Here is a 258,918-nt window from a genome sequence, read left to right as displayed (position 1 = left end):
GAGACAACAGATGCTGGAGAGGATGTGGAGAAATAGGAACACTTTTACACTGTTGGTGGGAGTGTAAATTAGTTCAACCATTGTGGACGACAGTGTGGCGATTTCTCAAGACCTAGAAATAGAAATTCCATCTGACCCAGGAATCCCATTACTGGGTATATATCCAAGGGATTATAAATCATTCTATTATAAAGACACATCCACATATATGTTCATTGCAGCACTGTTTACAATAGCAAAGACCTGGAACCAACCCAAATGCCCATCAATGATGGACTGGACAAGGAAAATGTGGCACATATACACCATAAAATATTATGCAGCCATAATAAATGATGAGTTTGTGTCCTTTGTAGGGACATGGATGAATCTGGAAACCATCATTCTCAGCAAACTGACACAAGAACAGAAAATCAAACACCACATATTCTCACTCATAGGTGGGTGTTGAACAATGAGAACACATGGACACAGGGAGGGGAGCATAACAAACTGGGGTCTGTTGCAGGGTAATATGGGAGGGACAGCCGGGGATTTGGAGGTTGGGGAAGGATAACATGGGGAGAAATGCCAGATATAGGTGACAGGGGGATAGAGGCAGCAAACCACCTTGCCATGTATGTACCTATGGAACAATCCTGCATGTTCCCCAGAACCTGAAGTTCAATAAAATATATATATATATATATATATATATATATATATATATATACACATATATATATATATACACACACACATATATTTTAAAGTAGATATATATATATACTTTACATATATATGTATAGTTTATACACATATTTTAAAGTAGATATATATCTAAAGTAGGTATTTATCTAAAGTAGATATATATCTACTTTAAAATATATGTTTTAAAACATATTTTATGGCTATATTAGGTAGTCAATAAAAGTGCAATAAAAATATATATATACACATATATTTTAAAGTATATATCTACTTTAGATAAATATATATATTATATATATATTTTTTATTGCACTTTTATTGACTACCTAATATATGCCAGGCACTAAAGTAGATTTTATAAATCTATAACCCTACTTTAGTGCCTGGTATATAGTAGGTAGACAATATATATTCGTTTAATTAATAAAAAGTAGAAGGACAATTTTGGCTAGCATATGGGCTCTAGGAATCTGAACAATTTTAATTTAAAAATCCCAAATCTTGGCCAGGTGTAGTGGCTCACGCCTGTAATCCCAGCACTTTGGGTGGCCAAGGCAGGTGGATCGTGAGGTCGGGAGTTCAAACCAGCCAGGCCAATATGATGAAACCCATCTCTGCTAAAAGTACAAATATTAGCTGGGTGTGGTGGCATGTGCCTGTAGTCCCAGCTACTTGGGAGGCTTAGGCAGGAGAACTGCTTGAACCTGGGAGGTGGAGGTTGTAGTCAGCAGAGACCACACCACTGTACTCCAGCCTGGGTGACAGTGAGACTCTGTCTCAAAATAAATAAATAAATAAATAAATAAATCCCAAATCTCTTAGCAACTATTTTAAGCAACTCTGTCTTCACATTATTTGTTTTACTGTTTCATGTAAAATTTCTGGTAATATTAACAAACATAGTACTCCTGTTTCCTGGTATAGACATACTATGGTTTCATAAAGTATACAATGTTATTTTCTCCTCTGTTTTCTCTACCTACAGCCATGAGCTTGATGCTGTTTGTCTTATTGGCTGTCAGTGGAACCTTCGGCCTAACAGAAAGAATGAATTCTCCAAGAAGCAATAGGATTAATCACATAAGAAAAGCAGTGGTCAATAAACTGGTATAATACACTCCGTAGCCCAGTGATGGTACTACTGGTACTATTAAGCTATTAAGGTACTATTTTTTCTCTTTCTTTCTTTCTTTCTTTCTTTCTTTCTTTCTTTCTTTCTTTCTCTCTCTCTCTCTCTCTCTCTTTCTTTCTTTCTTTCTTTCTTTCTTTCTTTCTTTCTTTCTTTCCTTCCTTCCTTCCTTCTCTTTATTTCTTTCTCTCTCTCTTTCTTTCTTTCATCTTTCTTTCTTTTCTTTTCTTTTCTTTTTTTTTTGACAGAGTCTCACTCTGTTGCCCAGGTTGGAGTACAGGAGTGCAGTGGCATCATCCTGGCTCACTGCAACCTGCATCTCCTGGGTTCAGGTGATCCTTCCACCTTAGCCTCCCAAGTAGCTGATATTACAGGATGTGTGCCACCACACCCAGCTAATTTTTGTTAGAGATTTTTAGTAGAGATGGGGTTTACAGTTTAAACAAAGTGTATTTCTTTTCCTGAGTTTCCAAACTTTCTTAGGCCAACCAAAGAAAATAGAATCTCAAGGTGTGGGTGACTTATTCACCATCTCTTAATTATAAAAAAGCTTATTATGTGTCAGCTTATAATGAGCAGGAAAGAGGGAAGAGGAATTCATGAAACTAGCAATCCCCCAACTTTTTTGGCACCAGGGACCAGTTTTGTGGAAGACAATTTTTCCACAGACTTAGGGGAAGGGGGCCAGTGGGGGAGGTTTTCGGGATGATTGAAGTGCATTACATTTACTGTATACTTCATGTCTATTATCATTACATTGTAATATATAATGAAATAAGTATACAACTCACCATAATGTAGAATCAGTCAGAGCCCTGAGTTTGTTTTCTTGCAACTAGATGGTCCCATCTGGGGGTGATGGGAGACAGTGACAGATCATCAGGCATTAGATTCTCATAAGGAGTGTGCAGCCTAGATCCCTCACATGTGCAGTTCACATAGGGTTCATGCTTTTATGAGAATCCAATGCCACCACTGATCTGACAGGAGGTGGAACTCAGGCAGTCACATGAACGATGGCGGTGGCTGTAAATACAGATGAAACTTCTGCTGGCTCACCCTCCCACTGCTGATCACCTCCTGCTGTGCGGCCCCAGTTCCTAACAGGATACAGACTGGGGTTGGGAACCTCCACACTAAAAAACAGAGCATCAGGAATCCTCTTCTATGTTCCCTGCCAAAACCTCACTTTTCTGTAAAGCAAATTCCTATTCACTTCCTTTGAGAAGATTGTCTGCACCCTTTCATTTTAGTAAGAATATCCTTTGCTCTTTTCCCATATATGATCCTCCCTTTGTGATTGATCTTGTGTCTTCCAGAAAATGCACTTTTTAAGGGTCAACCTTGGGTTTTCTCATGCCATCCAGGAGGGCTTCAAACCTCAGCGGAGACCTGGCTGACACCTAGATTGCAACTTTGTGAGCCTCTAAGCGGAGGGTCCAGTTTATCTATGCTCAGAGCCCAGACCTGTAGAAGCTGTGAGATCATAAACGTGCGTTAAGTAGCTACCTTTGTGGTAGTGTGTCGCATAGTGATAGAAAACAATATGCTTCCTTATTGGGGAGATGTATAGTTTGTAAGAAACTGATTCTAGCTAATGTTAGATAGGGAAAAAAGGGCAGAATTTGTTGGAACAAAAGTTGATATGTCACAGAATTGAAGGAAAAGCTAAACCATCAGGACTTAGGGATAATAGGCACAGGGTGACTTTAAGGGTATCACTCAGTGAAGAATGTGCTCTGAAATCATCTGCCTACATCCACCCTTGTTACTTGTCCCATGAATCAGATTTTTCCTGACAAGAGTCTAACTGGCCTCCTTCCCATCACCTGCCCATTCCTTGATGTCAGGAAGCTTGAGAATGGACAGATCCCAAGACCATGTGGAAGGAGGAAGGAAGCCCCCTAAAGGGAATGTGTGATACTCTTAAGGAAAACAAAGGAGAGGGACTTGAGACAGGCACACACGAAAGAAAGCCACTTTGCTACCACATAGAGTTGTCAAGAAAAAACATAAGATAATGCATGTAAAATGCTTAGCATGGCTCTTGGCACACAGTAGTCACTTAATACACTTTGACTATAATTATTAAGCATCAGGGGCCCATGCATTGTCTAGAAAGCAAAAACAAAGAACTCTGTTCTTGGAGATGAAAAGAAAAATCCCAATTTGATGAGGGGGGAAAATCCCCAACAACAGGCTTAAATGCCTGTTGTTACCTAGATGATTTATAATCAAAGGGTTATCAGAGGTTAGGAAGGTATAGATTCCAAAATGCTACTTGTGCTGATTATTGCTAAGTACTCAAAACAAAACCAGCTATGAGATACATTCCTCCAAATTCCAGTGGGCCACAGACAGAAGCCAACTACTGGTGGCTATGTCTCTTCACACAAAACTCTTAATGGTTGGCTCACAGCTCTGATTTTAAGTGGGCCGGATGGTACCTAAGCCCATCCATCCATGCTTAAAACATGGCTTTAGATTTGAAATTTTGGAAAATTAATTCAGATATGAGATGATAGTCATGCTTACTGAGGATCATGAACAGAATCCATCATATCTGTGTGTACTTGGTATTGAGTGATGTGGTTGTGTTGTTGAAGAGAGGCTTTCCTTTGATCTTTTTGTTGACGAAAGCCATTCCCTGGTCAGCACAACCATTCTGAGGAAGAACTATCTATCATTTTGGTGTCGTTTTGGGCCCAGAACATCACTGATGGCTGGAGTTCACTTTCATTCCACTCTGTTCTACTCCACAAGTATTTATTGAGCTCCCATTATGTGCAATGAACTGTATTAAGTGCTTTGATAGATTAAAAAATGAATAGATAAGACAGAGCTCCTGACCTTAGGGTATTTTATTATCTCAAAAGAGAGACAAACGTTTACAAGGACCAGACACAATGCAGAGCAGGATGTGACAAGTGCTAAAATAGATACAGAGACAGAGAAAGCTTTAAATTTCAAGTGTGCTTACCTGAAGTTTTCATATAGAGGTTGAATTTGAGCCCTTTTTAATCATATGCCCAATAGAACAGGGAGCATTTTATCTCTTTTTTGTATTCCTAATTCCTAGAACAGTTCCTGGTACTTAATAGATGCCACTAAGATGAATTTTTAAATTGCTTGAGGTATGGAAAAATAGACATGAAATTTGCCGTTGTAACCATTTTTAAGTGAACAGTTTAGTGGCAGTAAGTACATTCACATTGCTATGCAAACATCGTCACCATCCATCTACAGAAGTTTCTACATCTTTCAAAACTGAAAGTCCATACCTATTAAACAATAACTCTTCATTCCTCCCTACTTCTAGCCCCTGGCAAACACCATAGTACTTTCTGTCTTTATGAATTTGACTACTCTTGGTATCTCATATAAGTGGAATCATACAGTATTTGTCCTTTTCTGATCAGCTCATTTTACTGAAATGTTGCCAAGGTTTATCCACCTTATAGCATGTGTCGGAATTTCCTTTCTTTTTAAGGATGAATAATAAATTTTTTGCTGGATATATAACTGCATTTTGTTTATCCATTCATCCATCAATGAACATCTGGATTGTTCCCATTTTTTGGCTATTGTGACTAATGCTGCTGTGAACATGAATGCACAGATATCCTTTCAAATGAGTTAGAAATTGGGATAGATCAAGAGTGCTCAGAAAGGGGACATTTCAAGTTTAGGAAATAACATGAACAAAAGGCAAGAAGAATGACAATGAGCTGGGCTTGCCTGGTGCAGCTTACTCATGGGTTTGGGGCTGCAGATGGAAAGGTTGATCTGTTCCAGAAGTTGTAGGGCACGAAGTACCATACCAAAGAGATAAACGTTTTTCTGAAGTTATTAGGAACCATTTAAAAGGGGTTCAGGCAGGTAAGCAACATTACCAACACTATACTTGAAGAGAATAATTGCCGTGGCAAAGATGTAGTTAGAAATACAGGGTAATAATCTTGGCAGGAGACAAAGTAGGGCAGTGGCAGAGGAAATACGACTAGGAGGGAGTAGAGAATTTTTCTGGTTTTCTTTTGTTTGTTTGTTTGAGAGAGGGTCTGGCTCTGTCACCAGGTTGGAATGCAATGGCATGATCTCAGCTGGTTGCAACCTATGCCTCTCAAGCCATCCTCCCACCTCAACCTCATGAGCAGCTGGGACCACAGGCATGCACCACCATGCCCAGCTAATTTTTTTTTTTTTTTTTGTAGAAATTGGGTTTCACTGTGTTGCCCAGGTTGGTCTTGAACTCCTGAGCTCAAGCGATCCACCTACCACAGCCTCCCAAAGTGCTGGGATTACAGGCCTGAGTCGTTGGGCCTGGCTGACAGTAGGTATATTATAGTGGAACTGTTGATAGGATCTGTTGACCAACTGGATGAGGGTGGCAGGAAGAGGAAGTTGTTGTTAAATCAGTGCCTGAGAGCACGGTGACATTATAAACTGAGATGAAGAATGCAGAGGAAGAAGAAGCAGTCAAAAATAATAGCTAGCGTTTATTGAGCCCTCATGTGTTAGGTATACCTCACATGCATTATCTCACTTAATCATGATAACGACCTCATAAAGTACAGATTATTGTACATGGGAGGACACTCGGTTTATGTAGAATGAGTTACTGTCTAATATATAGTAAAAGGGTGGAACTGGAATTCCAACCCAGAGCTGATGGCAAAGTTCAAATTAAAAAACAACAACAACAGCAGCAACAACAACAACAAAAAAAACACCATACCATTCCATTGTCTTCAAACACAAGGAATATCCATGTGGACTTATCTCTCAAAAATTTGGCAATGCAAATTTTAGTTGAATGCTCATGAATAAAAACATAGTCCAGGAGTGCTCTAAACAAAGATGACTTCAAGTGATGCTGAAGAAGAACATTAATAAGCTCGCTCAGGAGAGACTGTGATGACAGAAGACAAGACTGGAACTTAATTCCCGGAAGGACATGTATCTACAGTGTAAGAAGAGAAAGTGGGACTGGGTTTGAAGAATAAGATAACAGCCAGAACAGAGAATTGACAAAGACACTGCATGAGAAGACCATTTTAAAGAAGGAATTAGTCGACACTGTCAAGTGCTGCCAACATCTTAAATTGAAAATGACTGTGGCCACTAGATTTGACACTTAGGAAGTCACTGGACACTTTACAAGAGAAGAAAGTACATATAGCAGTGTCTGTGGATTGAAGAATCCATAAGAAGTGAGGAAATTAATAAAGTGAGCATAAACGTCTTGTTTATGAAGTTTGGCAGCAAAGGAAAGGTGAAATTATGGTACAGTATTTGAAGCGATGTAGATTTGAGGAAAGGCTTTATTTTTGAGGACATAAAAGATGGGAGCATAATTTTTTGGCTGAGAGGAAGAAGCTAGTGGAGAAGAGTAAACTGAAAATTTGGGGAGAATAATGGAAATTCATGGAGAACCAGAGAGAGGCTGTTTTCAGCACATTTCCAGGGATGGTGAGGGGCGGGGAGAAAAAGGGATATTCTTTCCCCAGAAATAGGACAGAAAGAGAGTTTGCAAGTTGAAAGGAAGAGGTGACAGAGTTTTGGGTGTTTTGGTTTTTGTTTTATAGATAGGGTCTCACTCTGTCACCCAGGCTGGAGAGCAGTGGTAAGATTATAGTTCACTGTAACTACTGTCTCCTGGGCTCAAGTGATCCTCCCGCCTCAGCCTCCTGAGTAGCTAGGATTGCAGATGTGTACCACCATGCCTGGCTAATTTTATTTTATTTTATTTTTAAGATGGAGGTCTCACTATGTTGCCCAGACTGGTCTTGAACTCATGGCATCAAGCCACCACACCTGGCCTGAAGTCGTTTACATTGGAATTGAGAGGCACCACTGTGAGGCTGTGGAAAGCTCTGATGTCAAGATTGGTAAACAACTGGTTGTGCTAAGGAAGAGGGAGTCGAATAGGGTCAGATGAGTAGATTGTCTTGCTTCACTGAGGGCTTCTCTGAGTTAGGATGGTTTTACTCTGCCATGAAGGCAATCCATTGAAAGAGTGGCTGAAACTCAGTATCTTTTCCTGAAACTCCGGAAAGATGCCTGGTTGGGTTTGGGTATCTCACAAATCTCCTTAACATTATTTATAGGCCATTAAGGTAGATAACTGTTGGCTGATTTTATTGATGGTATGCTGATTTTTACCAGTTTTATTTTTCTCTGTCAACAAATTCTAAGAGCATATATGCAGAAACCCCCAACACACTGACACTAGGAGAGAATCACTTTCTTGAAGAGATTGTCATGGAAAAGTATGGGGAAATTACAGAGAAAGGGTGAAATGTTTCAATACGGAATTTCAAAATTTCATTTGCTAAAGACTTCAAACCCATTGAGAAACCTCTGTTTAAAAACCTTTCTATTGATTCTAGTTTCTGAAATAGAATCAAGTGCAAGGCATAGCTAGTATAATTTAAAGTAACAGATTGTCTTCTTCTCTTACATTGACATTCCATTCGGCATTCTATGTGAACAAAGTAATATTCCAGATTTTTTTAAATATATAGTTACATTTACTGGGTATATACGACAAATTCAATTCTAGATATACGTATTAGCAATTGGAACCATGCCTCAGTTACCTCCCTTATGAAAGATAACACAGGAATGTTATAACAAATATTTAGTTAAAAAACTGAAAAGGGCTTTGAAAATGTAAAAGGGTAATATAAATGCTAAATAAAGATAATATATTCTGAACAGCAGGCTCCTTTGAAATAGGGCCTATGAATTCCATTAACACTCTCTGTTTACATGCTTTTAGGGACTTTTAGGAGAATGTTGCCCATGAACATAACTCGGATACAATACCTATGGTCTAGGAACCAGCCAGGAAGGACAAGTCAAAGAGCAGTGTGATAATTCACATGAGAATACTTCTATAAGTCATTTATTGATTGTTTTTTTTTGCATGCCTTCTATGTGCAGGTACAGTTCTGGGTGCTAGGAGTACCACAGGGAACAAAACAGAAAAAAGCTTGGCCAGGGACTCGAATAGACTTTCTCAAAGGAAGATATGCAAATGATCAACAGAGAAGTGAAAAAAATACTCAACATCACTAATCATTAGAGAAACACAAATGGAAGCCACAGTGAGATGTCACTTAACAGCTGTCAGAATGGCTATTTTTTTTTTTTTAAATAAAGGTACCAAGTGTTGGCGGTGATGTCGAGGAAAGAGGTCCCTTGTACACTGTGAGTGGGAAATAATAGGGAGGTTTCTAAAATAACTAAAAATAGAAATACCATACAAACCAGCAATGCTACTTCTGAGTATAATCCAAAGGATTTGAAATTAGTCTGTCGAAGAGATATCTGCATTCCCATGTTTATTGGAGCATGATTCACAATAGGCAAGATAGGGAAATGATCTAAGTGTCTATCAGCCAATGAATACATAAAGAAAATGTGGCTTATATGCATGATGGAAAACTATTCAGCCTTTAAAAAGAGGGAAATAAGGCCATTTGTGACAACACAGGTGAACCCAGAGAACATTATGCTGAGTGAAATGAGCTAGACATAGGAAGAGAAACACCAAATATTCTTACTTATGTCTGAAAGCTGCAAAAAACTGAACTCCTAAAAGCAGAGTAGAATGGCGGTTACCGGAGGCTAGGGAGCATCAGGGAATCTGGTAAAGGGGTAAAATGTTTCCGTGATAATTATTTGAGATGATGGATATGCTAATTAGCTTGAATCAATCATTTTACATTGCATACATATAGCATCACTTTATATCCCATAAATATATACAATTATAATTTGTCAATACTCAATAAAAATAAAACGGGCAAAAGATCCTTCTAAGAGTGGCAGAAATTAAGATGTATTGCTTGCTAACCAAGTGCCAAGGATTTTTCTTGGATTCCTCCATCAAATCCTCAGAACAACCCCATGATCTAGGTAGTGTCAGTATCCCCATTTTACATACACAGAAACTGAGGCTAGAGAGGTTCAATAACTTGTCCAAGATTGCACATTATCAAGTAGTGGAGTTGGGATTCTAACCTTGAAATCCGGCCTCAATGTTGCACTAATGAGAAAAAAATGACTGGGTACTGGATCAACTACGTTGACTCTCTAACTTGGTCCTCTTTAATTTTGGAAGGCCGAAGAGGAAAAGTTATACACATTGCTTGGGGTCTATGATTTTGCTATTCTATTCAAAAAATGCCTCAATTTTCCCTAAGTGATGAGGAGTTATTGTGCGGACACCAGTGAAGATAGGAATCCTGCTCTACAAGTAGCCCTTCTGGTAGCCACCCAGCAACCAGGCCTCACAAAGCCAGAAGGACATTCAGGAAGAAGAGGGCATGCAGAGTCCACTGCAGTTCTGGCCCTTTCTCTTTTGGGCCTCCTGCCAGCTATCTCTGTTTTTCTCTGTTTCTATGTATACATAGGTGTCTAATATCTAATAGAACTGTGCTTTTTCTCTCTGGGTTGTTTATTAATCGTTTTTGTAATATCTATCAACTTTTACCCCCATTGTCCCCAGTGTCTTCAATTAATGTGGCCAAGCGTGAGAATGTGCTTGGCCATTTACATGGGGAAGCACTCTCCCTACTGACTCATAGGCCATCCCTGCTACTCTACTCAGTCCTTAGACTAAATGCCCAATCCTGGACCAATCAGCTGTGGCCAGGAGACCAGGTCAAATGGAAAGAACATTCTAGAACCAGGCTCTAAGTATATTGGGAGCTATTGTCACAGACATGTTCTGAAGTCTGGCTTGTTCCCTCCAATATTGTTTGTGATATGGCTTCTGAATTTAGGTTTTCAATGAGTGTGTCATAAAGAATTACAAACTTTCTTTTTCTTTTTAATTTAGAAGTCAGTTGATAATCCCATATTATTCTATTCTTTTGAATATGTCTGCAATATTTCTATCTTACCTTCTTCATATCTAAATGAAATGATTATATATTCACATCACATGTGTATATATTTAATTTCCTTATGATGTTTAGAATGTGATACATATTATAATCCTTTCCTCACCTGATGAGTACTATGCCCCATTTTTCCCCTCAGCATTTCAGTTACATTTCACTATTACAAGCTCTGTGCTGAGTGTTGGATACAGATGTATCACAAGCAAGAGATTGCTATTCAAATGGAAAGACCTATATGAACATTTCAGTGTTTTCAAGAACATTAACAGGAAGACCAGACTCAGCTCTTACAAATATCAATGATAAGAATTTTGGCCAAATCAATGTTAACATCGTTTTTATAGTTGGAAAAACACAGAGCACACAATTACATAGGCTACAAAGTGTCAATAACTTGACTCATACTTAACAGTAAGATCATACATTTAAAGGATGATTTCAAGAAATGTTCTTTCAGAAAATTTCTATAGAAAGATTCAATTTTACCTTAAGACTTGTGACCAATAGCACACATTGCAACATGGGGGACCGGGGTTAGGAAAGCAGTCTGTGACTATGAAACAGATAAAAACTAACTAGCCATTAGGGAATGAAACCCATGACCTTCATCTCATTAGTACCAGGCTTAAGTCAAGCTGAATGAGCTATTCATTGATAACATTATAATACCTAACAGATGGATGAGCCTTTACTCTTTACTTAAAAATCCCTTTCTCAGTTCCATATTATTTGTGCTGAAGTGTGATGATATGCTGTTATGTGAGAAGGAGTGGGGAGATACATGGCTTTCAAAGAGACTTCAGAAATCAGACAGAGCGCAGTGGCTCATTCCTGTAATTCCAGCACTCTGGGAGGCTGAGGCAGGAAGAACACTTCAGCCCAGGAGTTTGGGACCACCTGGGCAACAGAATGAGATCTCCATCTCTATAAAAAACAAAAAACATCAGGCAGGCGTGGTGACACACACATGTAGTCGTAGCTACTTGGGAGGCTGAGGTGGGAGAAGCATTTGAGCTTAGAAGGTCGAGGCTGCAGTAAGCTGTGATTGATTTCGCCTCTGCACTCCAACCCAGGTGACAAAGCCAGCCCCTGTCTGCAAAACAAAACAAAAATAAAAACTCTAGGAAGCAGGGTCAACTAAAAAGAGAAAAAAAAGGGTGGGGGGAGAAAAATCAATTACTCTTTACTTTATCTAAGTAGTGAGAGAACTGAAGCCCCTAAAACTTGAAGTGACATGCCTAATGGTTCCCAGTGGTGGTGGCAGAACTGGATTACGACACCAGTCTCTTGGAAAATGTAATCCTTGAATTTTTCCAGGACATGAGGGGCCTGTCAATGCAGGACAAGTTTAGTGTTAAGTAAAAGGAGCTAAGGTTTGGTTTTTTGGGTTTTTTTTTTTTTTTTTGAGACAGAATCTCTCTTGTTGCCAAGGCTAGAGTGCAATGGGGCCATTTCAGCTTAATGCAACCTCTGCCTCCTGGATTCAAGCAATTCTCCTGCCTTAGCCTCCCAAGTGGCTGGGATTACAGGCATGCACCACCACGCCTGGATAATTTTGTATTTTTAGTAGAGACAGGGTTTCAACATATTAGCTGGGCTGGTATAACTCCTGACCTCAGGTGATCCACTTACCTAGGACTCCCGAAGTGCTGAGATTACAGGCATGAACCACCATGCCCAGCGGGAGCTAAGGTTTCTAAATGGAAGTTCATGCAGCATGGATGTTCCAGGATGAAGTACAGTGAGAAGTTTTGAATGACATCCATGGGGGTGGGGGATGGGGTGATGAGACGCTTCAAAAACTCTCTGGAGAGTGAGTACAGTAATTTGCTTAAAATATTTTCTATGTAAAATGACTTCAGCTTCAGAATATTTGGGAAAGTAATAACCTGGAATCATTTTGTGGGGGACAAGTATGGGTATCAACAAATAAATACAAAGAAAAATCAAGAGTGAGCTCATAGCTGAGTGTGGGATGTCAGGGAAGTTATAGACCTGAACCTGAAGCATGGATTTGGTATTTACATGTGGCAGGGTGGAGGAGGGTGGGATGAGAAGGTGGGGGAGTGGTAGAGGATGATGAGATTAAGTGATGCCAGAAAGAAGGCATTCATCATGAATCATTAACCAGTGCGTGAATGGTGGAAGGTGGAAAGAATGGCAAAGAAGCCTCTGCTAGCATAGTCAGTGAACAGATGGAGAAAGTTTCTGTAAATAGTACACATTTATGTGAAGAATAAAATCATGTTATCTAGATTCTAATAATGTATTTTGCCTCTGTTTCGGATAGTGGCTCCAAAGGGTTCTTTGTAGAAAACTTTGGCAGCAGCCTTTAAAGTCATTATTTTTACAAGTGAGTATTTTCAAAATCTTTACTATCCCAAACCACATCTTGAGAAAAATTGAGACGAGGTTTTAATAATGATCTCCAGGGGAGAAAGACAGTGTATTGCAGAGAGCCGCGAGTCATCCTCATTTCTCTTAGTGAAGCTCTGTCGGGACACTTCCTAGGCCGGCCTTGCTCTGGAAATACTTGGACCTTTACTCAGGACTTCTCTGATTGGTTCATGTTCCAAGACACCTTCTCGGAAGATGGCATCATGTACCCTGGATGTTTGTCCTTAAGAATCAGCTTAGCCATCACTTCTGCTGGAAAGCCTTTCCTTATGGCCGCTGGTGCCCAAGGGCGTTTGCTTTATATACCTCTGCTATAACATTTTCCGTATAATACAATTGTAATATCATGCCCCTGAATTCCTTGTAGCCGGGGCCTAGTTTTGGTCACCAGTTTATCCCCAGCACCTTGCAGAGCACTTAGCACAGGTAGGCCATTAATACACATTTGAAGACTGTTGAGCCAGTATCTCTGAAAACATATGTACAACAGAAATATCATCTAGAAATTACCTTGAGAGAGGGAATCTAAAATGGATTTTTCAGAAAGAGGAATCTAAAATTAATTTCTTTGGGGGCAAAGTCTTAGTTTTGCACATAGCTCACGGCCTTTCTTTCCTTCTCTTCCTGTAGTTTGCCTTTGGCCATTTCACTGCTTATTATTCAAGGGCTAGAGAGAAAAGGAGAGAGGCTGAAATTCAGACCAGTTAATTAAGCTGTTTGGGAGCAGCTCTAAAAAGGGTTGAATGTGGTGGGCGAAATCAATAGTGAACTGGTGGTTTGAGATCATCTATAGCTCTCACTAACCCAGCCTTCTCTCTACTTCACACCCCTCAACCAATAGCTGTTCAACATATGAAGCATTTTTTTTTCTCACGCGTGTAAACACAAAAGATGTAGTACATACAGTCAGTATATGAAGCATTTTATAAGTTCATTTCGGCTTCACAGGGTTTGTGCCTTTGTTCTGGAATATATATTAAGGCATATGTCCTGATTTTTGGTTTGGAGAATTTGGCCACTACACCAACGTTCGATATATCGGGTGGTCTGCTTCTCTAGGGTAATTTCATGGTTCTAAGGAAAGAATTTAAGAGTTTATTTTCTGAAACTGGTTCAAGAAACATTCCTTAAGTGAAAAAATTCAATCAAGAATAATATTCCCTACATTTCAGAAAAGGATTTTTAATATAGAACTTCCATCTGTGATATATTTAAATTCTAGGCCTCAGGCAGCAGTTTCAGAAAAGGGCCTCCTTTACCCTTTATTAGATGCAAAATAAATAGTCTACTCTGGGGTTGAAAAGTTCCCTTTACCTCCCAACCCCGCAAAATCTAAGACATGCTTCCCCCATTCCTGAAATCACACATGCTACTTTTTTTTTTCTCACACAGCAAACTCTGCTATTGGCATCAAAATGTTTATCACAACTTTAATTACTGGAATTATTTTTTAAGTACTCCTATTCAGTAGAAAATAAGACCCTGAAGCTGTCCAAAAGGCGGCCTGCAGTAAATGAGTGGAAAGCTGTCAATACTGAAATAGATTCCTCTCTTGAACTAGTTTTGACGCTTTAACAAAGACAGGTTTTGCCATTTAGGACGGCTCAGCCATCTTGAGTGAATACGTTAAGAGGGTAGTCCTGGACCTGCTTATTGCCAAGGGACTTTCACAGTGATTTCTAAGTTTCTGTAGGAATCTCGGCCTATCACTCAACCGAGAAGAGGCCTAACATGTTTGAGCTGTCAATAAAGACCCGCACTTAGGAAGCCGAAGGAAGGCGCAAGTTTTATTTGCCCACCTTCTTTATTACGCATTCTTACAGCCATCAAAGAGGGGAAGATGGTACTCTCCCAAAGCTTACAACTTTGTTACTTTTCATGACCTGTAGCGTGTATTTTGCCTTTTGGGTAGTGTTTGTGCAAGACCAAGGCCCACTCCTTAATGGCTGAATGCATACATTTCACAGCACATGGTGGATTCGCTGCTCGGAGAATTGCCTTTAAAAAAAAGTAAAGTGAAAAATAGACAAAGAAATCTGGAACCTTAGCAGTGTTTTCTATTTGTTTGGACTGTTCTTGAACCAGCTCAGAGGCGGCGACGGGGCTGTTGAAAAGATGCACCTGAAACAGGATCTGCGGGCAGCTGCATTTGCCACCCGGCTTTATTGCGGCTTTCCAGCGGCGAAGGCGCAGCAGCAGTAACAGGGAAGCCAGAGCGAGCCTCCCCGGCAGCGGCGGCGGCGGCGGCGGCGGCGGCGGCACCGGCACCAGCGCAGTTTCCCCTCTCCCCAGCCCTGACTCTACGCGCACATGCGCATTGCGCCCGCAGCCCTGGACCATTTGTCAGGACTACTCGTGAGACGGAGAAAAAAAAAAGAGAAAATTTGGGGGTAAGAAGCGTTTGATCGGATCTAATCTCTAATTAATCTGAAGATTTGTCCGTGCAAAAGCCATTCATTTATTTTTCTGGGTGAGGATGAAAGTTAAGAGCCCTATAGAGGGAAGGAAGCGCACCCTCGTCTTGTGAAACAGATCAGGGGAGGGGAGGGACAGAAGGGGTTTCTCCCCCACTTCTCTGCGCCTCTGGGAAACAGGAGAAAACTTAATCCCGGGGAAAAAAGTGGGCAAGTGACTCGGAAACGGCTGGAGGGGGAGTCTCTGGGCATCTCACTCTGAAGTAGTGAGTGCGAGTGTGAAAGAGGAACAAAAGAGAGAGAAAAGAGAAAGGAAAAAATGGGGGGAGGAGAGACTTGTATTTTTTTTCTTTGCGCGCACACAGGGAAGGGTGTGGGGGGCCGTGCGGAAGGGAGCCGGGGCGAGGCGGCCGCGTCGGGCTCAGGCTGGCGCGCAGGCGGCGGGATGCGTGTGGCCCCCTCCCCCGCGCCCCCCGAGCTTGTCACTTTGGTCGCTTTCGTGACACCGGGCGCGGGGTGGGGGAGCGCGGCGGCGGCGCCGGGCTCCGCCGGGGTGCGTGTCCGGGTGGGCGCCGCGGAGCCGCAGCCCGGGCGGCGAGCGCGGCCGCCGAGGCGGGGGGCGCCGGCGGGGGGCGCGGGGGCGGCCGGGGCCGCGGATCGGTGCGGCGGGAGGCGCGAGCCCCGCGCGCCGCCCCTGCGGCCCCCTCCGCCCGTGTGGCCTTTGTGCCGGGCGCGCACCGGAGAGCGAGCGAGCGGGCGGGCGAGCGCGAGAAGTACAAGTACGGGAGACCGAGGCAGTGGGAAAAGAGGCCGGGCCACTTTCTCCCCTCTCGGGCTGCGGAGAATGGACTGGTTGAATGTGCAGGCGCGTCTCCCCGGCGTGTGCTGTGTGTGCGCGGCGGAAAGGCCTGCCCGACTCCCACCGCGCACACGCACACTCACACGCACGCACACACACGGACCCGCGGCGGGGCTCGGCGGCCGAGAGTTTGCGTGGCTTCCTCGCCGCCTCCCCCTTCCCGACCGAGTGTGTGAGAATTTCATATAGATCAGCTCCAATTTCCGCCATTTTGGGAAAGTTGCACAAAAATAAACCCTCCGGTTTATTTCTGCCCGAGGCAGGAAAGTGCTTCGGGAGGCGAGGCGGCGCGGGCCCGCGGCGGCCGTCCGCGCGGGAGAGGGCGCGGGCCGCGGGCCGGGCCGGGAGCCCGCGCCGTCGCGGCGTTCGCCCCGCGCCGTGCCGCGCCGCGCCGGCCCGGGTGCGGGCGCGGGCGCGGGCGTGTGTGTCGGGAGGCGGCGGTCGCGGCGGCGGCGGCCGCGCCGGGGCGGCGGGCCGGGGTGGGGGGGGAGAATGGGGGCGGCGCGGGGCTGCTTTTCCTGCAACTTGTTTACGCCTGCCTTATCCTGGGGAGGAAAAGCGGGGTCGGGGCCGGGGCCGGGGCCGCCGCCCGCCTCGCGCCGCGTGCGTGTGCCGTTCCGGAATAATGGGCTTTGCACACTCGCGTCCTGGGCCCCGCGGGCCGTCCTCGCGCCGCGGCGGCGGGGCGGGGGGAAGTAGAGGCCGGCGGGGGTGGGGATCGGGAAGCGCCGGAGCCCAGGCATCCGCCGCGCGCCCCGCGAGCCGGTGGAGTGTGGGGGGCGGCGGGCGGGGAGGAAAACTTGAGAGCCCTGGCAGGGGAGGAGGGCACGGTGGCACGGGCGGGGGGAGGGCGCAACTTTTGGACTGGTGGTAAAACTTTAATTACCTTTCAAGTAAAAAAAGGCCCTGCGATTTTCCCCCCTCCCCCCCGTCCCGGTCAAAGCACGGCCCGCGGCGCGACCGTGAGAGAAAGTTTAACAGCGGACCGGTTCCTCCCGGGTCCCCGCGGAGGGCTGGGGGCGTCGGTCTGTCCGTCTGCGCCCGGAGGGAGGTGGGGGGTAACCAGGCGCTCTCCGGGGCGCGGAGACCGCGAATCTACCCCACCCTTTCACGGGGAGACGGAGGTAAACGTTGCTTCGGTTTCCCTTCTCAGTCCCCCGGCTGCCACCACCCCGCTTCCTTTTCCTCCCCCTCCCAGCCGATTTTTTTGAGGGGACCCGAAAAACGGAGTCCCTTTCCTTATGCAACTTCCTTGGGCTCTGTGAGCACGGCCCTCCCCCTCGCCACCCCCTTCTAACCCCTTCCCCGCATCCCTTGGCCCGATTCTTCTCCACCTCGGGGCCACCGCCAGAAAAATGCATTCGAGATCTTTCAGAGTGCGCAGAAACAAAAATAGATTTTTAATCGTTAGGTTAGGGGAAACTTAGATGAGAAATAAGAATTTGGGGTGGGGGGGCGCGGCCGGGGCGAGTGCGTCCAGTTCTCCTTTTGGTTTTCCTAGAGCGTTGTTTGTGATGTCTTTATTGGTTTGGAGAGTCCGAGAGTCTCTGTGCTGGCTATCTCGGTCGCGTGGATTTTTGCGCAAGTTTTTAGAAAAACACTGACTCGAGTAGAGAGCATTTCTCCGGAAAGTTTCAAGTGCAGCAAAATAGCGAACGTGCAAAACTGGCCAAGGGGAGACCTCTAGTGGTTAAACGCGTCTTTAAGTTCGTAAGGCCGAGAGCAAAGTTTGGCCTTTACTTGTAGCTACGTAGTCCGTTCAGACGTGGAAGTAATTAGAGGACCTGAGCGAGCAGCCAGATGTTGTGTGAAAGGATGCTGATCAGAAATTGAAAGTTTAGTAAATCGGAGCAATGAATTCTGAGGACTCAGACCCTGTAACTTCCATCCGACATGAGTTATATGGGAAAAACACTGCTTTTATTCTGGGATTTGAGATTGATCGCTCCCTGAATTGGAAACAATTGTTTGCTTTTGCATTTATCGGTGTCTGTACCTCTGATCATCTTTTAATTACAGGTCTCAGCTTATGACTTCATTTTGAATGTTAATAAAGCTGCAAAGTGTTTAAAACTTTGTAGAAATGGAAAAGACCTTTAGTTGAGATTTGCCTTTTATATAAGCTGTTCATTTTACTCTCTGATATATATAAATTAAGTCAATTTTATGTAGTCTCTTAGCTGTAGTGTTATGTATAGTCCGAATAAGTAGTCCCGTTTGTTTCTAAGATTGTAATTTTGTTTCACTGGGTACAAAATTATTTCTGAATGCTTTGTATAATTTGTGATTTAAAACCCTTAAATATATGGGCAGAAACTGTTTATATAATACCTATTCTTTTGCCAGTGTGTGTTCTGTAAAGTATGTTTAATTTTAAAGGTAAAAGCAGTGAGCGAAATTAAAGTTGACTCAAATGATCTTTGTGACTTTCACCTGCCTGTCATATGCAATAGGAATGACTTTATTGGGTGAATATAGGACATGGGAATGATACAAATGATTGAAATCCATTTCAATTCATGTAGAACCAGCTATTTTTTTTTTTAATGTATCGAGTGGCATGGTGTAAAATTATGCCTAAGTGATTCAGGATGTCAACTTCTTAATTAGGGGTTGTGGATTTGAAGGCTTTTTTTGATGACAGTGTTTTAATTTTACCTTCCCTCTCTTTAAATCAATGCTAGAACCCTTAAGAGAAATCTTGAGAGTGGACACCAATTGTAAAGACCGGCCAGATAGTTCTGTGTTTCATCACTGCTGAAAGGTAAGACCCACTTGTTAAAACAAATTGCTTGCCATACTTGCAAGTGTTAGAAGCTGCGTTTGGAGATGAGGAAGGAGAGTATGAGACTGGCTTGGCAGAAAAACATCATTTTTGTGGGGCTGCTTTGAATGCATGAGTGTATCGACACTAAGTGTGATTGTAGTTTGAATGAAACATTAGAAAGTTGTGAGATTGTCCTGGATAATCTTTGTATTGGCTTGCTTACTAGATTCTTAATTCGCATTTTAGCACCTGTTTTCTACTGAAAGTAAATTGTTTTATTTGGAGTTGAAAAAGTAGAAAAACTAGAACATGACGATTGTAAGTTAATATAAGTGTTACAGCGTTATACAGTAATATGGAAGATTCTGGAAGTCTAAATGTCTTGGGGGGGTTCAGTGGTAAAATTCTGTGGATGAAATGTCCATTGAGTGCTTTGGGGTATTTAAGTCACATACCTTCTATGGCTTAAATCCAAAATGGACTGACTTGTGCCATGTTGCAGGATTATTAGTGAGCTTCAGTGTGTTAGCTTAGGCTTGCCAACTTTTGAACATATGTCCACAAGGAGTACAGCTGTTGTCCACTAAGGTCTCTTTGGTAATTCTGGAGGGTGTTGGCTTCTCTCCAATACTCCAGACCTACTTTCAGGGCAGAGGTCATTCGCAGGTAGAGGGGGTGGGTAGCCGTCTCTGGGGTAGAACATTTTAGTACATTTATGCTACTCAAGTGCTTTTTACTATTTATGCCTTTTTTGTTGTTTTTTTTATTCTTCCTTTAATCTTCCTCTCTCCTTTTATGCCTGTTTTCCTGCCTTCTCTGTCTTGAGTAATAACGGGTTTGCTAATTATTGTTTGGCAAAAACAAAAGAAGACCAAAACTAGCCTACCTTTTTAGAACAGAACTAACAACCTTCATTGGGCCAGGTGTAATCTAGAAGTCAGAATGAGTATTAACACTGACATAAAAATGATTAACATGAGTTTATTGTCATTTGCTGCTTTTGAATCGTTTTGAATTGCATAATTAGCAAAATAAGAAGATGTGGTCCATGTACCTGATGCAGCAGAGACAATAGGGCAAGAACAACTGTAGGAAAGTCATGCAGACAGGTAGGGTTCAAGCAGAGTAAAATCTGTTTCCTAAGATGGTGAGTTTCATGCTTAAATGTGCTGAGTTGAAAACACTGCTTATTTTTCTTTGGGGAGTCACTGTGTCTGTGAATGCGAGAAAATAGGAATCAGAGGACTACATTTAATAACTGGATATGTCACCTTGTTTATGTCACTTTGCCTCCTTCAGCCACCATCTCCTCATCTGCAGAGTGAGAACAGCAGGACTTGCCTTGCATCCTTTGTTAAAATAATCAAATAAAATCAGATTTTTGAGAACCATCAAGTGTTATTCAGATGTAGAGTGGTTATATCTTGTTACCTTCGGCTTTGTGAAAGGCTGGGGCTAGATTGTCTAGGTCAGAATAGAGTGATTTAACTTTTGGCTAAAATTTTGAGATTGGTTCCTGGAGTGTGTGTTACATGGACTTCTTGGAATATTTCTACGAGTATATCTTGTCTTGAGAAAAAAGTAGTTTACCTTTTATACTGTTGGCTCTTTGAGGGAAGAGACTGTGCTCTAACATGGTGCTGAATACAAAGCCTGAAATTTATTTATCCCAAGCTAGTCATTTAATAAGTAGAAGGAGTAAATGAAAGAAAGACTTTACCGTGATGCCTAATTGTGAAAATGGTAGGGTGATGAAAGTAGAAGGGTTGGTGTGAGGGGAATTAATGTACTGTAATTAATATTTTAGTTGCATGAGTCTGCTGGGAGATGAGGATGAGAAAATAGGTAACTGGAGTAGTAATGATTTAAACTAACTATAGGGGCCAGAAAAAGGAATCCTCTGAATGACTGAATTGAGGAAAAGTCCATGTAGGGCTCTTCCTCCTTGTTTTCTCGACCTCTTTGTCTGTAATCTAATCATAGCCAACTATATAAAATCTAGATTAAAAAATTACAAGTACTATCTGTCATTATTTTTTATTTGCTGCTACTGAACCTGACAAAATAAACTCTGACCAAAGTGTTATTTTTATTTCATCTCTATGCTTTCGCAGATTATCCAACTAATGTTCTAAGAATCCAAAAACCCAATAGGGGAGGAAAAAAGAAATACATGTCCCCAAGGAATGGAGAGTCGATCCTTAAAGATTTTTGACTGGGTTGTTGGTTTATTTTTTATTTATTTATTTTTTTGAGATGGAGTCTCACTCTGTCGCCTAGGCTGGAGTATGGTGGCGCAATCTCCACTCACTGCAACCTCTGCCTCCTGTGTTCAAGCAATTCTCATGCTTCAGCCTCCCGAGTAGCTGGGATTACAGGCCACGCCGCCATGTGCTGCTAATTTTTGTCTTTTTTTTTTTTTTTTTTTTTAGTAGAGACGGCGGGGGGGTTTTACCATGTTTGTCAGGCTGGTCTCGAACTCCTGACTTTGTGATATGCCTGCCTCGGCCTCCCAAAGTGCTGGGATTACAGGCATGAGCCACTGCGCCTAGCCCTGGTAGTTTATTTTTAAGAATTCCATATTTCAACCCATGCTGTTTATAGTAGTACAGTTAGGATGGGGAATTTATGAGAGAACTTACTTTATGTGGTGTGTGGGATATACCTTTGGTGTCCCAAGGATAGATAACTTGAGTGATCCCTCAAGTTATCTAGTTAACTTGTTACTTAACTACTAGTTACTTAACCAGTTTCTACTAGTTACTTAACCAGTTTTTTCTACGCTCTTACAGTGTTGACCATTTAAAAGACTAGATTCTTGCCCTTGAGGGTTTCTAGAGATCCTTACCCTGTGAGTAGACGCAACTCTGAGCTATTCTAATAATACTATAACAATTGCACATGGTACCAGTTGAAAAGGATGAGGGCTCCAGGAGGCTTTGGAGCTGTTGAGCCAGGAAACATGGATTTCTGGGCTAACTGATGCAGGACCATGGCATATGGTCCAATACACATAGCACAGTGTAATACATTCCTTTTTTAATGCTTCACCTTCAGAAATGAGTAAGAAGCCCTTCACCCACTGTCAAGGAATGCCTGCGTTGTGTGTCTAGGAAGAGTCTAGCAAGATGGATTGAGGTGCTTCTCTCTGACTAGTGTGTTCACAATGTGACTTTCTGGTGAAGGTCTGCTCTATCTTCCACTCTTAACTGCTTGCCACTATTGAGGGATTTGTTCCTCACAAGGATATGGGAGGCATATAATGTAGGTAAAGATACTGTATATAGAGAGAACTATTCATATGTTCGTGTGTATGTACATTTATATGTGACATCTGAAGCTTCAGGAGATCCATGGGAGATATATTTTTGTAAAAGCCTTCATTATCTAATAGGAATATTTTCAGATTATCTCTTTACTATGTTAAATGATTTCATTGATGGTTGTGGATGTAAGTCAATAATGGGAAATTATGAATGGATTTGTATTGACTGTGGCAGCTACGCAGTGGGTAGATGAAAAGAAGGACCAGGAAAGGATATCCTTGATATGTACCTAAGCTTGATTTATGAAGTAAAATTGGGAAAGACCTTTAGAAAATTACCATTTGGGAGACAAGATAGTTTGGAGGAATGAACAAGGATCTTTGAGAGGAACTTGAGTAAAGTTAAGTTGGGCGATCTTGGATGAGGGAACTTTTCTCCTAAGTTGTAGTTTCTTTCTGAGTAGACTTGGAATTAATTAGTTGGATGGTAATGATAAGTATGACATGTATATTGTATGTAACAATAAAATGCCTTCTGTAGTAGTATTATTTCTCCCATATATAGTGTAAATCAGTGTTTTATATTCTGCTAATAGATATTTATTGAGCACCTATTTTGTGCAAATTACTGTTGTGAACTGTTTCATAAAAATCAAGTTACAACAGGGTTGGATGAATGTATGTGTTGGGGCAACAAAGACATTGAGCCTCAGTCCTTGGCCTCAGTATGTTCCTAATCTAGTTGGAGAGATAACCCATACCCATATGATGGCAATTAACAAAACAAAACCATGGTTAAGTGTGAGTGAATGGTAGATAATTGCTGCAGTTACTGTGATGGAGCCTCTGGATGTGGTATTAAATGTGTTCTTGTGATAGGACCTGGTAGATAGGGTGCATTTTGAAAAACACTCTGAAGGGTTGATACACCGTGTTAAGTGCAATTGTATATTGAGTGCCTTCTGAAGATCAAGCTAAGCTAGATGCTTTATATTTATTTATTCATCCAAAAAAATCTCTCTCATACTGTAACCTTGAGCACTGGGTATTATTTTTTGTCTTTTAGAGCCAAGTGGTGCTCAGAGTTACTTAGTAACTTGTTCATATCATACAGTTTGAAAGGGGTGGAATCAGGGAAAATGCTACTGGCATACGATTGATATATTTTTAGATTTTTGATTTTTGAAATAGTAACATGTAGAACATTTAAAAAACAACACATTTCCAGATTAATGTATGTGTTCTTTTACGTTGGTTTACTAAGATGAGCAGCAATGAACAGGTATAAGAAAAATAAATGGAAAGAAAAGCTAGCTTTACTTTCTTCTTTTTTTTTTTCTTTTTAAAACCAAGAATTGAGAAAAGACCAATTATTGAATTATTCTGAAAAGTACGCTTTGGTATCTAGCCCGTGGCCGTGAAATGATCGCAAACTGTTAGTAAAACATTACTCAATAAAGGTTTGGGAATCTCTGGGCTTATTTAGACATAGATTTCATTTGTTCTCTTTAGGAAGAGACCCAATAAGGTAGTAGGACTAGTTATGAAAAATGTATATATAAAACAATCAGCCAATGAAAGAATGGGATCTGAACTTACCAAGGCAGGCTCAGTAGGTTATGAAATTTACTCTGAAACCAGGATTGTAAAGGAAAGAGAAAATTAAAATAAGCGAGACAATGGTGGGGAAAAGATGGAGGGGTGGTGTGGTAGAAATGTGTCCTAGAATCAAAGCAAAAGATGCAAACAGGGAATATGACTAAGATCCTGAGCAAGAGTGCTATAATTGCTGGTGGTGTACACTGTAACCAAAAGAGTATGTCCCATGTTTGCAAAATGAGGTGAAGAGTCTATTTTGACTCATCGGGTGGTTTTGTATTGCAATGGGAATTATATCTCTCTGTTATGTGAGTTATGGTGCATCAAGCAGATCTTCAGTTTGACTTAGAAGGATGCCACTGTAGGCATTGATTACAAGGTTATGGACTGTAACCTTGTTTTGTTGAAGTTCTATTTAATACATTTTTTTGAGCATATACTATATAGAAGACCTTTTTAAGGTTTGACCATAGCTGTATATTATTTAAATTTTTATGGAATGAAGCTAGTTTATTACTAGAACATTTTGAGTCAGATTGCTCAGGCATCAAAATCAGTTGATTATTTTTCCCCATCCGTTACACTGTTGAACCCTGAATAGTGAATTGAAATTCCTGGGCGGTCAATCTGGTCTGGTTGTTAAATGATCTTATAATTCACTATATTGGTTTGTGGTCTAAGGTGGACTTGAGGGCTTAGCTGTTCAGTCTGTTGATAAGGAGGTTGGCTACAAATGGTTATCAAGATAAGCCAGTAGACTTGACTTCAGTGAAAGAAAAAAAAAATCAGGCCAAATCTAATTCATTACATGCAAAAGAGAAATCAAGTGTAAATCTTTTAATTTTAGCTTTATGTTCTATAAAAATATGAAGCAAAATAAGAAAAAAGAAGATACTACTTTTAGCATTAAAAATTATGAAGTAAAATAAAAAAGAAGAAGGAGAGTACTTTTAGTTTTTCTTTTTAAATTTCAGTTCATGCATATTTAGCATATGCATAGAAATATCTGTGTCAGGTTCTTGTTCTTTTTATGGCCCTTGAATCCTCTAATGGGTGTAAAATTTCTATTATTACCCTTCTAGTATAGTATGTTGATGATATGATGGCACTTTAAAAAATATTTCTGCCTCAAATTGAGGTATAGTCTACATTGAACATGAATTTCAAATAAAAGCATTTGATGAGAGACTATTAAATATGCCATAGGCCCGTTAATGTCAATTTGTGATTTCACTTTCTGTGTAACTTTTTTTTTTTTTTCTTGAAAGGCATTTTTCATTTTCTGTTTCTTCTTCAGAGGAAGTAAGTAGGTTAGGCCACAGAATCTCAAATAATTCATCCTTCTTACAGTAACACAGAAGGGCAGGAAGTTGAGAGTTTGTAAAGGTTGCCTTTGGTGACTACCCCTTTGCGTATGATCTCCACGGCAGACAAGGTAGCAAATCAGAGAGACCACTGCCACATTATAAATAGGATGGCTCACATTAAAGTATGGCCAGTAGATAAAGGGACAGTGTTTTTGAGAAAATCTCAATAAGATGGAGACGCTGTAATAACTGATTTCATGTTTAAAGGCAGCAAAGGCAGCATGGATTAGTTCACACTCAGGTATCTCCTCTGCAGGAATGGATGAGAACAGAAGACCCAGCTTCTCAAGGATTTGTTCTTGATGCTGCTGAGATTTCAGTTCTCACACTGAAATAATGATCTAGAGTTTTTTTCTGCCTAAAATCTATGAACTTAGGTCCTTAGGGCAGATTTCATGTCTCTCCACAACAGACCTTAATTCCAAAATGTGTGTGATTCAGAGTTCTTATCAAGCAGGGTGAGTAGAATATCAAAGCTGGTCTCTGTCATGCTTGATTTGAAAGGAATATTTTTCTTCATAGCAGTGTGTGTTTGTTGAGAGGTGCTTCAAGTGTGAGTTTAGATTTTACTCTTATCTTTATTGAATAAGCCTGTTAAAGAGGTTTGAATTTAACTTCTTTTGATGTGTTCTTCACTGACACTTATATAAGGAGAGTTTCTTGGAGTGGTGATGTATGCTTCTGCCAAAGAGGTAAATAAATACTTAGCAGCCCAGTTGTTAGAATTTTCACTGGAGAATATGAGATCGATGGACAGATGAAGATCGTTCTCTGATTTTTCCTCTCCTCAGGCCCCCTTCCATTCCCCTCCAGTAGTGTATTACATTTTCCTCTTCTCTTTTATTGATTCATTTAATAAGTTGTATTAATACCTACTAGGGATATTCACAAGGGGTAACAAAAGGGGTAAATCAAGGTCTCTCTGCTTCAAACCCTCGTGTAAGTAGATGATCATGATACAATGTCATAAGCATTATAATCAGTGTATAGATTCTGTCCTCCCAGGCCCATTTATGTCCTGGTATCTTACTTGCACATACATATTCTCGTGCTCCTATAGAGAAACACTCCCACTCTGGCCCCTTTAGGGGATGATGACCCAGAGCTTTCATCTCTTTTTCGTACTGGCCTCTTGCTTTAATCTCTCACAACACTTTCTGTTTGCCTCTGTACCAGCTCTCTTGAAAGCAGGTCCTGGAACCGCATCTGGTATGTGAGGACGTTTTTATGCCTCCTCAGCAAAAACGTCACAGTAAGGTTGCCAATGGCCTAGACTTGAGTAGTTTTTCAGAAATTATGTCCTTTTTATTTTGTTGGCAGTTAAATTTTTTTTTTTGTTTATAAGAACTGGGCAAAACGAACTGCTGTTGACCTTACATCCGTCTCCAAAATTCACTTTGAAATCTACTTGTCCGTGAAATCTGAGTCATATCATTGTTTTTGACCACCCCGCTGCCCACCTTCCCTATCCTCATCGCTGGACTCCTAAGAAATTAAAATAGGCCTTTTTGATGAAAGGTATTAGCCTTTGCACAGTTTTCATTCCTCTGCCCTGTGAGACTTCAGACATCTGATAAATGGTGCTTGGAGGGCGTGTGGACCCTGGAGAGCAGCTTTTCTTTTTTATGTTTTGCTTTTGTTTTTGGTGTATGTGTGTGTGTGTGTTTGTGTGTGTGTGGGTGTATATGTGTGTGTGTGTGTGTGTGTGTGTGTGTGTGAGAGAGAGAGAGAGAGAGAGAGAGAGAGAGTTTTGCTCTTTTTGCCCAGGCTGGAGTACATTGGTACAATCTTAGCCCACCCCAGCCTCCGCCTCAGCCTCCGCCTCCCAGGTTAAAGCGATTCTCCTGCCTTAGTCTCCTGAGTAGCTGGGATTACAGGCATGTACCACCACACCTACCTAATTTTTAGTAGAGACAGAGTTTCTCCATGTTGGTCAGGCTGGTCTAGAACTCCAAACCTCACGTAGTACACAAGCCTTGGCCTCCCAAAGTGCTGGAATTACAGGCATGAGCCACCATGACCAGCCTCTTTTCTTTTGTTTCTTTTTTGAGACAGAGTCTCACTCTGTCGCCCAGGCTGTAGTGCAGTGGTACGATCTTGGCTTACTGCAACCTCCACCTCCTGGGTTCAAGTGATTCTCATCTTCAGCCTCACAAGTAGCTGGGACTACAGGTGTGCACCACTACGCCCAGCTAATTTTTGTATTTTCAGTAGAGATAGGGTTTTACCATGTTGGCCAGGCTGGTCTTGAACTCCTGACCTCAAATGATCCACCTGCCGCGGCCTCCCAAGGTACTGGGATTATAGAAGTAAGCCCCTCTCCTGACCGCTTATCTTTTCTTTAGAATAACTGTAACTCTCATATAACAAGCATTCACTATCTGCAAAGCAGTCTAGTGTATATAATTTTAAAAAAAATGTTTTTACATCTCTGTGGAGTAGATATACCTAACCCATTTTATAGATGAAGGAGCTAAAGCTCAAGAAAGGATAGGTACCCTGGCTGATATTATACAGCTAGTAAATTGTGAAGCGGAGTTAAACCCAGGCACTGGGGCTCCAAAGCCTTTGCTTTCCACAATTACATTAAATTGTCTTCTACGTTGACTAAAATACAATGGGTTGGCAACTGTCTTAAAAGGTAAAAACTGTTTCTTAGCTGGGTGACCTCAATTTTCTCATCTGTGAAATGAGTATGATAATGCTTATCAGTCTTAAAAAAGTAGTTATGAGGGTCAGATAGGCTGGTATTGGCGATATCCTTTAAAATGACAATGCATTGAAGAAACTCTTGTGCTCTACCTCGTTTGTTTCTCTTAGGCGTTTGTTAGGCTTATGGGCTTTGGATGATTACCCCATCCATTAATGACTGTGTGCTTCGCTGGTGTCATGGAGGTAAAAGGAGGTCATTACAACTAAATCTGAGAACCATAGGGAGGTCTTAGGAGGCAGGGGCCATAGCTCTCTCAGAATCACTTTCTCAAGTCTGGACTTAAAGGACTTTAAGGTCCTGAGGACCTTCCCTGGTATTAGACACTACACCAACAAGCAGGTTCAGACTGGGAGCTGGATTAGAAGGTAGCATCCCTGTAGTTGAATCCAACTTGAAGATGAATTAAGTCTGTTCTCTAAAACACTACCTTGCTCTCATGTTGTTTCTTGGATTTATTTTCTATAGCTCTGTGCCTTCCAAATGAGGGATTCCATGGAACTTGATGTGATGTGATGATAGTCCCAACGCTAAGTGACTCTGGGAAACTTTGACTGGGACAGCACTCCACAGATGGTTGCACATCTGATATGGACTGTACTGTCTCCCAGAGACCCCAGAGTATTAGGCATTTTTTTTTTTTTAGCATAAACCCCTTTGTTAGGGTACATGAATAAATGGTCTCCTAAAAGTTGTGTTTTGGGGAGCAGACTTTGCAGAATGTTGCCCTAACCTTTGGTCTTGTTTGAATGCAGTCAGATCAGCGTGGTGACCTTTCATTAACCTCCTCCAAGGGCAGGTTATCCTCTGGAAAGAGAGCCTGAGTTTCAGGTCCAGTACCCTCCTCGTGTGGCTAAGCCTTCACCATTACTTCAGGGGAGTTGCTTTATAAGGAAATTGGCAGTCTTTTCTGGTACCATGTAAATATGAGGAATTATTACTATTAAAAAGAACATATCTACTTTTTTTTTTGAGACAGGGCTTCACTCTTTTGCCTAGGCTGGAGTACGTTGTTGTGATCATAGCTCCCTGAAGCCTGAAACTCCTGGGCTCAAGTGATACTACCTACTCTGCCTCCTCAGTAGCTGAGACCACAGGTGTGCACCACCATACCTGGCTAATTTTTGTACTTTTTTGTAGATACGGGATCTCACTATGTTGCCCAGGCTAATCTTGAACTCCTGGCCTCAGGTGATCTTCCTGTCTCAGCCTCCAAAAGTGCTGTAAGTACAGGTGCAAGCCACCACACCTGGTCAAATCTACTTTTTAGCTAGTGATCTTCACATCTTGTGACATAGGTTTGAACACAGGTGGCTTACTACCATAGATGTTATTCAAATAAAGTGAATTAAAAAAAAATCCTAGAGAAGGCAGAATGTGGTGGCTGACGCCTGAATCCTAGCTCTTTGGGAGGCCGAGGTGGGCAGATCACGAGGTCAAAAGATTGAGACCGTCCTGGCCAACATGGTGAAAACCAGTCTCTACTAAAAATGCAAAAATTAACTGGGTGTGGTGGCATACACCTGTAGTCCCAACTATTCAGAAGGCTGAGGCAGGAAAATCACTTGAACCTGGGAGGCAGAGGTTGCAGTGAGCTGAGATCACATCACTGCATTCCAGCCTGGTGACAGAATGAGACTCCGTCTCAAAAACAACAACAACAACAACAAAAACAACCTAGAGTAGCATATGGTGTTGTATGTCTGTAATCTCAGCTACTCAAGAGGCTGAGACAGGAGGATTGTTTGAGCCTGGAAGGTCGAGGTTGTAGTGAGCTATGTTTGTGCTATTCTACTCTAGCTGGAAAACAGTGTGATCCTGTTTCTATAAATAAATAAGCCACTGCCTAATTTTTTTTTTAAGGTAACTGAGTGGCTCTCATGAATTTGAATAATTGTTAAACTAGATAGTTATAACAAGAAGCTAACAGCTAACATTTTATTGACTGTTTACTGCCTGGTACATACAATGGTAAGGTATTACCTGGACTGTCTCATCTGTCTTCACCATTACTCAATGGATATTGAAAAAAGGTTATTTTATTCTTTCCTTTCAACACATGGGGAAATTGAGACTTTAAGATATCAGTCTAGGTGTGGTGGCTCACACCTGTAATCCTAGCACTTTTGTAGGCCAAGGTGGGAGATTCACTTGAGGCCTGCAGTTCAAGACCAGTCTGGGCAACATAGTGAGACCTCCATCTCTACAAAAATTTAAAACAGTTGGGTGTGGTGGTGTGTAGTGTTGGCTGTAGACCTCCATCTCTACAAAAATTTAAAACAGTTGGCTTCTTGGCAGGCTGAAGTGGTCCTACCAGGAGGTTGAGGCTGTAGTGATCCGTAATTGCACCACTGCACTCCAGCACGGGCAACAGAGCAAGACCCTGTCTCAAAAACATGCAAAAAAAGAGAGATTGATTTTTCAGAAGTCATGGAGTGGGTAATGGTCAAACTTTGGAAAGTGATAACGAAGAGGAGAAAAAGAAGGAAGTAGTTGAGGGAAGGGTAAGGAATGGCAAGAGGAACCGTAAGAGAATGGCAGTCTGTCATTGTTTATCATTGTTGAGGGTAATCAATGAAATATTTGGTTGTACCTGTGAAAAGGATGATGGGAGCTGGGTGAGTGGGGTGGGGAGGCTCAAAGCAGTTTTATATGCTACATTCATCAGGTGCTTAGCAGTGGGGAGACTCCTTTTAGAAGATGTTAGTGAAGAATGACCTTTAGGGATTTTAAGAATGTCATTATCACCGAGTTCAGCAGTTAGCAGTTAATGACAGATGATTTCTGTAAACATCTTCAGCTGATAGTGCTGCAGTAGGCATCATAGCAACAAGGCATTGGATTCTACAGTGGAGGCTGGTTTTCCTCATCGCTGTCTTAGTCTTCTACATAGTTGTCATTGTTGTTTAATTCATAATAATGATTTTAGGGTTAGTATTCCTGACACACTGTTTACAAAAGATACACTGCCCTTTTAATCAAAAACTGGCAAGTTTCGTTCCTTGACACCAGGCACTGATCTCAGGCCTGTTATATGAATGACAGAATTTGAATCTGATTCTCTGATGCTGTTTTCAAGGTAACAGCTACCCTCATTTTACAACCACTCTCAACTCATAACCATAGCGTTTCTATACCTTATTTTTGAAAAATGCATTCACTATGAAGCTATAAAATGCAGCTCTTAAAAAAACAGCAACTGTCAAATTATTAAAACTGTTTAACTTGTCTTGATGAATATTAACTAGCTATTCTTTTAAAAACAATATTTGGAGAACAATGGTTGACCGGGAATGGCCAGGCTACAGTCAGTACCTTTTCTCAGTAATCCTTATTTCTTCCCTTATCTGCACGTGCAGATTTTTGGGTTATAGACAGGGCCTGCTCTTTTACTTTGTGTTGTGTGCCTCCTAGGTTGGGCTGCTTATATCTCCAAGGACTGGTATCTTCCCTTCATTTCAGCCCCAGGCAGGCTCTTCATTTTGAATATGCTGTGGGAACCCAGCTTGTAGGAGTCCCTGCTCCTCACCCGGAGCCTCTGTTTCATCCACTCCTGGCAGATATGAGCAGAGAAGTTGTATGAAGGAGAGATTATGAAGGACACACAAGCTGTTTATCTCTAGTCAAAATGAGATAGAGTAGATTCCTGATATTTGTGAGGGCAGTGTCCGAAGTCAGTCACAGTTCTCAACTTGAAAAAAAAAATCATTTTAACACATAATTCCTTTCGTAAAATTGCTAAAGTAGAATTGAAAAATTTAAACTGTCTTTCTAGACCCCTAACTACTTATCTCACTTGATGAGTGATTTTTGTACTGTCTGGAGCACTTATTGAAACAAATTCACATACCTTTTCTACTTATTTTCTTTTGGAGCATTTGGTAGTTTTGTTCATACAATGTGTCTGAGTCATCATTGCATTTGACATTTCAGTCTTTCGTTTATTTGAAACTTCTATTTTGTGGCTAGCCTATCGCTTTCATAAACATCTCCATATTCCCTTCATCCTGTCATCAGCACTAGACTCAACTAGTGGTTAATTTTGTTTCATTTCTTAAAAAGAAACACTGTTTTATCACTTTATTTACAGTGTTCATAGCACTGAGACTAAGCACTGTGACTGAGAGCATGCCTGGGCCTTGGCCAGGCTGGACGACTTGCCGTTGCCCCAGCTTCATGGCGTGTGTGATTCAGAATCATGTGTCTGCAAAATGACAAATTATTAAATGTCACAGCAACTTCAGGTGTCACTCAGGAATGGTAGGAACCATAAATACGCCGTCTGCGAATGCATACCTGAGTTGTGGGGGAGTGAACCCTCCACTTCCTCCTCTCATCCATCTGTTGAGCTGATGAACGTGCATATATAGTTAACGAGTACTAGTTAAGTTACCAGAGAGCTTTGCCGAATTGGATTTTCCTTCGTGACTTCCCGGCTGTAGCTTCAGTTATTGGCCTTAGTAAGTATTTTCATGGAAGACATGCCTTTTATAATACAGACTTAAATAAACATGAAACCGGTTTTAAAAACTCACTTTTTATTCATTTAAAAAATTATTTAAACATTCAACAGATACAAAAAAGGTTTACAGAAAGAAGGCTCCTTCTCATAGCTATCTTTTAGTTAAACCAGGCGTCCCCAAACTATGGCCCGAGGGCCACATGAGGCCCCCTGAGGCCATTTATCCGGCCCCCCCCCCACCGCTCCCCAGCCCCTGCACTTCAGGAAGGGGCACCTCTTTCATTGGTGGCCAGTGAGAGGAGCACAGTATGTGGCGGCCCTCCAACAGTCTGAGGGACAGTGAACTGGCCCCCTGTGTAAAAAGTTTGGGGACGCCTGAGTTAAACCATTGCCCCTTCCTGGACACAACCAGTGGCACCTGACAAATCCTTCCAGAGACATCCTGTGCATATACAGGCAATACACACATTTATATATACTCTCTTTTGTTTTACACAAAGGGTAGCAGTAGCACACAGTTTTTGCACCTTGCATAAAGTTATTAATATTAATAGTATCTTGGAGCTCTTTCTATATCAAAAGGTAAAGCATTTCCTAATTGTTTTTTTACGATGGTATTGCATTCCATTGTATGGATATATAATTGTCCTCCATTGATGGACATTTGAGTTGTTACCAATTTTTTGATATTGTAAACAGAGTGAATAACCTTTTACATTTTTCCATGTATACATGTGTGTAAATATCTATAAAATAAATTTTTAAGAAGTAGAATTGCTGAGTTGGAGGATATGGTTTTGAATATGGATCTCCATAGTGGTTATTCTGACTTAAAATGCCAGCATCAATGTATGAGTGGTCTGCTTCCTCATAAGGGTTTTTGAATATAAAGTCTTAAAGGGATTTTTGAATGTAAGATATTACTAGTTTAATCACCACCTAACGTTAGTGGTACATGGTAGACTGGGGCCACCAGGGATTTATTTACATGACAGAGTGAGGCGGTTCATCCAGTAGATAGAATATCTCAAGGGAGAGTCAGGTTGCACAGCTTTGGTTTGGAGATGAGGAGTGGTGTAGGAGAGAGAGGAGGTAATTTTGAGGAAAGTGTCATATGTCATTTAGTCTGTTCTCCAGCCCTTTTGTTGGGGGCTGAGAGGAAGAACACTGTAATAAAAGCAAATTGTTTCACAAAGCAGGGACTTTCAGAGTGCAATACATTTGCACTCGTGCCAGCAGTAATGGTCATCAGCTCCTTGATGTGACATCCACAGTGGGCAGTGAGTGGTAGCAGCATGCTGGGCATCCGGGCCTTTGGTTGCAGCCATTGTCAACCATGACGTGCACGTATTAGTAGGAATCAGAAGCTGCTCTGATGTATTGGGTGGACATTTGAACCCCAGAATTACCTCTTCTGACATGAGAAGTGGCTGGAGACCAACAGAAGTTAGAGGAGATTAGGAGGAAAATGCTGGATCTTGTCTAGTAGCACAGAGAACCCATTAGGGTGTACTTATAAGACACTTCATTAGGAAGTCTCAGCACCATTTAACGACAACAAAAAAATTGTGATGGGGTTTTCTGCAGAAGTAGAAATACTATTTGTGACCTGTGTTGTGACTCTCTTACCTATCTGGTTTTTGTGTGTGTGTGTGTGGCCTGTGGAATATAGGTGGATTATGGAGTAGCACCAGGTGATACCTATAAGAACAAAACACAACAAGAGCATTTCTAAGTACTGAAACATTTTGCCCAGTCTTAGGAACATGAATTGTTGAAGAGACTTCGTATGTTTGTATGCAAGTGTACACATTTACAGAGGGGGGTGACACAAGGGAGGAAGACTTGGGTGACATAGAAGCAGCTTTTCTTAAAATAATACTGGTTGCCGGCTGTTCTACCTCATTAATAGATGGTGGAAAAACAGTCTGTTGTAGCCATTCCGTCTTCTGGTGATCATGAAAGCACCCACAAGCTTCAAAATTAGATGATGGGAAAGACAACATAGTAAATATTTTTTATGCTATAATATTTTATATACAATATCTACAAACCATAGCATGAAAATATGGATGAAAATGCAAACGTTAGATACGTGTTTTCAGGCAGAGTATGTTGTATAACATTACTACTGTTTCACACAGCAAAGGCATATTCTGAGTATTTCTTAAAGCATGTAGTGAACATTTACTGCAGGTTATGTGTGGTGCTGGCTTTTGGATATATGCTAATTTCTGTTGCTCCTGTCAGACTGGGTTTTGCTGCTGTGAATGCTATATATATATATGGGTTTTAGGTAGGAAAGGACTAAAAATCTATTTGTGGTGTCTGTGCATCTTACTGACATTTTGTTAGTAAGCATATACGTTGAAGGTATTTTATCAGATACATGTTGCACTGATGTAGACGTAATATTTATATTAAAAACTTTGGCCCTAATAAACTAGTTTTGTCATGTTCTGAGCTGTACCATATTCTGGTGAAAGTAGATTTTGCCAGATTTTCAGAGGGGACAAAGCTCTATAAAGATTAAACAATGATTGAGAAAGAACACTCACTGTTGGAATCAGACTGAGCTGGGTTCAGATGCTGGCCGTGCTACTGGCTGTGGTTTTGGTTGAGTTACCAAATCTTTCTGCATCTCAGTTTCTTCGGTGTATACTAGAGGGTTAATAAAATCCCTGTTTTTCTGAAAAAGAAATGTGACATAATATATGTAAATTGCTACTTTGAATCCTTTTCTGAAGGTAAGATTGAATCAATACTTTTAAAAGTATATGTATTGTGTCTGAAACTTAGTATCTGGTGAACAAATGCTATTATATTTATAGAGACTGTAATAAGCAGGATAATAGGCACAGCTGACAATTTTATACTATAAGATAATTTCACTAAATTCCTTAAAGTATATTTGCCAAAAAAAAAAAATAATGGAAATGTTTATCTAGAGATTTTATCAGAAAGAACAGTAAAACTTTTTTTGTTAAAGGATCACTTGGATATTACCAGGTTTATCCACCAGGGGGAAAATATTCTATCACTCTACTGTCTATATATAAAAAAAAAAAATTACCGCTCTTAAACGTCACTTTATAGGTATTTGATTTCATTGCTGGTTGTTACCTATTTAGTGAGAGAAGAGTCATACTAAGTTCTAATTCATTTCATATTTGTGTTATTGATTAGATTAATTCTTCTTCAGCCCCTCACATCTTAGATCCTGTTTTGAGGCTACAATCTTAATGGTAGTGAAATTTGATTTTTTAAAAATTATTATTGATTTATGCATAATAGTTGTACACATTTATGGTATACATGTGATATTTCGATACATGCATATAATGTGTGATGGTCCAATCAAGGTAATTAGGATATCCTTCACTTCAAATACTTATCATTTCATTGTTTTGAGAATATTCAAAATCCTCTCTTCTAACTCTTTGGAAATACTCAGTAATTTTTTATTTTTTATTTATTTATTTTTTTTAGACAAATTCTCACTCTCTGTTGCCCAAGCTGAAGTGCAGTGGCACAATCTCGGCTCACTGCAACCTCCATCTCCCAGGTTCAAGAGATTTCTCCTGTTTCGGTTTCCAGGGTAGCTGGGACTACAGGCACGTGCCACCATTCCCAGCTAATTTTTCTGTTTTTAGTAGAGACGGCGTTTCACCATGTTGGCCAGGCTGGTCTCAAACTCCTGACCTTGTGATCTGCTCACCTTGGCCTCCCAAAGTGCTGAGATTACAGACATGAGCCACCATGCCCGGCCCACAGTAAATTATTTTTAACTGTATCCACCCTACTGTGCTATAGAACACTAGAACATATTTCTCCTATTTAACTGTAGTTTTATACTAATTAATCAACCTCTCTCTATTCCCTCCCTCCTGTTACCCTTCCCAGCCTCTAGTAACCACTGTTCTATTTTCTGCTTCTATGAGACTTTTGTAGCCCTCATATATGAATGAGAACATGTGATATTTATCTTTCTGTGCCTACCTTTTACTTAACATAATGTCCTTCAGGCTCATCCATGCTGTCACAAATGACAGGATTTACTTCTTTTTATGGTTGAGTATTCCTTTGTGTGTGTAAACCACATTTTAAAATCCATTCGTCTGCTCATAGACACTTAGGCTGATTCTATATCTTGACTATCGAGAATAGTGCTGCAATAAACATGGGCCTACAGATACCTGATTTCCTTCCCTTTGGATATATGCTATCAGTAGTGGGACCATTGGATCATATAGTGTTTCTATTTTTTACTTTTTGAGGATCCTCCATGCTGTTTTCTATAGTGGCCATACTACTGTCTATTCCCACTAACAATATAGGAGTTCACCTTTCTCTGCATCCTCACCTACATTTTTAAAAATATTTTTGATAATTGCCATTTTAATTGGGGTGAGATGATATCTCCTTGTGGTTTTAATTTGTATTTATCTGATGGTTAGTGATTCTGAGCATTTTTTTTAATGTACCCTTTGGCCATTTATATGTCCTCTTTTGAGAAATATTTATGTAGATCATTTCCCATTTTCAAATCGGATTATTTGCTTTTTACTGCAATATTGTTTGAGCTTCTTATATAATCTGGTTATTAATCCCTTGTCAGATGGATAGTTTGCAAGTATCTTTTCCCACTTTACAGGGTTCCTCTTCACTATGTTGATTGTTTTCTTTGCTGTGTAGAATCTTTTTAGTTTCATACAATCCCAGTTATGTATTTTTGCTTTTGTTGCTTGTGCTTTTGAGGTCTGTAAAATCTGATTCTTCTTCAAATTTACATTATGTAAGTTTTGAGATGATCAGAAATAGACTTAATAATATATCGAATATTTGATATTTTCTCTATTTAAGGGGGAAAGCAGAAGAAAAAGTATTGAAGTATCCAGTAAATTCCAGCAGAAGTTAGCTGTAATTAAAAGAAGCAGAAGTTTTTTCCTATTGAGTATTTAAAAGTGAATGTACATTACATATGTAAGGAGATTGCATTTTAAAAAATCTTGAATTTTTGAACAAAATTTTCAAGCATATACAAAATTAGGATGTTGTGTAGAATAAACTCTCATGAACCCTTTACACATCTTGACAATTACCAACACATTGCCAATTTATTGCCGCTTCATCTCCTTGTTAATTTACAGCAAATTTCTCACATTACATCATTTCATCTATTTATTTCAGTTTGTGCCTCTAATATACAAGGAATAACTCCCCTTTTAAAAGTATATACTGTCATAATTTCCCTAAAAAAAAAAACAACAACAATATTTCCTTAATTTCGTAAAATACCCAGTTTGGCATTCATACTTTCCTTCCTGTCTAGTAATCTTTTGTTTGAATCAGGGTCCACAGAATATCTATGAATTGTAATATTGTGATTGGTTGCTATGTTTCTTAAATCCCTTTTCATCTAAATATCATACTTCCTTTCCCATCTTTTTTTGTAGTTTACAATATTGGCTTTCAGACTTTTTGCTCTCAGCTTTCCTTTTTACTTTAAAAAATGGTTGAAAGCTCAAAGAAGTATTTTTTTTTAGTTCATATATATGTATATATATTTACTGAATTAGAAATAGTTTAAACTATTTAAAAATAACATTAAACCCAGTATATGATAGTATACATAAACATAATTTTTATGAAACATAGTCATAGTTTCCAAAATAAAAGAAATAGAGAAATGGCATTTTTTAAACATTTTTGCAAATCTCTTTAATGTCTAGTTTAATAGAAGGTAGCTGGATGTCTGCTTCTGCATTCTTGTTGTGTTGGGTTGTTTTGTTTGAAGTATATGAAAAAAACCTGGTTTTATGCATATGTGAGGTTGGAAAAGGGAGGAATATTTTAATTAGCTTTTTCATTTAATAGTGGACATCTTTAGTTACCACACTACTTGACAGGTGGTAGTAGTTTCTTAAAGTTTAATTGCAATGTGCAATTTGAAACCTTATAAATGAACCTTATCAATTATGAACCATAATCTGTTAACATTAAAATCTATTGGTCCATATTGCACTTTGAATGGATCATTTACCCATGCATAATTTTGTACCGTCATGCATTGGTCATTTTGAAAATACTGCTTTACTGAGATATGCAGATCTTCCAAATGTTGACTTATTTCATTATGAAATATTTTAAAAATCACATCCATTGCTATCACCACCCATCCATTGCATTAGAAAAGTCTTTAGCCATCTGGAAGCTAGCAAGCTCATGGTGATGCATATGAGTTTTACAAAATCCTGATTTTTCTCTTGAAGTTTCAAATTTAATTGTTAGCTACAAATACTGTTAGTATTTTCTTTCATGTGAAAGGCCGACTTCATTAATTTTTGACAAAATATTTACCAGATAACCAAACCCAAATAAATATAGCTTGTTAAGTAAAAAAGGCATTTCATTAAAAACCAGGAGCTTGCATCCGTGGTACTTTAGCATGCCAAAGTACTTCCCATTCATCACACAGAATATTAAAAAGATGCATATTCAGATATCAGGACTTAATATCACTTATTATTTTGACTTCATCGAGAGTGGTCCTTAGTGAAACTGACATTTATTTACTGTGCATGCATGGTGGGGAACAATGCAATGATTGCTACTACAGTTATTGACACTGCACTGGCAATTTTATACCCGCTTGATTTTGCACCATCAATGCAAATGTCAACACAGTGAAGAAGGCAAAGAATGTGTCAGTATTTTTATGAAATAGTTGACTTCTGGGACCTTTTGAAAGGGTCTTAGAGACCCTTGAGGAATGCATGCTTTGAAAAATGCTGCTAAAGAGTTTCTGGTAATCTGGATTTTCTTCCTCATATCTTTGTGGTGTGATTTAACATGCTTGCTTTCTCTGATAGCTCCTATAAATAGACTTGATCAGATTAGGTTTGATTTTGTTTTTTCCTGGCAAGGCTACTTCATAGATGGTGTTGCGTTTGCATTCCTGGCAGCCATCAATGGTCGTTGCCTAGAACCATTAATTTATTAAAGGTTACAAATTATAATAGCCTATCATTCCTTCTTCATTTATTAGCTGCAATTCTTTCTAAGGGGAAACTTTTTCTGCCCAACGATTTGGTTACTCTAACATACAGTTCACATTGGAAAGGCAGGATAAATCTATGTTTCTTTTTCCAAATAGTTGATTTCCTTGAATCCTCAAAAGGTGATCAATGAGGTGTTCTTGCTTTATTTGTTTGATTTGAATGTCATTATGAACTTGTAGATTTAAATTTATTTGGTGTGTTTCAGTTCACTGTAGCTAGTAATTAGTAAGGATTCTACTTTGCCTTTCTTTGGCCAGAAGGAGCCTATTCAGGTTGGCTCTTGAGTTCTTTGGATATGGCTTCCGTTGTCTTTGATAGCTTCTTTGCTTTCTTGTTTGACAAAATGTTTCAGTTTCATCTTGGACATTTCCTGCTGTTGAGCAGAAATCAGCTCCTTCTATGGGGAGACTTGCGAGAAATGGTATTTAGACACCACAGTGTGAAGCTAGGCTGCTTATTACTGTTGATTGATTATTGTTTCTAGATTTTTTTAGTGGACAAAACTAGAAAATACTCATATTTCTAAAGATAAAATACATCATTAATTCATAGTGATACTTCCATTCAAATTTAGGACCCATCTTTAACCAGTTTTCTATGATACCAACATAATTACTTATTTGTTTTTCTCATGTTACACAGACAGCAGTCTTAGAACAACAATATCAATACTACAGCCAATGATATGATTATGGAAATTTGTTCTCCAGTTTTTCAAAAAAAAAGAAAATTAGAAATGTTATCACAGTTTAGGTAGCCAAATTGGTTATTTTAACAGAGACTTATTATGGGTGTTTGCTTTACATTTTGAGACATTTTTCCTATTTCCTAGAATAACAAATTGGCAGATTATTCAATGGATCTGAATAAACGAATTTACCAAAAGACTCAATCACATTATGTATTTGTTGTATTGATGGAACAGTACAACAAATAATTGATAAAGTTAGTGTAGATGACAATCAATAATTGAATTTTCCTTTTTTATTATCAAAATGGCTTCTTTTTAAAAATCAACATTTTATGTTAATTTTATCCTTTATCCATATCTATTCTTTTTAGTGTCTTAAAACAGAGGACAGACTACATACAGGCAAGGAATTCTATCCATACGGCATTATGACTTTTTTTTTAAGTGAATATGCATTGAATCAATGAATTTCTTTGGTTTATGAATAGAAAAAGTTTACCATAACACTTTTTAACTTAGACAGTTTTATTATTTTTTTTCTATATAATTTTCCAAGGATCATGCTAGGAAAAAAAGGTAGTATTTTTGGAAGTAGCTGTTCTTAGATCTAGGGATATGGGATATTATGATCAAGAAAATTATGTAATTAAAGGAAACTGAACTAATGAGTACTAAATTAAAAACAGATTTCCATGCAGAATATTTAGTGATATGCCTTCTTTTCTCTTTTCAGGTTAAAAAATAAATCATGACTGAATCTGCCTCTAGCACAGGTGGTCAAGAGTTTGATGTATTCAGTGTTATGGACTGGAAAGATGGAGTGGGCACATTACCAGGAAGTGACTTAAAGGTAAGCCCTCTTTATTACGTACAATTATGTGTGTGCGCATCTGTGTGTATGCTTACTTAAAATTGAATATATGTGGAATAAAAATTAAAAGCATTAATCATAGTAGTGTAGGTTTTAGATGATGCTTAGACCTCCAAAATAAATTTGCAAGACAGTTTGAAATGCTGATGGAATGGCAGAGCCTTTGTCACTTGGATCAGGGGCGTAAGGAGTATTTCTGCATGTGCTTATTTTGCAGAAATTGACTTATGGTTTCAAGAAGGTTCATCTCAGTTTTCACACTTCCATGACAGCCTGTAAATGCAAAAATGGCAGACTTAGAAGACTTACCTTTTTTGATTTTGTATAACGGGCTTTGTAACTTTGAGTGAATAGCCACAATATCTTAGATTGTCCTAGAGTTTTCATTTAAAAACTGGATAATGTTAAAGTACTGAATAAATAGGATTATTTACCTCTCTTAATTATAATGTAAGTATGGATTTTTATATAATAACTTGTTCAAAATCAGGTTCTTCCTGTAAATTGGTCTGCCTTAGTATAGAAGAGAACTCTGGAGAGCAATACTTCAGTCTGCTCCTTTTACGTATGCTTGCCCTGCCTCCATTTCCCAATAACCCTAAACCTATTCCAGGACCACTCCTGTTGTCCCATGAAACATGGTTGTGCAAGCACCCATCTGGGAAACCAACTACCCCCACCTCTAATTTCTAATTTACTTTTGCTCTGATCCTATCTCTGGAACCTTGAACTTGTCTGTGGCCCTTTAGACTTTGTGTTTGCACTTGCTCATTCAGGTATTTAAACTTCCCATCTCCCCAGCAGGCCATTGCTTGGCTTACCTCTCAAATGTTTGGTATTCTAGGCTGTCTTGAATAGACATTCCTGCCCCACTAATTTAGGACTTTTGGAATGTAATCCCTTTTAGTGGCTGTTTGACAAGTATCCTAAGCCAAGCCTGCCCTAGCTCATCTTCAGTGTTGAGATTTGGACAATCTGCCTGTCATTGGAAATACTTATGGGTTTGGTTTAATTAAATGCAATGTGCCAACATCTCCGAGTTTAGTGTAACAAAAATGTTGCACTGAGGTTTAGTAGAATCTGGAGAGGAGATTGGGTTTTCAATTTTAGCTGTGTATGACCTTGAAAAAGTCAGTTAATCTGTGGGTCAAGTTTCCTCTACAGTAAATTAGGAATTAAATGAATGTTAAGGATTTTACCTGCTCTAGCGTTCTCCAAATATTCATCTGGATAAGATATGACAGAGAAAGACTGATGAAAGTTTTGAGAAAGAAAAATTGTTTCTCAAATTGATCATGTCAACCACATAATAGCTACCCAATCTTTGTCAAATTATTTCAATTGCCTAAGTTTTGGAAATCTTATCTGTAAAATCTGGGATATTAGAATCTATGTGATAAGGTGGTTTTGAGGATTGAAAAAAATAGTAGATATGGAACTTAAACTTAACAATTGTATTTTTTCCGGCTTTGTGACTTATTATGGAAACTGCCATTTTTAATTGCTTTACTCCTTTATTTCCTTATTTCCCTTTTTCTAATCAATGGCTTTTTATATCTTTCTTCTCAATGGCTTTTTAAATAAAAGTCACGTGGTTGATGAAATTTGTGTTTTGTTCAGTTAGCTTTTTAACAGTAGAGTGAAGTTTCATCCCTAAGAAATCTGGATTGCTTTAAAGTTTTCTAAGCAATGAGTTTTAGAAATTAACCTATTACTTGTATTAAGATAATCAGGTAATTAAGCCGTTTAGTGGGAATTATCATCTGGGTTATTTGATAATGAGTTTCAGACTCATCTAATTATCTGGGTAATTGCCATGTATCCAATTCATGTACTGTAGACAGTTTGATACCTCACTTAAAAAAATGATTTAAATGTCATTTTCAACCTTATAACCATTTTTATCTGAGATTCAGAATGACCCAATTGATTATATTACTGAGGATTTCTAATTCACTTGCTTCCTATTTAAAATACAAGTTGCTTTAGAAATCTGATTAAGAAATTGATTTTTCACAAAATTAGGATATTAGAACTTTGAGTGAATCATGACATTTTCTCTCTCACATCATTCTTTGCCTATTTTATCCTACCCAGGCTTCTGTTTTTCAATGGGTAAAGGCCTCTAGATTTCCTAGGCTGAAGTTAGTTCAGTTAATATAGTCAGTAAATCTATAGAAGCCAATTTCTTGTCATGGGAACAGGTTTTTATATGCCCCAATTTTTGCTGTTTTGAAACAACTTTTCCTGTAAAAGCCCTATGATTGTTATCCAATCAAGTTATACCCTTCTCTTTAACATTTTTTAGTAGTTGCCCAAATCTTTTTGGTAAAGTTCAAGCCCCTTAAGTTTACCGCAAGAGTTTTTTGGTGGTCTGGCCTCTGCTTTCCTCTCTGGCCATGTCTAATTTCACTCCCAGTACCACTCTTGTTTTCTACCCAGCCCAAACCACTAGTTGAAGCCTTCACATACTGGGCCCTTTTTACTGTTCCCTGTTGCTGGAATCCCTTCTCCACACTGGGCTAACAAAAGCTTCTATAAACAGAGCACAGACATCTTCTCTGGGTGCAGTAGGGAAAGGAATAGAGGATGTACTCTTTGATGAACACTCTACCTGCATCTTTTTATTTCTTTTATTTTACCCTTCTTAAGGTAGTTTCTATCTCTCTTGTCAGTCTACAGATGGGGAAATGGAAGCCTGACTTGCTTAGGTCAGTTACTGGCAGGGATCTTAAAACCAGGCTTTTCTGATATTTAAAATGGGTTGTCTTACCATTGCTATACTGCTGTCTAAAGAGAGAAAACACTTTCATATCAAAAGACATGGAAGGAAAATGTTGCAGGAATTAGAGGAGGTAAACATTTATTTAAGCTGGAGGGATCCAGGAAGGGTTTGATAACCAGCTTCAGGTGCCTGGAAATACGTAGGAATCTCCATGAATACTTTAGGGAGGCAGGAACAGGAGAAGAGAAGAAGGGCTTCCAGAAGAGGGACTAGCTTAACAAGGTTCAGAGTGTCAAGGGAGAAAACAGCAAGGGTCCACTGACATTCTGGAAAATATTACAGTCATTAAGACATTTTTGCCTAAGCAAGCCTTGTAAACTTTACCAGTGCCTAACTTGTCTTTTTAAAACGCAAATTAGCATTTGTAGATGAATGTCTCAGGGCCAGCTGTAAGAACAGGGAGATGACTAAGTGACAGTGCAGAGGGACATGGTAGGGCTTCCCATACCTGAGCAGTTTCCCTACCTGAACTTCTAATGATGTCTGAAATTTATCCACAGAGAATTATTGCTCTGGGTCATAATGTCTTTCAGGGTCCCTCAGTAAAATGCAGATACACTTCTGAGAGGATGTCATATTGTGTAGTAAGAATAATTGCCACTTAGCCAAGAGCAAGACCCTGCCTGCAGCAGCAGGCAGAAACCCAGCAGTAAAATTCACCACACTCTTATGGTTTTGCCTTGCTCTGATTAATGTTCAAAACAATTTAGTTATCAAACATCTTTGCCCTTAAAACACACTGTTAAGTCGATTCAGATCTCAGCACTGAAGGTAATAACAATAACCTCAGCAGTGCCTTTTAATGATTTATTATTAAAACAGTCAAATACAGGCAAAAGATCCTTTGCCTCTACCAAAAATAAAAAAGAGAATTGAATCAGTTAAAGGCAGTTCAAGCCAAACAAACAAAACATGTGCAGTCCCTTATATATTTAGGCATAATTGTTTTCTGATCGACCTGGATGTATCCACATGCAGAAAAGGTTAGCAGATGTGTTTTGTTTGCTTAATATTAAATCCCTTTTGTAAAGTTTATAATTTTGACTTTCTTGGTTGTAGAGTGGAGCCACTTGGCAAGTTTTTATCATATTTTAGCTCTCTAAGTTAGAACTAATGATTTAAAAAATACATAAACAAAGGTGAAATTTTCATCATTCCAAAACCATTTGTAAAAGCGTCACCAATTTCAGAACCTGGGTGTTTTATTGGAAGACATAGTGTTAGGAAATGTATCAGTCTTTCTAGAATTCTGTCTGTAGGACTTCAGTAATGTTAGCAGGACCTGACAACCTTTGTGGTGTAATATTTTCTACCATAGCAATGTTGTGGAAGACGCAGTAAGTCCAAATTGAGAAGTCAGAGAAAAATTTGACCCTGTATGTTTTTGCATATTGAGATATTTAATTTTTGAGATAAGCAACTTTGGTAAAAGCAGATGTTCTTTATTTTTTCAGGCTTCTAGTATGCCTTGAAAATTCTGAATCTTATCCCCAGAAAACTGTCTGTGTGCACATATCATAATTTTGCATGTATTTTATGGGATTAATCAACCCTCAAAGTCTATCTGTGGATCTCTGGCTTAGAAGAGTGAACTGTGTCCCTAAGTGACATTGCATCTTTACTTTGTACTTAGACTGTAGGTCAGTTACTGGCAATAAATTTGAGGAGAAGGAAAAGCTGACTGGGATTGAATGTTGCATTGTGGGAATCTTTCCTTTTAACTTTGAAAGTATTTGAACCTGAAGCTTCTAGGTGTCATAGGTCTGAGTTCTCACTTGGAAATTCTACTCAGTGGTGTTTTCTTTCTCAGTGTTTGAAATGGAAGGTGGTTTCCTGTTTTACAGCAATTTGAAAACTTAAGCCATGGGAGAATTTCTGTTTAATGTAAATGTTTGATACTATTTCTTATGTTTTGTATTTGTCGAATAAGCATAAGTTAACATCAGTAACATATGATAAAAGTAAATTTACCTGAAGTGCTTTGTCAAGCTTGTGCCTATTTTTTAAATTTTAATTCAAATTGATTTTTTTCGTATTCTTTAATATCGTTAATTAATAATTATCATGATAGCTTGTTTTTTCTGCTCTTGCCCAGCAGATGGTACTGTCAGCCTTATTTTGAGATATTCTGTCTTCAGCGTGATCATTAAAAACATTTTTTTAAAGATTTCTTTTTCCAAAAGTAAAGTTATTTTTAGCTCTTTTCCTTCTAAATACATTTTTACCTCTTCCTATATAGACATTTTGGTATACACACTTGGTATAATACTCACCTGCCTGGGAAGTTGTATCTGGAATATGTAACAGGGAGAAAATATTCTCACGTTCCTTACCCGTTTCCGCACCTTTAGTCTAGAAATCATTTAATAATTGTGGACTATGCATAGAACAGTATTTAAGGTGCTATTTTCACCTGGCAGAAAGAAAACTATTGATACTTTTTGCCCAACAGTTTTCCAACTTGCAGTCAGAATGTAGTTCAGTAAAATAAATAATTCTATTGGCACGTTGACCAAATAGATTTTTTCGCATTGGTAAATGGAGGGGGTTGCTTAAATACTGCATACTTGCATGTTCATAATTTCTGTGAAAGATCTAAAACATCTTAGTATCCTTTTGAATTCTGAGCTTTCTAGTTCTTCATCACCTGTTAAAATTAGTGGGTCCCTAATGTTACTCTGTTTTATGGAAAAACAGAAGGAATACAGAAAACTGCTTGAAACTCATGAATGTGTGTTAGTGAATCTAGCTGTTTCAGAGAGAATAGGGCCTCCACACATAGTTAATGGCTAAGTCTTCCACACACACACACACACACACACACACACACACGTGCACACACACACACAGTACAACCAGGTTGTTTTAGAAACATACTTTGTTTGAAGCTTGCTGTCAGGTGAGAGGAAATTTTCAGTATTTGGAATGAGAATGCCCATGAAATCAAGATGCTCTTGCTTTTTAGTGATAAAATCGGCATGTGGCTAGTAGACTGCTTGTTCAGCTCTCAGAGAAATTTCCAGTTATTTTAGAGGATTGCAGGTGAAGATAATGCAGAATTCTAAAGAGCAGTGAAAGGAAAAGGAAGTGAGGCCCTGGGGTCACGTGGCTCATGCTTCAGCCTTCTGTGCTCATGTCTTGGAATATAAGGAGAAGGATGTCCAGGCCATTATTTCTGGGATAGGGATATTCCTTCTCTCTTAACTGGGTGAGCTTGGGCAAGACAAGTTGATTCCTGGGAAAAGAGTAATTCTCTTTTTACTAAATGTGATTATTAAATAAGAAACAATATGTAAGAAAAAATGTCTTAGTACACACACACACACACACACACACACACACACACAGCTCATCCAAGTAAACTGCCAGCTCTATGGGACAGGGCAGAGCAGGGTTGTTGATATCCTTCAGCAGACCTTGCTGCTTTGTTCTGTTCTCCTTCCTTGAATTACAAAATTAGTAAAATGCCAACGTCTTAGTATTGGTGGAAGGCTTATCAGGATATAATTGTCTACATTAACTTTTAACACATAATTAATTTGCTTGAAGACTATATGTGTCAGCCATTAAATCACTGATGACTGTCCTGAGCACTTTTGTAAATTTTGCCTCTTTCTGCATTGTCGCTAGTTTCGGGTCAATGAGTTTGGAGCCCTGGAAGTTATTACAGATGAGAATGAGATGGAAAATGTTAAAAAAGCAACCGCCACCACCACTTGGATGGTACCAACTGCTCAAGAAGGTAAGGGAGGGTCATCTGCATTTTATTTCTTGCTTTTGAAAGATTCAAAATACAAATGTCTAAAGTTTTAAATAGGCTGGAACGTTGAAGGCCCCGGGTAATATTTGTGCCTCACGTTGTTAGGTAAATTTCTATAATGAAACTGATAGGAGCCAGCTTTTATATTTTAAAGTAACTATAAACTGTCTTCTTTCCTCATGCCAGATCTGTAGTAGCACAAGGTTAGTTGGAAATTAAGTAAATCCATGTTGTAGCCTACACAGGTGATTTAGCCAAAAGCCTGCCACTTTTTTTCTCATCTACTCCGATGGTTGTAACTAACACCTATATGCTGATGACTCCTAAATCTACATCTCCAGCCCCGACCTCTCCCCCGAGCTCCAGGCCCGTATTTCCACCTGCCTACTGGACATCTCCACCTGGATGTCCCACAGGTACCTCAAACTCCACATGTCTGAAATGCAATTCATTTTCTATTTCTTTCTCCCCTCCCAACAAACCTGCTCTTTCTTCCCTAACCCATATTTCAGTTGACAATAGCACCATCCACCCAGTGGACGAGCAAGAAATACAGGAGTCATCCTGAATTTGTTCTTCCCATCCCCATATCTTGTTACTTAAACCTCTTGATTTTTATTTCCTAATATGTCTCAGATCTGGCCTTTTCTACCTGTCATCTTTGCCACGGCCTTAATGTAGGCTCTTATCAACTCTCATCTGAGCTATTGCAGATGTCACTCTGCTTCTAATTTTACACCCTTCTGATTTGTCCTGCCCCTTGAAGCCAGAGGAACTTATGTAGATTGCTTATCTGACACTTCACTGATTTCTCATTACCTTTTTAGCAGAACATACAAAGAGCTGAGTGACCTGCACCTACCTGCTCGTTTTGCCTCCTCAGTCTCTGTTTCCTTCTTTGTCTGTTGTGTTCTGGCAGTGCCAGCAGCACAGAATTAATGTGTAATTTTCCCAACACATCATCTGGTTTCATGCTTTCTTGCCTTTACTCGTACTGCTGTTTCTGGCTCAAATGCCATTTCTCTTTGTCCAGTTGGTAAATTCCTCTTTGGCCTTCAAAACCCTGTTGAGGCTTTCTATCAGAAAATCCTTCTCTGACCTTACCCCAGGCTGAATGAATCACTTCTTCTGTACTACTTCTGGACCTTGTTTATGCCTCTAGTATTGCATGTATCACGTTTTATTATAAAACTGGTTTTCTTGCCTCTCCTCTTCTTGACTGTGAGCTCTCTTGGGCAAGGTCTCTACTGTCATTATTAATGTCTAGAATAAATTGGTGCCTAATAACCGTTTGCTGAATGAATGATTAGCCTAACAATTCAGGCAAAAGGAAATGTGAGTTCCTACACAATTTGGATAGCTATGATTTAGGAAATGTGTTACATCAGAAGTGTAATAGATGAGATGTTGATGTAGCCATTTAAGTAAAACAAAATCATTCATCAAAAGATTATAAATGTGAAATAATGGATGACCCTTTGAAATTTCCAGAAAGATACAAATACAGAATAGGATTCTACAGATTAATATATATGTCTTCTGAATTTAGTAACGAATGAAATTTTCTTCATTTTACTTTGAACTCTGTAGAAAAAGCCTTGGTCAACTTTTGTTTATCCTTCGTGCAGAATATTTTTTCATTTTATTTGAATGACTTGAAATGATTTTCTACAGAGCCCATACACCCCCCGAGACACTATTTGGTCATTCATTCATTCAACAAACACTATTCTTTATTGTGTTGCTAACAAAATTATTAGAAGAAAAAGTTTAATTGTGTTTTGGAATGTCTTCTGTCATGGTGTTAATTTGTGTTTCTTCTTTTCATCTTCTAGTCTTTTCAGAGAAGACTGGGATGCCTTTCAGGTTGAAGGATCCAGTGAAAGTAGAAGGGCTTCAGTTCTGTGAGAACTGTTGTCAGTATGGCAACGTAGATGAGTGTCTTTCTGGAGGAAACTATTGCAGCCAGAATTGTGCTCGGCACATCAAAGATAAGTAGGTTTTGGCCCCATTCCATCTATAAAATGAGTTTTAGAGTCCAATATCATGGTGCCCGAGAATATAGAAGTTTCGTGCTCTCTGACATTCAGCACCTATTGATACCTTTTTTCCAGAGACTTTCCCTTTAGGGGCACATGGGCCCTAACCCCTATATAGGACCTGGTGATATCTATCATGCCTGGTCTGAGTTCTATGATGAATATTCTGTCATTCATTTCATTGTTCCTCAGCTAAAAGTGTTTCGGTTTTTTCTGGGCTACATACACATTTGGATGCCACTGACATTTATAGAAGCACAGTTTTGTTTATATTTTGGGAATTCTTAGGTAACTCAGCTAAAACTCTGCATATGGCATAAAGCTTCCACTGATTTATAATCAACTGAGTGAAAATGGCCATAGGGAAGAGTGTAGTGAGTTGTGTCACTGATGATCTCAAGTTGTGGGCTGAGGATTTTGAGACAGAGGCATCAGCTGTGACTGGCAGTGGTGTGTGACTCTCCCATTTGGGGACTGTCTGACAATGTTCAGCTTATTACCAAGAAGGTGCTGTTTTTTTCTTTCTTTTTGAGACCAAGTTTCATTCTTATTCCCTAGGCTAGAGTGCAATGGTGCAATTTCAGCTCACTTCAACTTTTGCCTCCTGGGTTCAAGCGATTCTCCTGCCTCAGCCTCCCGAGTAGCTGGGATTACAGGCATGTGCCACCATGCCCAGCTAATTTTGTAATTTTAGTAGAGACGGGGTTTCTCCATGTTGGTCAGGCTGGTCTTGAACTCCTGACCTCAGGTGATCCACCTACCTCAGCCTCCCAAAGTGCTGGGATTACAGGCATGAGCCACCACACCCAGCCAGAAGGTGTTTTTCTTGCATATCATTGCACACTGCAAAGAAATGACTGGACGTTTATATTTTAGTGGTCTTTCCCATGTATCTTAATCACCACAGGCTTAGGAACTGTCAGTTTTTCTTGGCTAACTGATGTTTCACAAAGTTACACTTAGCCTTTTTTTTCTGTTGGATTTGTCATTCTTAATAACTACTAGATCCTTGTTTGAATGGTGCTGAAAACAAGTATCTCTAAATAATTCCTTTATTGATAGATGTGACAGATAAAGAACTTGTTAGAACCTATTTCATACATATTGGTGGTCCCCTTTTGAAATGAATATATAAGGTAATTTTTATTTTCTGCCCTGACATGTGTCATATGTAATAGTGGTTTTCAGTGTTTCTGATGTATGATATTCTCATGCCTACAGATTTCTTCTGGTAGTTAAAAATTTTTCCTTTGGAGGGTGATTTTTTAAAAAATGATTGTTGCATTGATAATCAGCAAGTAGATGTTTGATGGGTATTGCTTCTGTCACTATATTGGGTTTATAACACAACAGAGATCAGAAGGAAGAAAGGGACATAGAAGAAGACAATGAGGAAGAAGATCCTAAGTGTAGTCGGAAGAAAAAACCAAAATTGTCTCTGAAAACTGATCCCAAGGAGGATGGAGAAGAGAGAGAGGATGAAATGGTGAGTGCCTCTGTCTGACACCAGGAGCACAGGGATGTGTCTTTAGTGGATAGCATCATAGTCACAAGCACTGCTTGGAGCCCACTGAGTTCAAATAAGGGTTCCAGGACTATCTGTGTTACTGTTAGCAAGCTACCCGGCCTCTCTGTGCCTTGCTGTCCTGATCTCAAAATGGGAATCATAAGTAATAGTATCCTTCTCTCAGGGTGAAAAAGTGGGATGTCCTGAAATTTAGTGCTAGGGTAAGAGGGAACCTTTCAAAACCTTTAATCTTGTAGATGAATCTGAAATTCCTCTTCACAACAAAATGCCAATCCCATTTCATTAAATTGCAGACGGATCTCATAAAACTATGTGAGTGGTTAGAAAACGGCACATAAATATCAGGTGTATTTGGAGAAAAGCCATTCAAAATGTGTGCATTAAGACATAACTATCCTATTCCTAAAGCGCCTATTAATGGTTCTATAGGAAAAGGGAACTTTGAGGCGTGGAAGTCTTTCCCTTAAGATCAGTATTACACAACTGTTACTTGTGAGTCACTCTTCTAGCAGCTGGGAATAGAGGAATGCATGAGACAGAGAGGACAGGTCTCTCCTGGCAGAGACACTGCGTTCTTGTTTAGAGGATATTTAACCCACAAACAAAATGACCAGGAGAAATGTTACCTAGTGATGAGTGCTATGTTGAGAATTAAAATAGGGTATTACGGTTGGCTGACTACTTCAGTCTGGGTTGTCAGGGAGCCCTCCCAAAGGTGACGGCATGAACAGTGTGCCCTGATTAATGAGGAGGAGCCAGCTATGTGAAGTGAAGCATGAGGTGCATTCTGGATAGTAGAACTTCTAGAGGAAAGTCCTTAAGGTCAGAACTTGTGCAGCATGTTCTGTTCGAGGAAATAAAAGAAAGTCTGGGCACTGTGGTTTAGGAGAGAGTGGAGTGAGATGAAGCTGAAGAGGTACGTGTGGTCCAGGGCCTGTAGGGTTTTATGGTAAACAAGAGTCTTGGGTGTTCATTGTATTCTGAGTGTCAGGGGAAGCTGCTGGAAGGTTGAAGGCAAGAGAACGCTTTGATATGATGTATGTTTTAAATGACCGCTGTGGCCCTGAGTGGAATCAGGGAAACCAGTTAGGAGTTTATGGTAGTAGACGTGTAAGAAGGCTAAAGAAGATGGAAGTCTGTGGATTTGGGCATCAATATTAGGAGGTGGGGTTGTCAGAGTGTGTGAGGGAAAGAAAAGAATCAGGGATAATGCTTAGAATTTTGGCTTTGACAATTAACTGGATAACCATGTCTCTTACTGAGAATGGGAAGACAAGGGTGGAGGGCAGAGGGCAGAACAGAGTCCTTCGCCATCGTGGGTTTGAGACGCTGATTACCCATCCAGGTGAAGATCCCAAGTAGGCATTTGGATACAGCCACATGGAATCAGGGAGAGGAAGCTGGGGATGTAGATTGGGAGTTTCTAGACTATAAGATGACCTTGAAAACCCAGGGAAAGGGACTCAGAATCTGAGTGAAGGGAACTGGCTTGGAGGAGACATCAGCAGAGGAGACAAAGAAAGAGGGGCCAGTGAGGCATGAGGAAAATCAGAGCAGGGCGTTCACAGAGTTGAGAGCGGAGTGTTTCAGGGAGTGGGGAGCAGTATCTGTGCCCTTCCAATGGGTAATAGGTGGATACAGTCTTATTTTGTAATAACCTCAGGCCAAAAGCAACACAGTTTCAAAAGAACTGTATTCTTACTTTCCTTAAAAGTTACAAAGTAAAATTGAAGAAAAGAACAACAGAAAAAGTGCTCTCCAACAGCTCTCTAACTATGCATTGGTGCACATTTCTTGAACTTTAAAGTCATAGTTTTCCTTTCTTTTTGTAGGAGAACAAACAGGACGTAAGAATCCTGAGGGGTTCGCAGAGAGCACGAAGGAAAAGAAGAGGGGATTCCGCTGTGTTAAAGCAGGGTGAGCTAATCAAAAGAAAGTCTTCGTGTAACTTTACGAATTGAAAATGTTTCACACAGATGGAAATTTTAATCCTAGCAGTTAAAGTATTACTTCAGGATTTTCTTTAATTCAGTTTTGTCAACAAAGATTGAGATTTTGAGGATAAGGAAAGAAACGAAAATTTTAACTTTCAAGTGGTTTCAGGGTAAGCCATGAGAACCATCCCTCCCTCCCTCCCTCCATTTCTTCCTTCCTTCCTTCCTTCCTTCCTTCCTCCTTCCCTCCTTCTCTCCCTTCCTTCTTCCCTCCCTCCCTCCCTTCCTTTCTTCCTTCCTTCATTTCTTCCTCCTTCCCTCCTTCCCTCCCTTCCTTCTTCCCTCCTTCCCTCCCTGCTCCTGTCCCCCTCATCAGGTAGGTGCTTCCAGCTTCTGCTTCTTTATTCACACGTCTGTTCTTGTTTATTTCCCACACTTTTAGGTTTTAAATGTTCCCTTTCAAAACACGAGCTCCTAGCATGGAAGCTTTTCTTTTCTTTTCTTTTCTTTTCTTTTCTTTTCTTTTCTTTTCTTTTCTTTTCTTTTCTTTTCTTTTCTTTTCTTTTCTTTTCCTTTCTTTGAGACTGAGTCCCACTCTGTCACCCAGGCTGGAGTGCAGTGGCACAATCTTGGCTCACAGCAGCCTCCACCTCCTAGGTTCAGGTGATTGTCTTGCCTCAACCTTCCAAGTAGCTGGGATTACAGGTGTGCACCACCATGCCCAGCTAATTTTTGTATTGTTAATAGAGAAAGGGTTTCATCATATTGGCCAGGCTGGTCTCAAACTCCTGACCTTAAGCGATCTGCCTGCCTCTGCCTCCCAAAGTGCTGGGATTACAGGCATGAGCCACGGTGCCTGGGCCTTTTTTTTTCTTTCATTGTTCCAGGCAGCATTTTACTCCCAGGAGGAAGCTGGCCCTGAAGCCCTTTCCTTTAGTATTTGTCTCAATGTACTTGTCTGCTTATTCTGTGTGGGCCTTGGGTCACTTCCATAGAGGCCCTGGTGTCCCCTACTAGGCTCTGTCCCCTTGCCTGCCTCAGCTCGCAGCCTACACTGTCACAGCGTCCCGACAAACCAGGGCCAAGAACCTGTGCTCCTCCTCGGTGCCGGGATGCATGCCAGCCTTGTTCTGTTAATTCCTCAAAAAGAACTGGAAAAGTCCCACCTGCCCCAGGCGCACAGCTTAATTTTTGTGTCTTTTCAGAGCGGACCTTCCATTTTATGTCACTGAGATGAAGGGTAGAAACCTCAGTTGCTCTTCACTCTGCCTGGAAATGTCTGTTTCTTTCACTGTTCTTTCCCTTGCCTTTCTTGTTTACCCTGGATAAACTTTCAGGCCCCTGGCTCTTCTGGTACCTTGTTCCTTCAGTCATGTTTTTTCCTTAAGTTTTCCAGTTTTTTTTTCTCTTGGTGTACTCTACCTTAGCCTGTTACAATCTCATCCCCAAAATACCTTTCTCTCAACTCTCCTACCCATCAGGCTATTATATTTCCCCTTCATTTCCAGTATTTGTCAAATTAATCCAAGATATGTAAAATTGATACTAACTGCCTCCATGATCACTTATATATTCTTTTGGCACCTAAAAATCTGCCTCTCACTGTATTGTTTTTTTGCTTTCCTTTTCAAGGTTAGCAGCTAGTCAATGCACTGGCCTTTCCACAGTCCTCAACTTCTTGATCTCTTAGGGAAAGTTGTTTGAGCCTCCTGCTTCTAGAAGCTCTCCCTTCCTGTAGCTTCCGTGGCAGTGTTCTGTCTTGACTTCCTGCTGTCTTCTGCCTTTACTCTAAGTTCTTCCAGTTCCATCTCCTACAATCCTCACTGTGGGTGCAAACCACAGTTCACTTTTTATCTTGGTTCTTGGGAAGAGGAGCCAGGAGGAGAGGCAGAGAGATACCAGCTGTGGAAGTCAGAGAAGAGCCAGGCAGAGTGTTAATCAGGGAAGCTGAGTTCACAGTGCATCACTGCTTGCTTAGATTTGGAAATTCTGTCATTTCAGTCTCGCTTACCTTTCAGGTTTGCCTCCTAAAGGGAAGAAATCATGGTGCTGGGCATCCTACCTGGAAGAGGAGAAAGCTGTGGCAGTGCCGGCGAAGCTGTTCAAGGAGGTATGGCCTTTATAGAGATATGATCTGTAAGGGCACGGGAGCTGAGATACCAGCCTGAATTAAGATTGTCGTTTCCACTGAAATTTGACTTGGGATCATTTTTTCAGCATACAGTTTTTCATGCGTGTGTTTATGTGGAAGGCAGTTAACATTGACGGGTGTGTGCCTGCCCCGTGCCACATGGGTGTGTGCACATTGACATGTGTGCTCTTTTCTCTCAGCATCAATGGGCTTGCAATCATGAATTTTAACAAGGATACTAATACTACCATGAAAAACTAGTAGATGAAGAAAAAAAAATGTTAGGAAATTTCATTTCAACATTTCACATCAAATTTCATGTTCGTTATGGCTTTGAGAGATTAAAAATGAGTTACTAAGATTTATATACTATCACAACAAAACATCTAAAAATGGGTCACTATATTATATTACAAACTAAACCAAAGATGGGGTCCTGGTGTGGTGACACATACCTGCAGTCTCATCACTTTGGGAAGTTGAGGCAGTAGGATCGCTTGAGGCCAGGAGTTTGAGACCAGTCTGAGCAACATAGTGAGACTCTGCCTCTAAAAAAAAAAAAAATTAAAAAATTAAAAATATAGCCAAGTGTGGAGTTCAGAGTTGGCGTGAGCTATGATCCTGCCAGGCCTCCAGCCTGGACAACAGAGCAAGACCCTGTCTCTTAAATACACACACACACACACACACACACACACACACACACACACAAACACACACACACAAGGGTTGGTAAACTTTTTGGTAAAGGGCCAAATAGTAAATATGTTAGGCATTTCAGAGCCTGTGGTCTCTGTTGCAAAATCTCAGGTCATTGTAGCACAAAAGCAGCCATAGAGAATACGTAGACAAGTGGGCACTGCTATGCTCCAGTAAGACTGTTTTCAGAAACTCATAGTGTGCTGGATTTGACCCACAGACTGTAGTTTGCTGACCCTTGGTTTAAATTATTTCGTTATATTTAATCATGGTATGTAGTTCATCTGCCATAGATGTATTTCTATGTAGGTATGAACATAACAAGCTTATAAAAAGTCATGAATAGTAAATGTTAGTAAATGTTAAGATGATTACATCTACATTAAGAATGTTTAATTTAAATATAATAATTACAGATAATTTTGTTTTCTGTAATTATTTTCTGTAAGCTTTGGTCCTTTAGAGAATAGACATTTTCACATTAAAAAAAAAAAGTTTAAATGTAGATAATTCCTTGAATCAGTAGTAAATGCACGTGATTCAAAATGTAAAAGTACTACAATAGTATAAAGAATGTCTCTCATAGCCCTGTCCCCCAGCCACCAGGTTTGCCTCTCCTGAAGTAACCAGTGTTACCAGTTCTTTATTCCCTTCCTGTAAAATTCTATGTTCATATTAGCAAAATATACATACATATATATATATCTGTGTGTGTGTGTATACACACACACACACACACACACACACACACACACAGATCCTTCCCTTTCTGTCTTAAACCAAATGGTAGCATATGTTGTATACTTTTTGGACTTTGCTTTATTTTTGTTTAACATGACAGTTTGAGGATGTTTATCTGAGTCATGAATCCCTTCACTATTCTTTTACACTAGTAATACTAGTACATAGTATTACATCTTAGGCCTGTTCTGTAATAATTTAGGTTGCTCCCTATTGATTTGCACATACATACATATATTCTTTCAAATCTTTTTGCTAATGGTTTAGTGAATAGTCTTGAACATCTGTCATTTTTCACATGTCTGAGTATCTCTTGGATAATTTCCTAGAATTAGAATTGTTGCCTTGAAAAGAATTTTTTGATTGATGTTATGAAATCTCTAGAAGTTGTACCAATTATCATTCTTCCTAGTGATGTATGCACGTATCTGTTTTCCTACAGCTTTACCAACACAGTGTTGTCCACCTTCTAGATCTTTATCAGCCTGATAGGTGAAACACATCTTAGTGTAATTTTACTTCGTATGTCTCTTCTGCATGAGGTCGAGCATCTTTACGAATACATCAGAGACAAAGGCTGTATGCCATTACATTTCCATTCCTGTGACCTATTTATAGCCTTAGTCCATTTTTTTTTTAAATTGCATTATTTATTGATTTTTTTCTTTGGGTTTTAGAAGTTATGTATTTGGTTAAATCATCTTTATTTTTAAAATGGTAACTAGATTTTTAACTAGGTCTTTGGAATAAGAGATTAAAGCTGCTGTCATTTTGCATTTCAGTATCAATCATTTCCATATAACAAAAATGGATTCAAAGTTGGCATGAAATTAGAAGGCGTGGACCCCGAGCATCAGTCTGTGTACTGTGTCCTCACTGTGGCGGAGGTAAGCTTTGCCTCATCTTTATCTTTAAGATAAAATGATGATTATGGGGATTTAAAATGAGGAAAAGCTGCCGTTGGTTGAGCGCTTACTTCATGCCAGGCGCAGTGCTTGCTGTTTTGTGTACCTTATTTCATTTAATCTTTATCAGAATCCTGTGCAGGTCATGGTTTTTCTCAAGCTCTGTTCTGTAGATTAGAGAACTGAGACTCAGAATGATGAAGTGACGGAAGACCACACAGCTTCAGAGTGGTAGAACCCAGATTTGAACCAGTGTCTGTCTGATGTCATAGCTTTTGCCATAAGGAATAGACCAACAGATATTTATTTATTTATTTATTTTTAGTACTTCAAGGTATCTCTGAGAAATTTTTTGGGAAAAAAATTTTAAAAAGACCAAACCAAATATATAAATACATATCTCAGTCTAATATGTTACTGAGAATGCTTTAGAAACTGTGACCACACAGCTTCAAAGTGGTAGAACCAGAATTTGAACCCATGTCTGTTTGATTCTGTAGCCCTTGCCCTACTGTGTTCCTTAACATAAGGAACAGATCAGTAGATACTTATTTTTTTGAGTATTTGGAAGTATCTCTCTGGAATTTTTCAGAAAAAAAATGACCAAGTCAGTTATACATATGTACATTACAGAGAGCACTTTAGAAAATGTGTTTCCTCCTATGCTAACCTCCTCCCTACTCCCTGCCTTGAGCCACAGGTGTATGTACTTGAAGAATTCCTCCCGAAAGAATAAAATAGTCTCGTGTGCTAGTTTTAGGTATCATACTGTTCTTTAATTACCTAGTGAACTTGTAAGAAGCTTGGCTTCTGCAGAACACAGTACCATATGATAGCTAGATAAGACAGTCTCAGTCAGTGATCACATACAGCTACATAGGACATACTGTGTGCCAGTAGCTAATTGAAGTACTTTTTATCTGTTAGCTCCTTTTTTATTTTTATTTTTTGAGACAGAGTCTCACTCTGTCACCTAGGCTGGAGTGCAGTGGTACGATCTTGGCTCACTGCAACCCTCCTCTCCCAGGTTCAAGTGATTCTCACATGTCAGCCTCCTGAGTATCTGGGACTACAGGTGTGTGCCACCATACCTGGCCAATTTTTGGATTTTTAGTAGAGATGGGGTTCCGCCATGTTCGCTAGGCTGGTCTCGATCTCCTGACCTTGGGTGATCCACCGGCCTCAGCCTCCCAAAGTGCTAGGATTACAGGCATGAGTAATCATGCCCAGCCCTCTGATTGCTCTTATTAGTTCTCAAAACAATCTTTTGAGATAAAACCCATTTCCTCCCATTTTTCAGATGAGAAATCTGAGGCATTGAGTGTTAAAGGAACTTGCAGCTGTAATAATGTAATACGTAGTGAAAGGAAGTAACTGGACTCTCTTACTCATATCAGAACTGTTGTGGAACATTTTTGTAGGTTTTATTTAAAGTGAGAATACTGTCACTCTTAATCTTGATCAGACATTGTGTGTTCTCTCCTTCCTGGACTTGGGTTTTTGTTAGACCCTTTGGATCTGGAAGGGGTGGGTCAGAGTTTTTGGTGTTTGTCCTCTGAAGTGGATGATACTGCCCAGAGAGAGGACAAGGTGTGACTTGCTAACCCTGAAGAATACCATCATGTAAGAGGTGGGTGCAGGAGAAAGCGTAGAGCAGGATCCTGAAAAGGAACCACGAGAGACAGAGAAAGGCACCAGAACTGGGGCCTGCGGCAGAAGCCAGGAGAGCGGGCAGTTGAAGCGGGGAGGAAGCAGTGTCAGATGCTGTGGTTGTTCTCAAGGGTATTGTGTCTGCGGCCAGGGCAGTTGGAGTGTTTGGGGACAGAAACACTCCAGGGCAATTGGAGTGTTTGGCGTTTTACAAAGTCATTGTGAGGAAGCGATAACTATAGACTGCTTTTGAGAAATTTAGCTGTAAAAGAGAAAGGGAATTTTTATGGTATGTGTCTGTGTTTTTCAGCTTTTGGTTTTTGCAGATTTATTTTACCTTCCCTAATTTTTTATTATAAAAGTAATGTTTGCTCATTATGAAAACATCAACTATTAATTGTGTAAGAGTGCTTATTAATAAAAAATAAAAGTCCTGTTTCCCATCACCCTTCCTTCCTTCCATATTCCATATCCCAGAAAGCATGACCCTTAATAGTTGACTTTGTGCCTTCCAGATGTTTTCTCTGTATAAAAAAATATGTATTGCTTTTTGTTTTTCACACACACACACACACACATGCACACACTTTTTCTTTTCTTTCTTTCTTTTTTTTTTTAAAGATGGGGTTTCACCATGTTGGTCAGGCTGATCTTGAACTCCTGACCTCAGGTGATCCGCCCGCCTTGGCCTCCAATTTTTTTTTTTTTTTTTTTTTTTGAGACATAGTCTCTTTCTCTCTAACTCAGGCTGGAGTGCAGTGACGTGGCCATGACCCACTGTATCCTCAACCTTCTGGGCACAAGTGATCCTCTCACCACAGCCTCCCATGTAGCTGGGACCACAGGCATGCACCACCTGATGCCCAGATAATTTTTTTATTTTTTAGAAATGGTGTTTTGCTATGTTGCCCAGGTTGATCTTGAAGTCCTGGGCTCAAACAATCCTCCCGTCTTGGCTTCCCAAAGTGCTTGGATAACAGGCCTGAGCCACCACGCCTGGCAAACATACTCTTTTTAACCATTGGGTAGTACTCCATTTTACGGAATTGACCTTAATTCACTGAACTGCTCTCATATTGAACAACTGAGTGATCCTCATTTTTTCATTATTAAAAAAAAAAAAAGGTTCAGTGAGCATCCTTTTGTATCTGTAAGTAGGTCTAGGATCTGTCTCTAGAATTGCCAGGTGAAAATTATGGACATTTAAACTACATTTAAATTTTTGATGCATATTACTACTTTTCATATTAATTTTCTCTTTTTATCTTCCTTCCTCCCTCCCTTCTTTCCTTCTTGGCTTGCTTCCCCCCACCCCACCCCCCCGCCCCTTTGCAATGGTAAGAGAACATAGTATTTGAACTCTGAAGAAGCCGCTAGGGAGTAGAGTATTAGAAGGTTCAGAGAAGAGGCCTGGGGGAAGATGGGACCCAGAGTATATGCAGAGATCCCAGTGTTAGGCAGGAGAAGGAGTCTCTTGCATTTTAACAGGAAGGAGGGGCAGAGCAGTAGGGCTCATGGATATACAGGGAGGCTTCTCGGTTTGGAGGCACACAGAAAGAGGGCAAATTTGTGTTAGAAGGCAAATTCCTAGCTGAGAATGAGGATGGAAAAAGTGGGATTAGAAGCTGACGGAGAAGGAGGAGGATTTGAAAAGGCTGCAGTGAAGGATGGGAGAGGGAGTTAAGCAGGACCATGGAGGAGAATTGCCATGCAGTGGCAGAGCCCAGCATTGAGGTGGAGTTGATTCTTGTTGCTCCATTCTCATTATTTGCAGTAGTTACGCTCCACAAATTAGCAAGTATGGAACCATCACTCTTTGGGGAAATAGCGGGTTAGCTTCCTGTGAGCCTCTGGTCATACTTTCGTCTACTGATCAGTATGTAACCTTGTTTTATGTGTGTTTCTGTTTAAAGACACATCATTTCATATATGTTATTGATTCATTAAAATGGAACTCGCAAGTAAGAGCACTGTCACTCCTGCCTGATGAAGCTTATCTAGCACAAGTACCTTCTCTGTAAGGCACATCACAACCTTTTGACACTTAGGGACACTAAATAACACTTCAGCACTATGTCAGGGGCCATTTTAAACAGCAGCTTCATCCAAAAAAAGCACAAAAATGTAGAACGTGCGGCACTAAATGGACCCCACAAAAGACACTTGTTCCCAGTATGAGGACTGAAACAAGACGGTAAAGCGCCTTCTTGATTGACTTCAGCTGGGAACATACATGTTGAGTGACTCAAAAGTGTTGTCAGTCTGTGCATGTCCACGAATACTGCAGGTATTATTTTGGGGTTACAAATAAATTGTTAGCAAGTAGATGAAGTCACAAATACGGAACACAACACGTGAGTAGTGAAGACTGGCGGGATGTCATTTTTTCCTTCCCAGCACCATTTACTAGACTCTGTTAGGTACAGACAAGATGGATACCTGAAATGGTGGAACGTCACCAGCAAATGTTTGCAAAGGATATCAGGGCAGAACTTTTTAAATGTTGGCAAGAAAATGTTTTTTAAGTGATTGCTAGGAAAGGACGGCTTGGGGTGAGGGGAGCTGCTAGGGAGGAAGTAGAGGGACCAATGTGAGATAGTCGAGTTTCTGTTGAGATGGAGGAAGAGGCATGCTGGCAGTAACCGAGTTTGCAAACTGGCGTAGGAGTATGTGTCCTAGGGTTGGATTTTTACATGAATATTAAGAAGCAGAGCAGTTCTTGTTGGGAACTAGATTCATGGGAGCGAGGGCTTGAAGCAGGGAGAAGGGAGCCACAACGCCAAGGTACTAGAAGAGTCATACATAGATATGATGAAAGTACTCAGATGGAGAGGAAGAGAATAAGCCAGGGTAAGTGTTCGGGAGGTTAGCATGGGGGAGGAAGAGCAGAAGAGTTGCTTCAGCCACGTGGCTCGAGCCTCAGAGAACTGGCCTAGGATCCGTGGTGTGGTGGGAAGCAGCAACTCCACCTATGTGTGCAGGTGGTGAGTGGGGAAGAGGAGCAGCCTTAGGGAAAGGCTCGAGAAAGATGAGCTAGGTACGACTGTGGGCAAGAAGGATGAGGATATGGGAGGTTGTTTCTCAAAGCATAGCTTTCCAGAGAGCCTGAGATAGAGACTGAGGGACAGCAGAGAGCTCAGCTCAGGGGAGCAGAAGCTCAGAACGGTGTGCCCACCAGAAAGTAGAGGCTGTAACTTACTAAAGGGGCTGAGCTTTTAGGATCGGCCAGAGACAGCTGACTGTGAGACAGAGGAGTGAAGCAGCCTTCTTTGCATGGGGTGGCTGCAGGGAGTGGGGGTAGCCCAGCCTTTCTTGAGAGATTATATTTCCCAGGGATTCCAATCTCAGCTCTATGGAAAGACTCTGTTCTCTGGGGGTAGTCAGCTTAGTTGTAAATTTTATGTATGTGGTATATCAATACATTCCAATTGAAAAAATACTGATACATAAGAGAAAATATTAAAAGTCCATCATTTCCTTTTTGCCCCTTCTTTTCTATCGCTTGTAGAAGAAATCATTAAAATTTTGGCAAATATTTGTCCAGACTTCTTTGTACCATGTGTTTACATATATATGAATAAGTTTATATAATTATGTATATAAATGCATATACTTATGTATATATACACACACATACATATATGTATACATAATTATATACACATAGATATACATGTGGACCCCCACGTGTCTAATTTTCTCATGAACTAACTCATTCTATGTTAGTTCCGCCATGTGAGTTTTAGCAGTATGTTTTAGACAACTTTCCATGACAGTAACTGTACAGCTACCTCACTTTGAGGATTGATTGCCCTGGCCCTGCACTCTGGTCTAAGTTCCTCTTTCAGGCTTCTGCAGGACAGGTGCTCCTGGAGGGGATAGTTGTCTGGTGTGGTATGTGTTTCTACTTGAGCACATCTGCTTGTGCTAGTGGGAAGAAGACTGAGGGGCTGAATCTACTCTCTGAGAGCCCAGGGAAGGGTCTGATCCAGCTCAGGTTGCTTAAGCCCACGTGACCTTCTAAATCAGAATGTTCCAAAGTGGAGCCCTGTAGGCATATGTACAGCATGTGTTATACAGCATGAGTTCTTACTAGCATTCTTAGGAGCCTGTCTCATCCAAGTAATAAACTAGGTGAGACACTTTTCTTTCTTTCTTCCAATCCAGCTTTGGTGGAGAAGAGACGCTTGATTTCTCTGCATTTGCTCTAGCCGAGGTCTGCAGCATTTAGTGCAGGGCAGAGCGTCCACTCTGGGGCCCTGCTGGAACTGAGTGTGCTGTGCTGGGGTGGCTACTTGCCTTCCAGCTCACCTTGGGGACACATCCTGGTACAGTATAGGGAGTGGAGAAAGGACCTACACTTGTGGGAAATCAGTCTTTGCCCCGTATCCATGTGCTCCTAATGTAACTAAGAATGTTGCCAGAATCCCCCAGCTCAGCTCTTCCCAATTTGATAGGCTTTGCCTTTAAATTCTGGATATCTGTATAGTTGTTTGCTGTTAATGTGGGTGGTTTGATTAACATTAAGGCTGTATCATGCCTGGTGTCCATGTTTATTTTTGTATATGTACATGAATATTCTGGGTTAAAGAAGTAATTCAGCCTGCTTTACCTGTTTCAGGTTTGTGGATACCGGATAAAACTTCACTTTGATGGGTATTCTGATTGCTATGACTTCTGGGTGAATGCAGACGCTCTGGATATCCACCCGGTTGGGTGGTGTGAGAAAACCGGCCACAAACTCCATCCTCCAAAAGGTTTTGTCAGTTTCTGTTTCATATTTTAAATTCAGTAAAAACTCATTTTCTTAACATGCGATGTTAGAATTTTTAAAAATTCAGGCTTGATGAAAATTCAGATAGGTGCAAATTTACCCTTATTGTTCATGATAAAAACACATTTATTAAAGTAAAAGAAATAAAATTACAGTACAACTTAAGAAAGTAAACTATGTTCGTGTACTTATTTTTATGTAACATAACATTTGCATGATACTCAACTTTGACTACAAATAATGTTTACCTGCAAATTTCTATCATTAAATATATACATCTTTGAAAATACCAATTTGAAAAATTAGTTTAAATTAGTTTACATAACTAAGTTTAGAGTAAAGTGTTTTAAGCTATTTTTTCAAATCAGTTTTTCAGTATATAGAAAATTCTGAGAAATTCTGCATGAACTTACAGATCTTAATATTTAGGAGACTGGCAAGAAGACTGTAACACTAATAATTGGCTTAAGTGGGGGGTTGAACTTGTAGCAATTACTTTTCTTATATTTGAGTTCTTTATATTATAGTTCACCAGTAAATATCATCTTTTCCACTCTCTCCCTAATGTGTTCTGTAATTTTTTTTTTTTTTTTTTTTTTTTTTTTTTTGACAGAGTCTTGCTCTGTTGCTCAGGTTGGAGTGCAGTGGTGCGATCTTCACTCACTGCAACCACTGCCCTCCAGGTTCAAGCGATTCTCCTGTCTCAGCCTCCTTGAGTAGCTGGGATTACAGGCGCCCACCACCATGCCTGCCTGATTTTTCTATTTTAAGTAGAGACAGAATTTCACCATGTTGGCCAGGCTGGTCTCGAACTTCTGGCCTCAAGTGATCTGCCCACCTCAGCCTCCCAAAGTGCTGGGATTGCAGGTGTGAGCCTCTGTGCCGGCCATGTTTAGTAACATCTTGTTCCCTTCTCTTTTAATCATTACATTTATTTTTGTTTACTTGATGTCAAAAATTCAGGTTACTAGTTTGATATTTGTGGCCTATTTCAGGGCTTTAATGCATTAGCCATTCCTTTGTTGTAAGTGAAAAAATAGTGGCAAAGTGGTATATAGCTGAAGGATTAAACAACATCGCATAGGAAAGATGAGGGTGAAAAAGAAAATCTGTAAGTCTTCCATGAATTGATCTCTTACATATGGTCAATTATTAGCTGTTCTTTTCACGGCGCCTTTTGGACTTTGATGAATGTAAAAGAGCGCACATCCGCAGAAAAAATACGATGCTGAATTTCCTTTTTTAAGAAAATGTTAAATTCAATGAAATTGTAAAAAATTAAAGGAAGGAAGGACATTTCCCTTATTGTAATTTGCCAGCATCCTTACTTCATAAACCTTCAATTGTCCTTCTTGAGGTGATAGGCCAAAAGGATTTTATCTGTTCCCTTTCTATTATTTCCAAATTCCCATTTGTTTCTGTAAGTTAGTCTTCCCAAAATAGACTAGGTGAGAGAAAAATAAAGAATTTTGACCACTCCAGTTCAATATCTGTATTGCTGAGGAATTCTACCTAAATACTGGTAGAAATACCCTGATAGTAAAAAGTGCCCTAGGTATAATAAGTATTTGCTTCCTTACTCCTTTTCTTTTTTTTTTTTTTTTTTTTTTTTTTGAGACGGAGTTTCGCTCTTGTTGTCCAGGCTGGAGTGCAATGGCGCGATCTCGGCTCACCGCAACCTCTGCCTCCTGGGTTCAGGCAATTCTCCTGCCTCAGCCTCCTGAGTAGCTGGGATTACAGGCACACGCCACCATGCCCAGCTAATTTTTAGTATTTTTAGTAGAGACGGGGTTTCACCATGTTGACCAGGATGGTCTCGATCTCTTGACCTCGTGATCCACCCGCCTCGGCCTCCCAAAGTGCTGGGATTACAGGCTTGAGCCACCGCGCCCGGCTCCTTTTCTTTATATCCATTACCATTCATTCAGAATTGGAAAGTAATAATACAGCTTATTGGAAATAAACGTATTCCAAATATCCATAGTTATGAATTATGGGTTAAAATTTTTTTATTGAAAAAGTCATTTGATTGATTTTGGCATGTTGGAGTTGGAGATAAAAGTAGGACTAGAAAACTAAGTGTAAAATATTTTGATATTTGAGTCAGTCTGTTCCTATGTGCTTTCTCCAGGTTATAAAGAAGAGGAATTTAACTGGCAGACCTATCTTAAGACATGTAAAGCTCAAGCTGCTCCTAAGTCATTATTTGAAAATCAGAATATAGTAAGTACATACAACACATGTTTCCTTTCAAAGGAAGAAGTTTTTTGAATATCTTATAGGATCAATTACAAGTGATAACAAAGAACTATAATAAATTTTATTGCCTTGGTAAATAGAGTACTCTTACCTTAATTAAAGTTTAAAATTAGCTTAAAATCTTTATGAATAAATATATTTCATAGCCATATTATGATCGTCTCTTTTATTGCACAGTAGAAGACAAGATAGTACAAGATTCAGTTGAGATTTACAATTAAGATGCATAAAAAATTAAATTGGCAGAGATATTTTATTGTTATTATCACTTATTTGGTAGTGCTGTTTAAATGGGATTCACATAGCCAGATGAAGGCAGCCCTGTTTCAGTTTATATGTAGGAGGTCACTGGAGACTGTGACTTGTCTTCACTCTAGCTTATAGCTTTGTTTACAGTAAACAGAAGCAAAGTCTCGATGTGTGTCTCTTTTCTACCTCTTGACCTGTATTCCCACCTTCCATAACATGTTCTTCTGTTGACAGACCTGATTCATGACATTTTTCTTGTCCCAAGTTCTGATCTATTTGGAAAGAATAAAGAGCAAGCCAGTGGAAAACCAAAATGCCATCTTTACAGATGGTCAGAGCTAAGTTGGAGAATGTGCATGGCCTTTATCTGCAGACAAATATGCTTGATTCTGAGCCCTAGAATTGAAGAGATTTAATTTTCCTTTTGGCCCCATCCCCCAAGTGCAGGGAACACTAGACCCTTGAGGAGCAGAGTAGAAACTGCGTACCCTGCAGCCCAGCTTTCTTTCTAGTATGATCAGTTCCTCCTTCCCGAAGTCACCAGGCAGGTAGCATTCAGTGAGACAGTGGGGAGAAGCACTAATGTTTCACTGACAGCGTTCCCTCCAAATGGAAATAAACAAACATCAAAAGCAGGGGAAAACCTCCTCATTCCAAAAACCCTTCATTTGAGAAACAGTATAAACCAGTTGGTTTGAGAGCATCAATTTAATGGCTGGAATGTTCTCTGATTTAATCGAACACAAACCAGGTTGAATTAGAGAACTGACAAATTGTGTTTGTGTGCATGTGTGTTTGTGTGTTTAGGTTACTAATAGTGTTAATGAGCCAGCTTATTATTTTAAAACGTCTTAATTGAGAGGATAGCGTAATTTCTGAAATGTTATAGTGTATTGTCAGTTGGTGTGTCAGAACTTATCCCAGGGAGGAAGGTCAGTTCGGTGGAAAACTCAGCAGCCTGCTGTCTCTGCTCCAACTTTCCTAATCCCTGTCTGGTTCTCTGATGATGACTTCTGTCAGGGATTTGATTAACTGCCTTGAACTGTCCTCCTAAATTCTATGCATTGCTAGCATACAACTTAATCTCGGGCTCTGTGTTTCGTATCTAAGAGACAATTAATTTTTTCCATTTCTAGATTCCTCTACCTCAGAATCCTCGAACATTTATGGTCAAAACTCTCAGTACTAAATTCATAGTAAAGATTTCTGTGTAGCATTAGTGCCTGTTTCATTCAGACATGACTTATTCTAACATTTTCAGATACACGGCTGTCTACATTTTTACAATGATAGTTGTATAATCATAGTAAAATGAGAGATAGTATCTATTTTGCTTAAACTAGTTAGAATAATTATAATGAGTCTGAACAGTGTCTTTTTTTAAAGGAAAGAAATGACTTACATTGTATTGTGATTGGCATAATTGGTATCTAGGTATACTAGTCTATAATGTATATATAGATAGATAAAGATACTTTTCCTCATAAAAGATTGTAAGAGGTGTTTATGCATTACTGTACCTCAAGCACTAACTCTTACAGATCTTTTATTGTCTTTGTTCCCTGATCCAAATGACTGATTATCTGTGGATTTCTTTAAGTTACCAACTATTTTGAATAGCTGTGTACGTCAACAGCCAGTTCTTTTGCTGCTGTTAGGAATAAGATGTATCTGAAGTGTTGAGTAAAAGTTGTAATAATTTGCAGCCTTTCATATATGAAGATGACCTACTTTCAGTAGAGTACTCTTTTGAGAGAGATTTGCAGAAGTGGGAGTGAATTTGTACTGACTCATGCACATTTTTAACTTGATTAAGTGCATATTTTGTATGAATAATTTTCATTGTTAAGTCTGTAATAAAGAAAAAAAGGACAAAATGTGAACTATATGGTGAATAAAACTTACAGTTTTCTAATTAAGGTATCAAAACGCATGTTAAAATTAATTATTTTTAACTCTGTGAGGTGATGGATTTTTCGTTTTGAGGCCCAGATAGCTAATTGGGTGTAGCAGTAGGGCATTTTTTTTTTTAATTGCTGCTTGTTGGAAAGCGACCCTGCTGTGAAACTGGCATATGATTTTGAAATTATGTGAATACAGCAGTGGATGCCAGGCCTTTGAGCAAGAAGTGCAGAGAGTGTGCAGGTCTTGTAGTTAAGTGTGTGCTTATCTCTAATTAAATCTGTGTGTTTCCATAGACAGTGATCCCATCGGGCTTTCGAGTTGGTATGAAGCTTGAGGCAGTAGACAAAAAGAATCCCACATTCATCTGTGTTGCTACGGTAACAGATATGGTGGACAATCGTTTCCTGGTACATTTTGACAACTGGGATGAAAGCTATGACTATTGGTGAGACATTTTCCATTGTTGTGTGCTTTTAAAAATTTAATGTTTATCCAAGTAAACCAAGTACATGGTTTAGAAACAGTAAGAACACAAAGCTTATAGCAACAAAAAAAAAACACAACATTCGCCCACTTTTTTCTATTACAGATTTTTAATTTTTTACCTGTTCCATATGGCATGTATTTTAAATAACATCCTTTAATTCTACTTTATGATTTGTATTTTATTGACTTCCTACTATGGAAGTGCAGTCCCTACACCCCACATTGCTAATGTATGTTCACACTTATTTTGATCTTCCCTTCTTATTTTCATGCCCACCAGCTAATTTGAGCATTCATAATAGCTGAATGCAAAATATGTTGAAGAATATTATTTTTAATTATTGCAGTTTTTAGATACACTGCACAGAGTAGTAAAAGCAACATATGTTAAAATTATGTAATTATAATACAATTATAATAAAGCCATTGTATTTTGATTCAACAGTTGCAATAAGGATTTTTCATACCCAATTCATGTTCATTGATTGCTATAATTCAGTTTCCTGGTAAAAGGCATTTCTAAAGTGTTTAGTTCCTTCTAGAGTACACTTGAATTGAGAACATTTTAGAGAAATAACAGCTATCTTTCTAAAATATGGCTTGTGTTACAGGGTAAGTGAATATTAACTTCTATAAATATTGCTAAATTTCAGGGAGGTTTGTTTTTTGACCTTACTTTTTAGTATCCACCTATTTAAACATTCTGTAGACCCATCGGTAATTTCCATTGCTTCTCAGATGGTATTCTTAGATACTTACCAGTTTTACTTGCATTGTCTAAAAAAGAAGAGATGTTGACATTCATTTGCTATTCGTATTTTTTAAATGCTTTCTATTATATGTTACCAAAAATGTAGACAATTAGTTCCATGATGAGATTACAGACCCAAGTACAATTAGGCCTTCTGTATCTGTGGGTTGCACATCCATGTATGCAACCAACTGCAGATAAAAAATATAAAAAATTGAAAAATAACAGAATAATAAAAATAATACAAATAAGAATATACAGTATAACAATTATTTATATAGCATTTATGTTGTATTAGGTATTCTAAGTAATGTAGAAATGATTTAAAGTCTATGGGAGATAAAGTCTACAGAAGGTTGTGTGAAGGTCATATGCAGTTATTAATGCCCTTTTATAAAAGTGACTTGGGCATCCTGAGATTTTGATGTCCGAGGGGGCTTCTGGAACCAGTCTCCTGCTAAAACCAAGACATGACTGCACTTTCAAATATATTGTGTTTTCCCCAGCTTTTTTCTGCAGAGCATAATTCTTCCTCATAGGACATTTTTACATTCAGTTTATAATTAAATTTTTTCATTGAAATACAGTCAATTTCTAACGTAACACAAAAATAGTATAATAGAGTAGCCCTACTGTAGTCTTTACTTAGCACCAACAATGATCACCTTATATCCAGTATGTTTCCTGTGTATTCCTACTTCTAAAATCCCAACTCTGGGATTGTTTTGAAATCAATTACAAATATCGGAGCATTTTACCTGTAAATATTTCAGTATGTATCTTCTAAAGAGAGGAATTGTTTTTATTTTCTTAAAAATAATAGTAACTATGATATTACTAACATACTTAAATATTTCTCCCAGTTATTTTAGTGGGTTTTTGTTTGTTTTTAGCTGATGGTTTTACATCCAATAAGGTGTACACTTTGTGATTGCTTTGCTTGACCTTGTTTAATTTACAGATACCTGTTCCTCTCCTTTCTTGCTCTTTGGTTGTAGCCCTTATTAAAGACACCAGGTTGTTTGTACTGTTGAGTCTCTCAGTTTGATTTGCTGATTGAGACCTTGTCTTATTGTTCACTGTGTTCTTCTATTCCTCCTATTTACTGTAAACTGGTGGGTTTTGTTTCATTTAAAATTGTTGGGCCTACCACAGTGGCTCATGCCTGTAATCCCAGTAATTTAGGAGACCAGGGTGGGAGATCACTTGAACCCAGGTGTTTGAGGCCAGCCTGGGCAAGATAGCAAGACCCCTGACTCTACATAAACATTTCAAAAACAACAAAAATGTTCTATACCTATTTTGAATGGCTGAGTGGATGAGAAAATGTTAACTTTGGAAATAGTCTAAATCGGTCCTGAATCAAACCTGTGTTGTCTCCTTCTGTGCTTGGTGGACTGTGATGATAGTACTACTGGGGCAGTAACTGGGCTCCAGGCCTTTTCTTAAGGAATGATGCTAAAGCAACAATTGGAATCTGTTGAAATGAGAATGTTTTCGTTTTGAAGTTGTGGTTTATTTGAGGAGAATTTTTTTAAAGCTTTTGCCTGATTTAAACAAAATGGGTGAATGTCAGTTTATTTTTGTGATCTCGTAAGTATTAACAGTGTTGTAAAGGTATAAGTTGCTGATTTGACGTAAGATGTGTTGCCTTTAAAAACATTCTTGTGGAAAAAAAGCAAGGAAGGAGTCTAAAAGAATTTGCTGCATTCATTTTTTGATGCCAAATATCTAAGGAACAAACAGGAAGGATCCTGGGTTCTAAAAAAGCTCCTGGATTCTAAAAAGATCCTGGATTCTAAAAATACAAAGAAAAGAAAAAAAAATTAATCTCTTTTAACTCTAGTTTTGTGCTTTTATGAGCACAAACTTAATTATTTTTAGGATGGAATGTACCTTGAGGATTACTTAGACTTCCAGCTACTGACATGAAATCATATTTTGTTAATTGTCTGAAAAAGAAAATGAAAACAGTGTGTTCTCTTCCACAACATGCAATTAAGGCACAATGGAAATTACTTAAGTGCTCTGGAATTTCTCCACTTTTACTAAGTATTATGCTCTTTGATCTTTGAATTTCGGAATGGTTTTTATCTGCATAAATTACTTAGGTATGTAATTGAGGTTACAGATTGGATTGCCTTTCCCAATTTAAAATAGTTTGGAAATGAGACATTTTTTGCTTTGAATTGAATAGTAATTCTATATCTCTTTTTTACATTAGTGGGAATTTGAAAATATGTATGTGTCTATATATATTTGTGATACTACATGTTGCAGTAAAACATTTCTAACTTCCAAAGAAGAACATAATAAAAATTTAGGTAGGATTGAAAAAGTAGTTTTCTATGAAACAAAAATAGTATATATTAAACTAAAAATGGCATCACCTTTGGGTTTCTTCTGTGCTTTTGTTACTGATAATTGGTAGCTGCTCAATTCTATCTCCTTAACAGTTGTTAGGTTTAGGAATAATCCTAGGTATTATAGAATATCAGCACTAGAAAGGACTGTAGGGATCCAGGAAGGTAGGTGAGCACCTCCAGGGTAGCACACCCTCCTGCCACAGCAGCCACAGGCAGAACACAATGAGAACAGTCACTTCCTCTTTTTTCTGCAGGGACTAGGAAGTAGGAAGGAACCTTTCTTTTATTATTTTCACATACCCTTATCTTTTGGGATCCAGGAAGGGATGACAACAGGATTTGGCCCATTGTTTAGTAGAAGGCCTAAGTGAATGAGGTTGCAGCTTCAGCCATTTTTGGTTCCATTGTACTTTAGTGTCCCAGTGGAGTCAAGGCAAAAATGAGCAAGAAAAAGATCTATAAAAAAGAGAAGCATTGTTAGTGAATTAGAACAAATAGATTAGTGGACCTTTTTCTGATTGCCTCTTTTCCATAAACTTATTTTTTAGAGATGAACCTCTTTTACATTTATACATTAAAAGCAATAGTAACTTTATGTGTCTCCCTAAAATCATGTTGAAAAGTTGTCAGTTTCTTAGAGCAGCGTCAGTTAACAGGGTTATCCCTATTTAAATTTGGGAAGCACTGGTTGATGGTGGTGATGGGAAGGTTGTGGAGATCAGTGGAAACTGGGCAGTTTTAAACTTCAGTCCAGAGGGTCTGGGGATGGAGAGAAACTAAACACCACTGTCTTGGCTGAAGGTTAGATGGTGGTTAGTGCTAAATTTTTAGAACCAGCTACTTGGAGGGGTGATGGCACTTGGAGGCATGAAGGACAGACTCAGGCTCCCTGGAGGGCTCTTGGAGAGGGCTTCTTAGAGGACACAGGCTTTGAGCTGGACCAAGAAGGAATGGTGCTTAGAGGTTGGGATGGATATTCCTGGTTAAGGAAAGCACTTGCTTGTGTATTGGCCTGGGGGTAAGATGTGTTTGAGTAATGGCAGCCAGTATATTCAGTACATTACTTAACACTTCTAAACTTTAGTTGTCCTCTGAAAGGGATTAATAATAATACGTGTCTCATCAGGTGTCATGGAAATTAAAATAAGAGGTTTAGAAACAGAAATCGATTTGCAAAAGGTTGAAAAGCCATAAGGGATATTAAGCAGAGAAGTTAGGTACTGAAAGCAAAACGATTATTGCTTAAGAGGAAGTTGACTTCTTTGGAGGGTTCCCTGCACCATGAGCATTTTCGAGCTTGGTTTTAGATAGAAGGCAGGAGGCCACTGTGGAGGGAGCAAGTGGAGATTTCCGCAACTATGGGTTATAATTGATGCCAGGTCTCCTAGAAGCAGCTGCCCTCAGAAAGAAAGAAACTTTCTTTTCCCTCAGCCTGGAGAAAAGGAAGAAGTAAAAGGAAAATTTGATACAAGGGTGATGAGATGCTATCACCTTTATCTTTTCCAAGTATTCATTATGTTAACGAAAGATTTTAAGTTTGAAGGAAATCAATACTATTTCAAACAGCTATTGTGGGTAATGGAATTGGACATGAATTAGGGATGGAAAGGACCACTTGATGACTCAGGCTGATGAGGTTTGGCGTTCAGTAGTAAAGTGCAGAGTAATGGAGGCCCTGAGGAGTTCACGTATAAGGGGAGCCAGGAGAGTTGAGTACTGGGTAATAAATGGGTAGAATCATCATGCTCTGGGTTTAGAGAGTGGAGAAGCCAAGTGTCCTGTATTTCTTCAAATAATCTAAACCGCTCTTGCTTAACGGAGAGACTTTGATGTTTTCCGTAAGTAAGCGTCTTGCAGTATTCTCCTTTGACTCTGCCTGAATCTGCAGAGCCCAGAGTGTATGCATTAGTTTTTGTTTAGCTTTTGGCTGTCATTGATAAAACCAGAATACCTTTTTTTTTTTCTACCCAAGTACTTGCTGAAATCACTTAACCTCTTTGATTTCCATAAAATGAGGATCTTCATGTCTCCTAACTTTATCCATTTATCATAAGCATGGATTTTTTTTTTTTTAAATGAGTTATTTCTTTGGTTTCTGGCCCTTTCAGAATTTACTGGCTAGGTCTCATTGGGTATAATTTGCATTTATACATGAAATGAACTTCAAAAATATATTTTGAAATGGACTTCTTTCATGATATACATAAACATCCGAAAGAAAGAGAGACAGAGTACAGCAATAAGGGATTTGCCATGCTTTTTACCTTTAGTTTTTCTTCCTATTTCTTTTCAGTTACATTTCTACTTTTGAACACTAGATGGGACTAAGAGATGACTTGTTTTACAATGGCAATAGAAAGGCTATCACAGCCTTCCAACTTTTGAGTGAAGTGTTGTCTGCTTATTAAGGGAGTATAAGTAAAATAGATAGAAGCAGTAATATTTTTATCTTCGCTGTTGAGACAGCCTCTTTGTTTTAAATGGTGACTTTGATCAATATCTAGATGTTATTTAAATTTTATATTAGATTCAGATAGCACAGAAATGAGTGACCATTAAGAGTTACAATATTTTCCGTAATTGCAATTTATATATTCAATAAAATCAAAGGAGTAATGTTCACTGTTTCTACTTTAAAATAAACATCGTAAGTCCAGCAGATAATTATAAAAGCTACTCTGTAAGTCCTATTAGATTGAGAAGGAAGAATTAAATATCGTATATCTGTTATTTTTTTCATTTTTTATGATGCTATGTATGAATGAATAACCTTCCCTAAAATAAAGGGAGTAATTCATTAGTAATAATCCATTACCAAAATGATTTTTTAGGAAAACACTAGAATATCTGGAAATAGGGCTCCATAGCCTTGTTTGTATAATTTATAAAAGTACATCTTAATGAATTGTGTATTAAAATGTCTTTTATGAAAATATATATTGTAAGAAACATGGTGATTGCTGTATGAACATAGCATGGACCTAGCAGTGCTTGTTTTCTTTCCATATTCCTAAAATAATGACATGAAAAATAGTTTGGGGTAGGGACAGCATGAGATAACAACTGAATAAAGGAAGAAGCCTTTACATATTAAGAAAAAGGTATTTTCTACTGAAGTGAGTTCTGAGAACAGTCAGCATTCAGTAGTGATTACATGAACTCAGCATGTACTATTGTCCCAGGCTGTGCCTTTAGAAGGGTTGGCTTGGAAAGACGTGACTGTTTGCTAATCTCAACCACTTAGGACATTTCGTAGAAAGTTCTTTGTTTCACTATTCATAAGACTTCCTTATTCCCCAGAAACCCCAGCCACACTATTACCTTTCTGACTTTCTGCCTTCTAGTTTCCCATCCAGAGGGGTATATTGAGATTTCCTGATCTCAGTATAGACTCAACAGACCTCCTGGTTAGTATAGCAAGACTGGACTCCTTGGCACCTTTTAGACCAACATCTTCCAAACTGTGTTCTGCAGAACACTCAGGTTAATATGATGTTAATAGGCTGAAACATGCCGCATGTTGAGAAGAGGAATACATAGCATAAGTGTGGCTAGGAACAAGGAATTAGATGTACCAGCTACGCATGCCGACAAAGAGGCTTTGGAAATTAGATGCTTGACTGTAGTAGAGAGGACAGAAAGGAGAAGAAGGAGGTAAGGAAAAGAGAGTAGCAGTTTGTCATAATACCTGGTCTCTGCCATTCTAATGGGTAACAGGAATAGCATGTTGGTCATTAAGGATGATTGAGCTCCCTGCCTTTGTACATTTACCCTTAGTTTGCCTATGTACACACAGTCTAAGTTTATTGTTCCACATGGTCTTAATGAATGTGTATTTTTGCTGTAGTTGAAGTTACAGGATATAACAACACTGTGGGCAAAAAATTGCATGGTGTCAAATCCATAGGATATTTAATAAAAATCCACTCACTTGGTATTAATATATTAGAAGAGTAAAAATTTCTTTGGTTTAGCATTTTTTTCCAAATTAGATTGATTGTAATAAATAGAACTTTCTGTAAAGTGTTCATGATCTTTAATTTTAATTTTCTTTTTCTTTTTACTAGTGTTTGTGAGTTTATCCTGATAATTGCAGTTTTTTAATTTGTGTAACTTACAGGTGTGAAGCATCAAGTCCACATATTCATCCAGTTGGTTGGTGTAAAGAACATAGAAGAACCCTTATTACTCCGCCAGGTGTGTGTTTTTTAATATGTCTAATATTATTCATAGACTTCAAGAGTAGGCAGACTTTTTCTGTAAAGGGCCAGATAGTAAATATTTTCAGCTTTGCAGACCATGCCGTTTCTGTCACCACTATTCAAATCAGTTGTAGTTCAAAAACAGCCATAGACAATAGGTAAACCAATGTGCATAGGTGTGTTGCAGTAACAGTGTGTTTGCAAAAACAGGCAGCTGACTTGCAGGCATTAGTTTGCTCACCCCTGATGTACCTTCATATATATTAAGTATTGCCTTAGTCATAACAGAGTCTCAAATTTTGTCTTTCTTGGAAAAAAAATTCTGTTTTAAAAGATCTTTCATTTCTCAACTTGAAATTCATTTCTATACTTTATATTAGTATATGTTTAAATATATTGTCTAACCATAGAAGCAAATTGTCTACGGCTTGAACAAGTGTAGAAAAACGGATAAGAGGGACAGCATTTGTGGATTGGAGAGCAGACTTCATGTCAGCCTCAATCCTCACAGGGCACGGTGTTCACATTTAAGTGAGAAATCGAGGCTTTAGATTTTTTTACTTAGTTTAGAACTCATACGCTCAGTTTTCCTTTTCCCATTGTGATTCCTGGTTCCGGAATAGATTTTGCACCTTCATGCTAGTGGTGCCTCTGTGTTCTCTGAAGTTTTCAGGTGCTTCTGCTGTCTGCCTCTGGCCATAGAGCCTTCTCAGCTCCTTTGCTCTCTGTTTAACAGGGAACAGTATAACTGCTGATAAATAGTATCCTTGTGTTATATCATTTTCAGTTTCTTTTATGTGCTAAAGAACAGATTGTGTGGCTTCTTCATAATCTCAAGACAGTGTATTTCTGAGTACATCACTGCCTAAGGTGCCATGGCCACTGCTGCTATGGAAAGACAGGGTCATCAAACAGAAAGCATCCCTGCACAGTAGGTGATTGCTCAGTGGACACTTACAGGAGTAATGAAGACTGCCTTTATCACAGAGAGAGGATGAGCCCTGGGTTTACTAAGAGCTGTTTTGTGAATGTAGCCTGCAGCATGTAAGCAACAAAATTGGGAAGCTTCAAATTCTATTCTATTTGTACAGCTGGTTTCATTTTTAAGTTTGCACCCATGGCTTGATCAGTGTGTCAGTTAGAGTGTCTGATCATTTACTCACTCGGAGACCAGTCATTCCTATAATGACAAGTCCCATCTACTCCCTGAGTTTTCTCATATATTAAAGGATGGCAACCCTTTGTCTTGACTAATTTACAGTATTGTTTTGAAGGTGAAATAGCACTGACATAATGAAGGGTTAAAACAAAGTATTGGCCAGGCACCTCTGGCTCATGCCTGTAATCCCAGCACTTTGGGAGGCTGAGGCGGGTGGATCACTTGAGCCCAGGAGTTCAAGACCAGCCTGGGTAACATAGTGAGACCCTGTCTCATAAAAAATTTTAAAAGTCAGTCAGATGAGATGGCATGCACCTGTAGTCACATGCCTGCTTTTTGTGAGACTGAGGCAGGAGGATTGCTTGAGCCCCGTAGTTCGAGGCTGCAATGAGCTATAATTATGCCACTGCTCTCCAATCTGGGCAACAGAGCAAAACACTGTTTCAAGGAAGAAAAAAAGAAAGAAAGGTATTAATGATTTCATGACCCCAAATGTAGTGCTGTCTGGAAGATTTCTCATGTTCAGCCCTCCTTTGTCTGTCTTACAGCTTACAAAATATTAGTGGCCAGTGATTGCTTCTTTGCCACTATCATCATCTAAAATACTGTGACGATCCTTTTAGATTTCCCAGTTTGTTATCAATCTTTCTTTCTATACCACCATTTTTGGTCATGATCAGAGATCTGATTAACTAACAGTGTACCAGTGAACAACCATGGGTTCCTGGTTACGTACCCTGGAAGGAGTGGTGTAAGGCGTTAATACTGACTTCGTACTAAGGCAAAGAACCAGGCCATCTATTCCTTTTCCTGGACTTTTATAATTCAGTTGAAGAGAAAAGAATACCTTTCTTTTAAAAACTATTTTTTTAAATACAAAAATTGCATGTGAAAATACCAAATACACATTTTTAAAATACAGAATTGCATGTGAAATACCAAATGCATGACAGTGTGAATATACATAATGCCATTAAAATAGTAAAAATGGTAAATTTTATGTTACGTATATTTTACCACTGTTAGAAAATGCAAGAATGAACAAACAAAACTGTCAGATTGTGAAACTGGTTTATTGGGCATGTGCTGTTGCTACTCTTTGCCCCATGACAAAAAAGATACTCTTTCTCTGATCCCTCTTCTCTAAGGGCAAATGCCTGGCCCATCTCTGATCTGTCAGAAAAGAAGGATCCTAATCACTGGGCTTCCTAGACAGCTGCTTCCATCACCCCCTGGTACTTCACAGATTTTTCCATCCACTGACCTGCCCTGTAGGCCACCGCCACACTTCTGTTCTTTCTAAACACATAGCCTCTCTTTATTATTCTTTTCAGAAATTAAAATCTTCATGCCTTTTACAATTATTTTTATTTCAAATTACCCAATTATACATTAATACATGCTTGTTTTTAAGTTTAGAGTGGACTGCAGTTACCTCTATTCATATTTTAATGGTTTGTCCTTATGTGTTTCCAGGAAAGCCTTTTTGCCTATGTGAAATCACACACTTGCATTCATGCATCTCAGTTTCATTTAGTTGAATGTTCTGATTTAAATATTTAAACTGTGCAAGATATGTTTCTTAAAAATGTCATAAAATGTATGCACAGAACTATGTTTGCGTTTTTACTCTTTAACTATTTTACTTTGAAATCATTTCAAATGTACAGAAAGGTTGCAAGAACAGTGCAGAACTCATACCCCTGACCCAGAGACCCAGTCAAGTTTTCCAGTTGTTCTAGTGATGTCATTCCTAGCAAAAGGATCTCAGTTGTCAGATCCCTCCAGCTTCTATTGATTAGTCTCTCCTTGATTTTTATGACCTTAATATGTTTGAGGATTACAGCTCTGTCATTTTGTAGAATGTTACTTAATCTGAGAAGGATTGGTATTTCCTCATGATCATACCGAGGCTCTGCATTTTTGGCAGGAATGCCATAGACCCAGCGCTGTGTTCTTACTGTCTTCTCTCAGGTGGCTCATGACGTCAGTCTGTCTCTTTACTGGTTCGCATTTACCACTATTGGATCACGATGGTGTTTGCTAGGCTTGTCTCCTAATGGAGTTATTTTTTCTCTGTAACTAATAAGTATTTTGTGGCGATACTTTGAGACTGTGTATCTCATCCCAACGTCATTTGTTGTTCTTAGCATCTGTTGAGGTTTCAAGGATGAATTATATTATTCTGGCAGTGCTAAACTGTAATCTTTCTTACTCCATCATTCCTTATGCAAAATGAGTTGATATTTTCCTGCAAAGAATAGCTTTTCTTATCTTTCTACTTTTTTCAATTTATTTATATCAGTGTAGACCCATAGATTACTATTTTATCAGTGAATTATAATCGATTGCTAGCATTATTTATTTTCATATCAGATTTTCTCAGATATTAACCAGTTAGAGCCCTTTTAGGCACATTCCAATGTCCTTTTGAAATTTCTTCTCATTTTTTGAGGATTTCTTATTTTCTGGCATAGCTAGACTTATCTCATGCTTTCCCTGACCCAACGCTAGAACCACCCATTTCTTCAAGGTTCCATGCTTCTTTTTAGTAGAGAATGATATTTAGAAACTAAGATCTGAGCACTAAGTGTGCTTATTTACTACAAGAGTATTGATGTTTCCAGGTGTTTCAACTGATGTGGCTAGGGAATACATCTGTTATAAATATATACAAAAATTTCTGTTTATGTCTATCTCTACATCTGTTGATACATACATTGAAAAGTGTGAATTTATACCAGTAGGTTCCAATTAAAATACAACACATCAGCTTCATTCCAGTTTCCCTCAAACCTGGCTAACATTATCTCCAATATATTTGCTGCTTTTCTAAGACCCCTTTATGTGGCAAGTTTCCCACCATACTGGCCACTGTTTATTCCTGCTCATGCCTACCTAATGGATTTGGGGCCCTGGAGGGAACAAAAGAGGGCGGGAGGAAGGAGGAGGTATTTTTACACATTCTGTTAATAATGTTCCATCTTTTGTGCATGTTTCTCGAAACTAACAATATGAAGTTATATCTGGAATCGTTCACATACTACTATATACAAATTTACCATGTTCTTTTTAATAAGCACTTTCTACTTATGTATATTTTTTTGCCCATTTGTATATTGAAGGCCATTTAACTTAGTTTTCACATTTACAATCATTTGTTGCCTTTGTTACATATGTGAAATTTTTCTAGATTCATAGAAATAAAATTGCTAAAGGGTATTTGTGTGTCTGTCTTGTCTTATCTGAAAATATATTATATATATATATATATATATATATATACACACATAAAATTTTCATTTTAAAAGTAATAGAAAAATCATGATCAAGATGAAAACAATTTAATTATTACACATGGCTCTGAATGTGTGAGTAGTTTAATGTTATGTATATATGCACATAATTTTCTAGATTATAATATTTTATAGTTTTCGTTGGACAGTTTGTTATTTTTGCTGTCATTTTGGTTAAACCTCATAGGATTACATTTTTCTTTCTTAGGTTATCCAAATGTGAAACATTTTTCTTGGGATAAATACTTAGAAGAAACCAATTCTTTGCCTGCCCCTGCAAGAGCTTTCAAAGTGGTGAGGCCATACATTTTATACTATTTGATTAATTTGTATGGATGAGATCATTTATCGAAATTTAAGAACAGAACATGATGGTCTTAGTAAACCAGAATAGAAATGAGAAAAAAATAAAGCACAAAATAAGATGTTTTTGAATTTTTACAATTTTTAAAGTCAAAATTGTTATCGGGATTTTTGTTGTTGGCATCTAAAAAAATGCTTTGATTTTGGACTTTAAAGTCTCCTTGGAAAATAATTCTACTTGATACCATGTGGGGCGAACTGTTGAAATCTTACAGCAGGCTTCTGTCTTTTTAGCTAGATATTCTAAAAGACCAGAAACAGAACATGAAAATGTTTTCCAATAAAAACTACATTTGATAATTTATTTGGATTTGTTTATGGCAAGCTGAGATGCTATTTTATAGCAATAAAATAAAACATCAAGTTTACCGTCTCTTCCTCTATGTCTCACCCTGTAAAATGTTTTTTTGTGGCAGAAACCTCCACATGGATTCCAGAAAAAAATGAAGCTTGAGGTTGTAGACAAAAGGAACCCCGTGTTTATTAGAGTAGCAACAGTGGCAGACACAGATGATCACCGGATAAAAGTAAGTGTTGTGTGGTGGTGGCTGGCTTTGTCTTTGTTGTAAGACGCTTTGGATAAAAACTTTGGTAGATACTTAACTTGTGAAGTCCTGTAATTAGTAAAATCATAGGAATGTGCAAAATAATTGGCTGTGCATCTTAGTGTGTAGCATTCATCCAGGTTTGCCCTTTAATCTGCATAAAACAATTTATCTTTAATTATGAATGACTTAATATTTTGAGTATGTATTGGGAAAAAGAAAGTAGATACAACACATTAAAGTAATATATTCACAAGAAAATATAATACTTCATCTCTGATAGTGTGCCCTTTTTTAAAAAAAATTAAAGATTAATGTTTTTGTGGGGTGGATTAGAAGTAGTCTTTTCAGAAGAACCTCCTGTCTCTTAATATAGGCCAAGTAAAACTAGATAATTTCATGAACAAAATCAGATTTTAATGAGTTAGATTAATAAAAGCCAAATGCCTCTTACAAAGTAAGCAAAAGTTTAGGGAGATGGAATCACTTGGTTATGTCCAGCTGTGATCGTGAAGGACAGTTCAGGAAAGGAGCTGAAAGACCCCGTCTCTGTTTCTGACTTCAGCATTAACTTCACCCTCACACCAGAACAATGCCCATTCTATCTACTTCATACAATTGTTTGGAATTTCTATTAGGAATAATCATAGTTATAACAGCATGACATTAAATGTACATGATGTTTTACAGGGTAACCCTGTTCTCATGTTATTTAACATTTGTGGGAAGTATATGTTGTTACGACTTTTATTGATGAGGCAGAGGCTCAGAAAGATTGAATGAATTATTAATGACCGGCAGTGGCAGAATGACCTCTTCGTTCTAAGCTGTAGGAGTCTAAACTTAAGCTCTTTTAAAAAAAAATTACGTTCTCAGCTCTCTCTAATAAGATAGTGTACAAGAAAATAAATTATAAAATAACCTGAAAAACTACAGAAATGGTGGCATTTCTACAGAATGGAAATTTTAACATTTAATTTACTATTGTTAAGGTTGTAGAATCATATAGGGTTTTAGAAAATGTTATAAATACAAGGCCTGTGCTAATTATTGTTTCAAGTGTATTATCTTATTTATACACTTATAGTAATGTAAGTTATAAAGCAGTCAGTATTTTAGAGCTAGAAGTATTTTCAAAAATAAAATCTACACTAGTATTCAAAGAAATTTACAATTAAGTACAGTATGGCTTTTATAAATCAGATTACTCAGAATTGAAAAAAAAAACTGATTTGAGTGGATGAAAATTTAATTATCACATATGGCTGGTGGGAATATAAAAATGTCTCAGCCTTTCCAAAGAGCAGTTTGGCAATAGGTAAACAAAATCATAGACTGTTGTTTATCCTTTCATTTAAGAATGTTAAGGGAATAGCCAAAAGGAATATGCAAAAATAAAAACTCCAAGGAAAATATATCAGTGCTGTTTATAGTACTTAACATTGGAAGCAGCCGCAGTAGCTGATGGGTAAAACACATTACTCTGTATCTACATGATGTTAAAATTAAATATTTTAGAAGACTGTTTAATATCAGCAAGTGAAAGGTTCAGGTTTACACTATGTACGATATCTGTTGTTGTTTTTTTTTTTACAAGAATACATACATAAACAACTCTGGAAAGAATCATACCAAAGTAATGACAGGGCTTCCTTCAGGGTGCCGAAACTATAAATGATTAGGTTTTACATTTTAATTGTTTAGTTTCAGGAGTATATATTACTTTTATAATTAAAAATACAGATAAACTTTCTTATTTTACACGTGAGAAATGTTTGTCCTGGAGAGGTCAAATATGCTAAAGTGGGTGGTCCAGTTAGTTAGCGGGAAAAGTATAGACTGGAATCCACCTCTGCTTCAAGCCGGATTCTCTAATACAGCGTCCTGCTCAGTCCTTAACACCCCAGAAATAGCTGCTTGTGAGGGGTACAGTTGACAGTATTTTGGTAATTACTGGAATGAATTTCACAGCTGAAGATGAACCACAGAACAAATAGCTTTGTATTTATGAAGTCTTCAAAAGGCCCATATACAGGAGACAGTGACTAAGCTTCAGAATTCATCAGAGGCTTCTGAGAATATAAAAAGCTTGCAACCGTAGGAGTTTAATAAATGGGAGATAAGACAGCAGGAAGGCTCATCTTTTTCAAGAAGGAAGAAGAGGAAAGTGTAGACCAAGTTATTAGTGTAGCTTAATATTTTAAGTTTTTGAGGGATAAAATCAACTTTTGTGTAAAATCAACTTTTAAGATTACATATTTTACACCTTGAGCTATTATAGTAAAACATTTAAAATTGTTCTATATTTGATCAGATGCCATTGAAGAAAAATGGCCAGAATGGTTTTGCTCTCATTTGTGTTTTTAGTAACAGATTATTCCTGCCTCATTCCTTCCCAATACCTAGTCTGGCTCCCTAGAGGCAAAAACTGTAGGCTCCTTTAGTTCTTGCTTAGGACATTTTATCTGTAATTTTCTAAAATACTACTTATATTTTGCTCTGTCTCAGTTCATCTGTTTTAGATATGGTTTATTTTCTTCATGTTGTGGTAATTCAAGATTTAGGTCTTACCATTCTTCCTTTCCCCTTATTTTTTCAGTAGTTATTTTACATTGTTTGGTTCTTATTGACTGTTGAACAAAGTAGTCTTTTCCTTGTGACTATTTTTCTGGGAGTCAGTAATTTGTTCATAGTTGGTTCATATATTTTTGTTCATAATTTGTTCTTAGTTTGTTCATATATTTTTGTTCATAATTTGTTCATATATTTTTCTGTCTTCTTAGATTGTTGCAAGTGCGCCAATAGATCTGACATAGCTTTGAGTCAAAAGCTCAAGTGTATTTTTCAGTATTCTATCTGTATCTTTTTTTTTTCTTGAATTCTTTCTCATACTCAGCAGCCACCTATTCCACTGTGGGTGGAAATACTCTAATCCTGGTACAGAGCTTTCATCCTAACACTTCTCCTTGCCGATGGACTAGGTTGTATTTCATTTTCCTGGATCACATACTTTGTTTTTCTTGAGATATTCTCACCTTGCCGACAGATGCCTTTTCATATCTTCTGTGGGGTTTCGAATCTAGGATTAATTTATTTCTAAGCTTAAGAAAGTAGATTCATTGCAAAGGACATTATTTTAAGCCCATATATATGTACTTTTACTAACTACATTATATTTCATCATATGAATGTACCACAGTTTATTTACCAGTGTCCTGGTGGTGGACACTGTGGTAACTTCTAGTTGTTTTCTAATAACGACAATGACTTATTGAGATTATCAAGTCTGTTACTGCCAAATAGCTTTCCAGAAATATCTCAGCAGTTAACACTTCTGTCAGTGGTTTATGACCATACCCATTTATTCTCATTCTTAACCAGCTGTAGGAATTATGAAAATATGAACATTTTTGACAGGCCAATAGGAGAGGAATTATATCTTCTAATTTAAATTTGTAGTTTTAAAATTGTAAGTGAAAGCCATTGTCTTTTTATTTTGAGACAGGGTTTCACCCTGTTGCCTAGGCTGGAGTGCAGTGGCATGGTCTTGGCTCACTGCAGCCTCAACCTCCCAGGCTCAGATGATCCTCCCACCTCAGCCTACTGAGTAGCTGGGACTATATTTAGCTAATTTTTTTATTTTTATTTTTTTGTATAGATGGGGTTTGCCATGTTGCCCAGACTGATCTTGAGCTCCTGGGCTCAAGCGATCCTCAGCCTCCCATAATGCTGTGATTACAGGCATGAGTCACTGAGCCTGGCCGCAAATATATTGTCTTTTTATATGTTTACTAAACATTTATATTTATATTTTGGATAATGAGCTATTTGTATCCATTTTTCACCTTTCTGTTGGATTTTTCATCTTTTTGTGCTGACACATTACATTTTTATGAATTGGAGAGTTCTTGCCACAGGTGTAGCTATTGTATTTTTGGGAGTTTCTTGTGGGTCTTCCATTTTACTTTGTAATACTTGCCATTCTGAAGCTTTAAATTTTCATGTAATCAAATTGATCAGTCTTTTACTGTTTGGTGTCTTGCTTACAAAGGCTGACCCACTCTGTGATTACAAATAAGTCCATTCACACATTCTTCTTGAATGTTTATTGTTCAGTTCTTAGTGTTTAAGTGTTTTATCCATCTGGCATCTCTTGTCTTGTAAGGAGGGAGAGGTTCATAGACTTTAAAAAAGAAATCTAACTGGCAAACTTTTTTTTTAATACCTGTGATCAGTTGATATAACTGACAAACTTGATTTAAAAATAAAATAATGTAAAGCATTTAAGTATATCCCTTCGTCCTGTAAGGTAAAAAGAAATGTGTAATAACCTAAAAGAAACATAATCAGTTCCTAGTGATTGTCACTAGAAGACCAAGTGCCCTTGTACATGGTGGCAATAGAGATGGTAGCAGTGACTGCTTTATAATAAGACGAAACTTTTCACACTAGGTAAGATACAAAAGGAACCTAAGTATTCAACAGTTGGATAAATGGATAAAGAAAATATGGTATATATACACAATGGGAAAATATGGTATATATACACAATGGGAAAATATGGTATATATGCACAATTCAGCCATAAAAAAGAATGAAATACTGTCATTTTCAAGAACATGGATGGAACTGGAGGACTTTATGTTAAGTGAAATAAGCCAAGCACAGAAAGACAAATATTATGTGTTCTTACTCATATATGGGTCCTTAAAAAAAGATTGAATTCAGCCTGGCACAGTGGCTCATGCCTGTAATCCTGGCACTTTGGGAGACCAAGGCAGGCAAATCATGATGTGAAGAGATCGAGACCATCCTAGCCAACAAGGTGAAACCCTGTGTCTACTAAAAAAATACAAAAATAAGCTGGGCATGATGGCACACACCTGTAGTCCCAGCTACTTGGGAGGCTGCAGCAGGAGAATTGCTTAAAACTGGGAGGCAGAGGTTGTAGTGAGCCGAGATCACGCCACTGCACACCAGCCTGGGGACAGAGCGAGACTCTGTCTCAAAAAAAAAAAAAAAAAGACTGAACTCGTGAAGACAAGAGAGTACAATAAGGGTTGCCAGAGACTAGGAAGTGGCAGGGAGTAGGGGATAAAGTGTGGGTGGTTAACAGGCACAAAAATACAGGTAGGTAGAATAAGATCTAGTGTCTGTTCACACATGAGGGTGACTATAGTTAACAGTAATATATCAATATATTTTAAAATAAATAGTAGAACTGGAATATTCATCAAACAAAGAAATGATCAAAGCTTGAGGTGATGGATACCCCAGTTACCCTGATTGATCATTATACATTGTATGCCTATATCCAAAATGTCACATGTACTTCATAAATACGTACCCTTAATCATTAAAAATAAAACAATAATAGAACACATATTTGAGAAATAACGTAATTATTTGCAAGAAAAAAATGATACCTAAAAACACACTGGGTGGAGGGATATTTCATAAATTGAATGTGTGTCTAGTGGGCATTGAATTTTTTTAAAAAGTCTTTTTCGACCCAGTTCCCGAAGGCTTGACATTGACTTGAAAGGTCCTCTTTTCCGCTCCGTCTTCTTTACTTTCCCCTGTCATCTTCCCTCCCTTCCTTCCCTGAATTTTTCATTCCTTCTGCAGTATTTATTGGGTGCTTGATGTTGATCATACGAAGATGTTATAACACAGTCCCTGTTCTCAGGCTGCTCATGGTGTTGAGAAATATGCTTAATATGTCTGTAAAACTATAACCCAAAAAGTGCCTTTGGCAGTGCATTTATGACTGGTTCTATAATACATTGAAGGTGGTTCAAAGGTGTCTTTTTTCTCACATTATGAGTGAAGTATTTTGAATAATTGAACTGACTTACTGGGTTTTAAATCTGCTGTATGTGTTAGGATGAAAATGGTTATGCTGTGGGCAGAACTTTGTAGGAACTTTTGTGACTTAATTTGTACTGTTAAATGTCCTTTTGTCATCCAGGTTCACTTTGATGGCTGGAACAATTGCTTTGATTACTGGATAGATGCAGATTCTCCTGATATTCATCCTGTAGGCTGGTGTTCAAAAACAGGACATCCCCTTCAGCCTCCTTTGAGTAAGAGACACAAATAACTTGTATAAATGTTTCCATTTCCTTATGTAGCATTCTTAATATTTCTTCCTTAGCCCTTCTCTTTCTCCTCCTCTCTCTAGTGATGTTTCTTCTCTATGTAATCCTTTCCTCTTAATACATTTTAATTACCATAGTGACAGAAATAGAAATGAAAACAATGTAATGCCTGAAGAAGTAAAGCGTGTATAGACATTCTGTTTTATTTAGAAGTAAATAGCACCTCTGAAAATTTGTCTTGAATTTTTGGAAGACAGTTTGTTAGACTTTCAAAATGTATTGTTTCAATATTAGTAACCTAATAGTAATTTTATACAATAGCTTTGCAAAATGTTAACACTGGGAGAAACTGGGCAAAGTATGAAAGAGATCTCCTTCCATATTATTATTTACAACTGCTTGTGAATCTATAATTATCTTAACAAAAATCTCAGGTAAATTCAAATTTTAGAAAAGGTACATCGAGAACTTAACATACCACCACCTTAATTTTGAAGGAAAATATGTACATTGTATATATTTCAAAAATATATACAAAAATATGTAGGAAATACAATAAATTATTATCAAGTTTAAAAAAAAATTAGTGTACTTCCTGTATCTAGTGACTTCACTTCTGCATACTACATGCTTAAGGACACATGTACATGGTATTCAGTGCAGCATGTTTAGAATAACAAAGCTTGGGAAAAAATATTGGTTAAATAAATTGTGGTGCACTATGCTGTAGATACTATGCAGTAGTCATAAAGAATATTAAGATTGCAACAGAAAAATTTGTAAGACAAGAAGTTAAAACCCAAAGAAGAATATTGTGCCTTTATGTGGCAAAATCAAACATCTATGTTGTGCCATTTATGTGGCAAAATCAAACAAAAGCGAATGTGTCTGAATGCTTAGAACAATTTCCAGGAGAGCCCACACTAACCTCAGTGGTCAAAATGAGGGAGGGTCTGCAATGTAGAAGGAAGAGCATTGAAGGATCTGGAACTGTCATTCTGGATTCTTCTATGGCACTTGGAGTATTCCACGGTATGTGAGTATTCATGCTTTAATTATGTTTTTTACTTAATAAAAGTCATTTGACTCTTCTTTTAATTCATATTTAGATAATTCTAGAATTTTATGACATTTTTGTTAGATCAAAGTTGACCATTTTGTTGTTGAAGAAGGATAAATACCTTGAACAGTCATAAGGAAAACCCTTTAAACGTAGTGTCTTTTAAAATATTTTTTATTTTTATAGGATCCACTTTTTCTGTTTATATGTTTGTTCAAAAATTGGATTTTTAGGGAGTCTTTTTATTCCTTATTCTGATCGCAGACGTTTGACTGTTAACAGATTTTTGTTTAATATTTTGCCCTTTCATTCTTTCTTTCCTTTTTTTTTTTTCTCTCTTTCATAGGCCCCTTGGAATTAATGGAAGCTTCAGAACACGGTGGCTGCTCAACCCCTGGATGTAAAGGGATTGGCCATTTTAAGAGAGCGAGACATCTGGGCCCTCACAGGTAGCTGTCTCTCACATCAGGATTTCTTACATGGTCAGATAAAGGGTACTTGTTCCGTATACATGTATACATAATGAATTTCATGTATACCAAATTGATGTGAACTAATTTTAAATTCAGATCCATAGAAATGTGGTTGCCATGGTGACTATGTAAAAATGAAGGGAATATCTATAGTAAAATCTTCCTGGGAGAAAATGCATTCACGGTTTAAAATTGTTTTACTCTAGCTTTTTGGCTTTTCTTGGCAACTTGACTAGTTTTACAGATACTTAGTTTCTACAGTAGTTATTTTGCTTTGATCATTAATAATGAGAAAAGGGAAACTGTTGATATCATTTGGTAGAATATTATCTGATTGGGTGATTTGAATAATGAGAGATGAGCTTATTGTAGATCAGCAGCAAAGATCACAAAAGGCACAACAGAAATAGTCAAACATAAGAGTGCATTGGCCCGAAAAACATTTTTAAATATTTTTCTCTTACCCCTAAGTAACTTTAAAAAGAAACCAAATTTATACATTTGAAATGCGATGTATTTGGTGATTTGGGAATCTTTGTGGAGAGTTAAAAATATTTGCTGAAGTGCAGCTACTTGGGAAGCTAAGGTGGGAGGATTACTTGAGTCCAGGATTTGAGATTAGCATGGACAACATAGCAAGATCCTGTGTCTTAAAAAAAAAAAATGAAATACTAAGAAATTCTTGTGATTCAACTTGCATTTTTAAGATATATTTTAAAATAATTTGTCAGTATAATGTTCTAACTACATTGCCCAGTAAGAAAAATGATTCTTTATCTAGTTTGTACAGGTTGTGAATCTAGGTCTTCAAAAATTTTGAAGATTACTCTACCTATTCCTCCAAGAGTTAATAGGTATTGCAAAATTGGTATAGTTATTTTCATCTGGATATAGTTTTCTCTTTTTTTCATCTCTGCAACCTTAAATCCTTCTTATTTTCCTTTTTCAACAACCCTCCTTATTGTTTTATGAGGTTCAGTATGTTGCAGAGTGAGAAGTCTGAGCATAGACAGGATGATGATTCCATTTGCAAATCTTTTTTATTGCTTGTATGACTGCAAACCAAAAGTTGTATGATACATCTTAGAAGTTATTAAATATTGCCTAGTGAAGGCAGCTGGATTTTCACCCATTATCTAAGTCTAGATGCCATAACTAATTCATGAACATGCTAAATTTTCATTATTGTTTTAGTTGTTTTGTGTTGCTGTAGCAGATACCACAGACTGGGTAATTTGTAAAGAAAAATGTATTTCTCGCTTTCTGGAGGCTGGGAAGTCTGAGATCCAGGGGCCAGCATCTGACAGGGGCTTTCTTGCTGCAGAAGGTGGAGGGCGGCAAGAGAGCACGCATGAGAGAGCCAGAGAGGGCCAAACCTGCTTTTATAACGGACGCTCCCATGATAACGAACCCACTTCTGTGATAATGTCATTAATCCATCCAGAAGGGGGGAGCCCAATCACCTCAGGATTGTCACAGTGGCAAGTGCAACATGAGTTTTGGAGGGGATGTGCAAACTGCAGCACTGTGTTTAGAAACTCATTCAGTAAACATTTTAGAGCAGCATATTTTCAATGAGAACTAAGATTTATTGAGGATTTATTTACTCTGTGCAGAATATTGCCCTAATTGCTTTACCGATCTTGGATACCTTTCATAACAGCCCTATGAGATAAGGACTGGTTTTTTCCCCTTTGTTTTGGTGAGGCCACCGGGGTGCTGGGGAGGTTAGTATCCAGCCTTAATTCACAGCTGGGGAGAAGGGAGCCCAGTGTTGCTGAAGGGTCTGTGCTCTGGACCACTCTCCTCTAAGGGCCTCTCAAGACGCTACTCCATAAATTAGTCCCAGACCCAACCTTCAAAGCATTCGCAGGCTGATGGAGCTATAAAAGCTGTATGTAATTTAATTAAAATATAAGATACAAAATAACACCAGAACTTTGGCACACATTCTTTTCTGCTATACAGAATATTCATTGGAGCAAAGATAATTTGCTCAAGTTGTGGAGAAAAAGAACAAAGAAAGTTAAAGAAATGAGTAAATACTAACAGTATGTTGTTGAGGTGCAGTTGAAGATTAAAGAAAACTTTCTGTGGTCTTCTGGAAGGAAGACATAGCTTCCAGCCATGCCCATGGTCTCTTTCGGAGTCCATTAGGTTTGAGTGGAGAGGTTTCCCTTTCACAGCAAGGTCTGTGGTAACACTTGTGACCCCTCCCTGATGGCCCAGCCATTCATCAGGACTGCCTGTCGCAAAGCGTGCAGGTGGACCTCCAAGGGTTCGTCAGCTGAGCCACACCCGTTTCACCAAGTTTCAGTGGTTCTATTTAGAGCATTTCTTCATAGATGGAGTATTGTGCTTGTACGAGGATTAGAGGAAGAGTTTATAGAGAAACCTGGTGAGGAACCTTTCCCAGTGGAATGAGAGTCATAATAGAGGATAACTCATTTTCTTGGAATGAGAGGTAGCAGCTCACCTGGTGGCTTAAAGGACCAGCATTGATAAAGAACCGGTATTCATTTTCTTGTCACATATAGAGAGCATAACAAGCAGATTTTGTGCCTTGGGCAGAGTTAGTTGACTTGAGCCTGTGGACAAAGGGTTGTAATTCACAGAACTCCGGGAGGTCCCAGCTTCTGCCCAAGGGCTAACTTCCCTTCTCCTCAGCCTTAGAACTGGGTTTTCTTAGACTCCCTGACTATGCTGTCCTATTTACAGCACTCAAAGGTCTTTTTCTGGCACGATATTAATCCTTAATAGTCACAGCCTGTTTTCCATTTCATTAGTAGACTTGCGGAGTAGCTTGCCGCATCATGGATAGTCTTTGAAAGGTTCATTTCACTGGCTCTTATTTTTGTTCTGAGTAAGAGTGCTATGTTTAGGAAAACATAATGAGAAAATTCTCTTTGGATGAATTTACTGAGAAACTGCATATATAAAAACATGTACTCTTTGCATAGATAACAAAGAAAGTTGCTCTTTTAGCAAAAGTAATCAATTTAATGAACACATAAGCAAGAGACTTTGTTTTGACTAGCATTTGTTGTTACCTTCTCTGAAGATTTCAGTATTTGAATTTGATCTAAAAAGTATTAAAAAAGAACATGTGTCTAAACAATGAAGCTTGATAATTAGTTTTTAAAATGATGAAATATAAATGATTAGTGAAAGAGCTAGATGTGGGTGTGATTTTCTCATCTTTAGGGATATACAGGACCCAGATTTTCGCCCAATTGCAACTCTCTAGCGAGGGAACATTAATATTGGTTGTGTCACGGTGTTTCCCTTTGTCACTTCATTTAGTTGGCCTACCGAGAGAGGGCAAGGAATGGGAAGAGCTTAAAAGAAACAAAGTTATATATAAGTAGCCATTCTGCATATCGAGTGCCTTCAGAACTGAATCTTTTCTATTGGACTTAGTATTGGGGAAATTAAACAAGAAAAGAGAAAAGAATGTTTCCAGCAGCATCTAAAGGGTATTAATGAAATCCATGGAATGTTTTAAACAGTAGTAACTCTTATCTGCTCCTGCAAGCTGGAAACATCATGTTAATTCAGTATGCATCTAGCCATGAACAAACCTTTGTAAAGTGCCTTCTTTGTGTCACCTGCTGGGTTAGGTGAGGGCTATCTAGAGGAGAGGTTCCCTCTTTCTAAAGAGGCCAATCTGGTTTAAACAGATCCTCATAGAGGCAGAGTGGAGCAGTGCTCAGAGAGCAACATCAGCTTTTTATGAGGGAAGCAGAGCATTCATAGTGAGGTGCGTTATGGTGTTCTTATTGTTTAGTTTTTGCTGATGTTATTTTACACAAGAGTTAGAAGTCACTCTTCTTGCCGGGCGCGGTGGTTCAAGCCTGTAATCCCAGCACTTTGGGAGGCTGAGGCGGGTGGATCACGAGGTCAGGAGATCGAGACCATCCTGGTCAACATGGTGAAGCCCCGTTTCTACTAAAAATACAAAAAATTAGCTGGGCATGGTGGCGCGTGCCTCTAATCCCAGCTACTCAGGAGGCTGAGGCAGGAGAATTGCCTGAACCCAGGAGGCGGAGGTTGCGGTGAGCCAAGATTGCACCATTGCACTCCAGCCTGGGTAACAAGAGCGAAACTCCGTCTCAAAAAAAAAAAGAAGTCACTCTTCTTTTTTAATAATAGTAATTGGTATGATGTATTGATGACTTCCTATGTTCCAGGCACTGCTTCGAGGACTCGCATGTGTGATCTCATTTGGTCCCCACAGGAATCCTGTGAACGTTAGGCAGTTTTCTACTTCTTGTTTTACAGACAAGGAGACAGAGATTGAAAATGCTTAAGTAAGCAGCTAAGGTTGGACACTGGCGGAACCAGGATTGCACCCAGGCCCATAAGGCACTTACGTCTCTGCTCTTCACTGCCGGGTGTTCATGCAGTGAACAGTGGCGTGATGGAGCCCACCTCCTTTTTTATTTTTTTTTAACTGTTTTTTTGTCTGGACAGAGTGTGAAAATGATTGTGCAAGCACTTAGAAATCTGGAAATGTTGCCTAATTGTTAAAAATATATACTTACAATTAAAAGGGGTTTTAAGATGGCATTGGAGAGCAGTGAGTAAGGCAGCCCTTCTACCACTCCTAATGAACTGACTGGTCTTCCCTAGAAAAAGCAGTCTCCTTAGAGGAGCCAGTGGGGCAAGTATTTGTATATTTAACTGATACATGAAATAATTTGCTAAGAGTATAGGATGCCCCCCAATAAAGTGCTTATAGTGGAGAAAACTGTCATCCTGTGGGAGTCTATCCTTCTGCTTCCTGAAGAGTTGCACAGCAGTAAAGAGTTGTACATAGATGTGTGCACATGTATAACCATGACAGAATACACACTTTATGTGGTAAGCCACACCTTATTAAAGTTTTTTCACTGGAAACTTAGTACGTGAGAAATTAGAAATGTATAAGCCTAGTGAGAACCAACTCTTTCCATAGATGTTTAATTAGCACTGGTGAGTTTTTTAAAGTTCATATGCAGTTTTAGAAGTTAATAATTTTGTATCTATACATAACAGAAATATGGAACAGGAAAAGCAACATTTCTAACATGATGCAGATCACATATGTTGCTTATCTGTTCCTTGTATTCTTTGAAGTGACATAGGAGTGGTTCCAATCTTCAAAAACATAATTACTGGTGAATTTGACTCTTATTCCAAGGGCTAGTTGATGGGAGTAGATGAAATAGTGAAATACTTGACCCATGTTCTATAGATTGGCTTTTGTTTTTAAAGCCGTCAGGTAAGATTATTCTACAAAGCTCTATGACCTTGAGCCAATACTTAACTTTTCTGTGCCATTGTCCTCATAAAATAAATTGGTGACAATAGTATCTGCTTAATAAGAATAGTATGATAAATAAAGGAGTTAATTTATGTAATATACTTGGAACAGCGCCTGACACATAGTAAGCACACAATTCATGTTAGCTCTGTGAGCACAGACAGCAGGCAGCAACATCTTGCTAGAAAATGGTACTCTCAGATCAAGTTCATTGTCATGGGTTAGGAGTAAGGAAATTCTTGAATGTGCAAGGGTACTATTCACCCATATGTTACAGTGGTTATGAGACAGCCACAGTTCCCAATGTAATTCTGTCAGGAACAAATTGAATGACAGTCAACAATTTTCCTTTTTAAGTCCCAAAGGGACTGCTTCTTAGGATTGTGAGAATTGAATAGGTAATGTAAGCATTTGGCCTGGGTAATGCACTTAACCCTTGGTCAGTTTTGTTACTATCATCTAATTTTACAGATGAAACAGAATCTCAGAGCCTGTGCTTGCTTGTTATTGAGTGGAGGAGGAAGCAGCAGAGCAGGGTCAGAACCAGGCTCCCTGATGCCCCGCTCCGTGCCCGTCCTGTCACCTGAGCTCCTTTTGCATTTTGTGGCATTCCATTTTGTCATCACCACCCACTTCAGAAGCCAGCTAGCTTTCCTCTCTACCCCAGAGTAGGTGTGAAAATGGGAGATGTGTTGACTGTCTTGACTCTACTCAGGTTTCAGAGAGAGGGGGTTAACAGCTGATAGGCTACCCTCGGTAGATCATCTTGACTTACACATTAGTAAATCACTGCTTTGAGGGCTGTCAATGTTTTTCGCTCCTTTCAGTTGAGAGTTTGAAATTGAAATTTCTCTCTGGTCCTGGCAATCTATTTTCCAAATATATATATATATGGTAAGTCTCATTCTGGCCGGCAGTTTTGCCTCTCTCTTGAGCTATCCAAGTTTACATCTGGTGATTTAGAGAGATAGTCTTTCATTTATTCAACAAATAGGTGAAGATGCTGCCCTCCTAGGGCTAAGAATCTAAATTGTCTACACTGTAACTATAGTGCTAAATTGAGGACCCAGCCCATCTAAGAAGCCTGCAAGTCTTTCCCTCATTAAAGGTGGATGAGAGTAAGAAGAGAACCAGTCATTTTCTTCATATCCAGTAAAATTTCAATTTTAATGTGTATACAGTTATTTAATAATTGTAAGGCCGGGTGTTTAACAATGAGTGAAATGCTGGTTATGATACTCTAGGAATAGCTGCATACTGTTTATGTAAAGAAACTAAAAAAATTGTCCTTGAATTTTTTTTTTTTTTTTTTACTGTCAGCTCAAGTAGATAAATTTGCAACAAAAACAAACAATGTAAGGAACAAAGAATATACAGTGGAGTCAAAGATGGTGAAAACCTGAGGTTGGGCTAATAAATTTATCTCGTCAGAAGCAGTGTCAGGAACAGTAGGAGGAGCTAGTTGTGGTTTTTATCTTTTTTTGAGGGAGTGAAATTTTTGATCATTTTTGGGTGAAGGGAGGCAAGGGACATGATTTGTTAAAGATGATAAAGTTGGTTTTAAACATGTTTATTATAAGGTGACTCTAAGGCATCTGAGTAGAAATGTTTAGTGAGCATTTTTATTCTCTGTGAAGTCAAGATGAGTGTTAGGTCTAACACGTCCTCCTAGGGAGCCACCAGGGAGCGAGGCTTCTCTTTCTCAGGCCTTTGGCAGTTAGTTACGGTGTGGGCAGGAATCCCACACCAACCAGTCAGATGCTGCCATACGCGCTTTCCATCTTGAGGAATGAGGTGAAGGCAGGTCAGACCTTGCGATTGCAGCCTCCACGGAACGGAGAACTAACTAGATCAGGGCTGGAAAGGGCAGGGGGGCTGAGAGCAGTGGCATGAGGGCCACATGCCCAGCAGCCTCCTCCTGTGCAGATCATTTTGAGGGACTGTATTGCTTGTACCCTGCTCTCTACCAAGCCTGATTTTTCTGGCCTTCCTCACTGAGCTGTCAATGCTCTTCCAGTAAGTTTTTTCTGCTCAAGTTAGGCAGAATTGGGTTTGGTCACCTGTATCTATGAACTCCGTATTAGGATCTCGTGAAACATATAAAGGGCTAGTATTCAAAAGACACATCATAGTTGGAGATGGATTTTCCTTCACCTTATTTCTAAATGAATAAAATGAAATACTACCATACGACCATGCTCAAGGCAGTGCATGAAATAGCGTGTTCATTTTGTTGAGCTACGTCATTGCTATGGCCTTGGGCAGATAGCATCTCTGCTTGGGTGTTAAAGCAAATTCCACAATTTCTGGTATTACCCCCAAATCTTCTTCTCCCTAGTCATTCCATCTCAGAAAAAAAAGGGGCACCTCTGTTACCACCCAGTTCTTCGGCCAAAAACAAAATGGCCGTTCCTGAATTCTTTCCATTGCTCCCCATATTCCATCCATCTGCAGGTCTTCTTAGAATGGCAAAGGACGCCATGACTCTCGTCTTCATTTTAGCCCTATCTCAACCACACAAACCCAAGTTATGTCATATCTTTACTCTTAAATAACTTTTCTTTCTTCAGTTCCATCCCATCGAAATCTTCTCTGCTTTCAAAATCCCTTCTCCAAAAAGACAGAAATAACTCTTAAATAACTTTTCTTTCTCTAATCATGTCCCATTGAAATCTTCTCTGCTTGTAAAGTCTTCCCTCCAAAAGGCATCCTGAGTGATCCTTCAAAATTGCAAATCAAACCTTGTCGTTCTCTTATTTGAAGATCTTCCATCAGTTTCAGATGTAATGTTTACTAAAAATACAAAGTCTGACTGGCCCGCTAGGCCCTACGTGATTTTTGCCGGCCTGTTTCTCCTAGTTCATCTCATCCCCACCACATTCTAACCAACCTGATCTCTCTTTCCCTCAGGCAAGCCAAGCTTTTCCTGCTGGCACTGCTCCTCCCATCCCCTGGAACATTCTTCTCCACATTGTTTACCTAAAGATCTTCTGCCTGACAATTACAGCTCTGCTCAGGTGCTTCCTCTCGAAGGAGGACTTTCCTTACCACTCCATCAAAGCATTCTCACACCCTCTCTTATATCACGGGATTTTTTTTTCATGGAACTTACCACCATATTTTTATGGTTGTCTGATTTATGTGCATAATTGTGCATTGCCAATCTCCCCCTGGTATATCAGCTCCATGAAACCAGAGAGCTGGTTTCTTGTCTTTATTGTCCGTTGAGTTTCCATTGCCTGGAAAGGTAATCAGCACCTAATAGATACATGATAAGTGCTTGTTTAATAAATTAATAAAATAAAGACTGAAGCTACTTAACCGTTACAAGCTTTAATTTGTTGCATGAAATGCCTTTCTCTAGGACGTTGGCAAGATAAAGTAAACTATTGCTTGTAAAGCACTTAGCCCAGTGCTTGATATATCATAAGTGCTCCATAAATGTCACCGTATTTTGTTTTTGTTGATGTTGGGCTTACATTATATAAATTTATGTCAACACATGATCAGATATTATTTGCTTTCTTCTTTTGCATAGCTACCAGTGTAGAGTAGCAGTACTGAAAGAAAATAAAGTCAGAATGTTCGCGTATGAGCTATCTGTGATAAATTTTATAGGCCATTATCAGAATCACCTGGCAGCCCTTTTCAACCCTTCCTTCCTCTTCCTAGGAGGGTGTATCAGATTTTTTTTGGTGGATGGTAGCTAAACACTGTTTAAAAATTTTCCCTGGGTGATTATCAGCATTCTCCTTGTCATCTACACGAAGGGAAGAACAGAGAAGATTCTAATGTAATTTGCCTAAGTCCCAAACTATTTACAGATTTAAGAGTGCTTCCCAAAAGCAGAGAGGCAAGATAGGCCGTTATTAGAAGAGGCCGATGTATGTTGGGGTCTGAGATAAGGTAGTTGCCTGGTTTTTTCGGAGACTGGAATGCTGAGGCCCTAGGCACAGGAGTATACTAACTAATGGTGAGTTAACAATGAGTGACCTCAATTTCCTTTCAGGAATGATCACCAAATGAGACCTGAGAGACCCACTGGTGTTCACAAATGGAAGGGAAATGAGCACAATGCATCATTATCCAAGTTGGCCTCTCATCCTTTTTCATATTAGGGACAAGATTAGCTACAAATTGATACATGTATTTTCTAGAACATCAGGCGTAGGTCCAGACCTGGACACAGGAACAGCCCATGAAGAAACCTCCTTCCTTTGGAGGATAGTAACTATTATAAAAGGAAATTAAATAGGATGTGACTGCCCTGGGCCTGAAGGATCCCCTTAGGAAGCAGAAGCAAATCTACTCCATTAACCAATCAGTCAATCTCTCTCTTCCATCTCTGGCCTATGATTTCTGAAGCATTTCGTTCCTGGGGCTGATTGTTCCCAGAGACAGGCACAGAGGGAGTCCTTCTGTGACCCTTGCTCGGTTCTAAAGATTGCAGCAGATTCTTTTTTAAAGTCTAGTGCAAAAACTTATTTCCTATTTGAATATATTTTTTATGTTTTAAATGTACAATATGCTGTATGTATGCTTATAAAAAATAACATTCAGTTAAATTTTAGAATTTTATATTCTGTAGCCTGTCATTTTAATTGGAAGAAGTATGGCCTAATGGCAATGTTCAATGTTCTTTTTTTTTCTTGTCTTTTAATCTGTTAGTGCTGCCAACTGTCCCTACTCAGAAATCAATTTGAATAAAGACCGTATTTTTCCAGACCGCTTAAGTGGTGAGATGCCTCCGGCTAGTCCATCATTTCCAAGAAATAAAAGGACAGACTCAAATGAAAACTCTTCATCCCCTGAAATCAGGTAATCAAAGAACTGAGATTAGCATTGTTTAGAAGTACTGTAATTGAAAGAGATTTTATATATTTTAGATGTTTCATGTTCTATAGCAATGTTTTCTTGGAGATTGTTGTGAAATGATGGTAGAGATCAGTACTCGAACTTAAAAAAAAAATGAGAGCGTTTATAAAAGCATGCCCAAATCAGGTAGGAGTTTTCTCTTGTTCGTTTTTTTTTTTTTAATTTGCTTGGTGTTGGAGGCAGAAATTTAGAAATTGCGATCATTTTACTACATATAGTTAATATTTTTGCATGAATTGATCAATACTTACATGCAACCTTTATCAGAAACAGCCGACTCATGACGTATGGACATTATTTCTTTTAGTGCTCATTATATGCTAAGTAATTGCATATACATTATTTCATTGAATTATTAATATGTTAATTGTATTATGAGCCCAGTCATTTAGTTTATAGTTGAGTTGGAATGTTTAACCCCAGTGGTTTATTAAGTAAAGAACCAAATTGATATATCTTTAAGCAAGTGGTCCATTCCCTGATATTAAGATGCTATTAAAAGAAAAAACAGATTAGGAAAAAGATACTTCCTAACACTTAGCTTTTGGCTTTTTATTTTATGAATTACTTTAAAACCTAAGGCAACATAGTTTATTTTAATATCTAATTTCCATTTTTCTGGATGAACCTAGTGGGCATTTAAATCATTGCATTGTCATAGGAGTAATGGCAGTTAAAGCATTGTTCTCCTTATAGAAAAGCAGTTTACCCTATGGATGGAGTAGGGGACACCTACAGCTTCCTCTGGTATTAACAACAGTGATAATTTTTATAAACCCTTAAAACTGTGACAATTAACATAAACTCATTTACCAAATCCCAGCATCCAAAAATGAGGGTCACTTGAAAAAATTTTAAGAGGATTATTTGAGCCTCGGAGGTCCAGGCTGCAATGAGCCAAGATCACACCATTGCACTCTAGCCTGGGTGACAGAGTGAGACCCTGTCTCAAAAATAAAAACAAAAATTTTACTTTAAAACATTTAACAGTTATCAGTTCACCTAGACGTGATTATAGATGCAGGGTTCATTGACTAAAAAGATGGTAAGAATACCTAGACTTTAGATTTCAAAATTGTTTTTAAAAGGTTTAAAAATTATTTATTGTTTAAAAAGTATCAACAGAATATTCAGAAGGGTTAGTAGTTGCCTGTTGTAGGTTTTTGAATAACCTTCTGGGCACTTGGGCCGAATACCTGGGGCCAAAGTCTTTTCACAGAGCAAAGAAGTGGTTGGTTTGGCTGATTTTGTGGGTTCCTTTTAGCTCTAAATCCATGTAAAAATACAGTAATCTTTGTAGTGGATCTAACCATTCTGGTGCTCTGTCTTCTGTTCAAATGCGGTCCTGTTTCCTTCCTCATGGTCAGCATTTGTGATCAAGGAAACAGTCTGACATTTTCAAGTTTTCGATTTATAACCCATTGCACATTTTTCATGTCTAAATATTTTTAAAATGATATTTTTTACCTATACCTATTAATAATTAGTGTTAGTAATTATCGCTTATTAAAAGTAACTATTACCTAATAATTATTGCCTATTAATAATTAAATAATACATATGCAACTACTTGGCATACCATCTTTTGAGTCAGTGAAATCTGGCCTGCCGTTACTTTTCCTTGTCTTTTCACTATTTTTGTGACTTTTTCTGCAAAAATGAGTAGGTTTGAAAGTTCCCATCCTCTCTCTGGGGTTTCAATGAAAGCCTTTACTCACTGAGACCCTGAATTGACTCACTTAGGATTGTCACCTCCACTGTCAAAAATAAAATGAAATGTGTGCCCCTGCTTTATATCACTGTATGTGTGCAAAGCAGTACTTTAGTTTGCTGGGAGTCAAGTGGGAAATGAAAATGTCTGAAGCAGCCTGTGAGCTAGTGATCTGCAGTGGCTCCACTCGGAAGGTGTTAGTGGTAGGAAGTTTGATTACCGTTGAGGTGTATAGCCAGGCTGGTGTTAGAATTCTCCCAACCGTCTCTTCCCCTTCCAAAGCTCCCCCTCTTCTGTCCTGACTCACAATTTTTCTAAGAGGTCAAAGGGCCCTTCTCCCTTCCTGTTGGTCTCTTACAATCTTTGAGTGTAACCCAAGGCTGGAAATAGTGGCTTTAAGAGTTAAAAGAAATATCCTTCCACCCCTTTCCCAGTGGGTTTCCTTCTTTTTGGCAAAACCCTGAGCATGCCACATTCATAGTAATACTATGTTTTGAATCGTGTGTATGCAAGTGTCATAATCATTTCAAAGTGTCTCATGTGATTATTGTGAAAATGGTCAGAGTGTCCATGTCTAACCCTCGAGAAGGTACTGGCAGAGCAGCAATAACTTTCCTCTGCCCTGAGATCAGCTAGGAGTGAGAACTAGTGGTAGGACTCAATTTGTCATAGTGTCATGACTTGATGCCTCTCCCTAGACACCCTGGAGTCTTTCTCTTAAGGGTTCAGAGGTGAGCCCTCTGTAGAGGTGTTCACTGGCTCTGCATCTTCTTGAATCACTTTGTGTACCAGCTTTGGCCAAAACTACAGTTTTATATATAGAAAATGTAAAAGAGCTACAACTTAGACTTTTCAGCTATTTATCTGGAGTTTTGTATTTTTTCTTTCTTCTTCCCATATAACCAGAAAGCAGTAAATCAGTTCTACCTTGGATAAATCAGCTGTATACAAAGAGATTGAAAAATAAAAAAGTATGAGGATCCTGAGCTTTCTGCTTAACTCGAAAGAATTTAATGTGTAAAAACCTAGAGGTAGTGGCAGCAGCTGGGCACGGTGACTCATGCCTGTAATCCCAGCACTTTGAGAGGCCAAGGTGGGCGGATCATGAGTTCAGGAGATCAAGACCACCCTGGCCAACATGGTGAAACCCTGCCTCTACTAAAAATACCAAAAAAAAAAAAAATTAGCTGGGTTTGGTGGCTGACACCTTTAATCGCAACTACTGTGGAGGCTGAGGTAGGAGAATCACTTGAACCCAGGAGGCAGAGATTGCAGTGATCTGAGATCCCACCATTGCACTCCAGCCTGGAAAACAGAGAGAGACTCTGTCTCAAAAGAAAAAAAACAGCAACAAAAAAAAACCCTGTTAGTAGCAAGTAATCTCATCTTCATGAAAACTTCTATAATTACTGTAAAGTGTCTCTAAAAGTAAAACTAAAATAAATACTGATAAATTTTTAAAAATTATTAAGCATTTTCAAGGTGCTATACTTGGAGCATCATACATTATACAAGTATGTTTTTTTCTTCTAGCAGTTTTCCTCAAATGTTATCTTCCTGAGTAATGCTGTCAGTGATGCCTGCTGTTTTTCTGCTTAGTACTGTCTTAGTTACAGTTTAAAGTACGTAAACCAATGAGAGACGCTAAAACTTTGGAGGTAGAAAGTTGATGCAACTAAATTTTCTTAGGGTTTTTTTTCCTCTCTTGCAACTTTAGTGCTTTGCTTTTTGCCATTGTTCTGCATGCCTGGCCGGCTAAGCTCTTAATGTAGCTCTTAAGATTAGTTATTTTCTCTGGAACGAATGAGTAAGTGATTGAAGCCCAGTACGGCAAGAGCACACCATGGTGTTTTCTTTTCCTCCAGAAAAGAACAGCTAAATATGGTGATTAGGAACATGGGGCACTGCTTGAATTAAAATCTCGGCTTCCCTACTTGCTGGGTTTATGATCTTTGATGAATTACTCAATAGCTCTTTCCTTTGAATCTCATATGTCATGAGGATTACATGAGATGAAAAATGCAAATTGAAGCTCTTAGAATAGTGACTAATAAGTCATAAGCCCTCAATAAATGTTAGTTTTTATCAGTGTTGTTGAAAGAGGACTAGATGGGCCATGTGCAGTGGCTCACACCTGTAGTTCCAGCACTTTGGGAGATCAAGGTGTGCAAATCACAAGGTCAGGAGTTTGAGACCAGCCTGGCCAAAAAGGTGAAACCCCATCTCTACTAAAAATACAAAAATTAGCCTGGAGTGGTGGCGGGTGCCTGTAATTCCAGCTACTCGGGAGGCTGAGGCAGGAAAATTGCTTGAGCCCAGGAGACAGAGGTTGCAGTGAGCCAAGATCACACCATGGCACTCCAGCCTGGGTGCCACAGCAAGACTCGGTCTCAAAAAAAAAAAACGGGGAATAGATTACTTTGTTTCATAATACTTCTTTTATTCCTTAGGCGCAAATAAATGGCTGGACCATTTGTTTACTATTCTTTTTTTATAGGGGGGTAGGGAGACAATTTTATTTTTATTTGTTATTTATTTATTTTTATTTTTATTTTACTCTAAGTTCTAGAATACATGTGCAGAACATGTTACCTAGGTATGCACATGCCATGGTGGTTTGCTGCACCTGTCAACCCCCACCACCTAGGTTTTAAGCCCCGCATCTATTAGCTGTTTGTCCTAATGCTCTCCCTCCCCTTGGCCCCCACCCCCTGACAGGAATTGATATGTGATGTTCCCCTCTCTGTGTCCATATGTTGTCTTTGTTCAACATCTCCCACTTATGAGTAAGAACATGCGGTGTTTGGTTTTCTGTTCCTGTGTTAGTTTGCTGAGAATGATGGTTTCCACCTTCATCTATGTCTCTGCAAAGAACATGAATTCATTCTTTTTATGGCTGCATAGTATTCCATGGTATATGTGCCACATTTTCTTTATCCAGTCTATCATTGATGGGCATTTGGGTTGGTCCCAAGTCTTTGCTATTGTGAATAGTGCTGAATTAGATATACGTGTGCATGTGTCTTTATAGTAGAATAATTTAAAAGTCTTGGAGTATATACCCAGTAATGGGATTGCTGGGTCAAATGGTATCTTGGGTTCTAGATCCTTGAGGAATTGCCACAGTCTTCCACAATGATTGTACTAATTTACACTCCCACCAACAGTATAAAAGCCTTCCTTACTCTCCACAGCCTGGGCAGCATCTGTTATTTTCTGACTTTTTAATGACCACTATGCTGACTGACATGAGATGGTATCTCACTGTGGTTTTGATTTACATTTCTCTAATGTCCACTGATGATGAGCTTCGTTTTCATATGTTTCTTGGCCACAAAGTTCTTCATTGGAGAAGTGTGTTTGCCCACTTTTTGATGGGATTTTTTTTCTTGTAAATTTGTTTAAGTTCCTCATATTTCTGGATAGTAGACCTTTGTCAGAGGGTAGCTTTCAAAAATTTTTCCCCATTCTGTAGGTTGCCTGTTCATTCTGATGGTAGTTTCTTGTGTTGTGCAGAAGCTCTTTAGTTTGATTAGATCCCATTTGTCACTTTTGACTTTTGTTGCAGTTGCTTTTGGTGTTTTAGTCATGAAGTCTTTGCCCATGCCTATGACCTGAATGGTATGGCCTAGGTTTTCATCTAGGGTTTTTATGGTTTTGGGTTTTACATTTAAGTGTTTAATTAATCTTGTTTTAATTTTTGTATAAGGTGTTAAGTAAGGGGTCCAGTTTCTGTTTTCTGCATATGGCTAGCCAGTTTTCCCAGCACCATTTATTAAATAGGGAATCCTTTCCCCATTGCTTGTTTGTGTCAGGTTTGTCAAAGATCAAATGGTTGTAGATGTGTGGTGTTATTTCTGAGGTCTCTGTTCTGTTCCATTGATATGTATATCTGTTTTGGTACCAGTACCATGCTGTTTTGGTTACTGTAGCCTTATAGTATAGTTTGAAGTCAGGTAGTGTGATGCTTCCAGCTTTTTTTTTTTTTTTTTTTTTTGCTTAGGATAGCCTTGGCTATGTGGGCTCTTACTGGTTCCATAGAAATTTAAAGTCATCTTTTTCTAATTCTGTGAAGAAAGTCACTGGTAGCCTGATGAGAATAGCATTGAGTCTATAAATTACTTTGGGCAGTATGGCCATTTTCACTACCTTGATTCTTCTTATCCATGAGCGTAGAATGTTTTTCCATCTGTTTGTGTCCTCTCTTATTTCCTTGAGCAGCAGTTTGTGGTTCTTGAAGAGGTCATTCGCATCACTTGTAAATTGTAACCTTAGGTATTTTATTCCTTTTGTAGCAGTTGTGAGTGGGTGTTTACTCACAATTTGCCTCTCTGCTTGTCTATTCTTCGTGTATAGGAATGCTTGTGATTTTTGCACAGTGATTTTGTATGCTGAGACGTTGCTCAGGTTGCTTATCAGCTTACGGAATTTTGGGGCTGAGACAATGGAGTTTTCTAAATATACAGTTGTGTCATCTGCAAACAGAGGCAATTTGACTTCCTCTTTTTCTATGTGAATACCCTTTATTTCTTTCTCTTGCCTAATTGTCCTGGCCAGAACTTCCAATATTGTGTCGAATAGGAGTGGTGAGAGAGGGCATCCTTGTCTTATGCCGGTTTTCAAAGGGAATGCTTCCAGCTTTTGCCCATTTAGTGTGGTATTGGCTCTGGGTTTGTCATCAATAACTCTTACTATTTTGAGATATGTTTTCAATACCTAGTTTTCTTTGCTATTCTTATGTTAAATCTTGAATGGATTTCTCAAACAAAATGATTCCATAATATCACATTACTCACCTGGATGTAATTTCCTACTCAGATTTTAACAAATTTTCTTTGCTGCATTTTTCTTAAGAATTACTAAAATTTGGCTGCCAGACATTACTGATGTTGGGGTCTTTTTAAAATGCACTTTGCCACACAAGAGACAATTTGCACCCCTGGAAGCAATCGCTCAGAAAAGGATTTAATTGCAAGTGGTTTACTTAGGAGGTCAAGAAAATATCAGTAGGCACGTGAGGAAGTGAGGTAGGGAAGGGCAGGCAGCCAGAAAAAGCTTAGCTGTCACACCGTTTACCACCATGGACAGCAGGAACACAGACCTGTTGGGAAAACTCTGGGATGCCTTGTAGATTGCACATCTCAGAGTTAGCCCACCGTAGGAATGAGGAAGCTGAACTATTGAAACACCAATTCCCTTGAGCCACATAGTGAGGCTGTATATGTTAATTCCCCAGCACATTGTCCCTGCTGCACAGCAGGTCAAGCAGCCAGAGCCCAGGGAAGTCCTGCAGGAAAGCAGTGCAGGTGAGACAGGTGGATCAGGCGGGTGTGTGCTGAAGTGAAGCTGGGGGCTGTGGCACCAACCCAGTGCCTATTCCAGTTGCCAGGCAGTCCCTAGAATGAGTGATGTGCTGGCGTTGCTTTTGATTCAGAGCTTATATAATAGGACTAGCATAACTTAGCAGTGCGAGGAATGGATATTCTTTTCCTATCATGACATTATTTTAAAGGCCACCTGCTCAGAATAGGGCCATGGGCAGCTAATGTTCCATCATACTCATTCCCAAATTTGGGTTCACATCAGATCCCCTGGAACCTCCTTAAAACTCCAATTCGAGGTCATATCTCAGCCCACCAGATTCTTCCAGGCTAGAGCTTTGGAGTCTGCCCTCAAATATTTAGGTGAGAATCTATCCCCCTGCTCAAAACTTTCAGTGACTTCCCATTGCTCTTGGGATTAAGACCCTAATTCCCAACATGGCCTACAAAGCCCTGTGTCATCTGGCCCCTGCCTAACTCTCCTGCTTTGTCTCTGCAGGCTCATTTTTCAACCTGTGCATCAGCCACCCCGGTCCTGAGATACCCCTTTTTCCTCTGTCTAGAACTTCTCTGAGCCGTCTGTTAGCTAATCTCTCATCTTTGGGGCATCAGATTCACTTTCCTTTCCCCAGGGAAGCTTTATCTGATCTTCCAGATTTTAGATCAAGTCCTTCATTACATGCTTCCTCATCACACATCCCAGTGCCATTGACATTCTTGTGTAAATACCTCCGTGTACTGTGCTTGATGATGTGCTCCCTAAAGGCAGTGGCCATGTCTTACCTTATCCTGTGAGTTGCCCTAACCTGAGCACACTCCCCTGTGTGCATTAGTGACCTTGAACCATCCATCCATCTTCCATGGTTAGCTATCAGTTATGTAACCTAAGAGACAATAGCTGTATAACCTTTCTGTTCAGTTAAAACTCCTACACTTTGAACTGTGTGAGATCACCACATCATATATGTAAGGAGTTATTATTGAATGATGAGATAATTCCCTGAAAATGTACCTGTACTCTCTCATTAATTAGGGTGGTATGTCTCAAATTGTTGTTTAGTTTCCTGGCCCACATAGAAAATTACACCACACTTTGGGAGGCTGCAGCAGGCGGATCACTTGAGGTCGGGAGTTTGAGACCAGCCTGACCAACATGGAGAAACCCCACCTCTACTAAAAATACAAAATTAGCCAGGCATGGTGGTGCATGCCTGTAATCCCAGCTACTCGGGAGGCCGAGGCAGGAGAATCGGTTGAACCCAGGAGGCAGAGGTTGCGGTAAGCTGAGATTGTGCCACTGCACTCCAGCCTGGGCAACAAAAGCGAAACTCATGTCCAAAAAAAAAAAAAAAAAAGAAAATGATACCATAGAAATGGCAGTGTTTATGTGAAACACAAAAGAAATGGATGAGGCTGCCTCCCAGTCACCAGGGAGGGGTGCAGGGATCAATATCTCAGAACACTTGTTCCCTAGGATTCAGGGCATCCTTGTCGGGAAGCTCTGCCCCACAATAAGGCAGTCCCACTCTGAGTCTGCCTGTAGGTGTGCTGAATGCTTGGATCGCTCTTCTACAGAGACTTGTCAAATGGTGTGAGTGAAGGGAAGTCCCAGTGCCTCTAGATAGAAATGTGAGTACACGGTCCTTGTAGGTAGAAATGTGAGTATGCAATCCTACCCCAGTGATCCATTCATTCATCAGAAGGATGAGGAGTGTCTTCTGTGCCAGTGCTTGCTGTGGAAAGCTGCTTTCCTCGCTCTGGACAGGGGCAGCTCATCTCTGCCCTCACGGTGCTCCTAGCGGCAAGATGTTGAGGTACGGGCTTTACCAGTGAGTGTAATTGCTTTTCATGGGGACTGATAACTTAAATCTGCACGTCTACAGCTGAGGAAAAGAATATGTGTGTTTCTCTATATGTCTTAATAAAGCTGTGGGTCTCGAACTTTGATTTGCATCAGAATCATTTGAGATGCTTGTTAAAAATGTGGCTTTTGAGCTGGGCGCAGTGGCTCACGCCTATAATCCCAGCACTTTGGGAGGCCAAGGCAGGTGGATCACGAGGTCAAGAGATCGAGACCATCTTGGTCAACATGGTGAAACCCCGTCTCTACTAAAAATACAAAAATTAGCCGGGCGTGGTGGTGCATGCCTGTAGTCCCAGCTACTCGGGAGACTGAGGCAGGAGAATTGCATGAACCTGGGAGGCAGAGGTTGCAGTGAGCCGAGATCGTGCCATTGCACTCTAGTCTGGGTAACAACGCGAAACTCCATCTTAAAAAAAAAAAAATGTGGCTTTTGAGACACTTCTCCCAGAGGTTCTGATTCAGGAAATGGAATTACTGTGTTCATAAAAATGAAGGCACAGGAATCTTCATTTTTAACAAGCCCTCCCAGGTGATAGTGCAAGTTGTCTATAAACCACGCTTTGAGAATCACTACACAATGAAAACACCCTTTTTAGGGGTAATACTTCACAGCGTATTATCAGTTGGGAAACATCGGCCATCCATCCACATAGCCTTGCTCTCATGAAGTCTATTCTATAGCTGCTTATAATTGTGTTCTAAATTAGGTACTATCTCTATTAAAAATCACTTAAATGTTTTAAGCTCCCATGTTGTTTAAGCCTGCTAAGCATCAACCACAGAAATACAATAAAGCATGTTTAAAATGCCTGCCAAATGCTTTGATTACCTTGTAAGGCAAATGCCCACTGCTTAACTGATCTAATGGCAGAATTCAGTCTGTTCAGTTCATTATAGGCCATTAAAATGGCTTCTTAACTTGTAAGACCAGTGTTTCCACTATGAAAATTACATAGAGCAGTTGCAGGAATTGCAGCCATCAATCTGATATATATTTTTAGCTCGAATCCAATTTTGCTAGTCACACCAAAAGCCAAGTCTGTACCCTGTTAAGCAGATCGGAAAGCAAGCTAGCATGAAGTATGAAACTATAAACGTATGTAAATCTATTTACTTTGCAAAACCATCACGTCAAGTAGAATAAAGTCAATTTAGAGCCAACCATTTAAAAAGATTACAGAAGTTAATTAGTAATCCTTGGGAAGTTGGTTTTTTGCCTCCTGAGGTCTTCTGGGCCTGAGAGCTTCATGTTGAATATTGGAGAAAGTGATTTCAGTGACTGTGCTTCTCTGGCTGTTGTAAAACCTCTTCTCCCTTTTTGTTGATGAGCTTCCAGGTATGAATTAGGAGCTGTGGAAGTGTTTTCCTCTTCCAGATCTTGGGAACCTGAGTTAAATCTGTGGAGTTATTTATGTACCCCAAAGAGTAGCTCAGTTTTTAGTGAAAACACTCACAGTTCTGATGCCAACCACTGTGACATCAAGGCAGCCATTCAGAGTGTAAGGATAAGATGCTTGTGTCATTGTTCTATGCCTGTGAAGTTGTTGGAACAATATTGTAACAGGACCTTATTTTATCTCCTTGAATATCACCAGTGTCTGACTCAGGAGACTCTTTTCTGTAGAGTAGAAAAGCAGTGACATCTGTTCTCTATTCCACAACAGCAACAACAAAGTAATGAGAGTCTCACTCTTAAGAGACGTTTTCTTTATTTCCCAAACCTCACCTTATTGATTGAGGCTTTTCATTTAATAAGAGGATTCATTAATTGCTGACTGGGTTTTTCTGGAGGGTTTTTTCTCGTTATCTTGGTAATACCTACCTTATTTATTCATTATATTCCTTTTATTATATTATTTCACTAGCGTGTGGTCCTCATGCCAAGTTATAATTAAATAGGCCTGTAAAGCAAAATGTTTTTACTCATTAGTTTAGATATACACAGTAAACCATGTTTACCTCTCTTGAGCAATGCTTATGAAAACATAATTCAGTAAAAAAACCATTGCTTTGTATTATCTCAAAAGGAATTTCATTCTAAAAACTCTTTATTTGAATGTTACTCACAGATGTAGAAGTTTTAGTCCCACTGGTTTTATTTGCCATCTTTTTCTGAATCCCTTTGGAAGTGGTGACCCCCTTGACCTGAAGCTCCTTAAGTACGGTCGCTCTTCATTTGTACGAGGCATTTTGGAGGCAGTTCGAATATTCTTTTAAAGTTCCTGTAGAATGTAACCCCTGAGATTCTCATTGCCTGATCTTTTTACCTGCCGGCGAGTCATACAACTCAGAAACTTTAAAAAAAAAAAAAGAGAGAGAGAGAGAGAATGCTGGGAGCATGCAAAGAGATTCTTTTGATGGCCATAATGGAAAAGCTACATTTTTTACAGCTCTCTAGTATTCAGTGTCTCCCGACTTGTTACTGGGGAAGTACCAGTCCCTTTCAGTTCTGCAAAGGCCCCATGAGACTAGAATAAGCTATTTTGAAAAGAGAAGGGTGGAGTTATTTTAAACCAAGCCAAACTAAGGAGTGAGCTTTTACATTTCAGCTATGGCAAGATGACCATGTCTCTGATGCTGAGCCAACGATAACTGTCAATCAGAGCTTCTTCACCTGGTTGGCAAATATTTCGAACTACATTGTAATCTGCATCTGCCTACTTTCATGCTGGATTTAGAGAGGTGGCTGAAAACAATAAATCCCTAAGTTGGGGCCAAATAATTTATTTTTCAATATTTTTTAACAGATTAGGACTGATTGAAACATAATTGGTTAGAGATTGTTTTTATATGAAAAGTAAACGGACTTGAAGAAATACAGCTGCACATATTCAGCTGCCATCCTATGCATTTACTCTAATGTTTGTACTACTAATTTTATCACAAAGCATAATTAGAGTAAGATGGAAGACCTCTAAAAAGTGACACACAATTACAGCGAAAAAGAAAATGCCGAGTCATAAAGAATACGTTTTTTCATTCAAGTGGATTCCACTATGTTAATTAAAAGCCAAAAGTATTCTGAGTAAGATTTCACTATGATTGTATTTTAATTCAATACAATTGAAATGTATTGAATTGCAACTAAAGAAATGTGGCAGTAAATTGGTTCTTGAAAATTCTGAAATTCTAAGATAAATTGCTGTATTCCAAGCACTTTTTCTTAGGTGCTTTTACCTATGTAGGCGCATTTAATCTTCATAATACCCATTGTGGTGTAGGTACCATCCTCACACCCTCATTCTACAAACCTGGAACCTCTTTTGATTAGAAGCCACATGGCTAGTCCGTAGCAGACTTGGGTTATAACCCAGGCAGTCTGACTATAGTCTATGGTTGGAACCGTTACTCTAAAAGCAATTTTAATAGTTAAAGAAAGAAGGTTAGTCAAATAAAGCAGGTGTCACTAGATAATTTTATCCTAAAATATAAATGGTTTATAACCAGGAATAGCTGCTGTGCATCATGCGCCTACTTAAGTGCCTGGCTCTATGCTAAGCTCTTTCTATACATTATTTTATTCCATTCTTAACATGCCCCTCTGAGGTAAAGGATTTATTATCCTTGTTTTACCAGAAATGTAACTGAGAATTAGAGAAACTAAGTAACTTGCTGATGGTCATGTAAACCAAGTGAGTAGCAGAACGGAAATTTAAACCAGATCTCTTCACTTCTTTAGACCATATGTGTAACCACGATTGCTAGGCTGCTTTCTCCATGTTAAGATTCATACACCCCTAGCTGCAATCAGGGTGATCTCGATGCTTTGAGAGGCTAAGGCAGGAGGATTGCTTGAAGCCAGAAGTTCAGACCAGCCCTGAGCAACATAGACCCTGTCTCTACAAAAAATTAAACATTAGCCAGGCATGCTAGTGCATGCCTGTAGTTTCAGCTACTTGGGAGGCTGAGGCTGTGGAAGCATTTGAGCATGAGTTTGAGGTTACAGTGAGCTAATGATGGCACCACTGCACTCCAGCCTGGGCAGTGGAGTGAGATCCTATCTCTTAAAAAAAAAAATTCACACACTTGTCTCTAAACAGCTTGTGCCATAGTCTATTGAAATGAAATTGTTGATAATGAAAAATGTGATCAAGAAAAGCAGGTCGAGAAATGTTTATGTTGACAATAATTATGATATTAAAATATAGCATGAAAATATTTCTGGTTGTTACTTCAAAAAAATCTGTCAAGAAGCGTATCTTTTGCTATGCCCCAGAGTGTATTGTAACATTATCCCAGAGTTTTGGCATTCCGATATAATCATATTTTGTCTGTAATTGGAAGACTGTGTGACTAAAATAACATTTTGCTGAGGAAGTTGAAATTCTAGAACAAGGATTTTATTTTTATGCAGAGATAGAAATTCATCACTGTACGTAATCAAACACAATTGGCATAGTGAAATTCTTAACCTTATATTAGAGAGAAATAATGATTGTCCAATTCAATAAACAATTCTTATTTATTTTTTAGTTTTTTCTTTCTGAGACAGAGTCTTGCTTTATACTCAGTCTGGAGTGCAGTGGTGCAATCATGGCTCACCACACAGCTCACGTGATCCACCTGCCTCAGCTTTCTAAGAAGCTGGACTACAGGCGCACGCCACCATGCCTGACAACTTTTTTTTTTTTTGGAGAAGCACCATCTCACTGTGATTCCCAGGCTGGTCTCAAATTTCTGGACTCAAGTAATCCTCCAGCCTCAGCCTCCCAAAGTGCTGGCATTACAAGCATGAGCCACTGCACCCGACCTCAATTTTTATTTTAAATAAAATGTAAAACAAATGAGAATACAGAGTCGGGCTTTTCATTCCTGACCTTATCAATCAATGAAAGACAATTTGAGAATAAGTTTGTAGCACAAAAAGCATGTTCCCTTTAACTTCATATAGCATAATTTATTTTGGAAAAACACAACTGTAAAAAAAAATGCATCCAGTTGCAGATTTTGGTGTCAAGAAGAATGGGTGCTGTATTTGCCCTGTGAATTTGGGCTTGACTTCTTTAACATTTCTGTGGATATAGTAATAAACCTTCTTTCAAGGCGTGTTATAAAATATGGGCTATGTAAAAAGCTCAGTCAGTTTTTGGCTCATAGTGTGTTCTTAAGAAGTGAACTTTTCTTATTAATATTAACTGTTTCCACATGTCTGGATGTGCTCGATTAGGATTCTGCTCGCTCCAGTGGTTCTATTCAGAATGCCTGTTCTAATAGACTGCGCAGACTGACCCCTCCTTCCACCTTTCCACTCTCTAGCTAAAGGAAACAGCACAAAAAGGGTGTAGGCACTTTTAATCTGAAGGAATTTGTGCAATCGGTACATTAATCTGAAATAAAACATTCAGTAAACAATTTTTATGTGGGTGGAGTTCTTCACATTTGGTAAAAATACGTATCTGTGTTTATACATTCTCAGGTTTGTATGGGTCCAATTTAATGCAATGTCATGAGTTAAAATTGGGATAGTGACAACTGAACATACTTCTATAACGAAGCACCATAAATAATGTAAGAGTACATCGCTTCCACTTCGCTTCTCTTTTGGGATAGTTTATGTCAGATCTAGGCAGGAGGAAATTTTTTGGGTTAAAGATTTTACTTTCTTTTTCTATCTCTGTTCCCTCTTAGAAAGTGATACTTTTCTTGGGGTTTGGGAAATAAGTAATTGGCATTGTATTCAGGCATAAGAAAACAAGGGAACTTTTCTCATGCCTTAAGTCTTCTATCTTTATTTTAACAAAGCTTACTTTAAAGGAATGTTGTGCTTTATTAAAACCCCAAAAGGGCAACTGCTGATTATCAGTGGGTAATTGTGATCCTGAAAACTGAAATACACAGAACATTTTGACTTTTTAGCTTTTGGACTCACAATGTTTCTCTCTCTCTCTTTTTTTTAATCAACTACTCATCAAAGCTTCTAGAAAAGCCAAAATAACCTATGGGAAATTTATTTTATTTGGAAATGCCAGCTTTAAGTCATATCACTGTAGTGTATGGTTTTTAATAATAATTAACATAGCCATCTACAAACTATTTGTTGACCATAATACTTACTGGGATAGAATTTATACACTCAACATTTCCAATTTAATATAAAATGCTTTTTGAAATTCAAAGAAGTCAGTTTTAACATGGTAAGCTAATTTTAACATGTTGTAATTACCAAGCATAACTGCAGCATTATTTTTACAGAGAAAACACAATTGTTATTAACACCCCAAATAATGTTCTTTGTCCAGTTATCAGTCATATTCTTACATTTGTTTTTACTATAGCTTCAGCCCTCTACTTTCTGTGGAATAAGAGCCCCTGTTGCCATTTAATTGGTTTCTCTTGGGAAAAAAAAACGATTCTCACCCATTTTCAAAAAAGCAGATATACTTCAGCAGTTTTAACACGTTGTTTTTAGTATGAACTAAGCCAGGCAGCTCAGATTCAAGTGACATTTCACCTTTGCTCTTGGAAAATCTTTCTAAAAAATAGTATCTCCTCACAGGATGACCACTAATAAAAAATAAATAATTTTAAAATAGCAATAAAATAGCAAACATGTATTTAGTTCGTGCTTACTGTGTTAGTATGATTATGTTAATTATTATATTTTCAAATGGAAACTTAATTAGTGCCTTTGTAATTAAAACTATAGAACTCTTTTTATATTTGTTTGGATATTTTGTTTCAAATATATTTGCCATGTTATTAAAACTTAACAGAAGTATGGTCTGAGTCTTTAAGAAACTTGGTATATTTGTAATGGTAACAGCGTATATGAAACAATAGCACATCATAAACACAGAATATTATAAAGCACTAAAATATATAGGCCAGATAGCATATTCTAGATAGAAAAAAATTGCAAAGTGGAGTTTATTGTTAACCCCAAGAATGGAATATATTAGGGTGAAAAACTTTAAATCTCTTAAAAATTTAAGAAAAGTAGTTCCTTAAAAAAAAAAAAAAAAAAAGAAAGATCCAATTCTTGCCCCTAACGTAAGGAGTGAAGCTCTGAATTAAGATTGTAATAGGTCTACTCCATTTTAGAGCATCTTTGCCATGTTTACTTTAGCATTAGGTTATTCCTGGTCAGAAAGAGGTGGAATTGCTTCAGCTGGTGGACTTGACCTGATTAAACTAGGTAAAGCTTCCTGGAATTGGCTTGATTCCCCTGAGCCAATCTTAGCCTCTATCCCAATCCGGGTGCTAAGAAGTATATAGTGATTTAGTTAAATGGTGTGGACTTTCGAAACATCTTCTTTCTTTAAATAGAAGTCTTACGAAACACTGTAAGTAGAATTCCTCATGAATACATGTCCCAAATTGTAGTTGAATTATTCAGTAGCTACATTTTCCAGAATAGTTCATTTTATTATCATCCTTAGCTTTAAAATCTTCTTGCAGAATAGGAAATGAAAATTGATAATGAGGAAAATGGGCATTTATAGGTGTTCTTCATTGCCTTGTAGTAGAACTATCTATCCTTTTAGCACTTTACTAGCATCCTTTGCTTTAAAATTAAGAAAAGCAGTTGTTGAGATGTAGTTCTGAACCATTTTTTACAAGTGTTTCTCTTACAAAATATTGAAATGCCTGTTTTTCTCAGAGACCAGCATGCCGATGACGTCAAAGAAGACTTTGAAGAGAGAACAGAAAGCGAAATGAGAACATCACATGAAGCCAGAGGTAGCTAATAATTCTCGTATTACTCATATTACTCGTGTATTAATATTACTGTGAAACAATCAAAACCTTTAACTGGAATACAGCAGTCTCTTTTATGTTAAAAATGAATTTCATTTTTATTGTTATTGTTTTATTTTAGGTTCAGAGGTACATGTGAAGGCTTGTTATGTAGGTAAACTCGTGTCATGAGGGTTTGTTATACAGATTATTTCATAACCCACGACTTAAGTCCAGTACCCGATAGTTACCTTTTCTGTTCCTGTCCCCTCTCCCAGACTTCCCTCCTCAAGTAGACCCCAGTGTCTGTCATTTCCTTCTTTGTGTTCATAGGTTCCCATTTATTTAGGTCCCATTTATGAGAACATGCAGTATTTGTTTTTCTGTTCCTGCATTAGTTTGCTGAGAGAAATAGCCTCCAGCCCCATCCATGTTCCTGCAAAAGACATTATCTCATTCTTTTTTATGGCTGCAAAAGATGAACTTTATTTGAACTTACTCTTTTTTGCAGGCAATAAAATTTATTGTTCAGTATCAATATAGTATGTAATTTATAATAATATAGATTCATGTATGGCCTATATTAACAGTCTCACTATGGATACAGTATTGTACATAAAATTTGGTAAGATACTCTCTGTGAACCTTACCACACTTTTTCTTTAGTATTGTTGATGTCATTTGTTTCATATGTTTAAAACTCAATTCAGAATGTGTTTTGAAATCCAAATAGAATATTATCTTAATCTAATATCACAAAATGCAAACAAAATTACACGAACAATGTTTTAAGTTATATTGGAGGAAATAATATGTGCTACATCTCTGTTAAAAAGATACTGCCTTCGGACGCTGACGCAGGCGAATCACCTGAGGTCAGGAGTTCCAGAACTGCCTGGCCAACGTGGTGAAACCACATCGCTACTGAAAAAAAATTTAACTAGGTGTGGTGTTGCATGCCTATCATCCCAGCTACTCAGGAGGCTCAGGCAGGAGAATCACTTGAACCTGGGAGGTGGAGGTTGCAGTGAGCCAAGATCATGCCACTGCACTACAGCCTAAGTGACAGAGCGAGACTGTCTCAAAAAAAAAAAAAAATTGCAGTGGCTTAATTAAGCAATGAAGTTGTAATGACTGTTAGTCATAGTATAGATTGTATGTATAAATCACATATAACTTTATTTTTTGTAGGAAAATGTCAGTCTGATTATGATTTTGATTGTCCCTGGGAACTTTGCTTTTCATGCAAATAGTTTTGTTTAGATTATTATATAAGATTTGAGAATGGCGCCTAATGACTGTTTGCTTGCAGTGACCTATTTTGTAAGTTATCTGATTTTCGCAAAACAATTATTTATTATTAATTTAAAAGTTATAGGCAGTGCTGTCTTCGGTACCTTTTATGGTGTTTATGTAGCACGGTGCACAAACCCCATAAATGGCTAGAGTTGGAATCTCTGCTCTGCCACCTGCTGCTGTGTGATCTTGGACATGTCATTAACACTTCTCAGTGTTTCTGTTTCTCTATCTGCCTATCCAGGAGAATGATGGTGGTGTACCTCCCTCATAAGGTTGTAATGAGGATGAAGTGCAGTCGCATTCTTAGCTTGCTTAAAACAGTGCTGGGCACATAGAAAGTGCTATGCAAGTATTTGATTATGGAAAAAGGAATAAAAGATATTTATGAAGGTTTCATTATCAGGGCTATTTTGAATTCTTAGACAAAAGCTTCAGCCTTTCTTTGTGAGTGGTGGTTTATAAGAGGAGGTAACAACATGGCCTTCATTCAGGTCTCAGCTCTACTACTTCCTAGCTGTGTGACTAGCTCTGGGCAAAGTACTTCACCTGTTTGTGTCTCAGTTTTGTCTTGTGTAAAATGAATGTAGTAATAGTATCTTTATCATTGGATTATTGTGAGGATTACATGCAGCAGTGGCTGGAGTATTCACTATTATTAATAGTAGAAGTATTGTGGAAGAAGTATCTGATCATTAAACGTTCAGATAGATTGATAATAAAATCTTCTAGGCTTTGAACTTGTTGAGGGAGTAATAATTTGATAACATTTTTAGTTTCTTGGTGATCTCTTTAACTCAGTGATTATTTAACTTTCCATTTTATTATTTATTGGGCCAATTTTGATAATTTCTAAAATTGTCTGTGCAATGGAGAATTTCCAGTTTATTAACATACACTATGCATGGTATTCTCTTCTTTTTCTTGGTAGTTTTATGTCTTGGTAATTTTTTTTCTGTTTTCCTTGATTTGAATGCCTAAGTTTTTGTTTTATGATTCCACTCAAAGAACGATTACTAAGATTCATATATAATTCTTAATTCTGTAATTTTCAAGTTATCTTTATTATTTTTTTACCTGTAAAACCTGTAGTTAAATGTACCTATTTTGCTTATTGTCCTACTTTTTGTTAGTGAAAGAGAGCTTCATAAAATAAGTTGTTTTGAGAATCATTTGCACATGTTTTCATCAGTGAGATTGGCCTATAATGTTCTCCTTTACCTTCTTATCCAGCTTTAGCCTCCTGAAAGCAATATAATTTTTCTTCTTTTTCACATTTTTGAAACATTTTGAGTAAGGCTGTGTCATAAAATGTATCTATAGTGAAATCATGTTACGATTCTAGGCGTTCTTTTAACATCTTTCTTAGCCTTAGATTTCTTTTATCTTTTTGAAATGGATTTTCAAGAACCATTTTGTATGAAAGAGATTTGGTTAGCACTTTGTCCACTGCTGGATAGCACCATCCCTACTTTACTGGTTGTCGCCGCCCCAAACCCAGGGAACTTTGGACTGAAACTAGGCCTTACAGTTTCTGAATATAGTGGATCTGTGGTGACATTGGGGGCCTCTCAGATCCTAGCCAGTGGGTTTCCTCCTGTCTCTCAGTTGTTAATAGAGCCATGGCTGAGTGCTTTATATGAGGTTGCTGGAGACAGATGCTGAGACTGTTTTGTACAAGAGGTTTGTTGGTGAGTATTCTTGGGAGCAACACCAGTGAGAGAGTGAAGGAAGCAGGATTGGGCAGACCGAGAAGCTGAGCTGGGAGTAGTTACAGCAGAGGCCTTAGCCCATCCCGCAAGCTGTGCAGGTGGCCGTTCGGAGTTATCCCAAATTCAGGCAAGGGAACCAGGCTTTTGTATCTGAATTGACCAGTCCTCGGATGTTTGCAGGGAGGGGCACATGTCCTTGGGCAAGGAAGCTCCCTTTGGCTTTGGGCAGTTCCTGGACAGGGTGGCAGCTCTGAGCGCCTGCATTCCACAGGTAGGAGAATGAAGCCCTGGTTCTGAAGAGCCCAAAGAATGGCCCACCAAGGTCCACTATATTCAGCCAGTTGTTTGGTCTTTCTTTGAGGGAAAAGCAAACAAAACAAAAGAAACAAACCAAAATATCCTTTCAACTATGTGAGATGAGGCCGGCTAAATTCAGTCTACTCTCTTGGTTTTGAAAATGAACCTGGCTTTTAAATTCAGTCTTCTTTGGTGATTTTTGCCTGGGAAGTCATGAGCCTTTTTGATTTTTTGATTCAGTCTTCTTTAGATCCAGAAAGCTTCCTTAAGTTATAGTTTTGATTATTACTAATACTTCTGCTTCATTTGTCTCTTTCTTGAAGGTAATACCTATTCTTCTTAGGCTAGCCTCGAGGAATGATACTGAAAATACTTAACAGCTCATTTGGTAACCAACATGGCGCAGGACAGTTAAGCAGCCATCTTGGTACTGGAGCAGGGTCCTGGAGGCTCTGTGCTGTAACAAAAGTTACACTTAGATGGGGGATCTTGGGGAAGTCCCACAAGGGACTGACTGCACAGTGGGGAGGTCACTATTACCAACCACTGTTTTCATATTTTCACAACTTAGGCATTTTGTGATGTTGTCGACATGTTTTTCAAGATGCAGTACCTCACTCAGTCTCTCGTTCTGTCAAGTGTGCTATTTACTGCCCTTAACAGCAGTATCGTTTCTTATTTTCCTATGATTTCCTACATTGACTTGTTCTCTTTTCATAGCCTGTTTTTGTTTTACAGAGGTTATTTTCCCTGGTGCATTGCTAAAATCATGACTCTCTTCTGTCTGTAATCCAGTGCTCTTCTTCTGATGTTTTGTAGAACTTTTTATTAGAGGCCCCCTGGTTATTGTTTTCTGTTTTATCATTTTTGAGTCCCGAGAAGTTTTCCCAAGGTCTTTTGTGAAGAAGACTACATGCTTAATGCTCCCATTTGAGTCCTGGCACAATTCCTCCTTCAAATGTGAGGCTGAAGGTCAGATAGATGTGCTCCATCCTGCAGCCCTTTTGTGAACCTACAGGTGCCCACCAGTGTTCATTCTCATTTCTAGTCCAGTAGCAGAAGCAGCCCTTTCAAACCTAGCCTGGCTGGGGGCAGCATGGGGGTGAGAGGGAAAGCCCCTTGCACTGTGTGTAGCATTTATTCTAGAGGAGACTTTAGAAACCACCCTTAGTTGCTGTACAATGTCAAAAGGATTTAAGACTCAGTAGGCCCATGAGGCCTATTTTATTTGGAGTCTTGGAGTAAATTGATTGAACACACACACACACACACACACACACACACACACACACCCTCTCTTAAAAAATGATATTCCCCCCACTTTATTTCTTCTGTTAATTCGGTTTAGTTCAGTAGAGTATGTGTAATTATGAGCCTTTAGGGATGACTCCTGCTGTGCTACTGAATTTGATCTCTGGGAATTTTAACTCAATACCTTCTTCCTTCCCTCCCTTTCTCCCTCCCTCCTTCCTTTTCTCCCTCCCTCCCTTCCTCCCTTCTTCTTTTTCTTCATCCTTCCCTTCTCCCCTCCCTCTCTTTTTTTGCCTCTGTCTTCCTACTTGAATAAGTAGCTCATTCCTACCATTATGGGAAGGCCCATTAGTAAAGAATTTTTTAAAATTTGACCTTCAAATTTAAATTGGCATATTCCTAGGACAGGTAGCATTTTGTTTTCTCTTCTGCAGCCACTCTCTCTTGGGTGGTCATGTGTGGAGAGAGCTGAATACTATTTTCTAACATGACAGATTCTCACCTACAACGTCAGGCTTGCTTTTTGCTTTCATCGCCATTGGTTTATTTTGATTATTAACCTTGAAGTGAGCCTCAGTTATCTTTCATGCCTAAGTGTGTTGGAAGTTAATTTTGTCTCTGTTCTTTCATGCTGTGAATCCACTTATTGTACACACATACTTTTTTGTTCATCCTTTTCTATTTGGTCACCAGTAAGTAACTCTGTTTTTAAAAATATTAACAGATATATCCCATTCCTTCTGGTTTTCTTTTCTCCTTTCATATTAAGAGCATGTTTTATAGATTCGTGGAATGTTAGCCTAAAGAGGATTATTGACTGATTTTCAGTTTTACTATTTTATACCCAATATACTCCCAGTTATATGCCTTTCTTTCAACAGTGGAACAACGTCTCCCATTTCCCAAATGCTTACTATATGTCAGATGCTGGGATAAGCATTTTAGTAATATCATGTCATCCTTAAAATACTGTTAATTTGATTTAGCCAGGAATATACAGAGCTTGTCAGTGGCAGAGCGGGGCTTTGAATCCAGGTTTATCAGATTCAAAAACTCACCCCCTTGACCACAACCCTCTATTTGGTATGAGGAGGCTGGAGATTGAGGATCATGTTCTGTTGCTGCCGCCTCACAGTGTGGCTTTGGCCATGTCAGGGCTGGGCCTGTTTCCTCACCTTAGGGATAGCTCCCTCAAAGCATTGTTTTGAAACTAAACTGAGACAGGGCATTTGGAGATTCTGGTTTCACTTTTGCCACTGGCCTGCAGGGACAGGAATGAGTCAGAACAAGTGGTAAGCAGTAGCTTGTGCTGCGGCTTGTCGACTTAGCGTTGTTCAGGCTTGGAGAAGTAGACAGTGGAGTGGGATCCGAGTTCGCAAGTGGGAGGGAGTATCATGTGTACCTCCTTCTGTCTGGCACTTGCGCTGCTGGGTCTGCCTACCACATGATAGTTCTGTTGGGCCCTAGTGGGAACAGTCTGATAGGAAGCAGGTTCTTACCCTCCATGATAGTGGAGATGTCTTTTTCCACCAGAAGATCTCATATTTGGTTTAGGTAGTATTCCCTATATTGAAGATTTATTGTCTTGTTTCTCCTGAAACAGCAGAGGTGTTTATTTCAGGATCGTCTTTGTCTGAGAAGCCTTCTTACAAAGGTAATCTTTGCTTCACTTTCTTCTGCCCTAAGCCATATCAGGAATTTTAATACCTGTACTCAACCAGAATTGAGAGGCATGTCAGCAGATTTGTATTTGCAAATTTCTACTTTGGAAATATTTATTAAACTTCATTTAAAGAAAGTGTAGGGCAGAGGGAAAGCTTCCTCTCTGCCTTCTCTGAAGGTTCACTGAGATAACTCTCAATAGATTAATAGGAGAAAATGTATTAATGTGCATAAATGTGGGAGTCCTGCAGAAATGAGGCTCAAGGCCAATGGTTGAAGCTTATGATCCCTTTTCATAGGGGAGAGGGGAATAGGGGTGGGTTGGGTATAGGCAGTTGTGACATACAGTAAATAATTTTCAGGAGAAATGAATGAGCCCGAAGAACAATGGCCTGGGACAAAGTTTCTCTGAGTTCTGTGGGAGATTGCAGGAAGGTGAAGAACAAAACTTCACTATGAACAAATGTCTTATTTTGTAGATAATGTCTCTTGGATAATCTCTTGGAGCTGCCCTGAGAAGAACAGGTGAAAAGTCTCTCTGGGCATGGTGATGACTTTTAGTGGTTAAATCTTTCTTGGCTATTTGATGAGACTTCTAAGTTGGCAATTGCATTTCTTTTGGAAAGAAGTTTCCTTAGTCAGAGAAGGAAATTCTAGATAGAGTTTCTCTCTGCACATGGGGAAGAAGGGAACAGAGAGACTGGGCGGGGAGGGGGCAGGGGGGTGAAGGTCAGACAGAGGGAGACCTTGCTTCTGAGGCCTTTCATTTTCCTTTAATTCAAAGCATTCAGCGTGCCAAAGTGCTACATGTTGGGTCATTGTCCTCTGTAGCCTAACAAATGTCTGCAAGTATATGCTGTATTTATATAGCCTTCCAATTTCTGATGTAGTGTAAGTGCTGAATAAATAATTGCTGAATGAACAATTTTCATACAGTAAACAATAGAGTCAGGCCTTTACTCTCCATTCTCTAAGAATCAACATAGAAAAAAAAATCCCTGTTTGCTATTTTTTAGAGGGATGAAATAATGAAGTCAAAGATCCACAAACTTATTTTTTCTTCCTCCCACCTATCATTTTCTTCTGATATTAATGAGACCCAGCAATTGATGTTGTTATAATGATATATTTCCACAAGTGCATTAAATTGCTTTCCAAGTCACTAAAGTGAGACTTCCATTTTTTTGTTATTTTTTTAGTAACATTAAATAGTTTATTTAATATCAGCTGCTGTTTTACATGACTTTTATTATCCAAATAATAACATGTTTATTATAGAATAATTGGCAAATACAGGAAAGCAAAATGGAGAAAATCAAAATTACATGTAATTTTATACCATTTTCTGAATATGGGGGCCTACTTTTTAGACTATATGTGAAATATTGTACAAACTACTTTGTAACCGACACTTATTTTTAACTGAATAATATTGTGACTATTTTCACATAAGTATTTCTACTTCTTGCAACATAAATATTTCCTCTAAGGATGGATGTAGCATCACTTAACGTATACTCTGGTATCTTGGCTAGTTATATCTCTTACACTTGTGAATGTTTTTGCAGTAAACTTTAGTGGTCATTAGGATTGGGGGCTGTGTGTGTGTGTGATACAAAACACATAAAAGTGGCTTATGTAAGGTAAAAGAGGCTTATTTCTCTTCCACATAAAGAAGATGCAGAGCTTGGTAGTCCAGGATTTAAATGGTACTCAACAGTATCAGGAAATCAGGTTCCATTTGTCTTGCTGCTCTGCCTTGCAGAGCACCTATTCCCAGCACCAGATCATGGTTAGCAATGGTGGCTGGAGGGCTAGCCATTAAAGTACTATTCTACCCAGTAGGAAGGAAGGACATACTGGAAGAGTGGTGGTGGGTGTGCTCTCAGCCTTTAAGGCAACTTCCAAGTGCAGTGATCAGAACTGATAGAATATTGTAGATTCCACTTCTGCTTATGTCTGTTAGTCGTATGGCCACATTGAGCTGAAAAGAATGCTGCGAAATGTAGTCTTAGTCTGAGTATAGTTACCTAGCAGAGAGCCTCTGCTGTAACTGACTTCAAGATGATTGTTAGCATTCAGGCTTCATTATTTTCTTAAGATGAACTGCTAAACTTGGCGTTGTGGAGTCAGTGGATAACTCGGAAGGAATCTTTTCCAGGTGAGAGAAAAAACTTTTACCCAAAGCTGCTTCCTTGGAGTGTTTTGTGGTTTCTTTAGCACACCAATTCATGATGAAAATAAGAATGGGAATCTTTTTGTCTCACTGGAAGGTGCCTTCCATGTGATCTATCCAGAGAGCCTCCGCTAACCCTGATGGAGGTAGACAGGCACAGGGTCAGTAGAGGCACCTCTTACTGGGGCTTTGCCAGTCAATGTTTGAAATTTGAATATAAAAGAGAACCTAACAGTACAGTCCTTATGCTATGCAATATCTCATGGCTTGTAGGGCCAGAGATGTTGGTGGTGCTGTGTTCTAATACTGGAAGCCACTTTACAGCTGCTCCTGTCTGACTTGTAGGTACGTTTGGATCTTCAAATTGGGCAAACAAAACTCTCTTTTTATCTTTTTTCAATAAAACATTGCTCTTTACGCCTCTTCTGCATGGCTAGAGGGTCTTTAGTGTCTGTCTCTTTCTCATACATATGTATAGTCCTCACTAAGAAAATGGTTTAAAGAAAAGTAGTGATTATTTGATTAAGTATTAGACTGAGTAAATTGATTTGTTCATAAACATAATGAATATTATTGTTTTTCTCTGCAGTATACTGGGTCCATTTTAATGTACTATCACTTTTCTCTTAATTCTTATATTTCCACTGTTGAGGATGACAGCTTTGGTTCTACAAATAAAATGTGTCAGATTGTTGGATCAAGAATCAGGAAGGATGACCGTTCCTTCCATGTGGTAATTTTGGTTATTCCCAGTCAGCCAAAAACATTTTTACTCATTGTGGGGACACATTACCTGAAACCAAGTGGTGCGAGTGAGAAAAGAGTTTCACCACATACCTTTGGTCAGTTTTCATCACAGGAACCTTCAGAATTATAGAAAACTTCTTTAAAAGTTTTTTTTTTTTTCCATGCATGTTTGTAGTTTGAGAGAATGGTGAGAAATACAGTCCGAGGCTAAGTACGGTGTCTGAAATGTCTTTAGAAGCTGAGGCTGTGCTTCGTGAGGCAGATCGTGCACATTTAAACCTACTCTTCCTTACTCTTGGCACTGAACCAGCGGCTGGAGCCAGAGTCTATTTGTATTTATTTTAGCCTGTATCATAACATGTTAAAATAAAAACCTGGAGTCACTTGTCTGTGGAATTCAAGGAATGCAGTACAAATTTGCTCAAATGAAGTTGCTTTCTTTATTCCTTTTGGATTAAAATCATAGGAGATGGCACGCTCTGAGCACAGAAGACCCAGCAAAAGGAAGGAAAGTCTTAATGTGAAGCATGCAGAGTTGGAAGAGTATATATCTCTAGGCCTATTTGTAGTTTCAGGTTTAAAGACATGCAGAGGTGACCACAAATATAGGGGATTTGGGTTTTTAGTCATTTCCTTAGAATGGGTTCATTCTTTTTCTAAGGAACAATGTTAGGAACATTAGAAATGAATTGTGAGTAATACAGCTTTTAGAAGAAAATAAAATGAAAACAGAGTGGGTCTGCAGTGATCAAATGAAAGTGCTGAGTGTTAATAGAACATAAACAGTAATAGGATAAAGACTATGGCTTTGGAAAAGACTAATTATATTGCAAGCACTCAGGATACAGATTATAATGTAAGCCCTATTGTTCTACTCTAGTGTAGAATTGGAAATCTTGCCATTTTACATAAGGCTCTCTTGTAAAATATGTAGAAATATTATATTTCAAATAACAACTAAGCTTTTGAGAATATATGAGATTAAAAAGATGTTTTTAAGTTATCCTGTATTTTACTACATAAAAATTCGTTAAACTCTGGACAATTCAAAAAGAAAAGAGAATAAAAACAAACTGTTATTGGTTTATGTATTTGGTTCATAATAGATATTCAATAAAGTGGGATGAAGACCTGTACCTTTGAGTTTGATTGAATGTAATCTGGAAAGAGGGATAATGATGGCTTTTTAAAAAATATTTGAAGATGTCTAATGTTTCATGTGGAGCAGACACTAGAATTTTTCTGTATGAGCTAGTGAAGTAGAACCAGAACCAGTGGGTGTTAGCTCAACAAAATAGGTTTTTGACTCATCATAGTGACCTTCTAACATTCAGAGTAATTTAAATTTTAGATTAGGCTAGTTTAAGAATAAACTTATTAGAAAACTGTAACAGAACAATAAGAAATAAATTTTTTAAAATTTTACCATTTATAACAGTTTCAGGAAACACCTGATACATAGGAAAACATTTAACAAAAGATGTACAAGATCTATACCTGAAAATGGCAAAATATTAATGAGAGATGTTAAACAAGAGCCAAAGAAATTGAGGGATTTAGCTTCTTCATGGATTGGAAGACTGAAGTCGTTTCTTAACCAAATGTATCTACTGGAAATTTGTCTAGTAGAAATTTATTGATGGAAAACCTAATCTAAATCTTAGCATTTTTTTTTAAAAAGCTAATTGTAAAATTGATATGAAAATGCAATAGCCGTGGTGATCTTGAAGAAGAGCTACTTCACGGACATCAGTATACTTACGAAGTGATGGTAATTAAAGCTGTGGATTGGGATAGAGACCAGTGGAACAAAATAGAGAATCCGAAAGGCATTTATATTTATGTTAAAACTAGCACTGCAGTACAATGGGGAAAGGACAGTCTTTTCAGTAAATCATGGTGGAGCAATTAAAGATCTATGTGGAAAAGATCTATGAATATTGATTATTACCTAATATATACACAAAACCTAAATATCAGATGGATTGTGGATCTAAGCATGAAAGGTAGAACATAAAGTATTTAGAGGAAACTCTCTTTATGATCTTGGAGTAAGCAAAAGTTTCTTTAACAGACATACAAGATGTTTACCATAAGAGAAAAAATTAACAAATTAGAATTATTACAGTTACATCTGTTATTCAAAAGACCCTATTAAGAAAGTAAAAAAGAAGACACAGAGTGGGAGGAGATACTTGTAATACATATTTCCAACAAAGGACTTCTACCCAAAATATATATAGACAGCATCTATAAATCAGTAAGGAAAAAGGAAGACAACCCAATTAAAAAAAATGGACATAAAACAGGAATAAGCCTTTTGCAAAAGAGCCTCTCACTGGGCACGGTGGCTCACGCTTTCTAATCCCTGCACTTTGGGAGGCTGAGGCGGGTGGATCATGAGGTCAGGAGTTCAAGACCAGCCTGGCCAACATAATGAAACCCCTCCTCTACTGAAAATACAGAAATTAGCCAGGTGTTGTGGCGGGTGCCTGTAATCCCAAGTGCTTGGAAGGCTGAGGCGGGATAATAACTTGAACCCAAGAAGTGGAGGTTGCAGTGAGCCAAGATCATGCCATTACACTCCAGCCTGGGCAACAAAGCAAGACTTCGTCTCAAAAAAAAAAAAAAAAGCCTCTCTGTGGACAATAAACATAGGAAAAGATTATCATTAGTAATCAAATCGAATTGTAAACATAATGTGATACCACTGTACACCCACTATAATGCTTAAAAAGAAAAAGACTTTACCAAGCATTGGTGTGGAGGTGCAGTAATTGGAACTGTCATTTGCTGTGGGTAGGTATATATTGTGCCATTGTTTTGGAAAGCTGGCAGGATTTACCACAGCTTAAAGTACACAAATGCTATGACCTCAAAGTTTCACTCTTTGGTATATATGCAATGGAAATGCATACATATATTCAAGAAAGTGTTACCAGAAAGGGGTCCCAATCCAGACCCCAAGAGGGGGTTCTTGGATCTCGTGTAAGAAGGAGTTTGGGGCAAGTCCATGGAGTAAAGTAAGAAAGCAAGTTTATCAGGAAGGGAAAGGAATAAAGAATGGCTACTCCACAGGTAGAGCGGCCCGCAGGGCTGCTGCTTGCCCAATTTTATGGTTAATTCTTGATTATATGCTAAACAAGGGATGGATTCTTCATGCCTCCCCTTTTTAGACCATATCGTGTAACTTCCTGGCGTTAACCTGGCATTTGTAAACTGTTATGCTGCTGGTTGGGGTGTAGCAGTGAGGACAACTAGAGGTCACTTGGTTTTGGTGGGCTTTGTCTGGCTTTTTGACTGCAGGCTGTTTTATCAGCAAGGTCTTTATAACCTGTATCTTGTCCCCACCTCCTGTCTCATCCTGTGACTTAGAATGCCTTAACTGTCTGGGAATGCAGCCCAGTAGGTCTCAGCCTCATTTTACCCAGCCCAATTAAAGATGGAGTTGCTCAGGTTCAAACACTTCTGACAAAATAATCTGTTCAAGAATGTTTGTAATAGCACTGTTTGTAAAAGCCCCAAATTAAAAAACAACTCAAATGCTCATTGTTCATGATCTCCAAATTAATTATAGAGTATTCACAACCATGAAAAACCGTTCAACAAAGAGAAGGTAACTTCTACTACTCACAACAATGTGGATAAACCTCAGAAACTTGCTGTTTAGACAAAGAAGTCAGTTACCCAAGTTTCCATTTTAAATACAATTCAAAAGAAGGTAAATGAATCTATGGTGTTAATAGTCAAGGAAGTGGTCACCCTTGACAGGCGAGGTGTGATTGGAAGGGTGTGCTGGCTACCTTTTGTTTTTGATCAGGGTGTTGGTTACATGGGTGTGTTCACTTTGTGAAAATTCAGTGAGCTAAAATTTACACGTAATGATTTGTGCACCTTTCTGTAGATCTTAAGAGATACAAAAGCAAGGCTTTGTGATGGAATTGAGTTGTCCTTGTAACTAAGCTGGTGTGTGAGCAGAGAGGAAATGTAGGGGAGGTGCCTGCCTTCTGAGGTGCTTTGAATGTGTAGTTTTCAGAAAAGGTTTCAGAAAGTTTATGGTCTAAAGGACTTACGGTCTAAAGGACCATAAGGAGATGACGATTGGCAGCTCTAAGTCAAGCGTCTAGAGGACAAAAATCCTTTGCTAGAGAATGGCTGTTTTAGGAAAGCAGCCATAAACTAGGTTGGGATTCAGAAGCTCTAACACAGAAATAGAATATTCAGTCGTTTTGCTTTTGTTTTAAGAGATGGCACCTTGTTCTGTTGCCCAGGCTACAGTAAGAATATTTAGTAGTTTTAATTTTGATCTGAACAAATAAAAAATAACAAAAGCATTTGCAGTTCTGCCGTTTTATTTTTATTACAATAATTTCTTAGCCCTGTCAAAAAATTACATTGGCTATATAAAAAATCAGTGTGATTATTAAATAAGAATTGAAAAACCAAACCAAGCCTGAAGCAAAAGGAGAGAACAAATACAGTAACTGTGAAGACATGGTCAGAACAGGTGTTGGACTTGAGGTGCACCCAGATTGTCACCGTTACAACATCCAGAGCGGAAAGGGGAACACATACAACTTCCTAGGATGAGACTTACTTCCCTTGCCCTTAAAACTTTGAGGCACATTTCTTATCTGAAGCATTAAAGAAGCAACATTGAACAACATAATATGAGTGCTGCAGTAAATAATATCAGTTGAATTGACAGATTGTTTTTTATAGTGACCTTCCGTAAAGACAAAGAAAAGCCCATTCAAGGGTATCGTGCTCAAAGGAACCAACACTTCAACCACCCCCATCCCCAGTCTCATTATCTGGGAAATGCACCACGTTCGGGGCTTTCTTGCTGCTTTCAGAGAGTGATTTCCCATTTGTTTTCATTGAGCAGGTGCCCGGGAAGAACCCAGCATCCAGCAGGCACAGCGTCGGTCAGCTGTCTTTCTGTCCTTTAAGTCCCCAATTCCGTGTCTGCCCTTGCGCTGGGAGCAGCAAAGCAAACTTCTTCCAACTGTCGCTGGAATCCCTGCCAGTAAAGTTTCCAAATGGAGCACAGATGAGGTATATTTTATTTTCTTTGTCAGCCAGACACCAGATACAGGAGTACTGGCTTAAGAGATGTGGAACATTGATCATAGGTAGTGTTTAGTCTTTTTGTTTTTTCCCTGAAAGAGAAGAAATTATTTTGAGAGAAATAACTAGTGCATATAGGTTAAATGTTTCGAACCTGTAGCATTTAGATTCTGACTGTTTTTTTTTTTTTTTTTTTTTTTTTTTTTTTAACTGGGAATTTTAATACTACTTTACAGGTGTCAGAATTTATACAGAGCTTACCTGGGTGTGAAGAACATGGAAAGGTATTTAAAGATGAAGTAAGTGTTCCACTAAATTGCAATATGTGACTTAATGGGATCAAAGCACTGAAATGCAGTGGATGGTGAAATGTGTGTAACTGGCAGAGTCAGAAAGAGATGGGTTGTGTTGAAATTGACAAATTGATGTATGCTAACAGGAAGTGTGAATCCGTTGTATAAAAATATCTTTGTATAAGATGAGATGCAAAAGAATGTTTGTGAGTGCCATTTTATGATGCTTCCCAGCAGTAACACCAGGCTTCTTATAAAAAGAAAACCCATAGAACTTAATAGCATGCACTTACATAGTTTATAGCACAGAAGAAGCCAAAGAAAGAAATAAGCAGCATTTTATCTTTTTAATAAAGGGAAATTAGTTTTCATTATTTTATTTTTCAATATCATTCTAACAACACTATGATTGACTCCATTTGAAGCTTGTAATAAGTAGTATTAGCATTATATCTAAAAAAAATCCCTTAAATTATATACATGCCTCAATAATGTTTTTAGTAACATATTCATCACAGTCCACTTTTGGAAGATTATTTTATTAATTGTTTTCAACTACCTCTCCAAAACTTCTATATAAGGGGTGATTGAGAATGATCACAGTGAGCACTAGAATTAAAAGGAATCTGGCTTCTGACTTTTAATTCTGTAAATGTACAGCAGAACAGCCTTTTCAGTAGGGACCTTCAAAAATAAGCTGTTTGCCTGTCATCTCCTCCAAGCAAAGCAGTCAATTACCCCTCTGATTTTGGCTCTGGCTACTCCTGCCAGAAGGCAGAAAGTAGACTGAGTAATCTCAGAAGGCTTTCTCCAGCATCTGCTGTCTGCAGTTACACACATACTCACCTTGTTTGCCCGTATGTGTAAAGCTCAGCTGTTAACAACAGCACACTTTCAGTTTCATTGCAGGAGTGTAGACACAACTAACAGTCCAGCCACCAGTTGTCAGTGTCGTTATACTGTTAGGTAAACTTTCTGTGTTAGAGGAAAGCCTGTTAGATTAATGCACAAGGATCTGACTTCTAACATCCTTTTTCTAATTTATGTTCTTATTGTACAAATGTTTTATTTTCTCCAAATTTGATATTTAATTGGCAGTTACTCAGATTTTCTTTCCCTAAGTTCTAAGGGTCTTTAGTCTCAATTCGTTTTATCTTTATTTTTTTCTTTCCTTTTATTTTCTTTCTTTTGTTGAGAGAGAGTCTGACTCTTTCTCTCCCAGGCTGGAGTGCTCACTGCCACCTCCACCTCCCGGGTTAAAGCAATTCTCCTGCCTCTGCCTCCCAAGTAGCTGGGATCACAGGCGCCCACCACCATGCCTGGCTAATTTCACCATGTTGACCAGGCTGGTCTTGATTTCTTGACCTCAGGTGATCACCCGACTTGGCCTCCCAAAGTGCTGAGATTATAGGCGTAAGCCACCGTACTCAGCCTGAATTCATTTTCTATCCCTGAGTGGACTTAGAGCCACATAAGGAGCCGTTGGTCTGTCTTGGAAAGTATCATGTAGTCATTACCTTTGAAAATGATAAAGCATTTTTGAAAATAAATTTATAACTTGTTTTTTATTCTGTTGAGATCTGATAATCCATATAGATTTGCTCTATTATTCAATTTAAGATTCAAGTTTAAATTCAAAATGATATGGTATTTCTTTGAGTAATTTTTTTATTCATGGCAAATTGTCTATGAAGAGTTCCTCAGTCACCAAATATCCTCAAAGCCAGATCCTTCTTTACTGAAGTGAGATAGTTAATGTTCTCTGTCGATATGTATTATTCACTCTTTCCTTCATTTATCTTGTGCTTGTTAAATTCCTACAATGTGTATGTTACTCTGTAATGCTCTTGTGAGAAGGAAGATTTGAAAATAACCAATACTTGTTCTCGAGTGTCTCACAAGGTCAGTGGGTTTGGGTTTTGGGTTCTACAAGTAAAACATAGTACAAATTTAACTGAAGTCTTATAAATCATCTCTAAAAGGCAAAGTACAAGTATTCATATAGGCTCTTGTTGGAAATCATCCTTGACTTCTCTCTTACCCATGCCACATCTAATCTGTTGAAAATCCTATTGGGTGTATCTTTGAAACATATAAAGACCCTATCACTCCACCCCCACGGCCACCAGCATTCTGGTCTGCTCCACCATCCTCTCCCACCTAGATGAGTACAGTACCCTCTAGACTCATTTTCCTCCTCCTATTTTTGCTCCTCTACAGTCTTTTCCCAACACAGCCAGGGTGACCCTGCTGAAACATAAATCAAACCATGTCACTCTTTTGTTCAGATCCTTCCAGTAGCTTTGTCTCTCAATCAGAGTAAAAGTAGAACTCCTCACAATGGCCTGCAGCTGGACACCTCACTACCTTGCCTCCTGGCTCTTTGTTTACACTGCCCCTCATAGGTCTACATGGTGGCCTCCTTGCCGTTCCTCTGATCGTGCAGGCTTGCTCCCACTCTTCCTTCTGCCCAGAACACTCTTCCTCCAGATGTTCACATGGCTCACTCCTGCTCAGTTGCCAGCTTACCAATGAGTTCTGCCCTGACTATCCTACTTGAAATTGCCTCTTGTTGCTACATATGCATCCCTGCTCCTGCTGCCCATTCATCTTCCTAGTCAGCTCTGTTTAATCATAGCGCAAATCACCTTTTGTGTGTGTGTGTGTGACAGAGTCTTGTTCTGTCGCCCAAGCTGGAATGCAGTAGCACAATCTCAGCTCACTACAACCTCCGCCTCCAGGATTCAAATGATTCTCATGCCTCAGCCTCCCAAGTAGCTGGGACTACAGGTGTGTGCCACCACACCCGGCTAATTTTTATGTTTTTAGTAGAAATGTGGTTTCACCATATTGGCCAGGCTGGCCTCGAACTCCTGACCTCAAGTGATCTGCCGTCCTCAGCCTCCCAAGTACTGGAATTATAGGCGTGAGCACTGCGCCTGGGCAACATAAGTCACTTTCTAACTTCTTAATTAATTGGCTCACTTAACTATGTTTATTGGCTTATGGTCTGTCTACCCATAAGTCACTTTCTAACTTCTTAATTAATTGGCTCACTTAACTATGTTTATTGGCTTATGGTCTGTCTACCACTTCTAGAATGTAAACTCCACAAGAAGTTTTTTGCTTGCTTGTTTTTGTTTTTATTTCCTGCTATATGTCTAGGCCCAAGAAGAGTGCTTGGAATATAACAGACATTCACTCTGGGAAAGACTCATTCAGACAGAGCATGTCACCGTGGTTTCAAGTTAAAGCATTGGAAAAGAACAAACAGTGCACAGTGGAAAGGGCAGGGAAATGGAAGGCAAGAGCTCCTGAATTCCAAATCCCTCTCCCTCGTTTAGGTCATTAGCAAGACACCTCATCTCTGGAATTATAGCAGTGTATATGCGTTACAGAAGCAAACAAAAAAAATAAGTCTTGTCATGCATCGCAGTGGTCTGCTGTTCTTAAAATGTAGTTTCTTGAATTAAGTTGACTTCCTTCCAATCACGGCTTGTTCTTAGGGCCACAGGTCAGAGCAACCTGTATGTAATAAAGGGTTTTGAAGTAGCCTCAAGACTTTTTTCTTTCTAGTGTATGTAACCTTATGACTAACAACCTACCAAAACGTATCCTTCCTGTCCCACTGTTAACTTCAAACCCCAACCACTAAGTTCTCCGGATGCTCCTTTGCATCAGTCATCTGTTGTGTTATCCTCTTACATAGTCTCAGAAGGAGACTCGGTGCCTGCCCCAAGCCTTCAGCACAGCCAAGGTTATGATAAACCAATCAGTCTCTGTAGTGGGCTCCTTGGGAATGTCAGTTGACATTTTCATTAATGACTTAGAAGACTTCTAAAAGGCTGTCCATTGTACTAAGGCCTGCCTGGGCTGCGGGAAGTGTTAATAGATCTGCCTGTCTTCCTGACCTTGCTTGTTTATCATAGGGCTGTCATAGCACAGGCAAATGAGAACAGAGCAAGTGTTTCCAAAAAACAGGAGAACATTCCTCACACCTGTCACTTTGCTGTGCTGCACTTGGAGATTAACACTAGAATGTCTTTCCTTCTGGTTTATAACCGCAGGATGTCTTTTTCCTGAAATTAGCAAACTTTTTCCACATAATTGTTACTTGAAGAAGTTGTATAAGGTGACTCTAGTTCTTCCTGATTAAGCATTTAGGTAGTCAATATTTACAGGTCTTTCATTTTTGGAGGAGAGAGGAAAATCTTAAAAAGTAGCTATTATATCAGCCTTTGTTTAGAGAACTGTTTGCAGAATTTAGAGTTGTCTTAGTTTTCTAGGGCCACCATAACAGTGCCAGCCACAAACTGGTAGCTTAAATAGTAGAAGCGCATTGTCTCACGGTTGGAGAAGCTGGGAATCTGAAGAAGGCTGGAAGTCAGGGTTGGCCGTGTCGCTTCCTTCCAAGGCCTGTGAGGAAAGAGTCTGTCCTGGCCTCTCTCCTTGACTTGTAGATGACAGGCTCTCTTTGGGTCTTTATGTTGCCTTTCCTCTATGCGTGTCTGTCTCTTTATCCAGATCTCTCCTTTTTGTGAGGACACCAGTCTTATTGGATTAGGCACCCACCCTACTCCAGTATGACATCGTCTTAACCAGTCACCTCTGCATTGACCCTGTTTCTAAATAAAAGCTACACTCCAGGACATCAACATATGAATTTATGGCAGGGACACAGTTCAACCCGTAACAGTGCGTTGCTATCAAGGTTTCTGATGTTCTAAGGCAGAGAACAAAAGTGTGTTTTACTTTTTGTACAAGGTGGGAAAATTGAAAGGGAAACTCTTTTTTTTTTTTTTTTTTTTAAGGTTACAAAGTTATCTAAGAGCTGAAAGTCATACTGAAAGACTGTTTCTTTGCTCTGCCCAGTAAGCCAGACATCATCTTCATAGTATTTTATCTTTTAACCTAAAAGATGTGTTGTACCTTTGAACTTCTAGAGAGCAGTGGCCTGTTTTTCAGAAGCATAGACTTTTGTCTTAAAAGATACCCAGAGAGAGGAAGGGTCTTTCTCATGATTACCCAAGTATTAGAAGAACCACCTTAAAGTCTGTAACTCTTAACACCAGCCTCACATTCAATTTGATTGCCTTTGTTAGTAAATGGTTTTCTTCTGTGTGTAAGGACTAATTGTGGCCACATTAGAAATAAATGTTATCTTTCTGATATTCTTCATGGTGGAAGGCTAATTTGGGGAAAACAAATTGTTGCATGTAGCTGATGTGTTTGCTGAATTATTTTATGTCCATGAACATTCATGTACCTGTTATCTCTTCTAATTTAAAAACCTGCCATGATACAAACTAGATTTTGGGCACCTTGGATTTTTCCATATTCTTCTTAACTCTACATCTAATTCAGAGTAATCACAGGAAGGTATGGGCACCTTCTGTTTTCCTGTGGGCTGGTTTTTCAGGTGAATTAGTTTACTTTGCTCCAAGTCCACTTTTGGGCGTGTCGTTGTGGATAAGAAAGGTCCATATATGAAGAAATGTCTTTGCACGCGTGAACCTCTGTGTCGGCTTTTTTTAGCATTGCTGTGTAGAAGACAGCTGATAACTTAACCTAGAATATATTCTACAGCACTGCATCTTACTAATCTGCATTCTGTTGGTTTTTCCCCCCATTTTAGCAAATTGATGGAGAAGCATTTCTACTTATGACTCAAACAGACATTGTTAAAATTATGAGCATTAAACTGGGCCCTGCTCTGAAAATTTTCAATTCCATCCTGATGTTCAAAGCTGCAGAGAAGAATTCTCACAATGAACTTTGAAGATGGTGAATTCTGAATACCATCAGCATTCTGCTTTAAAGCTCATGTTTTATTCAAAGCACAAGGACGGTTATAACTCCTAAGTGAGAAGTCTCCAAAACTCAAAAGAGCAACACTATCAGATTATTTATATTCCTCAAGAGACAATATAAATGAATTCTTATGAAAGTGCTTGAGCTTTTAACCAGGTACTGTCTAACAACAGTCATCTTTTGGTTCTGTTCACTGAGCTAAATTTATCTTTGTAAATCTTTTTGAGGCTGGGTGGGGGGTGGGGGAAAAGGGGAACTTCATTAATTATTTATGGTAATGGAGGGCAGAGTAAGAACTTTTGGCATTTTGTAAACATTGTTGAATTCTCTTTCATGTACACTGTTTCTTTTTCAATACTTTCAGAAACCTTTTTATATAATCAGATTTCGATTTAAACCAAATTAGTCAAAACCTGGCTAAGTTTAGCCAGTAGGACTGTTATCTGTATCGTTAATTTTGTGCCATATTTTGAATTGCAACATTATGCCAAGTATAACTTTGCAAGTCATGATATTGCCTAACTGCTTGTCATAATTGTCAGGGCTGAATAGTTGTAAGAATGACTTTTCTTTGAATCAGTGTTTTTACTTTTGCACGCATTATGAAATGTTAAACAAATTACTTTTCACCAGCATCTTTACTATAATTACCAAAAACATGTATATAAAAGAATGGAATTGAAAAATAAAGCATATAAACATAAATAAATTAGGTAGTGTATTTGAGTGGCATCAGTCTCACGAATCTTGGTGCCCCGGTGTTTACAGGAGCCAGATGGTATCAGAGGAGTATGCAGTTGTATGCAGTTATGTTTGGGGGATGTTTGTGAGGGTCTTGAACTATTTATGAGATGATCTTGAGCTTCTAATTGTCATTGATGAAATTGTGATGCTTTACAGAGACCAAGAGCTCATCTGTCAACAGAAACACTAATCTGTAAAGAGCCCTGTCTCAGGTCATGCATTGTCCTCCAAACCCAAAGGTTTTTTTCAGGGTTGGCTGAAGAGCGAGTGTCTCGGTTTTACTGAAAAGACAAGGTGTGAGGGAGCAAGCAACTCCAGGTGACACAAAATTTGAAATGCTCACAGATCAGGGAGGTGACTTCCCAAAGTAATTATCCAAGAACCTCCATTTTGGAAGAATTCCTTTTTCGGTAGAATACTTTGCCTCGATATATAAGCATACAGATGCACTTTAAATGAAAACCCTTGATTATAAATTGATAGCTGGTAGTGTTTTTTTTTGCAAGAATGCATTTCTAAGGCAAAAGGTAAATTATTTTGTCAGTCTTTTGATGTACTTTCTGATTCCAGGAATGGATATTTATTCAAGGACTATTTTAAAAATAGAAAGTAAGTTTGTAGCATGCTGTCTGAATTCTGGGGAAAGCGCCATCTCTTCTTTAGTTGCTGTCAGTTTTTTCAGATGTAGGACTTCCTTTGATGTTCTTGTTGGAAGTCCATTAGCAGTCCTTCACTTTGTCAATTCGAGGTTAAACAGGGTCAGTGACATCTGCAGTGTCCCAATCATTTATTTGCATGAATCTGCTTAAATAAGTTTTTGGTTGTTGTTGTTTTTCCTTTTTTATGTTTTGTTCAGAATTTGTACATTCAAGTTGTACTTGTTATATCTGATATGAATGAAATAAAATCTTAATTGCAGATGCTTTTTACATATGTATGATTTTTGAGAAAGCTTCTCAAATAGGAGAGGCAGAACAAGAACAGGAAGAGCATCAGGTATTTAGACATTACTAGTTATGTAATGAATCTGTAGGATTCAGAGTTGTCAAAACTGTGTCCCAGGATGATGTGATGAGCTACAAAAATGCTGAAGATTATATTGTTGGTCAAGTCCAGTTCATCCTCACTGGGAAGTTTTCTTTTCTAGTGTAAAGCATAGTTTAAATCATGAAATTTTAATTTTATTTTTTTCCTGGAGAGAGTCCCACTCTGTTCCCCAGGCTGGAGTGCAGTGGTGTGATCTCAGCTCACTACAACCTCTGCCTTCTGGGTTCAAGTGATTCTTCTGCCTCAGCCTCCTGAGTAGCTGGCTTTACAGGCACCCACCACCCACAGCTGGCTGATTCTGTATTTTTAGTAAAGATGGGGTTTCGCCATGTTGGTCAAGGTGGTGTCTCGAACTCCTGACCTCAGGTCATCTACCCAACTCAGCCTCCCAGAGTGCTGGGATTACGGGCATAAGCCTCGCCTTCCATCTGATGTTTAAAATCTTATTGAAGACGTCCACTTGTTCTAAGCAGCATGTTAAAGCCAAGGCATTAAGCATCTGCAGGGTGGGGCAGAATTCACTGTACCTCAAGAAGGCAAAAACACTCATCACTCCATCCCTGGGATATAGTCTGAATTTTAACAGAGAAAATAGGGCACCATGATTGTAGGGAGATCTCTGAAATGAGAGATGTAGGCTTGGGGTAAGAGAAACAGTGGAAGCCGAGCTCAGTGACTCAAGCCTGTAATCTCAGCTACTCAGGAGGCTGAGGCAGGAGGATCGCTTGAGCCCAAGGATTTTGAGACCAACCTGGACAGCACAGCAAGACCCCATCTCAAAAGAAAAAAAGAGACAAGAGAGGAATGGAAAATACAGACCTTGATAGGACCTTCCCATCTAAAGGCATTCTTTATAACACTACTGAAAAAACTGCAAGCTGAATAAAACCTTTCTGCAGGTTGATACTTATTCTCAGGCTGTCATTCTGCAACATCTAGATTCAGGAGACTCCACCCCCAAATAAAATAGGGTGTGTTGGTCAAGCAATGTTGAATTTATCAGGTGTCAAGACCGTGCTGGGCACTGGGGATAGATACACCATTGAGAAAGACAATAAAATGGGCTTAAATCTGCCTTCAAGATCAGCCCATGTCTGTGTCATGGTTGGAGCCAAGCAGTTTCTTTATAGCTACACCTTGTCATCTTGTCCCGGCCTGAGAGAGGCTGTCGTACAACTTCAGCCATAGGAGTATGAACTTGGGAAATTTATTTTGGGGGAAAAAGTACTACTAAAGGGCAAAAGGAGTAATTTGGGGAAATAAAGGAAAGTCTGTAAGGAAACAAAGGTACATTTTGGTGAAAGGGAAGAAATGAGAACTGGAGGACAGGAACTAAATGAGGCAAAACACTTGTGCCAAATTGTTACTTACTCTGTGCGTTCTGATGTAAATAATTAATAGCCATTGTAGAAAGGGGAAACTGTTCTTTGACTTTTATCTCACTGGCTTCAGCATTTTAATGAACAGTCCTCATATAGAGAACAGTATCTAGCAGGCTGTTGTCATTTCAGTGATAGAATAAATACTGTGCAGTATTTCCAGAGATGGGTAGTGTAAAACTATTTCTTGAATAGCACATGAACCTTCGTTTTGTTTTTGTTTCATTTTTTTGAGACACAGTCTCACTCTGCCCAGACTGGAGTGTGATTGCACGATCTTGGCTCACTGCAACCTCAACCTCCCAGATTCAAGCAGTTCTCCTGGCTCAGCCCCCCAAGTAGCTGGGACTACAGGCACGTACCACCACACCCAGCTAATTTTTTTTATTATTAATAGAGATGGGTTTTCACAGTTGACCAGGCTGGTCTCGAACTCCTGACCTCAGGTGATCCACTGGTCTTGGCCTCCCAAAGTGCCAGAGTTACAGGCGTGAGCCACCACGCCTGGCCCACATAAACCTTTCTTAAACTTAAAAAAAAAATTAACTTGATGTTGTAATCCAGGAAATGCTCATCCCATTATGATGTGTAGATATTTTAATGCACTTAAATCTCTTTTCTATCCCCAAAAGGACCTGGTCTGCCTTTCAAAGCTAATAAGTAATGCTGATATTTTGAGAACATCAAAGGGCACCTTAAAGTATAGTTTTTAACCTTGTGAAATAGTTGGAAAGAGTGAGAGTGCACTGAGTCTTGTTAGATCCAAAAGGTACTTATGCAGCCATTGTTAAGAGCAGAACAGATAGAACTGGACTCTGGGCAGTAGCCAGTTGGGCATGCAGGATGAGTCACTGTATCTCCAAGGCGAGAAGCAGTAGCAGATGAACACAGGTCACAGACATCAGGACCTGTCCCAGCAAGATCAGCCAGCAGTGAAGAGAACTCAGAATTACCACAGCCCTTGTTCTCAGCAAGTGATTGAAGACAACCAGATCTCCTAGGGCAAGGCAGATCACCTGAGGGAGAAAAGAGTATGTGTCCCTTCTTGAAACGTGCAAGTTCAAAATGTTCCCAAGTGATGTTCAGACCAAAGAGACAGAGCACAGGCCACAGATGTGCAGCTCCTGGGCATTACGTGGGCACACTGAGTTCAATCGAGGCCATACTCTAACCTAAAAGATTTGAGTAAATCTGAAGTACAGTGTATTTGAAAAAAACAGGCACCTCTGAAAATACAACTTCAACTATGAAATTTCTAAGAACTCAAATCAACAGCTCTTCAATTAAATAAAATTGTATTACAGAATTTCAGAAAGAACTAAGTGTAAAGACAAAGCATTGACATTCATTAGCGTCTATGATACAAGATGATTTTCTTACACCTACCTCTACCACAACCCTAAGTCAAAACAATTTTTTATAAAGCTTCAGCTTTCCCAGAAGGAAATTCCGATGCAATATGTGGCATGCTATTAGGTGACTGGGTGTTGAAACCCTACTTCCTTTTACTTTTCTTTCAAAGAAGGAAAATAGGGACTGTGCATATCAAAAATCAGTGTTTCTAGGAAGTTGAACGTTTGGGACAGTCTTCTTGGATACTCAATCCCAAATACATGAAAGGCAGCTACTAGTGCAGCCAAGGCTGTAACACAGTTATCCACCTTCGTGAGCCTCTCCCTTTCTAAATACAAAGAAAATTCGCAGACCTCCATGTTGAAAGGGTTTTTAACTTCTAACACGGGTGTGGACACTTGCACCTGAAAAAAAGAATGGAGTCATTACCATGATATGTGAAATAACTAAGTAATGAAACAGACCTGAACTTCATCATGAGTTACAATAAATGGGCTTATTGCAATGTAGCATATTTGTAAATATGACAAACATACTTCAAAACACACCACTAACTTTGCTTTTAAATAAATTATCGTGGCCAAGCTCGGTGGCTTCATGCCTGTAATCCCAGCACTTTGGGAAGCCAAAGCAAATGGATCACCTGAGGTCAGGAGTTCGTGACCGGTCAGGAGTTTGGGACCAGCCTGGCCAACACCATGAAACCATATCTCTACTGAAAATACAACAAATAGCTGAGCGTGGTGGTACATGCCCATAACCCCAGCTACTCAGGAGGCTGAGGCATGAGAATCACTTAAACCCAGGAGGCAGAGGTTGCAATGAGCCAAGATCATGCCATTGCACTCCAGCCTGGGCAACAGAGTGAGACTCCATCTCAAAAAAAATAAATAATATAAATAAATAACAAATAAATTACTGCATAAAGATGTAAAATGTCAAACCAGTGGCCATTCACATACTACACACCTGTTCATTCATGATGACAAAAAGACTGGGATCATCCCCAAAAACATCTGGGAGGAGTAAACATGTGGCTGTCATCTTCATGTCTGTCAAAGCAAGTATGTTAACATTTGAAGCAAAAATAAGCTTCTAGCAGTTGTAAGCTAAGCTACTACTGAAACATCTGAATTTTCTTGTTACCTTGGACAGAGAACAAACTAGCCTTCTTAGATAAGTGTTTCAGACCTTTTTAAAACACACCCTCTTCTAATAAAACATTCAAAGTCACATGTCTGCCCTCCAGAGCACTGCCATGAAAAGACAAGAGTTCTGTACTGTCTGTCCATCAGCCAAGAAGATTTTATCATGCTGCCCCTTGTGATTTGTATTATAACATTAACATGTTACTAGTTCCGTAAATATAGCTTTACAATATACAGTATACTTTTAAAATATATACCTCTCCTCCTCCCCTTATTTGAAAAATTATTTTTTATTTCCCACCAGCTGTTTCACTTATTACTTAAATACTGAAAATTATTAAATATATTTTAGTCATGTCAATTTTTAATAATTTTTAAATATATTTTTGAACTCAGTAAATGTAAATTACTGAATTTTACTGATGAGCAAAGCACAACTTTTCTAGCTATCCTGACAGATAGCAGACCAAATCACACCACTCCACAAGGCTTACTAACGTTTCAACATGTCTTCATCTGTGTACTGTTTCATTTTCTCTTGTAACGCAATATTGATTTGATTGTCCACCACTGAGAAAGAAGTCAGTATATTTTCTGAATAGGATTCCAAAATGTGCCTTGTTTTCTTACAAATATCTGTTCTTGTAAGAAGTTGGAACTCTCTGAACATCTGAAAAAAGAAGAAAGCAGTGGATACATCAGATCACAAGAAAAGCTAATATATATAATTACAGACATAAAACCTTTAGAATTAAGCTGTGAATACAGGTTAAACTAAGTACTAGATATTTCAGAAGCTTTAGTGGAGAATTAAAGCTTTAGGATGAGGGAGGAGAAAAAGCCTAAAGTGAATGTGAAAAGATAAGTAATAGACATGGCAGATTTCTAAACCCACAGCATTAAAACTTTGGATGCAAACTCAATTAAATGAGGATTCAAAGGATGTATGGGTATGTAGGCTATTTGGGTTACCCAGCTAAGATTCTAGGAACTTACATTTCTTTAGGTAAACTACATTGTTAGGTCTTGTTCAACAAGCAGCAAATAACAAAACTATCAGATTTTAGGAAGCAGCCCCTGAAAAATACATAACCGCAGTATCCTAAGTTTAGGGAAAGGATAGTGCTTTAGAAACACTGTAAGAGTAGACAGAGGTAAACAGTGCAAAACAATGTATGGCTGGGCATGGTGGCTTAGGCTTTTAATAGTAGCGTTTTGGGAGGCCAAGGCAGAAGGATCACTTGAGCCCAGGAGTTTGAGACCAGCCTGGGCAACAGAGCAAAACTCCGTCTCTACAAAAAATATCAAGATTAGCTGGGCATGGTGATATACATATATAGTCCCAGCTACTCAGGAGGCTGAGGTGAGAAGATTGTCTGAGCCCGGGAGATCAAGGCTACATTGAACTAGACTATGCCACTGCACTCCAGCCTGGGCAACATAGTAAGACCCTGCCTCAAAAGAGAAGAAAGAAAAACAGTGTATTTGACTACAAGATCAAAGCAAACCAATTTACTTTATGGAAGTCCCTTTCCTCACACTACCCCTTCATACCACTGCCTGAATTCTTCCCCCTCAGAGGATTCCACCACCACTCCCCAGTTGTTTTTGAAAGAGTGGCATTATCAGATTATTAGCCACCCACACTTGCATGAATGAATTTACTCATTGCTTTTCCTAAAACTATTAAGAACAATCACATACTACCTGCTGGGCTTCACTGTTTCTTGAATGTTTTCGTAGATCATAAATTGTCCAGAGATTAGGTCTGAAAGTTAAGTTGTCAGAAAGCTGGAATGCATATTGTCATAAAGGCATAGTGGCTTTGTTACTGGGCAACCCACAGTGGACCACTAACCCAGATTAATACCCTTAGAAAACAATTTTCTCAGCAAGAAGATGTGAAATGAAGGATGAAGAAGTGAATACTGCACTGTTCTAGGCTCATAGCCTAAGAATTTCTTTTCTGACTTTTTGTTTTGAAATAATTTCAAGCTTACATTAAAGTTGCATAAGTGGTAAGTACTCACAACTACCCTCTGCAACTTCCCCCAATTTCTGATCCATTTGAAAATGAGCTGTAGACATAATGCCCCACCATTCCTTAACACCTTATTGTGTATTTCCTAAGTACAAGGACACTCGAAGTCAAGCAAATCTGCACCACATTCCATTTAAATTTTCCGGTTGTTCCAGTCATGTCCTTAACAGGTCCAGGATCTAATCCAGGATCACAGGAGATTTAGATACCACGTCACTCTAGTGTCCAGTCTGAAACAACTTGTTCATTTCCTTGACCATTTCTGAAAAGTGGAAGCCAGTTACTTTGTAGAACATTTCTCCTTGGAGGTTTTATGATGTTTCCTCAGGATTTATGCATTTCTGGCAAGAATGTTAGCATTTCTCACTGCATCCAAAGCACAGAATGGTAACTGGTCCCGTATTGGAGATAATAACTTTTATTACTTGATTAAAAATGAAATTTGTCAAGTTTTCCCACTGTAAGGTTAATATATGTTGTGTTTTATGAGGATATATCTTGAGTTTATGTAAATATCTTGTTCCTTGTGTAACTGATCCATCAGATTCAACATCCATTGATGATTCTTGCCTGAATCAAGTACATAGTACTATCATAGCTGCCAAATGGAGACTTTTTGAATTCCATTCTTTCTACATTTATGCATTGGCGATTTTAAGATAGTTTCTTTTCTTTCACATACATTTACTTATTCATTTATTTCTATCACTACGGGTTAATAAATTCCCATTTTACCCAAACAGTTACAAATCTGATCCTTTCATTATTTATATAATTGCTCAAATTGTCCAGACTTGGCCAGTAGGAGCCACTTGAGACTGACTCTCTTGCCCTCTTGGCATATCCTTATTAGTCTGCAAGCACTTCCTTAATTTCTGGCATTACACAGTGTTTCAGACTCATCTTGTTTTGTTGTTGTTTTCATTTCTGCTTTGCCCCAACCCTGTAGGGAGATATTTCCCAAGAACTCTGATTACTTTTCATGAAGAACGGCCTTTAAAAACTAAGATTTCAGGCCAGGCACTGTGGTTCATGCCTCTATTCCTAGCTCTTTGGGAGGCCAAGGCGGGAGGATCATTTGAGCCCAGAAGTTTCAGACCAGCCTGAGCAACATGGCAAAATGCCGTCTCTACAAAAAATACAAAAATTTGCCAGGCACAGTGGCGCATGCCTGTAGTCCCTGACACTCAGGAGGCTGCAGGAGATCACCTGAGCCCTGGGAGGCCAAGGCTGCAGTGAGCCATGATCACGGCACTCCAGCCTGGGCAACAGAGTGAGATTCTATCTCAAAGAAAATACCCAACCAAAAAACCCACTAAGATTTCAGCCCTGGTGTGCCACTTGCTACAGAGATGTTATTGTTCTAGACTTTCTCATAGAAAAAATCTAGGAAATGTTTGAATTTGCATAAACACAGGCACCCTTTGACCCAGAAACATCAATAACTATACATCTGTATGTCAATATTAAATAGCTATACATACTAAAACCATGAGTTCACATTGATACTTTGAATTCCAAACCAGTATCACAGAGTGTGTCCTAACCTTCCCCTTCCATGCTTCTAACTCAACTCTCTTCAACAGTGAGATTCCTGGCTCCCATTATATCTCAGTGTATTTACTTATGAGCACAAATGTCTGTAGCAAAGCTCCTAAATGGGAACGGTCAGCCACAGAAAAGCCTCCCTCTCAAACACTTAATACACTGCTAATGGGAATGTAAATTAGTTCACCATTGTGGAGAGCAGGTTGAAGATTTCTCAAAGAACTTAAAACAGAACCATTTGACCCAGCAACCCCATTACTGGGTGTATACCCAAAGGAATATAAAGACACGTGCCACAGTGGCTCACACCTGTAATCCCAGCACTTTGGGAGGCCCAAGCAGGCAGATCATGAGGTCAGGAGATTGAGACCATCCTGGCTAACACAGTAAAATCCCGTCTCTACTAAAAATACAAAAAATTAGCCAGGCATAGTGGTGTGCACCTGTAGTCCCAGCTACTCAGGAGGCTTGAGGCAGGAGAATTGCTTCAACCCGGGTGGTGGAGGTTGTAGTGAACCCAGATTGCACCACTGCACTCCAGCCCAGGCAACAGAGCGAGACTCCATCTCAAAAAAAAAAAATGCACATATATATTCATTGCAGCACTGTTCACAATAGCAATAACATGGAATCCACCTAGATGCCCATCAATAGTGGACTGGATAAAGGAAATGTACATGTATGCCATGGAATGCTACACAGCCATAAAAAAGAATGAAATAATGCCCTTTGCAGCAAAACAGATGCATCTGGAGGCCATTCTTCTGAGCAAATTAATGCAGGGATAGAAAACCAGATACTATATGTTCTTTCTTATAAGTGGGAGCAAACCACTGAGTACACATGGACACAAAGAAGGGAACAAATAGACATGGGAGCCTACTTGAGATTAGTCGGTGGGAGGAAGATGAGGATTGAAAACCTGCCTATTAGGTATTATGCTCACTACCTGGGTGAGGAAATGACCTGTACACCAAACCCTCACAACATGCAATTTACTTACATAACAAACCTGCACGATGTATCCCCTGCTGAACCTAAAATAAAAGTTGGAACAACAAATAAAAAGTCTCCCTTTTCACAACCCCAGATATGTCCTACAAATTAATCATCTTGATCCTTTTCCTTTTTCTTTTTTTTTTTTCTTTTTGAGATGAGTTTTGCTCTGTGGCCCAGGCTGGAGTACAGTGGTACAAATTCCACTCCCTGCAGCCTCTGCCTCCCAGGATTCAAGCAATTCTCTTGCAGCAGCCTCCCAAGTAGCTGGAACTACAGGCATGCACAGCCATGCCCAGTTAGTTTTTTGTATTTTTAGTAGAGATGGGGTTTCACCATGTGGTCAGGATGGTCTTGATCTCCTGACCTTGTGATCTGTCCGTCTCAGCCTCCCAACGTGCTGGGATTACAGGCATGAGCTACCATACCTAGCCTTAATCCTTTTTCTTTCTGTTACTCAGTTTGGATAATTTCTATTAATCTATCTTCAGATTCACAGCTCCTTTCTTTTCATTTTCCAATATGCTCTTAAGCCTACGCACATGGTGATGTTTTGATATCAGATAAATGTTCTTTTCAGCTCTGAATTTCAATTTGGTTTGTGTGTGTGTGTGTGTGTGTGTGTGTGTGTGTGTGTATTTCATTTCTCTGCTAAGATTCCCTGTGGTGATGACACATGGAATTCACTGGTCTTACCATGCTCCCCACCATCCTGTCCTGAAACAGTTGGCTTGCCAGACTGGTGGAGTGGCCTGTTGAAGACTCAGTTACAGCACCAGCTAGTGGCAATACCTTGTGGGACTGGGACAAGGTTCTCCCAGGCTGTATAATTTCTGCATCAGCATCCAGTATATGGTGCAGTTTCTTCCACAGCCAGGATTCACAGGTCCAGGAACCGAGAGTTGGAAATGGGAGTGGCACCACTCACTGTAATCTCTAGTGATTTACTGGTGGGGAATCTGGATTCAGTTACGTTCCTTTAAAGGGTGTTAAATTTTGTTCTGCTAGGCAGATAAATTACTGGTTGATCTTCTGGTCCTGTCAGACTTGATTTTATCATCTCTTTGGGCAATTTTCTGTTTTGGTGTTTGTCCTTAGTCCTAGCTAAGGTCCTGGCTCAAGCTTAGGCATGATTCTTACTCAAGAGGCATTGCTTTCTGGAGTCTCAGATGGATGCCTGAGATGTTCAGCAGGGTCTCTACACACTGGGCCAGAAGTCTTTTTTTTTTTTTTTAAATGAGACAGAGTGTTGCACCATTGCCCAGGCTGCAGGCTGGAGTGCAGTGTCATGATCTGGGCTCACTGCAGCCTCCACCTTCAAGGTTCTAGCCATTCTCCTGCCTCAGCCTCCTGAGTAGCTAGGATTACAGGTGTGTGCCACCACCCCTGGCTAATTTTTGTATTTTTAGTAGAGACGGGGGTCTCACCATGCTAGCTGGGCTGGTCTCGAACTCCTGACCTCAAGCGATCTGCCTGCCTGAGCCTCCCAAAGTGGTAGGATCACAGGTTATTGGTCAGGAGCCACCGTGCCTGACTGATAATTCTTACTATCAACACTGTGTGAAGTCTAGGCTCTCAGCCAAGGATCTCCAGGGGATCCCTGTGTAGACTTCAGCCCCAGCCTGATTTCCTCCAGTGCCTGTCCTACAAAGGCCAGCTGCTTCATCATTCCTCAACTCTAGTCTTTTCCTGCGCAGCTCCGTGTGACCTCTGCATTCTGCTTGCCTCCCACCATTCTATACAGTGAGCCAGAAAGTAACCCACGTACTAAACTGAGGCACATTGTATGTCTTTCCCTGTTACCAAGGATCTGAGTCCTGCAATGCCTGAGTGCAGTTGCCTTGTATGTACTTTTTCCCCAGCTTTATCTGTGTTAACAGTGGGAAGACCAGACCAGTACCAGTTACTACATTTGGGCCGAAACCAAACTCAGGTTCTTTATTTTTAAAATTGTTTGAGACTTTATTAGCTGGTGGTTCTCATGTACTTCACTTAGATGAAGAGATGATGATTGAAATTGTTTCTCAGGAAGGCAGAAACTATGGCATCTGATGGGATTTTCTGGAAAATGTGGGGAGGGGTGTCAGTTTGTGTTTGGTATTTTCTTTCTCTCAACTCCCTCCTACTTGTCTTGTGCAACATCCAATAGATCTCAGTAACACATTCCTACTTGATGGTATTTTAGATTTTTTAGATTATCTAATAAACTGTTACATTCTGATTTTTTTTTTTTGTTTTGAGATGGAGGCTCACTCTATCACCCAGGCTGGAGTGCAGTGGCGTGATCTCAGCTCACTGCAACCTCTGCCGCCCAGGTTCAAGCAATTCTCCTGCCTTAGCCTCCCGAGTAGCTGGGATTACAGGTGCCAGCCAACATGCCTGGCTAATTTTTAGATTTTTAGTAGAGATGGGGATTTCATCCTCTTGGCCAGGTTGGTCGTGAACTCCTGACCTCGTGATCCACCCAACTCGGCCTCCCAAGGTGCTGGGATTACAGGCATGAGCCACCATACCCGGCCTGAATTTTCAAATTTTCTGTTGAAAGAAAGTTTTTTGAGGAAGGAGGTTAATAAGCATGGAGGTGATGGAGGGTCAGTGTTAACGGCTAGGACCACCCCCAACCCCCACGTAACTGCTGCTGTTCTGCCACCGTCTCCAGCAGCTCCCTAAGCACTCAGTGTTTTCACAATGGTGGGAACAATGGGGGTGGTTTGGTACAGGGACAACTGTCCTCTTACGGGATCATTTGTTAACTAGGCATTTCTAAGGACAAACTTGCTTCTATTTTCAGAAGCACAACAAGGTTTTAAAAATTGTAAACCCCAACCTGATCAGGGCTGAGTTAGGGAGTTACTTCCTGGAAAAACTGAAAATGGTTCGTTCTTTTGTTTAAAACAATAAGGTGGGGCATGGTGGGTTACACCTGTAATCCCAGCACTTTGGGAGGCTGAGGCAGGTGGATCGCCTGAGGTCAGGAGTCCAAGACCAGCCTGATCAACATGGTGAAACCCCATCTCTAATACAAATACAAAAAATTAGCTGGGTGTGGTGACGTGCAACTGTAGTCCCAGCTACTTGGGAGGTTGAGGTAGGAGAATCACTTGAACCTGAGAGGCAGAGGCTGCAGTGAGCAAAGATTGTGCCACTGCACTCCAGCCTGGGCGACAAAGTGAGACTCCGTATAAATAAATAAATAAACAGACAACTCTATTCAATAAGTACAGTTGTTACAAAACCCATACTCCATATTTTGGATATAAACAATGAAATACTTGAGGAATGGTGGGGGAAGATACACCTATGCCACAGTGGGAGGCCTCAACAAGGCACAGGAGACACAGCCTCAGGTCTGAAATCTCTGCTCCTCACTCAAGCTCTCTCTGCCTTATTGTCACTAGATCTCTCTCTGCCTTATTGTCACTAATGGTTCTTTGAAAAGTTGCTTAACCCCTAAGGCTGTGACATTAGTGACCACAACAGCCTTACCTACCTCTACAAATTCATTCAGCATTCAAAAACTAGAGATTGCATTGCTGTGTCAGACGCGGTACTCTGCTAGGCACTTTGGGAACTGTTAATATTAAAACATGCTCCCTACATGTAAGAAGTGTATAGACCGTAAGTTTGACAGGCGTTTGCTTTAAACTCATATTTTGCAGGTGTGTCCATTTGGCATACTCTTCTAATAGCCAGAGACGACTGACTATTATAGTTCCTAACAACCCGAAGATTAAGGAGAAACAAGCAAAAGCCATGATATGGTTGCTGAGAGGATTAGGTAAATTTATCCATGCAAAGCACGGAGAACATGCTGTCACAGAGCAACATTCAGATGTTTGCTACTTCTGTTACTATTAAAGTCATACAGCCAAACTCTTATTTCCCTTTTGTTTGGAAGAAAAATACATAGATGTTTCATGTTTAATTTGGTAAACTGAATCCACAGAATTTCGCCATGAAATATGTATGTACTTGGGTAAAATCTTTGATGATCTTTCATCATATATCACCACCAAAAATTCAATAAAATTGTGAAAGACCCTTGAATGGCCACTCTAAGTGAACTAAATGGAAGGGTATTTGACTTGCCCATTAAATTTCATATATATATATATATATATATATATATATATATATATATGTATATACACACACACACATTTTTTTTTCTTTGAGACAGGGTCTTGCTGTGCCACCCAAGCTGCAGTGCAGTGGCCCAGTCATGGCTCCCTGCAGCCTTGACCTCCCCAGGCTCAGGTGATCCTCTTGCCTTAACCTCCTTGAATAGTTGAGACTACAGGCACACACCACTAGGCTCCAGTAATTTTTGTATTTTCAGTAGAGATGGAGTTTCACCAGGTTGCCCAGGTTGGTCTTGAACTCCTGGGCTCAGGCAATCCACCCACTTCAGCCTCCCAAAGTGTTGGGATTACAGGAATGAGCCACCATGCCCAGCCCTAAATTTCCTGTATTTTTAAGAACACTTATGAAATCATTTGGGATCATAAAGGAAACATATTTTGAGTAGGGATGCATATTAACAGTTCCTTAATAAACTATCTTGAGTGTCTAAAAGCATGAAAGAGGATAATGATTCATATTGTCAAGATACCCGCTGAGTAATGATCCGCCAGCCTCCACAATATGTCCAACAACAGAGAACTCTTTAGTTCTGAAGGTAGCCAGTGCCTATTATATTAATATGCTTCCTAAAATTCTTTTTTTTTAAATTTTCCTTTTTCAGGGTTAGGAAAGAGGGTAGGGAGGGAGAGTCTGTTTCCTGAAATTCCTATCAAAACTCCCGCCCTACTGAGATTCATGCCCACTGTCTTGTTATGCTGTCCTGTTACCACTCCAAGAGAAAAGAGAGAAAAATCCATTTGGACACTGTAATCCCAGCACTTTGGTAGGCCAAGGCAGGCAGATCATGTAAGGTCAGGAGTTCAAGACCAGCCTGGTCAAGATGGTGAAACCCCATCTCTACTGAAAATACTAAAATTAGTTGGGTGTGCTGGTGCTTGCCTATAGTCCCAGCTACTCAGGAGGCTAAGGCAGGAGAATCGCTTGAACCTGGGAGGCAGAGGTTGCAGTGAGCTGAGATCACAGGCCATGGCACTCCAGTCTGGGCAACAGAGCAAAATGTATATATATATATATTTCATATATATATATATATATATATATATATATATATATATATAAAAGTCAATAAAGATACCTGATAAGGACACTTCAAGAAAGGAAACAGTTTAAGAATATCCTTCAGAGGTGTTCGGCTGCCAATCATCCTTCTTCTTATTTCCAAAGTTTGGCTCATTCTCTTGTCAATTTCTCTCCAGTTCTTTTCTGTTTTCACATATTCTTGCTGAAACCACTTAATATGTTCATCCAGCTCAGAATCAAAACAAACAGCTTCTTCCTGCGAAACATTTTCAAAGTATCAATGAATTCCATGTTTCAAGCAGCTGTTTGATACGCTATGAACACTTGAATTTCAGGCTGTTACTGTACGCTCGTAGCTCACTGCACACTCTTAGCTCACGCCTAAGATGAGTATCACCATGCCTGGTTACACTTGACCTTGAACATGGCTAATAAATGGACAGTCTTTAATGATGACAAATTAGATAGTTTGTTGCTCAGCATGGAATTATAATCTATTCTCTTGAAAGATCTCAAAGAGTTACTTTAATTCCTACATTATCCTTTCATATGAAGACAGATTATCCAGAAGTTTCCCACTGAATAAAATGTTCTACGCATTTAAATTTTGGAAGACAAAATGTTAAGAAGAGATTTTTAAAAGTATTAAATTAAGGTTTCGTTATTACTATTGTCTTCTTTCTTTCTTTCTTTCTTTTTTTTTTTTTTCTGAGACTGAGTCTTCCTCTGTCGCCCAGGCTAGAGTACAGTGTCGTGATCTCGGCTCACTGCAACCTCCACCTCCTGGGTTCAAGTAATTCTCCTACCTCAGCCTTCTGAGTAGCTGAGATTAAAGGTGAGCATCACCACACCTGCCTAATTTTTGTATTTTAATAGAGACAGAGTTTCACAGACCAAAACATGCTGGTCAGGCTGGTTTCAACGACTGACCTCATGATCCGCCCATCTTGGCCTCCCAAAGTGCTGGAATTACAGGCATGAGCCACAGTGCCCAGCCTGTCTTTTTTCTTTTTAAGTGCCTTTTTATAGCTGCAGTACCACATCATGTAATCCAAATTCAAAATAATAACCATGGTTATTTTGTGATGCTAAATCACTAAACTAATCATTTTATTCCCTATATAACTGGGTACATTAGGGGATGTGGGGGCAGCTAAGAAACACCTCACCTATTCTTTTTTTTTTTTTTTTTTTTTTTTTGAGACGGAGTTTCCCTCTTGTTACCCAGGCTGGAGTGCAATGGCGCGATCTTGGCTCACGCAACCTCCGCCTCCTGGGTTCAGGCAATTCTCCTGCCTCAGCCTCCTGAGTAGCTGGGATTACAGGCACGTGCCACCATGCCCAGCTAATTTTTTGTATTTTTAGTAGAGACGGGGTTTCACCATGTTGACCAGGATGGTCTCGATCTCTCGACCTCGTGATCCACCCGCCTCAGCCTCCCAAAGTGCTGGGATTACAGGCTTGAGCCACCGCGCCCGGCTTATACCTCACCTATTCTTGTTGAAAATCTAAGACAATCGGCTTTGAGGAAATAAGAAAAATATCTTTCTAGAAATATGAGTTAAGAGGACAGTCAGCTGAACTGCACATAAATGAAAGTTGATCAACTGTCTAGCTGACCATAATGTGAACAGATGATACCTATAAAAGATGAAAAAGATGATAAGGAACCTGAAGTCCTCTTATATCAAGGCTTTTACAAGCACATAGGAAAGCCTCAGTAGATCTACTTTCTGTGAACACAGAATGACTAACAAGACATAAACCAAGTGAACGAACTCCTAGAAAAATAAAACTATCAAAATTAAGAAGTTCCTACAATCTTACAAAAAGTTAATTGGAAGATGAAAGTGTCTTCACAAAGAAAATACCAAGAAAGACTTGAAGGTTTTACAGACAAAATCTAAACTTTTGAAACAGAGTGTCAAAATTTATGCACAATTTCAAGAAAAAAATAAAGGAGGCCGAGCATGGTGGCTCACACCTATAATCCCAGCACTTTGGAAGGACGAGGCAGGAGGATCATCTAAAGCCAGGAGCTCGAGACCAGCCTGGCCAACATAGTGAAACCCCACCTCTACTAAAAATACCAAAATTATCAGGGTGTTGTGGCTCATACCTGTAGTCCCAGCTACTTGGGAGGCTGAGGCATGAGAATCACTTGAACCCAGGAGGTGGAGGTTGCAGTGAGCTGAGATTGTGCCACTGTACTCCAACCTGGGTGACAGAATGAGACCGTCTCAGAAAAAAAAAAAAAAATGAACTAACCCATTCTATGGAGCCTCTATGACATGGATCTCCAAACCTGAAAGAACAGTGTAAGAGAGGAAAAGTGCAGGTCACTCTCATTCATAAACAAAGTTGCAGATATTAGAAACAAGGAACAACTAACCTGAATTTATTATACCTCAGAAACCCAAGGGTGGTTTGACGTTGGTAAGGGAACTATAGTAAACTGAAAGGAAACATGACTGATTTACCTATTAAGTATTACATACTATCATACTAAAATCTCAATTTGGGGGCCACTGTTATAGAAAGATTCGGGGCAGAAAAGAGGTAGGTTTTGAGAAATGTGGCGTATTAACAGTTCTATGATTGTTGGGCACGGCAGCTCACACCCAGTAATCCCAGTAGTTTGCGAGGCTGAGGCCGAGGTTTACTTGAGGCCAGGAGTTTGAGAGCTGCCAGGAAACATAGCAAAACTCCCTACCTCTCCAAAAATAAGAATAAACGTTGGGAGGCCAAGGCAGGTGGATCGCCTTCAGTCAGAATTTTGAGACCAGCCCGGCTAACATGGTGAAACCCTGTCTCTACTAAAAATACAAAAAAAAAAAAAAAAAAAAAAAAAATGCCTGGGCGTGGTGGTGCATGCCTGTAATCCCAGCTGCCCAGGGAGCTGAGACAGAAGAATAGTTTGAAGCCGGGAGGCGGAGGTTGTGGTGAGCTGAGATCGCACCACTGTGCTCCAGCCTGGGAGACAAAGACTCCGTCTCAAAAATAAAACAAAAATAAATAAATAATAAAACCCCAACCGTCTGTAATTTTACTTGGATTATCTAAACATGTGTAAACATCATATACTGCATTAATTACCTAATTAAAGAAAAAGACCATTCCAAATAATGCAGAAAAAGTATCTTATAAAATATGATATCCCTCTATGATTAAAGAAAAAAATTTTTGTCAAAATAAGAGAAAATTTTAATACCTATAAAGTTATATACCAAAAACCTAGAGCTAACATAACTTTTTTTTTTTGAGACAAGGTCTCTCTCTGTCACCCAGGCTGAAATGCAGTGGCATGATCACAGCTCAGTATAGCCTCGAACTCCCAGGCACAAGTGATTCTCCCACTTCAGGGTCTCAGTATCAAAAAACCACAACTTTTTTTTTTTTTTTTTTTTTTTTGTCAGAACTTAACTAGCAGATTCTAAAACTCATCTGAAAGATTAAAAAACTCAATAACCAAGGCATTCCTAAAGAATAATAAAGCAGTGATGGGAAAGTATCAAGACATTTTACAGCTATGTAAGTAAGGAAGTTGGTATTGATGCAGGGATAGATGACTTTACTAGTGGAAAACAGCAGAGTTTCCAGACACAGAGCCATGCAAACAACAGAGATCACCAATTGGCATCACCAATCTGAGAAACAGAAGGACTCTTTTCTAAAACATGCAAGAAAACTTTCTATCCATAAGGAAAAGAAATTCTCATGTGGCTTAAGAAGTTAAATTTTAAGAGCAAAACTTAAAAAGAAAAAAGAAAAAGAAAACAGAAATATTTCTTATCACTTCAAGGTAAGAAAGAATTTCCTAAAAGTGTTACCAGTGGAGGGCCTTGACTACAAGTCATCCAAGTTCTTGGTGTTTTGAACCAAGAATTGGAAGAAATGCACAGTAAAGTCATGAAATAAGCAACAAAAGTACAGATTTATTGAAACGAAAGTACACTCCACAGAGTGGGAGAGGGCTCAAGCTAGCCACTCAAGAGGGCTGGTTACAGAATTTTTGGGTTTTAAATACCCTCTAAAGGTTTCCCATTGGTTACTTGGTTTACACTCTATGAAAATGAAGGAAAGGTCCATGACAAGTCTGATTAGTTATGGAAGGTGACAAATCAGAGGCTGAAGTGAAGTTACAAAATCACACCCTATGAAAATGTCTGACTGGTGGTAGGAAGGGACCAGAGGCTGAAGTGAAGTAACAAAGTTATATCCCTATACAAATGAAGACTAGGCCTGCTACCAGTCTGATTGGTTGCAAGAGGGAACCAATCAGAGGTTGCTATGGTTTGGCTCTATGTCTCCATGCAAATCTCATCTTGTAGCGCCCATAATTCCCATGTGTTGTGGGAGGGGCCCAGTAGGAGATGATTGAATCATGGGAGCAAGTCTTTCCCATGCTGTTCTCATGATAGTGAATGGGTCTCACAAGATCTGATGGTTTAAAAATGGGAGTTTCAGCCAGGTGCAGTGGCTCACGGTTGTAATCCCAGGACTTTGAGAGGCTGAGGCAGGCAGATCACCTGAGGCTGGGAGTTCGAGACCAGCCTGACCAAAATACAAAATTAGCCAGGTGTGGTGGCACATGCCTGTTATCCCAGCTACTCAGGAGACTGAGGCAGGAGAGTAGCTTGAACCCAGGAGGCCAATGTTGTGGTGAGCCAAGATGGTACTACTGCATTCTAGCCTGGGCAACAAGAGCAAAACTCTGTCTCAAAAAAGAAAAACAAAAACAAACAAAAACAAAAACAAGAGTTTCTCTGTACAAGCTCTCTTTTTCCTGCTGCCATCCACGAAAGATGTGATTTGCTCCTCCCTGCATTCTGCCACGATCGTGAGGCCTCCCCAGCCATATGTAACTGTTCAGTTCAAGAAGCCTCTTTCTTTCATAAATTAGGTAGTCTTGGGTATGTCCTTATCAGCAGAGTGAAAACAGATTAATACAGAGGTACTTTCCATTCTTCATCCGTCGCACAGAGTGGGGTGGAAAGTTGCAAAGGGAGGAGCCTCTAATTTTTTTGTTACTTGGGCGTGGAAAGTTGGGGTCTTCCTTTTGATTCAGTCCTAAGAAGTCGGTGCAAATTGGCTTTAGGTTTCCTGCCTCAAAAGCACAAATTATAAATGACTGATAAATCTAAGCACATTAAAATTGCAACCTTATCTTTCCTTGTCAAAAGACACCAGAAAGAAATTTAAAGTCCAAAGCACAAACTATGAGAACAAATTTGCAACAGATATAATTAGTAAAGGAGCAGAATACAGAATATACAAAGGATTTTTACAAGTAAATTTTAAAAAGTGCAACCTCATAGAAAAATAGGCAAAAGACATGAACAGACATTTTACAGGGAGGCAACATAAATATTTCATAAACATATGAAAACATGACCACCCTCATGCATAACTGAAATGAAAACCAAACAAGGTACCATTGTATTCCCAATAGATTGGAAGCTGGGTGGTGACATTGCACAGGGGCAGGGTGAGTGGAAAAGAAATCAGATGATAACAAGTGCTGCTCAGGGAGCTTAATCAACCAGGAAAATAATTTGGCACTGTCTTATGAAGTTAAATATCTACATACCCTGTGAGCCAGTGAACCAGAAAATTCACTCTGAAAATAAATTCTTGAAAAAAGTTTCACATATGCTTCAAGACACACATACAACATAATCATGGCAGCACAGGATAAAAGCCAAAACTGGAAACAAATCAAATATCCGTTAACAAGAGAAAAGCCAAATAAACTGTGGTTGCCTGTCACAATAGATTATTAAACCAAGAGGAAAATGAATAAACTACACTCAACTGAACAACCTGGATGAATTCCAGTGACATTACATTGAGTGAAAAAAAGGAAGTTATCAAAGACAACATAGAGTTTTCATATCATTTTGTAAACCTCCTAAACAAGCAAAACTAGAATTTGTTTTAGGCTGGGGTAGTGAAGGAAAACTTCATGGAAGACAAGGAACTGATCAGATTTTAAAGGATAATAAACTTGAAAGAAAAAAGGACGGTTCTGGGTCGAGAAACAGGAAAGGCAGAACATGTTACGGGAAAGTCTAGCAGAGTAAATCTGAAGATTGTGGCAAACCATAGAGGGCCAGGGTTTAAAGGTAGGATGTAAAGGCAATGAAACCTCTTAATTGAGGTTGGAAGAATAGCTAGGAAACTTGTGAATGCAGATATAGAGATCTGATAGTTCTTATAAAGTATCTAGATTTAGGAAATTATAGAAAGGGAGAAAATTATAGGAGCAGAACAAGGATAATGGGTTGCCAATGAAGCCAAGGAGTTTCAGATGTAAAATGTAGAAGGTGGTGAAAAGAGAAAAAAAGAAAAAGGAAAAAAAGTTTTAAGTTAAGCTTCAGATATGTCAGATCCTCATTTTCTTTCAAGCTTTGTTTGTATATGTTTTAAACTGTTGAACATAAAAAGGTACCCCAGAGGATTGATTCAAATAAAATATGTGCTTGAAAAAAAAAAAAAAAAAAAAAAAACAAGCAAAACTAAGCAATATATTCCTTAAGGATTCATGCGTATGTGGCAACATCATTTATTTTTTAAACAGGTCAATGATAAACATGAAATTCAGAGCCCGTGGTGTTGGAAAGGCAGGTGATGGGAGAAGGGAGGAGAAGTCAGGCACACGCAATGGTGCAGGCAGTGTTCCAATTCTGCAGTCAAATGCTGTGTTAACGTGTTTATTTTGTCTAAATTACACATATGTTATATATATTTTTTATTCTGTATGTCTCAAATGCATAGAATGACAATTTTTTAAGAAAATATTCCAATTTTTTAAAGTACAGGAAAATGTTTTAATTATCTAAACAGCTTCGTCTACTGAAATATAGAAGTTATATAATTACTGATATTGACATTTAGATATTATTGCATATATACTGTACTACTTCCTCCAAAACTCTTACCCAATCATGAAAATAAAGTTTCTAGAGAGCTTCCACCTGATCAGACTGATGGGATTAACACAGTGTTGGTGTTTTGTATTCTAGATGGAAGTGATTTTCTTAATTATTAGAAGGCTACATCAGAATTTAAAATCTCACCATTTTAATGATTTACATGTTAGATTTATATGTTGTTAGATATACTGTTAATGATTTCTATATTAATAAAGCTGGAAAGAAGTTAGAAATCATCTAGTCCATGCCTTTCACTTTACTAATGGGCAAATTGAGACCCTCAAGGGGGAAGTGACCTTTCCAAGCACAGAGATGGCCAGGTGTGCACGTTTCTGTTAGGGTAGTCTCCACTTCTCTAACAGGCTGATTTCTTTAGCAGTGCACATTGAAATCAGGAAATTCGTGAATAAGAAATGTCTGAATCTTACAGAACAGCATTTGGAAACAGCTGCTGACTGTTGACTTCGAGACGTCTGTCTCAGTAGACAAAGTTAATGGAGGGTTGTGCTCAAGGAAGAAGACACGAAGCAGGGAAGAGATCACTTCAGGCCAAGAAATACACCGAGAGGAAGTGTAGGACTCACCTGTGAGGTGTGTGACCTTAGAGGAATCAGCTTAAATTACCCAAAACATTAACTTGAGTTAGAGCCAAACAAATTGTATAAAGAGCGTATGCTACGGTTCCTTTACCACACGAGTTTTGGCAACATAGAGTGGTCTCCCTACTCCAAGACCACGGTAACCTAAGCTGCCAGAGAGTCGGTTGGAATAGCAGAGCATAGTTCTAGCCAACTTTTAGCTTAAGCTGACAGCTGGAACAGAAATAAGGAGGAGGAGATTTCTAAGTTTGTTTTCAACAAAAGAATGAGACTGCCTTTGAAGTAGTAAGATGGCATGGTTAAAAATGTCATTACAGCTTTTTTTTAAATCTCCCAGAAATGAATAAAAACTCATCTTGATGTTTATAAAGATAACTTTGTTCTATTTCCCATAATCTGAATAAGTTTACAAAGAGAGTAACTCGCTGTGAAAATTGAATAATTTTCTTTCAACTTTTTTTTGAAGAAATGGTGTCTGGGCATGTTGCCCAAGCTTGTCTTGAACTCGTGGGCTCAAGGGGTTCTCGCACTTCAGCTCCCAAAGCACTGAGATTACAGGCGTGTGGTCCCTGAATAATTCACATAAATACCCTATGAAAAATCTTACTTTAAAGACACTATGTAAATAAAGTCTCCATACCTAAGATTGTGGACTGTAGCTTCTGAACCTCACCAGCAAATAACTGGACATCCTCCCTGCTAACTACGATGTTCTCTGTAGACTGTCATCTCATTCATTCTCTAATTACCCAAAGCGTGTGTTTGTCTGAGTTGTCCAGTATGGTAGCCAGTAGCTATATGTGGCTTCTGAGCACTTGAAATGTGACTAACCCAAATTGATTTTTCTAATTTTTAACAATTTTTATTGTCATTTTATTATTTTTTAATAGATGACTGGGTTTTGCTATGTTGCCCAGCTGGATTCTAACTCCTGGGCTCCAGCAATCCTCCTGCATTATCCTCCCAAGTAGCTGGGACTACAAGTGTGTGCCACTGAACCTGGCTTCCTCCCCACCACGCCCCGGAGATAGCCCACATTGAAATGTAATCTGCAAACACTGGATTTCAAATACTTAGTATGTAAAAAAAGAATGTTAAGAATGTTAATTATCTCATTAACAATTTTTTAGAATGATTACATGTTGAAATGATATTTTGCGTATAGCGAGTTAAATATAGTATTAAAATTAATTCCATTTGCCTTTTACTTTTTTAAATTTTTTGCTATTAGAAAATTAAAAATTACATATGTAGCATGTATTATATTTCTGTTGGACAGTGTTGTTTTAGATACTAGGGGTTTCCTCATACCAAATCCCAATCATCCTCATTCCAATTCTATTGTCATCGTGTTGACGTGGAAATGATGTACCCCCTGCGGAACTTGAACAGTAGCTTAGCTTAGCGTTCAGGCATGTGTCTCAGTCAATCAGCAGGCAGTTTCCCCCAAGCAACCCTGCCCTATGTTTCCAGGTGTGCAGCTGACTTGTAAAACTTCACAGTATTAGTAAATATGCCACCTGCTAATGGCAGTAATTGCACTCTATGTAGAATGAAATTAACCATCAAGATTATTCTTCAACTTTTGCTGTTTTGTTCAGTTTTGTATCATGAGAGAAACATCTGTGAAAAATCTATGCAATAATTAGCATTGATATAATAAATCATTATGTGTCAGGCTTGGTAAAGAATCAACAGTAAATGTCTTAAGATAAAGACAAAGGAACTTAGTAAATATTCTTAACATTTGACTCACTAGGTAGTTTTCGCACAACTTGAATTCCATTTTATTTCTAAGCCAAAGAAATCTAACACACAAAACTATTTCATAGCTTTCAAAGCTATAGGGTATATATGTACCCAATAAGTAGGGAAAGAAAAAGTTGGATATAAATTATGTAAATATATATGTATGATTTTGATTTTTATAAATGGCATAACATGAGTGTACTAACTACCTTCTATGCTGCCATGCTACAGATTTTCTGGAGGTATGACGTAATGGTTTTTTTTTATGCTCAGATTAAATATCAGCTTTTCGCCTCTCCAATTTTTCTAAGTGATACTCCCAGTTCAAGAGCAATCTACAGCTGTTTATATGAAGTGTCCAACACCCATTCATCTCAAGTGCTTCAGTCTTTGGTTTATGTCATGCACTGTGCCTTCAAAATAAAATTTTTGAAAGGGACTTTAAATGAAGTTGCATAGTAGTTTTTAAAAGTCAATGTGTAATTTTTCTGAAATCTAACTGTAATGAGGTCCTTTCTGTTTTTTATATGTAAACAGATCTACTAATCCTGTATAAAAGTTATTTTATGGAAAAAAAAAAAGAAAATGTTTTAAGAGAGAAATGAATTATAGGAATAGTGTTAATAACTTAACCCCTCTTTAATTAACTTATTTAGCAAGTATGTGGAAGGCTTTGGAATACAAGAACATCCTAAAAGCATTTCTCAAATCCACACATCAGTGTCCTACACATAAAGTAGCTTAAAAAAAGATGCACATGTTAGCATGTTGTTCCAATATATGTTTGATAGAATATTTCACAGTCAAATGCTGCAAAATGTTAGGTATTTTTCCCTCTATGTTTCAGACTTAGACATATAGCCTTAAAATTAAGGTCAGAAAGGAGACAATCTATTCCTAGTACTGAGAGCCTGGAAAGAATCTTCAAATAAATTAGCTGTAAAAGTGAAAACTAAAGGTTTTTACATAAAGCAAAACCATTTTTCCCTATGTTCTAAGTGTTCTTATCATAACAAATGGCAATAATTCTCATATATTTCCCCATGCTAAAGATGGTACAAGGACACAGACTGTAAAAGCACGAGGGAGGATGGCAGGACTAGTCAGATCTTCAAAAAATGCCTTCATTGCTTTGTGAAGCCAGCGTAGAGAATCACAGAGAAGTGAATTCAAACCTGACATAGTGTGTTTGGAGTCCCTGGTATTAGCTGCCACAGGCAAGATTACACTACTGCACCTAACAACCCCTACACCTTATAGTGACGAAAGTTTATAACATATGTGATATATCCATCTTGGGGCCCCACTCCTAATCCTCCTACCCAAAGACTTGGCTCTGTCTTCTAGAATGTTGTCAGTTATTGCTGAAGAAAGGTGGGGAAATGGGAAATTGTATACTGGATCTTCAATGCACATGTCACATCTGCTCACATTTTTTTGGCCAGTCTTGTGACCACACCTAACTTCAAGGGGGTGGCTGTATTGTACAAAGGGAAATTTGTATTGTACAATTGTACAATTTGTATTGTACAATCCGGCTGATTGTACAAAGGGAAAAAATTGGTTAATTTGGTAAGTAACAGGGCCGGGAGTGGTGGCTCACTCCTGTATCGCCAGCACTTTGGGAGGCTGAGGAGGGTGAATCACTTGAGGTCAGGAGTTTGAGACTGGGCTTGCCAACATGGTGAAGCCCCATCTCTACTACAAATATGAAAATTAGCCAGGTGTAGTGGCAGGTTGCCTGTAATCCCAGCTACTGAGGCAGGAGAACTGATTGAATCTGGGAGGCGGAGGGTTGCAGTGAGCTGAGATCATGGCACTGCACTCCAGCCTAGGTGACACAGCGAGACTCAGTCTCCAAAATAATAATAATAATAATAATAATAATAATAATTCGTAAGTAATAATCACATCATAACTCATCTACCTCTGGGTTCCTTGTTATATGAGAACATAGCTTTCCTTATAGTTTTGGCATTTGAGACAGGGTTTTCTGTTAGTCCCAGCCAAAACAATATTACCTGAGACACTAGAGCACCCAACTCCCAAACCAGAAAATAGTTTCCTAAATGAATTCCATTGCAAGCAAAACAACCCTTCAAAAATGAGGGAGAAATTACGACACTCCTAGGTAGATGAAAACTAAGAGAATTGATCATTAGCAGGCCTCCCCTACCGGAAATACTAAAGGTAGTTCTTCAGGCTGAAGTGAAAGACATTAGACAGTAACTCCAATCCATATGAAAAAAATAAAGAACAATACTAATTGTCTCGTACATGGCAAATACAAGAAATAATACAAATGTACTTTCTGTTTGCAATTCTTTCTTTCCCCCATCTTATGTAAAAGATGATGGCATTAGGCAATAATTTAAAATCAATGTTGATGGCCATACAATGCATAAATGTAACTTGTATGACAATACAAGAGGGAACAGAGTTACATAGAAGCAAAGTTTTTGTATGTTATTATAATTAAATTGCTATTAACCCCAACTAGATTATTATAAATTGAAATGTCAGCTGTCATCTTGGTGAGGACATCACCAAAGCTTGACATAGTGCCCTTGGAGTCCCTGGTATTACCTGCAACCAAGATGTCACCAAGATGACAAATAAGAAACAACTGAAAAATATGGTTAAAAAAAAAAAAACCAAAAAATTTAAAATGGCACACAAAAAATGGCAGTGAGAAGAATTTAGAAAAGGAGATGACATATATAAAGCAAACAGCAAAGCAGCAGACATAAATCCTTCCTTATCAGTAATTACCTCAAGTAAATGGATGATTAAATTTTATTTTATTATTTTTAAATTTTTTTCAATACTGTGTTTAACGCAGAATGGCAGATGACTCACTTTTTAAAATGATCCAACTATAAGCTGATTACAAGAGACAAACTTTAGATTCAAAGACATAAATAGGTTGAAAATAAAAAAGATGGAAAAAGATATACCATGCAAGCAGTAGCCAAAGGGAAGAATGAAAGACTATTCCAATGTCAAACAAAATAAATTTTAAGACAAAAATTGTTCCCAGAGACAGAGGAGGAGATTTTATAAGGGGAGGAGGGTTACATCAGGAAGAGGTAACAATTATAAACTTATATAGACCTAACAACAGAGCCCCCCAAAACTGACAAAACTGAAAGGAAAAACAGATAATTCAAGAATTATAGTTGGAGACTTCAATACTTCACTTTCAATAATAAGCAGAACTACTAGAAAGATGATAACAAAGAACTAGAAAACTAGAACAACCATTGTTTCTGGAGAAGACAACATACATTGTAGGAACTTGGAATCAGAAGTAATGACTACATCATAAAATGAAGACCTCTTAGTAGATGAAATTAAAGGACTAAGTTACTTACTGAAAACACTTAAAGCAAAAAAGATACCAAATGTAGATTAAACTAACGGCAAAGACAAAATAATCTATACACCTAGATAACATTAAAAGCCTCCAAATCAAGAAAACCCTGTTGCAGTTAGAAACACACACACACACACACACACACACACAGAGAGAGAGAGAGAGAGAGAGAGAGAGAGAAGCAAAAGCTCCAGCTGAGATGCAAATGGTATTTACATCCTTTGTAGTCTGCTTCAAGAAAACAAAATTATTTTCACCAAATATCAAATTTAGAGTAAATTTACCCCGTAAAGACAGAGGAGAATCTTTTCAAAGTAGTTGAAAAGGTCATCCATAAGTTTAAAGAGTTAGACACCTATACAGTACGAGCCAAATTTTTTTCAGAAAATTTTTAAAGAATCACTGGCTATTACCAAAGTCAGCTTTTTTTTTTTTTTCATGACCCAAAAGTTTATGGTAATAGGTTGATTGCTCTACCAGCTGAAAGAAACATTAGTAACGAAGAAAAGAAAATGCATGCATTAGTCAAGAAAGTACTAAGGAGTTAAGCATTTCAGTAAGTATGTTTACATCCTCATGATTCAAATGGGGCATCTGACAGAGGTCAAGAGGACCACCAAGGAATTTTTTGAATGAAGAGAACCCCAGGGAAGGATGATCATTGAGCCATGATGACGTGGGGATCCAAGGTCCAGTGCCCCGTGTAGACCAGAGACGACCTCCCTCATCCCAGGGTCAGGACAGTAAGAGCAGGATCCCTCCACCAGTCCATCTCCATCCAGTTACAGCAGGACGTTCCCTCAAGAGCTAGAAGCCAGAGCTTGTCCTGGTGCTCCCTGTGCTGGCTGATGCTCAGAACCTTCTTTTGGTTCAACACTCCCTCCGTATGTGGCACCATAGCCCAGGATGTCATTGTGAGGGGGCAGATGCTACAAGGGGGACCTGGAGGCTGGTTTAAGAGGACTCCCTCTATTTCCCCTTATTCTGAAAAATGAGGATGAATCTACGCAGAATCTTCTCTACTGAGGGACTCCTCTGACACAGCATATCCTCCAATGGGCAACAAAATATGTCTCTGCACTAAGTGGTGCTAGGTAATAAACACTAAGTGGAAAATGCAACATGGAATGGCATAAGAACAGACTGTATACGCTGTTAAAATAGAGATCACTATATAGTGAACCACTTTCTCAACACCAGTTACAAAGCAGCCCATTTTCTTCATGGATTTATGGTGCCACTTTTATTGTACACCAAGTTCCCAAATAGACTTGGGTGTATTCTGGGCATTCTCTCTTATCCCATTGGTCTATCAAAGATGAACTCCAGATGACTTAAACATTTAAACACGAAAGTTAAAATTACAAACATAATAGAAGAAAGAGTAAGAGAGTAACTTTGTTACTTGGAGCCTGGGAAAGACTGCTTCCTACAAATGAACAAGAAAAAGATGCGAACCCATTAGAAAACAGGCAATGGATCTAAGCAGGTAACTTTCTAGAAGAAATGAGAAAGGCTAACAAACATATGAAGAGATGCCCAGACTCATTAATCCATGGAAATGTAAATCACAACAAGAATGCGATTACTCTTATACCTATTAGTCTTGGCAACATTTTGAAGGCTGGATAATGCCAAGGGTTGGCAGGAATACAGGGATCTTCACTGGTGTAGGAGTGAGACTAGCAAAGTCTTTCTAAAGAGCAACTGGTCAAATTAAGTACACGCAGGCCTTGAGTGCCATCAGTTCCACTTCTGGATGTGCAACCCAAAGAAATGACACAGAGCTTCATAACCAGCTATGTATAATGGTGTTCTCTGGAGTGCGATTTGTAGTGGGAACAGGACTTGAGGCAAGAGCACTCTATAATGGTTAAAATCAATGGACTTGAAATATCCATGAATGAATCTTTAAAAGATTGTCAGTTTAAAAAGTGAAACCGAATGAGGTTAAGAATCCCCGGATCACAAGGTCAAGAGATCGAGACCATCCTGGTCAACATGGTGAAACCCCGTCTCTACTAAAAATACAAAAAAAGTAGCTGGGCATGGTGGCATATGCCTGTAATCCAAGCTACTCAGGAGGCTGAGGCAGGAGAATTGCCTGAACCCAGGAGGCGGAGGTTGCGGTGAGCCGAGATCGCGCCATTGCACTCCAGCCTGGGTAACAAGAGCGAAACTCCGTTTCAAAAAAAAAAAAAAAAAAAGAATCCCCATCTATGTTAAATCAAATATACATGAACCCCAAATGACAGAACACATTCTGGAACATTTACAAACAACAGCAAAAAAATACATCTGAAACGCTTTAGAATCGTTTCCTACAGTCAGAGGTAGGGAGAAAGACAGATAGAAATGGGGACAGAAAGGAATAATAAAACCAGAGAAGATTCAGTACAGGGCAACAGTGAGAATGTGCCATGAAGTGAGGAGTTTGATTTATACAACTTTAATATCTAAGAATTATGACAAAAAATATGACTGTATAAAGTACAATCCTGTCCATTGCCATGCAGTTCCACACAATTCTTCTAAGCTTTTACATCCAGCGTTTTCATCATTTTAACAAGATACTGTCAGCAACTTACAAAATTACTCCGTTAAGTGTACCGTTTTTAAGAATCTAATTATATCTCCGTTTATAAATACAAGATGAAGTAAAGTAAAAGACAATTAGGAAAAGAAAGCAGATTTATCAATTCATGGGGCTATACACTCTTTGCATCTAAAACTGGAAGTCAGATGTATAAAAAGCAAAGGCACTGCTGCCGCACTGACTGCACGACTCTACTTGTAGCCACATGAGGTCCTGAGGTTGGAACGGCATTTTTAAACGTTGCAAAATACCCGGCATTTTGGAAGATTGGTCTGGGAACATAATGTGGGTTTCTGACAAGCAAATCTCTCTTCATAACACTATGATAAGTCTTTCTAGCAGTGGGACGTGAGGAACTCAGGTATACTGACTCAGAGGTGGTGCTCTGGCATTGCAGATGCTTCAAGTTTTGCAGTCAAAAAACACAGTTTAAGCAGAGCTAGAACGGGCATAGGAGAATGCAGTGGGCGGAGTTAGGGGCAAAAGATCTGTGCCGTCTGCTCAGGCCTGTACAAGTTCGGCAGCTGATTGGTCTACCTATGGAAGTCCATGTGACAGGAATAAGAAATCCAGCTCATTTCACTGAGACATCCTTCAATTCTTTGGTAAATCCCATCAGACCACCAAAGTGAAAAGAACAGAAACAAAGTTAAGCAAAAGAACATCGCTTCCGCTATTTATCCCTGCTCAAGATCTTCCTCCAGTTTAGCCAAACCCACTTCCTTGCCTTTGAGTGAATGGCCAGAATCCTGTGTCTTGCCTGCGTCTGTATTTGCCTTCTCTGCAACATAGGAAATAATTTTTTCTATATTATGAAAATATTGTGCCTAGTTAACTCATTCTTTCTTATGGCTGCATAGTATTCCATGGTGTGTATGTGCCACACTTTTCTTATCCAGTCTATAATTGACGGACATTTGGGTTGGTTCCAAGTCTTTGCTATTGTAAATAGTGCTGCAATAAACATACATGTGTATGTGTCTTTATAGTAGAATGATTTATAATTTGGGGGGTAAATACCCAGTAATCAGATTGCTAGGTCAAAGGATATTTCTGGTTCTAGATCCTTGAGGAATTGCCACACCGTCTTCCACAATGATTGAATTAATTTACACTCCACTAACAGTGTAAAGCATTCCTATTTCTCCATATCCTCTCCAGCATCTGTTGTTTCCTGAATTTTTAATAATCACCATTCTAACTGCCATGAGGTGGTATCATATTCTGCTTTTGATTTGCATTCTCTAATGACCAGTGATAATGAGCTTCTTTTCGTATATTTGTTGGCTATGTAAATGTCTTCTTTTGAGAAGTGTCTGTTCATATCCTTTACCCACTTTTTGATGGGGTTGTTTGCTTTTTTCTTGTAAATTTCTTTAAGTTCCTGATAGATTCTTGATATTAGACCTTTGTCAGATGAGTAGTTTGCAAAACTTTTCTCCCATTCTGTAGGTTGCCTGTTCACTCTGATGACAGTTTATTTTGCTGTGCAGAAGCTCTTTAGTTTGATTAAATCCCATTTGTCAATTTTGGCTTTTTTTTGCAATTGCTTTTGGTGTTTTAGGCATGAATCTTGGCCCATGCCTATATCCTGAATGGTATTGCCTAAGTTTTCTTTTAGGATTTTTAAGGTTTGGGGCTTTACATTTAAGTATTTAATCCATCTTGAGTTAATTTTTGTGTAAGGTGTAAGTAAGGGGTGCAGCTTCTGTTTTATGCACATGGCTAGCCAGTTTTTCCAGCACCATTTATTAAATAGGGAATCCTTTCCCCATTGCTTGTATTTGTCAGGTTTGTCAAAAGTCAGATGGTGTTAGATGTGTGACGTTACTTCTGATCTCTCTGTTCTGTTCCATTGGTCTACGTATCTGTTTTGGTACCAGTACCATGTTGTTTTGGTTACTGTAGCCTTATAGTATATTTTAAAGTCAGGTAACATGATGCCTCCAGCTTTATTGTTTTTGCTTGGCATTGTCTTGTCTATGTGTGCTGTTTTTTGGCTCCATATGAAATTTAAAGTAGTTTTTTCTAATTCTGTGAAGAAAAGTCACTGGTAGCTTAATGGGAATAACATTGAATCTATATATTACCTTGGGCAGTATGGCCATTTTCATGATATTGATTCTTCCTAATCATGAGCATGGAGTGTTTTTCCTTCTCTTTGTGTCCTCTCTTATTTTCCTGAGCAGTAATTTCTAGTTCTCCTTGAAGAAGTCCTTCATGTCTCTTCTAAGTTGTCTTCCTAGGTATTTGATTCTCTGTGTTGCAATTGTGAATAAGAGTTCGCTCATGATTTGGCTCTCTGTTTTATTATTAATGTATAGGAATGCTTGTGGGTGTTGCATATTGATTTTGTATCCTGAGACTTTGCTGAAGTTGCTTATCAGATTAAGGAGTTTGGGGCTGAGATGATGGGGTTTTATCAATACATCATCTGCAAACAGAGACAATTTGACTTCCTTTCTTCCTGGTTGAGTATTCTTTATTTCTTTCTCTTGCCTGACTGCCCTGGCTAGAACTTCCAATACTATGTTGAATAGGAGTGGTGAGAGAGGGCAACCTTGTCTTGTGCCAGTTTTCAGAGGGAATGCTTCCAGCTTTTGCTCATTCAGTATGATGTCGATTATGGTTTGTCATAAATAGGTCTTATCCTTTTAAGACATGTTTCATTAATATCTAGTTTATTGAAAGTTTTTAGCATTGATGTTCATCAGGGATATTGGCCTGAAATTTTCTTTTTTTATTGTTGTGTCTCTGCCAGGTTTTGGTGTCAGGATTATTCTGGTCTCACAAAATGAGTTAGAGAAAAGTCCCCCTTTTTCTATTTTTTGGAATAGTTTCAGAAGGAATGGTACCAGCGCCTCTTTGTAACCCTGGTAGAATTCTGCTGTAAATCTGTCTAGTCTTGGGCTTTTTTCAGTTGGTAGGCTATTAATTGCTCCCTCAATTTTAGAATTTGTCATTGGTCTGTTCAGGGATAAGACTTCTTTCTGGTTTATTCTTGGAAGGGTGTATGTGTCCAGAAATTTATCCATCTCTTCTAGATTTTCTAGTTTATTTGCATAGAGGTGTTTATAGTATTCTCTGATGACAGTTTGTATTTCTGTGGGATTAGTGGTGATCTCCCCTTTATCATTTTTATTGTGTCTATTTGACTCTTCTCTTTTTTCTTCTTTTTAGTCTAGCTAGTGGCCCATCTATATTATTAGTCATTTCAAAAAACCAGATCCTGAATTTATTGATTTTTTGAAGGGTTTTTTGTGTCTCTATCCCCTTTGGTTGTGTTCTGATCTTAGTTACTTCTCATCCTCTGCTAGCTTTTGAATTTGTTTGCACTTGCTTCTCTAGTTCTTTTTTTTTTTTTTTTTTTTTTTTTTTTTTTGAGACAGAGTTTCGCTCTTGTTACCCAGGTTGGAGTGCAATGGCACGATCTCGGCTCACCGCAACCTCCGCCTCCTGGGTTCAGGCAATTCTCCTGCCTCAGCCTCCTGAGTAGCTGGGATTACAGGCACGTGCCACCATGCCCAGCTAATTTTTTTGTATTTTTAGTAGAGACGGGGTTTCACTATGTTGACCGGGATGGTCTCGATCTCTTGACCTCGTGATCCACCCGCCTCGGCCTCCCAAAGTGCTGGGATTACAGGCTTGAGCCACCGCGCCCGGCCTGCTTCTCTAGTTCTTTAACTTGCGATAGTAGAGTGTCAATTTTAGATCTTTCCAGCTTTCTGATTTGGGCATTTAGCACTGTAACTTTCCCTCTAGACACTGCTTTAGCTGTGTCGTAGCGATTCTGGTACTTTGTCTCTTTGTTCTCATTGGTTTCAAAGAACTTCTTTATTTCTGCCTTAATTTCGTTATTTACTCAGTGGTCATTCCAGAGCAGGTTGTTCAATTTCCATGTAGTTGTGCAGTTTTGAGTGAGTTTCTTAATGCTGAGTTCTAATTTGATTGCACCATGGTCTGAGAGACTGTTATGATTTCTGTTCTTTTGCATTTGCTGAGGGGTGCTTTACTTCCAATTATGTGGTCAATTTTAGAATAAGTGCAATGTGGTGCTGAGAAGAATGTGTATTCTGTTAATGTGGGGTGGAGAGTTCTGTAGATGTGCATTAGATCTGCTTGGTCTAGAGCTGAGTTCAAGTGCTAGATGTCCTTGTAAATTTTCTGTCTTATTGATTGTCTAATATCGACAGTGGGGTGTTAAAGTCTCCCACTATTATTTTGCGAGAGTCTAAGTCTCTTTGTAGGTCTCAAAGAACTTGTTTTATGAATCTGGGTGCTCTTTTATTGGGTGCATCTATAGGATAGTATCTCTTCTTGTTGCATTGATCCCTTTACCATTACGTACTGCCCTTTGTTGTCTTTTTCAATCTTTGTTGGTTTAAAGTTTGTTTTATCAGAGACTAGGATTGCAATCCTTGCTTTTTTTAATTTTAATTTTTATTTATTTTTGCTTTCCATTTTCTTGGTAAATATCTTTCCATCTCTTTATTTTGAGCCTATGTGTGTCTTTGCACATGAGATGCATCTCCTGAAAACAGCACACCAATTGATCTTGACTCTTTATCCAATTTGCCAGTCTGTGTCTTTTAATTGGGGCATTTAGCCTGTTTACATTTAAGGTTAATATTGTTATGTGTGAATTTGATCCTGTCATCATGATGCTAGCTGGTTATTTTGTCCATTACTTGATGCAGTTTCTTCATAGTGTCAATGGTCTTTATATTTTCATGTGTTTCTGCAGTGGCTGATACCTGTTTTTCCTTTCCATATTTAGTGCTTCTTTCAGGAACTCTTGTAAGGCAGGCCTGGTGGTGACAAAATCTCTCAGCATTTGCTTGTCTGTTTATTTCTCCTCCACTTATGAAGCTTAGTTTGGCTGGATAAGAAATTTGGGGTTGAAAATTCTTTTCTTTAAGAATGTTGAATATTGTCCCCAACTCTCTTATGGCTTGTAGGGTTTCTGCAGAGAGATCTGCTGTTACTCTGATGGGCTTCCCTTTGTGGATAACCTGACATTTCTCTCTGGCTGCCCTTAACATTTTTTTGTTTGTTTCAACCTTCAAAAATCTGATGATTATGTGTCTTGCCGTTGCTCTTCTCAAGAAGTATTTTAGTGGTGTGTCCTGTATTTCCTGAATTTGCATGCTGGCCTGTCTTGCTAGGTTAGGGAAGTTCTCCTGGATAATATCCTGAAGTATGTGTCCCACTTGGTTCCATTCTTTCTATCACTTTCAGGTACACCAATCATATGTTTGGTCTTTTAACATAGTCCCATATTTCTTAGAGACTTTGTTCATTCATTTCCATTCTTTTTTCTCTAATCTTTTCTTCATGCCTTATTTCAGTAAGTTGATCTTCAATGTCTGAAGTCCTTTCTCCTGCTTGATCAATTTTGCTATTGTTACTTGACATATGCTTGACAAAGTTCTTGTGCTGTGTTTTTCAGCTCCATCAGGTCATTTATGTTCCTGTCTAAATTGGTTATTCTACTTAGCAGTTTCTGTAACCTTTTATCAATGTTCTTAGCTTCCTCGCATTGGGTTAGAAATGCTTGTTTAGCTCAGAAGAGTTTGTTATTATCCACCTCTGAAGCCTACTTTGTCAATTCGTCAATCTTATTCTGCGTCCAGTTTTGTGCCCTTGCTGGAGAGGAGTTGCAATCATTTGGAGGAGAGAAGGCATTCTGGTTTTTGGAATTCTCAGCATTTTTGCACTGATTTTTCCTCATCTTCATGGATTTATCTACCTTTGATCTTTGAGGCTGATAACCTTTGGATGGGGTTTTTGTTGGGAGGGTCCTTTATGTTGACGTTGATGCTGTTGTTTTCTGTTTGTTAGTTTTTCTTCTACCAGTTAGGTCCCTCTTCTGCAAGTCTGCTGCTGTTTGCTGGAGGTCCACTGCAGATCCTGTTCACCTGAGTATCACCAGTGGAGGCTGCAGAACAGCAAAGATTGCTGCCTGCTCTTTCTTCTGAAAGCTTTGTCCCAGAGGGGCCCCTGCCAGATGCCAGCCAGAGCTCTCCTGCATGAGGTGTCTGTCGACCCCTGTTAGGAGGTTTCTCCCAGTCAGGAGGCACGGGGGTCAGTGACCCTCTTCAAAAGGCAGTTGTCCCTTAGCAGAGTTCGAGTGCTGTGCTGGGAGAATCTCTCTTGTCAGGATCAGCTGCTCTCTTCAGAGCTGGCAGACAGGAAGGATTAAATCCACTGAAGCTGTGCCCACAGCCACCCCTTCCCCCCAGTGCTCTGCCCATAGAGATGGGGGTTTTGTCTGTAAGCCCCTGACTATGGCTGTTACCTTTCCTTCAGTGATGCCCTGGTCAGTGAGGAGGAAATTTAGAGAAGCAGTCTGGCCACGACCACTTGGTCTTGCCCAGCCCAGACCTCCCAGACCCCTTCGCACTCTCAGGGGATACTGCCTACTAAAGCCTCATTAATGGCAGATGGCACTACCCCCACCAAGCTCTATCAACTTAGGTTGACTTCAGACTGCTATACTGGCAGAGAGAATTTCAAGCCAGTGGTTCTTAGCTGGCTGGGCTCCGTGGGAGTGGGACCCGCTGAGTGAGACCACTTGGCTCCCTGGCTTCAGCCCCCTTTCCAGAGGAGAGAACGGTTCTGTCTTGCTGGGGTTTCAAACACTACTAAGGTATGAAAAAATAATCCTGCAGTTAGCTAAGTGTCTGCCCAAACAGTTGCCCAGTTTTGTGCTTGAAACCCAGGGCTCTGGTGGTATATATAGGCACATGAGGGAATCTCCTGATCTGCAGATTGCAAAAACTGTGGGAAAAGCATCATAACCTGGCCATGTAGCACAGTCATGGATTCTCTTGATTCAGGGAGGGAGGTCCCTGGCTCCCTGCTTCTGCCCCACCCTGCTTCTGCTCGTCCTCCATGGGTTGGACCCACTGCCTAATCAGTGCCGATGACATGAACTGGGTACCTCAGTTGGAAATGCAGAAATCACCCTCCTTCTGCATTGCTCTTGCTGGGAGCTTCGGACCAGAGCTATTCCTATTCAGCCATCTTGACCCCTCCCACAAAGTGATTTTTAAGAACATAAAAAATTTCAAAATAAATATGATTCTATCTTATCATAATTTCAGTTTGTAATTGAAATTTTGCAAAGTTTCTAAAAAGTTACAACACTAAATTTAGGGCACCTTTCATTTGCCTTGTCTTTTTGTCAAAGGACAGTTATAGAATTGTGTTATCTTAACTGACCTATCATTTTGAAAGCCTCATTGAAAATTAGAATAAGATATTTAAAGTACATACTTTCATCCAAGTTTTGCATTATGCATAATGCTGGGATGAGTAGTTTACAAAATAATCTTATCCTATGGATCTTATAACAAGCACTAATAAAACTGAGGTGACTCAATACTTTGCCCTTTTACTATCAGATGAAAAAGAAAATAGAATATTTACACCAAGTACATTCAGTAATATAAACATGTTTGTGGTGAAGAGTTAGGATTTACATATTCACATTGGATTAAGAGAAACAGAATTGGGAGGACAAGAGATTTCACTTTCATACTTGGTAGTTCAGACATCCTGCTTAAAGAATTCAATCTACTTTGCTAGCAGGGAAGATTTTTGTTTCTGAGGATATTTCGGTGCTCTGAGGTAGAAAAGGAGTATGCACAGGATCTCAGACAAGTGGAATTCACATGACCTCCCAGCTGGTGAAGGAAGAATCTCCAGGCCCTCCCTGGGCCCTCAGCCTGGAGTTCTCGACAGCCACTTCTGGGTTGGGGTGGAAAGGCTTCAGGACCCGCAGGGAAGGGAAGGCCAGGATGGAGTTTTGTATCCAGGCATATGAGTTATTTCTTCCCTGAAACCTGGATACCGGAGGCGATCTAACCTACACAGTATGAATATTAAAAAACTTCCTGTAGCAATAAGAGCATCAAGAACATAAGATGCATTTTAGGATGAGAGCAAAAAAACTTATTCAAGGACTCTGAACGTACTTTTTCAAGTTTTTGAAGGTTGTGAAACAAAATTGAACACGAGATGTTCAGTAATTGCTTTTGGAATTCTTTTCTTGGAAATATCATGCTCAGTGTTAGCCATGCAAAAAAGACTTTCTTGGTTCTTGACTATACTTCAGATTTTAATCAGGTATCTCATTCTGTTTTAATTATTTCAAATGCTATTATTTATTAGCCCTTAATCAATATATCAATCAATCAAGTCATCAGAATATTTAAGAATTCAATCTTACTTTGATCCGGACGAGTTTAATTCCATCAAATCTCATATCAGCAATAGATTTCCTTGTCTGGCCTCTTCGGTGTCCAAATTTACACTTATTTCTAATCACTTGTTCATCATCTTCTATGGGTCTTCGAACATATTTAAAGCGATCTTTGAGGGCTCGTTTCCATAAAAACTGCGTAAAAATAACAAATCAGGTCAGTTAGTCTCCAAGGAGATTGAGATAATCCTATATAAACAATAAAATATTTATTCACCTATCATCTTTGGGCTTAAAATTTTTTTCACACCATGGTCATAGAAATAATATATCTACCCTTTTTTTATTCTTACAGCAGTCTTGTGACACTGCTATAGAAATTATAAACTCTAAGTTATAGGTAAGAAGACAAAGTCACAGAAATAGAAATCTTTACCCAATGCCATATGGTTACTGAATAAATATATTGGTTCTTGAACCTAGACTTTCCAATTCCTAAAAGTGATACTTTCCACTATATTCTACTGTCTCCACAACCAATTCCATTTTTCTAGTGGGTTCTAGAAAAGACCTGATACTGGCATATGGATTGATGCATTTTATTTAAAAATAATTTTCTGTCATCTTTTGAAATTCGTTTTGGTGAGTACTATTGGCATTCACTCCCTAAGTCTATGGTGCCTCTACTGTTTCAAACACAAAGACCAAGTCCCAGTTGTGGGAGGGAGAAGGGTATAGGTGGACCTCACTTTCAGTCTAGCAGAAGGATGAATAATTTCAATATAGAGTGAAAAGTACTATAATAGGGGAAGAGACATCATTCATTTACATTGTGTTAGGAGATCATAAAAGCCTTCCTGCAGGAAGTGAATGTAAACTGAGGCCCAGGTCTGAGGGTCAGGTAACTACATGAAGAGATGGCGATAGCATTGGGGAATGCCAGTTGGGTAGATGTGCAGAAGTTCCAGGAGGATGAAGCTGCATGTGCAATGGAATAGAGGGAGAGCTGGTGCCCTCTAGAGAATTACCAAGAGTTGTGTGTGGCTGAAGTACAGAGCTCAAGATGAGGGACTGACAGAGGATGGGGTAAAAAAAATAAGGTGGGAAAGAGGAGGCGACCCAATCACCAAGAACTGTGGTCACCCCATTAAGGAGCCTCAGTGTAATCCTGAACCAGATCTTAAATCTGTCTCTGTGGAAAGGCGTATTAGAATCTCATAGGAAATTTTGGCCTTGGTCTTTCCTCTAAAGCAATGGTTCTAAAACCTGAGCTGAATCAATTCCTGGATGACTTGTTAGAGCACAGTTTGCTGAGCCCCACTCTCAGAGTCTCTGATTTTGAGGGCAGGGGTAGGCTGAGAATGCGCATTCTTGCAAGTTCCCATGCAATGCTGCTGCTTGCTACTGCTCCAGACTCCACAGATCCTGGTTCAGGAGATTGGAATGGAACCCAGATGTCTGTATTTTTAAAAGCTCTGGAGAGAATTTGTCAGAACAGCCAGGTGAGGAGGTCTTCCTAGGCCATGTTGAGGTGGGAGAGTGAATGGTCAGATCTGAGCTCTGGAAGGATCTGTCTGACATATGGAGATTTTGTGAGACCAGAGACATGGACAATACCTAGGAAGCAGCCCTGGATTTCTTCCTTAGTATGCCAACATCTCTTCCACTGCCAGGCCTTTGGTTTGGGCCTGGAAAGTTTTACCCCTCACTTTCCTCACCAAACTGGTATCTGGTTAACTCTTGCTTTGCCTTCAGGTCTCAGCTCAGCCTGTGCTTCATAGAAGCTTCCTCTGGCCTCTGTAACAGCTTGGTTTTGGGTCTCCCCTTTCTTCATTGGCACTTATCAAAGTGGCAATCTTACCTCAACTATGTGAAACTTTGCTTCTATTTCTTTTTCTTTTCTTTTCCTTTCTCTCCTCATTCCCTCCCTTCATCCCTCTCTCCCTTCCTCCTTCCCTCCTTCCTTCCTTCTTCCTTCCTTCTTTCCTTCCTTTCCTTCTTGCCTCTATGCTATAAGCACATAAAGAAAGGCTCATGCCTGCTTTGCCCACCAAGCCCAGCACAGTGCTTCATGCATGCTGGAAACAATCAATGTTTGATGCCTTGCGTCAATCCTCTGTGAAGCAGGAGATGCAGGTGTCAACATGACAGACCAGAAGCAACACTCTGAGTCCTGGCAGTGCTTAGTTGGTAACTAACTCACTGTGTGAGTGGGGGCCCCACCCTTCTTGAAGCAGTTACCTTAGAGCTGCTTCTGCTGCTCATCTCCCCTGCAATGCCATGTGCTTGAATAGATCCCCACAGTGAGTTCAGGAACGGAAAAAAAAAAAAAAAAAAAAAAAAACCTTGCAGACATATGAACCTGTGTTTCCCTCTGAACCCCAGCCATAAGAGAGAGTGGTAAGTCACCGAGTGGCCTTTGGCCGTGTTTTCTAAGCTCTGTTTCCTCATGGTCCAATGGGAATGCCACCGAAATAACATCAGCCAAATGCTTGGCACTTCGATTTTGCCATTCTTGGTTACATGGTTTATAAGTTCCAATAAGAGTAATCCCTGAAAGTACCGTGGCCTAAGTTGGGAAGACCCCAGGTCCGAGTACTCGCCTGAATACATATTAGCCAAGTAACCCCTCTGAGTTTTAGTTTCTTCAACTATAAAATGGAACAATAAGATCCGTCCTATCAATTGCACTGGCTTTTTGGGAGACTCAAGTGAGTAGCTACTCATTGAAGATATTTGCCAACTAAAATGTTGCTTGTAAAGTCCTTCAGCAGCCCTGAGAAATGTGTGGTTGAGGGTTGGAGGATGGCTTCCGCACTGATTAAGCTCCTGGTTATGCATGAGTCAGAGAAGCCTTATCATCTCCCAAAGGCTTGTGAGGGTGGACTTTGCCATTGCTGTTTAACCACAGAACTGAAAAATAAAACGGCTTGTATTTTTTTAGGCATGAAATATGAACAAGTACACTTTGTTTTCTGCATGTTTCCTACAGCTCTGAAGGGTTTCTAAACGTGCTGAACCTGGTGGGAGGTATTATAGCGATCAATGGCTAGGACATTTTTAAATTGCCAATTTCTTCTTTCTACTTTCTCCTGTCTTTCCTTATTAACTGTTTGATAGGAGCAGAAAAAGGACAAATCAAATACAATCTTCTGCATGAGTATTCAATCAGTGAGTATTTACTGAGAATCTGCTATACACCTGGCAGGGTGAGTTACTTACACAGATACCTTAGGCAGGCAGACTCAGTAGGAAATATTCGTGTTATAGAATAATCATCCCTCTCCTTCATATGTTTCCAGCTAGAAAGAGTGTAGAAAGATCTACATGAATACAGCTCTCCGCCAACCACTCAAATAAAAAATGGCCCTGAAATTGCAGACCTCCTTTTGTGACACATGAAGTCCACAGCATCACCAGCACATCTTTGCACATTCAAATGCAGAATGTGAGGCCGGGCGCGGTGGCTCAAGCCTGTAATCCCAGCACTTTGGGAGGCCGAGGCGGGTGGATCACGAGGTCAAGAGATCGAGACCATCCTGGTCAACATGGTGAAACCCCGTCTCTACTAAAAGTACAAAAAAAAATTAGCTGGGCATGGTGGCGTGTGCCTGTAATCCCAGCTACTCAGGAGGCTGAGGCAGGAGAATTGCCTGAACCCAGGAGGTGGAGGTTGCGGTGAGCCGAGATCGCGCCATTGCACTCCAGCCTGGGTAACAAGAGCGAAACTCCGTCTCAAAAAAAAAAAAAAAAAAAAATGCAGAATGTGGACCGTCTTACATGGCAACTGGACTAGACTTGTCCAAAAAGCAAACATCCAAAAAAATAAAAAAGGGTATGGAGAGACTGTCTAGACAAAAAGAAATTAAAGAGACATACTAACCAATGCAATGCATAACTCAGATATTATAGCAAAAAACTATTTTTAAAACAGTTTTGAAAAACTGAAGAAATGTGAATATGGATTGTATATGATATTATGCAATGATTGCTAATTTTCTTGGGTATAAAAATGGTATTGTGGTTATATAAGAGATTGTCCTTATTTTTATTTTATTTTATTTTATTTTTGAGACAGGGATTTGCTCTGTCACCCAGGCTGGAGTGCTGGAGTGCAATCATAAGTCACTGCTGCCTCAACCTCCTGGGCTCTAGTGAACTCCCCCCACAACTCCACCTCCCAAGTAGTGGGACTACAGGCTCTTGCCACCATACCTGGCTAATATATATATATATATATATATATATATATATATATATATATATATTTTTTTTTTTTTGTAGAGATGGATTTTACCATGTTACCCAGGTTGGTCTTGAACTCCTAGGCTCAAATGATGTGTCCACCTTGGCCTCCCGAAGCACTGAGATTACAGGCATGAACCACCACTCCCAGCTGTTCCTATAAGATATATGTTATGGTATTTAGGGATACCCCTGCAGCTTTCTTTTAAATGCTCAGCCAAAACAAACAAATAAATACGACAGAAAAAAAATGGGGTAAAATGTTAATCCCTAATCTAGGTCAGTAATTCTCAGCCTGCAAACTGATGTTGCTCCTCCCCGTCCCTTGTTTGGTTTTGTTGTCGTTGCTTTGTTTTGTTTTAAGAGAAAAATTGCTTTATTCTGTAGGGTGCTTGCTATACCGACGTTTGGGGACATGTGTGGTTGTTACAATTGGGTGGACAGAGTGCTACTCACACCTAGTGGGTGCCAGGGATGCTACTTCAATGCACTGGACAGCCCCCAACACAAAGAAAGAATTATCCAGCCCCAAAGGTAAACAGTGCAGAGGTTGAGAAACCCCATGTTGCTAAGAGTCTATGAGTATCAATGTAGCATTCTTTCAACGTTTGTTCAGTTTTGAAATTTTTCTTTTCTTTCTTTCTTTCTTTTTTTTTTTTTTTTTTTTTTGAGACAGAGTTCTGCTCTTGTTGCCCAGGATGGAGTGCAGAGTGCAATGATGTGATCTCAGCTCACTCCGGCTCAGGCGATTCTCCTGCCTCAGCCTCCTGAGTAGCTAGGATTACAGGCGCCCGCCACCAGGCCTGACTCATTTTTGTATTTTTACAATACAAAAATGCATTTCACCTTGTTGGCCAGGCTGGTCGCAAACTCCTGACCTCAAGTGATCCACCTACCTCGGCCTCCCAAAGTGCTGGGATTACAGGCATGAGCCACCGTGCCCAGCCCAAAATTTTTCAAAATTAAGAGTTAAAAATAAAATTAGCCCTAAAAATAACCACGTTTGTGCACTCCCTCTCTTTCTCCACTCCCTACCTCCCATTAAATGTTCTCTCAAATTTTGTACATTTTCCACTGTAACATTAGGAACAAAACCTCATACACACTTGGAGGGAGAATTTGGGTAAACATACATCCAGGCACCAGGGTTTCTCATTCTACTCTATGAGTGCAAATCTGAGCCCTAATCTGCTAAGCAATTTTGCACACATCTCTGTATCAGTTAACGGTCTTTGGTGAATGTCACTGGGAACAGATGTGGATGAAATGTGCACAAGAGCAAAGAAAGAATTATTTGCTATTTTGTATGTGTCTCACTTTAATAACCATGAAACTAAAGGTCAAAAGGTAATTGGATCAATATGGACTTGCTTAAGTATATGCAAAGATTCTCTAGAAGGACTTTGATAATATTGGTTACTTCCGTAGAGGAAAATTACATGGCTAGAGGAGCAAGGATGGGTAGGAAACTTTTCTGTTTATACCCTTTCGTAGTTTTTAAATTTTTAACTATGTAAATATGTAATGTATTCAAATAATAAATTTAAATTTAAAAACACACAAGCTCTATACACAGTAACAATGATTAGATATTAACTTGGTAGATGTATCTTGAGTATAGAAGAAATTCTCACAATCAGTTTTGTCAGGCAGACTGACATGATTGTCAATGTTGGGATGCTGGTTTGTTCAGCATTGTTGTTGTTGTTGTTGCTTTGTTTTTGTTTTGTTTTCTTTTTGGAGAAAATTTGATTTCTTCTGTAGTGCACTTTATATGCAGTGGCATATTTTGGACAGGCTGTCACCCTAGAAGTAAGAATGCCTGAATTCTAATCTTGGCTTCAATAATTACTATTTTTCCAGACATGGTATACAACCTCTTTCCTTAATCTGAGTGGTGAAAAGAACCCTTAATGACCTCTCTCACTGAGAAAATTCTATGATTCTCTCCATATATAATGAAACTTTTCTTGAAAATACAAATAAGGAAGAAAGGAAGGAAGGAAGGGCAGGAGGTGTAAATACAAAGAGGGAAGGAAGGAAGGGAGGGAGGAAGGGAGGGAGGGAGGGAGGGAGGGAGGGAGGGAGGAAACAGAGCCTTTAAATGTCTTTATATTCATAGATATTGGCATTATCTTTTGTTGTTCTTAGAACTAATTGCTGAAATTCCATGTCCTTAAGAAAGCACAGCAAAAAAATATCTTTGCACAGACATCTGAGACAGTGAAGTACAAAAAGACATCTATCTTATTTAGATATGATTACCAATGTGTATGCACACGGCATATGGAGACAAAGGGAATAATAGTCTATCTTTATATAACCGTAGCTATAGTTCCCTGTAATTGTTCCTTAACTCATATAGTTATGGTGTCATAAACACTCAACTTTTTATTACCATCTTAACTATTTTTAAGTACAGTTAAATAGTGTTAATTATATTCATACTGTTGTGCAATGAAGACACTGGTCTTTGAAACCCAGGAGATAGGCAGGTTCATCAAACAGCAAACTTTGTGTTGAAACATCATTGGCAGTGGATCTCATCCCTGGTTGTACATTAGAATAATTTTGGCAAGTTTAAAAAAAAATTCATGACAAGGTCCCATCTTCAAATTAATTCAATCAGAATCTCTAGGAATCCTAATGTGCAATCAGAGCTTAGAACCGCTGCCCCAGAGAATTGCTTGAAGCTGTGAGGTGGAGATTGCAGTGAGCCCAGATCACGCCATTGTACTCCAGCCTCAGTGATCAAGTGAGACTCTGGCTCAAAAAAGAACTGCTGCCCCAGAGCATCCTTTGTCAGGACAGCAGAGATGTGACAGGGCCAGGTAAGGCTGGAGGCCCAGACCTCAAAGCCAGACAGCAGCTCCACTGGGTCTGAGAAGGCAAGAAACACCCGATGACAGTTCTGAAGCAGGCGCAGCCACATCTTTCTCTTTCTATGTGTCGCATCTCCTAAGGACCCTTCCCAGCCCTTAAAACCCTTGAGACAAGTGAACAGCTCAGTTAATCTTAGCAACCTTATATGCTTGTGCAACCATAATCACTATCCATTTTGGCCACCTTCAGCCCCAGGCAACTCCTGATCAGCTCTGTTACACTGAGTTTCCAAACAGTTTTGAGAGGACAGCAATATGATGACAGAGAGCGACAAAGACAAAGGAACACAGGGCAGAGAGAGACTGAGAAGTTATGAAAAAGGGAAGACAAGGAGACAAAGACAGAGAGAGACAGCCAGAGTGAGAGACAGAGCGGAAAGTCAAGAAAGAAGCATGAATTAACAGAAAGTGAAAGAAACAAAATCAGAGACCAAAGAGACAAAGAGTCAGAAAAACAGAAACAAACGGACCTAGATACGTAGAATGAGAGAGACACCAAGAAAAAGATGAGTGAAGCATAAAATTACTGGGCAATACAAGGCTATTATTTTAAGATGGTCTGAAATTAACAAGATGGTGCCATGTGGTCACTTACAAAGCCACATCCGTCCTCATCCAGGAAAGGGTGGGCCTGCAGCAGGGCATTCACTACGTCATTGTACTGCTGGGTGCTGGGGTACCTGTTCACCAAACAAGGAGGATATGTTTCACTTCAAGCAGCCCACATTCCTTGCTTTAAGGTGAGTCTAAATTACACTCACTTTTCTTCATGTTTTTCTATATAACAAAAGAGATTTAAATATTGGGCAATGTGGAACCTATTACCACAATCTGAAGAGAATTGATTCCACATGAATTCTACGCTTTTCTGAAACAGACCCTTTCCCAAAGCAGCAAGGCCATCCTGTTACCACGCACAGTGAGCCTTCCAGGTACTTGGTCATGTCAGCCTGGAGAAACTCAATGATCCTTATCCTCATGCTGTGATCCGGGCACTTCTGCTCTGCTAACGTGCATTTGACATCATAGGGAAACTCTGGTAAAACATAGGACTTCGTCCATTGTAATGCTTTACTTCTTTCTAGAAGATGTTTCACATTTCTTCTGTGAAATAAAAACACATAAAGAATGAAATTCTATTCCAAATACCTGCAATTTATTAATTTGCTACATCCTGAGAACTTCTGATATAAACAACTTTCCTGAGACCCAAATATATGAAAGTCATCATGTGATCTTCCCTCTGTTCTTCCATCCACAGATGTTTGAAGGTTCATTAAGTGTCTGTCCATTCACACAACACATAAACAATTATTCTTTTGAAAAAGTCACAATAACATAGACTAGAATAAACCCTGAAGTTGAAATGCATACTAATTCATTTTTCTTAAAGAGAAAATGTAATGCATAGCTCAAAACTGGACAAGACACTTAACAAAAAGGAAATATGTAGCAATTCAGCAAAGCAAATGAAGCATACCATAAAGTCTTGGCAACTATTAAGAAAATTCTTCTAATTAATTTATTCTGCTGCTGTTTATAATGAAATACAAGATCCATCTAATTTGGTTAGTCTTTGCCTATTCTGATAAGGTGAACTTAGTTTCTAAATTAAATGTAAGTTTCAGATATTCAAATTCCATCCAAATGAAATTTCTACAGAGGGCTACAGAGAACTATAACTACCGAAGGTAGATCAGGAGTTGCCTGGGCTGAAGATGCACAAAATGGATATTGATTATTGCTGCACAAGCATATAAAGCTGCTAAAATTAATTGAGCTATTCACTTTATTTTATTTTTATTTTTTTCTATTTATTTATTGAGACAGAGTCTCGCTCTGTCACCATGCTGGAGTGCAGCGGTGTAATCTCAGCTCACTGCAACCTCTGCCTTCCGGGTTCAAGAGATTCCCCTGCCTCAACCTCCCAAGTAGCTGGGACTACAGGCATGTGCCACCATGCCCAACTATTTTCATTTGTTTTATTTTTTTGTGGAGATAGGGTCTCACTATGTTGCCCAGTTTCATCTTGAACTCCTGAGCTCAAGCGATCCTCTTGCCATGGCTTCCCAAAATGTCATGATTAGAGGCATGAGCCAACACAGCCAGCCTCTTGTTCACTTTAAATAAGTGAATTTTATGCTCATAAATGAAACATCAATAAGGCTGTTTATAAAATTATCAGAACAACATTCAGGGCTTAAAGTTAATGACTGACCACTGAGTATGTAAAACGAAGACTCTATAGCATCAATAAAATATCCAAGCAACAATTAATCAAAGGCACTAGGTAGCTCTTACCCTATTTACAAATAAGGTTGACTGGGGTAGAAGTAAAAAAAACAGAGGCAAGCCAGTAGAAGACAATAGGAAGATTTCCTAAATTAGCCTAAGTAGGTTAATTCTCTGATAACCCTGGAACTCTTAGTGGCCCAAGCAACATTCAGATGAATTTCGAAAGGCCAGACTTCTTTCAGCATTTTAGTTCATCCTTTATAAGAATGCACGAACTATAATGGGATATGGAGAATCAGGCACGTAGGGGAAAGCACTCTCACATCTCTTTTTATGATAAGCTCCCTTTCCTTTTTCCCCCTTTGACAGTCCCTATTATGAGTGGTGAAATTATGTCCGGGTTAAAAAAGCACACCAATAATTTAATACTTGACTCAATACCGCAACAGGAAATTTGCAGATGTAAGTCTCTGCTGTAGCCCAATCTATTTTCCAGTAAATTTCTCTTTCATTTTGTTCATACATTCAACCACTATTTGCTGGGGGTCTACTGAATGCCAATTACTCTTTCACAATCCTCATTTTCTCCAATATGCTGTTCCATTGTTTCTTTCTCCCATGGCCAAATTATCTCTCCTGTATCTACTGAGACCAAGGAGTATAAAGTAATGGGCAGTTTTGCTGGCTGTCTTTTGTGCCTTCCTAGGATTTTTTTAAAAGTGATGTAAGTTGGCAGGTGTTAAGCTGGTTTCAGTAATCTTAGCAGCAATCTCCTTTCCCCAGGTGATTTTCAAGTAGCTAAATTAGCTGCCTGCCCGGTCCAGGTTTTTGAAGTTATTATGTTACTTAGTATCACCTCAACAGATAAGTTCCATATTCCAGTGTTACAAAATAAAGCTCGTTATACTGTCTTTTTATTCCACATACTTTTCCCTTTATGTGTTTCCAGTGTCAGGGCGGAGAATATAAGGCATAATATTATTTCTATCAAACATCCAGAATGTAGCTAGACACATACAAGATCCAAGAAGACAGATACTCCCTCTTGCTCTAAATAGAGGTATTAGGCAAGATGAGAAGCATCAACTTTTCATTTGCTCTACATTAAAACAATTTAAGAAGATATTCTGGAATTGAATAGAAACCAAACCATATCACCTAATACCAATCAAAATGAGTATTAAACAAGAAAAGTGACCCATCAGAAATTAAAAACATATTCTAATGTGGAAGCAGATAACTGCAGGCATAATCATTTCTCATCTGTAAAATTATACTTGCACTGGATTTAAAAAAGCCTACGTAGAGGCTAAGATTATTTATAATAATTTTATTAAGCTAGAGTTGAGCAGAACACCAAAATAAGTCAGCCAAAAGTAAGGGCAGGGAGCAGACACCAGTCCAACCCAAAGGATGATTATACTACTGTTCCCACCTCAGAGCCAGGCTCTTTGACAAAATCAGCACCACAAAACAACAGATCTCTAATCCAAGGCATCTCAATCCAGGGTGCACAGTAAAATCAACTGGGAAGCTTTTAAAACATGTTAATACCTACAATTAGTCCCTGCCTAACCGAATCAGAGTTTACTGCTTACTAAACTCTCAGCTTAAATGTAGAACTTATATTTGTAATAAAATAAAACTTAAAGTTAAGACAACACATTTGATAATTGGCCATATCATTATTGTATTAGGTGCTTAATTTAAAAAATGATTAGATGGGGTTTTCATGAAAAAAGCTCATTGACTCTCCAACATTTTCTAACTTTAGCAAGAGTGAAAAAACATCCAATTCTTCCCCTGCTCCCAAAGAGCAGATGGTATACTCTGATGAGGTTCACAGAGGGTAGGAAAGATGGGTCTGTTAAGAACAAGCTCAGGGGAACACCAGCGCTCTAAGGAAAAATCTGAATGCACACAAGAACAGAAGTTGGTAGGGAGCAGAAGAAACACAGATGCTGCATGAGGGCGGGACCGTTGATTTAATCTCCAGTGTATATAACATTGCTTAGCTGAGTTGATAACACAATGATTTTTTTTTGTCGAAAGAACAAACCAGGCATCTGAAAGAAGTAGCTATCTAAGCAGGGCTGAATTCAATTTGGTCTGGGCAAAGATGTGGACACTTCAGTGGTCCATGATTGCATTCATTACCCTGTAGATTTGCCTCCCCATGTATACCCTAGGCATGTCTTTCAAATCACCTTAATCCTGCTTTTCCTTAACCTCTCTTACCTGAATCTCTTCCCAGTCACCTCACGGAGACTGCTTCCTCAAAGGTCAGTAATGATTTCCTAATTGACAAATTCAGGGCCTTTTGACCACAGCCTTTTTCAAGACCTCTGTAATTGCATTTAGTGCTATTGGCCACTTCCTCACACTCCTCTTTTCTTCCTTGACGCTGCTTCATTTTTCTGCTCTCTTCCTCTCTCTCTGACAACTTATTTGCTGATTTATACCTCCTTTACTGTCTATGAGAATTTGCACACAGCTTGGTTCCTGCCCCTTAATCCTCTGTATTGATCTCTACTTTCTTCCTCAAAGAACTCACACAGCCCCATGGCCTAAGCTCTGAGCTCTCTGTTGATGGATGGTAAGTCTATCATCAATAATCTCTTCTCCATGCTCCATCTTCGATCACCAACAACTTGTTCATTGTTCATCTCATACTCAAATCCAAAATAATTCATAATAATCTTTAAAAAAACAAAAAACAGGCCAGGCACGGTGGCTCACACCTGTAATTCCAGCATTTTGGGAGGCCAAAGTGGGTGGATCACGAGGTCAGGAGTTCAAGACCAGCCTGGCCAAGATGGCGAAACCCTGTCTCTATTAAAAATGCGAAAGAATTAGCTGGGCATAGTGCTATGTGCCTGTAATTCCAGCTACTCGGGAAGCTGAGGCAGAGAATTTCTTGAACCCTGGGAGGTGGAGTTTGCAGTGAGCTGAGATTGTGCCACTGCAATCCAGCCTGGGCAACAGAGTGAGCCTCTGTCTCAAAAAGCAAAACAAAACAAAACAAAACAAAAACCTAGGTTCTCATTTTCTAGGAACTGAATTGTTTTCCTTTCAAATTCTATGTGTTGAAACCCTATGTATTTGGGCTTCAGAGTGATTGTATTTGGAGATAGACCTTTATGGAAGTTAGTTAAATGAACTCATAAGGGTGGGCCCTGAGATGACAGGATTAGTATTCTTAAAAGACCTGTATGCCATGTGAGGTCAGAGAGAAAATGTAGCCATCTGCAAGTGAAAAAGAGGGTCCTCGCCAGAAATGGAAGAGGTCAGTGCCTTGATCTCAAGCTTACAGCCTCCAGAACAACCAAAAAATAAATTTCTATGTTTAGGCTATGGTATTTGTTACGGCAGCCCGGGTGGACTGACACAGCATTCCAATTTCCTTATTTCTTTTTCTGTACCCGTTTCCTTAGCAACTCAGGCTTAACATCGTGACATCTCTTTTACCTTTATTTTTGACTTCTAGGTGTCATGAAATTTCCCCCACATTTTATTTTTGCTTATTTCCATGGTTCATGCTACTCCACTAATCCAAGTATTCATCACTCAAATGTGGACTGCTTCAACAGTCTCCTAGCAGAGCTCTGCTGGAATGGCCTAATGAGCTACCACTGGACTAGCTATCTCAGAAACATTAACCATAAACATTAACCATAAACATTAAACACATTTTTAACTGGTTTTAAAAAATTAATGCAGGTTTTGAAAATAAACCTACACTTACAAGAGGAGGAAGACACCGGACCTTCAATGAAGTTCCCTTTTGATCTCCCATCCAAGTACTAACCAGGCCCTCCCCTGCTTAGTTTTTGAGATCAGACAAGATCAGGAACATTCAGGGTAGCATGGCCATAGCTGATGAAGTTCCCCGTCTACGGCTTTTAGCCTGAAGGCAGGCCTCATGCTGTGCTGCCAAAACTCTAATAGAAAAACCTGTATTTATTTCTGGTCTCAAAGACGGGTCCAGAATTGTGGGCAATCACATATGTGGAAAAGGAGAGTAAAACCCCAGAAAAGAATGAGCTAATGAGCGAAAACTCCACAATCTGTGTATAAAGTGTTCAAATCTCTAGATGATCCTGTACTACACATGTGCATAGCTGGTCTAAAGATAAAAGAACTAAGCAGATTTTAACTGACACCCGGGAGACTGACTTTTCCATGTGAGTCCAATCAGTTTTGCAGTTTCCTAGAACAAACTGTCAACACTCTTTGGGTGAACGCACCAGATTCAAGAGATTCCACATTGTAACATTCATATATAATCTAAAATTATGTAACATTAAAAAAAAACCCCAAATTTAATCCATCCTCAAGAGTAAAGATAATCACTAGAATGTGATGCTAAGATGACCCAGATGTTGGCAAGGATTTTAAAGCAGCTATTCTAACAACGTTCAGTGAATTAAAGGAATATATGCCAGAATGACTGAAATGATAGGAAAATTTAGCAGAAAAATAGAAACTGTTAAAAAGAAACAAATAGAAATTAAAAAAAAAATACAAAATTTGAAATTAAAAACTGTACTAGATAGGATTCATAGCAGAATGGAGATTTAGAAGGAACTAGTCATTGAATTTAAAGACAGAAAACAAAAATGATTCAACCCAAAAAACGTGGGGAAAAGAGATTAAAAAAAAATTAAGAAAAGTAGCTCATGTTTTCCAAATTTCAGGTCCTCACAATTTATCCCCCTCTACAGCCATAAACCCTTCTCCTCTGTGATCCATCATCCAATATTACATGAACACTGCTTTAACTGTGTCGGTCAGTAGAGGGGCCAGGTAGAGCTGGCCAATGGCTTCCAGGGCTACTTTTGGAACCAAGACATAGTCCAAGATCCCAGAAAAACAGGCCTATCTTGCTTGACACCATAATCATGCCCAAGGAAAGGAAGCAACTTAAGTTCTGAGCCCGTGATTCCTGGTCTGATTGTGTGACCATGGCAAGTTATGCCAACTCAGAGCTGGTTATTGCGAGGCCTGTACAGTTCCGAAATCTGTCAACAACGGTATTCAGAAGTAGTATTGTTCAGAACAATAATGGTATTGTCATAACTTGCCAGCCTCTCAGATTCCTATAGAGAGGCTCTTTCTAGGCCTGGGTAGCCCTGTGATGATGGTAAAAATGGATGCCCAGGAGGCTTATTTGTAGATAACCATCTCCAGAATGAAAACAGACAAGAAGTACAAACCCCATACATTGCTAGGAAAGAAACACATCTCGTGGATATCCGGCTATTGCTGGCCTCCTGCATTTGCCCTGATCACATAGTAAATTTTGCCCTTATTTGAAGAATACTTGAAATATGACTTAAACTGATGCCTTTGGAAGAAGTAATGACCACGCATTGGTTGTCTGTCCTTACTCCTGTGACTGAAGTCTATAGAGACAGCTAGTCTGTCTCTGGGTTCATGCAATCTGATATCTGTATGAACTATTTGAAACCCAAATATTGAAGAATCCAGCATTTCTAGAAACTATTCCTTGTTCTGTTAAGGAATTTCAAACACTGTTTCTGGTACTGAAACATCACTGGGAACCAACGTGGAACTGTAACTTCAAATTTAAAAGCCCCGTAAAGATCAAGTAAGTATACAGAAAACCTGAAAGTTCACATTCAGTACTTGACTATACTTGATATGTGCCTTTTGCACAATTTCACATTTTCCAGTTGTCATAGGCATGATAACCTTCCTTTTTGCAGACAATGGAACCCATATATTGAGTGACATGTGTGATTCAGGATTCTTCTCTCCCCAGCAATTAGACACAGTGAGAGTTTACTATGTTAGTCTCTTTGACCAATAACATCTTCAGCATGTGGTCTCCCTGATAGGAGAGTTACTGCTTCCTATTTCTGAGGGCAACTGTGAGCCAGGCCCATCTCTTAACTGTCATCCATTTGGGTTCCTGGGGCTCCCCAGGAAGAGGAAAATATCTATGATTTGTTGACCCGTTTGAATGTAAACATTCGCATTTGTAAGGAAAGCTCTGAGTCTGTTCTCTGCATGTAAACCCTTTTGGGATCTATTGAGTGTTTGGCAGTTATTTGATCCCCATGAAAGTGGATAATATTGCTTTAGGGAAAAAGTAAGCTCTTGAATTTTCATACCAGAAAGCTTCAGTATTTCTTTTTGAATTAGAGGTAGCTTAATAGTTTAAAACTGTTGTTTCCTTCCTCTTTTTTTTTTTTTAAGTGAGCTGCAGTTTCTTGCTTTGTTGAAAGTGGTGCTTCCACTTTCGTTGACTCAAATTTAAAGGAATTTTTTCATTCTCTTTTTACTTCTACAAATAAAACAGGTGAGGGGATTTTTTAATTCTATGAGAAAAATTAAATCCCATGGAGTTAAATTGACTCCTTAAAATCCCAAATTTGAATTCGTCACATTTACTAATTAGGAGTTTTGGTACTCTCTTATTATCAAATGCTACGCAATGTGAATTCTCAGATCCCGTCCAGACACAAGCCCTGCTAAATCTGCAGAATGCCCTATGCGTGTGTTAGCGGTTGCTTCACTTCCCTAGAATGCCCTTAGCTGCCCTTATTCTTCTAGGCTTATCTCAAGCCTTCTTCTCAGGTGGGTTTTATCCACTGCCACACTCCTTCCACACATATGGTTTTCCTCCTCTGAATCAACCATGTGGCCTGGTCCAGTGCTGACCCTGTGAGCACTCCGCTACATCTAGACTCCTTATCGGTCTTGATTTTTCTATGTCCTTGTTGAAGGAAATAGTTTGTGACAAAAATACTATAGAAAGGATTAGCAATGTTTGAAAGAGGTACAAAATACCAAATATAACATTCTGTGACAGCTAAAGATACTCTGCGTTCTATAAACTTGTGTTTTCTTTTCTTTTTTAAGAGACACGGTCTCTCTCCCTTATCTAGGTGGGAATGCAGTGGCTCAGTCATGACTCACTGCAGCCTCAAACTGCTGGGCTCCACGGGAGCCTCCCACCTTAGCCTCCAGAGTAGCTAGGACTACAACCACACACACCACCACACTCAGCTAATTTTTAAAATTTATTTTTGTAGAGATGAAGTCTCTCTATGTTGCCCAGGGTAGTCTTATCCTCCTGGCCTCAAGTGACCCTTCTGCCTTGGCCTCGAAAGTGTTGGAATTAGAGATGTGAGCCACCGCATCTAGCCTAAATTTCTGTGTTCAGACATAAAATTACCATCTTTCAAAATGGTGCTTCCTGGGATGCTGAGACAGCCCACTCGTGACAAAGAAACCACCCAGCCAAGGTGGTGAGTGAAAAGAAGTGCCAGGTCGCTAAGCCCATAAACTTGAGATACGTAAACCAGTGGGGCATGCTAAAGAGGCAGATACGGGGATTGAGGTGGAATCCTCTGGAAACACAAAAGGTGTCTGAGAACTAGACCATGACTGTGGAGAATTACAAAAAGGTGAAATACACCAAAACTAAACCCTCCAAAAGCTGTGTTCTCAGCATCTCATCAGGCTTCAGTTGCACCCCATGTGGTTTTATGGGACCAGGGCAGAGTTCGTATCACACTCAGCTGAACCTGGTTGACCTTTGGGGTCATAGTGAACTCACAAATCATTCCTGTTTCCCCAAATTTCAGGGCACAAATTGTACCTTTCTCCAAGGGCACCCACTTGGAGACAGTGTCCTGCTTTGAGGAATTGTGATAATTTCCCAGTCTTGTAAAATAGTATTGCTCTGGTCCTCCAGAGAAGAGAACAAGGGACAGGTGGAATGCTTTGCTGTGAAGAATACACATCCTGGCTACAGGGCTTCGTGGTGGTATTAGTACTCGCACCATTGAAAGAGAAAGCAGGAACAACTATGCCGCTCTCCAGGGACTGAACTGAAAGAAGTTGTATCCCACAATGGCTATATTGTAGGATCCCATTTTCTTTTAATTCCTCTCTACATCCAAGCCTGCAGACTTTATACACTGTGAATGGCATAAATTGGGATACCCAGTTTTATGTTATAACTCTGAAGCTCAACGGCATGTGATCTCAGCAACATTTAAAAGCGGAAATGTTCTGGGGACATAGAAGAGGAAGAAGCCAGGGAAGGCTTGGACATCTGTTTAAAGAATTTGCTGTCATTATATTCTAGGACAGAAGATGTTATGGTACACACCCCTTCCAAATAGGGAACATATTTTACCAAACTACAAGTCAATCAGAAATGCTGCTTCTGCGTTACTTATGCCAGTAACCTGGGAATTACTTGCTTTACCTTAGCAAGAGTAACTACTGCTAAGAAAACAAACTAAATAAGAAGTTTTGAAGGGAACAGTAGAGACGCATGCCAACAAACAAGGTGAGATGCCATCTCTGAAAACAGTGACCAATGTCCCTTCAAAACACCCATGAACCATGAAGAAAATGCCATTTTCTTGCTGCAACTGATGGTATCCATCGCGAATTCAGAAAAATATTTGAGCCATTCCTAGAATTTTGATGTTTGCTTTTAGTTTATGTTTTATAGCTCAGGACTCTTACACCTGGCCATCAATTTATGAGATTTCCTTAGGAATTACATGTCTGAAATGCATGTGTGAACCTATAATGAAGCACAAAGAAAAGAGAGGGATGTGACCGGCATTAGGCACCATGTCTTGGCCAAGTCAGACAGATATCTTTCAAACCCTCCATGTTCTTTGCTGCCCATATGAGAGTCAAGGCTTCAGGAGTCTTTGGAGTCCTAATTCATCAAAACCAAGCAAAAACAATTTTTTTTAATCTTCCCATTTTCCAATTCCTCTTGGTATTGACAGAAATGCAAGATTTCAGAAACTCACCTTTATCTTATCTACTACCATAACACACACGTCAAGTCTCACAGAGCTATCACATCTGAGTCTCCCTTTTCCTTTTTTCTTCCTCATTCATACACAATAAAAAGTAATGAGGCATGACATACTCAGTTGTTGCAAAATGGTTCAGTAGTGCTATTTTTGCCATTCCAAAGTATTAAAATGTGTTTGATTTATCACCAACAATCAAAGTGGGCAAGGACATTCAGCAGCTACTGAGAAATATAGAAAACTGAGTCTTTAAACAAAAATGATAAGAGCCTCTCTTTGGGAGGTGGTGGTGTTATTAAACTGTTTAAACTGATTCTGTTGAGTGTTTTCTTATATAAAATGTTAATGTGAAAAAGAGTGAGAAGAAGCCCTAGCTTTATCAGAATCCCTGTTTTCTTTTTTTTCATCCCACTAAGTTCTATTGAATAAGCTGTTGGTCATATTCTTCACAATGCTATTCTCATGTTTATTTTCTCATATTGGTTGATAGCACCACTAGTTACACAAGCCAGAAGTAAAGGAGAAAGTTTCCCAACCAGCAAACCCTTCCTTTCTTCTCATGAACAGGCCTACCACGTCCTGTTCATTTTATATTTAAATATCCTTTTTATGCTCATTACCATCATCTTAGTTTAGACCTTCATCAATTCTTGCTTGAATTTCAGCCTAGTGTCTTGATGGGTTTTTCTCCTCTCATTTTTCTCCAATCCATTCTCTACATCACTGCTGCAATAAATGATGAAAACTACGTATGCCTGATCAGATCACTTCATCAAATCACTCAATCTCTTTGATTATTCCCTAACCTACAGCAGTAGTTTTCAATTCTCACATTAGAATTACTTGTGGAACTTTAAAAAAATAATAATGGTGCACAAGTCTCATCCCCAGAAGTTCTTATTCATCTAATGCTTTTGATATATGTAAAATTTTCAGTCCTGCAAAAGAAGTCGCACTTGAACATAAATTTCCTCAGCAAGGCAATTTACTTCTATAGAAGGGTGTGGCTCACAGATGGAATAATGGTGAGAGCACACCCAGACAAGGGATTCCTATTCCTGATGGAAGTCGCCTTTACTGCTGTGTTGTTCCTTTACTGGCTAGGGTTAGACAGCACAGTCTAGATTAATACTGATTGGCTGTTTTAAAGAGCGCAGTGGTACGAATGGAGTGGCGGGCTGGGTAGTCTGGTGGGAAGGATGGTTAAGGGCAGGTCAGAGCAGGTAACCAGGGATGACCTAGGTCAAAGAAGGCGACTGGAGCAAGTGACCAGGATGAGTCAGGACAAAGCAGGGGACTGGGGAAACATGTCAACTACTGATTAGAACTGGTAGAAGAGGTTGTTTACTGAAACAATAAGGAAGTTAAACTAAAATGGAGGACAAAGAACCGAACGTACTGACATACTGATTCTTTGAAGAGAAACTTGGAGTTCACTATGTCTAACACTTCGTTACTCAAAATACGGTCTTAGAACAGCACTGGCATTAAAAATTACAGAATCCCAGGCACCCTAACTTATTAAATCCGAGTCTGTGTTTTAACAAGATTCCTCAGTGTTTTATAAGTACAGTAGAATGTGCAAAGCACCAGTTTAGGGTATTGGTATTTTTTTCTGTATGTCCACTATATGAATCTAACGTGCAGTCCAGGTTAAGAGATGCTTTGCAGGGCATAGAAGTCCCCTCCTTACCTCTCCAGTAGAATCTCACCATTTATAGCAACTCCATTTTCTCTGCCTCTATCACATTCCAAACAGAATCCTCCATGCTATTTCAGGTGTTTGCACCCTTGCACATCTTGTGAGTGTCCTTTTCTTCTCCTGCTTTATTTTCCTTAAGATAAATTTCTAATCATCTTTCAATAACCTCCTTCAGTTTTTGTGAAGCCTTTCCCTAGGGGTCTTTTCCACGCCTACTTCCCAGAAAGTTTTATTTCTCCCTCTCTCTGTGTTACTTTTGCATTTCTCTTTTGGTGTATTTTTCTCAGTGTTGCAGGCACTCGCTTCCCTATCTATCTTGCCTACCAGACTCTGAATTCCCCAAGGAAAGGAATAAAGGGTTCATCCCCAGCCCCATGTCTACATAGTACATAGCTCATGGAGTATAGTCAGTACTTTGGACTGAACAAAAGAAAAACAGATTAGAAATCAAGATTACTTTGGATCTCTCTAAAGACTTAATGACCAGGAGTCAGAGTTCTTTATCAGTCATGTCAGCTCAGTTTCCCCTGATTCCATAATTCCTGTTTGGCTGGGTCCATAGATATCCTCCCCAAGACAAAATTTGTTTCTAGCTCAAACCCAGTATTCCTCACCGCATTAGGGTCCCTCCTCAAATGCCACCTAGTCAAAGTTGAAAGGACTTCCCTGAATACCCCTTCTGAAAGAGAACCCTCCTGTACACTGACCCATACAGGTACACACACACACACACACACACACACACACACACACACTGCTCACTCTCTATCCCCCTTCCTGCTTTTTTGCATCACTGGTCTTCATAGCATTTCAGCAAATTTATAACCTAATGTTATATTCATTTTTTAAAATTATTTTTATTTTTATTTATTTAAGACAGGATTTCACCATGTTGATCAAGCTGGTCTTGAACTCCTGACCTCAGGTGATCCACCCACCTTGGCCTCCAAAGTGCTTGGATTACAGGCATGAGCCACCATGCCCAGTCATATTCATTTTTATCCCTACATTAGAAGGTGAGCTCTGCAAAGTGGGAGGCTTGGTCAGCTTTTCCCTACCAAATCCCCAATACCTCTAACAGTGCCTCCCACATAGCAAGCACTCAATAAGGATTTACATATTAAATGAATGGATGAATCCTGATTTAGGTAAGGAATCTTTAAACAAGTACTTCCTAAGGTGTTTTGTTGAGATGTTAATAGATGTTACACAAAGAGAATCCTGGGTTAAATGAAGTTAAGTGGTTTTTTTTTTTTTTTGTCTGTTTGTTTGTTTTACTATAGGACTCCTCAAAGCCTTTACTACATTGCTGTATGCTGGGAATCTCTAATCAAGGAATGAAGTTAGTATGTATATTTCCACAACACAGAGCCTTTAGGCATGAGGTTCTACACAGGCAAGTGGTATGAAATGATGAGATGTTGCATTTCACTCTCAAATCCCTGCTCCACTACGCTGGCACTCCGGATCGAAATGTGTCAATTCAACACCTGTAGGGTCGTCTTTGATTCCCCCACCCCCAGTGGTAACTGAGTTTCTCTAATCAGACTCTTGAAACCTCCCTCTTCACCTGATTGTACATATTGGTTCATAGACCTTGTTTCTGTTTTGTTTTCTACGGCAACAACCAACTGGTGTCCCAGGCCTTCTAGAAGGGAGGCCTAAAGCATACCCTCCTCTTACCTGGAGCCCTGAGTCCTGGGAAGGCTTCCAGACACTGCTGGCCTTCCTGCACTTTCTAAAGCTGCTTCTGCTTTGGGACCACTTATTAGAATTGAGAGCAGATTTTTTTTTTTTTTTTTTTTTTGAGACGGGGTTTCGCTCTTGTTACCCAGGTTGGAGTGCAATGGCGCGATCTCGGCTCACCGCAACCTCCGCCTCCTGGGTTCAAGCAATTCTCCTGCCTCAGTCTCCCTAGTAGCTGGGACTGCAGGCGTGTGCCACCATGCCCAGCTAATTTTTGTATTTTTAGTAGAGACGGGGTTTCACCATGTTGACCAGGATGGTCTCGATCTCTTGACCTCGTGATCCACCCTCCTCGGCCTCCCAAAGTGCTGGGATTACAGGCTTAAGCCACCGCACCCGGCCAAGAGCAGAATTTTTAAAATCCCTTTGGGCCCTGTGTCTTAATGACTGCCCTGATAAGAACAACAATAGGTAAAACTAATGAGCTCCTAAGGTTTTTTCATAAATTAATTCATTCTTCTATTCATTTTATAGACAAGAAAAGCGAGACCTAGTAAGATTATGTAACTTGTCCAAGGTTACTCAACTGGTAAATAACAGAGCTAGGGTTTAAAACTAAACTCAAATATTTGCCTATCTTCATCTCCAGACTTGCCAAGCTTGATTATTAGCAAGGTTGACATCCTGGTCTAATACCTACACTTACGGCTCTCCCAGACCTTCTGCCTTATAGCTCTATGAGTGAATCACCATGAGTGACAATGAATCTCAAGATATTGCATCTCACCCACATGTCTCCCTACAAGGCTCTTTCATTATCTACTGTATTCACATATATTTCAATTTCAACAAGAGCCCAAAGAAAACGCTATTTTAATACATGTGTTCCCTCACACAATGAACATTTGTTGATCACCTGTGTCAGAGACTGCAGAGGAATAAGACTGGTTCTTCTCATCCCTCCCCCCTACCCAGAGCTCTTGGCTTATAGAGAACCAAGGAACTGAGGAGTAGAAACTGAGAAGACAAATCACATATCTAACTGGAACCTGTATGAATGAACCCGCAACTAGGCTGGCACACTTCATTGCTGCTTCCCTTTATTACACACTGGTATTGGACGCACACGCAACTGTGTGGCTCCTTGCCTGAATTACCTGTGTGGCAGAGCATGCAAACAATACATCAAATGTGTTGAAAATCCATTGACATTCACCTTAATCACTGAGCATAGGCAGAAGGATTGGCTTATTCTACACCATTTCATTGCGGTGGCCAAGCCAAGAAAAAAAAAAAAAGTTTGTCATTAAAATAATCTTTAAATATGCATGAAACCATGACTAATTTATAATTATACCCAAAAGCAGAAGCAAAACATCTGCACACATATATTTAAAGTTCAAGTGAAAAGCCTTTAAAGTAACATTTGGGAAGCCTCTACCTGTTTATCTGATTTCATGCCTTATTAAAGAGAGGTGAACAATTTCATACAGGGTAGACAAAAAGACAACGAATAGCATTGCAAAACAAGCTCTTCCCAGAAAATCACCAGGACATGATAAAAATGGGACCTATTAATCCCTCCTTCCAGAAAGGGCATTTAAGCAATTCAGTAAAGAGCACAGTATGTTCATGACTAGCCTGAGCAACATGTTGAAACCCTGTCTCTATAAAAAATACAAAAATTAGCTGGGTGTGGCAGTGTGTGCCTGCAGTCAGGAGACTGAGGTGGGAGGACTGTTTGAGACTGGGAAGTGGAGGCTGCAAGGAGCTGAGACAGAACCTCTGCTCCCCAGCCTGGGCAACAGAGCAAGACCCTGTCTCAAAAAAACAAAACAGCACAGTATCTGCTGTCACTGGAGAAAGCTGCAATGCGCCACAGCACTCTAGTGTTTCCCTGGATACCCAATGCATCCACTGGAACACACGCCTCATTTTCACTGCTGTTAGAGTCATTCCGAGAGCCAGAGTCAGGTGAATTTCCAGGCCTTATATTTTGTCAGCAAAGAAATATAGCATATTCATTCCATCCAGATTCATTCCATGCAGACCTCATAGGACTGTGCAGGAGACATGGTTCAGAGACCACTTAGTGGGCAAGTGGAGGAGTCAGGATTTGAACCCAATGTGTGAGACTCCAAAAGCCGGCCCTTGTTCCCCACTCCTTTCTACCTCTTGAAAAAGGCTGGATTCAAGAAAGCCCCATGACCAAACACCTTTGGATTTCTAGCCTCTTATGAATGAATGGCTTATAGACCTCTGGAGTTTGGCTTTGTAAAAAAGAAATTAGTATATAGATTGTATTAAAATATCTAAAAAAATTGATGTTAATCAAACATTTATCCCATCCTATGAAAGTGTATTCAGTCTTTCATTGGCTCCCACATCCCAAGTTCTGTTTTACTTTATTTTGTTTTTTCGGGACAGAGTCTCACTATGTTGCCCAGGCTGGAGTACAATGATGTGATCTCAGCTCACTGCAACCTCTGCCTCCTGGGTTCAAGTGATTCTCCTGCCTCAGCCTCCTGAGTAGCTGGGATTACAGGTGCGCACCACCACACCTGGCTAATTTTTGTATTTTTAGTAGAGACAGGGTTTCACCATGTTGGCCACACTGGTCTCGAGCTCCCGACCTCAGGTGATCCACCTGCCTCCACCTCCCAAAGTGCTGGGATTACAGGTGTGAGCCACTGCACCCAGCCCCAACTTTTATTTTAAAGCTCCTATTGAGCCTCTGTGTGTGAGGAGCCAAGCTAAATGCTGGGTTTACAATAGCAAAAAACAACAATAACAACAAAAACAAAAACACGGTCATTGTCCTTGAAGCACGTATAGTCTAATGAGAGAATACAAACTTTAAAGTGGTAATTTCATTAACTAGTTTACAAGTCAAACAAGAGCTAAGTAGAGGATACTATACACAGAGGAAGGGTTCCGTGCCTGGCCTGGAATGTCATAGAGGCTTTCTATAGAAGGATGTTGAACAGAGGCAAGGAACTATACACCCTGACACAAAAATCATGCAGTAGGCCCTTAATCGACAACAGTGGACTAAACAGTGCCCTAGGCAGAGGGGCAGGAGAAGGGGACCAAGAATGGCTCCAACAATTTGGCTCACAGAGTTGGATGGTGGAGCCACCATCTGAGATAGGACATTGAAGCGGGGAGAATCTTCCGCCCTGTCTCAATCCACAGCCTTGGATAAAGAACAAAACTATATGGGAAATATTTAAAATAGATACTTCAGGCTGGGCATGGTGGCTCACGCCTATAATCCCAGCACTTTGGAAGGTCGAGGCAGGTGGATCACGAGGTCAAGAGATTGAGACCATCCTGGTCAACATGGTGAAACCCCATCTCTACTAAAAATATAAAAGAATTAGCTGGGCATGGTTGCGCGTGCCTGTAGTCCCAGCTACTCGGGAGGCTGAGGCAGAATTGCTTGAACCCAGGAGGCGGAGGTTGTGGTGAACCGAGATTGTGCCATTGCACTCCAGCCTGGGTAACAAGAGTGAAACTCAGTCTCAAAAAAAAAAAAAAAAAATAGATACTTCACCCTGCCTTTATGTGTCCCTCCTCCCACCTGATTCCCCAAGAGGGGACACCTGATTCATACTTGGCCCGGGAACGAGGCAACACTGAAAGACAGAGACAGTTGGCAGGGAGGACCGGAGCTGTTTTTAGGGAGAATTTCCTTTGGAGTTGGTGCTAGGGCACGGCAGTCGTGTGCCAGGCACAGGGGAGCAGAAGACCCAGAAGTAGTACAATAAATCTGTCCTCACAGGGAGACGCAAGGAAATGAGGCAGACTAGACAGGGAAGCACAGCAGAGACAGAGACGACCCACGAGAAAAGAAGGGAGCACTTGGCTATCTGGCTTTCTAGCACCTGTTCCTTCAGTCTCAGAAACTTATGTGTTCTGCTCTTGGATGCTGGGAAATGCCTTTCTTATGGTAAACTCCCTTTGTCTTTACTTTGAGTGGATTTTTGTTTCTTCCTGCCAAAGACATACTAAGGCAGGAAAGGTAAGTTCAGTTACTGAAACATTAACTGTAAGGTGCACTATGCAGAGGTGGGCAGTCGGTGGTAAACGGGTAAGTAAAAGGCTTAGGAGACACTTCATGATCACAGATAAAGATAGGGGTGTGCCACTTCTAGTTTCCAAGCCCTTCTATTTCTCTCTATTTCTTAGCCAGTCCTATTCTCCTCCCACTTGCCAGGTGCTATGAAGAATATGAAATGCTGTGAAGTGTGTGTGGGGCTATGTCTTTGATGAGCCATGTGACAACAATTGGAATAATAACCCTGCCCAGCCAGCATCACAGGAGCATGATGAGGACCAAATGTCAGGGGGCTTAGAAAAGTGAAAAGACCGCCAAGGCAACGCAACATGATCTCTCCTCTACAAATCATTAAAAAATTAGCTGGGCTTGGTAATGTGCACTTGTGGTCCCAGCTACTCTGGAGGCTAAGGTGGGAGGATTGCTTGAGCCTGGAAGGTTAAGGTTGCGGTGAGCCCTGATTGCACTGCTGCAGCCTGGGTGATAGAGTGAGAACCCCCCCCAAAAAGAAAGAAAGAAAGGAAGGAAGGAAAGAAAAAAAGGATGGAAGGAAAGGAAGAAAGGAAAGAAAGAAAAGAAAGAAGAAAGAAAACAAAGAAAGAAAAAGAAAAGAAAGAAAGGCAAAGCCCTACAGGTTTAGAAGGTTGCATCCTCATCACCTGTGTAGGCAGAGAAAAGATGCCCTAAGGAAAGTAAGAATACCTCCAGGAGCAGGGATGGAGAAATGGTTGTACACTGAGCGCCCTCTGCTTCCACTCTGCTTAGCACTTGGCAGACATTATCTATTTTTAATGCTCAAAAGATCACCATGAGAAAGTATCAGTATTATTTCCATTTTGCAGATGAGGATACAGAGACTCCGTGGTACTAGGGTACGTAGCACTGAGGCTAATCCCGGTTCTCCCCAACTCTACTCACATTTCCACAGTTACAGACATGTGGACTGGCTGCATTTAGCAGCTTCCTGTTGGAAGGGGTAGGTGAGAGCTCATGGCTTACTCCATGCACCTGCAGCCTATCACAGGAAAGCTCTGGAAATCAACAAGCACCCATGAACAGAAAGGAGTGGAATGAAGCCACTTACAAATGTATTTCCACTTTCTGAACCGTAGTTCAATCCAGGAAGACCAAGGTACTGGATTTCACACCTAGGACATGGCCTTCCACCTTCTTGGCCACTACCCCAAACAAGGGTCAGTGGGCCCTAATACTGGAAGATCTTGAGGCACTGAGGCTGGGAGGCTGGAGGCGGGGTGCAAGGTTGAAGGTGGAAGAGAGGGAAAGTGAGTGGAGAGGACAGCCCGGAGCCAAAGCCCACTTGCAGGAGCTCCTCATCAAAGGGGCTGCTCTTCTCTGCACTCATAGGGCGGCTGCGGCCTTAGAGGCCTGAGTCAGAGGCTGTTGCCCTCAGTCCCCTGAGCTCTATGCTGAGGGTGGCTGGGTCCTGTGCTGCAGCAACAACAGCCCGCCTGGAAAAAATAGCTAGAAACCCTTTGACTTCTCTAAACCTCAGTTGTATTCATTTACAAAAAGGAGAGAATAGTGCCCACCTTGCAGTACTGCTATGTGGACAAAATGAACTGATAGTGTACAGGGGTTGTGAAAACTGAAGGATCACATCCTTGCTTGGCTGTTGCCTGATTACCCTTTCTCTGCCAGCTGACAATCTCTCCTTTCAATGAACTACATTTAAGATATTGCCTTTGCTTGTTAGCGACTGGTGACAATATGTAATATGAGTTATGGATGCACAGATTGCCTGGGTGGAATGCCCGTGAAATGCTCTAGGACAGAGAGTCTTAACCCCCAGGCCACAGAATGGTTCATGGTCTGTTAGGAACCAAGCCACACAGCAGGTTGTGAGCAGCAGGTGAGTGAGCAAACTTTCATCTATATTTATAGCCACTCCCCATCACTGGCATTACCACCTGAGCTCTGCTTCCTGACACATCAGTGGCAGCATTAGATTCTCATAAAAGCGCAAACCCAACTGCGAACTGTGCACATGAGGGATCAAGGTTGCATACTCCTTATGAAAATCTAATGCCTGATAATCTGTCTCCTATCACCCCCAGATGGGACTATCTAGTTGCAGGAAAATAAGCTCAGGGCCCTCACTGATTCTACATTATGAGGAGTTGTATAATTATTTCATTATATATTAGAATATATGCAAAATAAATGTAATGTGCTGGAATCATCCCAAAGCCAATCCCCGACCCCAGTCCTTGGAAAAATTGTCTTCCATGAAATCAGTCTGTGGTGTCAAAAAGGTTGGGGACTGCTACTCTAGGGGATGCCATGACCCCCAGGTCACATCTTACCTATGACCATCTCAGCACCAAATCCTATGTGTGGTTCTCTTAAGTCTACAGTTTTCCTTTGTTCTATTGTAATCCATATATTGAAATATTACACCATATAAAACCTAGTGTAGGAACATAGAGGAAATGTTTACCAAAACAACTGGAATATAAAGCAAATGATTACCTGCCTCTGTCAGGGAGAGTCAAATTACAAAATTCAGAACAAGGCACGTTCTATAGAATTTCATCTTTGTGGCTACTGCCAATTACCTTGAAAAGTTTATGACAGAGAGATCCTCGTTTTCCTTAAGAATGTATACTTAAAAGATGTATACTATCATTCTAAAACTTCACTTTTCCAAAACAAAGGCCAGAAAATTTAATCTTCATCCTTTATCAAATATCTTTTTTTTTTTTTTTTTTTTTTTGAGACGGAGTATCGCTCTTGTTACCCAGGCTGGAGTGCAATGGCGCAATCTCGGCTCACCGCAACCTCCGCCTCCTGGGTTCAGGCAATTCTCCTGCCTCAGCCTCCTGAGTAGCTGGGATTACAGGCACACGCCACCATGCCCAGCTAATTTTTTTGTATTTTTAGTAGAGACGGGGTTTCACCATGTTGACCAGGTTGGTCTCGATCTCTTGACCTCGTGATCCACCCGCCTCAGCCTCCCAAAGTGCTGGGATTACAGGCTTGAGCCACCGAGCCCGGCCCAAATATCTTTTTTTCACTAGATAAAAATATATTCCCTTCCAGGAAAACAAAAAGTTTCAAATTAGAAAAAAATCTAAACATATGAAACTTTATCAAAAAGAGAAGAATGTTATTTGGCTTTACAATGTCTTAAAGTTGGTACCCACCTCTGTTTTAATACTCTTTGGTCAATTAGTCCATCTTCAAGGTTTTCAGATGGATAGAAAGATGGCATCTGCTCCCCATGGCTGACTGGACTGCAGGTCTCTTCATCCCTGTTACTAAGAAAGAAGAGGTGGGTCAGGCACTATTCAACAGGAGACATGACCACTGATCTCACAGCAGCTCCGAGGGTAGCACCAGCCCAGAGTAAACATCATAGTCTGTGTCCACTTCCAAGTTCCACATTAAAGTCCTGACTAACAGAATGGAAAGAAGGCCCCTCTGGCATCTTCTAATTCAGTGGTTCCTATGTGCCAGGAGGTGGACTAATACCAGTTCATAATGTTGTTTCCACCAATCTATCTTATTTTTAAATGGCATGAAGACAATATTTTCCTTTATGAAATGATGATGATCGTAGAATGTATCTTTTTTAGTGAATATTCTTATTTGGCAAAATTAAATGGTAAACTCCATCAGATCCCCACTCTGCTCTCTGCCATTTTGGGAGACATTTTGTTATCTGTGAAATCTCATGATCTTAGAAACACACTCTGCTAACTCCCTCATTTTCCAAGTAATGCAACTGAGGTCTAGAAGGGAAAGCAACTACTGGCGAGCTACTCAGTAGCAGTGCCATGATTTGAACTCAGTTTTTCACCTTCCTGCCCAGTGATTTTTCTACCAGTTTCAACAAGAACAACAACCAAAAAGTAACTGCTAATATGCCCACCTGTGTCATATCCCCATCATTTGCTGAGGTATAAACAGGATGCTAAATATCCTGCCCAGATGTGGCCTACAAATCCTTTTCAAAATAACATGCCAGACCAGGTGTGGTGGCTCTGTAATTTCAGTACTTTGAGAGGCCAAGGCGGGTGGATCACCTGAGGTTAGGAGTTTGAGACCAGCCTGGCCAACATGACAAAAACCCATCTCTATTGAATATACAAAAATTAGCTGGGCATGGCGACAGGCATCTGTAATCCCAGCTACTCAGGAAACTGAGGCAGGAGAATTACTTGAACCTGGGAGGTGGAGGTTCCAGTGAGCTGAGATCACCCCATTGTACTCCAGCCTGGGCAACAAGAGTGAAACTCCACTAAAAAAAAAAAAAAAGAAAAAGAAAAAAGAAAACATGCCAGGTGTAAACCAAAAATAAAATTCTAAGCCCCCCACCCCGACCCCCCAATCTGAATGGACTCCTCCTCTCAGCTAAAGGCATTCCAAAATTAACTTGAAAAACAAGATCAGGCCATGATGGGAAGGGAAGGTTGAACATACCTCATTATACTCTCATCCCTTTTAGAATTCAGGAAAAGATGACTGACATTAATATCAACACAGACCTCAAGTCTGATAAGAAACACTTATGGTCTAGTCTCTCTGAAGCCGGTTACCTGGTTACCTGGAGGCTTCATCTGCATGATAAAACCTTCATCTATACAACCCCTTATCATAACCCAGACATTCCTTTCTATTGATAGTAACTCTTCCAATCAATTGCCAATCAGAATTTTTTTTTTTTTTTTAAGACAGAGTCTCACTCTGTTGCCTAGGCTGTAGTGTGGTGGTGCAATCTTGGCTCACTGCAACCTCCGGCTTCCAGGTTCAAGCAATTCTCCTGCCTCAGTCTCCTGAGTAGCCTGAACTACAGGCACCTGCCACCATGTCCTGTTTTGTGCTTTTAGTAGAGACGGAGTTTCACCATGTTGGTCAGACTGGTCTTGAACTCCTGATCCCAACTGATCTGCCCGTCTTGACCTCCCAAAGTTGTGGGATTACAGGCATGAGCCACTGTGTCCAGCTGCCAATCAGAAAAATTTTAAATCTACCTGTGACTTTGAAGCCTCAACATTTTTTTTTTTTTTTGAGATGGAATTTTGCTATTGTTGCCCAGGCTGGAGTGCAATGGCACAATCTTGGCTCACCACAACCTCCGTCTCCCAGGCTTAAGCAATTCTCCTGCCTCAGCCTCCTGAGCTCCAGCTTTGGATTGTCCTGCCCTTCCGGTTCAAACCAATCTAAATTCTTACACTGATTCATGTCTTATATCTCCCTAAAACGTATAAAAGCCAGCTGTACTGACTGCATTGGGCACATGTCATCAGTGCCTCCTGAAGCTATGTCATGAGTGCATCCTTAACCTTGGCAAAATAGACTTCTAAATTGATTGAGACCCGTCTCAGGTACTTTTGAGTTCACACAGGCAACCACTAGCCCTTAAAGGGAATCTGCACTCAAATGGAAACCTATCTGCTATCTCTGATCTAGAATGCCATCACAGACTCCCTAGAACGAACCTAAAGTATCATTTATTCTACCTACTTCATTTTACAGTTGAAGAAACTAAAGCTAAAAGGGGTCAGACAAATCTCCAAGGCTAAATGAGGAGCTAATATCACAACAGGGGGTTGAAATCAGCTGTTTTGATACCTACCTTCAGGGTGCTTTTGTACACCAAGTTTCCTTTATTAAACACTCTCTAAAGGGGTTTAATTAAACAGTGTATTCTCATGCCTCTTTCTACTGTCATTCCCACTTGATGATTGTCAAGTAACAACATAATTAATAAATATATTTGACAATAAGCAAATATAACCAACAAGGATTTCAAATAAAATATAAACCGATAAGTATTTTCTTCTCACATGTGATTGTAGTTCTGTATTAGAATAATCTAAATACAAGACAACCCAAATCCCTAAGTGAGTCAGCTGCTTACGGACAGAGTGAAAAGTCCCCACTCATAAATCCCCAGGCAAATGATGTTCCCAGTCCTGGCCACATTTGAAACTAGCTTTCTTAACCAAGTTAACCAAGTTTCATATTTAACACAGGACTATTTCAGTCTGGGAGAAAAATGACTAATTTGCTTAAAGATTGTGATACTCCTAACATCAGTGCGAATTAAAGAGGAGTTAAGTGCCATATTACTTTTCACAATGTCCAGATGAAGAAACAGGAATGCCAACATTTAATATAATCAATACAAGTCAGTAGTAGAACTGGGAATGAAGCCCAGGTTTTCTGGCACTTCAGCCAGTTCTCTTTTAGTTGAGAACATTATAAATTAATTTGCAGTGGAAACAAGACTGTCTGTTTTCTTCTAAAAGAAAGAAAGATTTTAAAAATTTAATTTTACACATACATATATTGCCTTAGAAATATCAAGATTGCAGTCAATGGAAGGGAACTTCCAGCTCAAAAGTCCTACTCAACCCAAAATGCAAGGAAATAACTTTGATCTCTCTTTCAGTTTCCCACCCTTCCTTTGGGAAGGAGTAAAAGCTTGCAATGGGAACTTCATCAAAAGTTTCATGTTCAAGAGTATGATCTTTTACATAGATAAGCCAAAACAGTGTTTAGAAGTCCTTCAAATAAATCAGTTAGGGATTGGGTGAAGCAGCTCTTGCCTATAATCCCAGTGCTTTAGGAGGCTGAGGCAGGAGGATGGCTTGAGGCCAGGATTTGGAGACCAGCCTGGGTAACATAGTGAGAACACCATTTCTTATAAATTAGTCAAATGTGGTGTTGAGTGCCTGTAATCCCAACTACTTGCGAGGCAGAAATAGGAGAATTGCTTGAGCCCAGGAATTCAAAGCTGCAGTGAGCTATGATCCTGCCACAGCACTCCAGCCTGGGGAATAGACTGAGACCTATCTCTATCAAAACCGACACAAAACCAAAAAGTTTTTTTTAATCAATTAGAATTTCCTGTCCAGCTCTATACACCACCCCTTCAAGGCTACCAGCTCCCTTCCATGTCCCAAATATTAAAATATTCTAGAAATAAACTTGATTATGCCAGTTCTCTACGATTATATTACTTATCAAAGAGAAACAGAGAAATCTCTGTTATTACCAATTTAATCTCAAAAAACTCAAAGTAAAAACATAGAATAGACTTTATCAATCATCACAGTCTTTAAAATGTATTCATAGTTCCACAACAAATATTTAATCTTGGAAACCTTACAAAAAATCTTGAAAATAGGAAAATTAAATCAGAATGGCCAAAATGATCCCAGGGCATAGATGGATGTGTAAAATGAAATTTTTAATCTTATAAATCCTGTTATCCTTTCTTTCCATTGCAGAAGTCAGTGATTAAAAAACAAACAAAACCATCTCCAAACTTCAGAGTTTTTATCTGCCACCACTGATTTTTTGACATGATTTTTTGGGGTGTTTTATGGTGCTCATTATTCCAAGGATACTCTTAAAAAATTAGAAAACTCATGTGGCAATAAAGTGTTTAGCAAATTACATCGTAAAGGCATCTAGAGAAGAGTATAAATTTGTTACTCTAAGAAATCCTTGGAAAAGAAATAGTTTTGGGAAAAGCAAAGGAGCAGTCAAGATGCCTTCCCCAAACCCTGATTTTAAAACCAGAGAAACCAGAGCGGCAGCAGCCCCTTTCTCCTTGTGTTACATGTCTATCTCACCTGCTTGTTCCACAGCATTTTATATAGAACCTCCCTGTCTATAGAACTTCCCTGATGATTGGAACCACTGTTTAAAAAGTGGTGAATAAAAAATGTTTCTTGATTCTTAAAATTTTACAGTGTCCTTTGCTCAAATATTAGAAATACTGTACATACAATCGAGCTGAAAATAGTCACAGTTTTCAAAGGGCGTTAAACCCCAAATGTCATGCTCTAGCCATCACTGGGAAAGCTTAGGAAAAAAAATAAGGCCATTTATGAACAGACTCACTCTCGGGCTGCTTCTGTTTGCATGACCAGGGCTGCCTCTTTGGGGTTTTCAGGGGACTTCAGTCCTTGAGTGTTCTGCTTGTATTTTTTAATTAAATCCATCAGAACAGCCTGATGCCCAATTTTCTTTACCAGTTGCTGAACCATCCGATCATTAAGTGCAAGGAGAGCAGCCCCACTTACTTCTTCCTCTGGGAAAAAGAAAAAAAAAAAAGTTTCTACATGACTTTCTGGTAAAACACAGGCATTCTGAAGAAGCAAAGTTATCTCTAGTGACAAAAGGATCATCTAAACTTGTCCCCTGCCATTATAAATTTATCCATAGTTTTAACAAAGATAGAATTCTGATGTTGCATTATTCCAAATCTATGCCTGCTTCTAAGAAAGTGCCAGAACATGGCATCACAATAAAAACTTACAGTTTCTACATTAACACCCTCCCCATTCTGGTTCTCTCTTACAGGCATTGTTTCATCTTAGGAAATTATTCTTCATAATAGTTCCTATCCAATATGTAAGCTTGTAAACCCAACACTACAAAAAATATATACTGTATTATTTAATAACAAAAGCGATATTAAAGGCGTATATCAAATATGCATTTTAAGCAACCCTTAAGACTTTATTCGAGTTCTTGACATATTATATTCTCCTGTGGACGTTACTTTCAAATAGAAATTCTACTACGGTCCATGAAGAAATGAAAAGTTCTCTACTGTAGCAACTCCACATCCACATTTACATGCACACAGACATTTGGCAACAAAAGTAATTTTCAATAACAGAGGACATCAGAAGATCTAGGCTGATCAATTAAAATTTTTGGAAAGTATAAACAACTCACCTTGAAACCTCTGAACTAGCTCTCCTAAATTTTTCTCCACCAACCAACTGCAGACCTGTTCAACTGACCAGGTTTCCATTGCTGTCTCCTGTAAATACACCTGTAGAGCAAAAGGTCAGAGAATTCTCCAGCTTTTCTTTCTGACCCTGCCTTAATTTTTTTTTTTTTTAACAATCAGCCCCTTCCTTCCTTTGCTAGACTCCTTTAGACTCTCAGTGTTAAGCTTTATAAAACTTACTATTTTTACAATGCACATTTAAAAACTGCTAACAAAACACACACTCATTTTAAATGTAAGACCCGATTTAACCTATTTTCTAGTATCTCATTTCTCAAATTTCTTCACCTTCTCCTACTTTTTTTCCATAGGCATCCCGAAGCTTTACTAACAGCCAGCCAGAGCCTTACAATGGTACCCAATCCTGTACCATTAACACCCAGGTTTCTTCACAAAGAAAAGAAAGGTGTGAAATTCACCACTACTAGGCTTCTGAGGAAGTGGTTGACATTTACAGAAGGGGTGGGCAGGAGAGGAAGAGAGGAAGGATCAGATAAAAGCCTGACAGAGATACTTAGTAAACCAAGACTGGTTAACCCCTTGCTTCTCCTAGCTAGGTGAAGGAGCTTGGAACTTACTGCTTCTCATTGTTTTGGTTTAGCAAGAGGAGAAAGTAGGACCCAAATTTCTCAGGAGAATCTGAATGTTCCTGTCCTTCCTTCCAATAATACTCGTATATATCCCTCTTAGTTCTAGAACTTTCTTGGACACTGTTATGAGTGGTAAGATAACTAGGATAAACTACCAAGTAGATTGAAAACTTTTTACTTAATTGGGCAGATTCAAATTGGAAAATAATTAAATATGTTAATAATCATAATAATCATTGTGAAAGAAGCATATGCAAAGTGTGCAAGATATATTCTTCAACTGTTTCAGTTATTTTTGCATGCCACTTGTCTCCAACCACTAAGAAAACTTAAAACTATTTCCCCAAGGAAGCTTATTCCTTGATTTTGTAATTCAATCCAAAGGACTTCTGATGGACTTGGAGGCGGGTGCGGTGAGGGGGGTGGTGTGGAAGGGTGGGGTGGGATGGGTGGGTGGAGGGAGAAACTGAAATAAATTTAGAACATTTAACCTTTTAACATTACATGGCAATTTCAAATTACAATCTAAATGATATACATTTACTTGAACATTAAGATACTGACTATTCTATACAGACCAAGGAAAAAGCTACTTATGGAGAAATGGAATCGTAAGGAAAGATAAAAATACTTATTAATCGTGTATTTAAATTTTATCGATGGAAGTTCTAAAAAGAACTGTTATCGCATTTTTCATTTTTGGATTTTTAAGTAAGTTACAATTACCAACATCATAGTTAGAATAGTAGAAAAGGGGAAAGATGTTTACCTTGCATATGTAACAAGCTGGAAAGATAGTCTTCAAGAATCATTTCCTAGAAAACAGTTTGACTTCAAAGTAATAAGCCTCATACTCATAAGTATTCACAAACACCAAGCTGAAAAATCGAAAACAAGGGTTAAATATAGAAGAACATCTTCCTGCATTTCAGCAGTGCATTTAATTTGCTATGACAAACAGTAGCCATAGAACTCCTCCCCTAGGCTAAGCAGCAATAGCAGGGTGTGAAAAGTCATTATTTGCGAGACTCTGGTGTAAATTAAAAATCACGCCTTTCTGTCACACTTCTGGTTTCCTTGTGAAGAGTAGGTCTTAGGGAAAAAATAGAAAATAAAGAAAAAATAAAACAATTCTCTAAACTCTAAGATTTAAAAGGTATGCAGAGCAGAAGATACTGCCTTGTAGCCATCGATGGATAAAAGGAAATTTGAAAAAAAAAGGAGTACTTGGAAATGATCACGTATTTTTTTAACTTGCGGATTCTTACTACAATTCTACTTCTGGGAAAAACAAAACAGGTTAAATTATAACCTCATACAAACATAATAAAATAAAAAAGCATATAGTTTTGCCTATTAGCTTTTCTGGGGAGTTAATAAAACAATATCACTGGCCAGACAATGTACACATCTTTGAGCAGTAATGGTACAACTTTGGATATATTATTTATGATCTTCTACACCATGAAGGCACAAATTATATATCAGATGAGAAAAGATATATCTGGTAGCTTTGTTCTGAGCTCCAGAAATATTTGAAAATATTTCAAAATGTGAAGGCAAGCATTATTCCTAAATAGTTGAAGACACAATAATTTTTAGGAAGAATTAATAATCACATTATTAATGCTAAACCATTCTTATTATTTGATTGAATTGTAAAACAAGAAAAATAATTTTATAAAGTATTAAAGGGCTTCATCTAACTAAAGCCAAGAAGAGGTAAGACTTTAGCTAAAGCAGCCTAAATATGGGCAAGTTTTGTTTAACAAATTTGTTAAAATTACAGGAAGATAATAGGGCCACCTGCTGTGAGCGTGATTTATCATCTTCAGGGGGCAATCTAATGTATAGAACATCATATAAAACATGTAAAAACATGAACCACAAAAGAGTACTTTTAAGGAAAATATGAACGCTTTTTGTCATCTTTCTTTCTATTTGCATTTTTAGTTTTGTCTTCTGAAGTCCAAAAGCTGGGACAACAAAAGATTCTTAAAGTTTTGCTGGCAGCATATGCCCTCTCCTGGATGAATACCTCATTCTGCCCTGAGAAAAAGTATCTCTTTCATACCATGGCTGAAGTTGAAGGGACAAACCATTGATCAAATATCAGTTCCTGTTGGTAAAAAAAGAAGGAAAATTGAGGTACAAAAATAAGGGGCTGGGCACCATGACTCACGCCTATAATCCTAGCACTTTGGGAGACCGAGGTGGGTGGATCACGAGGTCAGTAGTTCAAGACCAGCCTGGCCAAGATGCTGAAACCCTGTCTCTAATAAAAATACAAAAAATTAGCCGGGAGGTGTGGTAGGTGCTTGTAAATCCAGCTACTCAGGAGGCTGAGGCAGGGAATCTCTTGAACCCAGGAGGCGGAGGTTGCAGTGAGCTGAGATTGTGCCACTGCACTCCAGCCTGGGCAACAGAGAGACATTCTGTCTCAATAATAATAATAATAATAATAATAATAATAATAAGAAGAAGAAGAAGAAGAAGTATGTGGCTGTCACATACAACAATGTCTGGGCAATTCTCTTGGGTAGCAGCCTTGCTACCACTGGAGGCGATAGTGTTGTATAACTCTCTCTCCTTAGTTCAGCTAGGAGCTGAGTTCTTGTCACCTGGTCATGAAATAATAGCTCTAGGCTTGCAGACACTTTGAAGGATGAGAAAACGGAATTTATCGGGCCAAAAGGAATAAAAGGGGAAACAGGGGCTCCTAGCAGAGGGAGAATCCTGATAGTAGATGCTTCCCACATCGAAGATTGAATTCCAAGTTTATCGAAGATTGAATCCCACACCAGAACAAGGGAGGCCAGGTCCTCCCTGCTGCAAATGGCACAAAATTCTGTGGCTCCACCCCATTCTCTCAGTGCACAGGCTGGTCAGGTGTTTCAAAAGCAGCATGGTGTTCCAATAGAACATAACATCTCATTCACTATGACGTGATATTCTTCCCACCATCACCAGAACACATGAAATAAAAACTGAAATATTCAACTCAAATACCTTGCATACGCTAGTCACCAAGATGTTTACTGCCTAGATAGATAGCTCAAAGTGGAGTGGATGATGATACACTAAAGAAGTTACAAGCCTTACTAAGAAGATAGGATACATAGATAAGCAGAATATGATACACGGCCAATTATAATGGGTGCTTTAGAAAGCACTGTGGGGCTAGATTTTCCCACAGTCTCCTGGAAGCAAATGGATCTTGATTTGGAATTAAATAATGGACGTATTGTAGATACCAAAGAAACTGGAGAAAGCAGGATCAATATAATGAACTCAAAGTAGAAACCCAGAAATATGTGAGTCACATTTTGGAACCTCAGGGAGTACCATGCTTCCTGGAATAGGAACCCCATAGTAAGGAGCTAGAGGAGACAGAGTCTGAAGACCACAGAAAGGCTTAGAAAGTTAAGAGTTTACAGATGTACTTAAGCTTGGGAGGGTCATTGAACCGAGAGTATGTTCCATGCTTTAAAAAGATGATTTAGGCAGCTGAGTCAAATAAATGACAGAAAAGCATTATTTCTTGAAGCAAGCTGTGTATGAGATGGAAGGGCTTAACCTTTACTAAACATCCATATGTGCACCAATTTTCCTCTGTCTTAGAAAACAGATATTTATATTAATCTTTTAAACATTTAACGACCCAAACTATTAATTTTTTTCATATATCATGGTCTGAAAGGGAGTGACAGCTACAAAGTTAGCAGATACCAAGCAAGTGAAACACACCAAAAGGGGCTGTGTGTATCCATTATGCTGAACCATATGAAACAGCCATTTTTTTTTAATTATAAGGATTTATTTTTCATTAAAATTTTTTTTTTTTAATTTCCATGGGTTATTGGGGAACAGGTGGTGTTTGGTTATGTAAGTTCTTCAGTGGTGATTTGTGAGATTTTGGTGCACCCATCACTGGAGCAGTATATACTGCACCCAATTTGTAGTTCTTTATCCCTCACCCCCTTCCCCACCCTTTCCCAAAGTCCATTGTGTCATTCCTATGTCTTTGCATCCTCATAGCTTAGCTCCCACTTATGAGTGAGAACATATGATACTTGGTTTTTCCATTCCTGAGTTACTTCACTTAGACTAATAGTCTCCAGTCTCATCCAGGTTGCGGTGAATGCCATTAATTCATTCCTTTTTAGGATTGAGTAGTATTCCATCACATAAATACATACCACAGTTTGTTTATCCACTTGTTGATTCATGGGCATTTGGGCTGGTTCCACATTTTTGCAATTGCAAATTGTACTGAAACAGCCATTTTTGTATATATGAGAATCTAAGATCAGTATTTCCTATGGCCGAAGTTATTAAAATCTTACTCTTGTAAAAATTAATGTCTTTGTTGGTTCTTTTTATCTAGCAAGACTTACCAGAGTTGTCTGTAATTCACAACACCTCCGATAAATTTGAAGACTGTTGTGAACACAGTCACAGTAACTTAAATTTCATATTGTTATATTTTCAAAGAAACTGAACACCAACTTATCTGGGAGGTTTAGTTAAATTAATGAACAAAAATAGCAATAAGCCACAATCCCAGACCTTTGGAACTTTTGTGTCACAAACACCCTGATCTTTTGGGCTTCGAGTCAAACTTATAGTTTATCCCTGCTTCTGTTTTGACAGCCAAAGCTCATGGTTCCGCAACACAGACTACAATCCTATGGATTTTTGCCAGAGATGGTAACTGTTAACTGTGTTATCAAATTTTATCAAAAGCTGGATGTGTGACTGAGAAGTCTTGTTAGTTTGAAGATGTCAATTCCTTCAGAATTAATTTATAAATTCCAGTTAATATACATACGTGGTTATCTGTTTCACTATGAGGCTAGTTTTTGTATGGAAGAATACATAGGTTTTTAAAATTCTTATTTATTCTTATTTAAATGCTTGGCAAAAGGACTTGCACTTTCAGATGTTAAAAAGTGTTATACTATTAACAGCATGGTACTGGAGGAAAAGAGAGAAGATATTGAAACAGAATAGAAACTTAGAAATATTCATATGGAAGTACTGAAAAGATCATTAACATTGGTGATGAAGAAGGTATTAGTCAATACATTTTGTTGGGATAATACCTTATAACACCTACACAATAAATTCCTCAGAAAAATTAAATATGTAAATATGAAAAATTAAAAAGGATTTAAAATCATCTAAGATTATATGATAAAAATAAAATATTGATAGATTTGACTAAGAAGGAAAAACGCATGTGTATACATATTTATTACAGCAGACCCTTGAACGACAAGGGGTTGGGATGCTGACTCCACCATGCAGTTGAAAATTTGCATATAACTTTTGACTACCCATAAACTTAACTACTAATAGCCTACTGTTGATCAGAATTTTAACTGATAACACATAATCGATTAACACATATTTTGTATATGTATTATACACAGTATTGTTACCATAAAGTGTGTTAGAGAAAAGAAAACGTTATTAAGCAAATAACAAAAAAGAGAAAACATATTTACTATTTATTATGTGGAACTGGATCATCATAAAGATCTTTATACTCATCGTTTAATGTTGAGTAGGCTGAGGAGGAGGAAGGGGAGAGTTGGTCTTGCGGTCTCAGGGGTGGCAAAGGCGGAAGAAAATCTGCATGTAGGTGGAAATATGCATGAACCTGAGAGGTTCCAGTGCATGTTGTTCAAGGGTCAACTCTACATTCTGTAAAAGCAACTAAAAAAATCAATATACCAATAGGAAAAAGAATGGGAATAGGCAACTCGAACAAAATTTTAAATCAGTATCTAAAAATATATCACATTATTTGTAATAAAAATAATTAAATACCACTTTCATTTATTCCTTTGGAAAATGGGAAAATGAGCAAGTGTGCGGGGTCGAATGCTCTCTTACACATTGCTAAGGGGAGGAGAAAGTGGTACAACTCTGTCATGTGATTCCCATTTGATAGTTGAAAGTCCTGGAGTTTATAGAGTAACTCGCCTAAGGTTTCTTTGCTTGTAAAGGTGAAAGTGATTTGAATCCAATCTATCCAACTTTAAACGGTACTAATGTAAGCCAAAAACATTAAAAATATTTCTGGCCAGGCGCGGTGGCTCAAGCCTGTAATCCCAGCACTTTGGGAGGCCGAGGCGGGTGGATCACAAGGTCAAGAGATCGAGATCATCTTGGTCAACATGGTGAAACCCTGTCTCTACTAAACATACAAAAATTAGCTGGGCATGGTGGCGCGTGCCTGTAATCCCAGCTACTCAGGAGGCTGAGGCAGGAGAATTGCCTGAACCCAGGAGGCGGAGGTTGCAGTGAGCCAAGATCGCACCATTGCACTCCAGCCTGGGTAACAAGAGTGAAACTCCTCCTTAAAAAAAAAAAAAAAATTCTACATTCTGACCCCAAAATAGCATTTCTAGGAATTTGCCAAGAGACATTAGCAGAAGTGAACACAAAGATGTGTGTCATAGCAATAGTCAGAATAGCAAAGAAATTGGACAGACAAAATTTCCAGCAATAGGAATTGGCCAGTGAATTACAGTCATTTATATTTAAAATAAAATACTATGTAGTAATTAAAAATTGTTATCTAGAAAAATAACAGCGTAGAGAGAAACAGTCATGGAATGTGGTTAATTGAAAATAGATTTAAAATAGTATGATTCAGTTTTGTGGAAAGAATAAAACAAAAGTAGAATGAAATGCTTGGTTACACAAAGACCGGGAAAGCATGTATCAGAAGGCAGAAGTAGCAATCTCTGTTTGGAGGAATTAATGTTCCTCATTTGTAATCTGCTACTCTCAAATTTTTCTCGTTGAAAGAATTTTATCTTATTATCAGAAAAGTTAGAGTTTTATAGAGAAAAGGTAAAACGTGATATTTATAGGTTATTGCTGGAGAGACTTTTGGTCTATCTCTTCTTCTAGATCAGAAGATCAAAGGAGAGAGTACCTCCTCCTCCAGGCAAATCTAATCAGTGGATGTGGTTCTAGTTACTTTGTTCTATCTGAAAAATGGAAGATCTCACCTACAAATCTGGAATCTTGGTTTCTCTTGAAAAATCAAAAGTTCTTGTGATACTGGGTTCATATTTCAGAATGACAGCAACTGAGTAGTGGCTGCCCCATTGAAAGACAGCAAGACTGGGAGCCAGCCTCACAGTTCACAGGAAGCCTGAGAAAAGTTTGAAACAGGATGGATCTCAGACAGCTAACATTTCCACCTCTCAAAGGAAGAAGGTTCTGATAGGCGTGGCAAATACCCATGTATGTACATACATGTTCACAATAATATATCTTTGACTACACTTAATTCTTTCTTAGTTATTTTCTAAACTACTAGAAGAAATAACACTAACCAGAAAAAAATTTGCTACATTAGTCTTAAGGCAGATATAATAATAATGTGTTCGAATGTAGATGCTGAATTCAAAGTCAAGGACTCAAAGCTTTGTATCTCAGAAGGCTCTAGTGTCTTGAGGCTTCATTTTCTTTGTAGCTACATCATTGAACTAAAATGCACAAACCTTTATTCAGCACAGACATTGGCTGAATGTAATTCCTGTCGCATAGCTCAATGTGTATGTGATAGTGCAGGTGAGAATTGCACATTTTATAGCTCTGAATAGTGGCAAGAACTTACATTATTAAAATATTGCAGTTATAAGTTATTAAGCTATTTCCTTGGAGCTACTCATTTGTTAGAACACATGACAGGTGATTTCTGTATTTGCCTATATATTGCTCAGCTGGTAGAGTCAAGCTGGCTTCTCTCAGTCAGTGCTGGTCTGACTTTGTAGACCTCTTCAGGAAGAAGACGACACAAGGTAGTGGATCTTCTAATGCGGTGTGACTCAAAGTGAAAGGGGTGTCTTGGAACTGCACTTGCAGGGCATGCCATGGGAGTGACTGGCTTTTTCGGTGCCCTGCAGCACAGACTCCTACGGGGAGCGTGCAGACCGGCAGGTCATGGGGAGTGTGGGCTCTGACCCCATCGCAGGGCGTGCGTGGCTCGCTTCTTTGGTGCCTTGCAGCTCAAACCCCTAGGGGGGAGCATGCAGACTGGCAGGTCATGGGGAGTGTGGGCTCTGACCCCATGGCAGTGCCTAGGGGTTAGTGTTTACAGCTCCCGAAGCCCCAGTGGGAGTGTGTTACAGTGTTTCAGCTTAGCCATCCATAGGTAGCTTGTGCTAATCACCTTAATTAGACCCTCTCCCTTATAGAGGACAGAGGGCTTTCTGGATCCCAAGGTATTTGCCTTAATGTACCAGAAAAGTTGGATCACGTGTGGGCTTGGAGAACGCGTGCACAGTTTTATTGAGTGGTGGAAGTAGCTCTCAGCAGATGGATGGGATCCACAAGGGGGATGGAGTGGGAAGGTGGTCGTCCCCTGGAGTGGGGCTGCTCAGTGGCTGGACTCTCCTCCAACCTGACAAATTCCACGTCGTCCACGTCGTTCTGCTATCAATAGCCTGCCAGAGTCGGTCAGTGTGCTCCGCTGGTGTGTTCCTCTTGACATCCAGCCGCTTGTATCTGTGCCTGCTAGGGTCTCAGGGTTTTCATAGACACAGGATAGGGATGTGGCGGGCCATGGTCTTGGAAAATGCAACATTTGGGTGTGAAAACAGGAGTGCCTGCCCTCACTTAGGTCCATGGGTACAGGCCTGAGGGTGGAGCCCTAGCTAGGGACCCCACCCTTCTCTACCCAGTTCTTCCCTGGCCACCTCCCGTATCAAAAGCACCGATGCGAGACAGAAACAAAAAAAGGCATGGGACCCCGTGATTCTCCTGTAAGACTGGTACAGGATGAGTGACAGATGCTCATGCTTCTGCCAGCCTTAGGTTCATGTGAGGACAGGCCAGAATGTTCAAAGTTCTTGCTGACACAGAAGCACTGTTTTTAGAAAGCTAGTTCAAAAGGTAAAATTCATACCAATTGGTAGGCTATAGTCCATTATTCAGTATGAGACTGTATGTTTGAATTTGTATGTTTGAATTTGTGTGTTTGTTAGAGAGATAGAGACAGATGGAGAGCCGTATTGAGCAAGAGAGTGAGTGAGCATGGGGAAGAAAGTAAGGAGGAGAGGAAAAGGTTATGTGAATGATAACAAGTAAAAAATAATGTTACCAAAACACCAGGGGTTCAGTCTAAGTCTTGCTGTTTGTTGCATACAAAGCCAATGACAATGCATATTGCCAAGGAAGATGGCAATACTCCCACCCAGGAGATGGGAGTGCAGTCTCAAATCCATCGTCCTGATCAACTAAAATTAGGGGTTTATAGAGCAGGGAAGAAATGTTAACTATGTATAAAAAAGCAGGAAAGTGGCCGGGCGCGGTGGCTCAAGCCTGTAATCCCAGCACTTTGGGAGGCCGAGGCGGGTGGATCACGAGGTCGAGAGATCGAGACCATCCTGGTCAACATGGTGAAACCCCGTCTCTACTAAAAGTGCAAAAAAATTAGCTGGGCATGGTGGCACGTGCCTGTAATCCCAGCTACTCAGGAGGCTGAGGCTGGAGAATTGCCTGAACCCAGGAGGCGGAGGTTGCGGTGAGCCGAGATTGCGCCATTGCACTCCAGCCTGGGTAACAAGAGCGAAACTCCGTCTCAAAAAAAAAAAAAAAAAAAAAAAAAAAGCAGGAAAGTGAGGAGGGATAAGGAAGCAATTGCAATGAATGAGAGAGGCTGGTATCTCATTATCTGGATCTGGTGAGATTCAAGCTTTAAAACCTGAAGCGTTAATTTTTATGTTTATTAAGGAAAACTGTTTATGGGACTACTGGATCAGTTTTAGTAAGATAGTCATATTAGAATAAAGACTGTAAGGATTATAATAACATAGAGCTTTCCTCTTTAGATTGTTCCATGGTAAACATATTTTTTAAAATCCTTACCTTTCTCTTAACTATCGTCCTACTCACTTCTGCCATTCTTTGATTCTATTTGGGAACAAATGGGGCACACCAAGTTACAGGTGAAAGTAATTGGAAGAAGAGAAAAAAGAATTATTCGTATGTTAGGTCATCCACAAAAGCTTAAGAAATGAGAAAAGTCCGTAGGCCAAAAACTAACTTGTCATTGTAAACGCCTTGGCACTTGGCAGCTTGAAAAATGCTTGCTTGGGCACTTGTTCCTGGTAATGTGCTAAGGAGAGGTGCCTACGGAAATTGAGCGGTTAGCCTGCTATTGGCTTAATCCTGGCTCCATTGTCTTCTGATCACATCACCCTTCTAATCTAATTGATCTGATCACTTGTTGAGTTATCTCATTCAGTTGTTCTCTGTCTGGTGTAGTTTTCTATCCCCTGTTGCAAAAGTATCTGCAGTAACTCAGGACATCACTGGTTTTCCCAGGAAGGGGTATTCGTGAAGCTGTCCTCTTACCTTTCTGGAGGGCCTGATGGGCAGACTGGAGCTGGAGGTTTTATTGGAGGGTGCAGAGGTTGCTGCTGATCTCCTGCATTTCTCTCTGCTGAACTCTGAATTCAGAATTCTACTTTTTATAAAGTATTTTTAAACTTACCTAATATAAAAGCAAGGGGTGTGCTTCATGAAAATATTGATTCCTAAGCCCTTTCTCAGAAGATTCTGATTCAGTGGGTGGAGTGAGTTCCCTTAGTGAGTATTTCTAATCGTTACCACTGATTCTTATGATCAGCCAAGTTTGAGGAGCAATTGAAAGATTTATTATGATTTATTTCCAATGTACAGAGCCCTATAGGTCAAAGTTCACAAACCATCCCCAAATGTCATTATGCACAAATTATATCATTGAGAAATTTGTATAATACTTTATATAAATTAGTATGCACATCACTGAAATTAAAGTAGCAATACTATATTTACAAGGATTTTTCATAAAGCTGAGGAAGTAAAATATGAGTAATTTGATTTTTTTTACATTTAAATAAATTGTGCAAAATTACAGATAATGTAAAATTTACAATATTAACCCTTTTTGAGGATACAATTCAGTAGCATTAAGTATATTCACATTGTTGTGCAACTATCACTATTATCCATTCCCAGAACTTTTTCTTCATCCCCAAAATGAAACTCTGTAGTCATGAAACAGTAACCCCCATATTCACCTGGCAGCCCTAGTCCCTGGTAACCATTATTCTGCTTTCTATCTCTATGAATTTGACTATTTTAGGTATGCCATTTAAGTGGAATCATACAATATTTTTTCTTTTGTATCTGGATTATTTCTCTCAGTATAATGTTTCCAAGGTGCATTCATGTTGTAGCTTGTGTGAGAATTGCCTTCATTTTCAAGGCTGAATAATATTCCATTTGATGTATATACCACATTTTGTTTATCCTTTCACTTGATAGTGGACATTTGGGCCTTTTCAACCTTTTGACTATTTTGAATAATGTCTAATACGAACATAGGGGTGTGCAAATAGCTGCTTAAGTCTCTGTTTTAGTGGTCTGCTTTTGATAGTTCAAAAAAAATCAAAGGAATCTTGCCAGGCATGATGGCTCATACCTGTAATCCCAGCACTTTGGGAGGCCAAGGTAGGTGAATTGCTTGAGGCCAGGAGTTCAAGACCAGCCTGGCCAACATGACAAAACCTCTTCTCTACTAAAAATACAAACATTAGCTGGGCATGGTGGCATGCCCCTCCAGCTACTTGGGAGGCTGAGGTAGGAGAATCGCTTGAACCTGGGAGGCAGAGGTTGCAGTGAGCTGAGATCGTGCTGTTGCACTCCAGCCTGTGCGACGAGAGCAAAAATCCATCTCAAAAAAAAAAAAAAAAAAGAAAAAAGAAAGAAAAGAAAAAGAAATCAGAGGAATCATTCAATGTTTCATGATTTTCTGCTGCATCATTAGCAGACATGGAGACCTATCTGGATCTTCCATACCTGGTAAAATCCTCTCATTTCCTAACTGGAAAGAAAAGAATTTCAGAAAAGCCAAGTGACTTGCCCTTAGGATGCACAGCTAGTTGAATACCCTTTTTAAAAAGAATCAGCTTCAGCAAAGCAAATAAGACTAGTTAACTGGAAAGAAAAGAATTTCAGAAAAGCCAAGTGACTTGCCCTTAGGATGCACAGCTAGTTGAATACCCTTTTTAAAAAGAATCAGCTTCAGCAAAGCAAATAAGACTAGTTATACTTAAGGATACCAGCCTATAATTTATTTTCATCCTGATATAAACCAGAAGCCCGTGCATGATGACCATTGTGTGTTTTCATCCTTGTATTCCCTGTGCTGAGCATTGTAATATGATATTCATGTTATATACAGAAAGCCAGATGAATATCTTAACAAAAAGTTCACAATTCCAGCATCTCAACACACTGATGACCTTCATTCTGTTGACAGGTTGTGGGAACTCATTCGTTCCCTTTGCTGCTGCAGCTAGAGCTTCCAGGTGTTCCTAGGCTTCAAGCAGCCTCACTTGTTTAACCTGTTGTGCATTAGAAATTGTTTTTTCTCTGCATGCCATGATATAGTAAAGTTCAAAAAGTGCGGGGCTGGGCTAACAAAATGAAATTTGGGAGAACTGGAAATGGAAGGACACAGGAATGGTTCAATTCTTACCTCTGGCTGCATGTTAATCTCCTAGAGGAGCTTTAAAAAAAAGCAGCTGATGTCCAGCTTCCATATCAATCCAATTACATGAGCATTTCAGGAGGGTGGATCGTAGGTATGTTTTAAAGCCTTCCTCTGTGGTTCCAATGTGCAGTCAGGGCTGGGAGCTGCCACATGTGTTAAGCAAGGCAGAAAGGAGAACTGGCATCCAGAAACAAGGAAAGACGTTTTCATGCATGTGCCTCCTTCTTGAGTCTTCTCTTGAACTGCATGTAATGGACTCAACATGGACCCTGGTGGAAGCCTGCAGGTGGGAGCTGTAAGTGGACACTACTGGGCAGAGGCATTTCTACGTGTGTCTGGAATCATTGCCAAGCTCACATTTCTTCTCCCTCATTGCCACCTCTCTTCCAAGTGGGCTCTGGGCTCCTTGCCATTGGGGAGGAATAGGGCAGTGTGGAAACAATAAATAATTACAGGTGTTTCTGGTTTTTATAAACAACAGCTTGAGCCCTAAGGAAAATTTAGGTGCTTCCCAGGCTTAGAGGGTGTGTTCTGATGAAACATAAAGACAGGAGGACTTCCCTAGACTGGAGAGAGAGGCCTCTGAGAGAGGAGGACCGTGGCCTGCCTTCTCGGTAGCACTGCTGAGAAGACAGCATGCCCAAGAAAGCATGCTGTGCTGTGAGTTTGCACAAATGGGAGCCCCAGAGGCTTGGGCCAAGTTTCTTATGCCCAAGGATGACCCAGATGCAGTAGTGAACCTCTGGCCCTGAGAACTGTGTCGACAGGGACAGTGGCTATTTTGATAGAAAACTACATATCAGACAACCAAAGTCAAGATTCCCCCTGACACCACCCTTTCATTCCCAATGCTTTTGCAGTGCTCATGTTATAGAGTTCATGACGCAGTCCTAGGAAGTAAGAGTGGGGGATCCCCGGGAAGAGCTCAGGTTGCTTATTTTTCTTGTTATCCTGGTGGAAACAGGACTCAGGGCCATGAATTACTAAATTCCCATGAAATGGTGGAAGATTCATGTCTCGTGCTCCTGAGCTATTAGACTGGGATTTACACCTGTGTGCTGACACTTTCTTAAATAGTGAGGTAAGTCATCAGGTATTAAGAGAACTGGAGGCTACTAAACATGAATTAGGTGTATCATAACATCATGTTCTATTATGACATTCATCACCTAGAAATAAAACTGATTACAGACCTGTGTTTTTCTCCATTAGACTTTGTGTTCTTTGAGAGCAAGGGCTGTTTCCTATCCAACTTTGTATTTTTACTGCTTAGTGCTATGTTTGGCACAAAGGAAGCCATCAATTAATGATGAGTAAATGAACTGCATAGGGAGGAGCTAGGACGGGAAGGAAGCTCAGAGCAAAAGAGTCAGCAAACCTCACCACAGTGACCAGTTTTAATGGCTGTCAAACAGATAACTGCAGACTCTGAAACATAGGCAAGTTTCACAGCTGGAGAAATTACTTTCCTGTAGTCATAATTCATAAAACAATTACCTGCTCATACAAATACTATAAAATGTTTTACAGCAAATTGTGATGTACAGTATTATATCTTATGTAATATGATTTGTGGTGCAGAACAGGTCTGATGATAAAATGGTTAAAGAAAACCCAGATTTATTTGCATAGAGTGCCCTTAAGAGTTCCTGAACACTGAAGCTATTACTTTGCGCCTATCAGGAGAGTGGTATTTTGTTGGAACTCTTTGTACCTAGAGGGTTTGCGTCACAATCCAAAGCGTATGATGTGAATGTTCAGCAGGCTGCGAAGCCTAGCAGTAACAGCTGGGCAGGGAGACTTCGTTGTGCTATTCAATTCACACCCAGAATGTCGTGGTCTGCCATTTTTAAAGGTAAGGCTAGGCTTGTTTGCCTCTTCTAGCATAATCCTTGGACCCTTCCTGTTTAGCTTGGGACAGAGTGGTTCTTCAGTATTTGCTGGATAAATTGAATGAGCAAACATAATCAGACCTGCTTACAGAATTCTTATTAACATCTTGTAGTCAAGATAAAGAAATCTGGGTTGGGCGCTAACACACCAAGGAAGAGTTAAAATTGGTGAATACTCACACCTGAAAAGTTCTGATGCAGCTACGTTTCACCTGGGGGAAGGTTCTCAGATCAGCCTTTAGTCATGTTCTGTTCAACAGTGTTGTTAATGACTTAAATAAGAAGACAAAGTTTCAAAGACCTTAAAAATTGTGTGCATGGGTGCAACATATTTTTATTTTAATTATGATAATGGAAATAATATTATCATTATAGAAAATGTGGAAAATATATAATATATAAGGAAAAAATTTAAATCTTATATTTTAATGTAGTTAAGACAATAATATACAATTTATGTTTTAATTTATATTTATTTTGTACTTCTGTCATTTTGCCTGATATAGAAATTTTTTCCCACATGATTTGACTTTTTAAAATATAATTTTTAGGCTGGGCACAGTGGCTCATGCCTATATTCCCAGCACTTTGGGAGGCGGAGGCGGGCAAATCACTTAAGGTCAGGAGTTTGTGACCAGCCTGGCCAACATGGTAAAACCCTGTCTCTACTAAAAAAGCAAAAATTAGCCAGGCATGGTGGCAGGCACCTGTAATCCCAGCTACTAAGGAGGCAGAGGCAGGGGAATCATTTGAACCTGGGAGGCAGAGGTTGCAGTGAGCTGAGATTGTGCCAATGCACTCTAGCCTGGGCGCCAAAAGTGAAACTCTGTGCCAAAAAAAATTTGCAGAAGTATAATTTAACTAGACATCTTTTTAAAAATATTGGGTGTTTAAATGGTTTCTGTCTGTGTGTATGTATATTCTTAAAAACAATGCTATGCTGATCACTTTTTTTCATAGGTGGCTTATAGATAGTTCAAGGATTATTTCCTTGAACAATCAGGAATATTCATTCAAAAGATATGAACAATTTTAGTTTGGATGTTTTTTTCCCAAACTGTTTTCTAGAAGGAACATTCCAAAAATGAATCCTACATAGCCTCAACTAGCACTGAACAGCAGAACTCCCTGTTTTAATGGAAGAGTTGAGATCTGATTCGTCAGTTTTGTAGTTCCTACCCCACGACTATTGAGCATTTGAAATGTAAGCAATATGACTGGGGATATAAATTTTATTTAACTTTAATTAATTTAAATTCAAATAGCCACATGTGGCTACCGTAGTGGACATTTAGATAGACAGTTCCTGGATCGCTAGTGACCCAGGAACTTGTCAATGTCCGCCCAGAGCCTCACAGGCCAATACAGAGTGGGAAAGGCCTTCATTCACTGCCTGGGAAATTCCACTGCAACTAGAGGCCATGCTTCCCAGGACAGGCTAGAAATGAACAGTCTTACAACAGACTGATCGGTGTTTAAAAGACCCCAGAGGACTGGACAAGGCCATTGTAGATATCTCAAAGGCACAGCTTCTACTCAGACTTCTAGAGTTCCCAAGCAGGATTGAGTTCAGTTTCCGACAGTGGTGATGGGCTAATTGACTCTTCACAGGCTGTCTACTATCCTATTTCATTTTTTACTCCTTTCCTAGTATTTATTTGCACCCAAGGTCTCTTGGGATCCACTTCTTGGAAAACCAAAATTAAGAGTGCTCCTCAGCCGGGCGCAGTGGCTCAAGCCTGTAATCCCAGCACTTTGGGAGGCCGAGGTGGGTGGATCACGAGGTCAAGAGATCGAGACCATCCTGGTCAACATGGTGAAACCCCGTCTCTACTAAAAATACAAAAAATTAGCTGGGCATGGTGGCACGTGCCTATAATCCCAGCTACTCAGGAGGCTGAGGCAGGAAAATTGCCTGAACCCAGGAGGCGGAGGTTGCAGTGAGCCGAGATCGTGCCATTGCACTCCAGCCTGGGTAACAAGAGCGAAACTCCGTCTCAAAAAAAAAAAAAAAAAAAAGAGTGCTCCTCATTCCAAAAATATATCTACCTGTCAGCACAATTGAAAACACTATATTCTGAGAGTATGTAGTTTACGAGTTCAAGTGTTGGAGTCAAGAAAGTAAGGTTTTTATGTTGGATTTTCCCCTTTCTCGAGGTATGACTTTAGACAGGTTACATAACTTAAATCTCCTTTTCCTCATCTGTGAAAAGACCTGGTTCATAAAACTGAGGTATCACAAAAAAGCAATTAGCAAATGCTAGCACTTAGCATTTATTGCTCTTTTATTATTTCTTTTGGCAACAGAATGGTGTGAAATGGGCACTTGATTCTATTTGGTTATTTTATTTCATTAAAAATAACCAATATTTTTAATGAAAAAACTGCATTATCTTTCAAGATGCTTTTTTGAAGTAATTGGCCAGTGGAAAGATAAAGAGAGCATTTCAGAGATGGGGTATGAGTTTCAGGTCATTTCCTGGGTGACACGCACTGAGCTTGCTGTGCCAAGCTTCTGATTGGCAGAGACAGGGCTGGCTGTCCTTCAGGAAGGACAGCACAATGAGTTTTCCAACTGCAAAATCCAAGGGCACAGTTTTCCACAGGGCTTTCCTCATTTCAGGAACCAACTGCAGGTTCAGGGGTTTCCAGGGCTACCCTCACTTCTGGCTAGCTGGGTGGCTACAAATTTGTGAATTTCCACAAACCCTCTAGGTCCAATAATTCACTAGAGAGACTCACAGAACTCACTTAAGTGCTAAATGGATACAAATTAAAATCAGCCAAAGAGGAGACACACAGGGCAAAATCTGGGAGGTTTCTAAATGCAAATATTCTGTCATCCTCAGATCATGGTCCCCTTCTGGTACTGAAGTGTGATAATCATCAGCATATTGAATCACCTGAGTTTCAGTGTCCAGAGTTTTTTTAAGGCTTCATTATGTAGGCATCCTTTGTTGACTAGCAACAAAGTCACTCTTATCTTTTGGGAAATTCCAAGGGTTTAGAAGTCGGTTGGGTGTGGTGGCTTACACTGGTAATCCCAGCACTTTGGGAAGCCAAGGTGGGTGGATTGCTTGAGGTCAAGAGTCTGAGACCACCCTGGCCAACATGGTCAAACCCCATCTCTACAAAAACTACAAACATTAGCTAGGTGTGGTGGTGTTTGCCTACAGTCCCAGCTACTCGCCACTGCACTCCAGCTTGGGTGACAGAGTGAGACTCCGTCTCAAAAAAGAAAAAAAAGATTTATCCTCCAGAGACAAAGGCCAACCAAATTCTTTATGCCAAAAACAGCAATTGGACTGAAGTATGGTAGGTTCAAGAGATCCCTGATCCCTGGGAAGACAGAGCATATTGTATGGCCCCAGTGCCCTTGTATTTCCTGACTACTATGAATGCTTTTGATTTCAAAACCTGAATGAGAAATAAGCATCAGTAGGGCTCTGTCACAGTCATGACAGACCATGGACATAATACTAATCATAAACTCCCCCAAAAGATCGAAGCTTACTGCAGACATGGTAAACTGGTTCTGGCTGACCAAACTCAGATGCAGGACAGGGGAGATGTGAAAACCTTCTTTATGTTCCACAACGCAATTTTCACTTGAACTTTTCTACATCTAAGGAGGAAAGCAGACAAGTGAGGAACAGAAGGAACAGAGGGCAAAACCAAAATCTTTCCTTTCCCCTGACTTCTTACAAAGACACAAACACCTGCAACTGAAAAATCTGTCAATTCATTTCCAAAATGAAACCGGGGTATAAGCTGAGTTAATGGGGCAACTTGCCCAGGGTTAACCTTTCTTATTTGGGACTTGAGGCCACATCAGCGCACAAAAGAAATCATTCTTAGTCAATTGCTGTCTGTAGTGGAGATGATATAGACGGCTTAGGAGTTTCGGTTTGCTCTATGAAAGCTGACAGGAAAGAGAAATTTTCTCAAAATGGATTTGTCCATTTTGGTATAAAACGGATTTTGGTTTGAAGTCCTTGATTGTTAGACAACTTTATTTTTATTATTATACTTTAAGTTCTGGGATACATGTGCAGAAGGTGCAGGTTTGTTACACAGGCATGCATGTGCCATGGTGACTTGCTGCACTCATAAGCCCTATTAGACAAATTTAACTCTCTGCCATGATTGCTAGTGATCATTGACGCTTTGAGTTTCAAACTAAAAATAGAAAGGATTTGATTTAAATTTCAGATGAACAGAAGCTTCACACTGTCCTCCCAGCAGTCCGGCAATGTGAATGAAAAGCAAATGAGGTGATCAAGGATCCTGAGCTGAATGGAGGAAAAACTGTCAAGCATCTGGTTGATTTTCTATTCAACACGGATTTCTTAGGAAGGAATCACTTTAGAAAAAAAGTCTGGCTGAAAGGTGATATTTGTTCTTTGGAGTATGCTGGTTTCTCTTTCTAAATCAAAACTGAAGTAGAATCACTTGAATTCTATCACCGTGGAAGCTTATGGGCTGAATTTATAAGATTAGTGTTCGAGGTGTAGAGATCAACTTTATTTTAAAAATTAATCTTATGAAACATTCTCTCTAATATAAACCAGTTGCTTATGCAGTTAAGAACAAATTACTTCCTTTAAAAAGGTCTTTTCATATGCCTCTGCAACCTGAATACAGCCCATACAGTGTTACATATGTCATTTCACACAAGTATAACAATTTGTAGAATGAATTCCTCAGAAAATGAACGCCAGATTAAAATTAAATGCATTTGTCATTTTTGCAGAAATTTTGGTAGAAATTGCCAAATTGCTCTCTATAGGGATTTATCTTTTTTTTTCTTCATTGCTATTAGCAATGTAGAAGAGTGGTTTCTAACTCTCATCCTTCTTTGTCATTCATTGGAAGTTACCAAACTATGGGATTTTTGCCACTCTTATGTAATTAGCTGAGGCTTAATTTTTGCTTCTCTTATGTGTGAAGTTAATCATTTCTTCATATGTTCAAAATCCATTTATATTTATTTTTATATAAAGTACATATATTTTTTTAAGTTGTTTGACTATTTCTTCCCACTATCATTAAGAGGTTTCTTAAAGCAACTTGATTAAAGTTTAATTCACGTACAACAAATTACACACATGTAAAGGGGACAATATGATAAATTTTGACACACACATACATATCCACGAATATATGGGTATCCATTCATATATATCCATATCTGTATTTTCATAAAATGATTGCCATAATCAAGATAATGAACATTTTTCACCACCCCAGAAGTTACATGTCCCAGATTACTACCAAATCTGCTTAGCAAATTTTACATAATGTGTAAGATGATGGCTGTCCTTGAACACACACAGAGCTCTGTTCAGACTCCAGCCTACCACTGATTTCCTGCCCTACAGATAGGAAATGGGTTGTCCTTGCTTTAATATTCATTTGCCATGTCAGAAATTGAAAACTAGTTTTTCTTTAAACTCTAATCTTTATCAACTGTTGGAATACACAATAAACTTTAAAAGGAAAGAGAGGGACAGGCACTGTAGCTCATGTTAGTAATCCCAGCACTTTGGGAGGGTTACTTGAGCCCAGGAGGTTGAGGATCAGTCTGGGCAACATAGGGAGACCCTGTTTCTACTAGAAATAAAAATGAATTGGTCAGGCATGGTGGTGTGCACCTGTGGTCCCAGCTACTCGGAAGGCTGAGGTGGGAGGATGCTTCAGCTTGGGAGGTCAAGGCTGCAGTGAGGGGTGTTCGTGACACTGCACTCCAGCCTGAGATACAGAGCATAAACCTGTCTCAAAAAAAAGAAAATAGGGAAATTGTAGTTCTTTAAATTGACGAATTGAATTTATATTTTGACTTTATTAAAATAATATGAAACCAGCTAAGTTTTTCTCTGATGTAACTTGCTTAAATGTAATCATATTGTCTTCTGGCAGGACTAAATCATATTGTGCGTAGTACTCTCAGCATTCAATTCTAACATGAGGCTATTTTTGCAAGTCCTTTCTTACAACCAATTCCAAGTCTTTGCACTGAGTTTGAAAATAATAATGTTATTCCCTACTGCGCTTGAGCATTGTAGTGAGTTTTGAATTTAATAGTGACTTCTTCAATGATGTAATTTTTCTTTCAAATTGCTTTTCATGGATTGGAAATCTAGATCATTAAGTATGAGGTCACTGTTATTAGATCAAACACAAAATATTAGGAGTCAAAAAAACTAAAAGGAAGATTTTCTACCTGGACCATGGCCTGAGGTTTTCAAAACATATAGGTAAAATGATATGCTTTTAGACTCTCAAATTTTAGGTAAAAAGACATTGTGTTGGATCTAAGTCAATTACTTCCTCAAGAGTTAATAATAGAGCAATTGCTTCTCAGTATTCAAAAATGTTTACAAGTAAGTTCAAATTATGTAGTAGAGACTAACTTTTTCAATTTGTATTTAAGTATAATGAGAATAACAAAAGTAGCATTTACTGAGCAACTTCCATGTTCCAAGAGCTGTGCAAAATGATTTACAGGTATTATATCATTTATTCCTCTGTGTGGCAGCACTATTGTTGTGTTCACTCTGTAGTTGAGATGTAGAGATGGAGACAACTAAGCTAATAGCTAATAAGGAAAGCTGCTGGTTTTGAACCCAGAGGTCAAACACGCAATACACATAACCTAAAAAATTATTAAATCATTAGATTTTAATATTTTCAAAATGTTAAAAATTAAAGATTAAATACATCTATTACAGACTTTTAAATGAGTATATTGATTTTATTTCTCCGTGTCTTTGAATACACATTATTTGTGAATTTTCTTTAATAGCAAAACACTTTAAACTATTTAATTTTAAAAGTAATTTAATGGAAGTTTTGATTAAATATGGTGGATTACAGGTGTGTGTTAATCTCTGCAAAATAGTCTGTGCTATTTTATTACACAGCATGAATTGACAAAGAGAGTGGAAGTTAGACCTCAGGCCTGTTTCCCTGCCCTAAGTAAGTTATAGTTAAGAAGAAAGCAAGAAAATGATTGTTTTTTTTTTCAAGATGGAGTTTTGCTGTGTCACCCAGGCTGGAGTGCAGTGGGGTGATCTTGGCTCACTGCAACTTCCACCTCCCAAGTTCAAGCGATTCTCCTGCCTCTGCCTCTTGAGTAGCTGGGATTACAGGAGCCTGCCACTACACCTGGCTAATTTTTGTATTTTTAGTAGAGATGGGGTTTTGCCATGTTGGCCAGGCTGATCTCAAACTCCTGACCTTGTGATCTGCCTGCCTCAGTTTCCCAAAGCGCTAGGATTACAAGAGTGAGGCAGCATGCCTGACCATGATTGTCTTTTTATACTGTCCAAGTTATTATGGACAGTTTATATTATGGAATCAGTACTTCTGGTTACCTATTTCATTAGATGAAAATATTGGTGTTTTGTCATTTGCATAGTCAGTAATTTTAGCTTGTTAAGTTTTATTTTTTTTTACATTTTATAATTTTCCTTTTTACTGTAGATGTTTTATTTTGAAAGACTTTTCTCTGTATCAACTTGATATGGTCACAAACAGGAAACTAACAAAAGATTTAGCTATTTGCATTACATTGCAATCAATAAAATATTGCCTAATTTTATCCAACCCTGCTAATAATAGAAAACCAACTCAAACTAATCATCATTCTTAACTTTTTATGGTTTTGTTATAATTAATGACTACTGTGTACTACTTTAAATAAAAAATAAAGCTGTGCTGATTTAAAAAAATGTTTTTCCATCTTCAGCAGTTCAGAAGAATCTGTTGATTATGAATTGTTGAGGACTGAAGGCCAAGGGGTCTGGGCAGTGAGGAGCTACTATTCTGTTTCACAAGAAATATGTCTCAGTCAATGGTAACTTGTTATTCAAACTATTTTTGAATACATATTGTAGTTGTATTCATTACAGCACCCCTCCACTTCATTATACTCACATAATCCCCTGTATGTAATTCTTTCCTAGCTTGTTTTCACTTCTCATCTTTTTGCCAAGAACTTGGCATTTTGTAGTTGGTACATTTTGAATTGATCTAAATTTATGAGCTGTCTTCAAGTACTGACTTGTACCCCAAACTGCAGCCCAATGAACATTCAGAGGATAGAAATGATAGAGATACACTTTGATAAGGGTCAGACTTTTTTTTTACTGCTTTAAATTGTCTGGTAATTAATTAATGATAGTTCTCACTATTGATTGCCGGACATTTCAAATACGTATGCATTTATACTTCACCTTAATCCTTTGAAGCCAATGTTACCATTCTTATTGTATACATAAGGAGAGTGAGGTTCAGAGAGTGAATACATGACCAAGTCAAACTACTAGTAAGTGTCTCAACCAAGATTTGAATCTGATCTCAATAAGGGACTGTGTCTAAAGGTAAATGCAACCTCCAAATTGATTCAGGTAATATTTCAGGTTAGTGTATTAGTTGTGAGGATTCAGTGATTTCATGTTTGTAAGTGATCATTAAAATTAACGCAAATGTAGGGTGTTTAATAGTATTTAGCGTAGTTCCATTACCAAGTCTAGGAAACTTTAAACAAAGATGTATGCTAAACTCAGTTAGTTGTTGATTTTGCAAATTTAAGTCACAATGAAAATTAATTAGAATTAATTCTCAAAATAGGGGGTTAAAATAAAAAAAGAATTGAAGATGCTGAATGTTCTCAGTCATATTTTTAGTTTGTGTTACAGTACAAAGTATTCCAAAGTCATACATATTTATAAAAAACAAGTTTGCAACATTATCAATATTTTGTAAAGTGAAATTTATTCAGGGATAACTATGTGCACAGAGGCAGAAACCCAATAGTCTTCTGATCGGGATTAATATTTATGTAATCAGAAAGTTGACAGTTAAGTCAAATAATTGATAAGTATTAAAAACAAGAAAGTATTGTGGGAAGATAGCAAGTGGATTCTTTACTCAGCTAATATTCTTTTTCTCCCTGTAGATGGTATCATATAAAGATATTTGGAAATCAAGAATAATTACTTAATTTTAGTTCCTTCAAGTCAATTGTTTAAAATAATATGAGTAGTGAGGAACAATAGCAAGAAATCATGTTTAATTATTTAAAAAAGAGAAAGGGAGAGAGAAAATTGTCTCTTGGCATTTGTGAAGAAAGTTCAAAAGACAAGTAAAAGGACAAAAAAATACTTGGTCTGGGAAATGCATGGTTCTAAAAGGACTCTTGGAAAGAATATGAGCAAGAGGGGAAACTGAGCCCATGCTGTCTACACGCCCATATGGACATGGTAAATGCATTCCTGCTTGGCCATATCTGGACCAGGAAGGGATGGAGAAGACAAGGCAGATGGCAGGAATGTTCTTAGTTTCCCAGATTTTAGGAGGAGCAGAATGCTTGAGGAACGAGCATGATGTCTGATGATGTCTACGAGATGATGTCTGAGAGTGGCAACCAACAACCAGCAGAGGGCCAGAGGAGTGAACAGACTCTCCTGAGGCTGCACTGCTACCTTGCAAATGCAGATAAAACTGCCTCTATGTCCTGATTCCTCGTTTCTCACTCTTTCCAGCATATTGTGAAATGGTGTGGGGTGTACCACTTTCTAGGATCTGCTTTGCAACCATGAGCTAAAGATGAGTAAACTATAAACCATCTGTAGTAGCTGCTTAGAAAAGACCTATCTGTAGCTATATTAAGGCACTTATATAAGCCATTTATGAGACTAGATTGATGTAAAAATTACAAAGGAATTTTTTATATTATCGCATTACAGAAAACTTAGCCAGTAAAGGCATTATTTTTTGGTTCACCAAATAATATTTATAATTAATTCTATAAATATAGATTTATAAGAGTTAAGAGCAGGAAGAGACCTAAGAAGTATGAAATGAAGTCCAACTACTTCTTTTTTTTTTTGAGATGGAGTCTTGCTCCATTGCCAGATTGGAGTGTAGTGGTGTGATCTTGGCTCACTGCAACCTCTGCCTCCTGGGTTCAAGGGATTCTCTTGCCTCAGCCTCCCAAGTAGCTGAGACTACAGGTGAGCGCCACCATACCCAGCTAATTTTTGTATTTTTAGTAGCAATGGGGTTTCACCATGTTGGCCAGGATGGTCTTGATCTCTTGACCTCATGATCTGCCCGGCTTGGCCTCCCAAAGTGCTGGAATTATAGGTGTGGGCCACCGCACCCGGCCCAACTACTTCTATTGTGTGTTTGAACAGCGTAGAGGGGAGGTAAGAGAAAAACAGGTGAGGAACAAGCAAGCGCCGGGGTGACTTGTCTGAGACATCACAGTTAGTGACAAGAAAAAAATGCTACAAGCCAGCACATTCCTTTTCTAAGTAAAAAAAACCACAAACTTGTATCAGTAGGTTGGTTTCTGTTTTGAGGGGAAAGTTTTGCTCGGAACCTCTCCTCTTTCCTTTCCATGGCAGACATTTGGTTCCTGGACCTAAGAAAAATGTACCAAATGATCTGACAGACTCACCATGGGTTGACTGGATGACCAGCTAATTGAGACCAGGGCTCCCTACTCTTAATAGAAGGCGTGTATCCAAGCTCAGCTTCCCAGAGCACTGCTGGCTTCTCACATTGCTGGACAGCCAGTATCACATAAGTAGCTGACAAGCAAATCTATTCCGTATAAAGCCTTATTAAAAGACACAACACCAGAAGAATTGGGTCCCTCTCCTGGAATGCAAACTCATGCTACACATGTTATTGGCACAGCACCTGGTATTATGTCCCGTTGTGGAGAAAATGGAAGAAGGGAAAGATTTCCTGCATTTTCTTCTTTTTCTGACCTTAGCTCTGGAAGTTTCCTCTTCTTACATACAACATTTTCCTTAATCCATACTGTAAGATGGCTGTGGAATTCCTCTGGAGTCCCGGGACACCACTGCTGATGACCCCAATTCATACCACACACACCAAATCTCTGTGTGTCTTAATAAAATATCCACAGGACCAAACAGGGTCAAAGAAGGAACACGTGGAATAAGCTGTAATGCTCAGAGACGGCAAAATGTCAGAGAGATGAGTAATCATAGACATCTGGGATCAGAGGCAAAGGAAAATTCTTTCCATCCTATTAAATTATTAGCTCTTACATCACTTCTGAAAACAGTCGAAACCTATTTATGAAAAGTTTGTAACACTGTCATAGTGAATGCTGTGGTGTAAATGTGTCCCTCAAAAATCGTGTGCTGGAAACCTAATCCCCAATGCAACTGTGTTGGCTGGTGGGTCGTGAGGTCCCTTCCCTTATGAATGAATTAATGCTGTTATTAAAGGGGTGTATGAGATTTGATTCTCTCTCTTCTGCTATTCTGCAATGTGAGGACACGGTCTGTTTCTCCCTTGCCCTTGCTACATGTAAGGACGCAGAAAGAATGACCATACCAGATGCTAGTGCCTTGATCTTGGGCTTCCCAACCTCAGAATTGTGAAGGAAGAAATTTCTGTTTCTTGTAAATTACCCAGTCACAAGTATTCTGTTATAGCAGCACAAAACAAAGACAGTGGACATGTCTTTACCTGGACTCCCTTCTCGCCTTCTACTAGTAATACCACCCCAGTACTTGGAGACACTTCCTTCTTCTGTTGCATTCCTTCTTTGTGAACTGTCAGTCAAGATGCCCTAGTAGCCCCTGGCCAGAGGAGGCAACTGACTCCTCTGGGCCAGTCAGACTCTCTTTGTCAGAAATTTGAATATTGATTAGAGTGATACAAGGCTAGAAACAGCTTTAGGTGATCTATTCTATTGGACCCCTGAAGAGCCTGTTTTGTATTTAAACTTCCCAACTTCCCTTTCTTTCTTTCTTTTTTTTTTTTTCTTTTTGAGATGGAGTCTCACTCTTGTCACCTAGGCTGGAGTGCAATGGCATGATCTCAGCTCACTGCAACCTCTGCCTCCCTGGTTCAAGTGATTCTCCTGCCTCAGCCTCCTGAGTAGCTGGGACTACAGACATGTGCCACCACACCTGGCTAATTTTTGTATTTTTGGTAGAGACAGAGTTTCACTATGTTGGCCAGGGTGGTCTTGAACTCCTGAACTTATGATCCACCCTCCTCAGCCTCTCAAAGTGCTGGGATTATGGGCATGAGACACCTCGCCTGGCCTTAAACTTCTTTTGATTCTATTTGCTACCTTAAAACTTACCAATAAATTTTCTTTTTACTTAGCCTTTGTTTCTGTGACTTACTACAATTACTTCTTACTAATATATAATAAAATATTCTTTATATTAAATTAAAAAGCAAAATAGACATTTTTTAATACTATTATGAACACAACTTTAAAAAATTTCTTGTATTTGGAATAAAGACACAAAAGGAAAGTATTTGATGTTATCATCTGTCCCTGAAAAATGGGATGGAGTTAATTTTTTAAAATTCTACGTTTTTAAAAAAAATTTAAATTTAAAATTTTTTTTAAAGAGGGCATGCCTGGGAAAAAAGAGTCACAGAAGCACCTGGTGTTTTTCTGCATTAAATCCATTTGTTTAATATAGCTCTGAAAATACAGCAGGAAATTCAGTCCTGACTCCTACCAAACATACTACCACCACCAGCAGCAAGAAGAAACAGAGGAAAACTTTAAAGATAAATGTCAATATTATCTGTCGTGATTCTTCAGCTACTTATATTAGCATAACCTTTCCATGCAACAGCATCTAAGCCTGTCAAGGGAGAATTATTTCCCTGACACACAAGTTGGCAAACTTTTTCTATAAAGGGCCAAAGAATAAATATTTTAGGCTTTGTGGGCCAGACGGTGTCTGTCTCAGCCACCCAACTCTGCTATTGTAGTACAAACACCGTCATAGATAATAGTGGGTGTAGATGTATTTTAATAAAACTTTATTTACAAAAACAGGCAGTAGGCCGTATTTGGCCCACAGGCAGTAGTTTGCGCACCCTGAAATTATACAGGAAACTTTCTTGTTTTCTAGAGATTGATTGCAGGCAAAAGAAAACACAATCATAGATAAGTGAACAAGATATTTTGGATAGTAATAACTGCTGGAAGGGAAGTCAAACAGGGAATACATTAGATGATGACCTGAAAACGAGGGCTATACTTTGTTGAGGTAGGCAGGGAGGACCTCTCTGAAGAATAAGAAGGAAGTGACCATGTAAAGATCTGGGAAGAACAGGCTCCAAGCTGAAATTACAGCAATGATTTATAGAATAATATCCAGAGCTGGCTTGTCCAAAGAGCTCTCCCTCTGCTCAAATCAGGAGGTCGGGGAACAATAAGGACACTGAGATGCACCGTGAGGTGTAAGATATGGGGGACATGCTGTTGCCGATGGTTTGCCTTCGGCTTAGGAAGCACAGTTAGCTCTGGTGGCCGAGCCAGTAGCCCTTTAATAGCTGGAGGCAGGCACTGCCAGGTGAAGAGAGCAAGTCTTAGGGTCAACAGCAGGTGTCAGCTGTGACAATAGCCCAGCTCCATTGCCTGGGAACTCTCAGGGATTCTGCAATGCAGCCCCGTGGCGCAGAGGCATTTGTCCGCTAGTATTAGTCTAGTCTCACATCACAGAGGAGAAGAGCAACAGCCTCCTCCCCAAGTTGTGCCTCCCTACAATTCCAAGCACCTCATCTTTCTTTCACAGCCCACCCACGTGTGAAAGGGCACATGACCCAAGGGTGACAAGTGCTTGTCAGTTATGTCTCCACCAGAATCCCTCACTACTTTTCTGTTCTGGTTAAGATGGGTTAGATAAGTAGAAAAGAAGTTTAGGTCCTTTTATTCTTCTCTTCCTTAATGTAGCCTTCTCCCTTCCTCTTCTTTGATGCCACCAGACTTTGCTGAGTCCTTCAAGTAAAGGCTTCTCCTAAGCTGAAGACCCCTCTACCTCTACCTTTCCATAGCTCACCACCCCTTTCCTAAGACAGGAAAGAACACAGAAGGCAAAAGAGAATTATAACTGACAACTAAAGTACCAGATACTGTGTATTCCTCAAATATTATTTCACTTAATCTTAGCAATCTCCTTACAAGATCGGTAGCATTTCCATTTTTTCAGGTTAAGAAACAGGCTTAGGAAGGTTTAATAATTTGTGCAAAGTTACATTACTATTTAGTACAGAACTAAAATTTGACCTGAGTTCATGTCAAATTCTGGGCTTTTTCAACTCTAAAAAATACTGTGTGCTAGATATATATGTATATAATTCCATGAATGCTTTTCCAAACTATGGAGCTCAGTGAATTTGGGCATTTTCCCAAAGGTGCAATAATTGGGAAGAATAGTGTCTCTTATATTACATATACAGACATAACTGCACAACCACACACATACCACAAACACAGCATTAACTGTGTAATAACAAATTTAAAAATGTATCTGCTGTTATTCGAATGTTGTATTCTCTAACAGTCTCATGAATATATATATCTGCAACTTTCAACTTGATTTTGAATTTCTTGTTTATGAGCCTAGATAAAAAGAATAGGTAACCCATTAAATTCTCATTAGATAAATGAGTAACAAAATTTTAATCAGCTTGCAAATACAAAAAAGAAGATAGATTTCAAATAATGGCTCTTTTTCTGAATAAGTAAGACTATTAAACTTGTTCCTAGCAAGTTGAAGCACATTTTAATTGGGCTGTGTAATTTAGTTTTATTGGTTTATTTGTTTTAAAAGAAAATAATTCATGCCTGTGACAAAGACAAATAAAGCTTTTATTCAAAAGACAATTTGTAGCCCCACTAACCTTAGAATGTGTCATAAAAGCATATAAAAGATAGAGAAACTTCTCTGCTAGCATTTTCCACTGGGAAGGCACCAAGTGTAGTAAGAACAGGCTCAAGGTCATATGTCTGGGTTTGATTCCTGGCTCCTTCATTGTCTAGCTATGCACTCTCCGGTAAAGTACTTAATACTTCTGTGCCTTTGTTTGTTCACCTATAAAATAGCACAATAGAGCCGGCCATGGTGGCTCATGCCTGTAATCCCAGCCCTTTGGGAGGCCTAGGTGGGAGGAATCACCTGAGGTCAGGAGTTCGAGATCAGCCTGACCAACATAATAAAACCCCATCTTTACTAAATATACAAAAATTATCTGGGTGTGGTGCTGTGTACCTGTAGTCCCAGCTACTCAGGAGGCTGAGGCATGATAATTGCTTGAACCCGGGAGGTGGAGGTCTCAGTGAGTCGAGATCATGCCACGGCACTCCAGCCTGGGTAGCAGGGTGAGACTCCAACTCAAAACAAACAAACAAAAAAAAAAAGAAAGCAAAGCAGCACAGTAGTATACAGATGTCATAGGGTTGCTGCAGTGACTAATTAACTGAGATGGTGCTGCAGAATCATATAGAACAAAGCTGTAGAATGATGCCAGGCCCCTAGTGATCCCTTAGTAAATGTTGGCTATTTTTGCTTCCAAGACATTTTCTTTTTTCTTTTTTGAAAGAAAGAAAGAGAAAGAGACGGGGAGAGAGAACATGAGTCTTGCTCTATTGCCCAGGCTGGAATGCAATCTAAAAATAGGTATTAAAAACCTCTTTTATGCCGATAATTGTACTTAACAGTGGAGACAGGAAGGAATAAGGGAAGAAAATAACAAATCAACAGCTAACCAATATTTCATTTAAATCTGTGAAATGCTATGCAAATGCTGAAGAGTGATTTGCTTCCATTTATGTGGTCACTTTCAAAATAGGTGTAATGTGATACTGAGAAAAATGTATGTTCTGTGGACCTGGGGTGAAGAATTCTATAAATATTTGCTGAGTTTACCTGTTCCAGGTCTGAGTTCAAATCATAAATGTCCCTGTTAATTTTCTATCTCATTGATCTGTCGAATATTAACGATGTGGTGTCAAAGTCTCCTGCTATTATTGTGCGGGAGTCCAAGTCTCTTTATAAGTCATTAAGAACTTGTCTTATGTATCTGGGTGTTCCTATATTGGGTACATATATATTTATGATCAGTGACTCCTGTTGTTACATTGATTCTTTTACCATTATGTAATGTCCTTCTTCGTTTCTTTTAGTTTTTGTTACTATTAAAGTCTATTTTGTCAGAGATAAAAGTTACAACTCCTGGTTTTTTTTTTTTTGTTTGCTCTCCATTTGGTTGATGAGTCTTCCTCAAACCCTTTGTTTTGAGTCTTTGTGTGTCCTTGCTTATGAGATGGATCTGGATACAGCGTGCCGATGGGTTTTGACTTTTTATTCAATTTGCGTGTCTGTGTCTTTGATTGAGATGTTTAATACATTTAAATTTAGGATTAATATTGATATTTGTGAGTTTAATATTGTCATTTAATGCTAGCTGGTTATTTTGCCCATTGGTTGATATAGATTCTTCATTATGGAGATACTCTTTACCTTTTGGTAAGTTTTTAGGATGACTGATACTGGTTGTTCCTTTCTGTGTATAGTACTTCTTTCAGAAGCTCTTGTAAAGCAGGCCTGGTGGTGATGAAATCTCTGAGTACTTGCTCGTTCACGAAAAATTTTATTTTTCCTTCATTTATGAAGCTTAGTTTGGCTGGATATGAGATTCTGGGTTGAAAATTCTTTTCTTTGAGGATATTGAATATTGACCCCCACTCTCTTCTAGTTTGTAGGGTTTCTTCTGAGAGATCTGCTGTGAGTCTAATCGGCTTCCCTTTATGGGTAACCTGACCTTTCTCTCCAGCTGCCCTTAGAATTTTCTCCTTTATTTCAACCCTGGTGAATCTAATGATTATATGTCTTGGGGTTGCTCTTCTTGAGGAATATCTTTGTGGTGTTCTCTGTATTACCTGGAGTTGAGTATTGTCCTGCTTTACTAGGTTAGGAAAGTTTTCCTAACCTAGTAGGGAGAGGCATTCTGATTTTGAGTATTCTCAGCCTTTTTACGCCGGTTTCTTCCCGTCATTGTAAATTTATCCACCTGTCATCTTTGTAATTACCGACTTTCAAATTAGGTCTCTGAGTGGACGTCCAACTTGTTGATTCCCAGGGCCGAAATCTGAGCAACCCACTGCGCCGGCCAAAACAGCGGCATTAAGATTCGTGATACTTTTCTGCCTGGGAATCTCCGGTCCAGCTTCCCTCTTGAGTCCCTTTTTCAATCAGCTGAATGGGCGACTCTGCCTTCCCGGAGCTCCAAACGTCGACCAAAAAACCCAGTCCCGTTTACTCTGCACCAAGAACTGCCGTGCCGGGGTGCCGGCAAAACCTCCACACCGGCCACAAGAGTCGTGCTGGCGACCTGTGGGGCTCCTCTGCTGGGACTCTTCTGGTCCGTGAGCAACAAAAATTCATCTCAAAGTGTGGCATCCTCTCGTTCTCTGCGCTTTCACTGGGAGCTACAATCCTGAGCTGTTAGTGATCAGCCATCTTGGATCCATCCTCCAAGACATTTTCTAGGGGAACATTGAAAAGAATGTTAGGACACATGCATGAAAGCAGTGTTGTGACTGGTGTTCTGATGTACTCGTGGGCTGTATGAATTCTTATACAGGGTGACTCTGTAGAAGTTAACAAATTCATTTGAGTTATGAATATGCTGGATGCGTATCTATGACCATCTCTGGGAAAATGTTCCACGAGACATTGGAATTATAGGCAAGGCACTGACATCTTCTATAAGAGCTAGAGTTGTGTGGAAAGTGCGGGACTACTTTGAATAGTGCTTAAAAGTTGTTTCTGCTGACAAAGACAGAAACAACTAGAAGATTGTAGAAGGACTCTTAGCTTTGGAAAGGAACAAATAATGTTTTTCAACATGACACTTTTATGTTTCATCTTCAGATCCAATTCATAGGTTTCAAACCTCCCACTTTTTTCAGGGTGTCTTGTGTTTCCCAGTATAAACAAGAGAGTGTGTGCTCTCACAGCTTCTATGTGATAACACTCTCAATTCAGACTTACACTGGACTCAAAGAGTGGAATTGATATTCTGCTTAGGTTGGAGGTCACTGGCACCTACCAGGAGGAACAGCACTATTGCACTGTGTCTTCTGTAATCTAATAAAAGAAAACACTCTCTGAGAGCACATCGGTGGCCACAACACATTAAGTGGAGACTTCCAATAAGCTTAAACTTCTTCTCAACTTTCCTTTGGAGCAGAACCACGTATTGACCACAGGGAGTGTAATGAAACGCATGAAATGCATGTAAAACTGTACATAACAGGGTAGGGCAAGAATTCTATGAGATGCCAACTGAGGCAGCTACTTAAAATTGATTCCAACCTCTTCCATATCTTAGAGGTAGTAATCAAATATTGTCCTGCAACTGTTTTTTTCTATTTTGTGGCAAATCATATGTGTGTTTTCCCTCAGTTACATGGATATAGGAGAAGGTAGGAGGGTGGGAAAAGTGTAATAGAAACTTTAGTAACTTTCAAATCTGTCACTTACTGAGATTTTGTTCATGCAAAGCTAGTCGCAGGGAAGCATAAGTCAATCCGCAAATTGAGTTGGCTGCCCACTCAGCAGCTGTTCCCCTAGGTGCAAGCATCAGAAGCCAATTTGAGCAGACTAAGCAGAGAAAGAGTTTATTAAAAAGATGTTCAGAAGTTTTTAGGACAATTGGGAATCCTGGAGAACAAATATCAAGGCTAAGCCTCCAGAAAATATATTAAAAATAAAGACATACAAACATATAAAAAATATTAAATATATATGTACCTTGTTTTATAGACTTTAAAACAGTGTAACTATGTTATATAATTATAAACAGTAAAAATTTTAAAAACCTCTGTAAAAACTGAAAGCAAAATGAAATAAAAGAACACAACAGTATATTGAGCTGGTGGTGTAACCACACAAAAGAGGAATTATTTCGAATAGCTTAAAAACACATTAATTTGGCTATACGTGACTAGCGGGTACACCCTAAAGACCAAAAATAAAAAACCAATTATAAACTGTTTTTGGTAATCATATCTTGGTGCTAGTATTGTTTTTTTTTTTTTTTTAAGAATGTTGCATGTGTATTAAATGGGTAATTACGTTGATGCTGGAAGATTGTATTTAAGTTGTGGGAAAGAGCATACAAAAATGCACAATTTCGTCAGGCAGAGTGGCTCACACCTATTAGCACTTTGGGAAGCTGAGGTGGGTGGATCACCTGAGGTCAGGAGTTCAAGAACAGCTGGCCAACATGGTGAAACACTGTCTCTACAGAAATACAAAAATTAGCTGGGCATGATGGCAGGTGCCTGTAATCGCAGCTACTCGGTGGCTAAGGTGGGAGAATGGCTTGAATCTGGGAATCAGAAGTTGCAGTGAGCCGAGATCGCACTATTGCACTGTAGCCTGGGTGACAGAGCAAGATTTGTCTCAAAAAAAAAAAAAAAAAAAAAAAAAAAAAAAAAAAAAAAAAAAAAAAAGCACAAGTGAAAAGGATAAGTAAAATTCCTCAACTCATAAATTTGAGTTGGAAATACCATTATGAACATATGATTTATATTCAATATATATTACTTTAACTACTAAAAAGGCCTGCAAGAGCAGTAAGCACTCCTATAACCCAGATTATGATTTCTAAATACTATTTCCAAAGGAACCAGCTCTCCTTGGAGAAATGACTGACTCCAGGCCTAAAGCAAGAAGTGAATAAAATGAGCCTGAGCCTGAGACATCCTGCACATTAGAAATTTAAGGAGCTATTAAAGATTATTTTTGTCATGTCAGAGGAGTCAGGAATCTTCATAGAAATGTTCCTGGCTGCGTGCAGTGGCTCCTGACTGTAATTCCAGCACTTTGGGAGGCCGAGTTGGGCAGATCACCTGAGGTCAGGAGTTCAAGACCAGCCTGACCAACATGGTGAAACCCCATCTTTATTAAAAATACAAAAATTAGCTGGGCATGGTGGCACATGCCTGTAAACCCAGCTACTTGGGAGGCTGAGGCAGGAGAATCACTTAAACCTGGAAGGCAGAGGTTGCAGTGAGCCGAGATTACGCCACTACACTGCAGCCTGAGGGACAGAGCAAGACTCCGTCTCAAAAAATAAAAAATGTTCCCACTGGACAAAGATGGGACAATTTAGCCATTAATATCAATACTATCTGTAATGAACTGAAACAGCGCAAATATATTTAAAACCATGAATTTGTAATGATACAAAAACAAAACCATAGGACCACCATTGAAAAATGCTCAGTGAACAACCAGTATTTTGAAAACTGGTGCATAAGAGAACAACAACAAAGCCGGGTATTCATCCTGTCTTTCTTATATGAAATAGATCTCAGGATAATAATATAGTTGATGAGTTTTTAATAGACATATTTGACTAATATGTAGAAAAGGAATGGAAGATTTGGATTACTATTAGATGAACATTATTATTAGGTTATTTAGCATTTCTGTGTCTTAATTTTTAACTACTGTATCCATCATAGCCTAAGTAGGTGCATTACAGTTGTCTACTTCTGGTGTGTTTCTATTTCTGCTTGTATCTTCTGTTTCTTTTGTGATTGTTGTTATATCATTTGGTTCATAAGTATTCCTAATATATTTAGTGTGAACTTCACTCCATAGTATTACAAGTTGTCCTTCATTGTGGCATTTATTTTTGGCTAGCTTTCAACCTTGCTGATATTAAGATTTCTACATCTGCTTTCCCTTTGATAGCATTTGTCTGGTATACTTTTGATCACCCTGTTATTTTGTACTATTCTGAATGATTTGGGTTTTAAAATCATTATTTAAAACCCACATTAAACCCATACTTTTTTTGTTTTTTGTTTTGTTTTGGTTTTGGTTTTGGGTTTTTTGTTTTGTTTTGTTGTTTTTTGTTTTTTGTTTTTTGTGATCCAATCTGAAAAGTTAGACTTGTTTGCTTCTTTGGCTTTATTAACAAAAAGTCACTCACAGCATTTCAACATTATTCAAACACACACATCATAGGCAACGGCCCCAACAAACGACCACTTAATGTCTACATCAAAGCTGTGCCGCAGGAAGCAGTGTCCTCTCTGGTTCTGCCCCTTGAACGTCTCCATTTCTTCTCTTCTTGTATCTCACTAACGCCCCTGAGAGTTATAAAATGTGCAGAAACAAAATCACCCTAGAGGAGTCACCCTAACTTGTCAACAAGGAAAAGTAATTGATGTCTGAGAAACAAAAAGAAAGTACACTGCTTGTTACCACCCCAGGGATGCCGCTCTACCCACTACACTTGTCTGTTCAATCCTCAGCCTGTCCATCCTCGAGGTGCTTGCAAGGCCTGAGCAGAAAGAAAAAGGCGAGGAAGATGCTCCAAGCACGGCAGTGTCTGGCACTGGGGAAATTAGTACTGACCCAAATTATGGGCAGAAATCTGCAATAAGAAGCCAGCCTCTCTTTAAGGATAGAAGGAAGGAAAGGAGAGAAGACTTTAGAGAAAAGATCTAAGCTCCATTTATGAGCAGTTTGGCTAAGATGCCGCCTAGAAACATTAATAATAAATTCTGCTCTTATTCCTGGAGCTTTGGGAAATTTTGAATATGTTATTAGGTGGCGATCAGATGTAAAACTTGATTAAAACCAGGTTTCGAGGGCAGAAATATCATCTGTGTCTGTTTCACAGAGCATCTGGTATGGGGCTCAATATCAGTTTTTAAAAACATAATAGGACTGAGGAATTCTGAAAAGACAAACAGAATAAAACTTATCCATGAGATAATCATTAAGAAATCCACTCTTCCAGAACACCTCTCTCTTTCCTGGAAAACTTGGTACCATAGCTTGGGTATGGATCAGTGGCATGAAGTTCCTAGGAAAGGAAATAAAAGGGCTGGGACCCAAACAATTAGCATGGATTGGACACTATGGCCTGAATTTAGCTCCTTTTTGTCTTCATGAGTCTAATATGACTTACTCTAATTGGCCAGAGAGTACCTCTTTTACACCTATTGTCTTACTCTAGTAAAAACGGCTTTCTGTTTATTTCATTTTCATTTTTTTTCTTAAATACATTCAAGGCCTCATTTCTGGAAAGAAATGGTGTCTGGGAGCTTAGAAGGGAGAAGTGATGGATGTTTTCACTGTAATTATCTTATATTTTGTAGCTATGAACATTCTGATCGCTGGCTAGAGTTGTAACACTCCAACATCTGTACTTACGGTAGCTTGTGTACATATATTTATCAACACCTGCATCCCATGGTGTATGCTTTTGTTCTATTTTACAGAACTAAGGAAACAAGGAATGAAAGTAAGAAGCCAATAGAAGAGTCACACACACTAACTGGACATAGCAATATGATAAGCGCAAAAGATATTTTACAGTCTCTACTATCTAAAAATTACACTCCAGACACACCTAGTAAGCAATGAGCTATGGAACATAGAGAATGATAGGTTTGAAGGCACCCAGGAATATCAGTCTTAGGGTAATTCTTTATCAAAAGAGCATTTTCAGAGAAGTCATATTTCTGAGTAGAACATGACATAATACTGAAGGTTATCCAGGGAAAAACAAAAACAGAAAAACAAGACTCTGACCATTTAGTGTTCCAAAATAGTCCCACTGAGACCCACATGCTCTGAGAAAGTCCAGATAGAAGCTTTATGGTAACAGCCTAAAGGAGGGTTTCGCATTATAAGCTTTATAGTAACGGCCTAAACGAGGGTTTCCCATTTACATCATCCAACCCTGATCAATCATAGGGTTTGATGCTACACAATATGGTGCTCCCAGGAATGAAGGAACAGGAAAAATATTGTGGGGATGGAGATGCACAGGAGCCCCCAAATAGCTCTGCAACAGTTGCATAAACTATGGGTATGGACTGGAATCACAGCATTAGCTAACATTAGAAACCAAAAAGAGGCATAAGGACAGAATGTTGAATAAAAGTATTTCTAAAGACAGTCACAAAAGTAACATTATTTTTGGATACTTCATTTAACATCTTCCAAAGCTTTACCACTCCTGCTCTAAGCTATCAAAACAGGGTGTACCCCCAAGTGCCCTTACTCTTTTGCTCTAGTGCTAAAGGACTAGGAAGAGAGGGGAGGAAGAAAAGCTGTAGAAGCCGTTATGCCTACTAAATAGTAGTCTCCTCCATTTTATATGTTTATTGAAATAGATGTCACATAACCTGAAATTTACTCATTGAAGTTTATAGTATATTGGTTTTTAGTATATTTCCAGAGATGTGCAACTATTGCCACAGTTTAAGACTACTTATCTTGCCCCCAAAAGAAACTGCATACACATCAGCGATCACTCTCCATTCCACCCTCACCCATTGTTCTATCACCTCTCCAAGCAACCACTAATCTGCCTTTTGTCTCTTTGGATGCACCTATTCTGAACATTTCATATGAATAGTGTTGTACATATATGGTCTTTTGTGTCTGCCACCTTTCTCTGAACATAATGGGTTTAAGCCTCATCCATATTATAGCATGGATAAGTGCTTCATTCTTTTTTATGACCACATAATATCTCATTGTATTAACATACCACATTTTGTTTATATTCATCTATCTGTTGATGGATTTCAGTTGTTTCTACTTTTGGGCTATCATGAATAATGCTGCTATAAACATTCATGTACAAGTTTTTATATAGACATATGGTTTTTTTCTCTTGGGTATATACTTAGAGTGGTATGGCTGGGTAATATGCTAACTCTGTTTCATCTTTTGAGGAAATGTCAGTTTTCTAAAACAGCAGAAACATTTTATATTCCAAACAGCAGTGAATGCAGGTTTGAATTTCTCCACATTCTTGCCAATACTTGCTATTATCTGTCTTTTTGATTATAGCCGTCCAAATGGGCATAAAGTGGTATTTTACTATGGTTTTGATTTGCATTTCCATTATGGATAGGGACACATCTCTGTATGCATCTACGGGCCATTTGCATATCTTCTTTGAAGAAATGTCTGTTTAAACACTTTGCCCTTTTAAAAATTTGGTGGTTTTACACTGTTGAGTTGTAAGAGTTATTTACATATTCTTGATTCTACATCCTTTCAACTTTCTTGATAGTGTTCTTTGAAGCACAGATGGTTTAAATTTTGATGAAGTCTAATTTATCTAGTTTTTTTCTTTGGTTGAGTATGTTTTTGGTGTCATATTGAAGAAACCACTGAATAATGCAAGGACACTCAGATTTCATCTATTTTTTAAAAAAACTTTTATAATGACAACCCTTATATTTATATCTTTAATCTAATTGAGATAATTTTTATATAAGAGGTGAGGAAAAAATCAAATTTCTTTCTTTAGCATGTACATGTTGGTCCAGCACAATTTGTTGAAAGATTATTATTTCCCTGATTGAATGGGCTTAGCATACTTGCCCAAAATTCACTTAATCCTAGAGGTGAAGATTCCTTTCTAGGCTTTCAAGTTTATTCCATGGATATATACTTGTGCCAGCACCATGCAATCTTAATTTCTGTAGTTTTGTAGTAAGTTTTGAAACAGGAAGGTGTGAGTCTTCCAACTTTGTTCTTATTTTTCAAGATTATTTTGGCTATTCTGGGTCTCTTGTGCAATTGTTAAAGAAATAATACAGAATAATCTGATCCTGAGGGTTCTACAGATGTGTTAGGTCTAGTGAGTTTATGCTATTATTCAAGTCCTCTTTTTTTTAAAATTGATCTTCTGTTTAGATGTTCTGTTCCTTGTTAAAAGTGGGCTACTGAAGCCTCCAACTATTGTTGTCTGCCTCTCTCTTCAGTTCTGTCTGTTGTCACTTCATGTATCTTGGGCCCTGTTTCATGCATCTATGTTCATAGTTGTTATATCTTCTTGACATTTTGACCCTTTTATTATACAATGTCCTTACCTAATGCTAGTAACAACTTGCGTTTTAAAGCCTATTTTTCTGATATAAATATAGCCACCCCAGCTCTCTTTGATTACTGATTTCGAAGGGTATGCCTTTTTCTGTCCTTTCATTTTCAACTTACTTGCATTTTGGATCACAAGTGAGCCTTGTATAGACAGCATATAATTAGAGTATGTTTTTTTTTTCTCTATTTTAACAGTCTTTGCTTTCCTTTGCATCTCATTTTTTTCTTCCTGAAATAGGCATTTGTTCATAAGAAATGTGGGTAAACCATCTTTGATTCAAAACTTTAGCTTAATTACAGAGAGAGAAGAGGAAAGACAGATTTAACCAATCTATCTTTCTTAGCTCACCTGGGGTGAATACAAAGCAAATCACTTGGCCAAATCTTGCCCTCCTCTGATTTAAATTTGCATAAAGACTTCAACTGATAAACTAATCCGGCTGCTGGTGTAAAGCTTTGTTACAACTTGAGCTAAGGAAAAACAAAAACAGAAACTTGAAAGGGTTTCTGCAGACTGAAGTGTCATTTGTTTTTGGTTTCCTGGATTTGGGTTGGGATTCTTTGGTGGCAACCAAAACAGTTGTCTACTGTAGGCTTAGCTTCAATTGGTATTAATTCCGCTGTGGCATAGGAGCAAGCTTCAGGCATGTGTTCTGTGGAAGAGTTCCCTGGAATTTTAGTATTATATTCTAAGTCTGTATTGGATATCTGCTCTCCGAAAGAATATTTGCCTTTTTGGTAGGTCTTAAGACAATGATATTGGTAAAATTACTTTAGCAGTAATTTCCATCCTTACATGAAACTCCAATCTTGATTAGCTGTTTACATTTCCAATAATCAGACAAGTGACAGCCATCTGGGTCAGTTGTTGTTGTTGTTGTTGTTGTTGTTGTTGTTTTTGACTCTGCAGAATTCTGTTTACACACTTCACACAACCTAGTGAAGTTCAGTTCATACTGTGCTGTATCCTTTCCTTAGCAATTGCATGAGAGATACAGTGTTATGAAACTTCACTACTTCCAGCACATCCTCTTCTGGAAACTCTTTATTAGTGACAAGTTTCTCCTGGTAGAAATAATTTGAATTAAGACAAAAATAGGTGATTTCTTTTTCTTGCCCTAGTGTATAAGTCCAGCTCTGGCTTCTCCTGGAGGCAGAAACAACAGAAGAAAACTTGATGCTCTTGTGAGTCTGGGTGCACTCTCTGTTTCGTTGGAACCAGTGGGCTGCAACCATCTTGAGTTACTACCTAAAATTATTTTGCAATACATAAGCTTAGATTTATTGATATGAAAATATCTTTGCTTTGATTCTAGGTATACCATATTACCTTGTCTGTTATTTTGGAATTTTTAGGGCTTCAAAATCATTAACAATGTGATCCATTTTCTTGTCTTATTTGCATAAGTCTGACAGTTAAGAGAACTTGCATTGTTCTATAATTTTATTAATATAACTCAGTAATTCTATACTTACGGAATATAAACTTTTAAATAACTATTATATGTATAATTTTATATTCTTACATTTTTAAGTAAATACCAATGCTTTCTATTTTAAGAAATAAATTTGTATAATATTTCCTTCTACTTCTTCTTTGCCACCAAATTTAAATTATTTATTTTTTTGGCGGAGGGGGATATCTTTGTACTATGTAATACAACATTATTTAGTGATTAAAAAATCAGATAAAAGAGGTATAAATATGCATATACTTCTTTTATCTGATTTTTTAATCATTAAATAATGTTATATTACCCCTTACCTCTCCTCCTGTTATTATAGTGTATCTTCATTGTTGGGGTATATAACATTTATATTCTCTCCTGTTACTATATTGCTCATGTTTGTTTTGGTCTTAGGTCTGCAATTAGATACATTTAAAATGTCCCAGCAAGCATTTTGCTCTAGTTACCCATCGCTTTTTTTTTTTTTTTTTTTTTTTTTTTTGGTTTATTTGAGACAGGGTCTCACTCCTGTCACCCAGGCTGGAGTTCAGGAGCACGATCATGGCTCACTGCAGCCTCAACTTCCTGGGTTCACTTGATTCTCCCAGCTCAGCTCCTGAGTATCTGGGACTATAGGTGTGTGTCACCACGCCCAGCTAATTTTTTGTATTTTTAGTAGAGATAAGGTTTTGCCATGTTGCCCAGGCTGGTCTCAAATTCCTGGGCTCAAGCAATCTGTCTGCCTTGGCCTCCCAAAGTGCTGGAATTACAAGTGTGAGCCACCGCACCTGGCCATGATTTCTTAATAGAGATAGATAATTAGCATCCCACCAAAAGAAAACAAAAATAATAGGAAAAAGGCCCTAGTATTCAAAGCCAAAGAAGAATTCTGAGAAATGATTTTTAGAAATAATATTTCTGGATTTCTTGCATACTCAAAAATTGCTTTTATGCTGGGTATATATTTGAATGGGAGTACATGAGTATAAAATCATAGAATCTCTGTCTTTTTTTTTTTTTTTTTTTTTTTTGAAGGCTTTGTAGATCTTGCTCTGTCATTGAATACTGGTGTGAAGTGTGTGAAGCCACCCTGATTTTTTTCCCCCTTAGAAATAACTGTATAGTTTTGCTTTGTTTTCCAGATGATTCTTTAGTATTCAACTCTGATGCTTTAATAGACTATATCTTGGTTTCAATTGTTTTAGGTCAATTTTTCCTGGTGTAAAGTGAGCACTTTTGATATTATTTGTATTTTTTTTTTTTATTTTATTTTATTGCATTTTAGGTTTCGGGGTACATGTGATGAACATGCAAGATTGTTGCATAGGTACACACATGGCAGTGTGGTTTGCTGCCTTCCGTCCCCTCACCTGTATCTGTCATTTCTCCCCATGCTATCTCTTCCCACTTCCCCACCCCCCGCCCCTCCCCCATTTCCCCCCAACGGACCCCAGTGTGTAGTGCTCCCCTCCCTGTGTCCTTGTGTTCTCATTGTTCAGCACCCGCCTATGAGTGAGAATATACGGTGTTTGATTTTCTGCTCTTGTGTCAGTTTGCTGAGAATGATGGTTTCCAGGTTCATCCATGTCCCTACAAAGGACGTGAACTCATCCTTTTTGATGGCTGCGTAATATTCCATGGTGTATATGTACCACATTTTCCCTATCCAGTCTATCATCGTTGGGCATTTGGGTTGGTTCCAGGTCTTTGCTATTGTAAACAGTGCTGCAATGAACATTCGTGTGCACGTGTCCTTGTAGTAGAATGATTTATAATCCTTTGGATATATACCCAGTAATGGGATTGCTGGGTCAAATGGGATTTCTATTTTTAGGTCCTTGAGGAATCGCCACACTGTCTTCCACAATGGTTGAACTAATTTACATTCCCACCAACAGTGTGGAAGTGTTCCTATTTCTCCACATCCTCTCCAGCATCTGTTGTTTCCCGATTTTTTAATGATCGCCATTCTAACTGGTGTGAGATGGTATCTCAATGTGGTTTTGATTTGCATTTCTCTGATGACCAGTGATGATGAGCATTTTTTCATATGTTTGTTGGCCTCCTGTATGTCTTCTTTTGTAAAGTACCTGTTCATGTCCTTTGCCCATTTTTGAATGGGCTTGTTTGTTTTTTTCTTGTAGATCTGCTTTAGTTCTTTGTAAATTCTGGATATCAGCCCCTTGTCAGATGGGTAGGCTGCAAAAATTTTTTCCCATTCTGTTGGTTGCTGATTCACTCTACTGACTGTTTCTTTTGCCGTGCAGAAGCTGTGGAGTTTGATTAGGTCCCATTTGTCTATTTTGGCTTTTGTTGCCATTGCTTTTGGCGTTTTGGTCATGAAGTCCTTGCCTACACCTATGTCCTGAATGGTTTTGCCTAGATTTTCCTCTAAGGTTTTTATGGTGTTAGGTCTGATGTTTAAGTCTTTAATCCATCTGGAGTTAATTTTGGTGTAAGGTGTCAGGAAGGGGTCCTGTTTCTGCTTTCTGCACATGGCTAGCCAGTTTTCCCAACACCATTTATTAAACAGGGAGTCCTTTCCCCATTGCTTGTTTTTGTCAGGTTTGTCGAAGATCAGATGGTTGCAAAACCTGGCAGAGACTCAACAAGAAAAGAAAATTTCAGGCCAATATCCATGATGAACATAGATGCAAAAATCTTCAATAAAATACTGGCAAACCGATTGCAACAGCATATCAAAAAGCTCATCCACCATGATCAAGTAGGATTCATCCCGGGGATGCAAGGCTGGTTCAACATACGCAAGTCCATAAACGTAATTCACCACATAAACAGAACGAAAGACAAAAACCACATGATTATCTCAATTGACGCAGAGAAGGCTTTTGACAAAATTCAACAACCTTTATGCTAAAAACCCTCAATAAACTAGGTATTGATGGAACGTATCTCAAAACAATAAAAGGTATTTACAACAAACCAACAGCCAATATCATACTGAATGGGCAAAAACTGGAAGCATTCCCTTTGAAATCTGGCACTAGACAAGGATGCCCTCTCTCACCACTCCTATTCAATATAGTACTGGAAGTTCTAGCCAGAGCAATCAGGCAAGAAAAAGAAATAAAGGGTATTCAAATTGGAAAGGAGGAAATCAAATTGTCTCTATTTGCAGATGACATGATTGTATATCTGGAAGACCCCATCATCTCAGCCCAAAATCTCCTGAAACTGATAAACAACTTCAGCAAAGTCTCAGGATACAAAATCAACGTGCAAAAATCACAAGCATTCCTGTATTTGTATTTTTATTTAGAAAATGTTCTTGCATTATAGCATTGAAAAAATATACTTTAAATTATAAGTTGACAAGTTTTATATATTAATGGGATACAAAGTTATGCTTTAGTTTATGAAAACAATGTGGAATAATTAAATAAAGCTAATTAGCATGTTCATCTCCTCAGATAATTATTTTTTGTAATGAGAACATTCAAAATCACTCTAAGTGATTCTGAAATGTACACTACAATTTATCACAGTACCCATTTGTACAATATGTCACAAAGTAGAGACAACAACAAAAATCAACTTACCCCTTCAGTTTAATTGAAGCTTTGTACCCTTAGACCATCACTTTCCCATTCCTCATACCTCCGGTTTCTGGTAACTACCATTCTTCTTTCTGCTTTTTACAATTGTATTGCTTTAGATTCCACATACAAGTGAGAACACATGGCATTTGTCTCTTTGTGCCTGGATTATTTCACTTAGCATAATGTTCTTCAATTCTATCTATTTTGTCATAAATTACTATATGTATTTCTTTAAAATATTTTTAATTTTATTTAAAAAGTATTTAACTTTTATTTTAGGTTCAGGGGTACATGCGCAGGCTTGCTATATAGGTAAACTCATGCCTCAGGGGTTATTGTATAGATTGTTTTTTTACCCAGGTACTGAGCATAAGACCAAACACTTTATTTATTTTTTTTTCCTAAACTTTTCCCTCCTCTTGCCCTCCTCCCTCAAGTAGGCCCCAGTGTCTGTTGTTCCCTTATTTCTGTCCATGTGTTTTCATTATTAAGCTCTCACTAATAAGAGAGAACATGTAGCATTTGGTTTTCTGTTCCCCCATTAGTTTGCTAATATGTATATATACCACATTTTCTTTATCCTTTCATCTGTTAATTAACATTTAGGTTGATTCTATAACTTGGCTGGCTATTGTGAATAGTGTGCAATGAATGTGGGAGTGTAGCTGTCTCTTTGAAATACTGATTTCAAATACTGATTTCAAATCTTTGAGGTAAATATCCAGAAATGGGATTGCTGGATAACATAGTAATTCTATTTTTATTTTTGGGGGGAATCATACAGTTTTCCATAATAGCCACACTAATTTACATTCCTACCAACAAAGTACCATAATTTCCTTTTCTTCACATCCTTGCCAACACCTGTTATCTTTTGTCCTTTTGATAATTGCCATTCTGACAGCTATGAGGTGACATCTCATTGTGGTTTTAATTTACATTTCCCTAATGATTCATAATGTTGAGCATTTTTTTTTTCACAAAGCTGTTGGCTAAGATTTGGAACAAGAGAAGAATGCCCACTCTCACCATTTCTATTCAATTTAGTATTAAAAGTTCTTGCCAGAGTAATCAGGCAAGTGAAGAAAACATTCATGTCAGCTGTGGGCTTATCAGAGATGGCCTTTATTGTGTTGAGGCCATCTCTGATAAGCCCACAGCTAACAGGAATATTTTATATATATATATATATATATATATATATATATGTATAAAATACATATTATTTATTATATATTATATATAATATATATTTATGTGATTGATATATGATATATGATATATTATATATTATATATATTTATATTATATATGATATATGATATATGATATATTATATATAATATATATTATATTATATATGATATATGATATATTATATATATTATATTATATATTATATTATATTATATAATATAATATATATTATATTATATTATATAATTATATAATATATATTATATTATATATGATATATGATATATTATATATAATATATTATATATATTATATCATATATTATATAATATTATATAACATATTATATATAATATATTATATATAATATAATAATTATATATAATAATTATATAATAATTATATAATATATATAATATAATTATATATATATTATATATTAATAATATATATTATATTATATATTATATATTATATATTATATATATATAAATATATATACATATACATATTTAAGACAGAGTATCACTCTGTCACCCAGGCTGGAGTGCAATGGTATAATCTCAGCTCACTGCAACCTCCACCTTTCAGGTTCAAGTAATTCTGTGCCTCAGTCTCCCAAATAGCTGGGACTACAGGCATGTGCCATCATGCCCAGCTAATTTTTATATTTTTTAGTAGAGATGAGGTTTCACCATGTTGGCCAGGCTGGTGTCAAACTCCTGACCTCAGATGATCCACCCATCTTGGCCTTAAAAAGCACTGGGATTACAGGCATGAGCCACTGTGCTCAGCTCAAGATTTATTAATTCTATACCAATTTCATTCCATGCTGTTATCATTAAAGGATGCTGAATTTTGTCAAATGCTTTTTCTGTAACTAATAAGATTATTATGTGTATTTTGTTCTTTATGTTTTTACGTGTTAAATCACACTTATTGATTTGTGTATGTTGAAGCATCTTTGCCTCTCAGGGATAAATCCCACTTGATCATGGCAAATGATTCTTTTAGAGTGTTAAATTCAGTTTACTAGTGTTTTGTTGAAGGTTTTTGCATCTAAGGTAATCAAGGATATTGGCCCGTAGTTTTCTTTTCTTGTGATGGCTTTGTCTGGCTTTGGGATCAAGGTAATTGTGGCATCATAAAAAAGTTTTAAAGTATTCCCTCCTCTTTGACTTTTTGGAAGACTTTTGAAGAATTGGTATTAGTTCTTGTTTAAATGTTGGTAGAATTCATTTTTTAAAATTTTCTGGAGGTGCACAGTTGTTTGAGATCTTCTTTTTTGATGTGGATAATCATTGCTTATAATCATTGCTTAATGTTTTCCTCTTAGAATTGTGTTTGTGAAATTTCTTAAGTTTTGATATGTTGTGTTTCCAAGTTTGTCTCAAGATATTGTTTCAATTTCTTATTAAATTTCTTCATTGACCTATTTTTTGTTTAGGATGATGTTTAGTTTCCACGTATTTGTAAACTTTCCACACTTCTTCCTGTTATTGACTTCTAGTTTCATGCCATTGTGATCAGAAAATGGTAGTCGATATGATTTCAGTTTTCTTAACTTTGCTAAGAGTTGTCTTGTGGCCTAACATATTATCTATTCTAAAGAATGTTGTGTGTGTGCTTAGAAAGAATGCATATTCTGTTGCTGTTAAATGTAATGTTGTGTAACATCAGTTAGTTCCATTGATCTAAAACATTGTTTGAATCCAATGTTTCCTTATTAATTTTCTGTCTGGATGATCTGCCCATTGTTGATGATAGGGTGTTGAAGCCCCCTACTATTATTGTAGTAATCTATTTCTTTTTTCAGATTCTTTAACATTGGCCTTACATATTTAGGTGCTCAAATATTGGCATAGATATTTACAATTTTTATATCCTCTTGATGAATTGATTCCTTGTCTACAGTTTTAAATTTAAAGTATATTTTATCTAAGAATAGCTATCCTTTTTTTCTTTTGGTTTCTTCATGTGAAATGTCTTTTTCCCAACTTTTACTTTTAATATGTATTCTATTTTTTAAAATATTCTTTTTGATAGATAGAGAGAAATTCTTACTACATGGTCCAGGCTTGTCCTGAATACCTGAGTTCAAGCAATCCTCCCGCCTCAGCCTCCCAAAGTGCTGGGATTACAGGTGTAAGCTACCACACCTGACCCTAGTCTTTATTCTTAAAAGTTAAGTTAGTCTCTTGTCTGCAACATATAGTTGGGGCTCGCCTTTTTTCGAAAACAAACAAAAAAATATTCTGTCATTCTATGTTTCTTTCTTGGATAATTTAATCCATTTACATTCAAAGTAATTATTGATAAACAAAAAATTGCTAACACCATTTCATTACTTGTTTTCTGGTTGTTTTGTAGGTATCTTGATTCTTTTTTCCTTGGTTGCTGTCTTCCTTTGTGGTTTGATGTTTTTTTCTAGTGGTATGCTTTGACATTTTTCTATTTTTGTTTTGTTTATCCACTATAGATTTTTGCCATTTTGAGATCATGAGAACAAGCAAAAGCATCAAATATATAAACACACACACTGGAAAGGTAGAAAGGGTTTGGACTCTTGATTTCATTGATGAGCTGCTTAATTAATTGTGTTAACTCCAGGATTCTTTTATTTTAGCACAAGTCAAGCATGAGATTGTCATCTCAGATTCTCTTCTGCGACTAGGACTTTTATAACAGAACAATTTGCTATTTGACCTATTTATGTGCCCTTTCTACTGGAATCTAAGAGAACCACTTGTAATTGTACTCCAAGGAGCTTTCAAGACCAGTGACCATGTGCACTAAATCTTGGCTATTTTTCCGCCATGTAAAAATAAAATGAATTTTTAAATTTTTAAATTCATAACCATTATCGTTCTTTGTAGAATATTTCCTTGACTGCTATGATTTTTGTTGGAAATTTATTTCTTTTGCTCAGAGGTCTCTCGAATTTGTATTGCTGCATGTCATTTCGTTTTTTAGCTAGAAGAGTCTTTGTCCTCTTACTTGTCTGTTTATGATTGCCTGCTTTGTCGTTATGCAGGCCTATCCCAATGCTTGTGGGAACAGATGTTGTTGCCTAAGCTCTTTCCCCAATAAAAAGAAATGAAACAAAATTGACATAAAAAAGAAAACATTTTCTGGTTTCCAACTTATTTTAAATATCAAACCCAGATGTTCAAGCTTAACCAGATATCATTAAATGGGTAAGTTTAATTCTCTAT

General features: G+C 39.0%; 2 protein-coding genes across 10 annotated transcripts; one reads left to right on the top strand and one right to left on the bottom strand.

Annotated features, from left to right (window-relative positions):
• The first annotated feature begins 15,432 nt into the window (after positions 1-15,432).
• On the top strand, positions 15,433-138,096 carry L3MBTL3 (L3MBTL histone methyl-lysine binding protein 3). 9 transcript variants are annotated; one of them, XM_010342991.3, is made up of 23 exons: positions 15,433-15,518; positions 19,086-19,165; positions 41,057-41,173; positions 47,610-47,721; positions 48,081-48,155; positions 49,575-49,734; positions 51,132-51,264; positions 53,139-53,223; positions 55,259-55,350; positions 57,594-57,698; positions 63,988-64,123; positions 66,272-66,363; positions 68,847-68,998; positions 76,277-76,353; positions 81,022-81,107; positions 81,593-81,703; positions 87,693-87,807; positions 89,229-89,331; positions 99,329-99,478; positions 116,032-116,111; positions 130,138-130,307; positions 130,556-130,618; positions 136,248-138,096. In XM_010342991.3, exons 3-23 carry the CDS (start codon positions 41,072-41,074, stop codon positions 136,389-136,391), a joined length of 2,343 nt encoding a protein of 780 aa, XP_010341293.1. In that variant the 5' UTR covers positions 15,433-15,518; positions 19,086-19,165; positions 41,057-41,071; the 3' UTR covers positions 136,392-138,096. The 9 variants fall into 9 exon arrangements, with proteins under 9 accessions (XP_010341293.1, XP_010341295.1, XP_074253575.1 ...); XM_074397471.1 differs by lacking the exon at positions 15,433-15,518 and adding an exon at positions 16,031-16,095; XM_074397472.1 differs by lacking the exon at positions 15,433-15,518 and adding an exon at positions 16,266-16,321.
• Positions 138,097-139,880: 1,784 nt separating this feature from the next.
• Positions 139,881-210,070, bottom strand: SAMD3 (sterile alpha motif domain containing 3). The gene is made up of 11 exons (XM_074397476.1): positions 209,997-210,070; positions 209,651-209,750; positions 208,808-208,997; positions 204,094-204,207; positions 183,349-183,534; positions 183,026-183,110; positions 175,331-175,498; positions 151,898-152,098; positions 142,593-142,764; positions 141,916-141,998; positions 139,881-141,350 (listed from the first exon to the last, which is right to left on the bottom strand). The coding sequence occupies exons 2-11, from the start codon at positions 209,727-209,729 to the stop codon at positions 141,099-141,101; spliced, it is 1,530 nt and encodes a 509-aa protein (XP_074253577.1). The 5' UTR covers positions 209,730-209,750; positions 209,997-210,070; the 3' UTR covers positions 139,881-141,098.
• Between the last annotated feature and the right edge of the window lie 48,848 nt (positions 210,071-258,918).

Source organism: Saimiri boliviensis, chromosome 4 (assembly GCF_048565385.1).
Source record: "Saimiri boliviensis isolate mSaiBol1 chromosome 4, mSaiBol1.pri, whole genome shotgun sequence".
In the NCBI taxonomy this organism is placed as follows: domain Eukaryota; kingdom Metazoa; phylum Chordata; class Mammalia; order Primates; family Cebidae; genus Saimiri; species Saimiri boliviensis.
Note: the sequence above shows the minus strand (reverse complement) of the source record. Positions and strands in the feature narration are given on the sequence as shown.

Coding starts and splice junctions, on each gene's coding strand:
- L3MBTL3 (XM_010342991.3), top strand. CDS start 41,072: ATGACTGAATCTGCCTCTAGCACAGGTGGTCAAGAGTTTGATGTATTC. Junction 66,364..68,846: donor TATTTGAAAATCAGAATATA/GTAAGTACATAC, acceptor GTGTTTCCATAG/ACAGTGATCCCATCGGGCTT. Junction 116,112..130,137: donor AACATCACATGAAGCCAGAG/GTAGCTAATAAT, acceptor TTCATTGAGCAG/GTGCCCGGGAAGAACCCAGC.
- SAMD3 (XM_074397476.1), bottom strand. CDS start 209,729: ATGGAAACCTGGTCAGTTGAACAGGTCTGCAGTTGGTTGGTGGAGAAA. Junction 141,999..142,592: donor AGATGAAGACATGTTGAAAC/GTTAGTAAGCCT, acceptor TTGCTTTGACAG/ACATGAAGATGACAGCCACA. Junction 141,351..141,915: donor TTGTCATCATGAATGAACAG/GTGTGTAGTATG, acceptor TCTTTTTTTCAG/GTGCAAGTGTCCACACCCGT.